Source organism: Myxocyprinus asiaticus, chromosome 34 (assembly GCF_019703515.2).
Source record: "Myxocyprinus asiaticus isolate MX2 ecotype Aquarium Trade chromosome 34, UBuf_Myxa_2, whole genome shotgun sequence".
Lineage (NCBI taxonomy): Eukaryota > Metazoa > Chordata > Actinopteri > Cypriniformes > Catostomidae > Myxocyprinus > Myxocyprinus asiaticus.
The window spans coordinates 18,473,691-18,748,602 of record NC_059377.1 but is presented as its reverse complement, the minus strand read 5'-3'; the positions used below and the strand labels follow the sequence as shown (position 1 = coordinate 18,748,602).

General features: G+C 38.2%; 3 protein-coding genes, 1 non-coding gene and 1 pseudogene across 10 annotated transcripts; 3 read left to right on the top strand and 2 right to left on the bottom strand.

Moving 5' to 3' along the window:
* The first annotated feature begins 35,044 nt into the window (after window positions 1–35,044).
* c34h18orf21 (chromosome 34 C18orf21 homolog) lies at window positions 35,045–59,451 on the top strand. Of its 2 annotated transcripts, none has more exons than XM_051671567.1 (5): window positions 35,045–35,327; window positions 48,804–48,823; window positions 49,180–49,379; window positions 57,984–58,165; window positions 58,284–59,451. In XM_051671567.1, the coding sequence occupies exons 1-5, from the start codon at window positions 35,233–35,235 to the stop codon at window positions 58,429–58,431; spliced, it is 645 nt and encodes a 214-aa protein (XP_051527527.1). In that variant the 5' UTR covers window positions 35,045–35,232; the 3' UTR covers window positions 58,432–59,451. The 2 variants fall into 2 exon arrangements, with proteins under 2 accessions (XP_051527527.1, XP_051527528.1); XM_051671568.1 differs by lacking the exon at window positions 35,045–35,327 and adding an exon at window positions 42,948–46,776.
* Window positions 59,452–62,264: 2,813 nt separating this feature from the next.
* rp9 (RP9 pre-mRNA splicing factor) lies at window positions 62,265–69,787 on the top strand. Of its 2 annotated transcripts, none has more exons than XM_051671565.1 (6): window positions 62,265–62,529; window positions 62,736–62,766; window positions 62,927–63,056; window positions 63,314–63,405; window positions 65,190–65,251; window positions 69,017–69,787. In XM_051671565.1, exons 1-6 carry the CDS (start codon window positions 62,384–62,386, stop codon window positions 69,222–69,224), a joined length of 669 nt encoding a protein of 222 aa, XP_051527525.1. In that variant the 5' UTR covers window positions 62,265–62,383; the 3' UTR covers window positions 69,225–69,787. The 2 variants fall into 2 exon arrangements, with proteins under 2 accessions (XP_051527525.1, XP_051527526.1); XM_051671566.1 differs by lacking the exon at window positions 69,017–69,787 and adding an exon at window positions 65,490–67,896.
* Window positions 69,788–73,117: 3,330 nt separating this feature from the next.
* Window positions 73,118–252,047, top strand: LOC127425490 (engulfment and cell motility protein 1-like). Of its 5 annotated transcripts, XM_051671554.1 has the most exons (23): window positions 137,019–137,237; window positions 149,208–149,339; window positions 150,064–150,104; window positions 150,243–150,315; window positions 150,418–150,468; window positions 152,686–152,855; window positions 163,737–163,772; window positions 166,957–167,056; window positions 170,828–170,979; window positions 171,092–171,170; window positions 173,196–173,246; window positions 178,233–178,355; window positions 178,702–178,830; window positions 191,640–191,744; window positions 193,116–193,224; window positions 213,071–213,207; window positions 230,929–231,092; window positions 234,499–234,611; window positions 242,783–242,890; window positions 247,696–247,778; window positions 248,773–248,850; window positions 249,924–250,033; window positions 250,775–250,937. In XM_051671554.1, exons 2-23 carry the CDS (start codon window positions 149,262–149,264, stop codon window positions 250,797–250,799), a joined length of 2,115 nt encoding a protein of 704 aa, XP_051527514.1. In that variant the 5' UTR covers window positions 137,019–137,237; window positions 149,208–149,261; the 3' UTR covers window positions 250,800–250,937. The 5 variants fall into 5 exon arrangements, with proteins under 5 accessions (XP_051527512.1, XP_051527514.1, XP_051527513.1 ...); XM_051671552.1 differs by lacking the exons at window positions 137,019–137,237; window positions 249,924–250,033 and adding an exon at window positions 73,118–73,253 and having other exon boundaries at window positions 250,775–252,047; XM_051671551.1 differs by lacking the exon at window positions 249,924–250,033 and having other exon boundaries at window positions 137,021–137,237; window positions 250,775–252,047.
* A 1,683-nt stretch (window positions 252,048–253,730) lies between these two features.
* trnai-aau (transfer RNA isoleucine (anticodon AAU)) lies at window positions 253,731–253,804 on the bottom strand. The gene has a single exon. It is a non-coding gene; the product is annotated as a tRNA-Ile (tRNA).
* A 398-nt stretch (window positions 253,805–254,202) lies between these two features.
* Window positions 254,203–271,696, bottom strand: LOC127424963 (peroxisome biogenesis factor 1-like; annotated as a pseudogene).
* Between the last annotated feature and the right edge of the window lie 3,216 nt (window positions 271,697–274,912).

The window sequence follows — 274,912 nt, the reverse complement described above, 5'->3', positions numbered from 1 at the left end:
TAAAGATTACATGATTACATATCGATTACATTACCTATACTACACAATACTACACTATACTGTATAGTAACTACTGTATTTAAAGAAAGGAGCGTAAATTTGTGCACTTAATACACTTAAAATTAGATTTTTATCAAAACATGCAACAAGAAATCCAAAAGTAATCAGATTATATTACCTAAAAAGTGTAATCGAAAATATTACGTTACTAATTACAGTTTTAGTTTTGTAATTTGTAACCAGTACCAGATTACATTCACCAGTACCAGATCACAGAAGTAATGGGTCAGTCTGTTTTAATTGTTTGTTTGTTTTACATGGAGCTGGTCTGCCTTATGGGGTCCACCATGTTGAGATCACATGACCACCTCAAAACTATTAAAAGTTTCGATTTGTGTGGCGCACACATCTACAAGAGTGCTCTCATCATTGGTGATCTCGTTGGCCTTGGACCCTGTTGGCTTACATGGGCATCCGGCGTAGAACCTGTGCCAAGTCAAATATTTGTCGAAACAGTTGCTTGACAGTAGCAGCAAATGACAACTGAGTGGAAACAATGCCCAAACGAAAGTGCAAATTTACAGAAGATTTGCACAAAATATTCCCATGCTTTCGTCCAGGTTGAGATTTGTGGGAAGCAGAATGTATGACATGTAAAGCTGGCACTTATGTGTCAGTTGCTAATAAAGGTGCAAGTGATTTAGAAGCACACATTAGCTCTGCAAAGCATAAAGGGTCAGCAAAAGGTGAAAGCTCATCAGGTAAATTAACGGACTACTTTTTGCGACCAGGTAAAATTGTTATCACATTGCTTCATTTTCCATGGCCATTCAAAATAATAGTAATAGTAAATGAAGGTACACTCATGGCATCAATTATTTTATTTTAGTACATGGACATTCAAAAGAATGACATTTTATATATATATATATATATATATATATATATATTATGCTAATAGAGTGTCTTTTTCACTGTATTAAAGTTTGCATTAATAGTAACACTGTTTTGAACCCTATTAATGTGTCCTCTTTTTGGAAAACCAGAATATGGTCAACCTATAGTTCACAGTGAATACCACATTTCTACAATGCCATCGGTGAATGATGCTGTATCCATGCCACTAGGTGTCAGTATAGATCCAAGACAACTGCCAGTGCGACCTTAACAAAAATTACTGAGTGTGCCAGAACAGCTATTTGCAGAATTTAATTTATGGAAAATTCAGTCGTTGAGAATTTAACACCTCTCTTACAAAAAAGGGTAAAAGCAATATCTAATGCTTCATTAATCATGCCATGGTCCATTCATTCTATGGATCTTCAAAATTATGTAATGTTGGGATCAGGCTTAATGCTACAGTATGTCACTGGGGATATTAAGAAAGCTCTTCCAGCATTCAGAGCCACAGCACCGAGGATACTCTATGGACATGTCATCAGATACGCAGGGAAAATGTAAACACCTTCGGTCCATTGAGAGCGGCAAGCATTTAACTGTGTAATAAATCATAGCCTGAATTCAGAACATCCGCTGCAGCTGATGAGCTTATTCAAGATTTACTCTGTTCATTTGAACTGGCTGTGAAGTAAATCTTTAACATTGTACATCATGGTCTCTTACAGAATTTGGAAATGCAGTTTGGCCCACACCGTTCCCTCTGCTCCAAAGAATAACAATAAGAGTTGTGACCTTGCGGAGCCTGAAATGATTTAGCTAGCCCATTCATGCACTGAAGAAAGTGCTGGCAGCTTGGATCGCTGCAGTTGAAGGACACTATCAGGGTGAACCTCACTAAAATGAATTTCCCAGGGGACCACACATTCACACACTAATTTATTAGTCAGTAATAGCCATTCCCAATGGCATTTGCACATTAATAGTCAATGCTCTCATTGTGCGAAACTGCTTTTTTAAAGAAAAACAGAAAGCTTGGGTCATTCAGGTCATTGTAGCATCCTTATTCTCAAGTAGCTCCAAGGTACAGGCAGTATGCCATGCAGTCATTTTGCAACCAGGATCGCTGTAATATATAACATCTTTTGCGACATAGTGGGCAAGCTTGCTCCAAATAGTGCAGTCTATGGCTACTTGTCCTCCACCGAAAAGTGTATCTCAGGAATAGTCCAGCTCTGGGTAGAAACTTTGTACTTTCAATCAGTGCTCTTTGCCCAAATCCTTACTTTGTCTATGGTAATGAAACCACAGAAGCGGACTTAGTTTGAAACAAACATTGGCTACAAAAGCAGTTTTCACACTGTGTTTGCCTTAACCACTTACCCACTAATTCCCTATTAAATGCCCCAGAAACCTGAACTCTGCATCCTGGCAACTCCAAGAACTTTTTGTTTGTGCTGAATTGTAGACAAAAGGAGAAAATGTAGATGGAATTAAGTATGATGCTTAGAGAAAGTTTATCTAGGTGTCCTCTGTAAATGCAAGCCAATGGAATATTCTCAAACTGTTCTGTACAACTGTCACATTTATTTCCCTTGTCAATTCTTTCAAGATTTTTAAAAAACGTTTGGTTATGGATATTGCAGTTCGCTTTATAATTGAGAAGAAAACATCTGTCAGTTTTTCAGTGTAATAATGAGCATGTTGCCAGAAATAGATTTCAAACTAGCCTTTCATGTGGTAAAGTGCCAGCAACATTAGATAAGCTTGAATAAGTGGCTGATATGAAATTTCAAGCAGTGACAGCAGTATCCTGCAGTGTGACATGCTATATTTAATCTAAAACTATTGTAAAGATATAGTACAATATTTAAACATGCAGTTTTTATGACCGTTAACTTAGAGACTACGTGGAATATTTGTACATTTAAAAAATTTAATTGTCTCACTGCAGGGCTAATTAAAAAAAGAAAAGGTGAAAAAGAAATGGTGGTCAGTCGCATATACATTTTTACATAGAGAAGACTGGGGCTAGATGTCATACTTTTTACTCCAGTGGATATTAATCAGGTTAGGTTTATTTTTTAAACAATTTTGTACAGATATATTTTTGTATAGATACCAACTTTTACTTCTCTTAACTACAGAAAAAGCTACAGAATTGCATATTTCCTCCTCTATTTGACAGGAAAAAGTGTGCCCCATGCACTGTAAATACTAATAGTTATCTTAAATTGTAAAAAAAAAAAATGTTTACTCAACTTAAGCTTAATTTTTTTTTTACTATTCCTACTAATTTTAATTAAATTACCATTTCTCTCTAAACCCTAAAGTTGTCATTAATAAAAACATTTAAGTGGTCCAAGTTGAATAGTACTTGAAATGTCATACATTTTGGAATCATAACTGAAATATATACGTTTTTTAAACTTTTGCTTCGAGTACTACTAACTCAAAATAATCAAGTTCAGAATTGCAGCTGTGTGGAATACAAAGAAGCCCTTGATGTTACTTTAATCTCAGATTAATTAAATTTACTTGTAACTAGTTAATGTTACTTAAAGAAAATAAGTTCAGTTTACTTGGGCCAAATAAGTAACTTAAAAGCATGCAAACCGATTACTTTAAAAAAATCTAAGTAAGGACAAATAATTTGAATTTACAGTGCAATATCAAAGCATGATGTTACACTATATGGGGTCAGCTGTCACATGTTACAATGGAACCTGGGTCAGTCCATCTGAAGTGGCCCAATAGTTGTAAAGTTGGTTGCTTGACCATTTTTATTTTTCCTAATGTTTTTTGAGTGATTACCTCTATGCAGTGGTGGAAATGACCGAGATTGAAGATTACAGTAACAGCATTTATAATGTTACAATTGACTGTTTCTTTTAAAATAAATTATGTATTCTTCAAACTTTCTGTTCATCCAAGAATCCTCTACTTGCAGCAGTGCAAGTGTTCGGCATATACTGTTAATTAAAGCTGCTAGTTTAGGACCTGTGAGGAGTCTGGTTCTCAAATTAAAGACTCTGATGTACTTGTATTCTTGTTGTTGTGCATCTGGGTTGTCCACTTCTCTCTCTGTCCCGGTTAAATCAAGTTTGTTTTATTCTTTCAAAAGAGAAGTGCATTGAATAGCCTTAAACTCTCAAAAGAACAACAGATTGATGCATTTGAGGAGAAGTATGTATCTACTGGGTTATTTTTAAAACTGAAATTTGACTTGCAAGTCTAAAGTAACTTTACTGTAAAGTAACTAAAAAAATGCAATACCTCAGCTGGAAAAAGACACTATATTGCGATTTCCACACTTCATTAAGTAGCACAACCATTTTAACAGTTCTAACAAAAAGAAATGTTAATTTAGTACTAAGTTAAAATATTAAATTATTTCTTGAGGATTATGTGACATATTATTTTTGAAAATGGAGCTTAGCCATCATGGATAAAAATGGAATTTTATTATAAACAAAAAAAACAAAACTTATTTTAGATTATAGAGGTTATATCTCTGTAATATTTAACCACATTACACTTGAGAAATTCTTGGTTGAAACTAAACATTCTAAACAAATGTTTTTCTTTTCTTTTTTTGTTAATAGCCAAATTACTGGATATTTCCCTTCATTTTAATGAATGGGCATTTACAGTCAGCCACACTAAATCATGCCCCCAAGCGAGTGTGTGTGTGTGTGTGTGTGTGTGTGTGTGTGTGTCAAGACTACATAACAGACAGAGTATGAGATTCCACTGGTTACAGAGCTAGGGCTAGTAGAAATCTGGGGAAAAGCCTACTTTATTCATGCATTTTGAGTAATGAACCAGAAGTAATATAAGCATAACAAATAATAAAAATGAACAGTTTTTTACAGTCATTATGTTTATGACTGACATACCACAAATTCAAGCTACATGTCTGATTAGAAGCTGTGAGATTTCCTGGGAGCGTCCGGTGGCAGTAGTCAACTCAGCAGGTGTCAGTTTTCTGAGAACATTGTTCATGGGAATCCATGTTTTGTCCTCAGTAGATATCTTGAATGATGTTCTTGGTCCAGTTTGGTGGAAGAATTTTACAAAAACATCACAGTTTTTCTCGCTGATGTCCTCAACCAAGCCTAACCACCACTGTTCGTCATAGACACAAGTGACACTTTGTAAAATGTAAACAATAAAATAATTATAAAGCAAAACAATTAATAAAACAGAAAAAAGGTAACCCACATAAATAACACACCATTGTTTTGGCCAACAAATATTACTGATCAATTTTAATGAAATGTTCTAAAAGTTTATAATTTATTTGCACCAAACTAATATTTATGAAAACTACTGAATTAATGTATGCAAGGGCAGTTTTATTGTGTTCCCTTTATAGCAAAAATATGATCTTGAATTCTAGTTTGAAAGATAAAATTCACAAATAAATTAGTTAAAATCCAGCAAATGGGCTTATGGGTGAAAATGGGGGAAAAGAGGAAGATGCATAGTGAAATAGTGTCACTTGTCTTAATCAACAACTGAGATGGCAGAATTGGAGCTGCACTGGAGCATCTCCATTCCTCTGTCTGTTGGGTGAGTCACGGCTCCTCGATGTGACTGTGATCTCGTCCCTGCAGATGGGGCCCCCTGACTCTGCCGTTTTGCTCCTGATAACACTGCTGGAATTGTTCCTTGCTTCACTCCTCCTCACATTTATCAAAAGCTAGTACAATGACATCCTTCATTGCTGCTACACGCTGAGATGCTTTCACGGCTGTTGGCCATCAAACGAACATCCCCAGTCCTCTCACAAATATCAATTGGGCAACATTTACAAGTATACATGGAGGCAACAACATTCTGACAGGCAGTCATATATCATAGTTTGTTTCATTAATCAATGGCTACACTTCCTAATACAAATGATAATTTGCACACAATCAACTGATTAATTTCAACATTTAATTAGGTTTAATGTTCTGTCTTATTTAAAGGGATAGTTCACCCAAAAAAAAAAGAAAAAAAGAATCTCTCATCATTTTATCACCCACATGTCATCTCAGATGTGTAGTACTTTCTTTCTTCTGCTGAACATAAAGAAAGATTTTTAGAAGAACATCTCTGATGTGTCCAGAACTTTAAAGCTCCAAAAATCACATTAAGGCAGCATAAAAGTAATCCATAAGACTCCAATGGTTAAATCCTTATCTTCAGAAGTGATATACACGTGGGTGAGAAACAGATCAATATTTGTCTTTTTTTTTTTTACCATAAATTTTCCTCCCTGCCCAGTAGGTGGCGATATGCACAAAGAATGCAGGTCACCAAAAACAAAAGAAGAATGTGAAAGTGAAATTTGAGATTGATAGTAAAAAAGGACTTAAATATTGTGGTTACTAGGGTGTTTTGGGTGGTTTCTTGTGTTGTTCCAAACCTGTATGACTTTCCTTTTTTCAGTGGAACACAAAAGGAGATGTGAGACATAATGTTAGCCTCGGTCACCATTCATTTTCATATGGAAAAAGGATGCAATGAATGTGAATGGTGAGTGAGGCTAACATTCTTCATAGCATCTTTCCTTTTGTGTTCTATAGAGGAAAGAAAGTCATTCAGGTTTGGAACAACGTGAGGGTGAGTAAATGTTGACAACATTTTCATTTTTGGGGTAAACTATTCCTTTAAGCCCTAAGTTTGAGCAAAAGAAATAGTGATGCATGTCTTATCAAGCACAACAAATTAAAACAAGAATTTTTCTTTTCATATTCATGCCTGACGAAATTCTTTAATTTTCCTTAACCTCTGCCACTAGGAGTCGCGTGGCGCCAAGCGAGGGTCAGATGTGTGAACAGCGAGCTCTGCGCACTTTGCTAGTTTAAAAAAATAAATTGTGTCATAAAACAGTGAGATTCGATACACTGTTTCATAACTGTTCTATCAAGACAATATGTCAAAGAATTCAAAATCCTCAGGCTCTGGAGACATTAAAAGACACTTACGTGCTCAAGCTGATACCCCAGACAGGGCCACAGACCAGGGACTCAGTTTGGATGGTGCAGCGGTAGAAATTCAGCATCAACTGTCCAGCATGTCGGTGATGCTGATGAAGGTCATTGCGGACTTGGAGGATCTTGCGGTAATACATCGATTGATTATGGCCATGGAGTCAAAATTCTCTGAGTTGGTTACAAGAATTGGGGACGTCGAGAAATGTATCGATTATCTGGAATCAGCGGAGAGGGAATTAGCTGCTAACCCGCTAGCGAATAAGGCAGACTTGGAATGCATTTTGGAAAAACTGGAAGACCTTGAGAATCGTAGCCGGCGAAACAATGTCCGAATTGTTGGAATTCCTGAGAATGAAGAAGGCCGAGATATGTTGCAATTCCTAGACAAGCTCTTCCCGAGTCTGCTCGACATAACAGGCCATAAGCTGGAAATCGAGCGAGCTCACAGGGTTCTGGCTCGGAGATGCACTGAGGGAGACGGGCCCCGATCATTTCTGGCCAAATTTCTGAGATCATCCGATAAAGATCTCGTGTTACGCAAGGCGAGGAGTAAAGGAAGGCTTTCTTGGAAGAACCACAACATTTTCTTGTTCCCAGACTCTGCGAATTCGACAAGAGAGAAATGTGATCGATTCAAGGAATACAAGAAACTCTTATATCAACGGAAGATCGCTTTTGCACTGATGTTTCTGGCCAAACTGAGAATAGATACTAAGGATGGCCACAAAGTATTTACATTTACACAGCAAGCAATGTTCTTCATAATGTCAATGGAGTGAGTAAGTCATGGTGTGATTCTCACATTGCTTCCAAGTGAGGGTTCCGCCTAGCGGCCGGAGTTTGTTTTGTGGATTAACACACCTTCAAGAAACTTTTGCATTAACGGAGGGTCGCTTTTAAACTGAAGTTCCTGGCCAGATTGAGAATAGATGCTGAGGATGGCCGCAAGGTATTTACTTGTCTCCAAAAAGCATTGCCCATTATAAAGTCAAGGGAATGATTAAGTCATTTTGTGGTGCTCGCTTTGCAGCCAAGTGGACCTGACTCACTGAACATTCACTTAACTGTCCGAGGAAACTGGGCACCTTCTTTGTTTCTTTTTGTGCTGGTTCTGCCTAGCGGCTGGAGTTTGTTTTGTGGAATAACACTCCATCGGGACAGTTGTGGATGAATCTGCTCATTCTTTGTGCTTATGCCTCCTATTGGATGGAGTTTGTTTTGTGGAATATTGTTTTGCAGGACATTGGAAGGATTAGGTCATCTGCTGCACTTATGAAACAGCCGGCTCACTGAACATTCGTTTGACTGCCCGAGGAAACTGAACGTTTTTAATTTTATTTTTAATTATATACACTACCGGTCAAAAGTTTTGAAACACTTACTCATTCTTTATTATATTTTTTTTTTTCACATTTTAGAATAATAGTAAAGTCATTAAAACTATGGAATAACATAAATGGAACTATGGGAATTATGTTGTGACTAAACAAAATCCAAAATAAATCAAAACTGTGTTATATTTTAGCGTCTTCAAAGTAGTCACCCTTTGCCTAGAATTTTCAGAAATGTACTCTTGACATTTTCTCAACCAACTTCTTGAGGTATCACCCTGGGATACTTTTTAAACACTATTGAAGGAGTTCCCATCTATATGCTGGGCACTTATTGGCTGCTTTTTTTATTATTTGGTCCAAGTCATCAATTTCAAAAACTTTTTTTTTTAAATAAAATTTTAGATTTATAATGAAATAAATTAATATGGTGGCACAATTATATTTTTGTCCACAAAACTAATTTCAAACATTTAAGCATACGCCTTCAGATCAAAAGATTTTTAAGATCATGAGAAACATATATATATATATATATTTTATTTTTATTTATTTTTTATTTTATTAACTTTTTTATTTTTGTGTGTGTGTGTGTGTGTTCATTCCGCTAGAGGCTGGAGCTTGTTTTGGGGAGGAACACACCTTCGGGACAGTATGTGGATGAATCTACATGTTCTTTGTGTTTATTCTGCCTATTGGCTGGAGTTTGTTTTATAGATTTTCTTCTGTTATGTAATTTTTTCTCACAAAATTTGTATAGAAGCACCAAACTTGAGCAAGCCGATGGCAAAGTTGTCGTGGGGGCTCTCGTAGGCGTACATGGACGGTTTGAGTTTAGAAGGATGGACGCCAGTTGGCGCTGTCATGCGCAGGGTTAATGCGCACGTTTTTCTTTTTTCTGTTTGTTTGGTTCGGGGGAAAGTTCGGGGTTTGATTGTTACACTAATGGGGAATGTGGTCTTTATAATCTTGTTTTTGACACACAATCTATTTTTTATAATATGTCAAAATGTCAAATGTTACTATGAGTGGATTGTCTCTCTCCACTTGGAATGTGAATGGGTTGGGGCACCCCATATAAAGAAGGAAGGTTATTTCTTTTCTTAAACATAAGATATATGATATTGTGTTTCTTCAAGAAATGCATCTTCCCCCGCAGGAAGATGAAAAATTTGGGAAGATATGGGGTGGACATGTTTTGTTTAGTGCTGGCTCGAGTAAGAGCAGGGGAGTCATTACATTGTTAAGCAAGCATCTACAATTCAAATGTCTCAAACAGATTAAAGATAAATTAGGAAGAGTCATTATTGTTTTAGCAGAAATTCAGGGGCAAAGGTTGATTTTGGCTAATATTTACACACCTAACGTTGATGATCAGGGCTTTTTTATAGATCTTGAAGGGATGTTGCAAGCCGCTGGCACCCCTCATGATATAATATTGGGAGGAGACTTTGATCTTTTGATGGACTCAGTCCTTGATCATAGTGAAGCAAATCTGTGCAAGCCCCCTACTACAGGATGTGTAAAAGCTTGGTTTTACAGATATTTGGAGACTTTTGAACCCATCTGGTAGAGACTATAATTTTTTTTCATCAGTCCATAAGATTTATTCTAGAATAGTTTTATATATATATATATATATATATCTAAGTCCCTCATTTCATCTGTTGTTGACTGCTCAATTGGAAACATCTTAGTCTCAGATCACGCCCTGGTGAGTTTAGAGGTGTTGCCACATACGAAGAAAAATAAATCATATAGTTGGCTCTTTAATGTATCCCTTTTGCAAAATCCTGATTTCCAACAAATGTTAAAGACTGAAATCAGTGTTTATATGGAAACCAACTGGTCCTAAGTATCCTCTGTGGGCGTGGCTTGGGAGGCACTTAAGGTGGTTCTTAGGGGTCAGATCATACAGTATGCCTCATTCATCAAAAAGTCCAAAGCACGAGAACTCGTGGAGTTGTAAGGGAATATTAAAAGTGCAGAGGCAGAGCTGAAGTGCAGAATGTCATCTGATGGCATCAGAGAATTGACACGATTGAAATACAGATATAATACTGTTTTGTCGAGGAAAGTGGAGTTTTGGTTATTCAGGGCAAGACAGTCATATTTTGAGTCAGGGGACAAAGCAGGGAAGCTTTTGGCTAGATATATAAAGCAGAGAGAGTCTTTTTCTACCATTCCCTCAGTGAAATCTGCTGGGGGTGAAATTTTTACCTCGGCCATTGATATTAATAATGCCTTTAAAGAATTCTATCTTGATCTTTATAGTTCCATGTCTTCATCTAATGATGAAGATATTAGAAACTTTGTGGAACCATTAGATCTTCCTAAACTGAAGACTGAGCAAAAAAACACTCTTGATTCTGAGATAACCTTGGAGGAGATTGACGAGGTAATTAAGGCCCTGCCTACTGGCAAGGCTCCAGGGCCAGATGGTTTTGCCGCTGAATTTTTCAGATTTTATGCTACAGAATTGGCTCCACTTTTCTTAGAAGTTTATACAGAATCATTAAAGAATGGAAAGTTTTGCCAACCATGACACAAGCCCGGATCAGTCTGATCCTTAAAAAGGACAAAGATCCAAGTGAGTGTAAAAGTTACTGGGCAATTTCCCTGATCCAGCTAGATTAAAAAATGTTTTCAAAAATTTTGGCTAACCGGCTAAGTAAAGTTATGACATCTCTTATACATATAGATCAGGTGGGGTTTATTCGGGGCCGTAGCTCTTCTGATAACATTAGGCGTTTCGTCAATATCATGTGGTCAGTAGGGAATGATCAGACTCCAGTCGCTGCCATCTCACTTGACGCCAAAAAGGCGATTGATATGGTAGAATGGGATTATGTTTTTAAGATTTTGGAAATTAATGGGTTCGGGAGTACTTTTATTGGATGGATTAAGTTACTTTATAGACACCCTGTAGCAGCGGTACAAACAAATGGATTAATTTCAGATTATTTTACTCTGAATAGGGGCACTCGGCAGGGTTGCCCTCTTTCCTCATTATTGTTCTGTCTTGCCCTGGAACCATTAGCAGCTGCGATAAGAAGGGAAGATGATTTTCCAGGGGTGGTGGCGGGAGGTATGGCGCATAAGCTTTTGCTTTAAGCAGATGATATTTTATTATTCGTTTCCAACCCTACTAGATCTATGCCTTGCCTCCACAGAATTATTAATTCCTTTTCTAAGTTCTCGGGATACAGAGTTAATTGGTCTAAATCTGAAGCTTTGGCTCTGACAGCGTACTGCACGGTAACGGCTTTTCAGCCAGGCATCTTTCAGTGGCCCAAACAGGGCATTAAGTATTTGGTTATTTTATTCCCAGAAAATGTATGTGATTTAGTCAGAGTTCATTTTGACCCTTTAATAAAAAGGTTTTTGAGCAATGTGGACAGGTGGGCTTCACTACATTTATCTATGACTGGAAAGGTTAATGTTATAAAAATGAATTGTATTCCAAAATTCAACTACCTTTTTTCTGGAATGGTAAACGGCCTTGGATGCATTTTAACATGTTACACAGGCCAATTGACAAAGGTGGGTTAGGTCTCCCCAAGATTTTGTTTTACTATTATGCTTTTGGTCTCAGACATTTGGCGCATTGGTCGCTTCCGCCTGAGAGAGCCCCTCCCTGGCTCTTTATTTAACAGGAGGTCCTTGCCCCTATCTTGCCATTACAAAGTCTTTCTACCAAGCTGCCCAGAGAAGTAAAGACACATCCCATTATCTCGCACATGCATTTAGTGTGGACAAACGTTTCCCACATATTCAATTCGGACATTTACCTGAACGTTGCCACAAGTATTTGGTTAAACCCTAAATTGTGCATTAACAAGTCCCCTTTCTGCTGGACAGAATGGATTGAGAAGGGAGTTGCTACACTGGGTGACCTGTATGAAAATGGAGCATTGAGATCTTTTGAAAATATTATACAGCAGTTTGGGATTCCCAGATCTCAATTCTTCAGGTACTTACAGCTGCGCCATCTACTTTGCACCATCTTTGGGTGTAGTACGCAGCCCCCTGAAGCGGCTGACACTCTTGAGATGTTGCTTGCTGCTTTTGGAAAGGGTCACGAGGCTTCAGTGCCCTTTCCTTCATTCCTGGCTAATTCAGAGTTTAGGGGACAGGGTTTTAACATCTCTTAAGAAGTTATGGGAGAGAGACTTGATTTTAGTACTGGAAGATGGAGAATGGGGTAAGATTTTAAAAAATGTCAAGTCTGCAACTAGAGATGCAAAGGTGCGCCTCATTCAATTTAAGATTCTACATCGTTTTTATTGGACTCCCTCCAGATTGTATAGGCTTGGCCTTAAAAACACACCTATATGCTGGCGAAGCCAGTTGGAGGATGGGGACATAGCCCATGTTTTTTGGTGCTGTACTAAGATTCAAGAGTTTTAGTCAAAGGTTCAGAATTTTATTTGTGAGGTCTTGAGCACTCAGATTTTATTTTGCCCCAGACATTGTATTTTGGGTGATGGGGCAGGTATTAATATAATGAATAAAAATATAAAAAACTGGGTCCTTACCAGCGTGATGATCGGCAGGCAGGTAATGCTAAGGGGATGGAAGTCGGCTGATGCGCCCTCATTTCATGAGTGGTGCACCGAGCTGGGCAGAGTGGTGGCGTTTGAAGAGATGTCACATAGACGGCTGGGCAGTTTGGGTGCATATGAGAAGAAGTGCGGCACTTATTTGGCCTTCTTAGAATGTTGCCAGGGAGGAGAAGTGGAGAGGGATGAGTTTAATTAAAATTTTATGTGGAACCCTTTTTCTTTTATGTTGGTTAATTGTATATGTTTTTGTTATGTCATCGAGTATTTTGTTTGGACTGTTTGTTTATATGTGTGTCTGTTTTTATTTAATGTTTGACCACTGGGATGTATGTTGTGTGTGTGTTTGGGGGGGGGGGGGGGGGGCACATAACTGTTAAAAGTTGATTCTGTGTATTCTTGTGTTGTTTGTTTAAATTTATATATGGAATCAATAAAAAAATTGTTAATAAAAAAAAAAACACTAAGCCTGGCTTTTTATTTATTTGCTGGCATGGCTGTTAGCAGTAGTGTTTCCTGCCCTGTGGTGAGGGATGAATAATCAATGATGGAGACGAGAGAGTGAGAGCTTGTCAGCAGTCTGAAAGAAACTGACATAGATAGGGTCACCTTGTCTGGTTTCCCTGTCCTCCATTTCACCTTTCTCTGTTTCCGCCATACCTCACACCTCTCCCCCTATCTCTCCCCCTCAAGTCTGTGTTTGTAATATTTTACGATGACAGCTGGGAGAATCAGGCAATATAAGAACCTCAGCCTGTTACATTGAGGAAAACACATTTAGTCACTTCATAATAACTCACGGACACAACAAGCATTTGTGGGTACATATTATGTTATAAATAGTCTATACTGTCCCTGCAGGTAAACATTTTTATTGCAGTTTTCTTCATATTGCCAGTGACTCACAGATTTTCAGCCCCCATGGTTTTACTGCCTTTTTTATTTTTTGTATTGGTGACCACATTAACGGCCTTGCGGTTATTTGCAACACGGTCCTTGTCTGTGCTTTTATAAACTCACAGCATCTGGCTTTTATTGTGGAATTTGTGTGCCAAAATGATACAGTACAATAGTTGGTTGTTTTGCTAAATCACTTTCTATTATTTCTCCCATCATAGGCATAAGCCTCACTGAGGCGACCGCAGGGCGATGTTTGCATTATCAACGGCAGACTCCAGCACTCTGCTGCAGCATGGAGAGGTAGCAATAAAACTCAGTCTGTGCACTCTGTCACAGCTGAATGCTTTAACAGGGACTCGGTAACCTGCTCACCCACACAATTGAAATGCTCAGCTCTTTGTCAAGGACATCTAGTCATTCAACCCATTTTCTCTAATAGTTTAGTCTTTTTTCTGCACCAGAAGGTCTTACCACTTTGACAATAGACAGCTATCACAGAAACAAGCAAAGCAGAGTTCTGTTTTTAGTGAACCGCATCACTCTCCCACTGTGATTTGAAACTGTTCTTTTTCCAAGTTTCTAAACTTCTAAAAAAGTGGAAATGTGTCCTTGTTACATTAAAGCGTTCATCCAAAAATGAAACTTCTGTTATCATTTACTCACCCTATAAGGCCCACCCAAACATGTATGACTTTCATTTTCCCGTGGAACACAAAGGAGATGTTAGGCAGAATGTTAAGGACTGACAGCCTCAGTCACCACCTTTTGTATGGAAAAAAAGCAACAACATTCTTCAAAGTTTCTCCTTTTGTGTTTCACAGAATAAAGAAAGTTATACAGGTTTGATGACATGATGGTGAGAAAATGATGACAGAATTTTCATTTTTGGGAGAACTATCCCTTTAAGAAGATTTATATCTGGTTTAAAAATTACATTCGCATTCTTGTAACCCAGCACCAAGCACCATAAACACTGATATTCAATATTCAGAATAGTGGTCGATTAATATGGAGTTTTTAAAGACCTATTCTTACATTTTCACATTTGCTCCCTCCAATCTTGTTTATACCCTTGGTGTGACCTGATGTACACTTAAAACATTTTACACTACACTGTGAAAATGTGTGTGTGTGGGTTTTTTTTTCAGGTAACCTAAAAATGATTTTATTCATGTCAAAAATATTATTGAACATCGCTGAATCAACTACAGTACAACTCTGTAGGTCCTCACAATGCAAGTGAATGGTGGCCAGACATTTGAATCTCCAAAAAGCACATAAAGACAGCATAAAAGTAATCAATACGACTCCAATGGTTTAATCCATTTATTCTAAAGTGATATGATTGGTGTGGATGAGAAACAAATCAATATTTACTGTAAATCCTTTTTTTACTCTAAATCTCCACTTTCACTTTCACTTTCAGATGTGAAAGAAAAACTAAACAGGCACCGCATTTGACTTTCAGATGTGAAATTAAAAGTGAAAGTGTAGATTTAGAGAGGAAAAAAAGGACATAAATATTTATCTGTTTCTCACCCATACCTACATCAATTCTAAATATATATATTTAACCACTGGAGTCATTTGGATTACTTTATGTGATTTTTAAAGATTTAAAGTTATTTTCGCCATTCACTTGCATTGTATGGACCTACAGAGCTGAAATATTCTTCTAAAAATCTTTGTTTGTTTTCTGCAGAAGAAAGAAAGTCTGAGATGGCATGAGGGTGTGTACAGTAAATGATGAGAGAATTTTCATTTTAGGGTGAACTATCCCTTTAATGTAACAGTGTAATCAAGCAAATTCATTCATTTTAAATCATAGTTTTTTACTTGATTAAAAGCAGTTAATTTAGATGTCACCACATGAAGTACATTTTTAGGTTACCTGAAAAAAAACAAAACAGAAAAAAAAAACCAACAACAAAAACAGCATTTTAACAGTGTAAAGAAAATATATTGAGAAGCATATTGAATGAGTGCTGTCCTTATGAAGGTCCATGGCTTAACATGCAACATTGACCTTGAATGTGTAAATGAATACAAATGAATATTGCTGATAAAGAGCTTGATTTATAGATCTGCTGAGAGGAGAATGCATTTCTGTATTCACACCAGCACCTGGACACATTTTGACGTAACAGACTCTGGTTAAGCACATATCTAAAGGGTATGGCAGCAAGCCAGCCACCAGACTTTATACCAATGAATGAATTTAGTTCTCTAATCTAGTCCATACTGCAAAGATAAAGGTAATCAAGAGTCTGCAGATAACAAAACAAACTGTAACACTTTACAATAAGGTTCCATTCGTTAACATCAGTTAATGCATTAGGTATTAGGCTTCAAACACTCCACCATCATCCCCGTCACAATGAAACCCAAGATCAAAGGACTTAATGACTACAGACCAGTCGCTCTGACATCTGTGGTCATGAAGTCTTTTAAGAGACTGGTGTTGGCCCACCTGAAGCACATCACTGAACCCTTTCTGGACCCCCTTCAATTTGCTTATCAAGCAAACAGGTCTGTGGATGATGCAGTAAACATGGGATTGCATCATAACCTGCAACTTCTGGACAGACCAGGGACATATGCAAGGATCCTTTTTGTGGTCTTCAGTTCGGCTTTTAACACCATCATCCAAGCTATTCTCTGGACTAAATTAACCCAACTCTCTGTTCCCACCTCTATCTGTCAGTGGATCACCAGCTTTCTGACAGACAGGCAGCAGCTGGTGAGACTGGGGAAATTCACTTCCAGCACTTGTACGATCAGCACTGGTGCCCCCCAAGGATGTGTGCTCTCCCCACTACTCTTCTCCCTCTTCACCAATGACTGCATAACTAAGGACCCCTCTGTCAAGCTCCTGAAGTTTGCAGATGACACTGTCATCGGCCTCATCAGAGATGACGATGAGTCTGCATACAGAAGGGAGTTTGAACAGCTGGCTGTCTGATGCAGCCAAAACAACCTGGAGATGAACAAGCTCAAAACGGTGGAGATCATTGTGGACTTTAGGAGGAACACCCCAACACTGACCCCACCCCCCCTCACCATTCTAAACAGCACTGTGGCAGCAGTGGAGTCATTCAGGTTCCTGGGCACTACCATCTCACAGGATCTGAAGTGGGAGACACACATTAACTCCATTGTGAAAAAGACCCAGCAGAGGTTGTACTTCCTTCGCCAGCTGAGGAAGTTCAACCTGCCACAGGCGCTGCTGATACAGTTTTACTCAGCAGTCATTGAGTCTGTCCTCTGCACTTCAATAACTGTCTGGTTTGGTTCAGCTACCAAATTGGACATCAGAAGACTACAAAGGACAGTTCGGACTGCTGAGAGGATTATTGGTTGCCCCCTGCCCACCCTTCAAGAACTGTACACATCCAGAGTGAGGAAAAATGGCTGGTAAAATCACTTTGGACCCCAATCACCCAGCACACTTCCTTTTTGAACTGTTGCCTTCTGGCCAACATTACAGAGCTCTGAGCACCAGAACCGTCAGGCACAAGAACAGTTTTTTCCTTCAGGCTATCCATCTCATGAACAGTTAAAACTGCCCCAATGAGCAATAATTATGTGCAATAATTAGTCTATTTATATTTATTTAACAATTCCTATCTCTTCTGCCAATACATTCCCTTGCACTATCTGTATATAACAGATTATATTTCTACATACGTATATTTTTTTTGTCCTATTGTGTATTTTTATATATACTTTATATTTCTATTCACTTATTTTTATTTTTATTCTATATTTTTATTATCTCTGTCTTCTTGTTTTAATGTTTGTGCACTGGAAGCTTCTGTCACCAAGACAAATTCCTTGTATGTGTAAGCATACTTGGCAATAAAGATCATTCTGATTCTGATCATGAACTAAAAATGAACCATATATTTTTACAGCATTTATTAATCTTTATCAATGTTAATTAATAAAAATACAGTTATTCATTGTTAGTTTATGATAGTTGATGGTGCATTAACCAATGTTAACATATACCATTTCTGATTTTAAAAATGTATGACCACATGTTGACATTAACATTAAACAAGATTAATAAATGCTGTAAAAGTATTGTTCATTGTTAGTTCATGCTAACAAATGTTGTTAACTAATGTTAACAAATGGAACCTTATATCAATCCCATGTACACTTTACTTACACAGTCTGTCACAATAAAGTACTATTACTCAATGTGCTGTCAACTGCAAGGTGCAGAGAAAACATGTATTGCTCCCACTGAGCAGAAATGCCTTTGATATGCAAATCACTGCTTTTCAGATGTGGCTTTTGTCTCTGCTGTGGCTGATGGCTTGTTTTGTTTTAAATATCTGATGTTTTTTTAGCTTTCTGTCTGATGCATGCAGACAATACTAATGCAGACAAAAATGTGATTCACATTTTTTTTTCAGCTAAGTGGATTTTAAATGTAACTTCCAACATATCTATCTATCTATCTATCTATCTATCTATCTATCCATCCATCCATCCATCCATCCATCCATCCATATATACATATATATATATATATGTGTGTGTGTTTGTGTGTTTTAGTCAACTCTTTTTTTATTATTTGCTCACAAATGGCACTAAGTGAACAAGGACTACTGGTGCCCCATCAAAAATCTCTGCATGATAGCCTCATGCATACTATATGTGTATATGTTGTAAAACTAACATGACAATGCAATTCAAAGATGTCCCATTTAGATAAGAGGTGTTTTTTTCCTCTCTATAAAAAGAGAAACATTTTCATTGTTCGTATATCTCCATTCTACATAAAAGCACAGTCACTCCTGTCATGCTGCATTTCGAATTCAGCCCATCACAATGCTTTTGGCAAACAATTTGTCTCTCCAAGCCGCTTTTGGATTGAAATTCCAATCAAGTGACACCGCTGACAGAGAACTACTTTATTTCAGACATTTAAATCCTGCTCTGCTCGCCTTTCTTCAGCTCAGGAAGGTCTCAGTTGGCAAAGCGGCAACATGAGCCGAATATTTACACCTGATGCCAAATGGCTCATCTGAGTCGGCTCTCTCCTACTTTTTGTGTGTGTGTGTATACTTTATGTGTGTGGAGCAGAGGCAAGCTTGTAATGTAACCTTGATGGAGATAAAGGACCATTAATACACCACCAGACAGGAAGTATGCACATTAAGTTTATTTAAAACTAAACCCGGGATCATCAGTTTTGACTGTTTCACACCGATGCTTTGACAAATAAAGTGCTATTTTGACTTAGTGTATACATTTTTACTATTATTATTGGGTCAATGACATATGAGGTTTCACATTCATGTTGATTTTAATATGGCTTTGAAAATAAAATAAAAAAAACAGATTTTTATACCATTGTGTGATCTAATGACTCTAAAAATGTCAAGTGGTACAACCATCAAGTAGAAATAATACAAAATGTCCATCCAACTTCCGTGATCTGAATCATTATTTTCCAAAGATTTTATTTATTTATTTATGTAAAATATAATATAATATCATGATGTTTTATTGGGGTTTTGCCATTTGACAACCTAAACTGACCTTGCCATGTTATTAAATTGGACCTAGACACATGATGATTTTCAGGAGTCAGCTCAGTGATATTGTTTCCTGTTTTATTGTCAGATGACAAGAGAATGGCTTCCTGCATGTTCATTATACCACCCTGACATTTTTTCAAATATTACTAATATTTTACTATATATATACAAAACTACTATGTATACTTAAGAATTTTAGCCTTAAATGAGACTTTTTTCTTCATTACAATCTCAGGATGGTTATACCACCCTGACATTTTTTTACTATATAACCACAGAAATATCAAAATAAATATTAAAAGAGGTGTACTCTAGTCATTGTTTGTACAAATTGCATTTTTAGTGCTTTCTTGCACTTACCAAATGAATTTTAAAAGCTTTTATTCACAAACTTACACAACATCTGTGTGATTTCCACGAAGCAGAAGAAGAGAAGAGAAACTGTTCCACGGGCATGGACTGATTGTGACTCCTGTCGAAAGTTCTCCGAGCGTGATGGTTCCATCTCTGATGTGGACAGAGCAGCAGTTCCACTGGCTGCAACACAAGACACGAGCGGGAGTGAGAGGCAGCTCCCATGTCCTGTGTTGCAGCCCCTGGCCCAGCCACAGGTCACCTTCATTTCCCCTACTTCTACTGCCTTACTGCCAAAGAGATAAAGAGACAAAGAATGAGTGTAAGGAGGAAAGGAGGAGGAGAGATTTGGAATAGTGTGTGTTATGTTGGTGGAATGGTGAGTAGAGGAAGAGAAAAACAGAGAGAAAGAGGGGGGTATGGTTCTCCATGCCTTGAACACCACATTCATCACAAAAACTGAAAATAGCCTTCCTCATCTTGTATCAGAGCCCTACCCCTCACACATGACCACGCCAGGGGAACGCAGGCACTCTGGCCCAAATTACATAAAGTGAGGTTAATGATATTGTAAGGCACCTTCCAGCAAAGACAGAGAATCTCAAGAGATTTCCTCAGATTTCGAACAAAGCTGGAGAGTAGCATTACCATTTTTATCACCAGTATGCTAATCCCACAGGTAGTAGCAAAAGAGTGGTTATCAAAGTAACACATTGGTAAAACAGAACATTCAGATTATCAAAATGCCTTGAAGTTGAATTAAACGTAATTTCTTTCAGTAGTACGGTTTTGATTGCAGTATAGTGATTGTGTGCCCGAAAAGGTACCACAGTAATATCTTAGTATTCTCTGAGATGTCTTGGAGTACCATGTAAATACCATGGGATATGAATATGGCAGCTCATAAGAAAGAAGATCATAAGTGTGATCTCTTTCATATTTCAATTGTTTGCCCTGATTTAGCCTTATTGTTATCATAGCTTAAAATGTAGTGTTAGAATAACTGTACTGGATTGATCTTGTTGTGATAACTCAATTATCCAAGTTTTTGTTGGCTTAAGTTTTGAAAAGTTTTCAAATGTATAAAAACTATTCAGCTGAATTCAAAAATAGTCGAGAGAACTGTGCACATCATGTTCACATATTCGGAATCCCAGCATGCACCGCAGCATGAATAAATTATGCAAATTGCAGAGTTACCACCTTATTTTTCACTGTTTTAGCGTTTGCTGCTTTTATGCTTTTATTTATGCTCTTGGTTGTTGTGTTTGTTGTTACTTTCAGTTATTTGTCATGTATTTGCTATGTTATCCAATGAAATAAATTAATAATAAAATTAGATGAATTTAAGTGTTCAATTTAAATTTAAATATACAATTAGGATTAAGTTGACTGAACTAATAAAGTCAAGTTTATTTAATAACACATTATGTTCATTTAACAAGTTATATTAATTTTAGGCAGCATGAACACCTACCTTTTTTTTAAGATGAAACAAGTTTTTTTTACAGTGTAGTTGCTGTGACAAGAATATATTGGCTGAAGGAGACATTTAGCGTTTAATGAAGTTGGCTAAAGTACAATGGATAATTACATTTGTTGAGTGAACTCAAAAATCACAATGCATCATGTTGCCTTAAATTTTTTTTACTTTTCTCCTTTTTGCATGATATTTTGAGTTTTCTCAACTTTTTATTTTTACACTGAATTTGATTTAATAAATGTATACTTTTTCTTTGGCCTCCTACTTTTCTGATTTTTTCCTCGTGTAGTCTCCTCAGAAGAGATCTCAACAATGCCACAAACTGTGCTCAGATTGGCCAAGATACCAAAGTCTGCCATCAAACATCAGAGATTTCTATATGAACTCAAATATTTCTCATCAAATTCTCCAAAATCAAATTATCTGAGCTATACTATCCACACTGATTTTATAGCTATATACAGTACTTCTGCTGCTGTCAACAATTATCTCATCATCTTTCTATCTTGGGAAATTTAGTAGAAATATCTGAGACAAAGTTGATGCTTAAATTGAATATAACAGGACTGTAAAAAGTAAAAATGTGAATTACTTTATGAATATTTTCACCCAACCTGACTCTGAAATATTACACTGTAAAAAAATAAGCTTATATCATTATGTTATAACAACATCTTTGATTCCATCCATTTAACTTGTCACAATTTTTTTTTCCAGTTTTCAGAATTTAAACTCCATTTTCTTCAGCGGTAAGTAAAAGAGCAAACTCTGAGTAATACATTTTCCTCTGTGCATTCAATACCATGGTATGTACTGTATCAAAATATCATGGTTTTACTGTCCAATAATATCATGGTACGTGCCAAAGTAATTTTTGTATGGGCAGTCATTTTTACACAAAATATCTAGTCTTTTTCCTTTCTCTTTTTTATATTACATCAACACTTAAGCATTATTTGAACATTAATTTTCCATTCCTTTCCAAGATTTTTGAATTAACCTCTCTTTTTCAATCTACATATTTTCAAGAATTATAAGACACTATATCTTTCTTCCATTATGGTGAAAGACATCAGTCAGTGAAATCTCACAGCTCCCAGTGTGAAAATGGGTCCAACCTACTTCCGAAACTGCGGCACTGCATGACGCTTTAGCAGTCCAAGGACGACCCAACAAGGTGAACTGAAAGAGGAGCTGGCAGGAAAAACTTGCGCTCTGACAAAATGATGAAATTCAGCCTGGACTCAATCAGAGAACAAAACACTAAGAGAGTCCGGATGTGTTATTTGGAACGTGGTCTGACATTGTAGAGGCAAAAGTACAGTGCAGTTTCCTAAAATGAAATGCTAACATCCTTTGTACCACAAATGCTGCTTCAATTGATTTGAACCTTATGGCAGGTACAGACCCTCTTTATTGAAAGGCAAAAACAAATGTCAAAAAGAATGCTTTTGTAACTGTGATCCATAGTAGTGAATTTGAGAGCAAAACAGCAAAAACCCAAGTCTGAGCCTTGGTTAAATAACACCACACAGGCAATAAGACGGGCTTGTCGAAGAGCTGAACGGAAGTGGAAAAAAGACAAATTACATGTGTCTTTTGAAATGTTACGTGACTCATTAGACAGATATCAGAAAGCAGTGAAACCTTTTTTTTCCCAAACGTTTTAGAGAAAGTTGTTCTTTTTCATTTGCAAAGATTTATAGAGATAAACAGTACTTCTGAAACATTCCAGTCTGGGTTTAGGAAACATCACAGTACTGAGTCTGCTCTTTTAAAAGTTTTAAATGATATCCTATTATCTGTTGATTCGGGGGATTCAGTGATAATTCTGCTTTTAGATCTAAGTGCTGCATTTGATACTGTAGACCACAGTATCCTTATTTCTCTCCTTGAACAATGTGTGGGTATCAAAAGTCATGTTCTCAGTTGGTTTAAATCCTATCTGGATGATAAAAAATTTTCAGTTTGTATTGATGGTTTCTCATCGTCTAAATCTACTTTGACCTGTGGGGTCCCTCAAGGCTCCATTCTTGCCCCAATTTTGTTTTAATTATATATGCTTCCTTTGGGATCAATCCTTCACAAACATGGAGTGTCGTTTCATTGTTATGCAGATGACACTTAAATCTATTTGCCCTTGAAGCATAATTACAATAATGGCTTAAAGTCCTTAGCCGCTTGCCTGCCAGATATTAAATCATGTATGTCCTTAAACTTTTTTAATCTAAATTAGGTTATTGTGTTTAGGCCTTCAGGCATTTCAGGCAGCATTAATCTTGACTTTTGCGATTTGGCATCTTATGTTAAACCCTCTGTGAAAAATGTAGGTGTCGTATTTGACTCAGCACTGAAATTTGACAAACAGATTAATGCAGTAGACAAATACAGCTTTTTTTCAATTAAGACTTCCAGCTAAGGTTAAAAGTTTTCTATCATTTATAGAGTTTGAGAGAGTTATACATACTTTTGTTTCATCTTGCAATTCACTTTATATAGGAATAAGCCAATCTTGCATTAATCATTTACAAACAGTCCAAAATGCAGCTGCTAGACTTTTGACTAGTACACGTTATTATGAACAAATTACCCTTGTTTTACACTCTTTGCATTGGTTACAAGTCTGTTATAGAATTTATTTTAAAATTTTACTTTTCGTTTTAAAGGCTTTAAATGGACCTGCACCTCCTTATCTTTCTGACCTTCTGTGTATAAATACACTTGTTAGATGTCTAAGGTCATCTGGCCAGAGACTACTGATGGTACCTAAGTCTAGACTGAAGTCGAGGGGTGACCATGTTTTTACTATAGCTGGCCCAAAACTGTGGAAGAGTTTACCTGTGTCCCTCAGAACAGTTTCGATAGAAGCGATATTTAAATCTAAGCTAAAAACCTACCTTTTTGATCAGGCTTATAATCAATCTTAGAGTCATGGGTGGTGTAAACTTAAACATGTGCTTGTGATGTCCTTTTTTCTTGCATTGTGGTTGTGCAGTATAGTTTTTGAGATGTCTATGATGTATTTTGTGATGTCCTTTCATAGTGGTTGTACAGCACAGTGGTCAGCTATTGTTGTTTTTATTGTATTTTATAAATAAATTGATTAATTGATTGATTGAATTGAAATCATATTTTGTCTCAACAAAGCTGAGTTATTTTAAGAAAAAAGTAGGCCATCTTTTTAAGCATTTATTCCATTGCTTACCTGAATTGCTTTATATCAGTGCAACAATGAAATGGATTTATAAAGAGATTTGCATGCTTTGCTGAAGTAGCTGTGGGCGATTAATGAAAATTGTAATTAAAAAATTGATGAAAGCTAATGAGAACCACTTACACAATGACAGCACAGAATGGAACGTATACGTGTTCAGCCTTGCAAGTGGCTCCTTGGTTGACTTGTTACAACAAGTATAGTTACAATGCTGTACTGTACACACCAAAATAATAGCTGACTTCCACAAAGAAGCGATTAGGACCAATATCAATTAATGACTTTGCATTCTTGCTTAGATAAGAGCTTCTCCTGCATTGTAAAGCCAGCAGCTGTGACCAAGAGTGTGGGCAGTGACCTTGGGGTCAGTGTGAGGGGCCATTGTGCTCAGCTGTCAAAAGGGCCCACAACAAATGGTCCTACAGTTCTTGCTATAAGCAAAACAATGGTTGTCCAGTTTGTAACAAGCCCACTGCAATCCACAGCCCAACAAACATCCTTTTTCTGTACCAGGCTCAGCCATTCTGGAACTGTACCTTAATCAGATCCATGAACAATTGGCCAGGGGAAGTGTATGGGCTGCCTGCTCTTTGTCTGAAAACAAATTCAAAGGGCTTAACTAGCCACATTGGACACATTCTGGTAGATCATGTGATGTTTAATTGTAGAAACCAGCATCTTATTAAAACAGTTTAAAGACAGAAGCTCAATGAAATCCAGTAATGGTTTATCAAAACTTCAATCACACACACAGAACATTAATTTTTTTTTCTCCCCTTTTCTCCCTAATTTGGAATGCCCAATTCCCAATGCGCTCTAAGTCCTCGTGGTGGTGTAGTGACTCGCCTCAATCTGGGTGGCGGAGGATGAATCTCAGTTGCCTCCGCGTCTGAGACCGTCAGTCCGCACAGTCTCATGGTCGCTATAATGTGTGGTTCTCGCTCTCGGTGGGACACGTGGCTTGTTGAGCGTGCTACCGCGGAGATGTAGCCCACGCTATTCTCCACGGCATCCACACACAACTCACCACATGCCCCACCGAGAGCGAGAACCACACATTATAGCGACCATGAGAAGGTTACCCCATGTGACTCTACCCTCTCTAGCAACCGGGCCAATTTGGTTGCTTAGTAGACCTGGCTGGAGTCACTCAGCACACCCAGCATCAGTACTCGCTGAGCTACCCAGGCCCCCCACAGAACATTAATATTAACACTTTATGTTAATGTTCCATTGTTAAGAGTTTATAAAAGATAAACCATTGATACGCAGCTATAACAACAAGCATAAAAAGGTTTACTGCCATGCAATACCTGCCATATGGTGAGCCATTTTACAGCACATGTTATAAGTGCTTAATAACACTTATTCAACATTAGTAATCAATGAAAATGCAACTTAATGTATATTGGACACATACACCGCCTGGCAAAAAAAAAAAAAAAAAAGAAACGTCACTGTTTGCATTTAAATAACCAGATACGTTATCTGCGATAACGATATGTTTCAGCTGGCAACAATTCTTTTAATCCTAACTGATGCAGTGAGTATCTTCTCATTTCTTAAACAACCATGTCGGAATATGTATCCCGTGGTCGTGGAAAAGATGTTACTGTGTTTCAGAAGGGGCAATTATTGGCCTGCATCAAGCAAAGAAAACAAGGAGATTGCTGAAATCACTGGAACTGGGTTAAGAACTGTCCAACGCATTATTAAAACCTGGAAGGATAGTGGTGAACCGTCAGCTTCGAAGAAGAAATGTGGTCGGAAAATAATCTTGAATGATCGTGATCAGAGATCACTAAAACGCTTGGTGAAGTCACATTGTAAGAAATCAACAGCAGAACTCACTGCTATGTTTAATAGTGAAAGTAAGAGCATTTCCACACGCACAATGCGACGAGAACTTACAGGATTGGGACTAAACAGCTGTGTGGCCACAAGAAAGCCACTTGTTAGTGAGTCTAATCGGAAAAAACAACTTCAGTTTGCTAGGGAACATTAAGATTGTACTGTAGAGCAATGGAAAAAGGTCATGTGGTCTGATGAGTCCAGATTTACCCTATACCAAAGAGATGGGTGCGTCAGGGTAGGAAGGGAGGTACATGAAACGATGCACCCATCATGCATAGTGCCCACTGTACATGCCTCTGGAGAAAGCGTTATGATCTGGGGTTGCTTCAGTTGGTCAGGTATAGGCTCAGCAACACTATGCGGCAATAAAATGAAGACAGTTGACTACCTGAATATACTGAATGACCAGGTTATCCCATCAATGGATTTTTTCTTCCCTGACAGCACGGGAATATTCCAGGACGGCAATACCAAGATTCATCGAGTTCAAATTGTGAAAGAGTGGTTCAAGGAGTATGAGGAATCATTTTCACACATTTTCACAGTCTTGACTTTAACCCAATTGAAAGTCTTTGGGATGTGCTAGAGAGGACTTTATGGAGTGGTTCGACACTCCCGTCATCAATACAAGATCTTGGACAAAAATCAATGCAACTCTGGATGGAAATAAATGTTGTAACGTTGCATAAGGTTGTCAAAACAATGCCACGACAAATGCGCGCCGTAATCAAAGCTAAAGGCTGTCCAATGAAATATTAGAGTATGCTACTTTTTTTTTTTTTTTTTTTTGGCCAGGCAGTGTATGAAGAATTTATTAAGGAGTTGCCAACATTACAAACCTATGTACCCATAAGTTCTGTATCATTTACAGTCATCATGATTATAGGCTCTGAATGAGCATGAAGACTTGAAAAGTGTTTTTGCAGAGGACTTTAGGTAACTTGGACTAAGTAAGTGGGGACACCATTTGGAGTAGCACCATAAACATGACAAGGAAAGTGACACCACTAGTGAGTCAAGATATTACAGTAATTAAAATAAACACAAAGCGGTCTGTAGCAAAATGAGATGATGCAATAACAGACTATTTTTGCTGCATTATGACATAAATCATAAATTAGAGCAGTTTATGTTTTTTATTAATATAATTATAAATAAGTGTATTTATTAAGCATTTATAACATGTAAGTTATAACAACATGTAAGCATTTGGCAAGTATTGCATGAAAGTCACCCTTTTTAGTCATCTTGTAATAACTGCATATAAATTATTTATAACACATTTGTAAATGTCTTATTAGACATTAATAAACCCCTTTATAAACTCTTAACAAAGTGAACATTAATGTAGTGTTACCAAATTAACTTAAAGGGAAAAAAATTAATTTTTGGGTAAACTATCCCTTTAAGGATCAGCTTTCCTATGACTGTTGGTATTATGAATTAATACCACACTCCCTTTTCTGACTTATACATCACTATCTACAGAGTGCAGAGCAAAACCAAAACTTCCCTTTGGAAAAAGCCATAAAATTTACCCTCTAAAAGCTGATTATGCAATGCACAAGGAGAGAAACTGCCTGAAACAGGACTTTGATTCAGTTTAATAGGCTTGCTTGCTGCGGCATATACAATTAATGACCTTTCTCAGCAATGTTCCAGTGGTTCTGAAGAGTCTATTTACGTAAGAGGAAAATAACAATATCACAAGTGATGCTTTCCTTTTAAAAACAACATTCCACTGTTGATAAAAGCGAAAGAGCTACTAGGTTTGTGCCCTCCGCAGAGTCTATCATCTGCTCAAGGAAGCACTGATATTTTCCCTTGAGATACACAGTACACAGTCTTAAGAGAAAATGATTTTTCTCTTAACAAACTATTTCATTCATATGTCAAGGTAATATCAGCACTTTGGTGAATAGTTAAGCATGCATATTCGCTTTAAGGCAAAAGCCTCTAGGAATGTTTGATGATGTAAAAATAAAGGATAAATCAACTCATCTGAAATACAAAGTTCTGAAGAGGAGGTATTCCTACTGTAATCTCTTTCTTCAGAAATTAATCTGGGAAGGAAATAGTGCTTTTTGTCAGTGTTTCAAATCTATTCAATCCAAGAAATGTTTCTTCCACTCTTATATGAAAAACACCCTAATGATGAATGCCATTTTTGTCCTGTTGACAGATTGAAGTTTGAATACAGCAAAGAAAGATGTTTTTCATTTGAAAATTGATGAAAGGCCAGAGGTTCAGTGAATTGTTTAAAGGGAAAGTTAACATGAGAATGACAATTCTGTCATTATTTACCCACTCACATGTTGTTCCAAACCTGTATGTTTGACTTTCTTTCTTCCATGGAACACAAAAAGAGATGTAAGGCAGAATGATAGCCTCAGTCACCATTCACTTTCATTGCATGGAATAAAGAGCAGCGTCTGCATTCTTCCAAATTTCTCCTTTTGTGTTTCACGGAAGAGAGAAAGTGCTTAAATAACAACAGAAATGTAATTTTTGGATGAACTACCTGATTAAATGATCTTTTCTTCATTGTCAAAAGTGAATGAGGATGCAATATCAATGTTTAAGAATGTTCAACAATAAAGAGTCTTTTTTTAAATATTTCTGCTTGATACAAGTAAAACATGGGGTCTCTTATGGTATGCCAATTGACTCCCTGCTCTCGTATCCATCTGTCATTTCGCCAGCAAATGCATGTCTGTACTTTACATCTACATTTAGGAGCAATGACAGAACTATAAGAGGACTGCAAGTTTCAACAGAGTGGATCACACGGACCTCTGCACCTCTTGAGCTTTCATTCGCAGGTCTCAGCAGAATCAGAGTTGGTGTTGCATTACATATTCGTTGAGAGACTCACTCAGCTCGCTGTCTCCTACAAGCCGGTTTAGCGTTTCCAGTATGCTGACAGCACACTTCATCCCCCCTCATGATTTTGGACCTTTGAAAGGGGAAAGGCTTAATTCGATACTATTATAAACTTCCTTTATTTAAAAAGGCATGGTTGATTGATCCAGAACAGCATAAAGGGGGAACAAACCCTACTACATCATTTAACTGTGAATTTCACTGGCATGCAAGAAGTTAAGATAAACATACATGACTGTCCACTGCCAAATTTCTGCAGTATACAGTAGGCGAATAAAACATGTTCAGGGACAGCAGGGTAATCAAGATGTGTTCCTTCATAAATAAATAATAATAAATAATAAATCTAATCTCTGTGGTTAATGGATTTCAGATACACTGACATCTGCTGACAATGTTGATTTGGGTTATGCTACAGTCCCAAATGGCTTTAAAATAATGAACTGAGAAAAAAAACTTGTTCTTGGAAAACATGGAAGTGCATGGAAAACATTTCGTTTTTTCTGTATAGCCAAATCTATATTAATGTCAGCGATATCAAAGATATATACAATAAACTGCTGTAAGAAATAATAATGATAATTGGTTAACCGGCTACTAACATAGGAAAAATAATCAATTACAACATACATTTTTGTGCAGTTAAAACATAAAAAATTAAAAGGTATTTAACCGCTGTTAAATGCACCTACCTGCAACTGGAGTTCAGTGACAGCGCGCTCGGTCCACGCGCTCCTCTGAAAGGTGACGCACTGGCTCGAGCTCTAGAGTGAGTGCTCGCGGTCATCCTAGTCAAAGCAGCCCCCGCTGTTTAACGAGTGCTCGATCCGTACCTTGTTCTCTTCCCGGTCACGTTAAGCATTGTACACAACACTATACTCTCAGTCTGTCACAGAACACGTTTGTGAACGTGAACTGTGTTCTCCACTGCCTTTAAATATCATATTTCATAGACGCAGCGCCTCGGGCCATTTGGATCGGCGTGATGATTATTTCCTCTCTGTGATCTATATTAGAAGCAACGACGCAAACGGTCCAGGAGGAGTCCGTTCTAGTGCCGTGTGTCACGGGTTATAAGGATTTAATTGAAATCCCTCAAAGACATTAATTTTGGACAAACCGATTCTCTAACAGCCAGTCTTTGCTCAGTCGGGGCGCTTAAAACGTTTCGCATTATATTATATTATATTATATTATATTATATTATATTATATTATATTATATTATTAGCCTATATCATATTATACTATTTATAATAGAAGTACTAATCTGATAGTAGAATTATTTTGATAATATTATTATTAGTATTATTTTTTTTTTACGGTTTTTAAAAATAAAATTGCATATTGAGAGTAACAGTGTTTGAACAGAAGTGCACGCAAAATTCACCCCAAATAAAAGTACGCATCAAAAATCAAATTTTCCCATTGATTGCCATTTTTTTAGCTGAAATTTACCCAAAATCAAAATATGCTTTAAAATCTATTTTTTTTAAATTATTATTATTGTTTCTTTTTTTTTCTTTCTTTTTTTTTTTAAATGAGTAGCTTCCTTAAAAACACCTTCAAGGTAAAAAAAAAATAAAAGAAAAAAGAAAAAAAGAAAAAGGAAATAGCCTACATTATCAATGTCAAAACGGGTTAAAATTAGGCAATTAGGCTACTTTTTTCACTTGTCCAAACTGTTCAGAGAGAGAGAAAAAAGGTGTTTTCAGGAGAATAAAAAGCCGATCTAACACAAACACGATCACTGAAATGGTAATACTTTGTTTCATGTGCATTCTTTAAAAAAAAAGAAAGAAACTCCAATTCCCATAATTCCTCACTGGATAAAGCAGCCATTTTGAGGAGTGAAAAAGAGTGACCTGCATGCCAATTAGCATATTTTACTGCAACTTTCTAAGGCATTTTATAGTATAAGTAATATGTAATGCTTAGAATAAGTAATGCGGTGACTGTACTGGGCGGGACGAAACACACGAGACACATATAAACCAGCAGACCATTTTGTGGTCTGTCGAGGCTGGTGAGGTACGGAAGAGGGCCATTATTGCAGGAGCTGTAAACAACAAGCTGAAAACAAAACTGAGTGGTGGAAGTGGTTGGGTGAGATTGTGCATCTATCATGGGTGACAGTTCAGATGGATTTGAATGGGAAGATGAAGAGAGAGTAGGCTTTCAAGAAATTAGATATCAAACAAAGCGTAAAGGGTCCAACAGTTTATCACCAAGGATGAACATTAGTTCAATAATAAGACTACAAAAAAAGGCTAGAGGAGAGAGGACTTCTCCAGAACAACGAAATGATAAAATCAAGAATATAAAGTGATACTTACATTTGAGGAAGAATCGGGATGGCATTTACACCCGATAAGTTTATCTAAAGCTATTGAAAAAAGCTTTGGGACTGTTAAACTTGCTAGATGTCTGAGGGGTGGAAGAGTGATAGTGATTGTAAATAACCAAGCACAACAAGACAAATTGTTGAAATGCAAAACACTGAATGGAGGAAAACTAAAGGCAAAAGTCATAGGAGCAAAGGAAGTTAGCAGAGGGGTGATTGCGGGAGTGCCTCTATTGGTATCAGTTGAAGAAATGAAAGCTAATGTAAAAGGAGGAGCAGTACAAGAAGCCAAGCGACTCATATCATGCAGAGATAATAAAAAAACAAGAAAGCCTGTGTGTGTTACTCCAATTTCAAGGTCCCTTACCTGAGTGAGTTTTCATTGGAATGATAAGTTATCCGGTTCGAGAATATATACCGCCACCGTTAAAATGTTTTAAATGTAAAACATGTAGCAGCAATGTGTAGAAGCATGCAAAGATGTGACTGACTACCACCCCTGGAGTCGCGAGTTCGAATCCAGTGTGTGCTGAGTGACTCCAGCCAGGTCTCCTAAAGCAACCAAATTGGCCCGGTTGCTAGGGAGAGTAGAGTCACATGGGGTAACCTCCTCGTGGTCACGATCAGTGGTTCTCACTCTCAGTGGGGCACATGGTAAGTTGTGCATGGATTGCGGAGAGTAGCATGAGCCTCCATGTGCTGGGAGTCTCCGCGGTGTCATGCACAACGAGCCATGTGGTAAGATGTGCGGATTGACGGTCTGAGAAGCGGAGGCAACTGAGACTTGTCCTCCGCCACCCGGATTGAGGTGAGTAACCACGCCACCACGAGGACCTACTAAGTAGTGGGAATTGGGCATTCCAAATTGGGAGAAAAGGGGATAAAAAATAAAATAAAAATAATAATAATAATAAAAAAAAGATATATAAAATGTGGAGGAGAGCACTATTATGAACAATGCAAAGCAACAACAAAACAATGTTGTAACTGTGGAGAAGAACATAGTGCTGCATATGGGGGATGTGAAATACAAAAACAAGCAAAAGAGATTCAAAACTTTAGAATTACTTACAAAACATCATATGCAGATGCAGTTAAAGCTATCAGTGGTATCAGGAAAATGGAAAACAGAAATACAACAGTGGAAGGGTTACCTGGAGGATCATCTACAGCAAAGATGAGCTGCAATCATACCAACGAACCTAGGAAATGTTCACATAGCTGTACAATATCGGAAAATACTCTAGTAGTGGATAAGATGAGGTTTGTGGCATTCATGGTAAAAATTATCAACCTCACAGCTGTACAGAAGAGTAGATCAGACTTAAAACCATTGTAGAAAAAGCAATAGAGTTTCTAAACATAAGCGGAATATCTGAGAAAAAGATACATGAATTATTATCACAGTTGTCTCATGAAGAATCATCACAGTTGTTTAATTAGGGAATAAATGCTTCTAAAAGTGCTATAGTGGAATATCAGAAGTATATTTGCAAATGGACAAGAACTTAAGAAATACATATCTGGTTTAAATAATAAGCCTGGCATCATATACAGGAGACTTGGTTACAGCCACAGTATAACTTCATAATCAATGGATACTGTTATATTAGAAAATATTGGGGTCAGGGAAGAGGTGGAGGAGTAATTACTTCTGTCAATAATGAGTTGCTGTATAGAGAAGTAGATGTGACTATTGAAATGGAATGTGTTGCAGTGGAAGTACTGTATATTTAGATGAAGGAAACATCATCATCTTTAATCACTTTAATCCATGTCTTCCTATAACAGCAACACTATGGAATAAGATTAACAGGGCATGGACTAAAGAAGTTTGATGCAGAGATTTTAATGCACATAACACATTATGGGGTAGCACAAATACTGATTTAAATGGAATTATAGTTGAAAAGTTTATGGAAGAATGAGATCTAGTATATACAGTATAAAGGATGGAACAGGAACCAGACTAAATGTAAATACAAGTAAAGTATCATGTCTAGAAGTGACTGCTATATCTAGTAATAGTTGGGGAGCTGACAATAAATCATTGAAGAATATCTACAAGGGGATGCTGAGACCTATATTAGACTACGGGTGTATTATCTATGGAGCTGCAGCTAAAACTAATCTCCATTGATTGGATAAACTGCAGGCTAGGGCTCTAGGATTATGTTTGGAGTTTACCGTTCCACTCCAGTTAAGCCATTAATAGTGGCAACAGGAGAACTACCATTGAGAAGAAAAAAATTGGCACTGGCATATTGGGGCAGACTAAAGAGCAGTGCTAAAGAACACTTGGCAAGTAATGTGTTAAAGGATTGTTAGGAATATCAGAGCAAACAGGGTAGAGGATTTGGTTGGGGAATTAAGAGTGAGGTAGAAAGATACAATCTGTCACATATTACTTTAGAACCACTGGTAGCCATAGGAGTGGTACCACCATGGGTATTGCCAATGGGTAAGGCTGACTTAAATCTAATTAAAGACAAAGAACTGTATGAGGGTAATTGCAATAATTATGTAGAGAATTATTTAAGAAAGGAATTATTTCCCTTTCATACAGATACTTTATATACAGATGTATCTAAAGCACCAGACACTGCAGTAACTGGAATTGGAATATACATCCCAGAATTTAAAATCCATGTCAACAAAAGATTGTCAAATAATGTATCAGTATATGCAGTTGAATTGGTTGCATTACTTGTAAATCTCCAATGGGTGGAACAGGTTAAACCAGACAGGGTTATCATATGCTCAGTTTCTCTATCAGCTCTCTGTAGTCTTTGCAGTCACCAGTCAGGAAGAGAGGACATATTATTGGATATTTATATGGTATTACAGTCACTAGATAATATGATAATTTATATAAGATTCTGTTGGCTACCAGCACATAATGGAATAGAGAGCAACAAGATTGCAGATATGCTAGCAAAAAAGGCACTGATGAGTAATATAACAGATACAGAGGTGGCATTAGGTAGAGGGGAAATTAAATCAATAATTAGAAATGCAGTATTAAATGAGTGGCAGAGGGATTGGGATGGTGGTAAATTAGGAAGACATTACTATAATATTCAGCCAACAGTACGCAAAAATAAATATAACATAGGATGGAATAGAAGAGAGGAGGTGATATTATCAAGACTAAGATTTACACATACGGGACTTAAGGCATCTATAGCAATAACAGGAAAAAACGATACAGGCAGGTGTGAATGTGGCAAATTAGAAACCGTGGAACATGTCATGTTAAAGTGTGAACAGTATTTGGTAGAAAGGAAAATAATGCGAGAAAGTTTGAAAGGAAAGGAGGGAGACATGGATTCGTTATGGTGGTTGCTGTGAAAAGGACTAGAAGATAGAGGAAACTGTAGGGTAGTTATGGAATTTCTGGAAAAAACTGGACTTGATCATGTGAAATACTAATTAAATAGTGGAGGATACATAATTAATTGCACACACATAGAACCGATAAACACCTTGGATGATGTGGTGAGGGCATGGGAGCTGAACACGCAGCAGCTCAGATCACACATCGCAGGGAAAAGCACACACTACATAACACACAGCATGTGATAGAGCGTCACCATGATGGATGCACATGTACAGTAGGTGGCGGTATGTGCTTATGACACCAACCCGTCATTAAACCCAAAGAAGAAGAATGTCGCTCACATTGTGGTGTATTGTGGGTAGTTTTGGAAGCGTGCAGTGGATACTAAGCGGATAGACAGTCGCACTATATACCTGTAGTCACGTTTTACCGCGAAAACAGATATTCGCATTTTTCTTTTGCATAAGTATAGACTACAATTAGGTGGCATTTGTTTTAGGTCTGGACGCAGAGCTTTGTTCAAGCAGACATGCCTCCGAAGGCAGATGCGATAACCCTTACGTTTTTAGTTAATGCTTCTCTGTTTTACAAAGACGTCTGTCCTGAACAGTCGCGCTTTCTTATGTAAGTACTTTTTTATTTTTCGCCAGTCTCTGTTGATTTTGAACACGCGTTATTGTGGTGCTGCTCTTTCGCCATCATGGTGTCTTTTGTTGTGCCATCAGTCACCAGCAGATGGCGGGATACTTCTGAATAAAATCCTTGAACGCATAGCAAAACTGGAGGGCACAAGGGGAGTGCTGAAGGGTCCGCAGAAAACATAAAATAAAATTTTACATTCACGAATTAGAGCTTATTAGGCTACATTTCATTCTGCTTTCTAAAGACTGTAATTCTTGAGATAAATCATGATTATTTTATTCTATAGAAAGCCATTGCTTTTAATAATAATAAAAAATACACTAATTGAAATGTAATTAAAAAAATTCTTAAGGTATATACATTTAAAAGTACTGTAATAGCGGGTAGTTAAAAATTACACTGTCAACTTAATACAACATATATATATATATATATATATACACAGGTGCATCTCAATAAATTAGAATGTTGTGGAAAAGTTCATTTATTTCAGTAATTCAACTCAAATTATGAAACTTGTGTATTAAATAAATTCAATGCACACAGACTGAAGTAGTTTAAGTCTTTGGTTCTTTTAATTGTGATGATTTTGGCTCACATTTAACAAAAACCCACCAATTCACTATCTCAAAAAATTAGAATATGGTGACATGCCAATCAGCTAATCAACTCAAAACACCTGCAAAGGTTTCCTGAGCCTTCAAAATGGTCTCTCAGTTTGGTTCACTAGGCTACACAATCATGGGGAAGACTGCTGATCTGACTGTTGTCCAGAAGACAATCATTGACACCCTTCACAAGGAGGGTAAGCCACAAACATTCATTGCCAAAGAAGCTGGCTGTTCACAGAGTGCTGTATCCAAGCATGTTAACAGAAAGTTGAGTGGAAGGAAAAAGTGTGGAAGAAAAAGATGCACAACCAACTGAGAGAACCGCAGCCTTATGAGGATTGTCAAGCAAAATCGATTCAAGAATTTGGGTGAACTTCACAAGGAATGGACTGAGGCTGGGGTCAAGGCATCAAGAGCCACCACACACAGACGTGTCAAGGAATTTGGCTACAGTTGTCGTATTCCTCTTGTTAAGCCACTCCTGAACCACAGACAACGTCAGAGGCGTCTTACCTGGGCTAAGAAGAAGAAGAACTGGACTGTTGCCCAGTGGTCCAAAGTCCTCTTTTCAGATGAGAGCAAGTTTTGTATTTCATTTGGAAACCAAGGTCCTAGAGTCTGGAGGAAGGGTGGAGAAGCTCATAGCCCAAGTTGCTTGAAGTCCAGTATTAAGTTTCCACAGTCTGTGATGATTTGGGGTGCAATGTCATCTGCTGGTATTGGTCCATTGTGTTTTTTGAAAACCAAAGTCACTGCACCCGTTTACCAAGAAATTTTGGAGCACTTCATGCTTCCTTCTGCTGACCAGCTTTTTAAAGATGCTGATTTCATTTTCCAGCAGGATTTGGCACCTGCCCACACTGCCAAATGCACCAAAAGTTGGTTAAATGACCATGGTGTTGGTGTGCTTGACTGGCCAGCAAACTCACCAGACCTGAACCCCATAGAGAATCTATGGGGTATTGTCAAGAGGAAAATGAGAAACAAGAGACCAAAAAATGCAGATGAGCTGAAGGCCACTGTCAAAGAAACCTGGGCTTCCATACCACCTCAGCAGTGCCACAAACTGATCACCTCCATGCCACGCCGAATTGAGGCAGTAATTAAAGCAAAAGGAGCCCCTACCAAGTATTGAGTACATATACAGTAAATGAACATACTTTCCAGAAGGCCAACAATTCACTAAAAATGTTTTTTTTATTGGTCTTATGATGTATTCTAATTTTTTGAGAGAGTGAATTGGTGGGTTTTTGTTAAATGTGAGCCAAAATCATCACAATTAAAAGAACCAAAGACTTAAACTACTTCAGTCTGTGTGCATTGAATTTATTTAATACACGAGTTTCACAATTTGAGTTGAATTACTGAAATAAATGAACTTTTCCACGACATTCTAATTTATTGAGATGCACCTGTATATATATTTGGCTTCAGTATAATGACACTATAAAAGCCAATAATTTAATTTGTCAAAATTACATGTTGTCTTAATAATGTCAAGCTTGCTTTATACATAAAAAAAAAAAATACATATCTGCCTGCATATTTAGGAAGGGGGTCCTTGGCATAAAAAAAAAGAAAAAAAAGAAAACCCTGTTCTATATAACTATTTTTTTTGTCAATGAAAATACAGTTTAATGACAATGTAGATGTTTTGTTGTGTAAAGGGTATTAATAAAAATGTATTATTAATATTACAACCTATTTAATAAAGTAAAAGCAAGTAGTTAACATGATAAAAGAAGACATCTTAATGTAGGACTTTCTGGAATGTCAGATGAAAATAACAGTTCATATGAAAAAAAAAACATAAAAACGAAAACAAAATTATATTTACTGCATGTTGCTAACAATCACAAAATGAATTGGTTACCTGGATTATAGTGTAGAAGCAAACAGGATCTATTCTGTACATTATCAGTGACCCACAATGATCTTTCTATGTGATTTCATTGTTCATTTTTTTATACACATTGCTGTTTATATATAGTCTGTTATCTTGGATATTGATAGTGTAATAGTGAAATATACCAGAGCTCAAGGGAACTCATGTGTTCTCATTAGGGATGCACCGATATGAAATTTTTTGGCCGATACCGATTTTAACAAAACCTATAGGCCAGTATTGATACCGATATTTTGCAACTTACCTTATTTTGTCATCAGATCACTGTTACTTAGAAATGCTTGTTTCTGTTGAACATATGACAGGCTAAAATTTTAAAGAGAGCCACAGTGAAAGAGACATACAAGATAAAAAAGATACAAAAAATGACTAAATATTAGGGGTGTAATTGTACATGTATTCGTCCCGAACCGTCACGGTACTGACGTCATGGTTTGGTGCATGCAGTCAGACGAAGGATACATCTGAGTCAGTCACAGGCGATCCAATCTAGAAGGGGGCGCGCGTGGTAATGCGACGCTGTTTGCTAACTGCCACAACTGGAAAAAGAGCAGAAGAAGAAGAGACCATCTATGCACCAACCCAAAACAAGAACGCAAGTTCAGATTTTTATAATGAAGTTACCAGTTGGCAAATACTACCTGGCTGTACCTGGCTTGCTACCTCAGTACCTCCCTACTAGCAAGGGTGGTTTGTTTTTCTGTCTTTTTGGGAGGGTTGGGCTTAAGCTTTGAATGTTTAAATATAGTTTAAGTGGAACAAATTGTAACACTCCTTCTACTAATGCACAAGTTTTATTTTTCATTATTCTATTTATTTTGTACTTTTATAACATGAGATGCTTTACAGTTTTGTAGCTGATTGTAACCAAATACCTTTTGTTTTTTATCAACCCTACAAAAAAATATGGCCTATGCAAGAGTGCATTTTGTTTACTGCTTAGTGCTTAATACACTAAAGGAGGCTGTACTGTACCAACTACCTCAGGGGGTACTAAATGCCGCTAGGTGGAACAAACTAATTTGCACTACTGTCTGTTCAAAATAAATGAAAAGAACCTAGCATTTGGGATTTGATGCTTTTTCCTGTTGTACCAAACTCGTATCGAACCGTGACCCCAAAACCGAGGTACGTACCGAACTGTGACTTCTGTGTACCGTTACACCCCTACTGAATATGATAACATGATGATTGATATGAAAAAAGGTTATTTTGTACTTCTAAAAAAAAATGTCACCTCTGTTTTTGCAGTTTATAATGCAGCCTTTTAAGGTTTAGTAATTGCTCAAAGCCATATTGTAATTTCAGTTGTAATTCAATCAGTCATGCAGCATTAATGGATATCACACTGAAATCTCAGAAATCAAAGTCTGCTGGTTTTAAAGCGTTTTAGATAGTTTCCCTCATCATGTTGCCTATAGGTAATTGCCGCTTTCACAACTGTCACGTCCATTTATGGCATTTTTTCAGCAGTAACGTAAGAACGGGACAGAATAAAAAATAAATATTACATGTTCCTAGGAGTGCCAATCCTTCTACATATTGTGGCTATTATTCTTTCTGGATTGTGCAAAATTCTGTGTTTTTACAAAGTGTGTTACTGATTAATTGTAAACAAACCATCGTTTTTTCATATTGGCGATTTAATGCTTATTACCAATATGCAGATCATTTTAATTTGGTCAATAATTGGCCAATAAATATCTCTAGTCCCCATCCATCCTGCTCTCTGTTTTACTGCCATAGTTTGTGGATCTGCGTCAATATAAAAATAATGCACACTGAAATGTCATCAGTAAAACAGTGTGTTAAACATTTTACAATTGTTGCTTTCATGTTAGGTAAGACTAATCCTATGTATAGCATTTGTGTGGACAGAGAATGTCTGTTGATTCATCTTATTTATCTGTAGAGAGCCACACAGATTTTTCTTCATGTCCAGTAGCCAGACATATATGCAGTTCATTGTAATATCTTTGGCTTTATTTTATATATTGACATATCAGCCAGATCAATTGTTTATCCCATATGTGGTCATTTTTAAAATACTTGCATGGGCCTTAAACAGTGTCCGCTAGTGCTTGTACCAGTGTTTTAGTGTAATAACCAAATCTAACTTTACCTCGAACAGTATTACAATTGTCTTATTTGATGAGTTCATTCAAGTATTACCACAGACCTGTGTTGTACTGAGGCTCTAGTATTAAAAACTTAAGTGTAGTCAGTATTATTGTAGTCAAGTTTGAATCAGTTTATTTAAAAAAGCAGCTAAACCAGCTCAATTTTTTACATTATACACATAAGCCTGGAAAAATTGTGGTGAAAAGTGAAGGAGAATCCCAGATCCAGTGAGTTGGAAACGAGGCCATGAAATTCTTGCTTTTTCTTGACATTTGGACACTTTAGACTCTTGTTCTTAACATGCTATGAGTCACCTGGCTTATTGGAACAAATGACTCAATGTGTTGTTCACAATGCAATGTGAGTGAAGAAGAATGAGACTTGTACTCAGTTGTTTAGCTTTGAATCCTGGCATGTCCCAAGCCCTTCTTCAGGGCTAACGCACTGCATATTTTGAGTGTTAGTACAGGGTACATCTGCACTGACTCACGTTGTAGGCCTAGTACTTCTACGTAAGTTACTGGAATCTGTTGACTGTAAGTATGCATGCAATGAAAACCCGTTTTGATGAGGTGTGCAAAAATCGCATGCTTATTTACAAACCATTTGTTTTAAGCCCTCTTGAAGGCAAGGCCCACTCTCTGCATGCTTCCGATCTTCATCGATAAAGATAATGTATTGTGTCCGCTAGATCAGTAACGGTGAACTGGACATTATTCTCTTTCGTGACTTTATCGCACTGCAAGTGCTTGGAGATCAGCTGTTGTTAATATCATCTTGCTGAGACAGCGCATTGTAAATTAAAGGTTGTTTATCTGTGCTCAGAGAGCTCTTAAAAGGGGGTGAACTCTAAATAGCAAAGTATTTTAATTCAGTTACCACAGTGTAGAGGGCATGCAGTCTTATTACATCCAGTGTTAGGTGTTATGCATTACTAAGTAATTAATTACTGTAATTAAATTACTTTTTCATTGAAAAAAGTTAAGGGATTACTCTTAATTTTTCAGTAATTTAATTAGTTACTTCTGATGTAATTGCATTAAATACTGTATAGACTATAGAACAGTTGTGAATTTAAAATAGAAATTTAATGTCTAATGTTACAATATATGATTTCTAATTTAATGCTGCCCCCTTAAATTCTTTGGCCGGTTCATGAATAATTTATTTGATTTTATATGATTTATTTGAAAAAATAAAAAGAACAGTTTCATGTCTATCCTTGTATTTTTTATCTGGTCGAGGTTAAGGGTTTTAGAAAGTAATTAGTAATAAGTAATGCAATTACTTTTCAGACAGAGTAATTAGTACAGTAATCTAATTACACTGTAGAAGATGTAATAAGTAGTTAGTAACTACTTTTGTTTTAGAGTAACTTACCCAACACTGATTACATCCCCAAAGACTTGCTCAGAGAAGAGGAAAATGACAGTGATTGATGGTTGTTCTTGTCCCTTTACAAATTGTTTTAACTTCAAACATTTCCTTTCAATCTGAAAAGCAAATGAAATAAAAAAAAAAAAAAATGAATGACTGAATGAATTAAAAATAAGTCATGTATCAGTGAATACATAAGTATTAAATAAATAGCCTAAACAAATAAATAAATTAGGGCTGTGAATCGATTAATTAATTAATCACACAGTTGTTTGTATTTAATCATGATTAATCATGGAAAATTGTATCTTAAAGGATTAGTTCACCCAAAAATGAAAATTCAGTCATCGTCTACTCACCCCTCCCTGTGTTTTTATAACCCCATTTGACTTTCTTTCTTTTTCTTAACACAAAGGGAGAAACTGTGAAAAAAAATTCTTAGTGATGTCATACAATGGCAGTTTATGGTGACCACATCTTCAAGGTTCAAAAGGACACAAAAGTATAATTCAGGAGTCTGATAAATTATTCCATGATTGTTATGAAAGCATACGATAAGGTTGGGTGAGAAACAAATTGAAATCTATTTAGTAAAAATGTTCACTGACCGTTGGTCTCCTGTGCATGTTCATGATAGGGCAGGAGAGCTTTAAAGTTCATTGCACGAGAGCAACAGTAGTTACGCAGCACGCGCAAGATGTGGCGTTCAAGTAAAAACTTTTTTCGTTTCGCTTCAGCAGGACGACCAGCGATATTAACAACAGAACACACAACAACTTTTTGAAACCCTGTTCAAGAATTGTTCACCAGCTGCCTATACTCGTACATTATATAATTTTTCTGAGAGCTGATAGAGTCTGGCATCCTATGGAAAGAGGATCTGCCATGTTGAATGTTATGGAGCAATAAAGAGTTTTATTGTCAAGAACCATTGTAGTTATTGAGTTAACAGATGTCTGAGTAGGACAAGGTGTGATTGACTGTAGCTACCTTCAGCCCCATCTCTCTGTTTGATTTAGGACTCTGTTTCAAACAAATCAGGCTGGACATGGAAATGCATCTATTTTTCGACTACAAGCTCTTCATACATGTTTGTAAGTTCTGTTCTCTGGTTTGTGTGCAGCTGTGTTGTGTTTTCTGTTGTTAATATCACATGTGGTCCTGTTGAAGCGAAACAAAACGAGTTGTCACTTCAATGTCCCATCTTGCGCATGCTGCATAAGTACTGTTGCTCTCATGCATTGAGCTCTAAAGCTCATGTGTAGACTCGTGAACGCGCACAGGAGACCAACAGTCAGTGAACATTTTTGTTAAATAATACATTAGAATTTGGTTTGTTTCGTACTAAACCTTATTGTATGCTTTTATAACAATAATGAGTCTCATGAAATAATTTGTTAGACTTCTGAATTATACTTTTGTGTTGAAGCTGGAAGAGGTGGTCACCATAAACTGCCATTGTATGACATCACTGAGAACAAAATTTTTTTCACAATTTCTCCCTTTGTGTTTAAGAAAAAGAAAGAAAGTAATCTGGGGTTTGTAACAGGTCTGGACCATGTAGGACAGAGGAAGCATGGGTCAGGTAACAGGTTTCTTTCTTTTATTAACATATGAAAATTCAAGGTCAGGTTGCTTTTCAGCACACATACTCTTTCACACAAATGCGTCGCTCTGATGGGTATCTCTCTCCCCCTCCTCTGGCGTCAGCTCCTCTTTTATCGCTCTTCCAGGATTACTGCAACAAGAAACTATATTATTAACAAAATTATCACCCAGGGATGAAGCCTTACTGCTTTCCCTCTCCCCAGATGAACACTCAAACACGCCCTCTTCGCCACATACCCCCACCGTCCGACTCGTGCCAGTGAGCCATCCGGCCTGCCTACCACTCCCCCCATTTCTGGAGAGGAAATCTGCGACCCTTCTGCGACCCCGGCCTGTGGACCACCTCAAACTTAAAAGGCTGTAACGCCAGATACCAACGGGTGATCCACGCGTTAGCATCCTTCATGCGGTGGAGACAATGGAGTGGGGCGTGATCCGAACAGAGGGTGAAGGCCCGCCCCAACAGGTAGTATCGGAGAGTGAGGATGGCCCACTTGATGGACAAGCACTCCTTCTCAATAGTGCTGTTTTTAGTCTCTCTCAAGGAGAGCTTCCAACTAATGTACAGCACTGGCCGTTCCTCCCCCTCCACCACCTGCGAGAGCACTGCCCCCAACCCGCTGTCCGATGTGTCTGTCTGTAAAATAATAGGGAGAGAGAAGTCAGGTGCATGTAAAAGTGGTCCACCACAAAGTGCAGCTTTCACCTGCATAAATACCTGTTGGCACTGCTCCGTCCACTGGACCGGATCTGGTGCTGCCTTTTTAGTAAAATCAGTCAGCGAGCTGGTGACTGCCAAATAATTAGGTACAAACCTACGATAGTAGCCAGCCAGCCCCAGGAAAAGTCTCACCTCCTTTTTGGTCTTAGGTCTCGGGCAGGTTGCAATCACTGAGGTTTTATCTATTTGGGGCCGCACCTGTCTGTGACCCAAATGGAAGCCGAGCTACCGTACTCCACCCGCCCAATTGTGCACTTTTTTGGGTTTGCTGTGAGCCCTGCTTGCCTCAACGACCTTAGGACAGTCCTCAGATGCTGCATGAGCCGCTGCCAGTCATTACTGTAAATAATGATATCGTTTAAATAGGCAGCAGTGTGAGCGTGCGGTCTGAGAATTCTGTCCATGAGCTGCTGGAACGTAGCTGGGCCCCCGAACAAACCGAACGGAAGCATCAGGAATTGGTGTAATCCGAACGGTGTGGAGAAGGCTGTTTTTTTCACAGGACATTGGTGTTAAGGGGATCTGCTAATATCCCTTCGTCAAATCCAGTGTTGAATAAAATCGAGCTGTGCCTAACCGATCGAGCAGTTCATCAATACGAGGCACTGGGTATGCATCAAATTTAGACACCGTGTTTACTTTTCGATAATCCACACAGAACCAGACTGACCTGTCGCTCTTAGGGACCAGCCCAACCGGGCTGGACCATTCACTGTGGGATTCCTCTATTACTCCCATCTCGAGCATAGCAGACAATTCTTCCCGTGCCACTTATTTTGTGTTCAGGAAGCCGGTAGGGATGACTATATACTACTACCCCCGGGGTGGTCTCAATGTGGTGCTCTGAGATTCGTACGATCGTGCAGAGGCGAGAATGCGTCAAATTCTTTTTGCAACTTGGCCACCTCCGTGATTTGAGATGGCGAGAGGTGGTCTCCATAAGGGACGACTAGTAGGGTGATTCAGCTAGTGATTTTGGACCTCACCTCTGGCCCAAGATCCTCCCTCTCCGGAACTACCATCGCCAACATCACGGGTACCATCTCCCTCCAGACTTTCAGAAGGTTAAGATGGTATATCTGATGTACATCACCTCTATCCATTCGCTTCACCTCATAATTGAGATCTCCTATTCGACGTGTGACCTCAAAGGGCCCTTGCCACTTGGCGAGTAATTTAAAGTTTGATGTTGGGAGTAATACAAGCACTTTATCTCCCGGTGCAAATTCTCATAGCCAAGTGCCCCTCTTATATATCCGGCTTTGACGTTCTTGAGCCTGGAGCAAATTCCTCTGTGTAAGCTGCCCCAAAGTGTGGAGATTTGCTCTAAGCTCAAGAACGTGCTGAATTTCATTTTTACTCTTCGAATGCCCCTCCCCCAAGCTTTCCGCCGGACGTCAAGCATGCCACGTGGTTGACATACATACAGAAGCTCGAATGGGGAAAACCCTGTTGAGGCTTGCGGAACCTCTTGGACTGCAAATAATAGGGGTTAGAGCCACTTATCCCAATTCTTAGCATCCTCGTGCACAAATTATGAATCATGTTTTTCAGCATTTTATTAAATCGTTCGATCAGCCCATCCGTCTGTGGATGGTAAACGCTGGTGCGGACCAATTTAATCCCCAATAATTTGTATAGTTTGCGTAGTGTGTGTGTGTGACAAAAGTAGTGCCTTGATCAGTGAGGATTTCTTTCGGAATCCCCACTCAGGAGATAATTTTGAAGAGTGCCTCCGCAACACTACGTGCTGAGATGTTGCGCAGAGGCACTGCTTCCGGGTATCGCGTTGCGTAATTCACCAGACCTAACACAAAGCAATGCCCGCGTGCCATCTGTTCTAAAGGCCCGACGAGGTCCCTCAAAGGGGACCTCAATTAACGACAGAGGGCACAATGGTGCTTTTGGGGTGGTGAGTGGATTCACCAGCTGACATTTCATGGAATGACGCACACCACCTGCGGACATCCCCACGAATGCCCGTCCAATAGAAATGGGCTTTTACTATTAGTCAGTTCAGTGTTTTATCCTGCAATCGGATTATGAGCCCCCTGGAATAACATTTCCAGATGGCTCTTTGGTACTAACATCTGGGTTGTAATCGCCTTCGTCTGAGCGTCCTGCATCACTCGATACAACCGATCTTTTATCACTGCAATATACGGGTATGAGAGTGCCATATCTGGCCGGAGTTGCTGGCCATCAATAGTTTTCACTTGTTCAAAGGCGTGCTTAAGGGTTTCGTCTCGTGACTGCTCCAGCAGGAAATCCCTTTCGGGAAATCCTCTAAGGATGGGAGGAGCCAAACCCTCCCTGCCACTTACGATCCTTCGCCAGCAGCCACTTCAGGTTAGCTGTAGGCAGATGTTGGGCCATGAACTGTGCTTCTCCGGACAACAGCTGAAGGAAGCGGGCCGTCCACTGAGACTTTGGCCATTTCCACACCTTCGCCGTCTGCTCAAACAGTACTATGAACACCTCCGGTTCGTTCTGCAGGCCCATTTTCATGACGATGATCGAAGGCATGGAAGTTGCTGGGTCGGGGGTCGCGGCTGGGCCTTCCCCCTGGTGTAGCAAGCTCCGGAGTGCCTGCCGGTCCTCCACTTGAGCTCGGAAAATCGACTGGAAATGCTGATCCTGGTCTCGATGTAACTCGAGCAGGTCCTGGTGTTGAGCCTGATGCATGCTGGCAAGGGATTGGATGACTTCAGCCAATGGTGAAGACTCCATGATGGCATACTGGCTTCCTCAAAGTCCTGAGTTTCGGCACCATTGTAACGGGTCTGGACGGTGTAGGACAGAGGAAACGGGGGTCAGGTAACAGGTTTCTTTCACTCTATTAACACACGAAAACTCAAGGTCAGGTTGCTTTTCAGCACACACACTCTTTTCACACAAACGCTTCGCTCTGCTGGGTATCTCACTCCTCCTCCTCTGGCGTCGGCTCCTCTTTTATTGCTCTTCCAGGATTACTGCAACAAGAAACAGCTGTTAGCCATTATGATCACCCAGGGGTGAACCCTTACTGCTTTCCCTCTCCCCAGATCAACTATGCCTTCGCCGCTACAGCGTTATAACAACACAGGGGTGAGTAAACAGTTACTGAATTTTTATTTTTGGGTGAACTATCCCTTTAAATTATATTTAAAATATAATCATAAATATATTTACGTTATATATTTTCTCAGAGAACTTCATTCATCAGTCATCATTTTAATTATTTAAATATGTACGTTCAAATGTTCAGTTTTTTTGCGGATAGAGTTAGACACATTTCTACAGGTATAAATCTTTGATACAAGTATATGTATACATGCCATAAAATCAATAGACATGCTGTAATTAAAAGTTGGGCAAAATCTTCAGGCGTTTTCCAGTGGACTTAATAATAGGATCAAATAGGCAGATTCAATTTATATTAAGCTTTATTGGCAAGATAAACTAGTGTACACTGGCAATGCATTTTAGACACTGTACATGCAGATATAAAACAAAATGAATAATAAAGGTTAATTTACTGACGTTTAAAGTCTCAAAACTATTATTTTCAGTTTCTGTCGCACACAAGCTGGGTCTCGATTTCGCATTTGACATTGGTTCAGGTGCCAAGACCCATTTGAATTCTCAAAATGTCTGCGTTCAATTTTCCTGCCCTAAAATAAATAAATGTATAATAGTTAAAAAAAATAATAATAATTTTATGACAATAATATGTACATTTTCCCTCAATTCTCATTACAGTAATACATCGTGGCATTTTATTTTTGAGTTAGTTTGCTATTCTTAGTATTCTTAATGATGATTGTCATTAGATTGATTACTGTAATGCAGTCTACTGTAATACAGTAATTCCTATCCTGACACTTTCATTCAAATCAGCATTTATTGACCAGTTAAACAAATACTGTTATTGCAGTGTAAATGTTAATGGCGCTACATTATCTGTCCCTCTTTGTAATATGTTTTTACAACATATATCAGGCTTCGTGGCAGGCAGATAGGAAATATTTCCCTCACACTTCATCACTACCCATTTGACGGCTCTATGTGCTCCCATATGGACCAAAGTGTCTGCCGCAGGCTCTATGTCATTTTGGGAAACATCTGCTGTGGCATTACACACAGCTGCAGATGGGACAGTGGACGATTAGAATTCCCAAATCCTGCACGTGCCTCTGTGTTTTTGACAAACAATAACATCAGGCAGTTTTTAGCAATGTGATCTAATTTTGGAACAGATTATGAGAGCTTAGATGAATAAGGTAGTCAAAACAGCACTGCTTTCTAAAATCGGTTACATACACACAATGTCTCGGTGGGAAGCTGTTTGGGAAGTCATGAGTTCAGGATGCTGGCATGCTGTACATATAGTACATTTCCGACCCCAGTTTTGTTGCCTGCTTTAGTGTGTCATATTGTAATTCTTCCAGAGGTTTAGAAATTACAAGGTTTTCAGTATTTGACAGGTTATTAAGCATGCCAGCCCATAGCGAGAAGATGGAAGAGTATCATTCTTATTTATAGTGTGATGTAGATTTTTCACCCTGGCTGCATACTGTAAAGATCTAAACAAGCTGCAGTGATACTTTATCAGATAGGTGCTAGACCTCTGCCAAGCTTATAAATTATTCAGCTGCAATATCTGAGACTAAATGCTAGCTCCTTCAAAGGTGATGTGTGTGTGTGTGTGTGTGTGTGTGTGTGTAATTTTTTCGGTTTTAAAATACTTTCTTCCATCCAAGATTAATATACTGAATTATACAACAGTTCGTTCTGATCCTCGATCTGAGTCCAACAGCATTTGGAGACTTCAGTGTTTTTGTGGCTTTCCAAATAGTGGTGGGGATTTTGATTTATGGTTCATTTTAATTTCAGTCATTTGATTCATTCTGTGACCATTTCTGGAGATTGCATATTTACTCCAGTAGGAGATGACAAATGAGCATCTTTTATGTTGTGAGTCATTGACTCAAATGATTCGTTAGAATACACCGAGTTATTTACCACGGTAATATTGGAAGTGAGCGAGAATTTGTTCACTTCAAAGATTATTTCAAAAACAGATTTGTTTACAAACGTATGATAACTAACTCTTGTATTACTTTTTATTACAGGCGAAGGCATCAGATGAATGGTAAGTTATGGCTTTCGTTATATTCAACCTGTTTGTCATTGTACAGTCCAGTACAACAGTCCAGTAGTCTATAAAATACATTATGGGCACTAGAACAGAAAGTTGGTTTCAAAAGGAATGGTAACCAAAAGTTAACCCCATTAAGTCCACATGTAAAACTAGAACCCATGGCCTTCACAAAGCTCAAAGACAGTCCGACGGGTCGGATGACCTCATATTGGAAAGTCTGTTTGAGCTTTAGTCCAATACATAAAAGAAATACCAAACCATCCTCAGAATAGAGCATAGCATCACCTGTTTTATTTAAACTAGTTACCATGTCAAAAAACCTTCACTATATTTCTCCCCCATGCTAGCCGCTTCCCTGCCGGAGTCTGTGCTCTGCCCCTTCTGTTTCCAGTGGCGACAACCAGACAATCATCGGGTACGTCTGCGGCCCAAACGGAAGCCCACGGCGAGGATAAGAAGACTTCTGAGGAGGGATGCAGCAGGAAAGAGACTCAACATAGCACAAGCTGAAATCCTTCAGAAGTTTAAACGGGCCACCAATGCTCTGGTGAGGTCAATAGACCGTTCATTTAAATGAATATTTAATTTTCCCAGTTAATTTGCTGGGTTCAGTCAAAATACCTATACCCAGTCCTATCTCTACCCTTTCCTAAGTGCCCCAAGTGCAGATACTTAAGATAAGATAGATGAATATAAATTAGACAGAACAGACCTCATGTTGCCATATATGTACATTATATACAATGAGACACTTAAGCCCAAAGTATACTTCGGGTGTCCACGTTGCTGATCGCTCTGTGCACATTGTGCTTGATGCAAATTTCGTCATCAGTACAGTCTGCACGGACTGTCCGCACGCGGCCAGATTTTTCTCGATATGCGGCAGCCGTTGTCTGCACTTAAAGAGTATCACAAAGCAGTTGTAGTGTGCATGCGTCGAACGTGTTTGTATTCGCTCTCGGTCTATACTTTGCAGAGTACACTTTGAAATGCATCGCGGTCAACTGAGTGCAGTCTGCTCTGGAACGCAGAAAAACAAAATATACAGAGCCTTTTATAAATAGACATTTAAAATATGCAACAATCGTACTGTTTTGAAAGTGTAAACACTTGTTTTAGCATGAAACTGGTGTGATAGAATCATTTACAAACCCCGTCTGGGCAAAGTTATATCCAATCTTACACCTCATGTCATGACCAGCATAAGGTATTTTGCATGGTTTCTGTGCAAAGATACCTGGGTGGGGATGTAACGTAACTATCAATACAACACTCTATAAAAATCTGTAAAGTTTACGTGACTTCCCCTAATGGTATTTAGCTGTAAACACAACTAGAAGTTTTTCCACCTAGAAAAGTAGTCCCACCACAAAATACTATTTTAGTAAAATACTATCCACACTAATCCAGTTTAGATTAAAAACTCATTTTTAGTTTCCTAACATCATTGATTTCCAAAGTATGCAGTAATGTAGAGCATTTTCAAAATGTTCCATTTTATTGGAGGAATATGCCGTTCTTGTGTGGGTGAGAGGCGTAGCAAAATGAATGCGTTTTCGAACTAAAACATTTTAGTGTGGACGTGGCATGTAGCTAGAGCTCTAGTATCAAACTTTTTTTAACTGAAGAATTCAGGTAAATGGTTTGACAAAAAAAAAAAAAAAAAAAAAGCTTTACATTTCTGTTTTTTAAGCCCTTCTGACAATTTGTCTGCGAGGCTTCCATTGTAAGTGTATTTGTGTAAGCAGGTTTTCTGTTTGTTTTTACAGACTGAGGGACTAGTTGAAATTCTGGTTTGTGGTTAACGAAAGCATGCCAGACAGACCACAGATATAATGTTGAAAATATCCTGGTATATGACTTTAAGCATTTTGTCTGCTGCTCTACCTTTAGTAGACAGGGACAGAATCATTAATGTGACCTACAAGCAGTTACCATTGACATTCCACTTAGATTGGTATGCAGGCCATGTAAAGTGCACTTTTACTACTGATGTCCTATAGAAGCGTACAGCCTGTGGAACAGCATGATTTAAACCATTTGGAAGTTAATGCTCCTTTTATAGTGAATTGTTTAGCCTTAAATGACTTTCAACTTGGAGCCAATAAGATGAGCTTAAGATGATTTAGAGCGGAAAAGTTCAATTTTCAGTCCTGGTTTCTGACGCTCCTCGGGAGTGTGACTGGATCTTTGTGATAAGGGGGTGTAAGGGGGTTAGTGAAATGTGTTTATTTGTAGAAGTATTTAACCATCCAAAGCACTGTTACGACGGTCTACACTACCGGTCAAACGTTTAGGGTCACTTATTCTTTATTTATTTTGTATTTATTTTTTTCACATTTTAGAATAATAGTAAAGTCATCACAACTATGGAATAACATAAATGGAACTATGGGAATTATGTTGTGACTAAACAAAATCCAAAATAAATCAAAACTGTGTTATATTTTAGCATCTTCAAAGTACTCACACTTTGCCTAGAATTTGCAGACATGTACTCTTGACATTTTCTCAACCAACTTCTTGAGGTATCACCCTGGGATGCTTTTTAAACAGTATTGAAGGAGTTCCCATCTATGTTGGGCACTTATTGGCTGCTTTTCTATATTATTCGGTCAAAGTCATCCATTTCAAAAAACTTTTTTTTTTAAATACAATTTTAGTTTTGTAATGTAATCAATTAATATGTTGGCACAATTATATTTTTGTCTACAAAACTCATTTGAAACATTTAAGCATACGCCTTCAGATCAAAAGATTTTTAAGATCATGAGAAACATTTCAGTCAAGTGACCCCAAACTTTTGAACAGCAGTGTACGTGCAGTTTTGCACGGATGCATAGCTGTAGTGGTCGACCGATATGGGTTTTTTAATGACCGATGCCGATATCCAGAGAGCAGGGTGGCCGATAGGCCGATACAATAGCTATATATAACACAATTTAATATAGTAAAAAACATAAACATTAAATTGTTAAAAAAAAATTAACTCTTATTTAGCACTATATTTACTCAGTTTCACACAAAACTTTAACTTTGTAAAAAAAAATCTAAAACAATTATCCTGTATTTTAAATGGTAGATAGCTGTTTCTTCTGATTTCTGTTTTGTCATCAAATTTTAGTAATTTATTTGCACATAAAGGAATTGTTAATATATTAGGAAGAAGGAAATAACAGTACACACAGTAGTCCAGCAACCATGGATGACATGTCCACTTTAGCAATCGCATTTTCTCAAAAAATACTGGATCAAACCAATTGTACATACAGTGCATAGTGAATAAGTCATTTTACATGTGAAGCACTTTTAAAGTTGCACCAGAGACTATTTAGCAGAGATGGGCCACTTCTATTAAAATGAATGGGAAAAATTAGAATGCTCAACTGCAGTCAACGAATGTAGATAGGAAGTCCCGTCTTACAGGTAAAAGAGCCAATCACCTTTTAGATACAGACATCACCTGTCAATCAACTCGAATGCGCATGCACATTAGCTATAAAAGCTGGGAAAATTGCTTTTTATTTTTTTTTTTTTAAACATAATCTGTTGTAAAGAAGCACCATTTACAGAAGACCACTATGTATGTGGTGCATTGATTTGGGTAAAGTTCACCAGAGTTCACCTGTGTATTTCAGAGGTTAATTTGTTTAGCATGAGCAATGAGGTGATTCCACTGTTTTAAAGCTGCTGAATATAACCACGGCTCTTTGTTTCCAGAGCATAAAAGACTGTGTAGAGTGGGTTCCAGTGACTTGGTGCCCCCTTGCTACTGTATATAGGCTGTACCCAGCATACACCTAGGCTGGGTCCCAATCGTGTACTTGTACTATGCTCTAGTTTATTTTGCTGGTGATGTCCAGGCCCAGACAGAATCAACTTTATTTAGCATTTTCTGTGCTGGTTTAAGGGGAAATTCTGCTAACTACTAAAATCTGAGTACTACATATTTATGGTTGCCAAAAGTAGGCAAATAAGTCAAAATATTTTTATTTAATAAATGAACATGCTGAGCTTTCTGCAGAATTCTGTGGTTGTAGATTCTGTGTAAGCCTATTGATGGGGAAAGCACATACTTTTAAATATGTAGCAAAACATTATGCCTGTATTGAGAGATACTACCATGTCATAAAATTGCATTTTGATGCCACAGACCCCTATGTCATGTAATGTTTGCATTTGGGTGTATGCGTAGCTTCTCTATAAATTAAGTTCCTGACTACTACTATTTATTACTACTTCACTTTTAGGTTCATACATTTTAAAAACTTTTGTTGCAACTTCGGTTTTGCATTCCTCCCAACTTTTCTTCAACTTAAAAGAAATCGAAAGAGAACAGTCACAAACTCTTTTGCACACTTTTGGTTGTGGGCAATATAAGCCCAAAAAAACATGTATGGATGCATACTTTGGAAACCGTGCATCATCCGAGCATAGTATTGTCAATGTACTATGATTTGGGCCACACTAATTCTAATTTTGCGTACTATTTAGGACAAATAGAATGCAAATTGGATCGCAACTCTGCTGTTGCACAATCTCATTATGTTCCTTTGATGTTATCATCTTGGGGATTGGAAGTTTCCATACTTCTGACACAAAGCTTAACTGTTGTGTGCATCTTTCAGCATTTTGGGAAGCATCTGTGCCAACCAACCTTGGCTTTTTCCAGCCTGCATTTGATGCATGATATGTGTTACATCTAATTTTCCTCCAGGGAATTAATCAGTACAGCTTTTCCATGTTTGGTCAAGAGGGATGGGCATACCAAAAATCGATTGCCCTGGAAATCAGATGGGTCTCCACATATCAATAGTTAAACAAACACATGAATAAATGACTTGGCCAGGCTTGCATGTCAAGGGAAGCTCTAAGCTAGAATCTCAACAGCAAGGACACAGCGGACAGTTTACCCTGGCTTGTGGCTGCTGGGTGAGGTTATTTCAGGATTCTGGCCTATTAATAGAAAACAAAGAGTCAATTTGCTGGATTGATGTGTGTGTGTGAGAGGGAAAGTGTTAGTAAATGTTCAGGAAGTAAGGGATAACTCATTGAAAAGCTCTTTTATACCACCTGTTTCTATGGTGGTTTTCGAAGTTAACATCTAGAAATGCAGAAATGATTTTGAAATGTTTATGAATCTTCCTATATGTAACCAACCAGTTCAAACAATTTATACATTTTAAATCATGAAAGTTGTATACATCAACTATATTTTGATATAGTGCAGGATGAGTTGCTCAAAGTTTAATACTTAGGGTTAGCCAAATATGAGTAATAGTGATGCTTGCTATAGATATATCAACTACAGATACTCTAATTTGTATTGGTGTTTAAATAATCAGAAATCGTTGTGTTTGGAGGGTTAGAGGTTGTAGAAACCTCTTGTAATGCTGTCATTCCAGGCGTGACTCTTCACCCTGCATTGCATTAATCTATATGCAGCCATTCCTGCTCCATTTTGCTTTCTCTATTTGTTTTCTTTTCTCTGCCTCAACAGCTGCTGTTGACTGATTGCATCAGTCTCTCTGGAGCCATAGAGTTTTTGCCAGTATAAAAAAGCTTGTGAATTCTCATAGCCGTATGATAGAACGCTGGTCATGTGCGGTGTTGGATTGCTTTGGACAGACGTCTTGAGATCAGAGTGTCGTCATGTCACTGTTTGATGAATGTGTTATTGATACTCTTATGAGGTGCTGGTATATAGCTGTGTTTATATGGAATTTCTGAAGGAGAGGGGTAATAGGAAGGATCAGCAAAGATTTGTCTCAGTCATCACTGACTGAATGCTGTCCATGTGCCTGAACTACAACCTTACTTGTGCTTCAGCCCATTAAAGAAATGTTCAAGATATAAAGGAAAGGTTAAATACAACTTAAAGGAATACTTTAAAAAGAAAATTCTTAAGTCTTTATTTACTCATTCTCATGTCGTTCATGTCGAACAAGTAAAGGTTTGTTATTGCAGATTGTAATGGACTGACAGTCTCAGTCACTGTCCACATCCCCTTCTGTGTTCCACAGAAGAAGCAAATCATATGGCTTGCTTATAGTTCACTCTGCATATTAAGCTGGGAAAGGAGTATTTTGATTTTGAAAAAATTACACACTGAAAAAACAGGAAAACACAGGTTGTCCGATTTACTAAATCATATTGTTTGTGGTCTACACAACAAAATTGTGTTTCTCTTCTAAACTTGTTTTCTTTGCTTTTAATGTAATTCTCTAAAATGTGTGTTATACTAGATTACATTATGTAGGGTGAATGTGAACCAGTCAAGTCTGTTCAGTGACATTGCCAAGGGGATTTGGGCAGGGGATTTTTAGTTCCTAGCATGCTTTGCATGGGACTTGATGCGGTGAGTAAAAATTTTGAAATTAAGTGTTATTAATTAAAGGAATTATCCAGGTTAAGCTTAATTGACAGCATTTGTGCATTATGTTGATTACCACAAAAAAAAATCAAATCATCCCTCCTTTTCTTAAAAAAAACAAAATGGAGGTTACAGTGAGACACTTAGAATGGAAGTGAATTGGGCCAATTTTTGGAGGGTTTAAAGACTGAAATGTGAAGCTTATAATTTTATAAAAGCACTTACATTAATTCTTCTGTTAAAACGTCTGTATTATTTGAGCTGTAATACATTTTTACAGTCATTTTAGGGTTTGTTGACATTACATCGTCATGGCAATGAAGATATAAAATTGGCTATAACTTTACACAGAAAAGGTTAGTAAGCGATTTTATCACACTAAAATCATGTTAACACACATTTTTTTTTGTCTTGTGGCAATACTCTTGAAACTGAGCATTTTAACGTTTACAGGTTGGCCCCATTCACTTCCATTGTAAGTGTCTCACTGTAACAGATTTTTGCTCTTTTTTAAGGCAGGGCAAATCAAAATGAATTGTTGTGGTAATCAATATTATGCCACAAATGTTGTTGATTGAGCTTAACTTGTACTGAACCTGGAATATTCCTTTAAGTGCCAACATAAATCAGTAATGTGACAAAATTGCTTATGTAAAACTGAATAAATAAATCTTGTTAGGGACACACATACTTAATTGGGTCATTTAAAAACAACTTTATTCCATTATGTTGAAATAACATGAAAGAAATATATTTTCTGATAAAGCATTTTCACTTTCACCTGCACACTTCACCTTTTAAGTCTAAAAGTAAGACAAGGAAAACTGTCAGGAATGACATCTTTCTCATCTCCTTCTCTGTCCTTATCTTTAACAGTGTTTGTTCCAATGATCCCTTACCAGCCAGCTGTGTCTGGCATCTTTGTTTGAATCCTTATGATCCAATTTTATGGGCAGATATTTATCAAGGAGAATAGGCTATTTTACGAGTGAGCTGTGTGATTGAGATTAAAGGATATGGCAGAGACCATTGTCTTTATATGGACAGCCGATTGACTTTAAGCAGTGGTTAACTAGTATGAGGTCTTCCCTTCATCAGCTGTAATGTTGGTATCATGTTCTGCTAAAGCTCTATGGTTAGTTTGGCCAATGTTTTAGTCAAATACTAAAACATTTCCCTTTAGGGACTGATACTGCTATTTTGAGTATTGCTGTGTAAATATTATTATTATTATTATGTATTCATTTAAAACTTGGTTTAAGTTTCTGAGGAAATTTCATAAAGGATTGTTAGGAAATTACATTGAATACCTTCAGTAACCAATGAGAGTTGTGATTGAGTCACTTAGACTCCGCCCCCACTGCAGCTGATTTGCTGTGCTTGTTCTTTATATCTCCAGACATGAAGAGAGCAGTAGTAAAATGCTGCTGTCACTGAATAACTGGATCATCTAAAATAATTCACATTTCAGCTTAACCACCTGTTACCCTCAAAAGCAATGGCTACCTTTGTGTCGGTGAGTTCAATTTCAATTAGAAGAATCTAAATTGAATAGATTTATCATTTGTGCTGGTACTTTTAATTCATTTATTCATTCATATTAGTTACATCAATGCAAATGGGGGGGGGGGCAAATCTAATGATTTATTCATAGTAATTGCAATAATCCAATGGTGTAACCATATATTCAGAATCGGGGGGACCATTTGTAATGATTTATTCATAATAATTGCATTAATACATCAATTTAACCACATATTCAAGATTAGGGGGAACAAATAAGAAATAACCAATTGGTCGAGCACTGATATAAATATTAAGAGGGACGTGCTTGCTTAGTGTCTGTGGTGTTTATGGCCCAGCATTAATGTTTTTTAAGGATACTCTTGTTGTGTATGTCAGTATATTGAATTTTCAAGTGTCAGAGCAAAAATGAAGCCCCAGTGGTTTGTTGGGTTGAATTAGTGCTTGTCTCTGGCAGTTTCTGGCCTCCAGGGCATGTGCACACTTTGTGCCTTTGGCCTGTACCTTGCTGTATTTAGAGCTCACGTTCATATGCAATATGCGAGATACCTGTCAAAGGAGTTGTCTACAACTTCTGGCTGTCATAGCACTTTGTTAGCAGAGATTACGACACGATAAAAAGTATTTGAGAAGCAACAGTTTTGTTTTATTCATTAGCTTTTGTTAACATGTGTTCATGTTAAACCAATGCATTTTTTTGGTATTGTGGTTTGGAATGGGGTTCTTGTTGAGCCAGCATTACAAAGTAAATTAACTATTTTTGTAATCTGATTGACTGCAATATTTTTTGGTGAGACACTTGGTTGTCCGCAGACTCTCTCCACTGATTTCCAGAGGGACTAACAGTCATGCATATCAACATAATTTGTGTTCATAACATAATCTTTAAGATCTGTGAGCAACTCTGATGTCAGATTCTTACAGCTGGCTGTCACAGTTGCTATGGTAGAGGACCGTTTTGAGGAAAAGTAATGACATTCTTTCTTCTCGGATTTGCTTTGATCATTATTGCATGTTTTTTAAAGGTTTCGTCTTCAGTTCTTTTTCATAGAGGATACATTTTCCAAATATATCTATAACCTGAGAACAATTCATACAAATGTTCTATTATGCACAAAATGCTGTAAATCATTTACGTGTTTTCTTGCAAATTCTAATACTGGCAAACAGTCTTATATTCTCATTATAACCTGACAACTTAATCTTGCATCCAACTTTTTGTGTAAACAACAAAACAATGCTCTCTTCTCTTAGATGGTCACGTGTCACACCTGTAGTAAGACGTCCAGAAAACCTGGAATGAACAGGGAATTTTTGACTACTCAGTCAAGGTACTGCAGCACCCCCGGGAGTGTGGGCAAATTCAGGACTCCACAGTCTGCTAACAGGGCCACTCCAAAATCTTCATTGGACAGAACACCAAGTGGGAGGCGAAGGTGAGCTGATCGTACTGAGCAAATCTGTTACAGTGCCCCATCTGATCTTAAAACTTTCACCCAAAAATGAAAATTCTGTCTTCATTAGTTTGTTGTTCCAAACTTTTTCTCTCTGTAGGTCAGTGACCTCAAACACCAACTCGTCGTCTTCAAAGTCAGGTAGTGCAAAGTCATCACCTTTTGCCCGCCTTAAGAAGCTACTTATGCTGGAAGACAAACAGCAGAGCAAGAAAGGTGGTCTGAAGGACTTCCTGTCTTCCCTCTGAACATCTTTGAAGGTCTTAAGGGCAGCTGAATCCTTTGCCGATAAGCTCTGGCCCACTTTGAGTGATGCTACTGAAATTCAGAGTGTCAAGCTTGAAACGGATGGCGATGGTTTCTCCTTGTGTATTACAGGGCCATCTAGTGGAGGACTCTAAAAGGGTGGTTTATAGAGCTTGGGCAGTAACGCCTTCATAGCGGGTTCTGTAGATTAAATGGCATGACTTCCTCTGGATCCTTGTGGACATTATATGTGGTATTTTATAGGACAGTGTCACGTTTAAGGCTGTCACATATGCTACAGAACCATGCTTTTCTTTTTTTGGCATTTATTTTCATTATGTTGCATACTTGCCATTTTCCATAAGAACAAACTGTTTTTTTATCTGTTGTGATATGTTAATTTTGTACACTTAAAATTCACACATTTGTATTTACATCACTGCTTCAATTTTGTAAGGAAGGAGGGATTGTCTTTACTCTGGCTCACACACTGAAAATCGTTTTATATTCCTACAAGAGTTGAGCTGGGTTTTCTGTTTGTTAACATTTTGATGGTTTAATGGCTGTCAAACTATATAGCAAAGACCAAAGCTATATAGTCTTAATTCACAGTAGTGCCATATTTTTAACGGGAATGAAAATGAGGCTGTGAGGGATAAACTTGCTGTCTGTACAACTTGAGTTGGACTGTTGTTTAAAGTGGTGTTAATTGTTCAAATGATGAAACATTGCAAATACACCCTTCCAAAAAAAAATTCAGTAGACATAAAACTGCTGAAAACACAAGTCGGAAAAATTTAGATGTGATCAGTGAGCTTTATACAATTAATGCCGCACAGCCTCGTTTTCATTCTTGTCAAACATAAAATATGGCGCTACTGTGAATAAGGTCTATGGATTACTCTTATGTTATAGAAACTTGCCTCAGCACAGTGCAATTAAAATGGAAGATGCTTTTGTCTTGTATGATGATTCTTCACGTAGTGCGTATTTTGCAATAAAAATAAGTTTTTCCTATTTAAGAGCTGTTCAAATGCACATCTTTATGTTTTCAGAGAAGCTGCGTAAGTATGCAAAATTATATCTTAGCAATGGGTGGCTAAAATACACTGGCGGCCAAAAGTTTGGAATAATATACAGATTTTGTTGTTTCGGAAGGAAATTGGTATTTTAATTCACCAAAGTGGCATTCAACTGATCACAAAGTATAGTCAGGACATTACTGATGTAAAAAACAGCACCATCACTATTTGTAAAAAGTCACTTTTTATCAAATCTAGACAGGCCCCATTTCCAGCAGCCATCACTCCAACACCTTATCCTTGAGTAATCATGCTAAATTGCTAATTTGGTACTAGAAAATCATTTGCCATTACATCAGACACAGTTGAAAGCTGTTTGGTTCGTTAAATGAAGCTTAATATTGTCTTTGTTTTTGAGTTGCCACAGTATGCAATATACTGGCATGTCTTAAGGTCAATATTAGATCAAAAATGGCAAAAAGAAACAGTTTTCTTTAGAAACTCGTCAATCAATCATTGTTTTGAGGAATGAAGGCTATACAATGCTTACAAAGATTTCTTACAAAGGTGTACACTACAGTCTTCAAAGACAAAGGACAACTGGCTCTAACAAGTACAGAAAGAGATGTGGAAGGCCAGATGTACAACTAAACAAGAGGATAAGTTCATCAGAGTCTCTAGTTTGAGAAATAGATGACTCACATGCAGGCCCTGTACTACGGGGGTGCTTGAGTGTGCTAAGCACCTGCAAACGAACCTTAGAGCACCCTCAATTGCAGACCATGGCAAACTACTGCCCATGGGTCGATTTATCATTAACTTTTTTTATTAGATCTTTCATTTATCTGGCTCTTGGACCTATCACTAATCCACAAGCTTTCAATGTGCTCAGGTTTGCCAGATAATATATACAACACCCCAATCAGATATTTATACTTGCACAAATTCGAAATATTTTGCCTTCTGTCATACTTACTGTATGCAATGTGGCAACCATGCATGCGAGTGCGTGATTTCAATCTCCTCTTCAGAAAAAATAAATAAACTTAGCGCTCAATAGTGCAATATTCTGCTCAAAGAAAAGTGATGCAGCCATTCCGTGTCCATTCATTAGGCTGCGTGTGCTGGGGGGGTTAAACCAAGTGAGAGAGGAATATGATTGTTCTTTGTGTTATTTGTAAAATGCTGAAGTTCCTCACACCTGTATGTGAATGTTACTGTGGCAGTAAACTTTTATCAGTGTCATGCAGCCTGTTTTATTCAGTGGTGTGCTGAATGGGGTGCCAAACATTGACAAGACCCACATCATGACCCATGAGCGTGTAAACGAGTTGATAATGTTTTGAGAATAAAACAACTTTATCCACTTTGCAGCAAACATTAAAATAAGCTTTAAGAATCTGTAATTTCCAAATATTTTATTTTACTATTAAACCAAACTGATGTAGAGTATTAATTTGAATACTAAATTACCACTGCATTGAAGTATGGTAAAATAAACAATAATTTTATTCAGCCTTTATTCAGTTTTACTAACACATAAAAGTAGCAGCAAAACTTCAAGCAATCACAGAATGGTCCCATCAGTCTGTATACACTTCAGACAATTGTGCATCATTCATTGAGTGCATGTCTGGGCTTAAAAGATACAACTATGCAGAAATGTTTATCTTCTCTGTTTCATATTCTACTGAACTCACAAAATGCTGCATCACTTTATAAACGTGCATGATTTTGCAAATCAGTATGTCCTAATCTGCAGGAACAGCATTTTACTGTCATTTTCAGTGACAGATCATGTGGAAAAAAATGAAGCAATAAATGTTTTGTACATTAAAAAAAAAAATAATAATAATCATTTCTTTACGTCATTTTAGTGGCATTTATACACGATTTAATCTATTAAAAAACTGTAATTACAAAACATCTCCACTTTATACAGAGCACCCCCACTATTTTCAGCAGCACCCTCAGTGATTTTGATCTGGAACCGGGCCTGCTCACATGTCCTCAGCTGGCAGCTTCGTTGAATTCTACCCGCTCAACACCAGTTTCATGTACAACAGTAAAGAGAAGACTCAGGGGTGCAGGCCTTATGGGAAGAATTGCAAAGAAAAAGCTACTTTTGAAACAGAAAAACAAAAAGAAAAGGTTAGAGTGGGCAAAAAAACACAGACATTGGACAACAGATAATTGGAAAAGAGTGTTATGGATCTTAACCCCATTGAGCTTTTGTGGGATCAGCTAGACTGTAAGGTGCGTGAGAAGTGCCCGACAAGACAGCCACATCTATGGCAAGTGCTACAGGGAGCGTGGGGTGAAATGTCACCTGAGTATCTGGACAAACTGACAGCCAGAATGCCAAGGATCTGCAAAGCTGTCATTGCTACACGTGGAGGATTTTTTGATGAGAACTCTTTGAAGTCGTTTTAGAAGTTCTGAACATGTTTTTTTTTTTTACATTATTACAAACTTTTGGCCGCCAGTGTATATGATAGTTTTGATTTTTTTTAAGCTATTTAAATACATACATTACACACTTACCTAACTGTAATTTGTGTTATTCAATAGTTTTGTTGAATTAATATTTTCCTATATTATTTTCTAAATATTAAATATTATTCTAAAATGTGCAAAATAGTTGTAATATAGAATGAGTAGGTGTTTCCAAAATTTTGATTAGAAGTGCATAATCAAATTATTTTCTGATAATATTTAATAATAGTATATTAGATTATAGTTTGACACAAAACAATTTAGATTCACAGTTTGCTTGGCGACTTTTATTTTGACATCATTCACTTTGATCTTTCACCCGGAAGTGGTTAAACATACGCACTCCTGTGCATTTATTTGCGTTATAAAATCAAACTTTCTTTGGCCGCAAGATGTAATTATATATTTAGAAGTCATTACTCTTAATGTATGCACAATGTCAGATCGCAAACGAAGCCGAGAGCACCATGAAGACAGACATGAACGAAAGAAACACAAGTCAAAACAAGAGGACGACAAATACAAAAACCAAACCAAAAAACTAATTCAGGAGGTGCAGAAAATCAAGCATGTGGAAACATTGTGAGTGTCACGCTATACTTCAGTAACACTTTCAATAACTGGAGAGAGTTTGATGTAAGCTGGACTCTTTGTAATGTTTGGCACTGGCTTTTCTCCTTCAGGAGAGTATGAAACATTTACAGCTTTATACACAACGTTTTGATTATCTGTGTTGTTGTCTTTTACTTTCCATATTTGTAATATTTTTTTTTTTCTTTCATTGTCAGTTATGAAAATCCTCCTCCTGGACTCATAAAGGTTTGCTATAGTTTAAAATATTTTATAAAATCCAGATTCATCGTAGGCCAGTTGTTTTGGATAGTTTTCAATAATTCCTTTCATTAGACTTTAAGTAAAAGGCATAAAAAATAACCTTTGGAGTGAGGATTTTGCAATTCATGCAAGACCACTTTTGCAGGAAGAGGACGACAAGCCAGAGGACTGTATTCCTGATGACCCCGGTAATGAGGATGCCAGGAAGTTCTTGGCACACGCGCCCACCAAAGGACTGTGGATGCCTCTGGGCAAAGAGGTGAAAGTCATGCAGTGTAAGCAAACTTTTCAAATAACTTCACTTCTAAAAATTGAAGAATTGTGAGAAGGTTGGAATTGCAAACGTTCTCCAGATATTGTATGTATAGAGACTTATACTTTCACCTACATTTTAAGCTCCCATAGTCCACAAAGTGAACTGAGGTTCCTCCAATCTCTAACTATAAGTTGTAAGTGGTATTTAAGCATTTCTACTGTGTTAATGAAGGTTGAGAAACAGGATTGCACATTGATTAAAACTGTGTGTATGTAGGTTGGAGATGCAAGAGGTATGGCCACCGAACAGGAGACAAAGAATGCCCTTTTTTCATAAAAGGCAACCAGAAACTGGAGCAGTTCAGAGTGGTGAGTGCAACTTAACTGGCCTACTTTTGCACTGCTGGTCTGTATAAATGATTTATTTAAAGATTAGTTATAACCCAACTTTCTGTAGGCTAAATATTGAATAAAAGGGCAATGGTCATACAGCTTCTCTACAATCTCTACAGTCATGCAACGTATTACCACTACCAGTAAATAACAGAAATGAATACCTTAAAGGGATAGTTCACCCAAAAGTTAAAATTCTCTCATCATTTACTCACCCTCATGCCATCCCAGATGTGTATGTCATTCTTTCTTCTACTGAACACAAAAGAAAAAAAGATTTTTAGAAGCATCATTTAGCTCTGTGGGTCTTCAAAATGACAAAGTGTATGGGTAGCAAAATATTGAAGCTCCAAAAAGCACAAAGGCAGCATAAAAGTAATCCATATGACTCCAGTGGTTAAATCCATATCTTCAGAAGCGATATGATAAGTGTGGGTGAGAAACAGATCAATATTTAAGTCTGTTTTTATTATAAATTCTCCTCCCTGCCCAACTGGTGGTGATATGCACAAAGAATGCAAATCACCAACAACAAATTAAGAACAATGTTAAAGTGAAAGTGGAGATTTGTAGTAGAAAAGGACTTAAATGTTGATCTGTTTCTCACCCACACCTATCATATTGCTTCTGAAGATATCGATTTAACCATTGGAATCATATGGATTACTTTTATGCTGCCTTCATATGCTTTTGCAGCTTCAAAGTTTTGGTCACCATTCACTTACATTGTATGGACCTACAGAGCTTCAAAATATTCTTCTAAAAATCTTTGTTTGTCTTCAGCATAATAAAGTTATACACATCTGGGATGGCATGAGGGTGAGCAAATGAGAGAATTTAATTTTTTAGGTGAACTGTCCCTTTAAATATAGTTTAAAAAAAACCCACTAACAACCTACTAGCCTTGTGTAGCTTGCCTTGCATAGTTTGACTATGGGCACTAAGTCTGGTTCACTTTGCAACTTATTCTTGCCAGGAACTGCCTGCTTAGACAGGAATGGGCCATCTGAACTATGTTTCCTGACAGACGGCTTAAGCTTGTGCACCTCCATCCAATCAGATTGGAACTGGTCATATCATTTTTGTGTGCAATAGACCTTGATCACAGTTATGCCACATTTGAATTCCTACGAGAATGAAAATGAGGCTGTGAAGGATAGACTTATGGTCCCTTCAAAGGCATGCACTTTATAAAGTTTGTATAAAACTCCTAAGTCTAATTTTCTGTAACCTGTGTTTTCTGGAGTATTTTTTTTTTTTGTCTAGGAAATTTGTGAATTGAAGAGACTTAAGTCTATCCCTCACAGCCTAGTTTTAATTCCCGTAAAAAATAAAGATGGTGTTACTACTATACTAGATTCATATGCATCAGGTGTTCAACAGTGAACAGTCCCTGGGTGTCCCGTATGAGGCTGAGACTAAACAATCTACTAACTCAATGTTGTGTAAATTCACAGATACAAGCTAGTGTTGCATTTCTTTTTTTTTTCTTTTTTTGTTTTTTTTTTTAAATATGTTTTTGAATTGTTTCATGCCAGACAATATAAATTACATCAGTCTTTGTTTATCTGAAGTTGTAGTTCTATCCATCCATCTTCTATAGCCGTTTGTCAAGTTGTAGTTCTAAAACATAATTCAGTTTCAAGTCTCGTAATATGCAGCTGCACAATAAACTGTTTTTTTTTTTTAGTTAAATTTGCTTGGGGCTTTGATGTATTGTTAAAATAATATATATATATATATATATTTTTTTTTTACAGGCGCATGAAGATCCAATGTATGATATCATACGAGAAAACAAACGCAACGAAAAAGAGACAAGGTGAATTAAGTGCACCATGGCTGATAAATATGCATCATATCTTTAAATATTATTTGTGTTGGCTAGACAAATGGAATAGTTTTGGCAGTTCATGTTGCATTATAATGTCTTTCGATAAAAGGAAGGGCAGACATTTTTTTGAAAAAGTCAATGTCATGTACTTCCCTGAGATTAAGAGGTTTTAATGTTCAGCCTCAGCAGGAACTGATTATTAATGACATGTTTTGGTGTGTAAAAGTCTCTCAGATGCCAGTGCTGATGAATTGTGTCAGTACAACAAAAGAACAGTAAACAGAAGAACGCTGTTGCAGACGATGATGTAACTCCTCACTCCACTGTGATTATCTACTGCTGTTTGCTGACAACAAGCTCCTGCTACCCAGGAGTAATTAGAAATCGTTACGTGGGCTGTAAAGATGTCGTACATAGTTAAGATGCTTGTTTACGGCAGAGAAACTTACAAAACATCCCCCCAGGGTTTTCATTTTGATTTTCAATATGATGTTGGAAAGCAAGACGTAGCTTGTTTAATAAAAGTTGAAAATCAGAAGTCAGCTGCTTTAAAGTTGAGGCAGTCTTCACAGCATGCTGTAAATCAAAATAAGTCTAAAGTGAGGCTGTGCTGAAGATATGGTGTGCTGTGCGGTTCCCTAGGATACACACCTCTATTAGAGGATGTGAACCCTTAAACAGCTGTGATGTGATGAATTGTTAATAGTTTCAGGTCAGTGTGACACAGGCTGTCGGAACGCGTTTGTGTTTTCTGCTTTCTCTTTATATTGTGTCTCTTAAGTATATTCCCATATCGGTGGCAATTGAATTCAATTAAAGATAGATTTCTTATAATATGGAAATTAGCTTAATAATCCCAATTGCTTTTAAAGTGCACTTTTATTAGGATTTAGTATTTTTTCCCCCTTTATTGAAAAAGTTGTACACAAAGAAATGAATAGTTGTTTTAAAAAAAAATTTAAATCATGTACCCAAACTGATATAGCTATAGTCATATTGCCACGGAGAGCAAGGCAGGACCCAAACGTAGGGTGGCAATGAAAATGGCTTTATTAAATAAACAAACAAAGTGCAAACCAAAAATTTCACAATGGAGAAAATCTGACAGAACTAAAACACTGGCAAATGAAAAAAGACACAGGAACCAATCGACTGGAGAAACACACAATGAAGCACAACAAGAATCACAAACAATTCAACACTGGACTGAATATGAGGGGAGCTTAAGAAAGAAAGGGTTGATAGGAAGTAGGTGCTGCTGTTGATTATTAATTGGAGAACGAGCTGGCGTTCTCCACGTGGCACCTGCAAGACACAAGAGGGAGTGAGAGACAAAGCTAACTCAAGACTAGACAGACAGTCAGGAGAGGCACAGTCAGGCCAGACTGTGACACACATCAGTAGCTTAAAGGGGTCATGACAAGAGGAGTCAAATTTTACTTGGTTTTTTGACATTAAAGAGGTCATTGTACTATAAAAACATACTGTAAGTTTCAGAACTCAAAACTTCCCTCTCTGCAAAAAGTGCATTTGTGTGAAACCATATTGCCAAAACAACTTATCTACTTCCACATTGTGATGTCACGCTGTGGTTGAAATTTGAATCTGACTGCATCCACAACAATACATCAACACCTACTTTACCTTTATTCACTACCATAGCCCCGCCCAGCATTGGTGAGCAGTGAGATGGCAAGTAGAGAGAGCAGGTCAGTCAAGAGCAGAGAGCCATTTAGAGCAGTGTGTGTGTGTACTGTCAAGTCTTATAGGAGAAGCAGCACCAAAACCGAGTGTTTCTGACAGAGGGTAAGAATGAGTGTGGAAAATGATCATGTTTTACAAATATATGACTGTTTTTGTGCAAAAAACTTAACTGATGTTATAAGTGAACCTTACGGAACATTTTAAAATAATAAAAAAAAAAGGCATGTCATGACCCCGTTAATAAAAGATGTTTTATTTTACATGGAGTAGATCGTGGACATCACGTGACCAGTTGAGCGCTATTTTTATTACTGCTTCTAGTCCTGTTCACACCAACCCCGTTTTTTCGGTGCGATTGTTCATTCCGAATGAGCTTTTGAACGGTAACAGTGGATTCCGATGCCGTTATTCACAGCAGGTCCGACAAATCGTCCGCTGTCAATCCGAATGTATTTTTTTTTATGGAGTGTGGTCCGATTTTTGTTTTTTCTTCAGACTTTCAAGTGTCGCTGCAGCTGCTCAATCCAGCGTGTTGATGGCACTAATCAACTAGAAAATACCAGCATTGGACATGCTTCTGATACACACCTGAAAATTATATACTTAAAAATAAATAGTTGCAGTTCATGAACCCTTTGTACTGCAAACATAAACCTGGTCTGTTTTTGAAAGTTTGCTTATGTTTTTTTTTTGTCTTAATAATGTACATTTTTTAATATGTATATCAATGTCCCTGTATATTCTCATGGCATTAAAAATAGCAGTGAGGTTCGGCAATTTGTTTGCACTAAGCTCTTAGTAAAATATCCCATAAAAAGTTGTTACATGCAAAGTTTCAGACAAACAATTTGCAGAACCACACTGCTTTTTTTATTGCAAAGACAATATAACAAAGTGTTGCAATAATTTAAATAAAGAAAAGACTGTGAGCTGTTTTCTTTTATATTATTTTTAAAATATGCTTAATTTTTTTTTATACTAAACTGTTATTCTTAATTTACAATATTCCACATGTATTTATATCACTGTACCTTGTGTTATTTTATCCAAGCATTAATCCAGACATAAAATGAGAAGTTGAGTTTGGGAGCCTGGAACATACACCTACTCGTAGCTAAATTTATGTGCAAATAAGTATGAAACGGCGCTCTTCACTCATCTCACTTGCATAAAAAAACTGATTATATACTCTTCAGAATGCATCAACATCATGGAAAGAACATAATGAAACAGTTATGCCAAATTAGGAAAATAAATGCTTTTAACAGCATTTATTATATTAATCTCTAACAGCTGAGGGTGCGAACAGGAGACTGGTATAACAGCAGCACCGTAACAGTGCTGTCTACTGTACAGGAGTGAAATAGTTTCTAGTTTCATCTTTTTACGGACTCTGTGTATAATAGACCTTCTGTCAGAGGTTTGTCTCGCAAAATCGGCACGGATTTGGTGTGAACAGGCCTTTATCATGGTAATCCCCTGGTAACAGACACTTTCAGTCGTGAAATAATGTAATCATGGCTGAATGTGAATTCTATCGCTTTTTCTACAATGGCATCGGTAACTGCAAACTTTTGCTTGTTGCTGCATACTGACTGCACTAGTTGTCAGAATAAGTCCAAAAATTATTGCAATGTTGTTTAGCGCAGCATAAAAAAAGACTGAGTGCACCTTTTAAAGGGGAAGTGTGTAATTTCTGCGCCACTAGCGTCACCAAACTAAATTTAAAAAAAAAGAATTACTAGCGGTTACCCATAAACAGATAGTCTGCCCCAAACTCACAACATTGTTTGAACCAATGTTGCTGTGTTGGGCTTGTCAGTATGCTCAAATAGAGCAATGTTTTGAATGTGCCACAATGTTACACTTTCTTGGGGTAGTGAGTTAGCAAGTATCGAATGGCCTATTTCTAGTTGTCTCTGCATATTCAGCTGGGGTAGGAGAAAGTCTTTTTAACAAGGGAAAAAAATATCACCTTTAAATGTATCTAGAGTTCATATTGCGCATAGAATGTGAATGCTTTAAAATTGTCTGATCTCCTTGCTGTAGGATCCAACAACTGAAGCAGCTGCTACAAGACACCACCTCGGACTCGGACTCCTCTTCGTCTGCCTCATCCGATCACGCCCGGAAAAAGAAAAAGAAAAAAAAGGAGAAGAGGAAGAAAGAAAAGAAACAAAAGAAGAAAAAGAAGAAGCATAAGGCCAAGGGCAGCGATGACCGGCAATTGAAAATGAATGAGGGAGATCAAAAATAAAAGATAAACTGAGTGTTCAGGAGCATGTTCATGTTCACATATGTGCATGTGTGCTTGCAAAAATAAAGGCCTCGGATGTGCACATACACACACACACATGTTTGAAGTTTAGACACCTCTGTTTAACGTCAGTGCTCATCTAGAAAAGCTTATAAGGCCTTTGGTGAAACTGTTTCAGACCACTGCCCTATCAGAGTGAAAACACAGTAGGCTTCTCTCCAGGGTCAGGCCATCTTCAGAGCTGCTTAATAATGCATGGGAGCATTTAAACTCCTCTGTCACATGGAACGCTTAGGATTTGTGCATTTCTATCATGTTTCCTATAGCTTGTCCTTATCAGACCTTTAGCATGTTTGCTCTTCAGACTTGAGGTCCAGGATTTGAGGATGTCATTGCCTAAAGATGAAATCTGCTTTTTAGAATGTATGTTGATTTACTTTTTTGGGACTGTTTTGTCATGCAAAGCGACTGAGAAGAGCTTGTTGTCTGCTTTAGTTTTTTCAGAATGCTTCAGATGTAATTACTGTACAAATGAACAGTCCATAAATACTTTCAAAAATGAATGAGTTCAAGGTTTCCAGTGTTTACGAATACAAATACTCATTGTATGGTAATCAGAGTGTTCTTTTTTTCTTGTTTTGATTTTCTTCCCTTTTCTCCCCAATTTGGAATGCCCAATTCCCAATGCACTCTTAAGTCCTCGTGGTGGTGCAGTGACTCGCCTCAATCCAGATGGCGGAGGACAAATCTCAGTTGCCTCTGTGTCTGAGACAGTCAATCCGCACATTTTATCATTTGGCTCGAGCGCGTTACCGCAGAGACGCAGCGCGTGTGGAGGCTTCACGCTATTCTCTGCGGCATCCATGCACAACTTGCCACGCACCTCACCAAGAGCGAGAACCACATTATAGCGACCACGAGGAGGTTAACCCAACGTGACCCTAGCAACCGGGCCAATTGGTTGCTTAGGAAGCCTGACTGGAGTCACTCAGCACGCCCTAGATTCGAACTTGCGACTCCAGATGTGGTAGTCGGCGTCTTTACTTGCTGAGCTACCCAGGCCCCCAATCAGAGTGTCCTTAAAGGTATTTGAGCATTTGCATTTTCAAGAAACTTCAAATCAAATTGGTGGGGACTCTGCATCTGGCTATGACTGGATGATGCACATCCAGTTAGCACCTCTTGAATGGGTGACAACGGATTGCACATCTTTCACATCACAAAAGGGATGATTCCTTTGATCTTGTCACTCGTCACTGAGATCTGGACTCCTTTGGCTGTAGTTGGAGTGCATGTGCCACTTTGTACCAAGACAAACAGTGCATCACAACTTCAAAGGAGCTTCTCATAATGCTGCTTCAATTAGAGGCTATTTAAATGTGTGCTATTAAAGGAATATTCCAGGTTCAATACAAGTTAAGCTCAATCGACAACATTTGTGGCATAATGTTGATTACCACAAAGCTTTATTTCAACTCATCCCTCCTTTCAAAAAAGAAGAAGCATTAATCGAGGTTACAGTTAGACACTTACAGTGGAAGTGAATGGGGCCAGTTTTTGGAGGGTTTCAAGGCAGAAATGTGAAGCTAATAATTATATGAAAGCACTTGCATTCTAATGTTAAAATTTGTGTAAATTGTAATTGTTACAGACATTTTAGGGTTTGTTGACATTACATCGTCATGGCAACAAAGTTGTAAAATTGGCTATAACTTTACACAGAAAAGGTTAGTAAGTGATTTTATCACAACACTAAAATTATGTTAACACGCAAATTGTTTATGTCTTGTTGGTGTACTTGTGAAACTGAGTATTTTAATGTTCAAAAATTGGCCCCATTCACTTCCATTGTAAGTGCCTCAATGTAACCCAGATTTTTGCTTTTTTTTTTTTTTTTTAAAGAAAAGGAGCAAGTCACAATTAATTTTTGTGATAATATTATGTCACACATGCTGTCGTTTGAGCTTAACTTGTATTGAACACGGAATATTCCTTTAAGAAAAGAGAAAGAGATCATGAGATCATTGATTGGAAATATTAAACCAAAACGGAGGCTATGACTGGCCCCAAGGACATGCTGTATTTGATTTTTAGATTAATTTGTTAGCTTGCTCTAATCTGCAGTCTCGAGTTAGGTGTGTGTGAGTTTTGTGTGCCTAATATAATAAAGGCAGGATTCTCATGTTTCCTCCTCTGTTCCATTGTAAATTTCTTTGTGCCGATTTTGCCCAGAGCATTTAAGAATGTGTGTGTATGGGGCATGCTCCCCTTTTATCTGACAAGTCCTGATATGTGTTTCAGACACCGATACTCACTGTTCTACTCCCTGCCATACACCTGATGTGGAACCGTTTAAATACATTTGAAATGTTTTGGTGAGCTGAAGTCTAATTATGCATGCCAATAAGTTTGATTTCAAATGTATATGCATAACACTGGTGGAAAATGTCAAATATTTCATCAATAAATGCCATGTAAGAATCACATGACCAGCCGAATACTACTCAGTCTCAGTAACCGTCCTGTTATTTGACTCTTTCACTCATTGATTAAAGTAATCATGGCTGACTGTGAATACTATATTTCTACAATGACATCTGAAACTGAAAACTATTGATTTTAAATGATGCTGCATCCAAACCGCTAGGTGTCAGTGTAAGCCCAAGATGACACAAAGACAAAAGTTACTGAGTGCACCTTTAATATAATTGTAGAAATTCTAAGGGGGCTTTTATAGGGTTGTGTCCATTCTAATAATCCACCTTTTTTTAGTGTTCCACTATTCGACTGTTTTCGATTTCTCCAGTGTTTTTACTCACATCACCATATATTCTTAGCGGGTAATGTAATGTTTAAGGTATACATTTGTAAAAATGATCAAAAACATGCAGGTACTTCACAGAGTCGAGATGACCGTTTTTATCGACAGTGCCACACCTGAGTGTGTAGATGACAGGAAGCGATGGTCTGAGGTGAGATATGTTGATATCATTAATTATTCTGAGTTATGACAGCCAACAACTGCGCAAGTTGAGCCAGAAATTCATTTAACTTAAATGGTTGTTGTTCTCCTCTGGATCGCTCATTTAGGCCGTTTTTACTTGGCATCTGGAGACCAGAAATACAAAACAGAAAATTAGAATCATCATGGCGCCGCCCAGTGGTTGCTCAGGAAAACTGTGGATATAATGGTGTAGGCATATGATGTCAATCTTGGGACAGTTACAGTAATACACATCACATTATCCAGTGGGATAGATCATCTGTGTGGACATTGTGAGCATATTAAGATTTGGTAGACAGATATTGACAAAATGTCAAATATGCCCTGAAGACAAAATAACATGCAATTATTTTTTGTTCTAATCCTTATTACAAGTCTGATTTGTCCTTTCTGTACAGACCAAAAATTGCTGATATTGATTCAAGCTGTTAAAATATTAAAATACTGCAAAACTGGATCTTTGCATATTAAACTTGCTTTTATTTATTTGTGATTTATTTATATGTTAAATTGAAATTGTAATGAGTGTGAGTGTGACTGTGTGTGTGTGTGTGTGTGTGTGTGTGTGTGTGTGTGTGTGCTCATTGTAAACACACCCACCCCACAAAACCAATTAATTATTAAAACCCATTGTTCTCCTAAAATATTATCTAATGGTAATAATATAATTGCAGGAGAAAGCGAAGTGTTATTGTCATCCGCTTTTTTTTAAATATTATAACTTTTTATTCAAGAAACAAAAACCTACACAGTCATCACAATCGAGATGAAAAAAATAAAAAATAATAAATAAATAAATAAAAAAATGAAAAAATCTATTGAATGATCAGGATTTTCTGTGCTGTGATTGGTGGATGTCCAGAACAGAAGAGCCAATCATCGGACGGGAGGAGGAGGAAAGCGGAAGTGAAAACATCATCAGCGCTATCTATCTAGTGCGCTAGAGAAAGGGAGGGAGCGCGCGACTGCCACAAACTCCCAAATAAAAATCCCTGGAAGGAGGAAAAGTCGCCTTGCCGCTTCAGGTCTGTACGTTTTATTCTGGAACTCTAATTCGACTGATGATAGTTTCTCATAGGCGCGCGACATCTGACCGCTCCGGGTTGTTTAATGCTTATTGATTGAAGTTGAAACGCCGTGGTGGGGGGCAGTTGTGAGAGTCAAGAATAGCCCATCTTTTGCACCGCGGACAGACAGACAGTTTGACAGAGACCTCCATGCAAGCAATCACTATCCTAAGGACACTCTGATTGTGAAGTTTTACATATTTGCTCTTAGTGCATAGTATGAATGCAGCATACATATTATAATTTCTTACACTCAGAAGCTTTAACTCTCTGTCAGACTTGCAAGAATACACTGATGTCATAACACGGTGACAACCACGAATAAGTTTCACTTCACAATTGTTACATTTTAGCGGCAACAATGTTACATCGAGAGTGATACATTAAAATTAACTTTATATAGAATACACATTGATTTGAATATTGTTTTAAGACCAAGAGCAATCTCTTTTCTGTAGTTTGGAACTTAATATATGGAATATAAATATTTGATGAACCAATGAAATTCATTGGTTAAATCCTCGTTGACTGTACTTTGAAAGATGGCTTTGTCTCATCACTTTAAGGTCTGTTTTTATCAGGATAATTCTTCATACAAAAGTTGACAATTACAAGGAAAGCATACCAAACAAAAGACTTTGACGACAGAAAAAAAAAGAAAAAAATACTATTAAGTGACGTCGCTGACACGCCCAAATAATCGATGACATTCGTTATTGTTTTTATTGCCGATTTTATCGATTTGTTGCAACCCCAGTTGAGATTTGCATGAACTCTAGATCTTTAACCAGAATTTTTTATACACCAGTGAAGTTTATAGATGGAAGAGTTTTGAAAGTGTGTAATAACCGAGGAATAAATGACATTTGTAAGGGGCCGTTCAGGCCGAAAATATTCTTATGCTAAAAAAAAAACGCAGGTGTCTCGAAACACGTTTTTGTAACTGTTATAAGTTGCCTCTTTTTAACTTGACACGGCGTCTAGAAAACGCTGCGCAACGGTCAAAGACGTCCGTCTGACGCATGTTTACACAGAAAAAACAAAATTGAAAAACAGTGCAGAGTGCAGACGGACGAAAGACGCGTTCAAAAGAAGTCAATCCATCTAGAGAGGGAACAGTTCCTCCCTTTTGATTTTGAAAACCATCACAACTTTTCATCTTTGCATGCTTATATTTGCTTGTCTGTGTTTGTTGCAGTCAGGGCATTTCTGATGCGTGAGATAAGGACTAGTGGATTCCAGATGGGAATGTGTTTTGTTGCAGTGACAGTCTGTTTCTTTTATCCTCATGTATGGCTTGAGGCAAGTGTGAGCTCAGTGTCTTGGCCCCAGTCGGCTGTCTGTGACATCACATGCATGCTCTGTTGGTCTTAAGAGATGTAAGCTTGCCCACCGCATGTATATTTAGTGTTTTCTGGGTCAGATATAATTGAGTCACAACATGACATTAATTCAAATGCATGTGTTTTTTTTTTTTTGTTTGTTTTTTTTTTTAAGAGGCACTCTTGTCAGGTTGCTGACATTGTTAACTTCTCAACCTTCTATATGCGGCCAGTGAATGCTACTTAGTTTTTACACTGCCATTTTATATGTATATATACAGTGGTGGCCAAAAATACTGGCACCCTTGGTAAATAGGAGAAAAAAAGTCTGTGAAAAATATGTCTTTATTGTTTATCATTTTGATCTTTCATTCAAAATATTCACAAAAAATATATCCTCTAATGGATATCAAACAATTGCAAACACAACACAAGTTTGATCAAAAAACAAATATTTTAGTCAAATATATGTGTGGCACAATTATTGGCACCCTTTTAATCAATACTTTGTGCAACCTCCCTTTGCCAAGACAACAGCTCTGAGTCTTCTCTTATAATGCATAATGAGGTTGGAGAACACCTGGCAAGGGATCTGAGACCATTCCTCAATACAGAATCTCTACAGATCCTTCAAATTCAGAGGTCCATGTTGGTGGACTCTCCTCTTCAGTTCACCCCACAAATTTTCTATGGGGTTCAGGTCAGGGGACTGGGATGGCCATTGAAGTACCTTGATTTTGTGGTCAGTGAACCATTTTTGTGTTGATTTTGATGTGTGTTTTGGATCATTGTCCTGCTGGAAGATCCACCCAGGGCCTATTTTAAGCTTTCTGGCTGAGGCAGTCGGGTTTTGATTTTTTTTTTTTTATCTGTTGGTATTTGATAGAGTCCATGATGCCATGTATCCGAACAAGATGTCCAGGACATTTGGCATAAAAACAGCCCCACAACGTTAAAGATTCACCACCATATTTAACGTGGGCATGAGGTATTTTCCATATGGCTACCTCTCTGTGCGCGCCAAACCCATCTCTGGTGTTTGTTGCCAGAAAGCTCTGTTTTTGCTTTATCTGACCATAGAAACTGGTTGCATTTGAAGTACCAGTAGTGTCCGGCAAACTGAAGATGCTTGAGTTTATTGTTTGATGAGAGCAGAGGCTTTTTCTTGAAACCCTCCCAGACAACTTGTGGTGATGTAAGTGACGTCTGATTGTAGTGTTGGAGACTTTCTGACTCCAAGACCCAACTAATTTCTGCAATTCTCCAGCTGTGATCCTTGGAGATTCTTTGGCCACTTGAACCATCCTCCTCGCAGTGCATGGAGACAATATAGATGCACGTTCTCTTCCAGGCCAATTCATAACATCTCCAGTTGATTGGAATTTCTTAATTATTGCCATATGGTGGAAATGGGTATTTTCAATGCTTTGGCTATTTTCTTATAGCCATTTTCCATTTTGTGAAGCTCAAGAACATTTTGCCACACATCATAACTTTATTCTTTGGTCTTACCCAGTGTGATAGATGACTAAGGGAATTTGGCTTGTGTGTTACTTCTTATTTATACACCTGTGAAACAGGAAGTCATGGCTGAACAATTTCATGTCCCTAGTCACCCAGGTGCACTAAAAAATGTCAAATATGAATGGGAATATACTTTAGATATATTTTTCTCATAAGAATTTCTAGGGGTGCCAATAACTGTGCCACACATATTTTTGACAAAAGTATTAGTTTTTATTTATTTATTTTTTTTAAATAAAACTTGTGTTGTGTTTGCAATTGTTTGATATCCATTAGAGAATATATTTTTGTGAATATTCTGAATGAAAGATCAAAAGGATAAACAATAAAGACATATTTCTTCACAGCCTTCTTTGCTCATATTTACCAAGGGTGCCAATATTTTTGGCCACCACTGTATGAGCATGTGCACCATAGGGTCATGGCATGCCTTCTTTAATGATTTAAAATGTTCCTTGAGGTTCACTTTGAATAGTACCAAAGTTTTTTACACCAGCTCACTGCTCACCGCTACTGTGATTAAAGGTAAAGTAGAAGTTGATGTGCTGTTGTGGAGGTGGTCAGATGCAAATGACTACAACAGTCTGACACCACAATGTGAAGGAAGTAGCGAACGAGTCGTTTTGGCAGCTCGGTTTTAACAAATGCTCTTTTTGCAGTGAGGAGGAAGTTTTGGGTTCTGAAACTTACTGTATGTTTTTATAGTACAATGACCTCTTATATGTCAAAATATGAAGGAAAATTTGATACTTCATGTCATGACCCCTTTAAGAGGATGTGCGCTAACCAAAGCAGTTTTGATATACTAGATATCACTTTGCATTAGACTTAATTTGATCTGTTTTAAGGTGAAGTGTGTAATTTCTATACCAATAGTATCACCATACGGAATTGCAAATATAATGACTGTTTTTCAAATCGGTTTCCCAAATATTCCCCTGTATTTCATTTGTCAGACAAACAGATTGTCCTACCCCAAACTCACACCATTAGTTGAGCCAATGTTTCCGAGTTGGGCTGGATGGGATGGTTATGTTGAAACTTTTGGGGGAATCAACCTAACAATGGCTTGCTTGTAGGTCACATGAAAGGTGCAAACTGCAAGTTTTTGTTCATGTTGTCTTTGACTTACACTGACACCTTGCGGCTTGGATGCAGCATCATTTAAAATCAATAGTTTTCAGATTCAGATGTCATTGTAGAAATCCATTCTTTACAGTGAGCTATGATTACTTTAATTCACTAGTGAAAGTGTCAAATAACAGGATGGTTACTGAGATTAAGCGAGTAGTATTCGGCTGGTCATGTGATTCTAACATGGCAGCCCCCATGGCGATTCTCTCTCCATGTAGATTAAAACAGCTTTTATAATGTTGCTGATATGACTAGAGTCATCTCATGTGAGTGTTCATGATTTTATAAATTTTATGTTTCAAAATTACAATACATTTTATTTAGGAGTTAAACTTTTTTTAATGAGTAAAAAATGTCTCAGGGCATCTTTAAATGAAGAATTCGCCCAAAAAATGAAAATGTATTCTGCCATTATTTATTCACACTAATGCCGCTCCAAACCTATATGAATTTCTTTCCTTTTTTTTCAAGGAACACAATAGGAAAATAATAATAAAACAAAAAAATCTTCACTTGTCGTTTCACCATATAATGAAGCGGAGTAGAAATTACGGGCTGTCAAGTTCCTAAAAAAAAAAAAAAAAAAAAGAAAAAGAAAAACAGTACTTGATACAATTACTGCACTATTTTCTGTCCTTTTTAGAGCTTGACAGCCCTGAGTCACTTTATCTTTATTATTTGGTGAAAAATATGTGAAGATATTTTTTTTTTTTTTTTAATAAATTCCTTTTGTGTTCCAGGGACAAAAGGTTGTCATACACATTTGGAGCAACAATGGTCAGTAAATTATGACAGAATTTTCATTTTTTTGGGTGAGCTATTCCTTTAAGCTGGTATAGGAAAAAGTGTTCTATTATTTATATCTTTCAGCTATATGTTGGAGTTTATCGTCAGGTTTATTTTTGTTTCTGTGTGGTGGAGGCTGTTACCGTGATCGGATGAGTTTTCTAAAAGACACACAGAAGTTTGCAGAGCCACACTGAGAGCAACTCCTTGCATGTGCAGCGTGTTACGGTGTATGTATTTATAAATAAGTTAGTTTCTGCAATTCCTCAGTCTCACCTCTGAGTGCAACCTTGCCAATTTATGATGAGTTCTTGACAGCAAGTAATTGCTCTCTCTCTCTTTCATGTTCCCCATCTCCCTCCCTCTCCATCTTTCTCACCACCCAACCCCCTTCTCTCGCATCTAACTCACTCACTCAGGAGGGAGTTGTTGGATTCTTTTTAAAACATTTAAAAAAAAAAATATTATCCTCTTTTTCTCCCCATTTTGGAATGCCCAATTCTCACTACTTAGTAGGTCGTGGTGACGTGGTTGCTCACCTCAATCTGGGTGGCGGAGGACAAGTCTCAGTTGCCTCCGCTTCTGAGATGGTCATTCTGCGCATCTTATCACGTGGCTTGCTGAGCACGACACCGCGGAGACTCACAGCACGTGGAGGCTCATGCTACTCTCCGCAATCCACGCACAACTTACCACACGCCCCACTGAGAGCGAGAACCACTAATGAGGTTACCCCATGTGACTCTACCCTCCCTAGCAACTGGGCCAATTTGGTTGCTTAGGAGTCACTCAGCACACCCTGGATTCGAACTCGCGACTCCAGGGATGGTAGTCATCGTCAATACTCGCTGAGCTACCCAGGCCCCGAGTTGTTGGATTCTAAACTGTTCCTCATATGATGTGTTCTTCCCTGGCTTTTTTTATCTTCCCATTTTGGCGGTGAGCTTCTCTGTCTAACTCTACCTTAAAGAGCTTTATTGGGTTTTAAAGGGATAGTTCACCCAAAAATGTAATTCCGGACCTGTATAGGGCTGGGCGATATAACGATGTAATCAGATATCGATGATATCTGACAAATACCCCGATGTTGATTGTGACGGTCATAGACAGACAATGATCGACAATATCGGTAAATGACAAACCATGGTGCTGGGAAGTTGCCAGATGTATTAAATAGTAGCCCAATAGTTATCATGCACTTATGTTTTTTTGTAGATAATAATCAAAATATTAAAACGTTAAAAGCATTACGGATTAAAGAGGCCGGTTGTGTGTCCATTTTCACTGCCGATGTTGTCTGAATAGCATGAAACATTTTCCGTAGCTGTTATAACCTAGACTCAGACATGAACTGTCACAAATACACTATTGCTAATAACAAATACAGTAAATGAAGACATTAAAATGACATGTCATTAAAGCGAAAATAATGAGAGTGATGGAGCATCTGTCTTTATGAAAACTTTTATTCAAAAGTTATTCAAAACGCATTGCTTAGTGACATCAAAGATGAGAAACAAACAAAGATGAAAGTGATCAAATCATAAAATAATTAAAAAAAAAATGTTCACTTTGAACCTAATATTTAATTCGATTTCATTTTTTTCAGGCATTAGTCTGTTAACTGTAGTAACGACATGCAATACAAACACAAATTCATTTAGAACACAGTGGAAATTATTAGGCAGCTTTAATTGGGGAACTCAAGGGAATTTATTAGACTTACACCTAATAGGAAAACTGGTCTTATCTATTCTTTTAAGCACAAACTAAGTGAAGTAAACAAACTCAAATCAAAAATAGTGTGTTAGATGTGTTGCATCGGTTTTGACATAAATTCCGGTCAGTCATGTCGCATTGACATTGTTGCAGTGCATGTAATTATTGCTTCTGGCATTAGATTAATTACAGATGCAGACAGGTATTAATGAAGGTGTTAAAGTCTCCAAATAAGCTTTGTGTAAAGAAGTGTAAAGAAATTCTTCTTTTGGTTTTTACTGTTCTACTTACTACCATGCTTTGGATGATTAATCTCATCGCAAGACTAAAACCAGGTCATTATATAAAGCTTTGTTTTGACCACATTCTTTAATATTCTGTTAAAATGGGTCTCATCCCATGTGTTTAAACTAAGTATGGCTTTACTTTTGTCTGGACACTCTCTATAACTGGTGCAGTAGATTGGGAGTCGTTTATAGACTCTCACAGGAAAGCAAAATTACAAATGAGATCTCTCTTTAATATTGTTTTCCTAGACAGCAGTAAGTAATCTGTGTTTTCTAAAAACACAGTTATGTGTGTCCTTTAGAGTTTCAGAAGAGATCTCATCTAGGGTTGGGATTGGAGAACCCATTATTCAGAACCGATTGCATTTTTCAAAAAATACCGGAAACAAATGATTTGATGACTTTCGGATCCGTTATCGGTTCTTGAATGTACATTCTTCCACCGATGCGGATGTAAATGTGCTTAACCTCTGAGACCCCTGCGTGACTGCTGTGTGCATTTTTCATTTCACTTTTTGATTTGTAACTAGTAGCATCTAATATACAATACAAAAAAAAATTTCTAGAGCAAATAGTTTTCGTAAAAATTTATGTCCACATATGCGGACATCGAGACTACGTTGTGAAGTTTTATATAACACTAAGCTATAGAAAGTCAGATGTTTTTTCATCAAATAGTTTATTATGTGTCCAGTAGTGTTGGTTATTCATGTTTTTGAGATAATACAGACATTACAGCTGATTTTCTGTCAAGCTGAATAAGTAATTCTTATTCAAAGTAATAACCAGCATCATCCAATCACTGCCAACCATGTTAAAATAAAATGTAGCATTATAAAATTCTGAATCTATGTACTGATTACCGTTGTCCCATGTCTGCCAAACATGTTGAGTGGTCCAAACATCATCTGCAGCCTGAAACGGAACGTTTGGTTGGATTTTAGGATTGAATGCAAGCTGCACAGAAAGCTTTAGGATGCTCCCTTGTTCACCATTTAGTGAATGACTTAACCTCCAATGTGCTGTCTGTCTGCACTGCTCTCAGAACAGTTAAAAATACACCTTATTTTCATCTTAACTCCATATAAAGCCTCTGAAAGCAACATTTTTCAGCTTTTGGATGAACACATTTATTCTCAATGTGAAAATGCACAGTAAATATATAGGAATGCATTTACTAATGTTAATGAATAGAATCTTATTGCACAGAGATAACAAAATTAAACATAACAAAATATATATTAAAATGAAGCGAAATGACCCACAGATGTGTTAGAGTTGAAAGTTATTTTGAATAACTTAAATGTTTTTTCTACATTTTGAGGAAATGCGGTGCCAGTTTCCACATATGTGGACATCATCAGGGTGCTGATATGTGAAAAATGAGCAGATTTCTTAAAGCAGCATATCAAACTAAACTAGACTCTCCTCTTTACAACCAAAGAGATTTCAATTAAAAAATCTAAAGAGATTTCTTACCAGAGTCTTTCTTGTTGGCGCTGTGTCCGTAGGAGTGCTTCAAGGAAATCGACAGCATGTTGTTGTCATGTGACTCAGTGCGGCAGAATTTAACCCTTTAAGTGACACTCGAATCTTGTGAATAGTATTCAGTTTCTATTCATTTAAATTATGCGTTGCATATAGTGTAGCCAAAATACAATGTTCACGCATGTGGACGCACAAAGTTAAATACTCTGACAATGTTTCCTGTGCTACCATTCAGCAGAACTGCAACACCACTATTTAACCAGCAGCAAGAAACACACAGCACACATGACTCTTATGAGCCAGTTCTTTAAAATGTACAGCACGAAACATACAGCACGACTAGCGTAGCCAGATTCCCGAGTTAATGATTCTTATGAGCCGATTCTTTGGAATAAACAACGTGAAGCATACATTGTTTGACCAGTGTAGTTGTATTCCCGTATGAATGACATTTATTACCTTGTTCTTTTGAATGTACAGTGTAAAACATACAGCACGACTAATGTAGTTCTATCATGTATTCTGATTTCCGTACAAATAACTCTTATGAGCCGGTTCTTTCGAATCTAAAGCGCAAAACATACATCGCGACCAGTGTTGTTTGATTCCCATACAAATGACTCTTATGAGCCGGTTCTTTTGAATTTACATCGTGACCAGTGTAGTACGATTTTCGAATGCATTACTTTTATGAGCCGATTCTTCTTTTCAATATACAACGTGAAACATACAGCGTGACCAGGTTTTCCAATTCCAGTACGTCTGACTCTTAAGAGCCATTTGTTTTGAATCTAAAGTGCAAAACGTACAGTTCGACCAGTGTAGCCAGATACTTGAACGAATAACTCTTGAGCAGGTTCTTTTGAATCTATGGTGCAGAACATACTTCATGACCAGTGTAGTCTGATTTTCAAATGAATGACTCTTATTAGCCGGTTCTTTTTTGTGAAAAACGACCAAGAACTGCAAGTCATTAATTTTGTCATGTCTGACTCTAAGGTGGCTTTCACACTGGGCACGTTTGCTGCTGTCCGGTTCTGAGTGCGATTGTTCCCGGTGCCCCCCGCAGCTTTGGTCTGGTTTCACACTCACTTGATTCTATGGAACCCTGGTTCATTAGCATTCATCTTACGTCATCACAAACACGCATGGAGAACACAACGTGACTCATCATACTTTTTGTTTTTTTGTAATTTTGGTGCCCTTATGCACAGCAGAGTGAACGACAGCTGCGTATATGTACGCTTCATGGTGTAAATCATCAGATGTCCAGGGGAAGGCGGCTTGCTGCTGCTCGCAAACGGCGTTTTTTGAGGAGACAGCTGATTGCAAGGAATTAATTTGCATCTTTGTTTACACTGCACGCTTACGCTCGTGTCCAAGGTGAAGTTATCGCCACTGTCATCTATTATACCCTATATTTATAACCTATAATAGTATTTATATGTAGTATTTATAAGGTGTACAGATAGATAGATGTCGCATGCGCAGGTTACTTTACTTCCTGTCCGAGTTGCTTTCACATTCATGCGAATCACGCTACAGTTCCATTGCAACCGAACTCGGACCACCTCCTACAGGTAGTCTCGGGTTCGGTACCGTGGTGCGCTCCCCACTCCACATGACAGCTTTCCCATTACCAATTTTTAATGCGAACCGTGCTCTGTTTCGAAATAAACTGCCAGTGTGAAAGCACCCTTAAATAACCAAAAACTGTTACTGTGTTATGTGTACTTAAGACTTCCTAGACTCGGAATCATTACTGGATGGCTGTTTATATGACAATGTGTAGTTAAAGATACACATTTGGTGTTTGTTGTAATTGGTGCTATTTTATAAACGTTAATGAATTATTATTTATAATAATTAAAAGGTCTGTCTGCATAAACACATATTCTTTTAGAATATGAAATCATCATTTGGGCAGTAAATGAAGACAGTAAATCCTTTTCTTATTTACATTTACATTTAGTCATTTACCAGACGCTTCTATCCAAAGCGACTTACAAATGAGGAACATAACAAGCAATTTGTCATACAAAGTTGAACATCTGCAGTGTTGTACTGCCTAGCTCTCAAGGTGGCTGGAGTAGTATAGGTGCTAGTGCAGAAGAAAGAGACAGAGACGTATATATACACAGTGTGTGTGTGTGTGTGTGTGTGTGTCTGTATATATATATATAATTTGTGTACCGTAAGTGCAAGTTAAGTTCAATAGTAAACGCAATTAGTGTGGATTGGTGAAGTGCTCGCAGAACAGATGTGTTTTCAGCTGGTTCTTGAATGTTGAGATGGTATCAGCAGAATGTGTGAATGTTGGAAGCTCATTTCACCACAGTGGAACAGAGAAAGTGAAATAGACTTTGAGCCCCTTTGTGATGGGACCACCAGGCGTCACTCATTCATAGACCGCAGAGAGCGAGTTGGAGCATAGACCTGGAGAAGTGAATTGAAGTAAGTGGGTGCAGTTTCATTGGCTGACCTGAAGGCCTTGAATTTGATGCGGACAGCTACAGGTAGCCAGTGAAGTGAAATCAAGAGTGGGGTGACATGAGCCCTTTTTGGCTTAATTGAAGACCAGATGCGCTGCTGCATTCTGGACCATCTGCAGTGGCTTAATTGTGTTAGCTGGGAGGCCAGCCAACAAAGCATTACAGTAGTCCAGTCTTGAAATGACCAGAGCTTGGACCAGCTGTGCAGCATATTCAGACAGAAAAAGTCTGATTTTCCTGATGTTGTAGAGCACGAATCTGCAAGACTGGGAGGTTGATGAGATGTGTGCAGTGAAATTAAGCTGGTCATCTACCACCACTCCTAGGTTCCGAGCTGTTCTGGTTGGTGTTAGTGTAGTTGAACCAAGATGAATAGTGAGGATGTGGTCAACAGATGGGTTGGCTGGGATCACGAGGAGTTCTGTCTTGGCAAGGTTGAGCTGAAGGTGGCGTTTCTTCATCCAGGCCGAAATGTCAGAGAGGCAGGCAGAGATACAAGCTGGAACAACAGGTAGAGCTGCGTGTCATCTGCGTAGCAGTGGTTGGAAAAGCCATGTGCCTCAATGATCGGTTCGAATTATGTTGTGTACATTGAGAAGAGGAGGGGTCCAAGCTAGGGCTGGGTGATATGTAAAAAATATTTTAGTGATAATTGCCTTAAAAAAAATATCGCTATATCCGATTACATCTTCAATCTCCCTGCCGAGGGTCGGTAAATTTGATTCATTTATTGAAAGAAGAAAAACATAAACAAAAGACATTTCTAAATTCAAATTGCACTTTAACGAAACGGAAAAAGCAATAAAATAACGAAGTGATCAAAAAATCTTATTTAACCTAACCCCTCCCGAAATCCAAACATTTACCGTCTCCAACGGCTCCATTTGCATTGTGTAGGAATCCGCAATGCATGCCAACTATGAGTAAATAAAGCGCTTTAAACTCACAGCACCTCCCGAGATGATTGGAAATAGTTTGCAGCATTCTCATAGACGACATTATTTAGTATTATATAGTTTTCAGACAAATGAAACAGGAAAAAAAGAGACTCTTTACATGCGCTCACGCCGCACGACAGGCTCGTGCTGCACGCCTCTGAACAAACAGTGAATCAGACACGAGCATTGACGGCTTTTCTGTTGTCTGTTCTTAAAAATATAATGAAGTGTGTTCCTTCAAGCGCATGTCTTTGTGACTAACAGCATTTCTTGTCATGTGTCACTCCGAGACGTCTTACAGGTCGCCCGCCTGTTGCGGGTAGATGAGCAAAATTACCTGCGCATGAAATACATTTGGACGAGGAGCTTGTGACTGGATTCAGCCTTGTTGTATTTTGCGGGTGGCGGGAGCTAGTTTCCAATGGCGTAGATTTGGTTTGAACGTTGAAAGGGACCAAATCTGGGTCCTGCATTATTTATTTATTTATTTATAAAGAAGATAAATAAATAAAGTATATTCAATGTAGGGATGCCGTGGTGTTAGTTTTTGATGGTTAGATTACTGTCTGAGAAAAGAAAAATCGCAGTTAACCGGTTTTACAGTTATTTGCACATTTGCTTATTATGCAACAGCACTGAAGCAAAAAATACATATCATATAACAATTGTCTAAACGTCTAAGTGGACATATTTCTGGGGATATGTGGATGCTAAGGGAAGCCCTGTAATAAGAAAACTGATAAACACAAAAAAAAAATTAAAAATATAAATAAACATAATTAGAGATGCTCCAATCTAGGACACGACACCGCTTATTCGCATCCCGAGCTCCTGTGCTTAAGTGTAACCAGAGTGCTTCAAAAGTGCATAACAGTTAGATTATTGTGGGTGCACAACATGTAGTTTATGGCATTAAACAGTTTTTTTCTTCAGCATCAGTTTATTAAAGCAATCCATTGTCTGTCAGACACCCCAAAAATAAAGTATCAGCAACAGACTCTATAAAAATACTCTGCACAACCTTACAAGTAAACTTTGCACTATGCATAATAACGGGAACATTGCTTATAGCAGGCGATTTAACGTCCGATCATGACTAAAATTGACATTGTTGAATGCGGTGAATTTGTACAGAAGCAATGCTTTAAATATTGAGGACGATTTAAGACGCAACTTTTCAAAATTTACTCGCTGATAGTAACTACACGCACATGCACCACACGCTGTCATCATGTTTAAACATTACAAAAAGTGGCATCTTTAATTCATCACTTTAAAATCACCACAGCTAAAAATATTAAACTTACTAGTATGGTGTTGGATGATTAGTGGAGCATTCTGTCCCATTTGTAGAATGTGTCTTTCTAGGACTTCTGTCTGCATAATTTACAACCGTCGTCTTCAGACGTGAATTGAAAGTTCAGTTCGGGACACCTGGCCACCGTCCGTAACCATAGCAACAGCTGCAGTACACACATATGCAAGAGTTTTCCCATTTAGGATTACAAAATCTTACAAAAAAACTCTTTTATATTATATATTTATACGTTATATCTAATATTTTTGCCACGTGTAAATAAAGCATTTCATGGTTTTTAACCATGGATTCTAAATTCTTACAGTTAATTTAATCGCATCATCCCTAATTCAATGCATACTCTTAAATATTTATGCACTGTATCATATCAGACATTCAGAAAAAGTATTTTAGTATCAAGTAAGTGTTAATGTTTCAGAAAAAAATTTACCCTTTCAGAAAATTACACTTCTTACCTGCTCATCTGAAATGCTTGTCTGCTTTCCTCACCATGAAAAACAACTGATCATTTCTATGGACGCCTTTAACATCTCCACTGACTCCACATATGACTCGTGATGTATTTCATGTTTTCTAAATTCATACAAAAGTTTTGTGTGGGTAACAGACCTACAGAACGAAATTGCACATTGTCAGACCACTGACTGTCTTGTGAGTTTCATTCCTGTAGGGGGCACTTGACGCTTGAAAAACAAATTCTCCATTCATCCGTATTTAAATCTAAGAATGCTTTATATCCATTTAGAGACATTTTACACGGGATAGTTATTTTTTAATAAAAACTGATAATTGCAAGGATTCATACCTGTGATTGAAAATCTGCCTCTGCATTATCTATAAAAGCATTTTTTTAAATTTTCATCCAGTAATAATAAACAACTGTGAGTTCATGCATCCTGGCCAGCGCTGAGAAAAGTACCTACTCTTTCAACGGAGGGGGGGACTTCAGTTTTTCATCAATATGACAGACTCACAGCCATGCAAGTGCAAGGTATAACATACAAAATTATTTTCAGCATTGATAAAAATATATAAACAAGGACAGATGCATGATTGGGGGGGACAAATCACCCCCTTCACAGCATTGGGGGGGTCGTGTGCACCCTGTCTCCCCCAATTCTACGCCAGTGCTAGTTTCACACCCTGGCCACTGTTTAATATATTTGGCGACTTCCCAGATCCATGGTTTTGCCATTTCCCGATATTGTCGATCATCATCTGTTTGCAATCGGCATCGGGCTCATCGGGATGAGGTATGACTCAACCCATCCAAGTGCAGTTCCTGTGATGCCTAGGTCAGAGAGGGTGGGCAGGAGAATCTTCTGGTTCACTGTAGGTCTGCACGATTATAACAAAAATCATAATTGTCTATTATTGCCCTTGATATTGTAATCGCGATTATTAATGTCGATTAAAATATTAAATTACCATGACATCACAAAATAAGCAACCGTGCGGTTCTTCAGAGTAGCAGATTTAAATGGTGGATATGAGCTGCACTCCAGTTTCTTTTAAGCATTAACCAGTTACAATAAGCATATTGTAATAATGGTTGTTAATGTTAGGCCAAATAAAAATTAATTTAAATGGATATCTATGGTATAGAATAAATTAAATTATTGTTAAATTACTTCTTAAATTATTAGTCCACATACAGTAAATAATGACATATTCAGTATTCAAACGTATTAACAGCCGATTTAAATTGACCAAGTTACTTGCTGCATTCAGTAACCCTTTGGAAGCGACAGGGACCATTCATCCCGTTAGATCTTCAATGGTGATCTTATTCATGTAAGATCAGTGTTAGATCATTTTTGGCCTCAGTGGTTGCACTTTGGAAATTAAAAACAGTCATTTGCGATCCGAGTTTGTGTGATTCGTGAAAATGTTAAATCTACTAATACCAGCTTCGTGGCAAATGGGTCTTATTAGAACAGACGGCATAACAATGGTGATTCCTGAAATATGCTATTCATGCCATATTCTTTATGTTGGCTACACCTCCAAAACAAACTTAAAACAGTTAAGCTGAATTACTTTATTACTATTTTGTACAAATCAAATTCACACTGGCCTACTTATTAACATGACAAAACTGTTATTACATTTTTAATAAATTGTGCACAGAAATCGAGCAACGTGACAAACTCTCCCATTACAATGACTGCTGTCACTCACTGCAGTCTTACACTGTTTAAGACCTGCATTTTGAAGCGAGCTCAGTGACGCTCCGCACAATGTTCTGCACTCTCGCAAATGCTCTCATTAAAAACAAAGCTGTCTAATCCGCATAATAAATCAATTATTACACCGCGTCTATGCCTTGATTAGAACGGGAATATTTTAGTTTTGTTGTGTTGCTCATTTGCAGTGTTTTTAACATCTACGTTCAAAGTGAGCGGTGCAATATGCAGTGAATCCAAAATAATTCCAAAGTGCTTTTCACTCTTGTTCTACAGCTTCTTTTCAAGTGTCAGGTGATGTTTCTTCAGTATTAAATTTCGTAATTTTCGCCACCGCGAACAGAGGTGGGACATAAAGCAAGCATATGAGTATTCAGACTGTTTAAAACTTGCGCATTAGGATCAGTTGTCATTACTGACAGGACGGAGGACTAATTTGAGTGGCTCTGATTGGCCATTGCCTTTTCATTGCTCAACAGACATGTTAGTGATTGGTTAGAATACTCAACCACTGAAAAAACACATTGTAAATAGAAACCATTGATGCAGCAAGAGCAGATTTACACTGAATGCTGCAATCGTCAGTTTTCACGATTACATAATCGTAGCAGCCGTAATCGGAATCACGATTAGTTTGGATTAATTGTGCAGCCCTAGTTCACTGTATCGAAAGCAGCAGACAACTCAAGGAGGATGAGGACGGATGATTTGGAGTTAGCTCTTGCCAGTCGCAGGGTTTCAGCTACTGACAAGAGGGCAGTCTCTGAGTTTTCTTTTTTTTTTTTTGAAGCCAGACTGATGTCTGTCGGGCAGGTTGTTCTGTGAGAGAAAAGCAGCCAACTGGTTGAATACGACCCTCTCAATAGTCTTAGACACGGAGGGTAGAAGAGAGACTGGTCTGTAGTTGTCGACTATTGTTGGCTTATTTGTTGTTGTTTTTTTAGCAGTGGGGTTACTCGAGCCTGCTTTAATGTATTGGGAAAGTTTCCAGTTATGAGAGATGCATTGATAATGTGTGTGAGCGCGAGTAAGATCGATGGAGAGGCAGCTTGCATAAGATGTGAGGGGATAGGGTCAAGTGGACAGGTGGTAGGATGGTTAGAAAGAAGCACTTTGGAGACCTCAGTCTCGGAGAGAGGGGAGAAAGAGGAGAACAGATGATGGGACGTTGGAAGAGAGTGACTGTGGGTGTTAGGTGTAGAGAACTGGCTGCTGTTGCTCACTACTTGTCAGTAAAAAATGTGGCGCAGTCATCAGCACAGAGGTAGTAGGATGTGGTGGGGGAGGATAGAGAAGAGATGAGAAAGTTGAAAAAAAGTTTACGTGAATCTTAAGTGTTATTGATGGTGGAAAAAGAGGAGAGAAGTGATACTTGCTCAGGTCAGCAGGGTCTTTTGACTTGCACCACTTTCTCTCCACAGCCCTCAGCTTGGTGCATTGTTCACAAAGTGTCTCTGACAGTCAGGGGCTGGAGGGTGTGGCACATGCTGGCCTGGAGGTAAGAGGGCAGACACTATCAAGACAAGAATTTAATGTTGAGCAAAAAGCATTTGTAGCTTCATTTAAATCAAGTGAAGTTAAATGATTAGTGGAGGGAAGGGATGCAGAAACTATGGAAGAGAAGCAAGTGGATGAGAGAGACCGAAGGTTGTGACGGAAGGAGACCTTAGGTGGAGTGAGTGGTAAAGAAGGAGAGTGAGAGAAAACTGGATGAAGAAATGGTCAGAGATATGTAGAGGAGTAACAAGGGGATTGGTGGTGATACAATTACGTGTAAGGATGAGATCTAGCTGTTTCCCTGCTCTGTGAGTTGCAGGGGTGTCCAATCTTGTAAGGCCAAATGAGGTCAAAAGAGCTAGAAAGTCAGCTGCTTGAGGTTTGTCCAGGTGGATATTAAAGTAACCAAGGACCACCAGCGGAGTGCCATCCTCAGGGAATGAGGACAGCAGTACATTTAGCTCTTCAGTAGAGTTTCCTAGTTTACCTGGGGGATGATAGATGACCAAAAGTGAATTTTCACAGGTTTTTTTAGTGGCAGTAATGGCATGATATTCAAAAGTTGTGTTATTGCAGAGAGATGAGAGCGGAGTGAATTTCCATGAGTTGGAAATGAGCAAACCGTTTCCCCCACCATAGCCAGTTAGATGAGGGGTGTGGGTGAAAGTGAAAGTGAAGTCAGTAGAGAGAGCTGAGGGAGTTGCAGTGTTGTTTGTGCAGATCCATGTTTCCGTCAGAACCAAAACATTACGTTTTGACTGACTTGCAAAAGCCGGAATGAAGTAAGCTTTGACCACTGACTGGCAGTTCCACAGTCCAACAGAGATGGAGAGGGGCTATGGAGAGACAGTGCTAAGTGACCTTAGGTGCTCTGGAGTGTGTAGTCTATAGTGTGTGCATGTAGATTTTCACCTACATGAAACAACGGGAATGAACTGAAAACACATAATATAAGTATAATAAAGAAACAGAAGTACTATGTGGAAAAGGAGAGAAGGGGGAAAAAACTTAGCATAGTGGCTGGCGCCTTGGCAGTGTCCTTGCTCGGTGGACTCACACAGGTAGACTTGCAGCTCTTTACCTAAGGTAGGTCTTCGCACGAGGAGGGCTTCCACTGCCCCTACAATTCTCTCACTACTTAAGTACTAATTGCTAATTGCTGTACAGCTGAGTCCAGCCCACAAATTAGCAACTCATTAGCAACTTGTCAAAAAGTGACAAATGCCTAAAACTTCAGCTGGATTGCCTTAAAATATTCAATAATAGTCAAAGATTTACCGTAATTGTCACTGATGTGCAGTAAAATCTCCTGGCTAAATCAGCTACCAAGTCCAATGTCACAATAAAACTACAGTTGTTGTTTTCCTCTGACATACCAAGTACTTATATTTCAAAATTTTTCTTCCTCATAATTCTAAATGAATTTTTAATGGAACAGTTAAGGAACAAGAATGGTTAAGAGTAGGAATCGGAACCAGAATCATTGAATTCCTTAATATTCCATCCATAATATCAACAATATTACACACTTTGCTCAGATTTGCCAAGATTCTAAAGTCTGCAAATGTCAGAGCAACCTCTGAGAAATAAAATGTTCCACTGTGCTGTGCCAACAACATAGCATGTTTTGAAGCTTGTCCCCACACCTGTGCTCTCAAACCAGTGGTGTTGCTTTTGTGAGGTACTAACATTTGGTTAAATCGGCCCTGCTGGTACTTTTTGGCACAGCCTGTTGTATCTGAGGGGGCACAGATCATCTTTGTGCGGCTTTGTGCCACAAATAAGAGCCTCAGGCCATTGCAGCTGCACGCTTGCGATCAGTCCAACTGTGCTATCCAGCTGTGCCACTTTCCCCCATGGCTTCAGTTAAAACTTTCTCTTTTGGAAAGCTGTCACATGTGGTGGATCTTTCTGCATTCCTCTGGCAAGGAAATCAAGAGGCATCCTGTTGGTATTATCACTCCATCTCTGCACTTAGCCAAGGCTTATCCCATTAAAATAGCAAAGGGACTGGGATGACAATATTAACTGTGTTAGAGTATGTAAGGATCAACACAAATCCAGCTTTGATCCTCTCCACGTGGTTCATGCAGTAATGGCCCACATCTTGATCCACTTTGCCAGGACTTCATATTGGGTTAAGACTCATCTTGTTGGCTTTGGATTTGCTCTGTTTGCCATAGTGGTGATTCACTGGCCCTCTGTAAATGCATAACAGATCTGCATAATCTATATGGGGTTTTGCTTCATGTAAGTACTAATTTACTATTTATTTCCTATACTGCCTACTATTTAACAATATAAACAGTCGGCATTATTCCATTGTTAATGTTTAGAGCAGTAGTATGCTACATTGTTGTTATCATCTTTAAAATAAATATTGTTGTTTTGCATTTTTAAATGCAAACCCTAAAAATGTACACTCTAACGAGTACACTCTTAGAAGAAAAGGTTCCATATAGAACCCTAAAGGGTTCACCCCTTTCCCATGGAAACACTGATCATGCATCCCAGCAGTGCCTGCGAAACATGAGGGAGAGAAAATAACAAAACACACAGAATGAACCGACAAACTCACTGGAGCTGTGACAGTATTAAAGGAGGGGTAACAGCCAGCAATTCTCGGTTACGACTTCATAGTTCTGTTCTGCTGGTGTTAAGCAGTGCAAAAAAAAGCACATGGATGCATCTTTCTGTCCGAGGAAGAGCGCTGCGACAGGACCACTCCGACTCCAACCTCAGATATATCCACCTCCACCACGAACTGACATGCAGGGTCGGGAGTAACAAGGATTGGTGCGGTAGAAAACCGTTCCTTTAATTTAAAGAATGCAGCCTTGGCCTGCAGGGACCAACAAAAGTCATTGCGGGTGGAGGTGAGGACCGTCAGAGGTGCAGCAAATTGACTCTAATTCCAAATAAACCTCCGATAGAAATTAGCGAACCCCAGAAACCTCTGCAAAGGCTTGCGAGTATCTGGGGTCTCCCTTTTGAAAATAAATAATATAAATAGAATAAATAAGAAAGCTAACAGAATTATAATAATAAACCGAATTATAAACATGGTAAAAAAATAGCATGTAACTAATAACATGTTATATAACTAAAGCATGTTAGTTTACATGTTAGCATACCTTGTTAAATTAACTACTAAATGAAAAATAACATCAGCTGTGTGAGCTTTTAAAGTAATGTCCTATGATTATTAACAGTTAACATATACTGTAGGTGTGCGACAGCACAGCCAGACTGTTTCTATCTGTACCTTTAACTCAGTGGTTCTCAGTTTTTGCTTCGGGACCCAGATTTTACATTGGAAATCAAGTGGCGACACACCATAGTAAAAACGTAATCTGTATTTAATGTGTCCTGGGTCGCATTTCCTTTTATGTTGCATAGTTTTGTTCATGGTTTTGAAGTACAAGGACATGCATCAGGTGACATTATTTTTGTTGTTGACGTCAACAACAAAAGCGACAGGAAGTTTTCTCTCCCCCTTTTAAAAACTGAAGAGCATATTTATGTATATGAGCCCATTATTATCCCATTTGTTTCCTAATTTCAAACATAATTCAAACAGAACATACATAGTACACAGAAGGAAAGATTCCTTTTAAATGATAGTATTTATGAAAAAATAAGTACTAGCTGAAACACATCTTGAAACTTTAACTACAACTGCCACTGTTGATATAAAATGAGGTGATTCTACCTTTAGATTATTTCATATAACTATAACATTTTGTCAAAATATAACAGTTACTTTTACTCATTTAAAATCGTGAAAGGTGATTTTGTAAAGGTGATGATGCATAATGAAAAGAAAAATTTGCTAACACAGTGTTGCTGTTTTCCTCAGTGCTGTTTGTCATGTCGGGTCTGCCTACTGTTTGAGAGGTTTGACTTTACTTCCTTCGTAACGCTTTAAACTAGAAAAGTCTCACTAGAAATGAAATCAGTTTTGAGGTCTGCGCTCCACAATATCGAGGGAAGCCCGGTTGTTGCACCCGCGCACCAAAGAGCAGAGCAAATCATGATTGCGAGCTGGTTCCGTTACACTCGTGCGAAAGTGCAGATGAGAAGCCTTTAGCTAATTGCGAGATTATCATTAAATCTGCCTCGGCAGTCCTAAATAGGGTATCATTTGGGCGGCCTCCGAAATATCTTCAATGAGAGAACCATGTCATTGTTCTTTCCCTGCTGTCCGTGACCCAGTCTGAATAGACCTGCAACCCACCAGTTGAGAAACACTGCTTTAACTTACACACACGCACTCACTTATGTCAGACTCGCTTCTCTCTGACATTTTCTCCACTGCGTGTGTGTGTGTGTGTGTGTGTGTGTGTGTGTGTGTGTGGGGCAAGTTGACGAATCTGACAGGCAGTCGAGGAGGAAAGGAGATGCGCAGGTGAGATTCTCCGTCCAGTTTCATTTTTTTTTCTCAATACTGTAGATAAGCAAATGTGCATGGTATGATAACCATCAATTTTCATACCGTGGTATACCGTGAAACCTGCAACCCTAGTCCGTGCGCACTCCCTCGGATGAAAAGATGAACCCCAGGAACGGAACTGACTGTGCAAGAAATGTGCACTTCTCCGCCTTGATGAACAACCGATTCTCTAGCAGTCGCTGAAGCACCTGCCTGACGTGCTGAACATGATCCTGGATATTCTGGGAGAAGATCAGAAAATCATCTAGATAAACAAAAAACGCTCAACCATGTCTCCAAGCACGTCATTTACGAGACCCTGGAAGATGGTGGGGGTGCTGACCAATCCAAAAGGCATGTCCAAATATTCAGAGTGCCCCCTATGGGTGTTAAAAGCCGTCTTCCACTCATCCCACTTCCTAATCCAGACAAGGTGATAAGCATTGCGTAAATCCAACTTTGTAAAGACAGACGCTTCCTGTAAGAGTTCGAAAGCTGAAGACATCAACGGCAAAAGATAACGATTCTTCACTGTGATGTCATTCAGCCCCCAATAATCTATACAGGGTCTAAGCAAGCCATCCTTCTTCTCCACAAAGAAGAACCCCGCCTCTGCCGGTAATGAGGAAGGGCAGATGAGACCGGCTGCCAGAGAATCATTGATATACCTGTTCATGGTCTCCCTCTCGGGAGGCGAGAGCAAACGCAGCCATCCCCAAGAAGGTGAAGTGCCTGGAAGCAATTCAGTCGCACATTGGTGATGAGGAGGAAGGGTCATGGCATGGGACCGGCTGAACACCACCCTCAAGTCATGGTATGTCAACGGTACTCCGGATAAATCTGCCAGTTCATCCTGCAACAAAACACAAGACTGTACAGGGGAGACAGGGAGACAGCAGAGTTAAACCAGTGTGACAAACAGTAAGTACTCCAAGCAAGAACAGTGTTGGTTGACCAGTCTATGTGTGGGTTGTTCATCACCAACCAAGGATGCCCCAACTCTACCGGTGCCGATGGAGATTGGATCAGGTAAAAAGACAACTGCTCCGTATGATTTCTAGACACGAAGGTGACTGGCTTGGTGGACTGTGTGATGACGGACAGGGGCGTGCCACTGAGGGTGTGGGCAGTGATAGGTTCATCCAACTGGACCATTGGAACCCGCCATTCGGAAGCCAAGTCTATGTCCATAAAGTTCCCTTCGGCTCCGGAATCCACCAGGGTTGAGACCGTGTGACTGGTAGATCCATACTGCAGCCGGGCCGGGAGAAGTGTACGTAATCCGGGGGCTTTGTCCAAGGGTATTGCGCTTGCCAGTAACCCACTTCCTACTGACGAGTGGTGTCTTTAACTGGACAGGAAGCAGAGAAATGACCAGACTGGGCACAATGAAAGCATAATCCTTGAACGAGGCGTTGCTGCTGTTCCTTATGCAAAATCCGAGTTCTCCTGACTTGCATGGGCTCTGTGTCGGGCCATGATTGTGGTGACCTGGCCGAAGCAGTGGACTGGGTTTGATGGCCAGCCGCCCGGGTAGGTGGAGAGTGGCGGCGACGTCGTAGGGCCAAACATTAATCTACTCGGATAGCCAGATCCACCAAATCATTGAAGCATGGAGGCAGATCCAAAGGATAGATTTTGTCCTGAATGTTGTCGGAAAGCCCACGAAGAAACCGGTCCCACATGGCGTGATCGTTCCACTCACAAGAAGCAGCCAGAGTGCGAATCTCAATAGCATCAACTGAGACTCGCTGATCTCCTTGAGGCAGTCCGGATAGGACCCTCACTGCCTCCCAACCTTGAGCCGAGCGATCAAACAGAGCTCTGTGGAGAAGCCATGAAAAGAAGTGCAACAGGGATGTCTGTTGTCCAACATGGCAGTCCCCCACTCACCGGCCCTTCCAGTGAGGAGTGTGATCAAACAAGCCACCTTCATTTTCTCTGACGGGAAAGCAGAGGGCTGTAACGTGAAGAACAGGGAACATTGTGAAATGAATGTGCTACAGGATCCCGCCTCACCTGAAAACAGTTTTGAAGGTGGGATACGAGCCTCTTAGTGCCCTGAAATGTGGGGAACTACCGGAACTGGCGAGGGTGCTTCCTGAGTGGGACTAGCATCGGGAGGTTGGAGAAGTTGTTGAACAACAGAGTTGAACTCAACGAGCTGCAACGCCATCATCTCCAGAACTGGTTAGATGCAGAGATTTGATCCTGCTGATGTCCCAGAAAAGCTCCCTGCTGAGAGAGGGCGGAGCGAAGAGTAGACTCCTCCGCTGGGTCCATACTTGTCTAGATTGTTCTGTCAAGACAGTGAGAGTGAGACAAAGAGACCCAAGAGCAGATGAACAGTTCAAAGGATTTATTAACAATGAAAATTCACTTCAACTGTGCTGGCGAAGACTGAGGATTCCGGCAATGGCTGCAGTAGTTTGTGGATGGGCAAATCCATGAATAGTTTGTTTGTAGACGAGTGTGTGCATCGTGGATGTCAGGAGCAGATTCGTAGGAATCCTCTGAAGCGTAGTAAGGTGCAGAGAACAGCGTACAGCAGACTGGAAGGCAGTCACTCTCCTGACATGCGGGCAGAGACTAGGAATCCTCCGTTGAAGATTTGTGAGTGCAGAGAACAAACGTACAGCAAACTGGAAGGCAGCCACACTCCTGACATGTGGGCAGAGACGGGCAACCAAACAGATACACGAGACAGAAACAACTAGGCAGAGAGAGTGAGGTAAGTTACTTCATACCAAACAACAGTCTAGCAAAGATGCTGAGAACATTAAGGAATTAAGTAGGGAGTGAATCAGTGGAGAACCAGATGCTGCTAGCATGCTAATTAGTGGCATGGTCAGCGTTCCCCTGGGAACAATCTATGTTCCCATGGAAACACTGACCATGCATGCCGGTAGCGCCTGCGAAACATGAGGGAGAGAAAATAACAAAACACACAGAACAAACCAACAAACTCACCGGAGCCGTGACATTTTGAGGGTTCTATCAGCCAGGTAGAAATGTTCTTTATCGAACCTTTTAGATGTTCCAAAAATGCAACCGTAACATTTGGTTTTTATTTAGTTTTTACATTTGTTTTGTTTTATTACCAGAAGAACATTTAATGGATGTGCAAATTGAATAGTAATTGAATATACTATTTCAGTAAGAAAGTGAAATAACCATATAAAAGACATTTAAGTATTATTAAGCATTTGTAATAGTTTTATTTACAACAACACTAGCAATAATAAGGACTTCATTCAGGAATTTGCTTATTTTATTTATCTAGCATTGTGCCTACTACAGACGATCTTATCATTCTTGGTGATTTTAACATTCATGTTTGCTGCCCTTCCAAACCTCTGGTTAGGGAGTTTGTTCAGCTTATTGACTCATTTAATCTCACACAGCATGTTACTGGCTCTACACATGATCATGGTCATACTCTTGATCTTGTTTTATCTTTTGGTCTTCCCATCTACAATGTTAAAATTGCTGAGTTTTGCCTGTCTGATCATAATCCTGTTGTTTTTAATGTTGCACTACCATGTCTGACCCCAAAATCACATTTCTCTGGGTCATATTCACGTTCTATAACCTCTTCTACAGCCAGACATTTCTCTGAAGCCTTTTCTGCTTCTCCTGTATTGTGCACTGTGAAGCTACTTCATCCAAGTCTAGGCACAGAGGAGATGGTCACTCTTTTTAACAATACCTGTACTTGCATTTTAGACTCTGTTGCTCCTTTTAAAACTAGAAAACCTAAACTAAGGACCCAGCCTTGGTTAAACAATAACAAATGTTCTCTCAGACAGGAATATAGGAAAGCAGATAGTAAATGGAAAAAGACAGACTGCAAGTGTCTTATGAAATCCTTAAGAATTGTCTATCTGCATACCAGCACTCTGTAAAAGATGCAAAAAACAAATATCTTTCTGATATAATCTCTAAAATTCCTCATAATCCAAAAATTCTGTTTAATATGATAAATACAGTGCTCACTGCCACCTCTTGTCTTGATGCTACACCTGAGACTTGTGTAGCGTTTTTAGATTTCTTTATTGGTAAGGCTGATGCTTTACGATCTTGCGTTACCACTAGTAGTCATGATCCCTCTGAACCAGTCACTTGTTCTGTTTAGTTTGAACGGTTTAAACCTATATCTCTCACTGAGTTGATATAGTCCAACAGATAAAACCTACCACCTCTTCTGTTGATGGTATTCCTGCTCAGCTCCTCAGAGAGGTGCTGGACACTGTTGGTTCTAGTGTGTTGACTATTATGAATAGCTCCTTGTATAATGGCATTGTTCCATCCTGTTTTAAGCAAGCAGTGATCCAGCCACTTCATAAGAAGCCAAGTTTGGATCCTACCAACCTCAGTAATTTCCAGCCCATTTCTAAACTGCCATTTTTATCAAAAATCCTGGAGAAAATAGTTTTCTCAACTCTCTTCATTCCTATCTGAAAACAACATTTTAGATAAATTTCAGTCTGGTTTTAGAGCTTGTCTCTGCACTACTCAAGGTGACGAATGATTTACTGCTCACTTTGGATTCTGGTAGACCTGCAATTTTACTGTTGCTCGATCTTAGTGCTGCTTTTGATACAGTTGATCATACTATCCTCTTAGACCGTCTTAGGTGTGAAGTTGGTATTAAAGGCACAGCCTTAGATTGGTTTACATCTTACCTTTCAGATAGAACTCTGAGTGTTAGGATTGGGAATTGTTCCTCCCCTTTTGCACCTTTCACTTGTGGGGTACCTCAAGGTTCCATTTTAGGCCCGATTTTATTTTCTTTATATATGCTTCCCCTGGGTTAAATTTTTAGGAAATATAACATTTCATATCATTGTTATGCCGATGATACACAGCTGTATGTCCCACTTAGTTCATATTCTGACATTTTTAAATGCTTTGAGGATATTAAATGCTGGACAACAAAAACTTTCTCCAGCTAAATGAGAGCAAGACTGAGGGGCCATTTACACTACAACGTTTTCAACTAAAAACAGAAAACTTTTTATGCGTTTTGGCTGTTCGTTTGCACAACAACGGCGTTTTGGGGCCTGAAAATTAACGGGGATCGTTTTGACAACGTTGTCGTCTGTACGCAAAACTTTTCAAAAACGCAAAGGAAAAACTTTTCAATTTTTAGTACATCGTTGTCGTGTAAACGTACCCTGAAATTGTTGTGTTTGGCCTCCCTAGCGCTGTCTCTGATATCTCTAGCAATCTAACGACCCTGTTATTAAATGTTCACCCCTTTGCTAAAAACTTGGGATTGATCTTTGACATGGCTCTAAATTTTGAAAAACAAATAAGTGCTGTTCCAACTCAGGATTGTTGCTAAATTAAAACCATTGCTCTCATTTAAGGATTTGGAGATAGTTATTCATGCCTTTATCTCATCCAGACTTGACTATTGTAATGCAGTGTACATGGGTCTTAGTCACTGATCTCTGTATTGCTTGCAGTTAGTCCAAAATGCAGCTACTAGGTTGCTGATTGGAACAAGAGGGAAAGTATTTCACCTGTTCTATCATCTCTTCACTGGTTACCAGTCCAACACAGGATTCATTTTAACATTTTGTTATTTGTTTTTAAAGCTATAAATGGTTTAGCGCCATCATAACTCTCTGAACTCCTTAGTCATAAACAGTCCTCCAGGACTATCGGATCCTCTGATAAATTTCTCCTGCATACACCACGCTCACGCTTTAAATTTAAAGGGGATCGTGCCTTCTCCATAGTCAGCCCTAGACTATGGAATAACATACCTCTGGATATAAGATCCGCTCCTACGCTTCACATTTTTAAATCATGTCTGAAGACGTATCTATACTCTTTGGCTTTTGTGTGAATGTATATTGGATTGTTTATTGATTTTAATGTCAATCTTTTTTTTTTTTATTTCCCCTTAATTCATTGTTTTATTTGCCCATGTACAGCACTTTGGTATACACTTGATGTTTTTAAATGTTCTCTATAAATAAATTGACCTTGACCTTGATCAGTTTGACGCTGACTCTCTGCACTCTTTGAGAGGTCTGGACACCATAATAAAGACCAGGTTGAGGATTGATTAATAACACTTAAGGGTTATTTCCTGCAACACCCTTAAGTTTAAAGGAATCATTAGGGTGATCTTAAGGGAAAATTACACTTAAGGTGCTTTATGCTACCGGGCACTGAACTTCAGAAGTGCTCTGAGTTAGGTGAAGGCCTTTGCTAAAACCCATGTTAAATTAATATGGAATCTTCAATAAAAAATACATAATTATCATATTTTTGAACATTACAATAAAACTACAAATAGCAAATACAAGTTGAGAAATGGAAACATTTCCATCAGGACATTTGACATATTCACACTCTTGAATAGAGCTTGATTCATCTCTTTATATCAGTGCAGTTGGCTTAATTCAGTGCTGTGATGTGCTCCTGGAAACTTTTTTGTTTCCCCCATGTTTTCTAGATGCATAGAAAATTAAATTATAACATAACCTGGTATCAGGATTACTAGTCAATCCACAACAGAAATTTTTGTGATTCAAGTTTGAAATTGATAACCTCCTGGCGGAGAATATTGCAGGCCTGAACGAAACGGTTTTGTCTATTTATTCTTTGTGCTTGCTGAAATAAATATGTATGTCATAAATAACAAGGAGTTAGGTCAAAATAACACAAAATTAATCAACAATTTAGTTTATTTCTCTTACTTACCAGGGTAATATCGCCCTCTTAGTCTTTCAGCTCAACCGACTTTCCGTGACCACTAAAATTTGAAATAAGGTGCTCGCGCGTTTTGATCACTCACGTGAGTTGCGCGTCTGTGAGCGCACGGCTTAAATGCGCTTTTGCGCTATGTAAATAGGAGGAGAAAAACAACTTTATACATTTGAATTATGAGTCAAGAATAGACTATACCATAGACTATATTAATACTAAGATAAACATGTCATCTAAAAGAGAAAGGACACTGGATCATTTATCCTTTTCTAATCAAACCCATAGATGTACAAGTACATTTTAAGTTTTATTTTTCTGCAGTATGAAATGCAAATGTAGTATAGTGCTCAAAATTATTTATAAACAAAACTTTTAGTAATGTAATTTATGCATACACATATTAACATTTAAGCAATTGTCAGCCTAATGAACGCTTTTGTGCAAAAAGGGTTCTTTTTTTCTGTACATCTTTGTAAATAGAACCTTTTGGCATAAAAAAAAGCTGATTAAAGAACCCTATGGTTCTATATAGAACCACAAAAATATTTTTTTTCCAAGAGTGTAGTTCACCCAAAAAATTCTGTCATATGCTATATGTCGTCTCCTCTTTGTCCCTTTTTATGTGTAGTGCTTTATCAGGTTTATGGGGTTGTCTGCTGCAATTCCAAGAATGTTTATTTGCATAGAAAACACTGCACTTACATTTTGGCTGTGTTCCTGTTGACGAGTATCGTTACGACTAATTACGTCCAACCCCAATAGAAATGTTTGTGTTGGGTGTGCCAGACATGCGCTATAGGATTCTAGAAGATTGTATATTGCTCCCATACCCTGACTCTCTTGATAAGGTCTCATTTAAAGACGGCTGATTCATCGGTGTTTCACTGGGACACCCTGTGCTTTTGTGACAGCATCTGACTGCATTTGGTTATAATTTGAGAAGGATAGATGCAAACAGTAAGACTGAATGATTTTGTTTGTGAAAATCTGCAACAGTAAACAGAGGCTATCTCAGAGTAAACACATGAAGCTACTCTTCAGAGTACAGTAAGCAAACTTTCATGTAGACAGCAGTGTAAAATAGCAACTTTACAGTGCTGGAGTATTATTAAATATAGAAGTACATTTGTTGGTGCACTTTAGGGATTTTGAATCATTTTGCAGGATTATTATTGTGGGAATATTTCTAATTACTCTCTATACTAGTGTGGCCTGTAAATCTGTAAAATAAAACAATTTAACTAATGGGGTGCTGGTATATACTAATCTAAAATGTCACTTGCACTCTGTGCCTGCTCTTTGCTAGGCTGACTATATGAACATGGTTATTGGATTGACCCAGATTGCCACTCACTGACCCTGAAACAGGATTGGAATCTTAGTTGGTAAGAGCATCAGTGGTCACCCGCTGTCAAGTGCCTTTCAGCATTGTTGACCTATGCACAGCTGGTGTTGTGAAGCCTGGGTCTTTTCACATTGTGAATCTCATAAATGATAAGGACAGTGCAGAAAACTGCTTCCCACTGCTCCCAGAATTCTATGGGTCCAGACCAAGCTCAGTCTGAGTTAAAAGGAATTGTTCACTTAAAAATGAAAAGTCTGTCATTATTTACTCACCCTCATGTCATCCCAAACCCGTATGACTTTCTATCTTCTGCAGAACCAAAAAAGAAATTAGTGAAAGCCCCGCTGACTGAATTCATACAATGGCAGTAGGTAGCAGCCCGCTTTAATGCTAAATAAATCACTCAAATGTGTCATAAAAGCAGTCCATATGACTTGTGTGTCATATTCCAGGTCTTCTGAAGTCATACGATCACTTTGTATGATTAATAGACCAAAATTAAATTGGTTATTCACTCTTAAATCAAATCATCGATCAACTGTTGTAAACAGAGCACAAATCGGATATGGTGACGTCAGTAACATCAAACCTCATTGGTTCTTGTGTGTTTCGGGAATAGAGCTGTCAAAATTAACATGTTAAGGCATGCGATTAATTAAAGTTTAACACGTTCATTTTTCTTAATCGCAATTAACGCATTTACCGTTATTACAGCAGAAACCAGCATAAACACTTGTTAGAAGGTTGCTTCAGTGATTCACTGTCAGTGATAAAGTGATAGGGAAAGGAGCTCTCAATGCTATTTGTTGTACAAAACAAGCCTAGATGGAACTTGTGACCGAAGCCAAGTATTTTTTTCAGCCTATGGAATACTTTGTTTGGAAAATGTTAATAAAGCATTATATTGGTACATGTTGTTTTCTTTTCTAAGATGGAAATAAATGCAGTCAAGGCCTATTCACACCAAGAGCGACGCAACAAAACGTAGACGAAAATATGGTCAAACAAAAACGCAATCAACACAATATAGAAAATATTAGGAATGTCATAAAATATTGATTATTGATCGGCACGTTATTTTATCGATTTATTTTTGAGGCATTGATATATTAAAATTAGCCAACATTTAAATTAGAAGCTCAATTTGCGGGCTTTCTAATTAAATCAATTGGCCAACAGTCTGACTTATTAGCGTTGGGAGACCACAAGAGGGCGATATAACATGTATCTCACACACACACACACACACACACACACACACACACACATACACAGGATGAGCTGAAGCGGGGCTTTCCTACATTTGTAGAAAATAAATAATTGTTTTGAATTTTACAATGCGCCATGTCGTCCGCCAGAAGCGTCTGGTGTGCGGTCCCCTTTAATTAACCCTGCCGCTCACACTTTACCAAAGGTGTGTTGAGAAATATGTCTGAAGAGACAAAGACTATTGTGCAATGAGCAGCCCGATTTATATCTGAAAAAAAATCATGATTTTATATATATTGATAATCATCTGGAAAATCTTCTGATTATCGATGTGTGAAAAAGGCATGGATCCCAAACCTAGAAAACATATTTTCATTTTGTTAGAATTGGCCATGCCAATGCTTGTATGTAGGATTGCAGCGATATGGAAATGTTTGGCTGATACCGATTTTAACAACAACAAAAAAAAAACCTATTGGCCAATACCAATATTTTGACTCTTTATTTTGTCATCAGATCATTGTTTTGCCTAGGAATTAGGCTTTTAAAAATATACAGGAAGCTATAAAAACTATTTTATTGTTTTAACAATGAATGGCCTAATTTCCATTGATCATGGATTAGATCTGTTGAACACATGACATTTTAAACATTTAAAGAGAGCCACAATGAAAGATACACACACACAAGATAAGAAAGATTTTTAAAATAAGATTAAAAAAAAAATTATATATGATTACATGATGATTGATATGGGGACAGAAAAGGTTACTTTGCACATTTAAAACATGTTTGCACTTCTGTTTTCGCCAATCTTTACAATAACTGATTAATAATTGATTAACAATGATTGTTAACCTGTATATATATCTGACAACCTGCTGGTGAGCATCTCTATACCACCCTTATCTGAAAAATAAAAATGCTGGTAGCAGAACTAGACCACTCCCTTTAATTCTCCATAGGATAGTCCCTTATTTGGCTGCTGGAATGTCTAGAGTTTCTGCACATTGATAACATAACTGTTGTCTAAATCTACTAGAGCTTGTGAGGAAGCACAGGGGGTTGTGTCAGAGAACTCTGAATGCTGATTGAAATCTGGGGCCTGAGAAGGCGATATGAACATTTGCTGAAGTTGGCCGTTCATAGGGCCTAAATCTGAAGAGACAAATGGCTGTTCAGAGAAGCAGACTGTGAAGATGGGTTTTCTTTCTTTTTTTTGTGCTGGAATGTCTCCTGAAATCATGCTTGACGTGGGCTACTGGTCTGCTTGGAATGTTCTACAGGTGGTTTTCTTCACTACTGTTCTCTGTTCTGCTCTGTCTATCTGCTCCCTGTTTGTTTCGCTCTCTGTCAGGCTGCTATGATCTTTGGCAGGCGGAGCATCTGTCTGCAGACCACCTGTTGTAGATATTGTCACTGAATCTGACCTCTAACTGGCCTGTTTCTGTTAAGCTAAAGTAGCAGTATGCAACAATGGGCCGACACAGGGCTGCTTAGGTGAAGTCTAGACACAAGCTTTGGCGATGGTAAAGATTATCAATAAATAGCATCTTAAATTATTTAGTTATATAGTGCTTGAGTCAAATGGACTACTTTTATAAGTGTTTTTCTTCTTTTGGAGTTTGACAAACGTGGAAACTATGAACTGTCGTTGTATGCAAGAGCTGCGTAACGATTTTCTAAGAATTAGAAAAATCACTGCATATGTGTTTAGAATGATAGGAGGATAAGTACAAAATTACTGATATTTCATTTTTGGATTAACTATTTCTTTTAAGAGTTGTTTTCCTCCTTTTTATGTTCTGTTGTAAGAAGCAGCCACACTTATTTGAGCTCATTGCCTCAAAATATTGAAGTAAAATCATTAATAAAGAATTATTATTATTTATATATATATATATAATTTTTTTAATTTTTTTTATTGCACATCTGTCCTCAATGGAGAGGAAATATGAGAGAAGAGTGTCAGGTAAGCTGCTTCCTGTGCCGCCTACAGTGCACTCTCGTCTATTTCCTGTGCTAACGGACATGTAGAATGTTTTTCCAGATATGAGTATTATGTTCTTTCCTGTTTGATGTTTGATCGTATCATAATGACATTCAAGAGGGTTGTTACTCTCTCCGTGCCCAGAACAGGACGTAGGCCATGCAGAAAATACTTTTTATCGTTGATGTAATGGATTTAATGTGAACAATTGTGTAATAAGAGAATTGTGAGCCTTTTGAGAATATTTTGCAAGAAGCAGTTAGAGGAAACTCATCTGCTGATGCATATTTGACACGTGCCTGTGTCATTGTTTTCTACAGAATTCTGTTTTTGCAGCAGGGGACAAAATAGACATCAACTAACATCTTAAAAATGCTATTTTGGTAACATTAATGTTTTAAAGATTGAATTGATAGTTCAGTGTTTTAATTAGAGATACACAGAGAATACTCTGTAGTACTCGTATCAGGCCGATACTGGGGGTAAATACTCGTACTATGTATCGGTGTTATCATTTCATATTAACGAGCACATTAACATAATAATGTGGTTGCACACTTTCTCTCCCTTGTGTGTGTGTGAGAGCGAGAGATCTCCAAAAATCATATATTTGTTATTTATAAAGAAGATGCTGGAAAAAGGGGTAGGAGTTAATGTCTATCACTTTTACTTAGCCCAACAACAACACAGCTCTTTCTGTTCACTTTAGACATAAATGACTGTTTACAAATTCCTCACCAAGATGGGTTTTCAAGGATCAAGGATTTTACTTTAAGGTGCGTATACAGTGTGCAGCGAAGCCATTATCTGTGTTTGTATTTGTTCATATGGCAAAATTATCTGAATCTGTCTCTGTATTTGGATAGAACTGGATGTGGGCGGAGCTTAAAGTAAATTTACTTAAAAGTAAATGAAACGCCCATTTTTAAATGTTACTCTTACGTTTATAGTTTCTATTAATAAAATATGCCTTGTGTATGCCTTTTCATAATAATAGTCTATTATTAATTATAATAATAATTATGATGATTATTAGTATTATAATACAATTATTATTTAATTAAATAATAATTTATTTTTATTTTCTTACCAGATGAAGCTGAATTTGTTGGCCGCATTAACTGTGGAATATGTTGTTAACTTTGGTTACTCCTGGTATTTCTGATATTAATATCTGCATGAAACAGAATTTTCATGTATAACAACATTATTCTGGAGGCAGGTGGTGTCAAGCAAAATGTGAAATGTCAAGCACACATTTTGCAGTGAATAATAAATACAAATTCAAGCATTAAAAGAAATATAATAAATCAATATAGCCTACAAACAGGTGAAAGTCCCGTAAGTCTATCAGGAATTTTTACGATAGAACACAATTATTTAGTTAAATAATGTTAACAGTAATGTTAAATTTATACAGCACCTTTTCAGAGCTTAAGAACACAACATTCTCAAATTTTGCACAGTTTATAGAACAAAAAGAAAAAAAGATGGAATGGGTTTCAGTTTCTTTGTTTTACATAAGCAAGAATATTCCGAATAGATGAATACTATATGGAGCATTTTAACTTTTTTCGGAATAAAGTCTTAACCATATAATTAGCGAGCTCCGACGTAAAATCATCACTTAAGGTCAAGAGTTTAACATCGCACTCAGGTTTAGGCTATAAATAAATAAATGGGAATCACGTGTGAATCATGTGATACATTAACATAGACTTTTCAAGAAGTGGAAAGTATATATGATGTCGTATCTTAGTTAATGTTACACTTGATAAGCTCCAGATGCGCACAATTAACAGAGCCATCCGATCTGAAATCACACTGCACGCATTTTCATTCATAAGGTTTACACTTTAGAAATATTGGCTGTAGAGATTCATAAATTCATTGTAATTTAGAATATGTTAATTTTTCAATGTCACTTTATGCTTGTGTTTCTTGAATTATCAGTCAAACAAATATTTTTTATATTATTCAGATTAATCCGTTATTCATTTTGAAGTCATTATTCGTGCCTTTCCGAATAGGGTATTCAGCTTCGGGCACATCCCTAGTATACACATTACCGCACATAAGCCGCTAGAGATGTCATAAACTGTCGATATATCGATTATTGATTGGCACTTTATTTTGTCGGTACATATTTGAGGCATCGATATCAACCTTTTAAATTAGAAGCCTAATTTGTGTGCTTTCAGTTCACTTCTAGTGCATTCCGCTTTGGGAGACCACAAGGTGGTCATTTACTGAAGCCGGTCACGGCATGAACAAACCATGAACAAAGCATCATTACCACATTACCAGCTGATGGCAGTCCAAATTTACAAAGGGTTTTTTACTTCAAGAGTGAACAAAGTGACGTTTATGAGTTTGCAGGTTAGTGAATTAAACTTATGTAATTGTGCAAACTGAACGATTATAAATGGCGACGTTTATTATGCAATATCACTGTGTGTAGCACTGAATAGGTCATAATTTGTGAAGGCTGTATGAAAGATACTTATATACAATATATCATCCAGTAATGACTAGAGTAAATATTCTATGTCCTTTAATAATGATTTGGGTCGAATTTAATGGAAAACAATGCAAAGTGATTTCTGAGGTGCTTTAAAATGGATTTTCTCCCCAGTTTGGAATGCCCAATTCCCAATGCACTCTAGGTCCTCGTGGTGGTGTAGTGACTTGCCTCAATCCGGGTGGCGGAGCACAAATCTCAATTGCCTCCGTGTCTGAGACCATCAATCCATGCATCTTATCACGTAGCTTGTTGAGCGCATTACCGCGGAATCATAGCGCATGTGGAGGCTTCACGCTATTCTCCGTGGCATCCATGCACAACTCACCACGCGCCCCACCGAGAGCGATCCACATTATAGCGACCACGAGGAGGTTACCCCATGTGACTCTACCCTCCCTAGCAGCCGGGCCAATTTGGTTGCTTAGGAGACCTGGCTGGAGTCAATCAGCACGCCCTGGATTCGAACTCGCGACTCGGGTTGGTAGACAGCGTCAGTACTCGCTGAGCTTCCCAGGCCCCCATAAAAAGTGATATTTAAGACTTTTGTCATTTGTGTGTTTCTCTCTTTAATCTCTTTATCTTTTGGCCTTTATCTATTGCAATCAATGTAATGAGCGCTCCTAGCATACAGTAATAGGTTTGATATCTGGATTGTTCAAAGGAAGATCCCTATTAATTGAAAATGCTATTTTTTTTTACCCAGGTAAAATATATTTTCTTTTGCCATGGAACTGTAGATTCAGTGGCAGTGTTAATGGTGGTGCAGGAAGCACTAGTATGCCAAAAAAATGTTTAAACAACAGTTTACCAACTAGGCAAAAACAGACAAAAACGTTGCCATGCACTTGACTGTAATTGATCTACTGTACGTCAGTGGCATCAAAGGACGTCCTTAAATAATGTAAGCCATACTACCATGAAAAATAACAGTCCAAAGCAAACCCCAATGAATGGGTAGAGCTGAGGCAGAAAGATGAAAGCATGTGTGGGCACATACACACATATAATGAAAGCTGGCATTGCAATGGGTGTTCCCAGTCAAGGTGGTTTGACCAAGGAGAAGATCCTGAAAATGCACAGTCGAAAGAACTCATGGTCTCAGATAGAGGTAGACGATATATCGGTTTTACCAATGAATCGGTGCTGATAATTGTTTAACACTATTGGTTATTGGCAAACCGATAATTTACCAATAGTTAATTTGTTTTATTCCTCATTTTTTTATTCCTCAACAATAAACCTCATCTGGTGAAATGTTTTATATATATATATATATATATATATATATATATATATATATATATATATATATATATATATATATATAAAACGCTTCATCTGGTGAATGTATGGATCATTGTAGCGGAGCAAGTCTCTATCATTTTCAAAATAAAACGCCCCAGTGTTTATCAGGCTTGTTTATAGTTAAAAGTCCCACGTTAAGCACCAAATCTTAATTTTTCTTTGGTTTTGAGTTTTGGTTGCACAATAAAATGCTTTTGGGATTTTATTCATTTTGGACTCTTGTAGCCTCAATGTCTGTGCCCATCATAGTATGGAAAGACTGTGAAATCTTTGATCATTCTTTAAATCGATTTAAAAAACTATTGGCAGATTAATTGGTTATCTGCCTTTTCTACCACCTTAGTTATTGTTATTGACAAAATCCACTTTCGGTCGACCTCTAGTCTCAGACCATGATGACGGGGGATGGTTGATGAAAGACCAGATACAGCTGGGGGTTTGGGAGGAGCAAGGGACAGCTGGCTTTGTGTGTATGTGTTAAGCACAGTGTCTCTTTGTTCCCCTCCCCTGTGCCTGGCAGTGACCAGATCATTTAAGACTACTGCCGCTCATTGGCACCTAAGCTTCAGGAACAGCTTGGCGACTCTGCATATTGGCTGCTCACTACAGGGAAGATGCTTTGAAGGTTAGAAGGCCGTAGCAGACAATAATCTATGCCAACACTCACACAGCGTTCAGTATTTCCATAGCATGCTATTATTGCCCAAATTACAGTGCTTGTGATAATTACGGATATATATATTATAATACTTGGTATGGAAGCTTAAACTTTGGTGCCACTGAATAATAGTTCTTCAGGGCTGAGAACTTGTTTCACAGCTTGGTTGAAAATCCAGTCTGGTAGGGTACAGTGCAGGTAAAAGGGATAGTTCACCCACAAATATTTTTATTTTTTTTTTTGTTATGAACCCAAATGTCTTTCTTTCCTTCATGGAACACAAAAGGAGATGTTAGGCAGAATGTTAGCCTCAGTCACCATTCAGTTTCATGAAAAAAAAGATGCAATAAAAGTGAATGATGACTGAGGATAACATTCTGCCTAACATTTCCTTTTGAAAACAGGAAGTCTTACTGGTTTGAAACAACATGAGGGTGAGTAAATGACAGAATAATTTTTTTTTGGGTGAACTATCCCTTTAAGGCATCGCTTTTGACCCTAAAATCCTTTGTTTGTATAGCTTGAAGAGTTTATTTTCATTGCTCTCAAGAATATTTCCTGCTAACGGTGGGATATTGGCAGATCATTTCTGTCAAATTGTCAGCTAAAGTGCACAGTTTTTATCCTCGGGATTACAGAACAGCTCTTGGCTTGAAAAGACTTTTTCTGTACTTAAATGGACCGTGCATTTGAACCAGTTTCTTGATGTGGGCCGCGTAAAAATAGTATAAAATCAATCACAGAATGTTTCAGGCTCTTCAGGTCTCAATTCAGGATAAATTAACCCATCAGGGATTGCGGTGGCATGTTACTCTATATTTAAAGCACTGAAGAACTAAAATTGTTGTCATAAAGGGGTAGAAATGTTACCCCTTACAATGAGTTCACTATATAATCGGTGATTTTAGCTAAGGCAAGGGATTTTGAAAAATCCCTAAGCCTAAGAATAAAACGGCACGTAATTAGTCACTCGTCATTTGTGCAATAAACATAAATGATACTTAAAAACTTCCAGCTTATTGAGGAGGGGTGTACTTTTACTTTTCTAAGCAATTATACTTGCAATTGTTGACTGATTGACGATCAAACAGGCGAAAAAAAACCTTTTAGACTTACATTTGAAGGAGCGAACTGAGCCATATCAAAGGACTGGAATATGACAGAGACCTGGGTCAGTAAGCAATCATCTAAAACACCCTGGCAACCACCCACACCACCTTAGCATTGCAGCAGTGACATTTGCACAGGAAAGCACCACTTGCATGTTTTTTCAGAAAATTTAAAAGTGTAGTGTGGCAGCGGAGGTGTGGTCAAGCGTCCGTCCGGAGAGAGAGAAAGCGGTAAGGGCACTTGCACCTGAGCTAGATTATGTGTAACACCTGTCTCTAATTCCAGTGAGCATGGGGAGAGCGGCATATAAGTAGCCATGCCACCAGCAGATGGGAGAGAGAGTCTGGCACAAGGAAGGCCACGGTGCTCATGAAGCGGTTGCGTTCATTCTGTTGTATTTGTGAAGCTGATGTGTTTAAGTAAATACGTGCCTGTAAAAGCTAATGTGTTTAAGTGACTACGTGCCTGTGAAGCTGATGAGATTGTGAAGTTGTAAAGCACTGAAGTGGCCAATTAAAAGTCTTTCCTGAGCCTGGAAAACCCGCTTCCCTGTGTCCTCCTTCCCTTCTGCTGTGAAGTTTGTCACATGTAGTTTGTTTTGATATTATTTATAATGTCTTACTTGAGTCCATAACTAGAGGAAAATACACTCACTGAGCACTTTATTAGGAACACTATGGTCCTAATAAAGTACCCAACCTGGTCTTCTGCTGTTGTAGCCCATCCGTCTCAAGGTTTGACATGTTGTGCATTCTGAGATAATACTCTGCTCACTACAATTGTACAGAGTGGTTTTCTGAGTTACTGTAGACTTTCTGTCAGCTCTAACTAGTGTGGCCATTCTCCGTTGACCTCTCGAATCAACAAGGCATTTCTGTTCGCAGAACTGCAACTCACTGGATGTTTTTTGTTTTTTGCACCATTCTGAGTATACTCTAGAGACTGCTGTGTGTGCAAATCCCAGGAGATCAACAGTTACAGAAATACTCAAACCAGCCCGTCTAGCACCAACAATCATACCATGGTCGAAATCACTGAGATCACATTTTTTCCCTATTCTGATGGTTGATGTGAACATTAAAGCTAGGGTGTGTAATCTAGAGAGGCTAGCAGTTAGCAAGCTAGCTTTGAAAGCATAGAGCCCGCCCTCGCTTCAGAGGTGTCTCCAAAGCCACGCCTCCTCTATCACACATGAACACACACACACACAGAGTTAATTCTGCTTTTAGCACGCTCTTGATCCAGAAATGTTTTCGTTGTAGGAGTTTCTAACATGGTCTTTCTTTCCTTGTTTCCTTTTACTGGTGGTTCAGGAGGAACATAAGGTAGCTGTTGTTCACCTTCCATTCTCGCGCTTGCTCTGCACAGCGTCAAGGAACCCGCGTTGATGACGTGTGATTGTCTGCGCGAACAAGTTGCGTGGCGGTATGCAAATATAGATTGACAGACAGGAAGGACATCCTATCATTACATTCGGACCGAATGATAGTCAATCATTTTTTAGTCCTGTCCTTTTCACAGAAGATATTTTTATATATATATATAATTTTTTTTTTTTTTTTTTTTTTTTTACATTTAGACAACTTAAATTGTTGATTGCCATCAGGATGTGAAGAGACTTTCAACCAGTATAACAAAAAATGTTTCTGGAAAAGATTGCACACCCTAGCTTTAACTGGAGCTCCTGACCTATCTGCATGATATTATGCATTGCACTGCTGCCAAACGATTGGCTGATTAGATAATCGCATGAATAAGTAGGTGTACAGGTGCTCCTAAAAGTGCCAAGTGAGTGTATTTTCATTGCTCAAGCTGGTAATGACCTGTGTTGAATAACTAAAAAATGAAAAACTCTTAACAGGTTAACTCAATTCAGTCCTTCTCCAAAACAAATTTACTAAGATTTGTAGAAAAACACAGGAGTGAGCTCCCATGGCTCTGCAAAGACCAAAAACGGAAGTTTTTCATTGTCAGTTTACTGAAGAATCATAATTGGAAAAGTAACTTGTAGTTCACAGTCTTCCTATGAATCTGCCTCCAGAGGTCAAGTATGCATACTTACCAGCCCCTCCAGCAGCGAGCCCCTTAAATTATGTGTGTGAAAGTCACCCAGCCTGGGAACCCCCACATCACTATTAGCAACCTGACAGATGGCATTAATCATTACATCGCATGAGTGATTATGTAAATGATGATCCCCTGTTAACTGGAGCTGGTCTGACTGCTGTGTTCATTTTCAATATTGTCTGTGACTCCTGCAGTTCCCTATCGATTCAGTTCACTCGACATTGCCATAAGTACTATGGGAAAAGTGTCCATACACAACACGCTCAGTCACCATTTCTTCAAAATTTTCTTCCTTCAAGACTGCAAACTTCGTCTTTGTCTTGGAACTCTTTCTGCCTCGCCGTCGATATACACTTACAGCGGACAGAACTCCTCAGTGAGACACAGACAGGACAACTCATTGCCTGTGCTCAGCACCTGCACAGAGGCTTTCTGTTCCCCTCTGTGTTCCGGTGAAGAGTTCTCCACATCGCCGTCGAAGACGCTCTCTGTGAACCGGTTCTTCGCTTCTGATGCTCGTCATTTATCAATGTGGTGCTTCAGCGGAGACTTCTACCTGCTTCCCACAGCGCTCCGACTGGAGTTACTGTATGTGTATATATATATATATATTCAATATTGACTAAAAGAGCCGCTTGCGTGATACGCGTTGATCCACAAGTGTTTTACTCTGTGAACGGCACACACAGCATGAGAGCTGTGTTCGCTGTCTGGGCTGCGCCCACGCATGAGCAGCTCTCATGGAGATAGACTGGCCTCAATGCGAGGGCATGAATCTCCAGACGTTGTGCTCTAGGATCGACCTCGCTCTGTGGGAAGGTCCAGATTCTCGTGCCCTCTTCTGTGTTAAGTCAAGAGGGAACGCATGAGGAGGCACAGTGGGGCAGTGAGGTTGAGATCGAAGTCTTAGAGGAGGATGCCGATGCAAGCCCTGCAAGCCTCCCAAACTTCTGATCTAATGTCCTCGCTTGTGAAATATGCGCGTGATGAGCTCCGGCCCTCTATTGGAGTGCACAGCATCATTATGTTTGGTGGCTCTGACAGTGAGGATGATACTGTGTCACTCGTAGCTTCAGGCGAGTGGTTCATGGAGGATGTGGCCACCTCTTTCCCCAGTGAGGGTGAAGAGCATGCACACGCAACAGACAAGGAGCTTCTTCACGTCCTCGCGAGGGCAGTTTAAGAGCTCGGTCTTGAGTGGTCCCCTCCAGAAGAACCAGAAAAGTCTTGCCAGGATGAATGGTTTTTGCAAACCGACTGTCGTCAACAGACTGCAGTCCAGAAGAGCACACCATTCTTCCCTGAGGTACATGCAGACCTGGTGTGCACCTCACTCTTCGAGCATTCAGGTCTGAGGTGCTTCCATCTTCACTAAAGTGTACCATGCCAATATAAAAGGCTATACAAAACTTCCTCCTATTGAACAGACGGTTGCAGCACACCTCTGCCGTAATACTGCCTGGGATGGAAATCCCGCTCCGCCCACTCTTCCAAGCTGTGTCGATTGACGTCCGCACTGGCCGGAAGAGCTTATACAGCAGTGGGCAAAGCTGGTTCAGCACTCCACAACATGTGCTCCAGGTTTTTCAAGCTAAGCTTCTTCAACAAATAAATGAGCAAGGCTCCAATCCAGAGCTGTTCAAAGAGCTCCGCACCGCTACAGATTTAGTGCTGTAAACCACGTAATCTACCACTCAGGCCATTGGCAAAATGATGAGCAACCTGGTGGTTTTGAATGAGTATATTTGGTTAACTCTCACGGAGATGCCTGATGCAGAGAAAGCTTCCCTCCTCGATACCCCGGTATCGCCCGACAGTCAACGCCGTAGAAAGCTTTTCAGAGCACTTCATGCCGCAAAAGCAATCTCAAGCATTAAAAACACGTTTTTCCAAAGAGAATTAGCACTTCCCCTTTCCCGGCACACTTTCAATCTAATTTTGGTCAGCACTCGGCAAAGAATTCATTTCTTGCTGCCCCTGCGTGGAAGTTGACCTATTTGCATCCGTGGAGAACGCCCATTGTCCCCTTCGGTACTGTAACGAGGCTGCCTTAGGCAGGGATCAAACCCGGGTCTGCAGTGCTCAAGTGTATGGTGTTTCCCACTGAGCTAACTCCCCAATAGTTGAACCCAAGAGCGGAAGAGCAATGAACCAGGATCCTTGTGTTTCTTTCCAAAAATATAATCTTTACTTGAGGAAAAGATGCAAAGTACAAATAAACAAGGAAAGCCGAGCTTCCACAAAACAGAGAAACAAAATAGACACAAGGGTCAAAAGGTATAATAAAGAGCAAACTTAACTTGAGAACTGGTCACAGGAGGCACAAAGTACATAGGCTCAAAACTGAACACAAAGGCAGGGAACAAACAGACTTATAAAGGTCTAGACACAGGTGAAGGGAATGAGGGTTAACGAGCAGAGTACTGAACAAGGTTAGGGGCGTTGGCACCATCTGCAGGAGTGGAGAGAACAGGGCTCAGGGTATAAGTGCCATCTGTAGGCCTGGAGGGAGCATGGCATAGAAGGCTCAAGGAAAGCACCCCATGCTGGTCAGGAGGGGAACAACAACCCAAAGATGAGATTTTTACAGGTACTCCATGTCCCAAGCCTCGCTGGGCGTGGACGCGCTGGCTCACAAATAGCCGGTGAAATGCAAGTAAGCATTTCCCCCGTTGCGCCTCCTTTATTCCGTCATCAGCAAAGTCCGAGAGGACATCGAATCAGTTCTGTTAATTGCTCCAATATGGCCTAATCAGTCCTGGTTTCCGAGGTGATAGAAATACTAGACAGCCCTCCATGGGAAATACCGCTGAGGAGAGACCTTCTCTTTAAAGCACAAGGCACAATTTGGCATCCCCAGCCAAAGCTGTGGAACCTATACATGTGGCCTCTGAATGAAGCATGTCGGACAAGCCAGAATTGGCTCAGTCTGTCATTTAAATGATATTAAACCTATAAAAGTCTACGTGCCTAAGGTTTTATCAACGCCCTTCAGGTTCGTTTGCAAGCCTTCTTTTTTCCACCATTTAATTCGGATGAAGAGCAATCTATGCATATGTTATGTCCAGTGAGGGCATTGCATACATGTGTTGAGCGTACCCATCAGCTTAGGCTGTCGGATCAGCTCTTTATTTGTTATGGAAGATGCACAAAAGGAATGTCCATCTCCTAACAAAGGCTCTCTCACTGGATCATTGATGCTATCGGCCCCGCATACGAATCACAGGGCGCGAATTGCCCTATTGGCATCAAAGTGCGTTCAACCAGAGGCATGGCCTCTTCTTGGGCATGCACAAATGGTGTGTCCTTACATATGACATATGATTGGCAGCAGGACGGTCCTCGCAAAACATGTTCGCGAGAGTTTATAACCTGGACGTGGCGTTCATCTCCTCACAAGTCCTCTATGTATAGAGTGCTTCTTACATTCAAGAGGGTGAACCCAAGCCCTTATTATGGGTGGGCTACCGACTATAATCAACACAGACACCTGTTTACATGCTGTTGAACTGCCCGTTGCCCAAACAAACTTGTGCCCTTTTTAATTACGTGCTTCCCCGCCATTTAACACAACCGCCTGCACACAGACAGTTGTACATTTCCCATAAAGTCACAAGTACTTTCATTGTAATAATGTCCTTACCGACTGGGATAGTGAAGGGGTTAATTCATACTATATGACTATATAGTTCATATCTCCATTCTAAGTGCTCCCCTCCTGGCTCACCATGAGGGTTATTCACTTGCGGTATACTCATGTCGGTCACAGTCCCGCAGGACTGCGGCGTGATGCTCCTTCAATAAGTACTCTCATAAGAAATAAACCTACTTTTCCAACTATGTTGTGAGAGGGTTAATAAACCGTACTGTGTATGTCTATATGGTTCATATTAATTCCAACTGGCATCCGCCATGTGGGACTATTCATATACACTTTAATATGACTTACAAGTCATCAGCCTGTGGCCTGTGACTCCTAATATCTCTATTTAGTGTTATAACTCTGGGAGTGTAATGTCACATAGTGCGGTGTGATGGGATTCTGTTCCCCATAGTGCTTACGGCAATGTCAAGTGAACTGAATCGATAGGGAACGTCTCCGGTTACACATGTAACCTCAGTTCCCTCAAATGAAGGGAACGAGACATTGCCAAAGCTGGCCACACTACTACTTCAGAGTTTCATAATCGAGTGACTCACTCTTGTCCCTCACTCAGAAAATTCTGAAGAAATGGTGACTGAGCAATGCTTATATAGGCCTAATGCACGCCTAAAGGGGCGGGGCTCAGACACTATTGCCAATCAGAGAATTGCTGTGATTGTATAAGGGTTTCAACAAGGTCGTGTAAGGACACTTACCCCATAGTGCTTACAGCAATGTCTCAGTTCCCTTCATCTCAGGGAACCAAGGTTACATGTGTAACCGGAGATGTTATCTTTGTCCTGAAATCACCTTTCATCTGCGTCCTTACTGCCTGGATGTACATTACACTGAATGCTCATATCATCCTTTAAAAACAAACGCTTCAGTCTGAGTAGCGCAATCTTGAGTCATTTAGAGCTTCCACACAGGTGCAAATCGCTGCTTCCTTGTATTGATATATCAGTTTGAGCTGAATGAATCCTGTGACTTTAGTGAAAAAGCAGGAGTATTTAAAAAAAAAACCACAAAAAAAACGATAGTTCACCCAAAAATGAAAATTCTGTCATATTTTACTCACCTTTATGCTGTTCAAAATCTGTATGACTCTTTCTTTCATCTTTGACACTAAACACTGTTGGTTCTTGTATATCTTGTAACCAGCTGTGATGTGCCAAGTTTGAATATTCAGAAGCATCAATGAGATTTAAGAGATACGGTGGAGAGAACAATTTTAACTGAATGATGACTTAAATTTCTGTCTATTCCTAACACAAAGAAATCATTTGGCTTCAGATTAATAGAATTGTATTGTACGTCTGTACGAGTCGTATAAGCAAAGTTTACAATGTGCTTTTGTTGCATCTGGGAAAAAATCAGTGTAAATATTTCTACTGAAACCTGTTAAGAAAATTTCCTTGTCCTATTTTACTCCAAAAATCAAAAGAAACAAATAAGAAATAATATTTTGCGTATAGAAAATGAAGCCTATTATGAAGACTTTTTATATTGTGATATTATTTTCATGACAAATCCACACATTTTACAATTCTCATTACCGTAATGTGAAAAAAGATGGTCATTAGAAGTGTTGTCACGATACCAAAATTTCAGTAGTCGGTACCGATACCAGTAAAATTTCACGATTCTCTGTACCAATTTCGATACCACAGAAAAAATGATATCCTATTACACTTTTTTAGCCTATTTAAATGTAAATAATAAATTAAAACAATAGCATGTTTCCTTAGAGTGTTTCTCAATTAAAGAGGCTCTATTCTGCTTTTTGGGATTTTACCTTTCCTTTAGTGTGTAATAAAGCTCTTCGTGCATGTGAAGGTCTGCAAAGTTACAAAGCACAAAGTCCACGCCAAAGGGAGTTACTCTCTCCCACAGAAAACACTGCCCTGCCTGAAACACCTGGTTTGCAGTCCAGCCATTATTTCCTTGTCTGCAGACCTATGTAACACATTTGCATAATGCCCGCCTCAGGAATGCGCTGCTCAGGAAGCCTCGGGAGCTGAAACTCGGATATGGTAAGGGCCGTTACATTTCCGACACACATTCTAAGCGGTTGACCAATCACAACAGACTGGGCCAGCTGACCAATCAGAGCAGACTGGGCTTTTCGGAAAGGGGGGCTTTAAAGAGACAGGAGCAACAACAGAGTATTTCAGACAGAGGGTGAAAAGAGGTGCTGCAGCAATGTACAGTATGAGAAATTTTTTTTTTTTTAACATTAAAGCATGTAAACCTATTCTAGTAGACCCCCAAAATAAAATTATGAACCTGTAAATGAGCATAATATGGACTCTTTAAGTAAACATTGCCTTTTAAGTCAAGTCTTTTAAATAGGACCCTATGAAATTAGTTTTGTTTTTTCTAAATTCTTTTAAATTTTTTCTCCAAATTCCATGTTTTAAAGTTCAACTGAATTTCACCATCAAAATTGTTTCTAATCAAATAAATCAAAAATTTAATCAAAAAATGCATTTCCGGTTCTATTTTTTTGATGGTAGTTTTACACTTCCGGAAAAGATGTTGGTTATATGACCCAGTGTGATGATTGAAGCGCAAAATACTGCGATTTAATTATATAAATATATAGTCTGCTGGTGAATGAGCGCTCTGCCATCTACTACAATAAACACAATGAGCGATGCTCATAAAATGTGGTGTTTGGAGCAAATTTCACATATTCACTTTGCAGTGCATAGTACATGCAGACTGTATATTTATTTAATCAAATCACATCCATTTGCCGTTTAATAATCACACTTCAACATATCACACTTTTTATTTGATTAATTGTCCATTTCGGTATGAAGGAGTATCAGAACACACGCTCAAATGAGTGTGTGAAAATTTGTAAGCAGCCATCTATCAGTCAGACAGTGTGCGGTGACCGAATTGAGTTGGTGCTCGGTAATGCCGGTACCACAGAAACACTGCTATTGTACATATCTTTTATTTTAGTATCAACTTGGTACCGAAGTACCGGTGCTTTTGACATCACTAATCATTATAATATTCTAATTACAGATTAGAATTATAAATAAAATTATATATTATTTACTGCCTTTGGTGCTGCCTTTCATTTTTGTTGACTTAATTTTTTATTGATTTTTAAAATTATTTACTGTGTAGTGGTAATGAGAATTTAGGCTTAACTATTTTATGAATATATATATATATATATAATATTTCTTTTTTTTATTATTTATTTATTTTTATTAATTTGGGGTTAAATATGACCCAAACAATTTCCTGGCAGGTTTCGTGAGAATCACCCTCTATTATCTTGGGAAGATATAATGGTGAGCTAATGATGACAGAATTATAAAATTGTTTTGGGAGAACTAGGCAGTTCCTTTTAAGCTTGTATGTGTAATAGACTACATTAGCTTAATTTAAGGCTGTGCGTTTTTTTTTTTTTTTTTTTTTTTTTTTTGGGGGGGGGGGGGGGGGCAATGATTGAGGCACAGTGTGACTCTAGCATTGTGTTTGCATAAGCCTTTTGATCTACACTGATGTACAATTAGTTGTATAGCTGAGTTCTTCATGTAGCCTGAATGAAGTCCATGTTGAAACCTGTCCTTATATTCATCTTTTCTCCAGACTATGGATTGGGTTTGTCCTCAGCTGTCACTTTCATTGTGCACTTATAAATTCAAGAAGATGAAAGAATCATTTAAAAAAAAAAAAGTTTCATTCATACTGTGAGAGCAGAACGGCTGTGTTTACCTACTGATGGTGTGATGCTTGTATTGCTTTTTCAAGCATGTTTCTGACCTATTTTGTGAATAGGAACAGATGGAAAGAGGAATTTATGACAACAGTCAAGAATAGAGCGCTGTATGTGACCCATCTCGACAGACACGAATAGAGCCATGATGATTGTGGATCTATCCTCGCATTTATTTGTATGCAAGGGGAAATGCATTTTCCCACTTCCCTTTTCTTTTGCAAGTTAATGTAACATCAGTCTGGAAGCAAGTCTGTTGTACTTCCACTATTCTGTGGCGATTAAGCCTTCCTAAGCAACCAATTGGCCCGGTTGCTAGGGTGGGTAGAGTCACGTTGGGTTAACCTCCTCGTGGTCGCTATAATGTGGTTCTTGCTCTCGGTGGGGTGTGTGGTGAGTTCTGCGTGGATGCCGCGGAGAATAGCTTGAGCCTCCACATGCGCTAGGTCTCTGCAGTAATGCGCTCAACAAGCCATGTGATAAGATGCGTGGATTGACGGTCTCAGGCAACTGAGATTCGTCCTCCGCCATCCGGATTGAGGCGAGTCACAGCACCACCATGAGGACCTAGAGCGCATTGGGAATTGGGCATTCCAAATTGGGGAGAAAAGGTGAGAGAGAAAAAAAGGCAAGCTTTAATCTCTGAAATTGTGTTACCTTGGTGCTTGTTGCAAATGCGATGCAGATGTACCGTAAAGAGAGATGCTCTACTTCCACTGTGATTCCTAATTACTGCTAAATCTTATTATTATTACTTTATAAGAGGTGCTTGCTAAGGCATACATCACTATTATTATTGTTCATACCTAGGGTTAGGGATTTGAACAAACCGCTAAGCTGAATATTAAACTGTAAGAGTTCTACTTTAAATGTACTAAACACACTTTGTTGTGAAAAATGAGACACATTTGTTAAGCGAGTCCTCCCTTATTCTGGTTACCTAATGCTCGGTTGTTTTTCAATGAAGAGCATGTTTCATAACCCTCGTATTTGTGTAATTTTGTACTTTTTATAGCGCTCACTATTTCTGAAAGCACAGTTTATGTTTTTTGTCCTGCATAATGCTGCTCACTCTATCCCACTCTGTGGTAAGTGCTCCTGAGGGCAGTGTAGTGCCTGCGTTTAACATTCATAGCCGCTTAACGGTTGTAACAGTCAGAATCTGCTGCTTCTAAATAAAGGTTTTATGTCCATCCCTGGAGAGAGATCCACACCTCTTCCATCTCCTCGGGCTGGGGCCATCTTCATGCGAAAGACTACACAAAGGAAAATGGTTCCCATGGTTTCCCAAACAGGGCCTATCCGTCAGGGCTGGTGTCAAACGGTCTGAGCCTAGCATTGTGTGGTGCCTACGACAGCCAGAGGTCAGTTGCACATTTTCAGCATGGCCTGGCCTATGGGCTCTTCCTCTTTCTAAGAAGAGAACTCATTCTTGAAGCTTACTCATTAATTGTGTTCCATTAGTTCATTCCCATTAAGTTATTAGTGGAAAGTCTGTTTTGTTTTGTTTGCTCTTTGCTTGTGTAAGAGATTTATAAATGGCTTAAAAGATAGCATGGATGGTTGATGTAGCATGATTTTTAAATTAAATTGTTTTTAGATGATTTACTACTTTTTATCTGTCTAAACACTGTCAATATTGTTATTATTATGTTCTAAAAATTATTTCAAAAGAATCTAATTATAGTCTGTTTTCACTACTTAAATGAAGGAGACTGGACATGTGTTGATGTTTTAAAAAATGAATACATGCATAAATTAATATTAGGCTTGGGATCGATATATATATATATATATATATACACACACACACACACATGCACTGGTGGCCAAAAGTTTGGAATAATGTACAGATTTTGCTCTTATGGAAAGAAATTGGTACTTTTATTCACCAAAGTGTATAGTCAGGTCATTAATAACGTGAAAAATTACTATTACAATTAGAAGAAAAAAAGAAAAAAAAATTCAGAACTTGTCAAACTACTTCATCTTCAGACTACTTCTTAAACTGCTCCATGTGTAGCAACGACAGCTTTGCAGATCCTTGGCATTCTAGCTGTCAGTTTGTCCAGATACTCAGGTGACATTTCACCCCACACTTCCTGTAGCACTTGCCATAGATGTGGCTGTCTTGTCGGGCACTTCTTACAATCTAGCTGATCCCACAAAAGCTCAATGGGGTTAAGATCCATAACACTCTTTTTCAATTATCTGTTGTCCAATGTCTGTTTCTTTGCCCACTTTAACCGTTTCTTTTTGTGTTTGTTTCATAAGTGGCTTTTTCTTTGCAATTCTTCCCATAAGGCATGCACCTCTATGAAGGTACGCACACTGCTGCCACTGCTCCGCTTTTGTTGGCGGCGCCCAGCTACTACTCAAAATTCTGCAGCACCATGGAGCGAAATTTGCATTATTTACCATTAAATTCGACTCAAATCATTATCATAGGACAAAGATTATTTACTTGAGCCATCACTGGTTGGTATATTGTGTATATATTTCTTTCATGTAGCCTACACCATGTATTTTCAGTTACAAGTACGTCTTTTTGCGGTTTGACAGCTTGAATGAAACCTATTCAAAACTACATACAGAGAAATTGCATAATAAACGCCACCATTTTGAATCGTTCAATTTGCGCAGTTACACCATTTTCATACACTACCCTGCATACTCGAAAACGTCACTTTTCAAGATGTACAAAAACCTGTATATTGTGTATATTGTGACTAGATCCACAACTTAGATTTGACTGCCACCTGCCGTATCGCTGTGTCCTGTGTGACAGTTTTGTGCCTTGTCCTACCCACGAACTGGCTTCAGTAAATATTATATCACCCCCTTGTGGTCTCTCAATGCTATTATGCCAGACTACTTTAAACAGAAGGCCAACTCACAATGAATTGGAAAGCACAAACATTTATCGTAAAATTTAAATGTTGGCTTATTTAAATGTTCCATATTAGTTTAGAATAATCGTAATGCTTAATTTAAATGTATTGGAAGAATATACATATAATGATAAAAATTATAGTTATAGTTTAAGTGTACCATTTTATTTGTTGTTTCTCTTGACCTGTAATTATCCTTTTAGCAGTTTTATAGAATATATAATCTGTCACGCCATATGTTTTAGATATTAACCTAGAACAATATTTTAAAAAATTAGGCCAAAATACAAAAAAACATATTTATATTATTATTCATATTTAAAAAAATGGCTAACACTTGACAATAAGGTTGTATTTGTTAACATTAGTAAATGCATCAGGTGTCATGATCTAACTATGAACAATACATTTTTACAGCATTTATTAATCTTATAATTTTTTTAATAAAAAAGAAATGTGAATGTTTAGTTTTAGTTCATGTTAGTTCATAAAGCGTTAATGTTAAAATACAGTATACAGTATACTTTTCATTTAAAAAATGTGTAGCGTATACAGTATAACATTAACCAAGCTTAATAAATGCTGTGAAAGGATTGTTGTTCATTGTTCATTGTTACGACATGTAAAGTAATGTAGGTAACTAATGTTAACGAATAAAACCTTAATGTAAAATGTAACCAAAGATTAATAATTTAAAATACTCTGAGTAGCCAAGAGTATTTGCAGTACAGCTACAGGATGGTTAAGATGTCTTTAATAAAAAATGAAACCTCATAGCCTCTGTTAAAGATGATAGTTGAGGAAGCAGTGTTCGTTATCTGTGCAATTTGCATATTGAATTTCACAGCTATTGTTATGTGATCCATATAGTGTTGAAAATAGAATTGGTAGCTAATTTGGAGTTCCTGATACAGAGCTTGTGCTCAGTCATTTCTGACTGCGGGACTCCTGTATAACGTCTCTCAATCTCTCAGCTACAGTTGAAGTCAGAAGTTTACATACACCTTAGCCAAATACATTTAAACTCAGTTTTTCACAATTCCTGACATCTAATCGTAGAAAGCATTTCTCATCTTAGGTCAGTTAGGATCACTACTTTATTTTAAGAATGTGAAATGTCAGAATAATAACAGAGAGAATGATTTATTTCAGCTTTTATTTCTTTCATCACATTCCCAGTGGGTCAGAAGTTTACATATACTTTGTTAGTATTTGGCAACATTACCTTTAAATTGTTTAACTTGGGTCAAATGTTTTGGGTAGCCTTACACAAGCTTCTCACAATAAGTTACCAGAATTCTGGCCCATTCCTCCAGACAGAACTGGTGTAACTGAGTCAGGTTTGTAGGCCTCCTTGCTCGTACATGCTTTTTCAGGTCTGCCTACAAATGTTTTTATCAGATTGATTTCAAGACTTTGTGATGGCCACTCAAATATCTTGACTTTGTTGTTCTTAAGCCATTTTGCCACAACTTTGGAGGTATGCTTGGGGTCATTGTCCATTTGGAAGACCCATTTGCAACCATGCTTTAACTTCCTGGCTGATGTCTTGAGATGTTGCTTCAATATATCCACATAATTTTCCTTCGTCATGATGCCATCTATATTTTGAAGTGAACCAGTCCCTCCTGCAGCAATGCACCCCCACAACATGATGCTGCCACCCCCATGCTTCACGGTTGGGATGGTGTTCTTCGGCTTGCAAACCTCACCCTTTTTCCTCCAAACATACCAATTGTCATTATGGCCAAGCAGTTCAATTTGTGTTTCATCAGACCAGAGGACATTTCTCCAAAAGGTAAGATCTTTGTCCCCAATTGCACTTGCAAACTGTAGTCTGGCTTTTTTTGTGGTGGTTTTGGAGCAGTGGCTTCTTCCTTGCTGAGCAGCCTTTCAGGTTATGTCGATATAGGACTCATTTTACCGTGGATATAGATACTTGTCTACCTGTTTCCTCCAGCATCTTTACAAGGCCCTTTGCTGTTGTTCTGGGATTGATTTGCACTTTTCGTACCAAACTACGTTCATCTCTAGGAGACAGAATGCGTCTCCTTCCTGAGCGGTATGATGGCTGTGTGGTCCCATGGTGTTTATACTTGCTTACTATTATTTGTACAGATGAATGTGGTACCTTCAGGCATTTGGAAATTTTTCCCAAGGATGTACCAGACTTGTGGAGGTCCACAATTCTTTTTTCTGAGGCCTTGGCTGATTTCTTTTGATTTTCCCATGATGTCAAGCAAAGAGGTACTGAGTTTGAAGGTAGGCCTTAAAATACATCCACAGGTACACCTCCAATTGACTCCAATTAGCCTATCAGAAGCTAATTGGCTAATTGCCTAAAGGCTTAACATAATTTTCTGTAATTTTCTAAGCTGCTTAAAGGCACAGTTAACTTAGTGTATGTAAACTTCTGACCCACTAGAATTGTAATATAGTCAATTAAAAGTGAAACAATCTGTCTGTAAACAATTGTTTGAAAAATTACTCGTGTCGTGCACAAAGTATATGTCCTAAACGACTTGACAAAACTATAGTTTGTTAATATTAAATCTGTGTAATGGTTAATTTTATTTAATGACTTAAACCTAAGTGTATGTAAACTTCTGACTTAAACTGTATGTCTGTCACTCATCTCTCAGATCCAAGAGCCACAGGACTCGCCAGGATCTTGTGGGGATGTTTGGGAAATATCTTGAATTTCTCTCATCCCATCTCATCATTATTAATTAGTTTTATTTTCACCAGAGAAACCAGAGAAATGGGGAGAGGGTTGATTTAAGAGCTCTTCAGTGTTCCAGATCAGTCTGTGGGATGTGGTTTAGGGGGGTTGAGGGCTGGTCAACATGCTGATTTTTAGTGTTTGTGTGCATTGGCATGTGTGCACAAAGTGACTTACCAGGAGTGGTTAATGTCATGGCTCAAGGCAAATTTTGGGGAAACCTTATTCCACAAAATTATGTTTTTTCTACTTGCATCCTGTTTTGTGAAATCGCACATAAGCAGACACAAAAAGAGGGTTTGTGGCAATTATATGTATTTTTACAGTGCAGGTGGGTTTGGGAGGAATGTTTCTGCCACTTTCTATGAATAGTGTACACTTTGGTGTCCAGTTCCTTTTTTTAAAAAGCACTAGAGGCATTAGAGTGTTTTATCACGTGTTGGTGTATAGGGCTGGTTGGGCCACTCAAACAAAAAGAATAATGTTTTAATAGCTCCACAGAGCAACTCTGTTTACACTTTTTGGGGAAATCAGCCTACAAATGTCTTGATTGATTGAATTGATTGATTGAAATACTTTATTAATGCCCAAAGTGGAAATTTCTTTGTTATAGTAGCAACACATAAATATAAAATGCAATTGTTAGGTAAAAACAAAAACAGCAAGCAGATCTAGAAAAAATTAAGAGACCACTGCAGGGGCCTGGGTAGCTCAGCGAATATTGACGCTGACTACCACTCCTGGAGTCGTGAGTTCGAATCGTGCTGAGTGACTCCAGCCAGGTCTCCTAAGAAACCAAATTGGCCCGGTTGCTAGGGAGGGTAGAGTCACATGGGGTAACCTCCTCGTGGTCGCGATTAGGGGTTCTCGCTCTCAGTGGGGTGCGTGGTAAGTTGTGCGTGGATCGCGGAGAGTAGCATGAGCCTCCACATGCTGTGAGTCTCCACGGTGTCATGCACAGCAAGCCACGTGATAAGATATGCGGATTGATGGTCTTGGAAGCAGAGGCAACTGAGACTTGTCCTCCACCACCTGGATTGAGGTGATTAATCGTGCCACCACGAGGACCTACTAAGTAGTGGGGGGAAAAAAAAGAGACCAGTGCAAAATGATCAGTTTCTCTGTATTTACTCTTTATAGGTATGTGTTTGAGTAAAATTAACTTTTTTGTTTTATTCTATAAACTACTGACAACATTCCTCCCAAATTCCAAATAAAAATATTGTCATTTAGAGCATTTACTTGCAGTAAATGACAACTGGTCAAAATAACAAAAAAGATGCAGTGATTTCAGACCTTGAATAATGCAAAGAAAACAAGTTCATATAATACTAATACAACACAATACCAATGTTTTAACTTAGGAAGAGTTCTGAAATCAATATTTGTTGGAATAACCCTGATTTCCAATCACAGCTTTCATGCGTCTTGGCATGTTCTCCACCAGTCTTTCACATTGCTGTTGGGTGACTTTATGCCACTCTTGGCGCAAAAATCCAAGCAGCTCGTCTTTGTTTGATGGCTTGTGGCCATCCATCTTCCTCTTGATCACATTCCAGAGGTTTTCAATGGGGTTCAGGTCAGGAGATTGGGCTGGCCATGACAGGGTCTTGATCTGGTGCTCCTCCATCCACACCTTGATTGACCTGGCTGTGTGGCATGGAGCATTGTCCTGTTGGAAAAACCAATCCTCAGAGTTGGGGACCATTGTCAGAGCAGAAGGAAGCAATCTCTTCCAGGATAACCTTTTACGTGGCTTGATTCATGCATCCTTCACAAAGACGAATCTGCCAGATTCCAGCCTTGCTAAAGCACCCCTAGATAATCACTAATACTCCACCAAATTTCACAGTGGGTGCGAGACACTGTGGCTTGTAGGCCTCTCCAGGTCTCTGTCTAACCATTAGAAGACCAGGTGTTGGGCAAAGCTGAAAATTGGATGCATCAGAGAAGATGACCTTACTCCAGTCCTCTACAGTCCAATACTCATGGTCTTTTGCAAACCTCAGCCTGGCTCTTCTTTTTTTGTCATTAATGAAGGGCTTTTTTCTAGCTTTACACAACTTCAGCCCACCCCTAGGAGCCTGTTTCAAACCGTCCTCGCCGTGCACTTCACCCCAGCTACCAGTTGCCATTCTTTTTGTAGGTCACTTGATGTCATCCTATGGTTGTTAAGTGACATTCGAATGAGTTGACGGTCATCCCGGTCAACTGAGAGTCATTTTTGCCCTCTGCCGGTCTGTAGCTTTGTTGTCCCCAATGTGAGAGCTTGACCTTGTTCTTATGAACCGCCGTCTTTGAAATTAAGGATGGAAGCAACCTGATGCTCACTGTATCCCTCTGCCAGTAAAGCCAGAATTGAACCCTTCTATTCCTCACTGAAAACCTTTCTTTTCAACTGTTTTGGCATGGTCAAAAGTTAATTTTTGATTCCAGATACTTTTGAGGTACTACCAGCACTGTTTTTGCCATCCAGCTGGTCCTATTGCAAGAGGATAGTGATGACCACAGCAGTGGTTTTTATACTTTTCCTAGTTAAATAAGATTGGGTTCAGGTGATCACCTAATCAGTAGTTTATAGAATAAAACATAAAATTTACATTTTACTCACACATACCTATAAATAGTAAATCCAGAGACTGATAATTTTGCAGTGGTCTCTTAATTTTTTCCAGAGCTGTACATACACTATACAGTATTTACAGGAGCGAATTAAATAGGCTAATGGCAGTAGGCAGAAAGGATTTTCTATGTCTCTCAGTGGTACACCGGGGCATTCTAACTCTCTTATTGAAGGTGACCTAATAACTCATTATAGTGTCATGTAGACGATGGGCAGAGTTATCCATAATACATACAATTTTGGACAGTAACCTCTTCTTAGTCACAACATTTAGTGGGTCAATACTAGTAACTAAGACAGACCCCGTCTCCCTCAGCAGTATATTTATCCTGGTGGTCGCCGCACTTTTAACGCTGTTTGCCCAGCAAACCACTGCATAAAAGAGGGCACTTGCTACCACAGACTGATAAAATATGCTAATCATGGTTTGACATATATTGAAAAAAATAGAGCCAGCTAAGGTCTTTCATTTATACGTTCTGTGTGTTAATAGTCCAGTCGAGCCTGTTGTCGAAACTCCAAGGTACTTGTGTGACTGTATCATGTCAACCTCCTCTCCCCTGATGGAAACTGGCATGTGATATTCCTTCTTGCTCCTAAACTCTTGCACCATCTACTTCATTCTTTCCACATTTAAACTAAAATGATTCTCCTCACACCAGTCAACAAAATCAGTAATTACTCCTCTATACTCTCCATCCTCACCCCCTTTAACACATCCTACTACCACTGTCATCTGAATATTTCTGTAGATGACATGTTATAGTGTTGTATTTGAAGCTAGTTGTGTAAAGTGTAAATCAGAAGGGAGAGAGGACCGTTCCCTGTGGATCCCCAGCATTACTGACTACCTGATCTTACACAGTCATGTAGCCGAACATACTGTGGTCTGCCAGTGAGATGATCAGTAATCCAGTTTATTAGGAAACAGTCAATCTGCAATGTCTTCAGTTTATTCCCCAGTAACAATGGCTTTATGGTATTAAAAGCACTTGACAAGTCAAAGAAAGTAATCCTCACCAAGTTTCCAGCCTTATCCAAATGAGTATAGACCCGGTGCAATTGATAATGATGGCATCCTCCACACCGATGTTTTATGGTTTGAATATGCATATTAAAGGGTCAGTTCACCCAAAAATGAAAATTCTTTCATCATTTACTCATCATCATGCCATCCCAGATGTAAATCACTGTCTTTCTTCTGAAAAACACAAACAGAGATTTTTAGAAGAATATCTCAGCTCTGTAGGTCCATACAATGGATGTGTTATCAATCTTTAAATCATAATCGTGTCTAGACCGCAATGGCAAGATGTACATTGGAAAAGGGGTTACATTTTGGTCTGTTCTCACCTAAATCTGATTGGATAGCTTCAGAAGATATGGATTCAACCAGTCGTATGGATACTTTTAAGCTGCCTTTACATTATGTACTTTTTGGAGCGTCAAAGTTTTGGTACTCATTCACTTGCTTTGTAAGGACCTACACAGCTGAAATACGCTACTAAAAATCTTAGTTTGTGTTCAGCAAAAGAAAGAAAGTCATACACATCTGGGTTGGCATGAGGGTGGGTACATTTTATTTTTGAGTGAACTATTCCTTTAAGCTGGGATAGGATAAAGTATGTTAACATGATACATGAAATTGCACACTTCAGCTCTAAAGTTAAGAGAGCATTTTGTTCCCTACTATTAAGAGAATAATACCTATTGTACTATTTAATTTCATGTAGTTATTTGAAATGCAAAGACATTTCTTGGAAAGAAAAGCTGCAAATTGTTTTTTCCAGTTTACAAATAGAAAGACAGATCTTATAATCTTGCAGCAGTGTACATCTGGTACTGTCCTCTTTTAAAGGGGTCATGAACTGAGAAATCAAAATTCCCTTTTGACATATAAGAGGTCATTGTACTATAAAAACATCCTGTAAGTTTCAGAACTCAAAACTTTCTCGTTAGTCTAAAAACAGCTTATATTGGAGCCAATCTGCTAAAACGACAGGATGTGGAATGTGCCACCTTATTACGTAATAGTGTGGCTAAACACTGCCTCTGCAGAAGAAGATCAATGCCTGCTTCTACATCACTGCCTGTTTAGCCCCGCCCACCAATTCATGCATGTAGTAGGTAAATAAAGAGAGAGGCAAAAGCAGGTCTACGCAGAAACCAAACGATAAAGATGGCTCCGAAGACAACAAGACACTGTGCATTGCCAAGTTGTGGAAAAAACAATCTTTGCATTGCCTTCCTTCTGATCCCAACATTAGGAAAGAGTGGATGAACTTTATTTTTAATGAAGTTCCAGACCGCATCAGTAAGAACTTGGTCCTTTGTTCACTTAATTTTACCGCGGATTCATTTACAAACAAGGCACAATTCGACGCAGAATTTTCTGAAAGATTAAAACTAAAAGACGATGCTGTGCCGACTATATTGGATCCGACAGTAATGTCGCACCACACAAGTGTGAGTAACTGTTTTTATTACGTGGTCACTATTGCTTTGTCTGTTATTACAGATCGTTTGTTATGTGCTGAGTATTTATGCGTTTTTAACCTAAATCTCAGCAGCGTCCATCTATGAAGGATGTAGGATTTTTAAATATGCAAAACTGTTAGCCAATCATACCAGTGGGCATTTACTTCCGAGTCTACAATCCACCATGCCTATTCAAATGGTGTGTTACGATGAGGGGGGTCAAAACAGGACAGAAAATAGCCTATTACTTCTAAATTATTATATTTTTTTATGTAAAAATCTTGATAACATTATAAGTGGACCTCAGAGAACAATACAAAATTAAAAAAGGCAGTTCATGACCCCTTTAAGAGATCTACTTTTCCATGATATTAAAGATGATTACAATTAGTGCAGCACTGTTTAGATGTACAGTTGAGCTATTTTTCCATCTGTAATGTTGCTTTATAAACATGAATCTGGTGTACTGTGTATTGAAATATCCTTGAGTCATTTGTTCATTTAATTGGAATTGAAAAGAAGATCATTTTGCCATGTTAATACATGCACAACATAGAAAAAGTCTATTTTTTTTTTTCTTCCTTTAGGACTGAATCTAGACCAAGAGTTGCCATGTGATAAGTTTGTGGTTGGCATTGCAGCTTCACCAGCCTGTATCTGCTTCTTTTGGCAAACTAACCCCCAAGGCTGAACTGGGTGGCTTGTCAATAGCATTACAGTGTGTAGGGGGTCTCTTTGCTCCTAGGGAGGGGGTTTAGGTACCACTAGGTAACACTAGAAAGAGCTAATTGGAAGGTCTGGGTAGATTAGATGGTAAGTGAACAATCAGTTCTTGTAGTCAATGTGTTGAATGCAGGAGAAATGGGCAGGAGTAAAGACCTGAGCAAATTTGACAAGGGCCAAATTGTTATGGCCAGATGACTAGGTCAGAGCATCTATGAAATGGCAAGGCTTGTGGGGTGCTCCCAGTCAGCAGTGGTGAGTACCTACCGACAGTGGTCCGAGGAGGGACAAACCACAAACCGGCGACAGGGTGCTGGGCACCCAAGGCTCATTGACGCACAAGGCAACGAAGGATATCCCGTCTGGTCCGAACTGACATAAGGTCTACTGTGGCACAAGTCACAGAACATTTTCATGATGCTATTTCATGATGCTATTTCATGTTGTATCACAACACAGTGCATCGCACCCTGCTGCGTATGGGTCTGTGTAGCTGCAGACCGGGCAGAGTGCCCATGATGACCCCTGTCCACCGTTAAAAGTGCATATGTCTGGAGCAGTGGAAGAAGGTCGCCTGGTCCGATGAGTCCCGTTTTCTTTTACATCACATGGATGGCCATGTACGCTGTTTAACTGGGGAAGTGATGGCACCAGGATGCACTGTGGGAAGATGACAAGCCAGTGGAGAGAGTATGATGCTCTGGGCAATGTTCAGCTGGGAAACCCTGTGTCTGGCCATTCATGTGGGCTTCAATTTGACACGTGCCACCTACCTAAACATCGTTGCAGACCAGGTACACCCCTTCATGGCAATGGCATTCCCTGATGGCAATGGCCTCTTTGAGCAGGATAATGCACCCTGCCACACTGCACACCTTGTTTGGGAATGGTTTGAAAAACATTATGAAGAGTTCAAGGTGTTGCCCTAGCCTTCAAATCCCCTAGATCTAAATCCAATTGAGCATCTGTGGGATGTGCTCAGTGTTTCCCACAGGATTTTGTGAGACTGTGGTAGGTGGACCTCGGACCCTCTAGGGGGGTTGGGGGGCATGCCCCCCCATAAGAAAGTTAAATGCATCAGTCTGATGCACTTTGAGAGCAACATTAAGAGGCAAGATCTTTGGAGAACTTTGTGCTCTTGTAAATAATTTTGTGCTCTAGTAGTAATTTAATCATAAACACATTGGTTGTATAGATATGAATGGTGATGACATGGCAAAAAAGTCACACCCACAAAGCATAAACGAGATGGAGTTTAATGCAGTTCACAAATGGTCAAAACACAAAATTGACTAGAGCATACATTTGAGCCAGGGCTCGACATTAAGCACTGTCATGTGCTTGTCCTCCGGACAAGTAAATTGGTCATTCACTTGTCCGAGTAAAAAAGTTACTTGTCCGGAGAGAAAAAAGGACATTTAAGTTACATGTTCAAGTAACGTGTTAAAAACATGTTGCATGTTTCCTAAAATTACGGCCGATGCCCAACCTAATAGTGTACCTATGCGATCAACTCAATCCTCTGCGACAGAAATGTAAACTGCACTGGGAATGGGAGGAGGCTATTGTCATATGGTAATTATTTTATGTTACGTATGTGTCATTAACAGCAGGGATGCTCATAGTTCTATGGAATGAGATCTACTTTTTCATCATGTTATTGCAGCAAGACCTACCATGTACAATAAAGGCTAAACTTTATCACAATACCAAAATGTCAGTAGTCGGTAGTGAAATTTGACGATTCTCAATACCAGCTTCAAAACTACAACAAATAATAACATTAACTAATATGTTAATTATGGAAGAATGGTTTCAAGTTCTTAATTATTCAAGACTAGTAAACAGTCAGTAATAAAGTAATAAAATAACAATAAAGATTAAAAACAATAGAACTAAAAATACAACTTAAGAAAATTCAGTGCTTTTTTAACAGCTTTAAAAAAAAATTAACCGCAGTATCAAGTATTAAAGTAAACATTCAGAATGAAATGCAACATAAAACTATTACTGGTCTTTACTGTATGATTATAATACATTAATACTTTTTAAAGCTTTTAAAGTTACTCAGTCAAGAGCAGTGAGTGTTTTCTCGTTTCCTTGTTATGGTTGTTGGATTATTATAATGACACACTAGATGGCAGCAGGTCTATTAGCTTACACTCCTTACAAGTCCGAGATTTTAATAAAAATCTGCTTTTTTCTCCGCTGTTTACATTCACTTTAGACATCACTCTCTGTGTTTACATGAATACCTCACCAAGACGGGCATTTTGAAATGTATTTGACCGATCAGGCACGCATTAGCACGGGCATTTTCAGCACACACATATGCCGCCTGTCAATCAAACAGGGCGCAGCTGTTACTAGATCGCTTGCGAATTATAAAATTACGTGCTCTTGATTACTTTCAACAGCAGAATAAGAATATGAACTTGGGCTGGGAGTGAGAGATGCTTTGCCGAAGCAACGGCGCAAAACACAACGTTAGAGATCTTTTATGTTATTATGAGAAGTGTAAAAATATTTTTGGTTCATTATGAAACTGTGGCAGGACAAAGTAATTAGTAATTAGGTAGGTAATTAATAGGAAACACTTGATGTGCTGGACCAACAAGTCCGATGCACGACAGCTCCACCTCACAACTTACAGGACTTAAAGGATCTGCTGCTAATGTCTTGGTGCCAGATACCATTGGACACCTTCAGGGGTCTTGTAGAGTCCATGCCTCGGTGGATCAGCGCTGTTTTGGTGGCACTCAGAGGACCAGCAGCATATTAGGCAGGTGGTCATAATGTTTTGGCTCATCGGTGTATTTTGCGTCCTGAAAGTGATGTGAAAATGCAGTGTATCACTGTATATTTTAGCTGATTGTTCAGGATGTAGAGGCAAAGGTAAATGATGTGAAAATGTTTTTGGATGAACTATTCCTTTAGTACTTAACATGATATATAGCCTATTATGTTTTGTTGAATGTGGAACTGCCATTCATTTATCACAGTATAGGCCTTAAAAGAAGGTCACGGTTTAATTTTAGATGCTCTCATTTTTCTTCTCTCTGTCTCTTACTCTCTTGTCTATTTTTCTAACTTGTCTCTAAGACCTTGACAATTTTTATGGGTCAGTCTGAACAGTGCTGGTTTGATACCCCCAGCCAAGCATGAATCCAGGCCAGACCCAACATTTTTCATTGACCAGCTCTCCACTGATCTCTATTCATAGCTTGAAGAACCCAGAGCCACCTCAACAGCTGTGAGAGCAGGGGCGGCTGGTGTTTAGGAGCCCACAATGGGTGGAACCAACATATGCTCTCTCTCATTCACTGACATTAGTCAATTTACCCATCATCCCCCTAAACCTCTTTTAATGGGCAACAAGATGTTAGAAGCTCTTGAGTTTGCCACCCAATGCTAAAACCCAGCTGCAGAAATTAGGCTACCATGTGTGCTCTTTTTAATGTTTTGAGAGGATAAGAGTGACCAGCTCAATGGTGTAATCTGCCCTTGGGTTGTGACAATTAGCACACATATCATTTTTCCTAGAAAAATCAAAAGTATTATTTTATTGTATATCACACAAAAGTGGATTGTTTTCATGCCATTCATGTTAATGGTACTTTTCCAGATGCAGAAGTGTTCATTAAAAGCCAAGCATGAAATGGACCCCATTAGAATCCTTATGCAGTCTATTAATTAATCTATTTTTCTTGTGTTTTATGCTGATATGAATTGTTAATTTCACTGCAGAGCCCATATTGTAAGTGGTATGCTTGCTTCCTTGACAATAATTTCTACATTTGAATTTGTATTAAAATTACTGTTGAGAGTAAATTCGGAGAATAATTAGGCCTACGTGCTCTTGACACAAAATCTAAATTTTATATATAATATATATCAAATTGTTTTTTTGCATACATTTTTTTTTGTGTCGTGTACCAAGATTTTTGTGTTGTGCTGTTATTTGCATGACAATTAAATATTATATTGCAAAAAAGCATTCTTATTAATGCAATAAAATGAACCTAATTAATATTATTTAATAATTAAGATTATGAAATGTAATCCTATTTTTTTTTTATTATTAAAATTTTATTTAAATTAAGTATTTATAAAGAATGGTAATATTTGCTTTACTGATTTTTAATGATTATTATAATTTAGATAAAAATGTGTGCTGCTTTTAATAATAAATTAAAACATCTTTGTACCCAGAAAAAAATATTATAATTTCTGTATTACAGAAGTTTTTATTTATCTTTTATTTTTTTACATTACAGTAATGAGAATTGGGGTGAAATGGTCCTTGGCTTCATCATCAAAACAGAACACAATATAATTTTAGTTTATTTATTTATTTTGATTTTGGGGTGAAAAATGATCTGGACAACTTCAGGAGATATTATCCTTCTAAGACTAAAACTAAGGCTCAGCACCCACCTGAACAGATTAAATGGAAGTTAGCATGTAGATTACTGCTGTCACACTACCCGTTTTGAAGTTTGTTTTTTGGATAGCAGCTGTTTTCTGTCTGATTTGATTGTGTTGCCTTATATCAAGACAAATATACACATTTTGTGACTTGACAACTACATCATATCAGCTAATCATTTTCAGGTTTTATTTTCTCCAAAATAGACTTAAAAATAAAAACATCATCAAACAGTCACTTCGTATTGAATAATTAGCATGTCTCCATATTTCCTGTTATTGTGTAACACTCCGATATGCTGAGCAAGAAGCCCATGAGCCTGTTTCCTTCCTACATCTTCAGTTGTGTCTTTGAAATTTGCCGCCTTTTCACTTAACTCTGGCTGAGCAGTTTCCTCTTCTCGTGATGAACGCCTACTTCCTCCTTCTCCTTCACCTCTCTTTCTTTATCTTTGTGTCTTTCTCACTGTCCAAGAGCAGGTTCTATGAAGTAGCTTGAGAAATATTGCTTTAGTCTTGATTTTGGAGTCTTTTGTTGATAATGTGTATGTGTGGATAAGCGGCATACTGTACTGCTGAAGAGTAATCGGCTTACAGTGAAGGAGACACAACTTGTTTGACCAGGAGGTTTCCGGGTGAGTTTCTTTATGCTTGTAAATGAGCCCGGGCCTTGAAAGGCTCCAGGGTGTGGCTTTGGGCACTTGAATCACCTATGTTGCCCTTAATATCTTACTACAGGTAAACCTGTGAACCAGGCCGAATTTGGTAGATCTCATTACGTGGTCTATTTGTTTCACTGTGGCGTCTCCAATGAGTTGTCATATTGTCCCATTTTAAGCTTGCATGGATAGAACATAATTAATTTATATTCTCCTAAAACATTTTTAAATGTGCATCTGTTGAGTAACACTATCCATACTGTACTGCTTTGTATATCTATATCTATATCTATACTTCTTTGTACTTGCAGGCATTCATGCATTTGTATGGTTGAATGTTTGTGTGATTGCTGAAAATCTAAACATTTTTATAGTTATGGGGTGTTGTAGGATAATTGTTACTGGGTGGTGAAGTTTGCCTGTATGTGCAGTGTGAATCAAATATGAGGAGCTGGTGATGTGTAAATTGCTGCTTAGCTGTGAGATGTAGAGTCTTTGACAGAGTAATTTGACAGGATATCCTGGTTACTGCATAAGAAAAAGAGGGCTTGTTTTTGAGACAAAGATGCCTGCTGCGGCTCGCACTGATAGAAACGAGAAACTGAATCACTTGATAAACTAAACTGCTCATTATTTTGTGACACAAGGAAACTAAAGACATACTCAAAAGAATTCAAAAATATACATCTCTTTCCATTTCCCTTTTTTTAAATGCATCACTTTTAGTAGTAAGGCCAGGAAATGGGTGGTTCATATCAGTGCATACTGCCAAAAAAATACTTTTGGCTTGATTATCTCTCAGTGTTTGTCAAAAAGAGATTACATTAACAAAAATGCACCAAAAACTATGCTACTTCCATGTTTTTTGGACATGGTACCATGGTAATACCATTTTTTTTGTTTTTTTTTTGGACTTATAACAATATAATACCCTAGTTTTTGGACATGGTACTTTGATGCCATGTTTTTTGACATATGCCATGATAGTACCTTGTTATTCTTTGAAGGACTTTGAGGTACCATGTGTTAAAGGAATATGGTATTCAGTCAGTACGATGGTATGTTTAATAGTATCATGATATAACCAGTCGGAGTCAACAAAGCTTTATCGGCATGATTGCATTTACAGTATTGCCAAAGCATATCCAGTACTTAAAGTATTAAAATAGAGACAATCTATTGTATTGATTGTATCTATATAGACCAGTCCCATTGTTTACAAACATTGCAGCACATGTGTAAAACTGTTATGTTAGATTTGAAAAATTAGACAGCTAGCGCAAGCTAGCTCCATTAAATATCACTAAAAGATAATATAGAATCAAATTAGCCTTCAGGTTCAAAGCTAGCTAGGTTTGGGTACGTTATTGCTAACAAAACAGCTAGTTATAGTAATTAATTAAACAAAAGTATGACACAGAGCCATCATAAATACAGAAATGTGCTTAGCAAAACTATTATAAGGATATGAGTTAGGGTTAACCCTCAGTCTGATAAAAGTAAAAGCCTTGGTTTTTGCTATTGCGATTTTAACAGCCAACAGCACAGCACAACATTTCATGTACCTTAACCAGACAATTTTAAGTAAAAGGTAACTTTTTGAGGACTGTTTGGTCAGCTAACTATACAGTAGGTTTGGTTTACTGTTCACGCTAGTGATTTGCCACCATTTCTGTCTGTGACATAGGCAGTGACCTTGCCAAAGTGTTGGTCTAATGACAATCTATTACCATCATTGTACCATGGCACTGCCACAGTACTTTTTATAAGGGTGGTGGAAAAAAACAAGTGGCCAAAAACACTTACAAAGTCTTTCATTTTACAAATTCCTCTCTAAGGCTCTCTAATAGGTGATCTGTGAATGAATGAAAGAAAAGTCAAAATGAAAAAAATGACTTTTCCTTGTACTACCTCTTTTACTGTACTAGTTTTGACTATGTAAAGTCAATGTAAGGCCAACATAGTCTCAAGAACTGGACTCGTCTTGGACTGGACCCACAGTTCTGACTCTTTAGGTTTGTACTGGTCAGGCCTGCAGGGAAGAAATGGTAACTGTCTTGCATCAGTGTATGTGTGTGTTTGAGAGAGAATGTGAATAGTAACTCAGTAGCTGTCTCTCATCTCTTTGTTTCTCAGCCCAGATAAAGCTCACTGCTCTTTTGTAGGCCCTAACTTTGCAAAGTTTCTAGAGGTGTCAGATGAATCACTGTAGGGCTCTTTTGAAATCTATGCAGGACAAGGCCAAGAGTAATCCCAGCACCATGAGTGAACTGAAACCTTGGAAAGAGTGAGTTTCTGAGTATTTTTTCACTTTCTTTTTTGGGTGATTGTCACGTCTGGTACACTGCAGCTGCTTGGATTAGTGGTGTTGGTTTCTCTGCAAGAGTCAAGTCTTGACAACATTTAAACAACACTGGGGCTATCACTGTTACCATGCTATTACTGTGGTAATACCGTGGTATTTTTATATAAATATGTTGAATGGGCCGCGACTGGCTGAAGAGGGCCGCAAAACGCTGCCTCTATGCCGAAGTGGGCCGCAAACTACTTTTGGGCTGGGTTGTATGTCAAATCCAGGGCCGAAATCTCTTCCCAGTCCACCCCGACTTAAAAATAACCAAAAGAACAATTTTAAACAGTAATGAAAGAATGTATTTTATTTTACTTTTATTTTATTTAAATTAAAATTTTACTTAGCATTTTAAATGGGTTCAAATATAAATTTTTATTTTATTTTATTAAGAGGTACCTAGCAACCGCTCACCTTCTGTCTACTGATGTTGCTCTAACTGTCACATGACAAAAATGGTCAGAGGGGGAATGCGTTCTGGCCTGGGACGCAGAACAGAAAGATAAAGAGAGATTGATAGGCTTAACTTATCGCTTTATTACTGAAAATCTTGAAGAAAGGCTTTAAGGTAACTGACATTTAATGTTGCAGAGAGGTACAGATGGCCGGCTAATATAAATATTAGTTCATTTCCGAGTATATTTTCTGTCACGGTTATGCAAAAAGTTGCCGTATGTTTGGGAATGGGTGTTCAGTTGCTTTACATTTAGAGAGAAAGGCTTGTTAAAAAGTTGTTAACTGACCCTTTGCCATGCCCAGACTATACTTGGGCTTCACTTACTAACTATAATTAATGTTGCTGCGCTTACCTGCCTTTGCCTGTTGTCTTGCTGTCAAACACGATGTGAGAAACCATTGGATGTGGTGTGAGTAAATTACCTCAGGAATTATTAAACAGCACCTGGATCAATTATTGACTAAATTGGGCAAAGCAATGTGTGATGGATAGGCTTCAGAATCAATCATGTTGAACAATTAAGCCTCTTCTTTATTTTCATTTTCTGTTTGGATGGAAAATAATTATTTTGTTATAGTGCGATATGTAAATATCCATGTGCGCAGCGTGGGCTTATCTGTCAGTGGGCAGGGCTTCACGCGAGACTGAGACAATTGAAGAAACATGGACAGGGTTTTTCTGGCATTGAACAATTTTCTGTAGCTGCCCAAGTGAATTGTGACCTTCATCGCATGTTTGGCATTTTAAAAGCGTGAATATTCTTCACATCTGACACGCAAATGTGCACGTGAATCCAGCAGGCTTTCCGATATTTGTGCTCCACAGACAGGAGAGTTAAGATCGGGATCACTCAAGCTGCTCAATCATTTTTGACCCAGGAAAACCCCAAATGGAGAAATAAATCTCAACAGAATGGGACAACTCCCAAACAGGTCAATAAATTGAAGAGGAGCTTGTTATTAAAACAAGTGTGACAGTGTACAGAGCAGAAAAATGTCATCTGCAAACGGTTTTGCACGACGATAATCATTCGTAAAACAAGCAATCTGTTTTACCACCTCAAAATGAAGAAAGCAAAAGAATATTTTGAAAGCCAAAAGATGAACTCTATTTGGTCATTTATTTATTTATTTTTACATATTTATTTTGTTCAAGAAGTTGATTTTTATTTATTTACTTTGACATTGTTTGTCTTGTTCCAAATAAAGAGGAAGCCAATTTTTATTGATTTTTACAGAAAACCTTTACTATGTTGTGATCTATATATTTATCGTGATATAAAATTACTCATACCGTGATATAAGATTTTGGTCATATCGCCCACCCGTTAACTGTTCATATAAAAATTCTAAATTAAATTCTAAATATAAAAGTTTGAATTAAATAATTGGCATCACATTAAGTTTTTGTTGAATTCTTGATTTAAAATTTGCCATTGCCATAGAACGCTTCTTAAAAGCATGGTATTATCATGGTACATGTCCAAAAACATGGTATTACCATAGTGCATGTCTAAAAATCATGGTAAACATGTCAAAAAGCATGGCATTACCATAGTACATGTCTACAAAAACATGGTAATACCATGATAAATGTCCAGAAACACAGCATTACCAGAGTCGCCTTCATGACCAAAAATAAAAATCGTATTACCATGTTACTTGTCCAAAAACATGGCATTACCAAAGTACATATCTTAAAAACATGGTATGCATATCTTAAAGCATGACATTACCATAGTGCTTGTCTAAAAAAACATGGTATCACGGTACATGTTCAAAAACATGGCATTACCAGATTAGCCTACGTGACCAAAAAAATAAATAAAATGGCATTACCATAAAAATGGTATTAATGTAACTTGTCCAAAAACATGGTGTTACCATATTATATGTCTATAAAACATAGTATTGCTATGCTATAATGTAAAGTGTTTCCCAACTTCATGTTTCCTCACGGTTAAGGTTAAATGTTCAGAGGAAGCTGGTGGTGGAGTGAGTGATTAATTCAGCAATTTATGTAGTGCTGGAGGGATTTGAATGGAAGAGCAGGCAATGCCATGTGTCCCTGCTCCCCAACAGAGAGAAGCATCTCTTCCTCTGCCTGTCTGACTGATTAGACTATGAAGCCCCCTGAAGAAATCAAATCCCTTCTGTCTGTCAGTGTGTTATCTTTCTCACTCCCTTTGTACAGAACCTAACATTATTGTAGGCTCAGTTAAAATATCCATGTCAACCAAAATGTTTTTTCCAAGTCAAATCAGGATTGTTTAGTAGATTTTCATGCAACTTGTGATAGATAATGTGTCTGTAAGTACTTTAACCAAAACTACTTTTCACTCTATCTTTAAGAGCCCTGGTTTTTGTGAAGGCACCTTACATAATAGTGTCCTAATGGTTTTGTGGTTATATCCACATATCCAGCATTTTATTTTTCACTGTTTCGTCAACATTCATATGGAATGAAACCACTTATACTTGAATGCTGTAATAGGTTTGTGCCTGTATATATTTGATCCTCTTGTAGTACAGCCAAACCAGTGAGACCAAATAAAAAGAGGTAGAATGCACAAAAATTTAAAAAAGGAAATGGAGAAATAGAAAGACAATCATTCAAGGTCATTACCACATTCAGGGGCGTGAACTTAAAGTAACAGTTTACCCAAAAGTTACAATTCTGTCATTTCGCTCCAAACGCATGACTTTCTTCATTGGATTACAAAAAAGTTATTTAGCAGAATGCCCGTCTCTTTTCCGTACTGTAAAAAACTTCTAGTCTACTCACCCTGTACAGTCCATACATAATATTACAAATGAGTGATAACTAGGTGAACCAGTGCACAATGACAGTTCAGACTCTGATACAGACAGCACACACACCTTTCCCAAGACAGACTCCCGTGGTAGCTTAAGAGCTTTGACTGTCTGCTGTTTAGAATGTACCGTTCCTGCATTTCACTAAGTCTGTTTCTAGGGAAATCAAATCCGTAACCGCAAGATGTGTCTCCTGCAGTTATCAGGAAAGCGGGCCTCAAATCTAACACAACCCGTTGCTTTGAACAGAAAATGGATGTGAATGCTCGACATATTGGTGACAACATTTTCAGGTCTGTTCGACAGCTAAACTCCACATTTCAGTGACAGTGTATATCATTTGTTACCTCTGTGTTGAGTGCTTTCAGTGGTACAAACTGAATCACTTCTCATGGCAGATGATTGCTTTTGCTTACACACACATACACACACACACACACACACACACTAGGGCTGCACGATAATGTTGAAAATGATTATCACAATAATTTTGCTAAAAATTTTAATCATGATTATTCATCATTATTATTATCATTATTTATTATAAGTCAAAGTAATTTGAGATACATTTTTATCACAGGGCTGCACAATTTGGACAAAAAAAATCACTGTTGCTACCGTTATCATCATATCTATTAAGTGATATGTAACTTTTGGCCCTCTAGTGGTTGAAGCATAAAACTGCACAGCCCGATCTCATGTAAATTTGTACATGTTTTACGAATTAGCTATTTCATATGATTTCGTTCAATTTCGTTGGTATGAATTCTTACGATTTCATCACGTGCAAATGCCTGGATGTGTAATGCAGAAGTAAGCGCGAGTTTCGCGTGCAAGGTGTCAAGGACATGCTTATTAATATTATGCCCTTACCCAAACCCCTTATTTAAACCTAACCGATCAGTAGAGTGTGTAAACATGACAGGAAGCTGTTATGTGTGACAGAAGCAAGTAATTGTCATGTATTAGATGAAAACTATGTCCAGCGATGTCCCTTGTACCTACAGTATAGTGACTTTTAGATCTGTTAATGGGCTCTCTGCTTAAAGGATAAAATGGCAAGTGTCCGTACATGGACTTATTGCTCCAAAAATACTTTATTGGCTTGCTTACTTGCTTGCAAAGTTTAGACCATTAGGCCAAAAAAGAAAAAAAAAAGAAGAGAAAAAAATAGCCTGAGAAAACAGCGGCACACACATTTAGAGACACAATTTGTGAAACACGAAACTGCAGCAATGTTATAAAATACTCAGAAGTCATGAATATTAGGAAGTATATAATAGTAACTTCACTGAAAAAAACAAAACATATAAACACATTGCGATCAGTACACATAAGTAATGTTCGATTCATTAAAGCATAGCCAAACAGTAAAAACAAACAGTTAAATCAATTAGGAGAGGGATATTTCTCCGCTGCTGTCCTGACTCCTGAAACCGCGACTGGACTGACTGAACAGCTATCGCTGTCGCACTTGCTTCTCGCTTCTCAACACACAGCCAGACCTTGATTCTCAGCTTACGGACATGACTGCATGGACGAATGACAAAGTAGTGTGCCCCTGAAAATGGGCATGTAAGGGGGGCTCTGTAGCACCCCCATTTTCACCTACCATTACCAAAATTGGTACATACCTGTATATAGTTCTCATAAAGCCAAACAACTTTCATACTCAGTCATTAGCTCTGCCCATCAGGAAGTCGGCCATTTTGAATTTTCTGAAAATAGCAGGTTCTGAACTTTTAAATACTCCTCCTAGGGGATTCATGTGACTGGCACCAAATTTTGTGCAGCATCATGCCAAGACATTTTAGATGCTAAACTGCGAACAGATTTTTGATATTTTGAACGGTGTCGCCATGGCGAACCAATAAATTTATGGCTAAAAATGGAAACAGGAAGTTTCTTACATCTTCTGTGTGCATTGTATGGTTTTGATGAAAATTCAGCTGTATGTTTGGTAATGGGGGCTGATCACATTAATGTGGCTATTATGTGTCATGGTCATAGCACCATCAATTGGCAGCAGGAAGTATGGCATTTTTGACAGATTTGAAAAAGCCTTCTTATGTTTACATGAATTGCTTCAACATTCTTTAGAATAATGTCAAGACACTGCTGATGTAAATTTTTAAAGGGATATTTTGATATCTTAAATACAGTTGCCATGGCAATGCATTAATTGTTATTATTCCTTTCTTCCTGTATTTGGGTGTTTTTTAGGCTCTTGGCATGCTTAAAATGTCATGAAATTTTGCACACACATCAGAGTCATTGCCATTAGGTCAGGGCCAAAGTTTACGCATGTGGGGGGGTGGGTCTCTTTAAAATGTGTGTGTGACGGCCTCTATAGCACCCCCATGTTCACCTACAGCCACCAAAATTGGTATATATATATATATATATATATATATAATTCTCATCAAGCCAGACAACTTTCATAATTATAGTCATTAGGTGATTCATGACATAATTTAGCACTAACCCCTTACCCTACTGCTAAAAGAAAGCTTTTTGCTTTTTTGGGGAAAAAAGTGTACCTTGTGCTCCTGTGGACAAAGGTTGCCTATTTCTGACTCATCACAATTTGTTTATTTTTCTCAGTGTATTTTATAGTTTATATAATCTCATCTCTGATCTCTCTTGATTTTTAAATGTTCTGAAGAAAGTGTAAGGGGAGCTCTTCAGTGAAAAACTCACTGCCACAAAGCTAGGATGTTGTAGGTGGTTGCCAGGGCATTGCAATGTGGTTTCTAAGGTGTTATGAGTGGTTTTTAGCATGTTGTTATGCAATTTGAAAGGTGCTCTGGGTGGTTGATAGGGTGCTTACTGGTCAAAAGAGCCCAGCCCCAAGTCTCTATAAGACTCTGGTGCCTCAGCAGTACCTCTAAAAAATTTGTACAAATATTTTAATAATACAGTAATTAATAAAAAGTTTAAATGTTTGAAAGAGTGAGATATTCTGTCTGTTTGAAGAAAAGCTGTGCGAAATGAATTGACTTTTGTCATACGACATGACATTTTTTTAATATGGAAACTTCCTACAAGTAATGAAACAAACATTTCCAAGACAACCGCCCTGTAAACTTCGAATGGAACAGCTGCCATAGCAACAGAGCCTGGGTAGTGTCTGTGGAGAGTATTATGGGATGAGTCATGGCAGGCGAGTGACATGGCAGCTTGTTTGAATGGCTTGAATGAATGCTTGTTTCACTGGCTGCATGTGTTCTTGTTTTCCCTCCAAGAATCATCCCCATGCATTATGGAACGATGGATTAAAAATGTAACAGGGTTTATCCACAAGGACCAACGATGATCCGCACTATTCTAACTGTCAGATGTACTGAATAATTTATACAGGGCTTTAGTGGATGTCAGTTTCCTTTTTCAGCTAATCTAACCTATTCAAAGAGAGGATTAACTGTTTTATTGTACTTAAATGTAATGGTATTTTAGACAAAGTTATTAATTAAATATTGTGATATTTAATTGAAAAGTTGTTCTGGAATTAACTTCTATTAGTTTGACAACATGCAAATGTGTTAGCCTTATTTGATAATGTGCTTTATCCTCCTGAGACACTAGCGTGACTGCTGTATGCATTTTCCATTTCTTTTTTTTATTATTTGTAAATAGTAGCACTTAATAAACATGCCAAAACTAATTTTAAAGCAATTAGTTATCCTAAAAATGTATGTCCACATATGTGGACAATGGGACTAATTTATGAAATTTTAAATTATACCAAGCTATAGAAAGTCAGTTTATTTTTTAAAAAACTTTTTTTTATCAAATTGTTTATTATGTTTCCCAGGAGTGTTGGTTGTTTAAGTTTTTGAGACATTACAGACATTATAACTGATTTTCTTTAAAGCTGCTTTGGAAAAATGTGTATTGGGAAATGAACAAATAATAAACTATACAAATAAAAATTATTTGACTTGATTTGACTTGTTACAATATTTTTTTTTTTTCTATTTTGGCAACAAAATCTCAGTGTTCTCTCATTGCACTGTCAAACAAGTGATAGCCAGTGCTGAAGCATTTTACCAATCAGAAATTAGCATAATTAATTCTGATACAAATAATGGCCAGCATCGTCCAATCACTGCCAACCATGTTAAAATAAAATTATCTATTATAAATTCTGAATCTAAGTACTGATTACCATTGTCCCATGTCTGCCAATCATGTTGAATGGTTCAAACATCATCTGCAGCCTGAAACTGAACTTTTGATCTGAAGTTTGGATTAAATGCACTTGGCTTCATAGGAAAGCTATAGGATGCTTCCTTGCTCCCTATTAAGTGAATGACTTAACCTCCATTCTGCCTGCACTAGTCTCAGGACAGTTCGAAATACTCCGTATTTTTATCCTAAATCCATATAAAGTCTCCGAAAGCAAATTTTTTTTTTTCTCAATTTGAAAATTCACAGTAAATATTGGATTTCCAATGAAAACCTTATGCTATTGTACACATTTGTGTACATTGTGTTTAGCAGTGTAACGTTTTGCGATTAAATTGTTCAAATAAAAAAAATGGCTTATCAGATTAAACTAGAGACTAATCATTTGACTCAGACAGTTTTAAATGTAAAAACTTAATTAGGTTTCTTACCAGTTGTAGTTTTGTTGGCGTTTCTCCCAAAGACAAACTCTGCTATGATCGGCGCCATGTTGTTTCGTCACATTACTTTGTCCATCGAAAGTTTAACCCTTTACTGACAGCCCAGAGTCTCCTGAACTGAGATCAGATGGTTTAAAGAAATGTAATTATGCGTTACGTATAGTGAAGCCAAAATACAATGTCCACGCATGTGTAAGTGGGATTGCACAAGGAAGTTTGTGTTCCACTTTTTTTTTTTTTTTTTTGTCTCACTGATGCTCTGATGCTTTTTATGTGTAATATAGACTTACTCTTAACTCTTAAGCTGCAAAAACTAATCATTTATCAAAAGTAGTTAAATCACAATGGATAATGATACTGCAACATTGATATATTAACATATGACTGCCTACATTTGCATATATACCACACTTCAGTATAAAGTGACTTGAACTACGCCGGTTCAATCGTCAATAGACAATAGTCATTTAAAAACAAACTACAAATTGTTTTCGTTGCAAGAAACCTGGACTAACATTCAGAAATGGACTTCAGGGAGAAAATCTAATCTAATCTAATATAATATAATATAGTAATATTAGGGCCCCTAAAAATATTCTCCATTAAAATTTTCATACTTGTACTGTAATCACACACATGTAAATCTATTTTAAAGAAGTTATACGATATATTGCAGCAATTAACTTGCCACTAAGATTTGTCATTATGTTTTTTTCTCAGTGTGGAGCTCTCAAAGTGACACTGTTCAAGTCAAAAGCTGTGAATTTCTTTGAGTTCCTCAGTTACAATTTTAAGGCTTATGGTTCTTATCAGCATATTATCTAGTTACAAAAAGAGCTCTCTGTTTTGACCCCAAGGTCAAACATGTTTTCTAACCAAATATTTGGTGTCTTAAGTTGTCGCAGCAAAAATAACAAGCAGGTGGACGGGAAGGAAGAAATGTATAGATCAGTTAGAGAAACGTGGCTAAAGAAAATGAATATAATAGAAAATTAACTATTTACAGAGAACTTGAAGTCATTTATTTCAAATATATTTTATATCACACTTTACTTTGAAATATACAATTTTAAAAATGTATTTCTTTATTTTTTATTTTATGAACTGAGTGTAAGAATACTCGGCTTCATACTACAATACTACAGTAGAATACTCTGCTTCATAAATAATCCTTAGTTGATCTTGAGCGATAAGGCTGAATTTGAATAATATTTAGATAACTAATGTGCATTTACTTTTTTTAAAAAAGTATAGCAAGAACAAATCTAAAACATAATTCCATAATATTATGGGATAGTTTAATATGGCCAGTTCCAGATTTTTTTTTATTTACATCTTATTTTTTACATTTCTGTGCTGATTTTTGGAGAAACTATGAGAAAAGCTGCGGAATATATTTACAAAATGTGTTAAATAAAGCTGAGAGTGCTGTGATCATGTTGGTAACTTAATACATAATCAAATTTTTCAAAATATTTAATAAACAAACACGCAAAGGATTTTATGAATGAAGGGTGTCTCAATAATAATCAAGCATTCAGAATATGAAAGCAATAAGCTTATTTATTTAATGGTCTTTCATCTCTATTTCTCAGTTGAATGCAATCATTTTACTATGTTTAATCGTTTATCTGATAAAGAGAAGATTTTTTGAATAACTGGTATGCATAAAATGACCCTCTCTGTCTCCCTCTATAGGCTTGGATGAGAGCCAGGCAGCAGTGAGAGGCCACACCCTCCGTCAGCGCAGTCATGCCGCCCCCAGCAGACATCCTGAAGGTGGCCATCGAGTGGCCGGGGGCCTTTCCCAAACTCATGGAGATAGACCAGGTTAATGCCAATAGCATAACTTAGAATAGCCTGTCCATATGCCTGTGGCTGTGAACCTGCTGCTAGTGGTCACAGGCCAAGAGATTCACTGCTCTCTAACTGTATTAACTGTCACAATTTCACTCTTTGCATCTCTGTGCCATAGTGTCATTTATGAGGTCTCATCTTTGATACTCCTATTTACACCTGCAAGGTCCAAGTCTATAACTAATGTTTTTGTCATTAGAAAAGTTTGCTTGTTTGCACATATCTGCATCAACTTCACTGGAAATACTGTATACTGTATATTTATGTTTATGAAAAATGGCTCAATGGTGTATGCTTGCTTTAAAGCATTGTTTTGGAGTAAATACAAGTTTAGCTCTGTAGACAGAATCTTTGGCATGTTGTCAATAACCACAGAGAATAATTTTGACTTGTTCAGTTCAAACAAATATTGTGTTTATAGTAATGCTCTTACAGTGGATTTCAATCGGGCAAGTTTACTAGAGGGTTTAAAAGCAAAAATGTGAAATGTATATTTTGTTGAAACATTTATATTAGTTTATTGAATATCCCCTTGACTTTGACATTCGACACAACCAAACGTATGGTCAGTATTTGTAGAAACTGATGTGAATGTGACACTATTGTTGGATATGAAGACCGTGTATTAGCTGTAAGGACATTTGGTAGAATATCAGTTCCTGGTCTGGAAGAATAAGTCAAAAGTTTTGTTTTGCAGAAAAAGCCTCTCTCAGCCATCATTAAAGAAGTCTGTGAGGGGTAAGTAACATGAATTTTACAGACTTTTCTCATTTTCTTCTTTATGCTGGAGTAATTTTTTTTGTTTTTTGTTTTTTGTTACATGGCAACAGACTTCGTCAAATAGCAATCTCTGATGTTTCTCCGAATCCCCTCTAGGTGGAACTTGCCGAACCCTGAAACCTATGCCTTACAGAATGCTGATTCCACCAACTTCTACATCACCGAAAAGGTTTAATACACCACTACATCTCAAAAACACCAAGCATTACTAAGCTAATTTCAAAAGATACCTCATCCCAAACCGTAACAACATATCTTCTTTTTAACCCAGAATCGCAACAACATCAAAAACGGCTCCATCCTGCGGCTTACTACATCTGCTGTGAGTAGCAAATTTGAATTTATTTTTTAACTCAGGTCTCTGAGGGCTTTATCAGTGGGAAGGAACTGCCTTTAACCTCTGAACCCCCTCCCACTCCATCTGACTCCTGTAATCCTTCAAATGCAAGGGGTGAAAGGTTACATTACCAAAGCTTCCTAAAGTGTCAGAAGCTGAGAAACACTCTTGCGTGACCTGTCAAGAAATGAGGTTTCTGTGCAAGTTTTGTGCCACATATTATATTAGAATGGTAATGTCATTCAGAAAGTGGCTTTCAGATGACCCATCTGAATTTGCAGCTTGGGGATGATGATATTTAAAGCTGATGTCTGTGACATTTTAAATGGTCCCCTCTAGCATAATGACAACAATTGCTGTTCCTCCTCCTGTGATATTCTGCACCACACATTCTTGCACTAGCCATGTTTGACAAATGCAAATTCTGTCATCGTTTACTCACCTTCATATAATTCAAAACATGAATGACTTTCTTCCATGGAACACAAAAAGAGAGGTTTAGCAGAATGTTCACGCATTCTTTTTCATACAATGAAAGCATACAGTGAAATTTAAGTTGTTATTCACTGACAATCTTCACCTCCACTGTAGCTCTCAAGTCATTTTCAAACTTTATTCTTCAAGTTATCATGCACCAGGTTTGACATCAGTGACACAGCATTGGTTCTCGTGTCTCAAAACCAAGTTTAAAAAACTGGATGTGAAGATTATCAGTGAATAATGGCTTAATTTTGGACTGTTCCTTATAAAAAACTATCATATGACTTCTGAAGACTTGGAATTTAGCGCATAAGTCATATGGGATATTTTATGACTTTTAGGGTGCTTTTTGTCAATTTATGAGCTTGACAGACCTAGTCTCCATTTAGTTTAATTATGTCATTATATGGAAAATTCAGCCTTAATATTCCACTGATAAAAGACATGCCAGCTTGGAAAAACATGAGGGTCAGTATATGATGACAGAATTTTCATTTTTGGGTTAACTTTTTATAACCAGGCTTACATTGGTGTAATTAAAATATTGGGTTTGGAGAATAAAATTATCCATGCATATACGAAGTTTGTAGTGATGAGAGATCAAAATGGCAATAAAACAGTCCTGAAGGAAAGTAGCTTTCCATTTCTAAGAACTGAATGTACAGAATAATTTATTATTGCTCATTTACACTGAAATTATACATAAAAAAACTGAACAGAAACCAAATGGATCCTAAAGGATAAAAGATGCACTATTAAAAGGATAGTTTACACAAAAATGAAAGTTTTGCGATCATTTACTCACCCTCATTGTTCAAAACCAATATCACTTTCTTCTGAACACAATTTTGAAAAATGTTGACCTTTATTTTTTAATTTTTAACTTTTTTATTTTATTTTTTAATGGAATTGTGTCTGAACATCACCTTTGTGTTCCATAAAAGAAAGTAAATCATACAGGCTTGGAACAACATAAGAGTAAGTTAATGATGATAGAATCTTAATTTTTGGGTGAATTATCCCTTTAAATATTTAAAACTTTTAGGTGATACACTAACAAGCTTAATACTCAGTAATGAGGGTATCATTTGGTATTCAGCAAGCCAGTGATTTTAGGTGCGTCCCAGACTGCACACTTCTGCGCTATTCTACGTCATTTTCTAGTGTAAGTAGTGCGATGTTTGTGTGTTAACACTGAAAATGCAACAAAAAGATGCACCTCTTCAACCGCCAAAACGGAGTGTTACCTGTCAGCGATGCGGATCTGACAAAACAATTGTAAATAATGGATAATCTAGCAACTATACTTCAGTGAAGACAGCACCTTACAAATGTAAGTCGAATGCTTTACCATCACCCCACGCTGTGTGAATATGTGCACTGTTTGAGATTAAAGTGTTAAACTGAGGTGGGCAAATGTGCTAAAGCAGCGGGAACGCATTGCATGCTTTGAAACGTCACTTCCATCAGCTGTTAAACAGTGAATGCGTCTGTTGTAAAAAATTGTTAAGTGTTCCATTTGGAACGATACTACACTTTGAAAATTCATACACTACTTGGCAGAGTGCATATATTGTATATTGTAAGTGGATTGTATAGTGCGTCATTTAGGACACAGCTTTCTCGTCCACTTTCTTGAATCGTGTTACTAAAGGCATGACCTCCTACATGATGATCTGTCACCCGTTCATTAACACGCCTTTTCTGTGGCCATGGTAACAGGCCCAGATGGCCCAGCAGCTGCACGAGCGCATCCAGTCCTCCAGCATGGACATGAAGCTGGACGCTCTGAAGGATCTGGCCAACTCTTCACGAGACATCACCTTCGCTCAGGAGTTCATCAACCTAGACGGCATCTCGCTGCTCACACAGATGGTTGAGAGCGGCACAGAGTAAGTCACTTTTTTCATCTTTTTTTCTGGCTACCTTTCATCCTATAACTGTTTTTCATCAAGATGCTCTTGGTGTTCACTCGTTGGTTTGTCCTGTTAGCAGGGTTAAGACAATAAAAGCCTGAATTTAACAATAAAGAGCCAATGATTTGCACTGTACTCTGTTTGTTTAAACATCTCAATGAGATTTTAGATGTTGTTTTCAAATTCCAAAAAAGTTGTTCAGCGATATTTGGTTATCAAAGAACACCCACAAAACAATGTGCTCTCAGACACAATACGCCAAAACATTTTCCCCCATACACAACACAACACAACACAACAATGTGTCCTCAAACACAACACGACACAACAATTTGCCCTCAGACACAACATAACAAAACAATTTGCCCTCAGACACAACATAACAAAACAATTTGCCCTCAGACACAACATAACACAACAATTTGCCCTCAGACACAGCATAACACACACATTTGCCCTCAAACACAATATAACACAACAATTTGCCCTCAGAAATAACGTAACACAACAATTTGCCCTAAGACACAGCATAACACATACATTTGCCCTCAAACACAATATAACAAAACAATTTGCCTTCAGAAATAACGTAACACAACAATTTGCCCTCAAACACAATATAACTCAACAATTTGCCCTCAAACACAATATAACTCAACAATTTGCCCTCAAACACAATATAACTCAACAATTTGCCCTCAGAAATAACATAACACAACAATTTGCCCTCAGACACAGCATAACACATACATTTGCCCTCAAACACAATATAACACAACAATTTACCCTCAGACACAACATAACACAACAATTTTCCCTCACACACTATATAACACAGCAGTTTATCCTCAGACACAACATAACACAACAATTTACACTCAGACACAACATAACACAACAATTTGCCCTCAGACACAACATAACACAACAATTTACCCTCAGACACAACCTAACACAACAATTTACCCTCACACACTATATAACACAGCAGTTTATCCTCAGACACAACATAACACAACAATTTACCCTCAGACACAACATAACACAACAATTTGCCCTCAAACACAACAGTTTGCCCTCAGACACAACAATTTGCCCTCAGAAACAACATAACACAACAGTTTGCCCTCAGAAACAACATAACACAATAATTTGCCCTCAAACATTACACAACAATTTGCCCTCAGACACAACATTACACAACAGTTTGCCCTCAGACACAACATAACACAACAGTTTGCCCTCAGACACAACATAACACAACAATTTGCCCTCAGACACAACATAATACAACAGTTTGCCCTCAGAAACAACATTACACAACAATTTGCCCTCAGACACAACATAACACCACAATTTCCCCCCAAACACAAGATATGTTAAACAATAATTTGCCCAACAATTTTCCCTAACACTTACAAAAAATTTAATTAGCCGCAAACTTGCAGCAAATTTGCCACTTGTTATTTTCACATGCAAATGAGCTTCACCGCAGATGTTTGACAGAAGTTTGCAGCTCTTCGCTGGTAGTGGTGAACCTTTGACAACAATGGACAATTTGCTGCTCATTTGCATGTGAAAATTATCAGTGGCGAATTTGTGGCAAACTTGCCATGAACTGTCGATTTTCGTAAGGGCAGACACAACACAACACTTTGCCCTCAAACACAATGTAACACATAACGTTTACCCCTCATACACAATATAACACAATTTTCCCTCAGACACAACACAACACAATTTGCCCAACAATTTGCCCTAAAACACAACATATCTCAAAACTTTTATCCCCATACACAATATAACACAATCTGCCCTCAGACACAACATAACACAACAATTTGCCCAACAATTTGCCCTAAAACACAATATAACACAACACTTTGCCCTTAGGAAACATAATACAATAATTTGCCCAACACTTTGCCCTCAGACACAACATAACACAATTTACCCTCAAACATAACAATTTTCCCACAGACACAACATAACACAACACATAACACAACAATTTGCCCTTAAACACATGACAAAACAATTTGTCCTCAAACACAACACACAAAAAAAAACATAGCTTTAAACACAGCACAATGCAACAACACAGCAATGTGCCCTGAAACACAACACAACAATGTGCCTTCATTCAACAGAGATGCACCATCTGAATAAGGTGCAGAGATTGTGTATTGTGTAGACACAGGCATATTAATAATAAATGAAGAGTATACATTTCATTCTCTCCTTCAGTCTCCTCTCTGATATAAAGCAGCCGTGTGGCCTGGCCATGAGGGCCATCTTAGTTGAAGGTTAAAGTGGGGATAGACAATCTGCTGAGCTAGAGCTTTTTCAACTCTTATGCTCCCATGAGGCGGCAGAGCTCTGCCAGCAGACACAAGCTGCCTTCAGGAGAGAGAGAGAGCAATGGAGTACAGAAACATGAAGTTAGAAAAAAGAGAACTTAGAAAGATATTTAGACGCAAAGTCAATGAATAAGAAAGCAATAAAGAATATATATATATTCTATATATTCTCGGGAATATATATATATATATATATATATATATATATATATATATATACAAAGCTGAAATGAGCTAGAGGGAAGAAATTGTTTGAGGAAAGACAAGGTTGTCTAACTTCATGTGGACCTGCTGGTAAAACAAGATAAACTACCACAACTCCACTTCAAATACGGTCCACACAGATGACCGCTTTCATTCCCTAGAAATTAGTCAACATGAAACCAAAATTGGCCCTTTTACTTTCTTAATGGGTAGTTGACTCAAGGGGTGGCTCACACAAATATGTTTTTGCATTGTTCGGGCAGTTTTTCAATTGTAAACATGCGCTAGATGGACGTCTTTAACTGTATAGCGCCATGTCTCACTCACTGCGAATATCCATAATTTTGTACTATACTGTTTACTATACATAGAACAGTATGCCAATGGAGTGGTATGTCCGAATCCACAGTATTCATGAAGCAATAAGTGAGAAATACCCAGATGACCTACTATTTCCGGTGAGATTTTTAACTGCGGATGGACAGGACACTTAACGATCCCATAATCCCTCATTAGCTGATGCAACGTCATGTTCAAAACACTGGATTTAAAGGAATGGTGGTGAATTGCAGGGCGGATGGCTCTTCTTAACTAATTGCTATATATACCAAGATAATTGTTCCTTTGTGCATAAATGGTGCTTGTTTAACAAAACCAAAGCAGATAGTTTTCGCAGTTGTTTTTATTACATCATATATTTGGGTCACAAGATGATGCCCATGTCCACATATGAAGTATGTCCGAAATCTATTAATACTATTTGCATGCATACCTAAAAGAACGTACTGTTTTGCCGGCAGATAAGTGCATCCTTCATCAAATACAGTACATACTGTGTGTCACGGATCCTTCTGACCCACCTACCAATTTCACTCAACCCTCTCACTCTCCTGAGTACTGATCACCCACACCTGCATCCAATCATTGCATCAATCAACCCCTCTATATAAACCTCACTCCCCTTCCATTCTGTGTCTGGTCTCAACTTCGTGTACAGACTCACTTACCTGTATCTCCAGCGTTAAACACCATCACGATTCCTCTCCTCTCCAGCGACTCTTCTACTCCAAACATTTCCTCTCCAGCGACTCCAGTGTCCATCTCCTCAACGCAAGCTTCGTTGTTGCACACCCTCCACCTCAAGGAAAATCACCATCTCTATCAGCATTAGTATTCATCACGTAAACTATCTCCACTGCAACCCAGTACTGTCACGTCATCACTTACGTGCTGTCTTTGTTTGTTTGTCAGTAAATACCTGCTTGGGTTCAAACATCATCCTCGAGTCTGAGTATACACTGTGACAATATGCGGTTTCGGACGCAGCTACTGTTTTTTTTTTTTTTTTGGTTTTTTTAGGGTCTCGTGCAGGAGCACCACATTTTTTAGACGCCGTGTTAAGTTAAATAATCAATTTTAGATTCAACATTTTATTAATGTATAAGGGACAATGTAAATCTTAGATCCCGTAACTGATTACCATTTACATTTTTCACAAATGTTTTCCCTATTATTCGCTTATTTTAAATAGTCTTTCGGTGTGACAGATGTACAAATGTTTTTACTTATACAAATATTTCACATATTCTCTCAGTTATGAGGTCATAAAACCTGCATTCATAGTCATTTTAAAACAATTGTCAAAATATTGTTTAAAAAGATCAATTAGATGAAGTATAAAAGTATTTCATGTCAAGTACCCTAATACACATTCCTGGATTTTATTCAAACAATGGGCTAGTTGCATAGGTTTCATTTCTGGTTTAGCGAGTGTATTCAAATCCACTTCTGGTTTCACCAGGCGCCAGTCATGAGGTGTTTACAGAAAAGGGATTTCGAATGTAGCTTCACAATGAAGACGCATGAGGTCGATCTCATAAACAGTGTTTATTGAAGGCTGTTGTCGGCAACAGCCATGCCGTACACTCTGTAACTGTTTGGAGAACCACACTTGAAACAGCGGTGAACCCCTTCTGCCCACAGTTTAACCCCTTGCACGCCCTGAGCGAGGCATCCCCACACACAAATACATGAAACATTCAGGGACAGCTCTCAATGCCAGACATTACAACCCAGTAAAATGCATAACACAACAAATTTCTCTTAATATCTCTTATCAATATAACAATAAACAACATTTCAACACGTTACAGTATGCAGTAGGAAGAAACTTTAGACCACAGTAATAGTGGTAAAAAACGTTTACCATAGAAATAAACATCAGAAACAACAGTAGCTCATCTAAGTTTCTGTGAACATGAATAAATAATGCTAGGCTTGGATTCAGATTCGGTTAGATATGCAATTTTAAGTTTGATTTGAAACTGCAGGGTGAAAAATGTCATAGAAGTCCTCTGCTGGAAAACAACCAACACATTTTATAAAGTCAGTTTAAACATATGCAACTTTAGTCCCTTTTTGGTAACACTTAACTATATGGTGTAATTCGCAAACATTGGTTAATGCATTTGGTATGATGAGCTAACAATGCAAACATTTTTACAGCATTAATCTAGGTTAATGTTTCATTTAAATATACTATTGTTCATTGCTAACATGCACTTAAGATCTGTGAAGATGATGTGGGACAGGTCTTTCGGAAACAAAAGTCGAGGAAAGCTTCAGGCCCAGATGGCATCTCACCAGCATGTCTTCGATCCTATGCTAACCAGCTGGCCCCCATCTTCACACAGATCTTCAATAGATCACTGGAGCAGTGTGAAGTCCCATGCTGCTTCAAAAGCTCAATCATTATTCCTGTCCCAAAAAAAAAAAAAAAAATCACAGGACTACAGACCCGTCGCCCTGACGTCTGTGGTCATGAAATCATTTGAGAGACTGGTGTTGGCCCACCTGAAGAACATCACTGGACCCTTTCTAGATCCCCTTCAATTTGCTTATCGAGCAAACAGGTCTGTGGATGATGCGGTCAACATGGGCTTGCATCATGTCCTGCAACATCTGGACAGACCAGGGACACATGCAAGGATCCTTGTTGTGGACTTCAATTCGGCTTTCAACACCATCATCCCAGCTATATTCCAGAATAAATTACACCAACTCTCTATTCCCATGTCTATCTGTTAGTGGATTACCAACTTTCTGACAGACAGGCAGCAGCTTGTGAGACAGGGGAAATTCACTTCCAGCACCTGTACAGTCAGTACTGGTGCCCCCCAGGGATGTGTGCTCTCCCCACTACTCTTCTCCCTCTTCACCAATGACTGCATCGCCAAGGACCCCTCTGTCAAGCTCCTGAAGTTTGCAGACGACACTGTCATCGGCCTCATCCGAGATGACGATGAGTCTGCATACAGAAGGGAGGTTGAACAGCTGGCTGTCTGGTGCAGTCAAAACAACCTTGAGCTGAACACGCTCAAAACGGTGGAGATGATTGTGGACTTTAGGAGAAACACCCCAACACTGACCCCCCCCCCTCACCATTTTAAACAGCACTGTGGCAGCAGTGGAGTCATTCAGGTTCCTGGGCACTACCATCTCACAGGACCTGAAGTGGGAGACACACATTGACTAAATTGTGAAAAAGGCCCAGCAGAGTTTGTACTTCCTTCGCCAGCTGAGGAAGTTCAACCTGCCACAGGCGCTGCTGATACAGTTTTACTCAGCAGTCATTGAGTCTGTCCTCTGCACTTCAGTAACTGTCTGGTTTGGTTCAGCTATGAAATCAGACATCAGAAGACTACAAAGGACAGTTCGGACTGCTGAGAGGATTATTGGTTGCCCCCTGCCCCCCTACACTTCCAGAGTGAGGAAAAAGGCTGGAAAAATTACTCTGGACCCCACTCACCCTGCCCATTACCTTTTTGAACTGTTGCCTTCTTGCCGACGCTTCAGAGCTCTGAGCACCAGAACCGTCAGGCACAGGAACAGTTTTTTCCCTCAGGCTATCCATCTCATGAACACTTAAATTGCCCCATTGAGCAATAACTATGTGCAATACACAGTTTAGTCTTTTTTATATTTATCCAACACATCAAACCTCTTCTGCCATTTTCATTCCTTAAAAAAAAAGAAAAAAAAAATTGCGCTGTACATAACAGATAACAGATTTGTATTAGATTTGCACTACGTATGTATATGTGTGTATGTATGTGTGTCTGTGTGTGTACGTATGTGTATAATTATTTGTTATTTTTTATTATTATCTATGTCTTGCTGCTGTTTTTGTATTGTTTTTGTATTGTTTTACACTGGAAACTCCTGTCACCAAGACAAATTCCTTGTATGTGTAAGCATACTTGGCAATAAAGCTGATTCTGATTCTGATTAATTACTGTTCATTCATAATATTTTGCCTAATGTTAATGTATACAACTTGGAATGTTAAAAAATGTATTAGTATACTTAGAAATTAACATTAACCAAGATTAATAAATCCTGTAAAGTATTCTTTGTTGTTATTTTACATTAGTCATTACATTAAAACAATTTTTACATTTTGTGACCGCAAATTTCACATTGTATTCAGTCAGAGAGGATAAAATGTAACTGAATTGCCTAATTCATTAATTTTCTTGTGTGAGCAGCAGTGATTTCCCTCTGGTGCTGTGTTGGCTGGATGGATTTAGGTTGCCGTAGGGATGTTGGTTTTAACTAGCTGAATCAATAGCTGCGTTTTTACTTACTATAACTCTGTGCCATCAACTGAGGTGTTTCTACATCACAGTGCACTGGAGAGTTGACCATGGAAATAATTTCCATGGGTATGTTTTCTATAAAGCAGCTCTGTATCAACAGCTCCTGACCTGAAAGAGCCTATGTGTGGGTTTCTATGAAGTCCTTTCATACCGTTAAGAATCCAAGTGGACACGCACATGTACACAAGCACATACTGTCTTGCATTCTTGCCGTGAATTCCTGTTAGCCACTGACCAGGCGACGATTATTCAGAAGACTTGAGCATGACAGCACTCTTGAGGGTACAGAGCAAGTACTCCAGGCCTGGGCTTGATTACATCATGGGGCATGAATGTGGCTGGTGACAGGATTGAATAACTAGTGGCGTAGCTCCCTCTACTGGTCACGTGCTGCAGTAGCACTTTGTTTGAGGCTGCTGATAAAAGTTAAAAAGAAATTAATGGTACTTTTGGCAGATATGTTTAAAGCAATATACACACTCATATGAGATGAAGGCTCTAGATGTATATCAATATACTGGAATATTTGTGATTTATATGTTGTTTGCAAAACTGTTTATTTTGTCAGAATTGCCCGAAGAATGGTGTAGTTACGGTATCTACCATGATAACCTGCCAACTTTAATCTCTTAGGGGCCACAATGTTGTTCATGTGACTAGCTGAATATTACATACTTTATCCGGTAACTACTATTATTGTTAAATTGCAGAGATAGTTAATAATGGGTGACAAATTCACCTGTGAATATGATATTTCGGTAACAGTTTACTCGTTAACATTATTTATTGCATTTGTTATCATGAACGAACAATGTTTTTTTTCACAGCATTTATTAATTTTGGTTAATGCTCTTTTATCAAAATACTACTGTTCAATGTTAGTTCATTTTAGTTCATATTTCATAAACTAATGTTAATGTAAACAACTTTAAAAGCAAAACATGTACTATTAGTGTATTTTGAAATGAACATTAACTGAGAATAATAAATGCTAAAAAGTATTGTACATTGTTAGTTCATATTAACTATTATATTACTGTTGCCAATGTTGTTGAATTCAACCTTATTGTAAAGTTTTACAGACATTTCTACAATGCCACAGAAAACTTAACATAAACAAAAAGTTACTTGTGGCACCTTCCAAGCTTGCGCTGTTGGCAATCTCAAACTGGGATTTGTCAGACACACAACAATGTAGGCAGCAGGGGTGTAAAAAGTACTCAGAAATTATACTTAAGTGAAAGTATGGATACTGAGTGAAAATTTTACTCAATTAAAAGTCCAAGTATCTAGCCAAAAACATACTTGAGTGAAAGTAAAAAAGTATTCATATTAAATTGTTCTTAATAATTAAAAAAAAAGAAAAAGTAAAAAGTAACTTTTTTCCTAGCCAGAATGAAATCATGAGAGGAGACTGTGTGAGAGAGGATGTTGATGAATTTGATTGGTTTGTTAAGTCACCTTTTTACTGTCTCTGACAAATGTCATATTTCTCCCCCAGTGGCATTTGCAGCCTGGTCAAAGAATCATGTTACAATTACTACATTTTTGCTAAATTATTTTTATGTGGCCTGTTGTACGTAACACAGCAATTTCCTGGTGGAATGAACGAGTAAAATGACATATTATCAGTTCATGAACACTAACTTTTCGCTCTGTTCCTCACACAATGCTATCTTATGACATATAAACACTTTTACTATAGCGCATGACTCATTTTAACGTTTGCATTACATAAACAACTACATTAAAAAGCTTGTTTAAGTGTGATCAAACTGTGCGGTAGCTCAACTGATAGAGAGTTGCATATGCAATAAAAAGGACCGGGGTACGAGTCCTGAAGAGCACACGAGTAGACAAGTCAAAATGACGTGGTTGTTTCAGAAATTTTGTTTTTCATCTCACATTTGCTTTTTATGACACTATCAGTTAGGTTTAGTTTTAAAGGAATGTTCCATGTTCAATACAAGTTGAGCTCAAACTAAAGCATTTGAGGCATAATGTTGATTACCACAAACATTTATTTAGACTAGTTCCTCCTTTTCTTTAAAAAAAAGCAAAAATCGAGGTTCCAGTGAGGCACTTACAACTTTTGCTTTTTTTTAAGATAAGGAGGAACAAGTCGAAATACATTTTTGTGGTAATCAACATTATGCCACAAATGCTTTCGATTGAGCTCAACTTGTATTGAACCCGGAACATTCAAATAAAAATAAGCTTTGTTGTTGGATTTGTGAATTGTTTTCTGAGGTTTGCTACCAAACAAACCTTGCTGTTGAGCAGATGGATGAATTCAATAAAATTCATGATTAATATTTACTCATATTCCATTATTTGTATTATTATTATAATTATCTTTGCTGGTTTTATAGTTATTATAATTAATAGTTGCCTAACAACAACAACAATTCAACAAATAGGGAGTAGAAATTCATAGATATGATTAAAATATGAAGTCAAGTGTAGAAATAATTGACAATACACATTTAATTACAAAAGCCTTTTGTTTTATGTTTATTTGCAACGTGAATGATAATTTTTTACTTCATAACTGATCAATCTGTAGAAGTAGCAGGTGTTTAGAATAAAGTTTAAGACAAAAACCGTCAGTGTTTCTAACTGTGTGCTCATAGTTTTGAATGAATATGCCACATTCAGTCAGGTGGTCACATGTGGTCTAGTCGCGCAAATGTTTTAACATATCCGAAGCGCAAATCAGATAAGAAATTCCGCCTCTTCAGATGGTCGGAACTCTACACAGCTGCCGTGCGACACTCTATTTGGAATGACTGACCTCTGGTCTGTCGTTTATCAGATGCAGTGAAAAGGCGGCTTTAATCCAGTAAAACGAAAGAAAATGATCTACAAAAATTGTAAGTGTACTTTTCAAGTAAAAAAAAAAAAAAACAATTGTAAGCAGTAAAAAGTACTATTTTTTTCTTTGGAAATGTAATTAAGTAAAAGTACAAGTATTCCGTTTAAATTACACTTAAATAAAAATCCCCCAAAAATAATACTTAATTATTTTTACTCAATTACTTTACACCCCTGCCAGGCAGTCATTAAAAGTAGAGTGCAAGTCATTAGGTCAGGCAATGACAAAGCAAACAGGCAATGTGCCTCAGCTTTAGTGGGCATAATGTCTCACACAGTGAGTCATATTATGTTGATCATAGCCCTGCTGACAGGACCATGTGATGAAACAAGATAATTATAAAGAATATTCATTTGTTATGGATACTTTTGGTAATCCTTTACACTTACTCATTGCCTATATTGGGAGTTCTGCACATGTTGTGCATTAAATGTAAGTGTGAAGGCGACATTATGTTCATTTGCAATGTGCTTTTCCTATTTCTATTGTTGTGCTTTGCATGCTTTGTGTCTCTTAGGATTTTTTTTACATTTTGTTTTTTTTTAAGTGTTGTGCTTGAGTGAATTTTTCTTAGCAACTTTTATTCTCTCAGCTCATGCATAACTGGAGGTTTAAGACATATTTTATATTATTTTAAACCTTGTGTAACCTTTCCACAGATTTTCCATAATTTGGTTGTAATTTTCATAATGGAATATTTGGACCCAGGCTGTGTAAGTGTTTCTGTCTCCCTGACGTCAAAGTTTTTAAATCTTTTCAGACGGTATCAGAAACTACAGAAGATAATGAAGCCCTGGTAAGCCCCTCCCCCTGAGCTGGATAACTCCCTGTCTCTTACCCTGTAATCTCCGGGCTGAGTGTCTGCATGATTGGGCTCTGGCCTCAGTGCTCAAAACCAATCAAACCGATGGGAACACTTGGCAACCACTGCACTCACTACCATTTTCTGTTCATTTTCTGGTTTTGTTTTGGATGTTTACTTCCATGTAACCAAATCAGCTTTCATTCTTTCTTTTGCATGTGGTATTGGGCAACTTCTGTGCTTTTGGGGTAGCTTTATACTAACCACACTTGGGAAACTTTGGAGTTTTTTTCTTTTTGTTATTTCTATTCCTACCGATAAGGACATTTTTATTTGATTTTATTAATTTGAGTATATTTGAGGACCTGATCTATGCAGAAATCTAATGTAGTTGGCACATACTTCACAGGACACATACTTTCTTGCAACTACTCCTTAAGGATTAGGTCTTGTTCACAGCCGAGACCACAAATTCATCAAATACTATGTGCCCTATGCTCCTTTAAGAGATAGTTTACCAAAAATTTAAATTCTGTTATTGTTTACTCACCCTCAGGTCTTTCAAAATCTGTATGACACAAAAAGAGATATTTAACAGAATGTTCATGCTGCTTGAACAAAAGTAGGTGGTGACCAATAGATGTCAAGCTCCAAAAGGACAAAAATGCACTACATTATACCATAAAGAGAGTCCATACAAATTGCCTGCTATATTTCAAGTCTTCTAAACCCATGTGATAGATTTGCAAGAGGAATAGACTAAACTTTAAGTCCTTAAAGTGTTTGTTCACCCAAAAATGAAAATCCTCTCATGATTTACTTACCTTTAAGCCATCCCAGATGTGTATGACTTTCCTTCTTCAGCAGAACCGAAGTGAAGATTTTTGTAAGCACATTTCAGCTCTGTTTGTCCATACAATGCAAGTAAATGGGTGCCATTAGACTGCTGGCTGTTTGACAGTCCAAAAGTCATATTTAGGCAGCAGAGAAGTAATCCACAAGACTCCAGTCGATCAATTAATGTCTTCTGAAGCAAATTGATAGGTTAGTGTAAAAAAATAAAATAATTAAAACTTTATTAACTTTAAAAAAATCTCTTCCTGCCAGCAGTTGATGCATCAGTAACGTAAGCGCAATGGCACGTTCACGAGAGAAGTCGAAAGCGCGCTTTGTATACAACAGAGGAACGAACGTCACGGGAGAGTTAGGTCATTTCAAACAGAAATACAGCGCTTGCCGGAAGCAATGATTTAAAGTTAAAAACGTTTTAATCATCGATTTGTTTCTAACACCAACCTATCGGTTTACTTCAGAAGACATTCATTGATCGACTGGAGTCATGTGGATTACTTCTATGCTGCCTAAATATGCCTTTTGAACCATCAAACAGCCAGCAGTCTAATGGCACCCATTCACTTTCATTGTATGGACAAACAGAGCTGAAATCTGCTTATAAAAATCTTCACTTCAGTTCTGCTGAAGAAGGAATGTCATACACATCTGGGATGGATTAAAGGTGAGTCAGTCATGAGAGAATTTTCATTTTTGGGTGACCTATTCCTTTAAAGTCATCGTGCATGAGTTATGGTATTTTATAATACTTTTTTGTCTCTTTTGGAACTTGACAGCCACTGGTCACTGTCTAATTTTGGTGTGTGGATGTTCGTTCTATGGAAGAAGAAAAAAAATCATACTTTTTTAAAGAGCTTCATGAGAGTGACCCAAAAACCTGTAAATGACTTAACTGTTTTGAAGCAGATACAGTGTTTCCAAACCACTAATTGTTGCTTAATATCTTGTTGCTCAGGATCCCTCTAAAATGATTAGTTGTCAACAACCTGTGACCTCAGCTAGGGTCATATTCCTATTGAGATATACCACATCACATTTAAAAACCGTTCTAAATAGCCCTTTGTGTTATTTGGGAGATAAAACCTCTCTTTGTCTCACCGTGGTAATTCTTTATAGAGTTCTGCCCAATTCCAGCTGCAAATGCTTCCTTTCCCCAATGGTACATTTAATAGATTGCTGTTTTCAAACTAATGTCTCTGAGGTCTAACAAATGCTGAATTAACTCCCTGCTGCCCTCAGAAAATTCAACACATCAACAAGCAACTTTTTTAAATCATTTCTTTTTCACATCTCAGATTTTACCTTTTCTGTTCTTTTACGTTAATGTTATTATTTGTCTTTATGTTTTTGTAACTGGCTTTGTAAAGTGCAATTTGTGTTATTTATCACAGCAGTCTTATGGTATCTTATGTTTTAAGTTTTACTTTTTGTTTCAGTTTTTGATAAACTAAGACAAGGCATGTACTGAGTTATTTGTACCAATAGGGGGCAGAATTTTTAGAGAGACTTTGATTTAGAAGAGGTCTGTATTACTTAAAACATTAAAGTAAGACCTTATGACTTGAAGGAATATTCTGGGTTAAATAAAATTTTAGCTCTGTTGACAGCTTCTGTGGCATTGTTGTACATTTCCCCATAGACAGATATTGTAAGTGCACAACAGGTGTACGATTAACAAAAGATAATTTACCGTGTTTCACATAGCTGTCTCTGCAAACGTTTGGCAATCAGGTTTTACTATCACGTAATGTAGGAACTTTGAATCTTTGATGATTTTTATTTGCTTAGAAGTGAATGTTCATCATAAACTTTGGACATCTCCCTGTTTGTGTGATGTTGTGCATCTGCATCTTGGCAAAATCGAAGTTGAGGATTTCCACACCCATTTCCAAGTTGTAATTCTGTCTTCAAATGCCATTCCATGGCACTTTTCCAAGCAGGTAGTTGTGAGTTGAATTGAATGCATCATTAAGTTATATCTAACCTAGAATATTCCTTTAGGACTAGTGTATTCTTTGTGTGGCAAAATCACCATTACCACAATGTCCCAAACAAGCAGCTGCATGAAAGCACTGTACATCTCTGCTAGTGCAATTCCACTACTGCCTCTGCTGCCAAATCTCTGGCATTCACTGCTGTTCTGAAGGAAAGGGACATCAGCTGAGCTGGGCTGCCTCCATGTGCTGTTCTCCAACACTGGCTCACTCTCTGTAGCAGCTATTGACCCCTCGCTCCCTATCGCTGTGTTCGGCTGAAGCTTAGCTGCTCTTTCTGTGCTGTAGAGCAGTAGATACATGGCTAGTGGCTGTTATCTTGTCTTTTATAGCTTTGGTGACCTGCTCTCCTTCACACTGACCGCCTTCGTGGAGCTCATGGATCATGGCATCGTCTCCTGGGACACCTTCTCTGTGGCTTTCATCAAAAAGGTGCGTCCAATGACAGCAATGGGCCTTAGTCAGAGTACACACCATATGTTATTTGACACAAATGAAAACAAGGCTGTGAGGGATGGAAGTACGGTCCCTTCAACGTGTTCAATGGGTTATGCTGCCTTAAAGAAATAGTTCACAGAACAACACAAATTCGATCGTACTATTTACTCATCCTAAATGATTTCCAAACCCATATGACTTTCTTTCTTCTGTGGTACACATAAGCCTGGCACCTCACAATACAATATATATTGCAATACACATGTCACGATTTGATATATTGTGATACATAATTTGATTAGAATATGAATTATTTCTAATTTTAGTTCCAATTCATTTGGGTATATTTCAGTTATATACTGATGTCTGATGAAGAGCATGTAGCTCGAAACATAAAATTTTTGTCTCTTGATGAGCTCATGAAATTGATTTGGAAGTAACAGTGTGCCAAGTGTTTACATGATATGAATTCACAAAAAGTTAAATATAAATATCAATACATGGATCATAAGTATTGATACAATATCATGAGAAAAAGTATTGCGCTATACATATATGTGTGTGTGTGTGTGTGTGTGTGTGTGTGTATGTGTGTGTATATATATATATATATATATATATACAGGTGCATCTCAATAAATTAGAATGTCGTGGAAAAGTTCATTTATTTCAGTAATTCAACTCAAATTGTGAAACTCGTGTATTAAATAAATTCAGTGCACACAGACTGAAGTAGTTTAAGTCTTTGGTTCTTTTAATTGTGATGATTTTGGCTCACATTTAACAAAAACCCACCAATTCACTATCTCAAAAAATTTGAATATGGTGACATGCCAATCAGCTAATCAACTCAAAACACCTGCAAAGGTTTCCTGAGCCTTCAAAATGGTCTCTCAGTTTGGTTCACTAGGCTACACAATCATGGGGAAGACTGCTGATCTGACAGTTGTCCAGAAGACAATCATTGACACCCTTCACAAGGAGGGTAAGCCACAAACATTCATTGCCAAAGAAGCTGGCTGTTCACAGAGTGCTGTATCCAAGCATGTTAACAGAAAGTTGAGTGGAAGGAAAAAGTGTGGAAGAAAAAGATGCACAACCAACCGAGAGAACCGCAGCCTTATGATTGTCAAGCAAAATCGATTCAAGAATTTGGGTGAACTTCACAAGGAATGGACTGAGGCTGGGGTCAAGGCATCAAGAGCCACCACACACAGACGTGTCAAGGAATTTGGCTACAGTTGTCATATTCCTCTTGTTAAGCCACTCCTGAACCACAGACAACGTCAGAGGCGTCTTACCTGGGCTAAGGAGAAGAAGAACTGGACTGTTGCCCAGTGTTCCAAAGTCCTCTTTTCAGATGAGAGCAAGTTTTGTATTTCATTTGGAAACCAAGGTCCTAGAGTCTGGAGGAAGGGTGGAGAAGCTCATAGCCCAAGTTGCTTGAAGTCCAGTGTTAAGTTTCCACAGTCTGTGATGATTTGGGGTGCAATGTCAGCTGCTGGTGTTGGTCCATTGTGTTTTTTGAAAACCAAAGTCACTGCACTGGTTTACCAAGAAATTTTGGAGCACTTCATGCTTCCTTCTGCTGAAAGATGCTGATTTCATTTTCCAGCAGGATTTGGCACCTGCCCACACTGCCAAAAGCACCAAAAGTTGGTTAAATGACCATGGTGTTGGTGTGCTTGACTGGCCAGCAAACTCACCAGACCTGAACCCCATAGAGAATCTATGGGGTATTGTCAAGAGGAAAATGAGAAACAAGAGACCAAAAAATGCAGATGAGCTGAAGGCCACTGTCAAAGAAACCTGGGCTTCCATACCACCTCAGCAGTGCCACAAACTGATCACCTCCATGCCACGCCGAATTGAGGCAGTAATTAAAGCAAAAGGAGCCCCTACCAAGTATTGAATACATATACAGTAAATGAACATACTTTCCAGAAGGCCAACAATTCACTAAAAATGTTTTTTTATTGGTCTTATGATGTATTCTAATTTTTTGAGATAGTGAATTGGTGGGTTTTTGTTAAATGTGAGCCAAAATCATCACAATTAAAAGAACCAAAGACTTAAACTACTTCAGTCTGTGTGCATTGAATTTATTTAATACACGAGTTTCACAATTTGAGTTGAATTACTGAAATAAATGAACTTTTCCACGACATTCTAATTTATTGAGATGCACCTGTATATACACACACACACACACACATGTGTATACACACACAGCACTAAGTCTTAGGGACATAAGATGAACCATCTTAAGATGGTTATTTATTTATAAATTTTTTTGATTTTTTTTTTCCCCCTTTTTCCCCAAATTTGGAATGCCAAATTCCCAGTGCGCTTTTAAGTCCTCGTAGTCATATAGTGATTCGCCTCAATCCGGGTGGCGGAGGATGAATCCCAGTTGCCTCCATGTCTGAGACCATCAACCCGCGCATCTTATCACGTGGCTTGTTGAGCGTGTTGCCACGGAGACATAGCGCGTGTGGAGGCTTCACGCCATCCACAGCAGGATCTGCGCTCAACTCACCACGCGCCCCACCGAGAACGAACCACATTATAGCGACCACGAGGAGGTTACCCCATGTGACTCTACCCTCCCTAGCAACCGGGCCAATTTGGTTGCGTAGCAGACCTGGCTGGAGTCACTCAGCACGCCCTGGGATTCGAACTAGCGAACTCCAGGGGTGGTAGCCAGCGTCTTTTACCACGGAGCTACCCAGGCCCCCTAAGATGGTTATTTATATCTGATACTTTAGTGTGTCAATAGGAAATATACATTTTAGTCTCACAAACATTACTTTTGCAAATAGAAAAGATTAGAATAGAAGAACAGGGAGCCCTGCAACAGATGGCATGACCCTCACAGAGCCCCCCACTGAACACCGGATCAGTCTGGGATTACACAAAGAGACAGCCAAAATAAATAAAAGAAATGTGGTGAATTCTCCAAGAAGCTTGGAACATCCTATCTGCCAACAACCAAGAAAAAATGTGTCCGGGTGTACCTAGGAGAATTGTTGCTGTTTTGAAGGCAAACATGTTCACAACAAATATTGATTTAGCTCTTTTTCTGTTTACTGGACTTTGTATGATGTTAATTGATTAATGAAAACAATTTATGTCATACATTTTTTAAGAAATCCTCACTTTGAAAGTTTTTCACAAGAGCCTAAAACTTTTGCACTGTACTGTATAAAAAAAATATATAAATTTTCTGCTTTTTTTTTTTTTTTGAGAATATCATTATTGGTTTTAAACTTTAAAAAAAAAATACGTGTGTGTGTGTGTGTGTGTATATGTGTATATAAATGTACATGTATTTTTGGAATATATCAAAAATACAATACTGTAAAAATAAAACAATAACTAAATGCAAAAAGAACAGTTTGTCCGTGAAGAATACACTACATTTCTTTCATGAACGTGTCAGCTAGAGCGGATGTCAAGATTTTTAGTAAATAACAGCTTAAATTTTGGTCTTTTATCTCACACAAAGCTTTCATATGGCTTCAGAAGACTGGCAAATTAAAAGAAGGCTGTAGCATAGGACTTAACATTCCTTCACATTAAATATGCTGTCTACCCAGACTAAGGTCCCTGGTTTTCTAAAGTCTTTCTAGAATTTTCTCTATTGTTGTGGCAATCTTTATTTTTGTAGTTTCCAAAGTACAGGTTTATTTACACTCTATATCCTTGAGGCTGGTCTTATGCCAGCTATCCTTAACAATCAAAGACATGTGTCTTCATCTTTAGATTGCCAGTTATGTCTGCAAATCTGCCATGGACACTGCAGTGCTCCAGAGATCTCTGGCCATCCTGGAATCTATGGTGCTCAACAGTCAAGATCTCTACCAGAAGGTGGCTCAAGAAATCACCATTGGCCAGCTCATTCCTCACCTACAAGGGTATGGAGCTATGGCTAGTTCCCTCTCCGTCCATCATGATTTAATGGACTAATAGAGTTGATTTAATTGCTGCTCTCTCTGTTTTATTTTGTTTTAATCTCTCTGGGAACAGGACGGATCAGGACATTCAGACTTACACCATCGCAGTGATTAATGCATTGTTCCTCAAAGCCCCCGAGGAAAAAAGACAGGTACAGCACTCACACACACACACACAAACCCACATTTCCTGTTTTTTTCCATTTGTTTGTTGTTGTCTAAACTAAAGAGTGACACTGTGTCCTAATCAGGCTTGACATGACAAAGTGTCAAGTTATAAATCACATCTTTTGTTCTAACAAGGAATTTCGACAAATGTTCTATTTTCGATGCATCAAGCTGGCTAGCTTCCACTGAAAAATCACTGGTCCAAATTCCTGCTCCCCAAAGCTCTATATATAGTGCAGCAGTCTGGTTATGGAAGTAATAATTCCATTAGTTTTTTTTCTATAGGGAAATTTATTTTTTTAACGGCAACTTATAAACCTTTAAAGACAGACCTACCTAGAGCTCTGAAGTTGTTAAACGATTATACAGTATATGCTTCAACTGAAGCCGTTCGTCCGTTTTATATGAACTTGTATGCTTTGCTTGTATACTTTTAATTTTGTGCATGTCTGAATATTTTGCACTGTACTTTTAAATATATTGTTTCTATACGTTTAATCAACAACTTTAAAAAAATCTATAGTTTCATATTTTGTCATCGTTTTTCATTCAGTTACATCCTTCACAGTGCTCATTAACCCTTTAAGCTCTGAAAGTGTTTTTAAAGATTTCCTGTTTCAGTGGCATGCACAAAATTAAAGGCTTGATACTCGACAATAAAAACAAGGAGGGTCAAGTGTTACTTTTTTTTCTTTTCTGTTATGACATTATATATCTCTGGGTGTAAATAAGGTGGCTCCGAAAAACTGCTATTGTTTTGTCCCCAATCATGTCAACTGTAACTGAGAAAAATGTTGTGCTGATACGACAAAGCAATCAAAAGTTATAGCATTACAAATATAATTGATCCTAGTGTACAAAAATGTCTCCAAGTGTCCAAAAGCCTATCCAAACACATAAAACATAATAATTGCACATAAGAACTAATTACACATGCAAACACAACTATGACTTAAGGTTTGCATAGCACACAGACATGATTTTAGTAATGAGATTTCACAGAATGAGTGCCTTTTGACTCAATGAGTCTGCATCATTGAGTCTGTATTATTTACTTGGCACCATTACGTGGTGGCCATATGTTACATAGTGCTTAGTTTGGATTATCTAATGATCTATGCATCAGAGTACTTGTAGGCTCATTTGAAAGATAATCGCATCCTCTAAATAATGATATGCGATTTATTTTATGTTCTGTTTATTTTTCTTGAAGTTATAAGCTAAAACATGGCATATAAGCAGCATCTGTTCACATGAAAAATGAAAATGCCCGTGAAACATAAAGGTCCACTCTTTTCTCAGCTTTGGGCTCTGCTCATTTTCCTTCATCCTCCACTCATGTCCAAATGTCAATCACATGACAAGCCAATAGGGTGTGGTCACCCATCAGTGACACATTGATCCTTAATGGTCCACTGATTTTAGACATTTCAAAATAAAATGCTGCTGTTTACAGAGCCTAGGTCTGTCACAGAGACAAGTGTGATCTCTCAGGACACCTATTTCAGTGCTATCTGTCAGGTAGAAGGGACACATTATGTGTAGTATTATATATAAAAAAAAAAATGCTTACAGCAGCTAATAGCCTCATATCCTAAATGTCAATGTACAGTTTCTCCAGATCTGTTTTGCTGACTTGCTGACCTCTCATTTCTGTGCTGTTAACAAAAATGCCTTTGCCTTTTCTCTACTCCTCTTGCTCTTTTCTTTCCTCATTCTCTGTTTCTCTCATTATCTCTTGCCCTCGCTGTGCTCATAATGGTAGTTTGATGAGGACAGTATGAACATCCTTGATTGTCCTCTAACAGTAAGTGCTCTCTCGTTGTGCTGAACCCTGTGTAAATGACGAGTGTCATTGAACTCATTCATGACTTTTTATTTATTTATTTATTTATTTTTTTATAAGAGCTTTTTCTTTTATTTTTTTTTGGTAGAGCTACACCTTTTGAAGAGGTTGTTCAAGATGTGTGTGAGAATTAAATGTGAATCTGTGTTTTGTTTGATTGTAGGAGATGGCTCACATTTTAGCACAGAAGCAGCTGCGTTCAATCATCCTCACTGTAAGTACTCAGTATACAGTACATACTGCAAACATTTTATGAGTAGGATGGTAGTATGCCATACTACTATACTACTCTTACTATTTCTTCTGTATACTATTTCTTTCTCCCTCTCTCACTTTCCTCTGTATGATTCTCTCTTCCAGCAATTTATATATTTCCAACTGGATTCATATGGTCATGGAAAAACTATAAATATCATGGAATATATTTGAAACAATTGGAACGATTTTGAACATGGAACAGTTAAATTGTGATTTCCATTCCTGAAAAATAAATATACAGCTCTGGAAAAATTAAGAGACTGTTGCAAAATTATCAGTTTCTCTGGATTTACTATTTATAGGTATGTGTTGAGTAAAATGAACATTTTTGTTTTATTCTATAAACTACTGACAACATTTCTTCCAAATTCCAAATAAAAATATTGTCATTTAGAGCATTTACTTGCAGAAAATGACAACTGCTCAAAATAACAAAAAAGATGCAATGTTTTCAGACCTCGAATAATGCAAAGAAAACAAGTTCATATTCATTTTTAATGAAGAGTTCAGAAATCAATATTTGGTGGAATAACCCTGATTTTCAATCACAGCTTTCATGCATCTTTTCATGCTCTCTATCAGTCTTTCACATTGCTGTTGGGTGACTTTATGCCACTCCAGCTCGGCTTTGTTTGATGGCTTGTGGCCATCCATCTTCCTCTTGATCACATTCCAGAGGTTTTCAATGGGGTTCAGGTCAGGAGATTGGGTTGGCCATGACAGGGTCTTGATCTGGTGCTCCTCCATCCACACCTTGATTGACCTGGCTGTGTGGCATGGAGCATTGTCCTGCTAGAAAAAAAAAAACAATCTTCAGAGTTGGGGAACATTGTCAGAGCAGAAGGAAGCAAGTTTTCTTCCAGGACAACCTTGTACGTGGCTTGATTCATGCGTCCTTCACAAAGACGAATCTGCCAGATTCAAACCTTGCTATAGCACCCCCAGATCATCACCGATCCTCCACCAAATTTTACAGTGGGTGCGAGACACTGTGGCTTGAAGGCCTCTCCAGGTCTCCGTCTAACCATTAGACGACCAGGTGGAGGATCGGTGATGATCTGGGGGTGCTTCCGCAAGGCTGGAATCGGGCAGATTCGTCTTGGTTTTAAATAAGTAAATTAAGTAAGCGTTAAGGTCCATTGTTTTTTGTTTTGTTTTTTTTAAAGAAAATGAAAAGATTTTTTTATGAACTTTTAGATTAATGACTAATGTCTTTGAAGTCCATCCTGGATTAACTGCAGAAGTTCACATAGATGCATTGTCCTTTGTTAGTTGGCTGATGAAGTATTGATGATGTATTCCATTTCAAGAGTGTAGTCCATCAATAGACAAAGTGATGCAGGCAGAGATTAATGAGGTGCATCACAGTTCAACCGGCAGGTCATTTCGGTGAGGTTCGGTGGGGTCCATCCTAAGTCCAAGGTTCAGGCAGTGGCATATGAAGTACCCCATGTCTTTCAGTTGGAGTTGGCATCAGTTCATCCTCTGAAGTCAAAAGACTGAAGTGATGTCTGCCTGGCCCCACCTGTAGTTTGTCGTCATCTTTCAGCGACACGTAGCAGTGGAGTCCGACACCAAGCAGGAACAGAGCTGGATCTGGCAGGCTCTGGTAACCTCGGGATATGAATTATATTAGCGTAGATGCCATTCAATTTTATGCAGAGTTATAGATCATGATGGATGTTTCTGGTTCCGGCAGACCTAACTAAAGCAGCCTAATTATGAGCTGATGGATAAATTAGGTGTATGCCTGGCTAAACAGATGAGTCTTTAGTCTAGACTTAAATTGAGTGAATGTTTCTGAATCTCGAACCGTGTTAGGGAGACTATTCCATAGTTTAGGAGCCAAGTATGAAAAGGAGTTACCTCGTTTTGTGGAATTTTTAAATTTTTTTTATTATATCCCCCTTTTCTCCCAATTTGGAATGCCGAATTCCCACTACTTAGTAGGTCCTCGTGGTGGCGCGGTTACTTACCTCAATCTGGGTGACGGAGGACAAGTCTCAGTTGCTTCCACTTCTAAAACAGTCAATCCGTGCATCTTATCACGTGGCTCGCTGTGCATGACACCGCGGAGACTCACAGCATGTGGAGACTCATGCTACTCTCCGCGATCCATGCAAAACTTACCACGCGCCCCACTGAGAGTACCACTTATCGCGACCACGAGGAGGTTCCCCCATGTGACTCTACCCTCCCTAGCAACCGGGCCAATTTGGTTGCTTAGGAGACCTGGCTGGAGTCACTCAGCACACCCTGGATTCGAACTCGCGACTCCAGGGGTGGTAGTCAGTGTCAGTATTCGCTGAGCTACCCAGGACCCATCTTTTGTGGATTTTGATATTCTTGGAATTATTAACAAGCCCGAATTTTGTAATCGTAATGAACATGATGGAATATAGTGTGTCTGAAGGTCACTTAAGTACTGTGGAGCTAGACCATTCAAAGCTTTGTATGTGGTTAACAGAATTTTAAACTTAACTTGTAGCCAAAGTAACGACAATAGAATAAGGCTAGTATGATCATATTTCTTGGTTCTAGTCAACACTCTGGTAGCTGCATTTTGAACCAATTGAAGTTTATTTATTGATCTTGCTGGACATCCTCCCAGTAATGCATTACAATAATCTAGTCTTGAGGTCATGAACACATGAATTTGTTTTTCGGCTTCGGCAACAGGGAGCATGTGTCGTAATTAAGCAATATTTCTCAGGTGGAAGAATGCTGTTCTACAAACATTGGAAATTTGGTTTTCAAAGGACAGATTGGTATCAAATACAACATCTAAGTTCTTTGCTGTAGAAGATGACGTAACAGTATATCCATCGAGAGTCAAATTATATTTTAGCTGCTTATTTTTAGAGGTTTTTGGTCCAATAATTAGTACCTCTGTTTTGTCGGAATTGAGTAGAAGGAAATTTGATTTCATTGATACACTCTGCTAATTTGGAGAATTGTGAATTTTTGTTGGGTTTAGAAGACATAAAGTTGGGTATCGATGGCATAACAATGGAAACTTATTCCATGATTCCTGATAATATCTCCCAGGGGAAGCATGTATAAGTAGAAAAGAAGAGGTCCTAAAACTGATCTCTGTGGCACTGCATACCTAACTTTTGTTTAATTTTACAATTCCTCGTTTACACATACAAAGTGGTAGCAGTCTGATAAATAGGAACTAAACCATGCTAATGCAAGTCCAGTAATGCCAACATAATTCTCCAGCCTAGTCAAGAGAATGTCGTGATCTATCCTGTCGAAGGCAGCACTAAGATCTAAAAGCACTAGAAGAGAAATGCAGCTGCGATCAGTTGATAAGAGCAAGTCATCTGTTACTCTGATAAGTGCAGTCTCTGTACTGTGATGGGGCCTAAATCCTGAATGAAATTCTTCATATATTCAATTTCTCTGTAGAAATTAACATATTTGGGAGGATACTACGTTTTCTGGTATTTTCAACATAAATTATAGATTTGAAATCAGTCTGTAATTAACCAATTCTGTAGGATCAAGCTGTGGCTTCTTAATAAGTGGTTTGATAACTGCCATTTTAAAGTTTCTTGGGACATGTCCTAAGGATAGTGAGGAGTTAATAATATTAAGAAGACGTTCTGAGATTACTGGGAATACCTCTTTTAAGAGCTTAGTTGGTATTGAACCTAACATATATGTTATGGCTTTTGATTTTTTGACAAGTTTTGTTAGCTCTTCATGAACTTTGACAGTGAAGGATTGAAATTGCTCGTTAGCAAAATTATGAGACACTGTTTTCTGAGGTGCTGTGACAGTTGATTGCATAGTTCCAATTTGATTTCTGATTATTTCAATTTTATCAGTAAAGAAATTCATGAAGTCATTATTATTGTGCTGCGACTGAATATCTGGTTCAGTCGATGCTTTATTCCTAACCAATTTAGCCACAGTACTGAATAAACACCTAGGATTGTTGTGGTTATTGTTTGCTAAAATATGCTGACCTGGCAGCTTTTAGTGCCTGTCTGTAGCTACAGACACTATCCTTCCATGTACTGCGAAATACCTCTAATTTTGTATTCTTCCACTTGCGTTCCATTTTCCGAACTGTTCTCTTGAGAGCATGAATGTGATCATTGTACCACGGTGCGAGGATTTTTTCTTTAATTTTCTTTAACCGAAGGGGTCTGACACTATCAAGAGTGCTATAGAAACTGTATTTATACTTTGTTATTACATCAAGTTTTTCTAGACTTTTTGGCTTACTGAGTATGTGAGACAATTCTGGAAGATTATTAGTGAAGCTATCTTTAGTGGTTGAAAGAATAGTTCTACCTGAATGATAGCGTGGTGTAGATTGAGTGACATTAGCTGATCGCAACAAATAAGAGACGAGGTAATGATCTGAGATGTCATCGCTCTGCTGTAGAATTTCTATAGTATCAACAGCAACTCCACATGACAGAATTCAATCTAGTGTATGATTATGCGATGAGTTGGTCTGGTCACATTTTGTCTGACTCCAAGAGAGTTGAGAATATTGACAAATGCTAATCCCAATGTGTCAAATTCATATTCTGTGTGAATGTTGAAGTCACCAACAATTAAAGCTCTATCTACATTAACTACTAGATCTGATTGAAAATGTGCAAATTCACCAAGGAAACCAGAGTAAGGCTCGGCTGATCTGTATACTGTAGCAAGAGCAAAAGACAACAGAGATTTTTTAATATGACGATGTCATATTAAGCATTATTATTTAAAAAGACTTAAACTTTTGTATCCTGTTCTCTGAGTAACACCAAAAACTTCACTGTAAATAAAAAAAAATAAAAAAATCCTTATTCAGTTATCATGAAAGACTGGAAAAGTCATGAAAATTCATTGGTCAAATGGTGTTACAAATAAAGGAAGGTTTTGAGACAATCTCCATTCTTAATATTGTCCATTGTCTCTCTCTTGTTTCCAGAATGTGATCAGGAGTAACAAACCCATCAATGATGAGATGGCCCACCAGCTTTATGTGCTGCAGGTCTTGACCTTTAACCTCTTGGAGGACCGCATGATGACGAAAATGGACCCGCAAGACCAGGTGTGTCTCTGTTTATAATAACTGTAATAACTATCTGATCTCTCAAATATGCTATACATGGATAATGTAATGTCCTGCTTATTAAAAGGCTACTTGCCAAATAAACGGACATGAAACATAGATAAGTTGAAATAATTTTACTATTTGAGAAGAAAGATCAAATGATACAATATGAAACTAGTAATGCTAATTAGGAAATAGATTGCCTGGTACAGTGATCAATTAGGGCAGTTATACAGCTTAATGATCATTAAACCATTTGACTACAGTATACTCCGATTGACCAATCAGAATCAAGTATTCCAGAAAGCAGTGTAATAATACGTTTTCATTCCTGTTTGTGTAGGCTCAGAGGGATATCATCTTTGAGCTGCGCAGGATCGCTTTCGATGTTGAGTGCGATTCCAACAACAGCGGCAGTATTGAGAAGCGCAAATCCATGTACACCCGAGACTACAAAAAACTGGGCTTCATTGTAAGTTTTCACATATTACACTGTTAGACATCTTGCCAGGGCATGCTGAGTGACTCCAGCCAGGTCTCCTAAGCAACCAAATTGGCCCGGTTGCTAGGGAGGGTAGAGTCACATGGGGGAACCTCCTCGTGGTCGCGATTAAGTGTTTCTCTCTCTCAATGGGGCGCGTGGTAAGTTGTGCGTGGATCGCGGAGAATAGCATGAGCCTCCACATGCTGTGAGTCTCCGCAGTGTCATGCACTGCGAGCCACGTGATAAGATGCGCGGCTTGACTGTCTCAGAAGCGGAGGCAACTGAGACTTGTCCTCCGCCACCCGGATTGAGGTGAGTAACCACGCCACCATGAGGACATAGTAAGTAGTGGGAACAGGGCATTCCAAAAAAAAAACAAAAAAAAGATACACTATTTAAAGGTCACTAATCAAATAAGCAAATTTGTGACTATGTTAAGTTATTTGTATATAAGGTCAGATTTCCTTGCTTCCATTGAAGCACACAAGATGCAACATTCACAAATCATGCTGTAATGATTAATGATTTAATGTAAACATGGATCATCAGGTTTTGCACAAACTTGTGAAGTCCATGTTAGCTCGGGTGCAAACTGTCATTAAAGCAAATAGTGGACATTCCAAATACCAATACATTCTGAAATTCATGTTAATTTTACAATTCAACTTTTGACTCAAATTGTTGTGCTGGTAATATAATTTAAAATGGAAAATTTTGTATTAAAAAATGCAAAATAGGAGCATTTCCTACAAGTGGAAATTTGAATCGAATATTATCAAAATGCTGAAAATATAGATATATACAGTACATAATTTTATACAAAAGTTAGTTCCGGTCTTAGGTTCCTGATTGGACGACAGGTGTTCAAAGAGTGCTGATAAAGGAGTCATAACAGCATTCGGACGTTTTGCTGTTTGTATCACTCTGCTTGTGTTTGTGGCATTCTAAACCAGATTAACAAGATATATTTTGATTCATCCCTGTGAAATTACACATTTACGGCAAGAGATGGCCATCTTTCAAATTACCATGTTTTGTGTTATGAGTGAGTTTCTGGTGAGAGGGAGTATGCTCAGAGTGGATTAGTACCACACTACATTACAGCTGAAGAATAGAGTTAAATTTACAGCTTCAGCATTACTGTTCATCACTGCGACAGACGCAGGTAATCAAACTCTCAGTCACTCTCTTTCACGCTCACTTTGTCTCTCTCTTTCTCACACACACAAACACACACGCCGTTGTTACAAGTTCTCCAGGCCACTTTAGAATTAGTAATGGAAGCTTGGGCAAATCTTTCGAACTATCAACTGCGGGTCCGTGGCATAAGAACGTAGTTCCAAAAACGAGGATTTTTGAGATGTTTCTTAGTTTTTCTTTACTTGTTTAATTGCATGTCCATTGAGCTGTTTTATAAAAGCAATATCACACTTGCAATCGTGCTGTTTGGTACTTATATCAGCACGGCTGTGATTAACTGTGACACTCAGCTGGCCGAATCACAGCCGTGCTGATAAACGGCCATACCAGCACTCTTGCTTGTGTTATTGCTTTAATACATACTTTTTCCAGAGTTTGAGCTTGAGAAAATGAAAGCAGCAGGTAATCGGGAAAAGGAGAGGCTGTAGCAGGTGTGATGGAGAGCAGAGATAGGAGAAGGTCTGTGTGCACGCATATTGCGGTCAGTGGCTTGAAGGGGAGCAAACCTGAAGTTGTTGAGTGCTCCTAAACCCCTCTGAGGTTCTGAGATTCACTAAGACTCCTTTCACAGTGCTGTGTGCTGCCTGAAGATAAGACCTTCCTTGAACTCCTCCAGCGGTGTTAACACCAACTCACATTACACAGACACACACACATTAGTTTCCCCATGCCTCGCATGCAAAACACAGGTTGCTTTGTGGGGACCATACACTGTTGCCACTGTGTTTTGGGAGAAGTGTGGTGTTAGTTTTGCTGTTAGGGAGCTGTACAGAATGCGTTAGGACAGTAGTGTGTGTTAATGAGGGCTGTGTTCCAACTCTCTCAGGGCACTGTCACATTGATGGATGGGAAATTGGTCCCTAGTGCCCATGCCGCACAGACTTGTTTTTAAGTACTGTGTGCTGGCAGTGGACTGTTTCTGGCAATGTTTGGAATGGAATACTAGCACAATGTTTACTATATACTGCTCATTATATACTGCAGGGGTCGGCAACCTTTTTAAAATGAAGTGCCATTTTTTATTTTCCTTATTTATCACTGTGCAGAACATTGGTAACAGTGTTTTCTTATTTACATCATGTGTTGCAAAAAGGAACAAATAAAACAAGATAATATAGGCTATAGTCTTCTGCTCTATGCGACCGACACAAAGAGGACAGGTTTACTTGCATGACTACCCGAAAGTGAATTGCTGCGATATCAGCAGCTCATGATGTGCAAATAGTTTGCACGAATCACACTTTAATAGTGTTTAGGGTACCATTCAGCTCTTAACTTAATAAAAACACTGCGTGATCATGACCAAGGATTACAATAAGGGCTAGACTAACATAAATAAAATAAATACTTCTCTCTCTTACTATTGATCGCGTGTTAGTGATTAGCCCACGTGTCATATGTTGCCGATCCCTGATATACTGTATACTGCATACTATTTTTAGAACTAAATAGTATGTCAAACATTATGCAATACACCGTTCAAAAGTTAGATTCACTATGAAATGTTTATGTTTTTGAAGAAAAAAGGAAATTTTATTCACAGAGGATGCTTTAAATTGATTAAGAATTACAAGAAAGACATTTATAATGTTAAAAATTGCTATTTGTATTTAAATAAATGCTGTATTCTTCAAATTTTCTGTTCATTTAAAAATCCTCCACTTGCAGCAATGAAATCTCAGGCATTCAAGCAGGCTGTTTATTCTACATCTTTAGGTCAAGTTCCATCCCATGCTTTCTGCGGCACTTCCCAAAAATTTTATTCGCTTGTAGGACAATTCTCACAGATTTTCCAACCAAGCTTTTCTAACAACACCTTTAACATCTTAAACTTTGATTCATCCATCCATAATACTCATTTTTAATCCTTTACACTTCAGTCTTTTAAGTTCAGGACCTGTGGGTGGTCTGTTTCTCAAACTAGACACTCTGATTTATTTGCCACCCACTTTCCTCTCTGTCCTGATTGGATCCAGTTTGATTTCTTCTTTCAAGTACATGGAATAGCCTCATCTCAAAATTAAAAAAAAAAAAAAAAAAAAATATATATATACTGATGAGAAATTTGGGTCACACTTTATATTAGGTGGCCTTAACTACTGTGTACTAACATTAAATACATACAAGACTATAAATTTACTGTGTAACTACATGTTGTTCTGCAGAATTCCCACATTTGCTGCTACTGAGGTTGAGGTACAGGTAGGTTTATGAGTAAGGGTAGGGTTAGGGTTAGGATTAGGGGTTAGGGTTAGGTTTTGGGGTCAGGGTTAGGGGTAAAGTTAACAGTGTAACTACAAATGTAATTAAATGCAAGTACTTTAAATGTAATTACAATGCAACAACATGTATGTACATAATAAGTACATTATGGTTAAGTACGTAGTGGTTAAGGCCACCTAATAAAATGTGGGTCCGAGATTTGTTTCTTTTTGGTCATTTTTAAAACCAAAAATATGACTTGCAAGGGTAAATCAATTGTTCAGCAACAGAAAAAAGATAATGTATTGCGATATCAACACTTCATTGAGTAGGACAACCGTTTTCAACTGTTCTTATAAAAAGAAATGTTTCTTAGTCTGAGTTTTAAATTAGTACATTAAAATAATATCTAATAGATAACATAACATATTATGTTCTTAGTAGACTGGAGTAATGACTGCTTAAAATGAGGCTTTGCCATCACAGGTTAAAATTACACTTTAAAATAAATACAATTATAAAAACTGTTATTTCAATCTGTAATAATAATTTGCAACATTACTAATGTTTAAGGTAGTGTTGTTGATCACTTTAATGCATCCGAGGTGAAGAGAAGCATCAATGTGTTTCAAGAACAAAAATGTCTACTGTTTCAAAACTTTTCAAAACTTTTGAATCGAAGTGCAGAAATGATTTGAACATTTCAAACAATAATTGATGCCACTTGTTTTTCTTTTTTTGTGCATTTTGTTTTTATTTAATTTTTTATTTTTTGGGAAAAAATTTCAAATAACATCAAACAATGTTTGGAATATCAGGCTACACTACTATTCTTACAGATGACTTCATGGAATCTGGATCCATCTTAAAGTATACAACTACAGCACACTGTGTAGGATACGGTTTGCCACATATGTATGCACTTGATGTCTTTCAAGGTTTTAAAAATCATTATTTGACTAGACAGTCAAAGCTAAGACATTGTTAAAAATAAATTGATATAAAAATGCAAAACATGTACAGGTGCATCTCAATAAATTAGAATGTTGTGGAAAAGTTCATTTATTTCAGTAATTCAACTCAAATTGTGAAACTCATGTATTAAATAAATTCAATGCACACAGACTGAAGTAGTTTAAGTCTTTGGTTCTTTTAATTGTGATGATTTTGGCTCACATTTAACAAAAACCCACCAATTCACTATCTCAAAAAATTAGAATATGGTGAAATGCCAATCAGTTAATCAACTCAAAACACCTGCAAAGGGTTCCTGAGCCTTCAAAATGGTCTCTCAGTTTGGTTCACTAGGCTACACAATCATGGGGAAGACTGCTGATCTGACAGTTGTCCAGAAGACAATCATTGACACCCTTCACAAGGAGGGTAAGCCACAAACATTCATTGCCAAAGAAGCTGGCTGTTCACAGAGTGCTGTATCCAAGCATGTTAACAGAAAGTTGAGTGGAAGGAAAAGGTGTGGAAGAAAAAGATGCACAACCAACCGAGAGAACCGCAGCCTTATGATTGTCAAGCAAAATCGATTCAAGAATTTGGGTGAACTTCACAAGGAATGGACTGAGGCTGGGGTCAAGGCATCAAGAGCCACCACACACAGACGTGTCAAGGAATTTGGCTACAGTTGTTGTATTCCTCTTGTTAAGCCACTCCTGAACCACAGAAAACGTCAGAGGCGTCTTACTTGGGCTAAGGAGAAGAAGAACTGGACTGTTGCCCAGTGTTCCAAAGTCCTCTTTTCAGATGAGAGCAAGTTTTGTATTTCATTTGGAAACCAAGGTCCTAGAGTCTGGAGGAAGGGTGGAGAAGCTCATAGCCCAAGTTGCTTGAAGTCCAGTGTTAAGTTTCCACAGTCTGTGATGATTTGGGGTGCAATGTCATCTGCTGGTGTTGGTCCATTGTGTTTTTTGAAAACCAAAGTCACTGCACCCGTTTACCAAGAAATTTTGGAGCACTTCATGCTTCCTTCTGCTGACCAGCTTTTTAAATATGCTGATTTCATTTTCCAGCAGGATTTGGCACCTGCCCACACTGCCAAAAGCACCAAAAGTTGGTTAAATGACCATGGTGTTGGTGTGCTTGACTGGCCAGCAAACTCACCAGACCTGAACCCCATAGAGAATCTATGGGGTATTGTCAAGAGGAAAATGAGAAACAAGAGACCAAAAAATGCAGATGAGCTGAAGGCCACTGTCAAAGAAACCTGGGCTTCCATACCACCTCAGCAGTGCCACAAACTGATCACCTCCATGCCACGCTGAATTGAGGCAGTAATTAAAGCAAAAGGAGCCCCTACCAAGTATTGAGTACATATACAGTAAATGAACATACTTTCCAGAAGGCCAACAATTCACTAAAAATGTTTTTTTTATTGGTCTTATGATGTATTCTAATTTTTTGAGATAGTGAATTGGTGGGTTTTTGTTAAATGTGAGCCAAAATCATCACAATTAAAAGAACCAAAGACTTAAACTACTTCAGTCTGTGTGCACTGAATTTATTTAATACACGAGTTTCACAATTTGAGTTGAATTACTGAAATAAATGAACTTTTCCACGACATTCTAATTTATTGAGATGCACCTGTATTTTTATTTATTAGGTGATAACTGAACGCCATCCGCTACATGAAGTATACTGTGCATAGTAGTATAGTATACAACCAAACAGTGCATGCTATTCTATTTAGTAAGGTCAAGTATTCCATGCATGCAAAGTACTGTGCACAGTAATCATACGGTATACTGCAAGTATTGTATGAGTAGTATGGTAGAATGCCATTCTGAACATACCCACTGTCTCTGTCCCTCTTTCTTCTCCCTTTGTTTCTCTCACTCAAAGAAAGGTGTCTACCTAATAAGTTGGTGCAGACAGCGATCTCTCACTTGCCTCTTTATTCTTCTATAATAAGCCATGTGTCTGCTCTGCGGTTCTGCTTTTCAGCACCACAGACTCACCAGGATTCATCAAAAGGCCAGAACTTTCAAAAAACAGCATAATTGACAACACTATATCCAGTCAGACAATGATAGAACCCTCATCCTCAAAGGCAACCATCTCAGATTTTCTGGAGACAGCAGATTAGTTTGAAGTAGACAGGTAAGTAGAGGGAGCAGATATCACCTTCACATTTGCAGAGAGCTTGCTGGGCCTCTGTCATCCACCAGGGATGGACAAGGCTGTTTCTGAATCACGGAGCCTCTAAAGTTAAGTTTGAGCAGTGGAACCAATTTTAGAATTGTCTTATCTCACGCACCTAGTCAAAATGCAATACAAGACTCTCAGCATCATTACAAAACAAGTCATGAAGTCACAGCTTGAGTATGTGTATGGTTTCCACTTGATCATGCACCACTCTTAGGATTGGTGCATATTGTGTGATTTTTGACCACGATATTGCTGTCTGAGACTAATTTCAGGAATCATAAAATATATATTTGTCATAGGGCAAAATGGGCAGTCTTGGATCTGTGTGACATTCTCATCCATGGACGATTATTACCTTTGCAATGAATGTTAGCCTCTGACGAAGTTCTTACAGAGATTTTCTTTCTTTCTTGTTTTGAAAATTTTGGGTTGGAATCCTGCAGTGTGAAGAACCAACAGGAACACAGAGAGACATTCAGTTAAAAGTGTTTATATTAGGTTGTCTGTTTATAGTATACAACATAAACATCTAGTTATATAACGTTACTTTTACGTAATGAATGTACTATCAAAATTATGTCTAGTCCACTCCAGTGTTATTATCATTAATGAAAACAAAAGGAAAACATTCTGTTAACTGAATTTTTTTTTTTTTAAAATTAACATGAATGGAAAAATCTGAATCTAAACTCAAATATATTTCATAACTCAAAAGCCAATTGAAGCAAAATATAAAATATAGCTGCAAGCAGCAATTAACGGGGTTCAAGCATTTAAGTACATATTTAACAGATATTAAATAGTAATTAGACAGTCTGTTAGCACCTAAAACAAAGTGCCTTCATTTTCAGAAACATCAGGTTAGGTAGCACAAGAGATATGGCATTTTTTTTTTAATTCCTAATTGTTATAGCTCCATCAAGAGGCAGAGGTGCACAATTTTTTCATGTGTCCTCAAATTGACCTCCTACACAAGTGTCCAAAATTTGGTGATAATATCTCATTTTGTTCAAGTGTTATAACCATTTAAGTAAAAGTGACCATGCCCACTTCGTACTTGTGGCATACAGTTGCGACGATGAATAAAAAAATTCAAATTTTTTAAAAATAATTATTTATATTGGGACTCCACAAAATCTTTCTGCACAGGTTTTGTTCTGATCGGGCAAACGGCCTAGGACTAGTTTGAAAAAGTAGTTTTTAAAATTAATTTCAAATGTTTAATGAATGATTTGATTCAAACTAATGGTTCTTGAGGCAAAGTTGTTCAGAATGAGAAGATCTATCATATAATATGAATAACGTGTGTCTGTGTGAAACGCCAGGGTATATAGAACAACTTACACGCATGTAAAATGTGATGCCGCCTCCCGTTGGCTAATTGTTTTCAAGTTTTGTACAGACTTCTTGGGCCAAGAGACATATAGGCCTAGCATGTTTCTTTATTATCGGCCTTTTCTAACCCTATCTAATAGCTGCTGAAAGTTGATTGGTCGATGTTTGGGACTCCAGAGAATATTTATCCTCTGGTTTGGTTCCGATAGAGCAAATAGCCTAGGACTAGTTTGAAAAAGTATGTTTTGCAAAAATCCCATATGGCGGAAAATCTAGAAGGCAGAGCTAAAATTTGACAACAAACTTTAAGATTCGCCATGACCCAAAGAATCACAGGATCAAATAATTTTGTTTCTAGGCAATTTTTTTTATCCCCTTTTCTCCCAATTTGGAATGCCCAGTTCCCACTACTTAGTAGGTCCTTGTGGTGGCGCGGTTACTCACCTCAATCCGGGTGGCGGAGAACAAGTCTCAGTTGCCTCCGCTTCTGAGACAGTCAATCTGTGCATCTTATCACGTGGCTCGCTGTGCATAACACCACGGAGACTCAAAGCATGTGGAGGCTCATGTTACTCTCCGTGATCCACGCACAACTTACCACGCGCCCCATTGAGAGTGATAACCCTAATCGTGACCACGAGGAAGTTACCCCATGTGACTCTACCCTCCCTAGCAACCGGGCCAATTTGGTTGCTTAGGAAACCTGGCTGGAGTCACTCAGCACGCCCTGGATTCGAACTTGTGACTCCAGGGGTGGTAGTCAGTGTCAATATTCGCTGAGCTGCCAATTTCTAAGCAATTTAAAAAAACATTTAGTTCACTATAGCGCCCTCCTTTGGCCGATCGGGCCGAGTCCATGCGTAAGGCTAGCCAGCCGGAGTACTACCATTGCCCAAAGTTTCAAGTCTGTAGGCCTTACGGTTTGGTCTGCACGCTCAGTTTTACGGCAGCAAAATAATTATAAAAATCCAAAAAATAGCAATAGGATTTTAGCATTTTGTGCTTGAACCCTTAACTTAAAATTAATATTAGTTTTTGATGCACAGTATACCATAAAATTTGAAACTTTTACAACATGACTTCTGTGGGCATGAAAATGACACCAGTTAGCAGTAACATTAGACTGCTCTGAGAAATTTAACACCGTTAAACATATTTCAATGATATGAGTTAACGCATTAGCTTTGGCTGCCATAAAATGCTAAAACTAAAACAAACTAAACTAAAACTAGAAAACACTGAAAAAAATAAAACTAACAGTCACTGAGTGAAAACTAAATTGGAATGTCACATTGAAAATGTGACACACAGAAATAAAAACTAAATGAAAAATTCAAAACTATAATAACCCTGGTCTGCTCTAAAGAACATTATGTCGCCCCTTTCATCATGATGGTGCCGCAGATGGCTGCCTCGGTGTGGAGCGCTCCTATTGTTTTGTTGTTTTTGTTTGTTTATCCTGTGTTTAGTAATCTTTTTCCAGTCAGTTTTACCAGAGACGAACTGCTGAACATTTGACAGCATATACCAGACAATCTTTTCCCGAATATTCAGACGTTTTACTGGACATTTTAGTTGGAGGCGCAGCTCTGCTGTTCAAGAGACGCAGGCGAGGGAGACAAGCCGGTGCGCTGGTCAAACTCCGTCGGCACAGATTTCGAACAGCGCTGCCGAGTATTCACTTAACAAATCTCCGCTCTCTTCCTAACAAAACGGATGAACTACATCTACTCACCCACACAAACAAGGACTTTTCAACCTCTGCTGCCTTGTGCTTCATCGCATCGCGGAGTTAACGGGGAAAACAAGAGGCGGTGGAACATGCTTTTACATCAATGAAAGTTGGTGTACAGATGTAACAACGTTAAAGAGAATGTGCTGTCCTAATTTGGAAGCGCTCTTTATTAACTGTAAGCCTTTCTACTCGCCGCGGGAGTTTTCCTTATTCTGGTGTGTGTATATCGCGTCAAACGCATATTTGAACACAGCGCTGCAACAGCTGACTGATCAAATCACAGACACAGAACAAAAATACCCGGACTCAGTTATTATTATTCTTGGGGATTTTAACAAAGCAAATCTCACACGTGAACTGCCCAAATACAAACAGCACATTACATGCCCCACCAGAGACAGGAACATACTGGATAATTGTTAATCAACAATAAAGGGTGCATATCGCTCTGTCCCTAGAGCAGCTTTGGGACTCTCTGATCACTGTCTGGTTAATTTTCTTCCAACCTACAGGCAGAAATTAAAATCAACCAAGCCAGTAGTAAGGACTGTAAAGAGATGGACCAACGAAGCAGAGCGGGAACTACAAGCCTGCTTCGATTGCACGGGTTGGAGTGTTTTTGAGGCTGCAGCCACAGACCTGGACGAGCTCACAGATACTGTTACCTCATGTATCAGTTTCTGTGAGGATATGTGCATTCCTACTAGGACTTATTTAAAGTTCAACAATGACAAACCGTGGTTTACAGCAGACCTCAGGCAGCTTCGTCAGGCCAAAGAGGATGCTTACAGGGGTGGGGATAAAGTCTTGTACAATCAGGCCAGGAACACACTGAACAAGGAAATCAGAGTGGCTAAAAGAAGATATTCTGTGAAGCTGAAAAACAAGTTTTCAGCTAACGACCCTGCATCAGTGTGGAGTGGCATGAAACAACTCACAAATTACAGGACTCCAACCCCCAACCCTGTAGGGAACCAACAACTGGCTGACGACCTGAATGTGTTCTACTGCAGATTTGAAAGGCCCAATCTCACACCCCACACCCACTCTGACCTTCACTTCACACAAACACCAACACCTCCTGCAACCCCCCCTCCTGCTACTCAACCTGCACTTAAGATCTGTGAAGATGATGTGAGCCACGTCTTTCGGAAACAAAAGACGAGGAAAGCTTCAGGCCCAGATGGCGTCTCGCCAGCGTGTCTTCGATCCTGTGCTAACCAGCTGGCCCCCATCTTCACACAGATTTTCAATAGATCACTGGAGCAGTGTGAAGTCCCATGCTGCTTCAAACACTCAATCATTATTCCTGTCCCAAAGAAACCAAAAATCACAGGACTTAATGACTACAGTCCTGTCGCCCTGACGTCTGTGGTCATGAAATAATTTGAGAGACTGGTGTTGGCCCACCTGAGGAACATCACTGGACCCTTTCTAGATCCCCTTCAATTTGCTTATCGAGCAAACAGGTCTGTGGATGATGCAGTCAACATTGGATTGCATCATATCCTGCAACATCTGGACAGACTAGGGACATATGCAAGGATCATTTTTGTGGACTTCTGTTCGGCTTTCAACACCATCATCCCAGCTATACTCGAGAATAAATTACACCAACTCTCTGTTCCCATGTCTATCTGTCAGTGGATTACCAGCTTTCTGACGGACAGGCAGCAGCTTGTGAGACAGGGGATACTCACTTCCAGCACCTGTACAATCAGCACAGGTGCCCCCCAGGGATGTGCTCCCCACTACTCTTCTCCCTCTACACCAATGACTGCATCGCCAAGGACCCCTCTGTCAAGCTCCTGAAGTTTGCAGACGACACCACTGTCATCAGCCTCATCCGAGATGACGATGAGTCTGCATACAGAAGGGAGGTTGAACAGCTGGCTGTCTGGTGCAGTCAAAACAACCTTGAGCTGAACATGCTCAAAATGGTGGAGATCATTGTGGACTTTAGGAGGAACACCCCAACACTGACCCCCCTCACCATTTTAAACAGCACTGTGGCAGCAGTGGAGTCATTCAGGTTCCTGGGCACTACCATCTCACAGGACCTGAAGTGGGAGACCCACATTGACTCCATTGTGAAAAAGGCCCAGCAGAGGTTGTACTTCCTTGTATGAGGAAATTCAACCTGCCACAGGTGCTGCTGATACAGTTTTACTCAGCAGTCATTGAGTCTGTCCTCTGCACTTCAATAACTGTCTGGTTTGGTTCAGCTACGAAATCAGACATCAGAAGACTACAAAGGACAGTTCGGACTGCTGAGAGGATTATTGGTTGCCCCTTGCCCACCCTTCAAGAACTGTACACTTCCAGAGTGAGGAAAAAGGCTGGAAAAATCACTGTGGACCCCACTCACCCTGCCCACTACCTTTTTGAACTGTTGCCTTCTGGCTGATGCTTCAGAGCTCTGAGCACCAGAACCGTCAGGCACAGGAACAGTTTTTTTCCCTGAGGCTATCCATCTCGTGAACAGTTAAATTACCCCATTGAGCAATAACTATGAGCAATACACAGTTTAGTCTTTTTTTATGTTTATCCAACACTCTTCTGCCATTTCATTCCTCTGGAAAAAAAAAAATAAAAAAAAAAAATAAATAAAACATTTGCACTGTTCATAACAGATTTGTATTTTGCACTGTACATAACAGATAACAGATTGTATTAGATTTGCACTATCTATGTGTATGTGTGTATGTATGTATGTGTGTGTCTGAACGTATGTGTATAATTATTTTTTATTTTTTATTATTATCTGTGTCTTGCTGCTGTTTTTGTAATGTTTTTGTATTGTTGTACACTGGAAACTCCTGTCACCAAGACAAATGCCTTGTATGTGTAAGCATACTTGGCAATAAGGCTGATTCTGATTCTGATAAGCAGTCCGTGACCTCTTTTGCCCAGCCACAACTGACTCCAGACACTTGTCTGAACTTGTGATTTAAAACGGCAAGTCAGCGCTGCCAATCATGACCAAAATCTCACCTACGATATATATCGTACAGTCTGACATGATCGATGTTGCACAGTCTGCCTTGGCTTTTACGCAAGCTCTTGCTGGGTCATATCACCCAATCTGACAAGCAACAATATTAAAGAAACAAAAATAATTCACAATGTGCACCTCTCTTACTGTGTTCTTGTGTTTGTGTAGAATCACGTGAACCCTGCGGTGGACTTTACTCAGATTCCTCCTGGGATGTTGGCTCTGGATAACATGCTTTACTTTGCCAGGCACCATCAGGACGCCTATATCAGGGTAAGACATGCCCACACACCTACGGAAAGGAACGGAGAAAGCACTCAGTATTTATTTATTATCTAATGAGTGCTCAATTAGCTCTTCTAAAGCCGAGCATTACCTCACCACTGCAGATCTGAGTCATATGTTTACATTAAGATCCATTGACTTGCCACTTTATGAGTCTTAAAGATGAGGATAAATAAATAAATTTTTGCAAGAGTGCTGGAACAGGGTGCTCTCCAAATATTCTTCCAGGTCCCATTTGTGTCTAGTTCCTGAATGTTCCTTTGCCGTTATTGCAAAAAAATAAAAATAAATATCACAGTTCACTGATGGCATTCTTCAAAATGCATCAAGCAGCCCTAGACCTACACACACACACACACACACACACACAGACCCGGTAAGGAAAGTGAAGTAATGTTGAATGAGGACACTCCCTGTCCCCTCACATCACCCATTAACTGTACTATTCCACTCCACTGCATCCACAGCTGCCTGCAGTAATTCTGCAGCTCATTGCTTACTGCCATCACGGTTACACAATATCCCAGTAAACGCTAGGACAGCGCTATCAACACACAGCCTCTTTTTGCGACCCACGTTATGTTGTCATCATAAAAATTTATTTATCCATATAAAATGTGTATGAATTGTGAAGTGTCCATTTTCAAGAGTATTTACAGTTTATTTGTTTTTATCACTGAATTGCATTACAGTTAGAGAGGGAAATAAACTGCAAAAGAGTAAAAAGATGTAATGAATGACATAATGAATATAAATAATATCTGAGCATGGCTGATGTTACACTAGAGCTACGGGCAGTTAGCGTGTGCGTTCACAGTATGTGCACACATGAGCGGCCTGTCACTCAAAAATACACCTTCTCAATCTCACTTGAGAGTCACTCATTATCTGTGTCAAACCTGTTAAAATAGTTCATCAGAGATATTTGCTCGTAACAACAACAGTAATAACAGGAGTAATAGCTTATTTTGCAATAATGGCTTCTTCACCCAAATTCCCATATTTGTCTTTAATCACTGCCGAAAATGGTTTGAGTGATCGGATCACAACACAACTTCAAAGTGCATTTGAACCTGTGTATACCTGCATTGATCGAATCAGATCACCAGAGACAGATGCTAATACCAGGTGTAAATGGGGCCTAGATCACCCTCATAACAATATCATGCAGTACTCCAGGAAACACTACATCTAGTGCTTTCAGCCAACAGTGTCTAGCATTTTTACAGATGTGTTTGTTGCAACTTTGTTAGAAAGAAAGTGTAACATCTCCATTTGTTTCACTCATTTATTTAGGTCAAAGTTAAGAGTTTATTCGAGTTAGGTAAAAGCCTTAACATCTGCCTGTGAATGTTGCAGATTGTTCTGGAGAACAGCAGTCGAGAGGACAAGCATGAGTGTCCATTCGGTCGCAGTAGTATTGAACTGACAAAGATGCTGTGCGAGATTCTCAGAGTTGGAGAACTTCGTAAGTGTGATCCTATTTCTTTCTCTCTTTCTTTCTTTCTTTCACTCTGTTTATCTCTCATATGTGCTGAGAGTGAACAAAGATAAAAGCCAACATTACACTTTATAATTGTTCAGGAGTTCATAAATTAATGAAGTGAAGTGCCTAATGTTTACTGTCTTCCACCTCCGCACTGCCTGGACTTTTATGACTGTTTTTTTTTCCTCAAATTGAGGCTGCAACTATGGGCCATGCCTGACCTGAGCTAATGCATGGTGATTTAGACTATTCTCTGACTCAACCTCTTGGCTGAATGCTTGGTCAGATGTTCTGTTGACTTGCAAGTAAAGCAGAGGTGTAATAGAAAGTGGCAGAGAGAAAGATAATATATGGTGGTGAGCAGGTCAGAGAGGTGTGGGATGGAACTCAATGGGCAGCACCGTGAGGTGTCATATGTGTGACTGAAAAACAATGACTCATTGATGACTCATGTACTTTAAAGGAATATTCCAGGTTCAATACAAGTTAGGCTCAGTCGACAGCATTTGTGGCATAATGTTGATTACCATAAAAAATTATTTGGTCTCGTTTATCCTTTTCTTTAAAATGGAAGTGAATGGGGCCAATTTTTGGAGAGTATAAGGCAGAAATGTGATGCTTATAATTTTATAAAAACACTTACATTAATTCTTCTGTTAAAACTTCTGTATTATTTGAGCTGTGAAGTTCTTTAAATCATTATAACTAGAGTAGAAACAAATGTATTACTAGATCCACATTTTTCTTAAGAAAATGTGAGTGGTGATTGCCTGTACAGGATGAGTTATGTGGTGAAGTTTAATACTTTGGGGTTAGGGGTTTTATCCACTCTCTGGATCCAAGATCAGACCTTTTCATATACTGAAAAACCACCTCCATGACTGCTTCAGCCCTCATCAGAGACAAGTAAATTTGACCTCTGCATGGCTGCTTAAAATGTATTATGTCATTTTAGGCAGGTCTAAGACAAAAAGGCTCCTCTTCATTCTTGTGAGTGCTGAGGTATAAAACAGAACTGTAAATCTGTTGCTTTATTCAGTCGCACATAATCTAATGCAGCACAGTTTGAAAAGAAATCCACAAGTCATTGGTCTTCGGTTGCTTATAATAGTGATTCATCACATTTAATAGCCACAATATTGAGAGAATAATAAGCAGCCAGCAAAGCATTTTATTGTATAAAAACTCAATTTGGTATTCTGATTCAGGTTATCAGAGATGTGTTATTAACACAACTTCACTGACAGCTTTTTGAGTATTATTGAACAGCAAGCAAGTTTTTGGTGAGCATCGCTCCACCACCCTGTCATTGGAAGCTTAATTAAATGAACTTGCTGAGAAAGCTTAATGTAATTCCTCATTTAAAAGTAATGTGTGCCTTTCAAAGCCAGGGCTGAGTGAGGACACTGCTGTTTAACTAGGACTTCTTTTCAAAGAAGAACATGGCTTTCACAGACTCACTTTTGTAAGTAGTCATTTGGCAGACACTTTTATCCAAAGCAATTTATAGTGCACTTATTGACCTTAGTCAGGGTAGATATTTGATATTTGAAGTGAATGAAAATGAGGCTGTGAGGGTTTGACCTACAGCCAGGGTTGTAAAGTAACTGAGTAAAAAGTATCATAAGTATAATACTTATGTATTTTTTGGGGGGGATTTGTACTTTACTCGAGTGTAATTTAAACGGAATACTTGTACTTTTACTTCATTACATTTCCAAAGAAAAATAGTACTTTTTACTCCTTACAATTTTATTCAAACTTGAAAAGTACTCATTACATTTTTGTTGCCTTTTCACTGCATGCAGCAAACGACAGATGATAGACCAGAGGTCAGTCAGTTCAAATAGAGTGTCGCACGGCAGCTGTGTGGAGTTTCGATCTGATTTGAGCTTCAGATACAATGAAATATTTGTGCGACAAGACCGTATGTAACCGCCTGACTGAATGTGATGTATTCATTCAAAACTGTGAGCACGAAGTGAGAAAAACTGATGGTTTTTTGTCCTAAACTTTATTCTAAATGCCTGCTGCTACTACAGATTGATCAGTTATGAAGTCAATGATAATAATGATAATAATAATAAAAATAATGGAATCAGAGTAAATGTTAATTATGAATTTTATGTAATTCATCCATCTGCTCAACAGCAAATGCTTCAATTTAATATTTTTTATCTTTCCCTATGTCTCAAGGGGCTGGGTACTCTGACATCGCAATTCGTGAGTTTCTTCTCCCATGCAACAAACATTGCGTGACTGGCAACATTTTTGCTAAATAGCATTATCTGGTTCATTACACCTCTCGGGGCAGTTCTGAGTGAAATGTCCACTGTGTGCCGCTAAAAAAGAGTGAAATGTTCTCCCGAACAGATGAGGTTTTTAAGGTTAATGTTCTATCAAGATTTAAATCAACAAAACCTACCTCCCTACTCTAAACCTTAAACTTAAACCTAACCGATAGAGTCAGAAAAAGCAAATGTGAGATGAAAAAAAAACATCTGAAGCAACCACATCATTTTGACTTGTACCACGGTCCTTTTTATTGCATATGCAACGCTCTATCGGTTGAGCTACCGCACAGTTTGATCACGCTTAAAGAAGCTTGTTAATGTAGTTGTTTATGTAATGCAAACGTTAAAATGAGTCATGCGCTATAGTAAGTTTTTATATGTCATAAGATAGCATTGTGTGAGGAACGGAGCAAAAAGTTAGTGTTCATGGACTGATAATATGTCGTTTTACTCGTGATTTGAGTGAATGGGAATAAAAGTAATTGTTGTTTTAGCTCCTCTAGTGTTCATTCCACCAGGAAATTGCTGTGTTATGTACAACAGGCCACATAAAATTCATTTAGCAAAAATGTAGTAATTGTAACATGATTCTTTGACCAGGCTGCAAATGCCACAGGTTGAGAAATATGACATTAGTCAGAGACCGTAAAAAGGTGACTTAACAAACCAATCAAATTCATCAACATCCTCTCTCACACAGTCTCCTCTCATGATTTCATTCTGGCTAGGAAAAAAGTTACTTTTTACTTTTTCTTTTTTTTTAATTATTAAGAACAATTTAATATGAATACTTTTTTACTTTCACTCAAGTATGTTTTTGGCTAGATACTTGGACTTTTAATTGAGTAAAATTTTCACTCAGTATCCATACTTTCAATTAAGTATAATTTCTGAGTACTTTTTACACCCCTGCCTACAGCCAGTTTTGTTATGTACCTTAAAAAAATACAGTGGCCCAAAAAAGTATTTGCGAACTTAAGCCACTTTTAAAAATATACTCTCTGAATGTCGATGCATTTTATAGCAAAATGTCGAACCAAGTGGCAATAATTTTAAAGAAATAACGCATGTTATTTTTTATTTATTTATTATTATTTTTTTACGGTTTTAAATTATGAAAAAATTGGATTCATAAAACTGCCTTTTTATGAATCACTTTCAAATCCTCATTCACATTTAAGTAAAGCTGTGGTGGGCCTGGACCTGATGTTTCTCTCAGACTGTGTATTTATGTCAAGATTGTGAGCCCACCAATACAGGAAGAGCTCCAAACCATATCACACCTGTGAATGCCTTGGAGACCACAACGATGGTGCAGATGATTGCTCATTTATGTTAATGAAAGTTTTTTAACACTTGTTTTAGCCTTCCCATAAATTCTGCTGTCACTATACACTGTTGTGGGCATACAATTTCGCTTAAATTATCTCTCAATACCTTTTCAATTGAACTCTACCAGTGCTAAAAAAAATGTATGTAATTTCCCACATCACATTTAAATATGTTTTATGAAGCAGCTGCATGGATTTCTGTTTGACCAGCTATCTTGTCAGCAGTCATGAATTATGTATCAGGAGGCCAGGTGTCCCAATTTCACCTCCTCAGAGAACCAATGAAAGTTTTATAGCCAGCTGTGTTTTCCCAGCAAAAGCTTTAATGGAATCTGTTGTGGTCAGACGCCATGCAATGGCTTCCTATTTCAGCTTTTAAAAAGGTGTATCTAATATTTATGTGGAGAATCAAAATGGCTACGAGCAGAAATGTCCTTGCTTATGGATTTACGGTGTTATTGCACTTTTACAAAAGAAATAGAGTGTGCTTCAGAGCAGTTCCACCTCCAAGACCAAATTCACATATTAATGATGGAGAATATTTATGCCTTGAGCTCCAAACTGTGAATAACCTGGCCTACTACAGAGTTCAAGTTAATGAATAAGAATCCCAGTAAGTAACAGAGATGTCTATGAAAGAGCACATCATCTGGAAAGCACTGTGTTCTATTTTAAACATTGTATTTGTGAACAAACATCTGATAAACATCTTAATGTACATAGATTGGATATACAATCTACAGTAAATCCTAAATGTTGCAAAAACATCAGCTGTTTTTTGTTCTGACATCCAAAAGGGAATGTTTCAGTGACATATTGTAGGTGGTCAAATGGTGTAAATACTTTGGGTGTTACTATGCAGTTGGTAAGATGTTTGAATTGGTTTTAGAGTGTTATATATGTTTGCTAAGGTGGTCTGGATGTATGGTAGGGTGTTACTTACTGGCCCAAGTCAAAAGAGCCCACACCCAAGTATATATGATAATCTGATCACTTAATATTGCTTGTCAATGGAAGCCAATTAGATTTTATATCACGTTATATCATCTGCCAGGCAAAAATCAGCTGCACACCTTTCCTCAAGAAGCCGCATGATTGAAGGCATCATTCATGTTGCAAAAACAGTGCTGAACATTTAATAGTTTAATACTTGGGGTTAAGGATTTTATTAAATCCTGAAGTATGAGCAATAATATTAATAAGTGTTTCCTTCAAATTCCTTCACAATGCTATTAGAATAGACATTTGTATTTATTTATTTATTTATTTTTTGGATTTTCTCCCCAATTTGGCATGCCCAATTACCAATGCACTCTAGGTCCTCGTGGTGGTGTAGTGACTCAATCTGGGTGGCGGAGGACGAATCTCAGTTGCCTCCACGTCTGAGACAGTCAATCCGTGCATCTTATCACATGGGTTGTTAAGTGTGTAACTGCGGAGACAGCGCGTGTGGAGGCTTCACGTATTCTCCACAGAATCCATGCACAACTCACCACGTGCCTCACCGAGAGCGAGAACCACATTATAGCGACCACGAGGTTAACCCAACCTGACTCTACCCACCCTAGCAACTGGAGCCTGACTGGAGTCACTCAGCACGCCCTGGATTCGAACTTGCGACTCCAGGTATGGTAGTCAGCGTCTTTACTTACTGAGCTACTCAGGCCCCTAGAATAGACATCTTGACGGTGCATGCAATCCAGGATGGAAAAATGGAAATTACTTTCTGGTTTGGGCCTGTAACATTGATATCAATCAATCAGTCATGTCTACTTGAGACCCTGGCTTCTGATTCCATTCTCACTGCAGACAGTGTGTGTGTATAGGAATAGGCTTGTCTGCATCCGTCCGCATCATCTCACACCTCTCGGATTCTTGACATCCTTGCTTATAAAGCATCAGCTCCCTACTGAGATATGGCACACTTTTAAGATTAGCACATGGCACCAGGCCTGGACAAGCCTGTGCAGTTCCCCAGGGATCAATGTTGAGTCTGTGGATGAATCCAGAAGAAGTTGTTACCAAGATTATGATAATGGATAATGTGGGTTCTTCAAAAGTGTTCCTTTCTGCATCTTCATGGAACTCCCCCATGTCTTTTAATCCACTGAAGTGCATATTTATAGTGGCTGGATTTTGAACCAGGCCAGTGGGGCCAACTGCAGGGGCCTCGGGCAGCGTGGCCTAAGACTGTCAAAGGAAGCTATACTTTTGAAACATACAGTGCGAGCTGACCACTTGGACCACTAAGGCCTCGGCACATACAGTACAAGCCGATGTCTTCAATTGAACCCTTGGGCTCCTGGCCACATACTATTTGAATGTTCAAAATATTACAGCGAAAACCCATGTTTTTTTTTTTTTTTTTCACCAAATATAAACCCACTAAATGAGTAGACTACTATTTTTAGTCGTCTAATATTGGCCTATTGAAAATATAAAATTTTAGCCAAGTTGCCCTGGTATTTTAATGCAGGGGATGCCAAGTTACATTTCTAACTTTTGTACTCCTCTGTACAGAAGCTAGAAATGGTTATGGAGGTCAGGATTGACAGGTTGCAGTTCCTCCATTTCGCTTTGGCTGTGCTCAGTAATAAAACCCCTCAATGCACAAACGTTGACAAACATACAGACAGAATGGGCAATTACATGGAGAATGATGGATGCTAAAGAGCTAAGTTTACATTGGCTTTGAAGTGATCCCTGCGGCTGAGTCAAATTATAAAGTCCCATTAGCAGCTCAAAGAGGTTCAAAGAACCACTTACATGCTGTATTTTTTTTATTATTTTTTTTTAGCTGAAGTTTTAAAAACTGCAATTAAAAGACAGGTTGGAGGGCATGTTAGCCTGGTGGTATAAAACTTTAGCTCAAAGTTATTCCAACTTGGAGCCAAATGAAGATTATAAGCGGACAGTTCAGACTGCTGCCAGGTCTTTTCAGGATAGGTATTAATTGGGATTGTTAACGATTAATTGATTGTTCATTATTTGCCATTAATAACTTAATGGATTAAGAATTGTAATTAAACAAACAAATACTAATTGGGGAGGAAATTAAGCATCTATGTTGCATCTATGGTGTTTACTGGATCCAAATACCCAGGCGCTCCACTTTGCTGTTGTCCACTACAAAGTAACTTTCTTTACGACTTATTCTCAAAATATTACGACTTTAATCTCATAATGCTGTGACTTTTTTCTCGTAATTTTGACATTACTCTCAAAATATTAGGACTTTATTCTCGAAATTTTAGATTTGTTTTTTAAACGTGGCACTAAACGGCTTCGTACAAAAGCAATGTAATTTATGGATTTAAAAGTATTTATTAAATCAATGTAGCATTCAAATAAGTTCATCAGAGTATGTGAACATTTTAGATTTAGGTACATATTATTTATTATGCATGTTGTCTGCCATGCATAGAGAAAATAAATCGGGCATATACTGTATACTTGCTCTTGAGTTGCTTAAATAATAATAAATACATATTTTGATGTTCTGAAAATGTTTTTATTAATTAACTACTCACTTGACCAACACAAACTAGGTGTCATTTTAAAGCTTAGAAGCTGGACTTTATAATGCATATAGGCACTATAACCAACTTTAACTGCTTTTTAATTTGTTGACAAATTAGAAGTGTTTCCGTTTTCATAACTTATGAAATATGATTATTTACTCTATACTGTCAAACATGCAGTCAAAACATCAAACAGATCGGAAAGTTCTCGAGTAGACTACAACAAATATTGTGTCACTCACATATCAAATATATATCAAGTCAAGTCAAGTCATTTTTATTTGTATAGCGCTTTTCACAATACACATCATTTCAAAGAAGCTTTACAGAAAATCATGCATTAACAAAAAAATGAAACTGTAATATCTATAAAATCTTAGAGGGATCATTGTGTAGTTTGATTAAATATGATTGTAAATTGCGTTTAAAAAAGTAATTAATTAATAATTGTATTTAGAACCCCAGTGAGCAAGCAGAAGGCGATTGTGGCAAGGAACACACAACTCCATAAGATGATGGTTGATGGAGGAAAATAACCTTGGGAGAAACCAGGCTCACTGTGGGGGCCAGTTCCCCTCTGGCTAACCAGCATGAATATAATGTCAATATTAGTTATTTGTGTGCAGTGCAAGTCATGGTTTAAGATTAGTAAACTAAGTAAGTGTTAAGGTCCAGTGTTTAAAAAAAATATTTTTTTATGAACTGTAAGATTAATGACTAATGTAAAGTCCATCCTGGGTTAACTGCAGAAGTTCACATAGATGCATTGTACTTTGTTAGTTGGCTTATGAAGGCTTTTGTTGGCAATTAAATGATGGTCTATGTATTCCATTTCAAGAGTGTAGTCCATCAATAGACATAGGTGATGCAGGCAGAGATCAGTGAGGTGCATCACAGTTCAACCGGCAGGTCATTTCGGTGAGATTTGGTGGGGTCCATCCTAAATCCAGTGTTCAGGCAGTGGCATATGAAGTATCCGATGTCTTACAGTTGGAGTTGGCATCAGTTCATCCTCTGAAGTCCATCGTAAATGACTGAAGTGATGTCTGGCTAGTACCGGCTGCATTTAGTCGTCATCACGCAGAGACACATAGCAGTGGAGTCCGACACCAAGCAGGAACGGAGCTGGATCTGGCCAGCTCTGGTATCCTCAGGATATGAGGTTGAGATTTGAAAACAAATAGAATAATATTAGCGTAGATGTCATTCAGTTTTATGCAGAGTTATAGATCATGATAGATGTGTCTGGTTCTGGCAGACCTAACTAAAGCAGCCTAATTGTGAGTTGATGGATAAATTAGGTGTTAGGGAGACTATTCCATAGTTTAGGAGCCAAACAGGAAAAGGATCTACCTCCTTTTGTGGATTTTGATAGTCTAGGAACTATTAACAAGCTAGAATTTTGTGATCTTGATGAACATGATAGAATATAGCGTGTCAGAAGGTCACTTAAGTACTGTGGAGCTAGACCATTCAAAGATTTGTATGTAGTTAACAGAATTTTAAAATTAATGCAAAATTTTACTTGTAGCCAGTGTAATAATGATAAAATGGGGCTAATATGATCATATTTCTTGGTTCTAGTCATCACTCTGGCAGCTACATTTTGAACCAATTGAAGTTTATTTATTGAATTTGCTGGACATCCTCCCAGTAATGCATTACAATAATCTAGACTTGAGGTCATGAACGCATTAATTAGTTTTTCGGCATCAGCAACAGAGAGCATGTGTCGTAATCTAGCAGTATTTCTGAGGTGGAAGAATGCTGTTCTACAAGCATTGGAAATTAGATTTTCAAAGGACAGATTGGTATCAAATATAACACCCAAGTTCTTCGCTGTAGAAGATGACGTAACTGTACATCCATTAAGAGTCAAATTATATTTTAGCGGCTTTTTTTTTTTTTTTTTTTTTTTTTTTTATATAGAGGTTTTTGGTCCAATAATAAGTACCTCTGTTTTGTCGGAATTTAGTGGAATTTCTGGCCATCCAATCTTTGATTTCATTGATACTCTCTGCTAATTAGGAGAATTGTGAATTTCCGTTGGGTTTAGAAGAAATATAAAGTTGAATATCGTCGGCATAACAGTGGAAACTTATTCCATGATTCCTGATAATATCTCCCAGAGGAAGCATGTATAAGGAGAAATGCAGAGGCCCTAAAACTGATCCTTGTGCCACTCCATACTTTTGTTTGATTTGAAAAGTGGTAGCGGTCTGATAAATAGGACCTAAACCATGCAAATGCAAGTCCACTAATGCCAACATAATTTTCCAGCCTATTCAAGAGAATGTCGTGATCTGTCGCTAAGCACTAAGATCTAAAAGCACTAGAAGAGAAATGCAGCTGCGATCAGTTGATAAGAGCAAGTAATTTGTAACTCTGATAAGTGCAGTCTCTGTACTGTGATGGGGCCTAAATCCTGACTGAAATTGTTCATATATACTGTTTCTCTGTAGAAATGTACATAGTTGGGAGGACATTACATTTTCTAGTATTTTCGACATAAATGGTAGATTTGAAATCGGTCTGTAATTGGCCAATTCTCCAGGATCAAGCTGTCTGATAACTGCAATTTTAAAGTTTCTTGGGACATGAAGAGGTTCTGAGATTACAGGGAATACCTCTTTTAAGAGCTTAGTGGGTATTGGATCTAACATGCATGTTGTGGCTTTTGATTTTTTTTATTAGTTTTGTTTGCGATTCATGACCTATGACAGCGAAGGATTGAAGTTGCTCATGAGGAAAATTATGAGACACCATTTTTTGAGGTGCTGTGACAGTTGATTGTATAGTTCCAATTTGATTTCTGATTATTTCAATTTTATCAGTAAAGAAATTCACGAAGTCATTACTCTTGTGCTGCGATGGAAAATCTGGTTCAGCTGATGCTTTATTCCTAAACAATTTAGCCACAGTACTGAATAAACACCTAGGATTGTTGTGGTAATTTTATATGAGTTTGCTAAAATATGCCGACCTGGCAGCTTTTAGTGCCTGTCTGTAGCTACAGACACTATTATCAAGTAAAAGCCCCTAGAAAAAAGCTTTTTGAGTTTATAAGTTGTAAACAGATTTATCTTTTTGTCGCGTTTTCACTTGTAACTTAATGAAACATAAACAGAATAGTAAAACAGCAGATGTTCCCAATTAAAACAATGCAATATAATGCATAGATCTTAAAATAATCTTGGAGAAAATGTGATGCTACCTCAGATATCTTTTTTGTCATGCTAGGGCACAGTGTCTGGTTACAAACTGGACCAATCACAGCAGGTTTCCATGTCAGGCTACACCGTAGGCTATGCCGTAACTGCTGTAGCTACATGTAACCTACACAAAGGATCGACACAGGAGCATAAATTGGCCATAAGTGATCAAAGACTGACGATTTTGTCCCACGACAAGTGAAATCTTGTCTCAGACAGCAAAATCACAGCCAGAATCGTACAGTGTGAACCCTGTGTTAGTTGCGTCCTTTAGCATGTCAAGTCACCTGTAAAGAGTTTATCTCTCAACAATCTCACCCATTTTCTTAAACACCATTGTGCACATGTACAAATACAGAGGTAGAGCTCCAACAGAACATCTGCTATGCTTATATTACACATTTAGATTCTGTGGTGAAATTGATGTTTATCCAGTCAGATTGTCAGCTGTCTCGGGCCTCATCTGCCATGCATTGGCATGTTTTAATCACATTGGCAAACCTGCCTCGAGTAATAACTCTCCTTATCAGCTTGTCATTTTCACTGTTAGTACTCCTTAACTGTCAATCTTGATGCCTCCTTGTCAAACGTTAGGAACATTTAAAGGTGCACTCAGTAATATTTGAAATATGTCATCTTGTATAGCGGCGTGGATGCAGCATTATTCAAACACAGTAGTTTTCAGTTATCGATTCCATTGTAGAAATCCACTATTCACAGTCAGCCATGATTCATTTGATCCATGAATGAAAGTGTCCAATCACAGGGCAGTTACTGAGATTAAGCAAGAAGTATTCGGCTGGTGATCCTAATATATACAGGTGCATCTCAATAAATTAGAATGTCGTGGAAAAGTTCATTTATTTCAGTAATTCAACTCAAATTGTGAAACTCGTGTATTAAATAAATTCAATGCACACAGACTGAAGTAGTTTAAGTCTTTGGTTCTTTTAATTGTGATGATTTTGGCTCACATTTAACAAAAACCCACCAATTCACTATCTCAAAAAATTAGAATATTTTGACATGCCAATCAGCTAATCAACTCAAAACACCTGCAAAGGTTTCCTGAGCCTTCAAAATGGTCTCTCAGTTTGGTTCACTAGGCTACACAATCATGGGGAAGACTGCTGATCTGACAGTTGTCCAGAAGACAATAATTGACACCCTTCACAAGGAGGGTAAGCCACAAACATTCATTGCCAAAGAAGCTGGCTGTTCACAGAGTGCTGTATCCAAGCATGTTAACGGAAAGTTGAGTGGAAGGCAAAAGTGTGGAAGAAAAAGATGCACAACCAACTGAGAGAACCGCAGCCTTATGATTGTCAAGCAAAATCGATTCAAGAATTTGGGTGAACTTCACAAGGAATGGACTGAGGCTGGGGTCAAGGCATCAAGAGCCACCACACACAGACGTGTCAAGGAATTTGGCTACAGTTGTCGTATTCCTCTTGTTAAGCCACTCCTGAACCACAGACAACGTCAGAGGCATCTTACCTGGGCTAAGGAGAAGAAGAACTGGACTGTTGCCCAGTGGTCCAAAGTCCTCTTTTCAGATGAGAGCAAGTTTTGTATTTCATTTGGAAACCAAGGTCCTAGAGTCTGGAGGAAGGGTGGAGAAGCTCATAGCCCAAGTTGCTTGAAGTCCAGTATTAAGTTTCCACAGTCTGTGATGATTTGGGGTGCAATGTCATCTGCTGGTATTGGTCCATTGTGTTTTTTGAAAACCAAAGTCACTGCACCCGTTTACCAAGAAATTTTGGAGCACTTCATGCTTCCTTCTGCTGACCAGCTTTTTAAAGATGCTGATTTCATTTTCCAGCAGGATTTGGCACCTGCCCACACTGCCAAAAGCACCAAAAGTTGGTTAAATGACCATGGTGTTGGTGTGCTTGACTGGCCAGCAAACTCACCAGACCTGAACCCCATAGAGAATCTATGGGGTATTGTCAAGAGGAAAATGAGAAACAAGAGACCAAAAAATGCAGATGAGCTGAAGGCCACTGTCAAAGAAACCTGGGCTTCCATACCACCTCGGCAGTGCCACAAACTGATCACCTCCATGCCACGCCGAATTGAGGCAGTAATTAAAGCAAAAGGAGCCCCTACCAAGTATTGAGTACATATACAGTAAATGAACATAATTTCCAGAAGGCCAACAATTCACTAAAAATGTTTTTTTATTGGTCTTATGATGTATTCTAATTTTTTGAGATAGTGAATTGGTGGGTTTTTGTTAAATGTGAGCCAAAATCATCACAATTAAAAGAACCAAAGACTTAAACTACTTCAGTCTGTGTGCATTGAATTTATTTAATACACGAGTTTCACAATTTGAGTTGAATTACTGAAATAAATGAACTTTTCCACGACATTCTAATTTATTGAGATGCACCTGTATATATATATATATATATATATATATATATATATATATATATATATATATGAAAATAAAAAATATGTCAAGGCCAGTTGCAGCAGACTTTGAGGAATAGTTCAACCACAAAAAAAAGAAAGAAAATTCTGCCATGAGTAAATGTCAATTTAAGTCATTTTTATTTGTACAGCACTTTTCACAATACATATTGTTTCAAAGCAGCTTCAAAGTAGCAGAAAATCATGCTTTAATTTCTATAATATCTTAAAGTCCTCATTATGCAGTTTCATTTGAAAACGTCATTGAAAATAATGCTTTAAACATTATTTGTATTTAGGCACCCAGTGAGGAAGCCAAAGCTGACTGTGGCAAGGAACCCAAAACTCCATAAGATGTTAGTTAGTGGATATGATGACAAGAGTTTTCATTTTTGGATGAACTATTCCTTTAATTTCCCCTTCTGGCGATATCACAAGCCTTTGCTTTGACTGCTTGCAACAATTGTTTCATTCCTTCTGCCCTGAAGAGACTTTCCTCTGTCTTGAGGAGCCAGGGTGGCATCTATCACTGTATATTCATCAGTTCTTTATAGCCCTCGCCTTGAAGGTGACCTCCCATAGCTGTCATCTTGCCTTGACATCTCTGTGCTCTCTGTGTGACTGCATGTCTTCCTACAGGCATTCAGTCTTGTACTCACTTGTCTCACTTTCTGGTTTGTTTATTTCCTCGTCTATGATGCATCTGTGTGTATTCCTGTTGCCTTCCATAATTAGCAGTGGCAGAACATCAGAAGACATCTGTGGCAGAAGATCTTGTCAGATTTAGAGTGACGCACGTAGAGGCAGGGGTGGCCCATGCATCTGCCATTCCTTGATTCCTCTCACCACAGCTCCTCCTCTCACTCCTCTCAGGCCGACAGCCCGTTACAAGTGACTTTGTATAAACTCTCTAGAAGTAAAATGGAACACGTTGGGCCTTATTTTAAGAGCGCTAAGCGCAGTGCTTTGCCATAAGTCATACATGCAATGTCTTTGGGCATTGCCGGGAAGTTTTGGTATTTTTGAGCAAGCATGTGCTAAGTTTAGGCGCAAGTGGGTTTGGCGAAATTGCGCGCATCACAGTTTAATTTTGAGGTTTTCTCCAGCACCATCTGCACCATCGCACACTCACGAAAATAGACCCCTTCAGCTCTAGTGATACATTTGTATAAATATTATTTAGGCTTTTAGTATTTACATTTTGATGAAGGTTTGATGCAGATGCTGAAGAGATGATGGCACCATGAGTTTTTGTGCTGAATTACACTAGTTATTCTTATACTGTGAGTTTTACTCTATTACCAAAGTAAACATGAAGAGTGTAGTCTTAGGTTTATTGATGACCTACACAATCTTTGTGGACCATTTCATGTTTACAGTTCAACTTAAATGTCAGTGGACTACATTTACATTCGTTAACATTTATTAATTTAGCAGACGATTTTATCCAAAGTGGCATGCAAATGAGGAATACAGCAAAAGCGATTCAAGTGCTGCAATACAAGGTTTCAAATTGCTCAGAGAAGTACAAATACATAGAGGAAGGTGAGAGACAGTGGCGAAAGAATAGATTATTATTATTTTTAAAAGAAGAAGACAGTGCATTAGTAGGACTGGGTCAAGTGCTCACAGATTAGATGCATCTTTAGATGTTTCTTGAAAGTAACTAGAGAATCAGCTGCTCGGGTGGAGTTCGGAAGGTCGCTCCACCAGCAAGGAATGGTGGAAGTGAAAGTCTGGGAAAGTTATTTTGTGTCTCTGTGAGATGGCACCACAAGGTGCCACTAACCCGCTGATTGTAAGCTTCTTGAGGACACATAGAGTTGTGTCTTCTACTAGTGAAAACTAATGTAAAATAATGTGATGACTAGTGTAAACTGGTGTAAACTAATGGATACAACACTACAAATTCCTTGTACGCTGAATAAATCATGTGTCTTCATTAAAGACTAGGGATGGGAATTGCAAGGAATTTAAAGATTCAGTTTCCTTAATGCTCCTAGTAACAATTCCAGATTTTTTTAGTACTTTTGAGGAAGAATTATTTGGAAATAAGAGATGCAGTTCTTATTGCATTTACTATCCACTGCAGTATGTTGCCAGTTGATGAGATCATTTCAAGTTTCTACAGACCAGATCTAACAAATCAGAAATAAATGTAAAAATAACTTTTGTAAAAGGTGTCTGCACACTTTTTAGAGACATAAATGCAATATGATAATTTTAAGTCCTAACTATATTTTAAATAAACAATTCTAAACAAACAAGAACTGTAATAGCATAGTTAATTCATGCATTTTTTTTAAATAAAATTCCATTAATTACATTAAAACTTGTGTATCTTTAACAACACATTGACATATAAACAAGCAGTAACACAGGTCTGAAGTACAACATGACAAAACAGTAACAGTTCCAGAGACAGATTTGTTATGCTGTCTAATGTTGTACTGTTGAAAGTCTTATTTTCAACTCTTAGCTCTTATTTTATTTAGAGTTTGTGCATCAGAACAGTGCATAAGGAGAGGCTTGTTGTTCTTTGAATCCAGCATGCCTGTTTGTATGACAAATTGATTATAATTATTTTATATATTTATTATTAATAATTTATAGATGCTTTTATGAGAATGTACTTAATAATTGTACTTATGTACTTAAAAATAATAATTGATTGTGATTGGTCAATCAGAAAAGTCTAGAAAAGTCTAAAGCAGTCGTTTAATGACATGTTGAATTGTAAGCAGTTAACACTGTGGTTTTGCACTGTGCTGTGGTTGATAGCTGGAGGGCATAAAGTCCATAAAGCCCTCTCCATACACATTGTTTCTGCTTCCTCTGTTTCGTTTCAGTCATGGGAGACTGACTCATGATGTAATGATGTTATATGATATAATCTTTACATTGTTCTGTTCTAAAACCTAGTGAGCTGTCTTCAAGGACAGCAAATTACGGCATCATAGGCTCACTCCACACCCAAAGGCTGTTTAAAAAAAAAAAAATAGGTAACATAGTTATGCTGCCTCTTAATATACCTAATTTTAGCTAAAATCTAAGGATGAAACGCAAGTATCATTCATAGAGAAAAATCAATCCAAATCAAAGATGGTGGAAAAAGCAAGAGAAATGGTGATTATAAATAAACATGTATTTAAATTAATTTTGAAAAGTATTGTTACAAAGTAGCATAGTGGAATTAAAAGATATTTCACCCCAAATTTGTGTGTGCTATGTATTCTTATGCGTATTAGAGCAACATGTCTCTATTGAAATCAGTTGTGAATCTCCCATGCAAAGAGCTTTTTGTGTGGCTGCCTATGTAGAATGTTCCAAATCAGTCACTTATGATGTTGCATTTCTGTAAGGATGCTGTCTTATGAGGTATTTGCCTATGTATGCAGCAGGCAGCGAGGCAGCTCACTAGATTTGAAATGGAGCTGTAGTCAAACAGACAAGCAGGAATGTGTTAATCGCGTGGCAGAGGAAAGGAAAAGAAGAACTTTGCGGATTATTTTGTTTCTTTATGAGAGAATATCCTGGTTTAAGATTCTTGCATTCACTGTGACTTCCACCCAGACAGGTTGCATCAGACTGTTAATACTGTCCAAAACTGTGAGCCCAGGGCTTAGGTGAGAGCCAAAGTGACTCTGACATTTCATTCCTCAGCAGACGGGAGCTGATGGTGTTGGCCTCCCCTTCAGCACACCCTTGAACTCCTTTGACTCCTGGAGGAGAAAGAAACTATTACATTTAATCAGTGGCAGCCATCCCAAAGGACAGAGTCCTGTGGCTTGCGAGGCTTTTGGTTATTGAGTCTCATTCTGGTCAGCAGACGGATGTTACTTGTGCTGGTATTGACCAGACCTGCATCACTCCCAATGAAAGCACCATTACCCCTTCAGGCATCATTCATTATGCGGTGAAGTTTCAATTTCTACCAAGCCAATGCAATTACTGGCCCTCTGCAGAGCCAGAGCCATGCTTCCAATTACACTAAATAAGAACCTCAAACAGTGGCTCTCATTCAAAGCACCATTCCACTCCACCAGTGTTTGTATTGAAGCGGCGTAACTGACACACAGGTGTGTGGCATCACAGGGCCTCAGGGTGAAAGCCTCAGTTTAATTTTCACCTTCACTGCTGCTGTTTATGAACACATTAATGGCACCTTCAGTTTTTATAGCGCTTACCCAGACTTTAATTTCCCACGTAGAGTTTTTTTTTATTTTTATTAAGCACTAATCTCACACTATAGATCATCACTGAACTCTCATTCCATAATCCTGCTTTGGCAATGTCCCGGGGGAACATTTTTGAGATTAATTTATGAAGTGGCGAGATGAAGAACAAGTCTCTTATCCTTCTTATGAAGGTAATCAACTGACATCACTTCCACAGAATTCTGCCACCTATGTGTGGTTTATTATAAAAGTTATATGTAGTAAATTGTTTATAGGCTTAGTGCCAGAGTGGAAGTCAAACCCAGGCCCTCCAAGACCCAGACCAATTCTAGAACCCTAACACCCAGACCAATACAAGACCAAGACCCAGACCCCTAAGATCCCAAAACCAAACCCCTAGGACTCATATGAATACCAGTTCTCCTAAGACCCCAAACCAGACCATTACTAGACCCCCTAAGACACAAACCAAAACCAAACACACTAAGACCCAAAACCAGACCAATACCAGACCTGCTAAAACCCAAAACCAGACTAAGACCCAGACCAATACCAGATCCCTAAGACTCTAAAACCAAACCTCTTAGACCCATATGAATACCACACCACCTAAGACCCAAAACCAGAACAATACTAGACCCCTTAATACCCAACTGTGGCAGACAAGCTTCTTGTTCATTGGGAAAGGAGAAGCAGGAACTGGGCTATCAACCAAAAAGACTTTAATTACAACAAACTCTGACACACACACCACGGCTCCGTGCATCTCTCCCTCTCTCTCGAACTGGCATCCCCGGCTCCTCTTTATCCCTCCCTGCTGATTGGGCTGATTCAGCATCGGGTGTCCATCATTACTGACTGGCCACGCCCTCCTCCACATCACATACCCCAATGGAGGGGAGGTGTGTAGTCCTCCCGCCAGCCAGTCTTCCCCGCCTCCTGGGAATCTGAATAGGATGAGGGGAGCGAAAGAGAGAGTGGGAGAGCCCGAGAGAGAGAGAGCGGGGGAGAGAGAGAGGAAAAAGTAAAAAAAAAAAAAAAAAACTCCGGCTCTGCACTGCCTCCTGGTGGATGGCAGCGGGCTCCTCCACCCCTGGCAGATGGCAGCGGTGAGGATTCCATGACAGCGTGTCTTCCTCCAAACCCGAGTTTCGGCACCAGTGTGGCAGACAAGTCTCTTGTCCATCGGGAAAGGATGAAGTAGGAACCGGGTTATTAACCAAAAAGACTTCAATTACAACTTAAACACAACACAAACACTGACGCACACACAGCGGCTGCGTGCGTCTCTCTCGCTCGAACTGGCGTACCCGGCTCCTCTTTATCCCTCTCCTGGCTGATTGGGCTGATTCAGCCTCGGGCGTCCATCGTTATGGTCAGGCCACGCCCTCCTCCTCGTCACACCAACCCCAGACCAAAAACAGACCCCCTTTGACCCAAAACTAGATGCCCTAAGAACCAAAACCAGACCAATACCACACCCACTAATACCCAAAACCAGAACCCGTAAGACCCAAACAGACCCCCTAAAACCCAAAACCAGACAGACCCAAAACTAGATAAATACAAGACCCCATAAGTCCCAGACCAATACCAGACCCATAAGACCCTAAAACCAAACCCCTAAGACCAATATGAAAACCACACCCCCTAAGACACAAAACCAGATCAATACTAGACTCCCAATACCCAACCCCAGACCAAAAAAAAAAACTTAGACCCAAAACCAGACTAAGACCGCACCCACTAATGCCCAAAACCAGAACCCTTAAGACCCAAACTCAGACCAAAAACAGACAGACACAAAACTAGACCAATGCAAGACCCCATAAGACCCAGACCCCTAAGAGCCAAAACCAGACCAATACCAGATCCTTGTAGTCCAAAAGCCAGAACAATAATCAGACCCCCTAAGACCCTGACCAGTACTAGACTTCCTAAGACCCAGACCAATACAAGACCACCTAAGACCCAAACCCAGACCAATACCAGACCTCTTAAGAGCAGACCAAGACCCACCCTGCCAGTCCAAGAACCATTTTGAATAACTGAAATTGAGAAATATTAAATTTATTACAGCATTCATTTCAAACATTTACCCACTTTGTGCAGTGGCAAAGTAGCCGTTCAAAATCACTGAAATATTGCTTATTATTTGTAATGGTGAAGACACCTTGTTGACCTGTGCTTTAAGCAGTTATCACCTTTAGGACATTGGAAATAGATTGCAGTCTGAGACCATCGCCAAGACCCAGATCTATTTACATATACATTTAATTCTTTACATATAATTTTATCCAAAGAAACTTACAAAAGAGGAGTACTGCAACAAAAGCAATTCTTCCTAAGGGTACACAAAAATGAGAAGTGCTTCAAAAGTTCCAGAATTGCTTAGAAAAGTACAAAGGTAGGTTCTGGTGGGACCTCACAAGGAGTGTTTTTGAATTTCTGAATAAAGAACAGTGGCTGGCTTTTAGGGGGATGCATTGAAATAATATATGGCAATAAAAATGCCATTTTAAACCAACTGCTCACATTCACTTCAGATGTGTAGTTGTCCTCAGAGCCAAGTGCACACTTCTCTGGGTTGAGAATAAACATCTGCTCTGCCAAGAGGTAGAGTTCCTGCATGAGAAGCCCACGTGAGGGCTAAAGATGGCCAACAATGTAGACACGTTCATAATCGAAGCCCCTATTTGAGTTTCAGAAAGTGTCTTGAGGCTTCAGTTCTGAGCAGCATTAATATAGGGTGTAGCTTTTTTATGAGATATGAATACTGCTGATTTACCTGAGAAGTCAACTATCCTCAGGTTGAATAGGATGTAACATTTGAGAGAGTAAACCTTCACCTTGTCGCTTTCTGTCTTTCCACAGCCAGCGAGAACTGCCATGACTTCCACCCCATGTTTTTCACTCACGACCGCTCATTTGAGGAGTTCTTTTGCATCTGTATTCAGTTACTCAACAAAACTTGGAAAGAGATGAGAGCCACTTCTGAGGACTTCAATAAGGTAAGAGCAGCACTTTTGACTCATTGACTGAGACTCTGCAACTGTGTCTTATTCTGCATCACTCTCTCTTCCTAACATTCTTTGCCTCACTTCCTTTCTCTCATCTCTTTGTCCCCTCACACTAGTGGTTTACTAATATGGGTTTTTGAATGGCCGATGCCGATATCTAAAGAGCAGGGTTGCCAGTGGCTGATATGATGCTAAAATGTACTGTACATAATACAAGTTTATGATATTAAATAAGATGTACACAAAATTGCTGAACTTAAAGACTTGTTAACTTATTCATTTTAATTAACACTATTGGTCAAAATGTATGTGAACCCTGAACATACAGTACATTGACAAAATGGCCTGGCCGATTTGACAGTCTATCACAACCTCACACCACTTGGAAATGGCAGACTTGCTGAAGTTTCAGGCATTTGGTACAGGCAAGCTTTTGCCTGGTTATAGAGGCGGATGAGTTTTGCTAGGCTGTTGTTTGTGTAACTATGATAATCACCAAGCAAACTTGTCCCAGAGTTCTAGCACAGGATAAAAGTATCAAAATATTTGAGCGTAATTAAGATTCATGAACATGAAAACTCATTTCTAAAATGTGTCCCTGAAGCATGTCTCTCTAGACACTGTGATTAAATTCATCATGCTTTGTTTTTGTACATGAGCAGCACATCTGAGAAAACCTTGCTTTTGCCCCTCATCTATATTCCTGCTTTATTATAAATAGACTTGCTGAATATAGAGATAAAACTGCAGTTTAATCTGTGATCAGAACTCGACAAAACTGTCTGACAGTTTATCTTGCAGTTAGAAAAGTGCACAACAAACAGTAACTGTCTTAATCTTTACTGGAGGGATGAAAGTTGCAGTCAGTAGATTGATTTGATTCTGGTTTATCTTTTAATGGTAACAAGAAGTTTGAGTTAAGTTGGTGCCATGTTTCATGAACAATTACTCATAAACAAATGTGGGAGTTGTGTGCTCAATCAAAGTCCCTTTCAAGGCAAGTCAGTCCACTCAGCAGCCATCTTTTGGAACGCTCCCGAGTAGCTGTTTTCTATGGATACAAGTGATATGATAGTACAACTCCTATCTACTTGAATAGGGAAAGACCGAAATCACCAAAATAGCTGGTCAAGATTATGATCAAACAACTCATATCAAACCAGCAGTTACATTTGACTACAATGGTATTATAAATTGTGCTAAAAGATCACGCTAAAAAGCACTATTTTTCAGGCATATACGATCTCGGGTTGACTAAAAGGCAATTTCTGATCTAAAAGGCGATTGATACGGTGGCCGTGGAGTGCAAAACAAAACAAGTCTGAAAACACAACGGCAAACCAAAAAAAAAACAAAATAACAATTCTGAAACACAACAGCATAACAGGAAACGTAATGATAAGTCAAAATAGAAAGGGTAGGTATCATAGCTTCTCACCTGATTAGCTGTGTGGATGATACCTAGCCCTTTCTTCATGAATGGTTTACTGATTATTTGAAATCAATGCCAAAAGCTCAAATGTCTGAAAAACTTTTCATTTAGAGTGTTTTCTCACTCAGTAAAACAGTAACGGGACACTTTAGAACAGAAACGCCTTGTTGATGAGAGAGGTCAATGGAGAATGGCCAGACTGGTTCGAGCTGACAGAAAGGCTACGGTAACTCAGATAACCACTCTGTAAAATTATGTAGAGGTGGGTAGAGTAGCCAAAAACTGTACTCAAGTAAAAGTACAATTAATTGAAAAAAATAATTACTCAAGAAGTAAAAGTAGTGATGTTAATAATTACTTGAGTAAGGGTTAAAAAGTATCCGATTAAAGGATACTCAAGTAGCGAGTAACTAGTTACTTTCATATATAACACAATGGACATTTAATCTCCAATATTCCATACATACAATTTGGAATGCCCAATTCCCAATGTGCTTTTTTTAAGTCCTCGTGGTTGCGTAGTGATTCGCATCAGTCTGGGTGGCGGAGGACGAATCACAGCTGCCTCCGTGTCTGAGATCGTCAACCCACACATCTAATCACGTGGCTTGTTGAGTGCATTGCCACGGTGACATAGCGCGTGTGGAGGCTTCACGCCATCCACCGCAGCAACCACACTCAACTCACCACACGCCCCACCGAGAACAAACCACATTATAGTGACCATGAGGATGTTACCCCATGTGACTCTACCCTCCCTAGCAACCGGGCCAATTTGGTTGCTTAGGAGACCTGGCTGGTGCCACTCAGCACACACTGGGATTTGAACTAGCGAACTCCATGGGTGATAGCCAGCGTCTTTACCACTGAGCTACCCAGGCCCCCTCAATATTCCATTATTTAACATGTAGTCCATAATAATAATAATAACAATAATAACAATTTAATTATTATTATTATTATTATTGAAAATTATTTCATCTTTCACCCTCATGTTGTTCCAAACCTTAAGGAGATATCAGACAGAATGTTAGCCTTATAGTCACCATTTACTTTCACTGCATGTTTTTTTTTTTTTTCCCTCCATATTTTAAAAGGGAATGGTGACTAAGACTGTCAGTCTCTAACATTAACAAGTCTTACATCTTTTGGGTTCCACAAAATACAGAAAGTCACACGGGTTTGGAACAACATGAGGGCGGGGAAGAAATGATGACAGAACATTAATTTATGGCTGAACTATCACTTTATGCTTGTCAGATTTAGACGAATCTGTCAATTAGAAGAAAAGTTTGGACACCAGTTTCTAGTAATTATTACGGGGAAAAACGTGAACAATATTCCACAGGCCCTGAATGAATTCTTATTTCAGTTACAATATTTTCAGTGTAGAAAGAATTTAGATCATTAGTTCTGAACAGTAAGGGTAAACTGCAACTTATCTCTGTATTTGGAAGAGTGTTAGGTTTACTTAAGTTCAGAGCTTGTTCTCTGTTGTCCATGCAAGTGACGTTATCACAATCGCCACAACTCACCGCAACAAGTTTTCTTAAGCGGGAGCTGCTTCTAATCTTGAAATATCCACTTGTCTTGGTGTAAAATTAAGGTATTGTGTGACCAAAGTGTATTTTGACCGCATGCTGCTGCTGCTGCCATGATCTCGACTGGAGTGACAGAGCGCAACTGTAAAGTTCCGCTGTCGTAAAAGTCCCATTCAAAAAATCTCTCAATAAATTACACATTTATTAAAACTTATTTAATTAAAAGCAGTAATGTAATGAAAGGAACGTTGCACATTGTAACGTAGTAAAAGTAAAAACGAAAATTTACATGAGTAAGAAGTACCCACTATTAAGCCTACTCTTAAAAGTAAATTTTCTCCAAAAATGTACTCAAGTAAATGTAACAGAGTAAATGTAGCACATTACTACCCACCTCTGCAATTATGCTATGTTTTTCCAGTCTTTAGTCCCTGTTTTGGTGAGCCTGTGCCCACTGTAGCCTCAACGTTCTGTCTTGGTTGACAGAAGTAGAACACGACGTGTTCTTCTTTTGTTGCAGCCCATTCACCTCAAAGTTTGACATGTTGTGCATTCTGAGATGTTATTCTGCTCACTACAATTGGACAGAGTGGTTATCTGAATAACCGTAGCCTTTCTGTCAGCTCGAACCAGTCTGGCCATTCTCCACTGACCTCTCTCATCAACAAGGCATTTCCGTCCACAGAACTGCTGCTCACTGGATGTTTTTTTAAACATTCTGAGTATACTCTAGAGACTGTTGTGTGTGAAAATCCCAGGAGATCAGCAGTTACAGAAATACTCAAACCAGCCCGTCTGGCACCAACAATCATACCATGCTCAAAATCACTGAGATCACATTGTTTCCCCATTCTGATGGTTGTTGTGAACATTAACGGAAGGTCATGACCCGTATCTGCATGATTTTATGCACTGCACTGCTGCCACACAATTGGCTGATTAGATAGTCGCATGAATAAGTAGGTGTACAGGTGTACCTAATAAAGTGGTCGGTGAGTGTATATGTAATATTTCAACTTACATCTGCACAGACAATAAAGCAAATACATAACTTGCATTGTGAATATATTGTTTCCATAAAAATAAAAAAACACTACACGCAATGCAATATCCTAAACTGAATTAAAATGAAAAAATTAATTACAGTCTCTAAAGCATGAAGAATTCAGAATACAGTAGAGTAACTTTTAAAGAGTAGCTAACATTTCAGTATATTCATAATATTCTATTATTTCATGAGCTCAGGTTTTTCACAACAAGGACAGTAAAGTATTTTGTATGTAACCTACCAGTTATATGTTTGATACATGTTTAAATTAAGAAAATGTTTAGAATTTTTTTCTAAATGTTTGAATATTTGATTAAAGTTTGGTCTGTTACAGTTTGACGCACGTTTTTGTCATTTTTCACAATACCATCAACTAAAAGATATTATTTTGGTTGACTAAAATTATATGCCATTTTAGTCTGACTAAAATGAATGAATATGACATGACTAAATATTGACTAATTTTAGAATATATTTTCGTTAAAGACTAAAAAATATGACTAAAACAAAAAACTGTGTAGAAATTTACACTGCTGTCATGACTGTGAGCTTTTGTCTTTTGGCACATCCTCCATTTTGTTGTTTTTTCTTGAAGGGTCCTGTGAGACGTTAAAACGATTATTAGGCCGTACTATCACCATATATTGCACACTGCACATTCATACAGCGTTGATGGATCTCTCCATTCAGAGACTGTCTGTTTACAGATGACTGCATCTCACCACCCCATACCTCTATGCACACACACACACACACACACACACACATATCTAATTTTTATACGCACATTTATACACTGTTTTTCTCATCCTCCACTCTCTTTCTCCATGGTAGGCCTGTCACATCCTGTAAATATAGTGTGTGTGTGTGTGTGTGTGTGTGTGTGTGTGTGTGTGTGTGTGTGTGTGTGTGTGTGTGTGTGTGTGTGTGTGTGTGTGTGTTTGGAGCTGAGGAGAGCCAGGCAGGTTTGCTCTCGTTGGTGCTCTTGGGCCAAAAATTTGATGGGCAATGGTTTGCCTGTTTCCATGGCAACCACATTGTAATTACTCCCACTCCCGTAGATCTGCCATTGTGTGTGTGTGTGCGAGTGTTGTGTGTGTGTTTTGGTTCATAAACAGCTGTCTTATCCTCCCAATCAGCTCTGACGAAGGCAGTTACGACACCTGACCAAAAATGGCCCACTTCAGTGCATCCGAGCGCTGTAGTAGTAATGTAGTGACTCTGTTTAAGCTAGCACACAACACCCCTTCCCCCTCCCAATATCTTTCTCTCCAGACACCCTCCCATGTATTCAAACCATGTGATCACCCTTGCCACAAAGCAATTGGCTTACGCTGTTGTGGCGTCTGCCCAATCAGGATTAAGCGCTGAAATGGACATAAACTGAGCTGCTTGAAGATGCTCTCAGAATTCAGAATGCTGATCCTACGGAGGGGCATGAACAGCCAGACGTACGCTTGCCGTGGCTAAAGCTTGGTCCATTTTCATTAGCACCACACAGAAAACAATATCTGTTGCAACTGTTCATCGTTCTTTCCAGTCAATCTGGTCGTCCCTGAACCTGATCAAGGTTCTTCTCGGCTACACTGGGTTTGACCAGTGTGAAGCTTCGCTCTCAAACATGGAGGTGACAATGGCATGTGAGTACAGCAAAGCCTGGTCCCCACTGGAGAGCTTTCATCGGGTGGATGGAGAGAATAGGGGTGTGGACTGAATGGAAATGATAGAGAGCTGTTGTTTGCAATTGTGCCTGGCTGCAGAGAGCGAGAGCGCACAGATGGGGCAGGCTTTGTGTGAAGCTGCTTGTAGTAATTAGGTTAGAGGCAGATTTCAGCTTGCGATTAAAGAGGCAGCGATCCAGAGCCAAGCGCTCACTTCAACCTGCACTCTTCCATAGCCCAGCCCCTTCTTGGGTACTTATTATGAATGAGCGGTTTACTGTGTATGCCTCTTTAATTTCTTTATCATACTGTTGTATATTGACCTCTAGTTGCTCTACGTACTACAATTTTTTTTTTAAATAGTGCATGCATCCCACACAAAGAGAGACATGGTTTTTATGATAAACACTGTCCGTCCAGCATCTTTTATTGCAGGCTTTTTACAGGAAATATAGTTAATCTCCTTTGTATGTATGGCCATGTCCTTTGTGTATTCTTGTTGATTCAGTGCTCAAAGCATTGACCTTTAGTGGATTATCAAAAAGACAATAAAAATCCCACAGCACGTCAGAACGTCTTAATGTTGATTGATTACGGTAATATCGCAGGCAGCATTTTTTCAGAGCGCAAACCTGCAAGATCTCATAAAGTGAATGATGTCTAATTGTTTGGTTGTGCTCAGCATCCACACCCAAGTCTCCGGACCACAAACATTTCCCTACTCCACTTTACTTCTGTTTACACAGCAAGACTGAGGAGTATTTTATATATATATATATATATATATAATTATTATTTTTTATTTTTTTATTTGTTTCATTCATTTGCTTAATTTGTTCTTTCATTTGTACTTTTTACTTTTGTTCTTTCTTTTCTCTTTGTTTGTTCGCTATTTCATTCGTTCTATTTTCTTTCTCCATTTGTATGTTTAGTTTGTTTCTTTTGTTTGTACTTTTTTCTTTTTATCACTTGTTTGCTTGTTTGCTTGTATTCTGTTATTTTTCTGTTGTTTGTTCACTCTGGTTTGTTCTTTTTTCTTTCAATGGCTTGTTTGTTCGATTTCTTATGTTTTGTTTGTTTGTTTCACTCACTTGTTTCTTTTGTTTCTTTTTTTGTTTGTACTTTTTTGATCACTCGTATATTCGTTCTTTTGTTTGTTTGTTTGTTTGTTTGTTTGTTCTTTTTTCTTTTGATTTGCTTTTTCTTTTACTCAAACCGTGGTCTTACATTCTCAAATGCAACTCAGGGGTAAGGGCTCCTGAGACCTTAAGTGACCTTAATGCGCTGCATGCTTTTAGCATGCTCCACGCTGGCCCTCTGGGGATTTGAAAGAGTTTCTGCATGTTGTCTATATCTGTGTCTGTGTGGTCATCCTCTCTGTTTTAACCATTATTTGAGGCTATACACTTATGATATGATCTCTCTTCCTGGATGTTCCCTGCAGAACATTTGGCTATGTTCAGAAAGGAATACTATCTTACTGCTTACTGAAAAATATCGCCTACTATTGTTTTAATTGTATGTAAAACAGAATGCATTATCCAACAATAAATGTATCTGCATCAATAAATGTATCAGTTATCCAACAATAAATCAGTACACTGCATATTTTGACAAATATGTTTGTTAATCTGGGTATTCCATGCCACAAATAATTTGCATACTATCACAGTATACTGTATACTTCAGAAAAAGTAAGAGTAGTATGGTAGTACGCTATTCTGAACATAGCTCATGTCTTTGCTAAAATGTTAAAATGACACTATTGGAATCACAATTTTAGACAGAGGAAAAGAGAGTAGGAAAGAGATCCTTTAAATAAGCTTGACAGATGCCATCGCTCCATCACCAACTGCAGGTTGTACAGCCAAGCAACGATATCCACAATCCTGTGAAATATGCCAGGCCATGGCTTCCAACACTCAGCAAGCATTTAACAATCTGCTTCAAAACTAACGCTCCAGGTTCTGCTTTGTAACCTTGGCCAGGTCACAGATAAATTGAAGAGAGAATGGAATGGAGAGCCATTGTAGACTGCTGAGCTTTTTTGCCTACTTGCTTTCAGTTCCACATGAGATCAGATCTTCTGTTGGCTTTACCTGTTCCTCTACAGAGTCGATCCATAATGTCCCATCACAAACCTGCAGACCTCTCTTTCAGCATGCATATTCATGCACAGGTGTCTTATCCTTCTATCCAGCTTGTTATTCATAGGCTGAATCCCAACATTTATAACAATATGAAACTGTACTGGCTGCATCTATATCCATCACATGGTTTTGTGGTCAGTTTTCCCAGCAGCAATGTTGTTCAATTTTTCCGGCTAATGAGATCTATTTGTTTTCTTGGAAGTAATGTCTATTTCTTTGATGTGAATCATTATGAACTGTTATAAAGATCATTAAGGGGAGGAACAATACAGTTAGCATGTCGGTTGTGGAATGGATGAATGTCCCTTTTCTTTTTTGTACTTGATTACTCCAATGGTCCATAACAAGCAATATTAATGTGGAGATGGAGAAAAGACATGCTTCTCAGCATGCACTGCAAATTTTTTTCAGTTTCCTTTCATTTGTTTATGGAGAATAAGGTTTATTATCTAAACACTATTTGGATGATTGACAGGTTGTAAATGATCATTATCAGGTGATAGCACAATTGATGCAGTTGTGGCAAAGGCTTGTGTGTTGATGTGGAGGCCACAGATTGCCATAGCTGCTACGATGAATATGCATAATGGATGTTATCGTTTGATAAATGCCCTGCTGAAGAAAAAAAAACAAAAAACACTGGTGAACACTGCTTTTGCTGGTGAACAATACTGATATGCTGATCCACCAGCTAGACCAGCATTAACCAGCATAAACCAACCTAGACCATCATGGAAGTTGCAGGCTGGTTAAGTTGGTCTTTTAAGCATGATAAATAGGCTTGCAACTTGATCATTGATGACTACTGAGGCTAACTAGGCAGTCCTGTCCTTATTTTTAGAGATCTGTAGCAATATTAGCAAAGTTTGGGTTTTGACCCTAAAAACCATGGTTTGATCACCAGATTTGTCAGTTTGCAATCTGTTGACAACATCCAGTGCCTGTTACCAGTATACGTTTGAACAACATATGCAGAATGGTCTGTAAATGGCATATTTATTGAAGGTCCTGTGTCTGATATGTTGGAAAAAATATTATAGATCATGAATAAATATAATCCTATTCTAGTCTTCAACTTTGTTTGCAGCAAAGCCACTCATAAACTCATACAATGTGATTGATGTTCCCGAGAACATAAAAAAATAAGCTCTCCCGGTCTGACTGAGTCACATTCTGTGCATAATTAAAGGTAGGAAATAAATAAGACTATTAATTATGTGCTTACGTTTAAAAAAGAGAGGCACATATGCAAATTTATGATGGATAGTTGTGCGAAGTTGTAATTAAAATCGGACAGGAGCGATACATCTTGCGTGGCCGGATTTAGAGGCATGACAGTGATTTGATTGGCTGTTTGCTGCGTGGAGAGAAAACTGCTGAAGATACAAAAAGATGCCAGAGAACCAACTTGCAGAAACCTGGAGCCATGGCGAGGTCTGGCCACTAACTGCTGGTATCATGAGCTTGACATGGGCTGATGTCATGGGCTTTTCAGGGGTCGTATCTTGAACAGCACTGACCTGTATCATGGGGCTTAGGGGGACATTTTTGCATCCCGTTAGTCTATGTGCACATTCATCAGAAAGAATTCTTTGTTCATTCATGTAGTGTCTCTCTGGATTTTCAGCATCCTGTACCATGAAGGTTAGATTTTTAAGTTGCCATGTCAAATTGAAAATGGTTTTAAAAAAAAACCCTGCATTCTGTTCCATTCCTTTGCACACCTTCATGCTGTTTATGAAGACAAAAACATGCCCTGTATGTACAGTGCACCCCCTTAGACTACGAAACTGTAATATCTACATTATATTCACATAATATATGTCTCTGATTGTTTTATTGTTTTGTTATTGATAGTTTGCTAACTATAAAAATTATGTATTATTGTAGAATGTAATGGTCTAGTTAAATACAATTTAGTCTTGCGTAGCCAGACCTATGAATGCGGCAAAGCTCTGGGCTCTATAGCTGTTTCAATTGGCCAAGAACCGCCCATTTAGACTGGAAAAGCCTTCTAACTGACATGTAAAGCGACCAATCACAGTCAGATTTTTTAATTGCGGGATGTTTAGGGGCGGCATTATCAGAGATGTATCATATCATAATCAAAGAAAAAATTATTTATATAATGGCGCACAAGTCTCCGCGAGTGATTGCACACATAACACATGGGAGAATAGCAGAAAATGTGTAGAGAGTCTAAGTACAGCACAGAAAACCTCATTATAGAGAATTTCACAGACATAACTAAGTAAACAAAGCTGAAGATGCAGTTCTACTCATGGATATCTGATTCACTTTCTGCTAAATTCCTTAAACGAAACTCTGAATATCTTTAAAAGATTTGATGTCACTAACCTGGCAAACTTGGGTAAATTCTGTGATTATTGCATCCTCAAGTGTTCATTCTAGCAATGTGAAACCTTGTGAACACAACTCTGCTTCCAGGCAGACTTATAAAATGTCCTGTGTCTGTCTACTCATGGAAGTTCCATTGAACCAGCCAATCAGATTTGTGCTGACTGATCGAGAAAGCGTTTTCCAGTTTTGTGTACTATAAGCATCAGACGATTAGGGCACAGACTGTGGGCGGTCCGTTTTGGCTTGTGTATTAGAGTCATTAGTTTGGAATTGGTTTGGACCCCAAAGGACAAATTTGTATTAAACCTTAATCAGCCAGAAAATCCATTTGTTATTTGTTTCATCAGTTCTGCAGACAGCTTATCGAATATAAAATAATTAAGGGGTATAAAAATCCTTTAACATTATTTTTCAAGTCCCATGAAATCATGATTTTTTTCTTTGTTGTTTTCTACCTAATACAGATGTTTTGTTGACTATTTTACAGTTCATGTCAGAAGTTTACATACACCTAAGCCAAATACATTTAAACTCAGTTTTTCACAATACCTGTCATTTAATTGTAGAAAACATTCCCTTAAGATCACTACTTTATTTTAAGAATGTGAAATGTCAGAATAATAGTAGAGAGAATGATTTATTTCAGCTTTTATTTCTTTCATCACATACCCAGTGGGTCAGAAGTTCAAATACACTTTGTTAGTATTTGATAGCATTGCCTTTAAATTGTTTAACTTGGATCAAATGTTTTGGGTAGCCTTCCACAAGCTTCTCACAATAAGTTGCTGGAATTTTGGCCCATTCCTCCAGACAGAACTGGTGTAACTGAGTCAGGTTTGTAGGCCTACTTTGCTCGCACACGCTTTTTCAGTTCTGCCCACAGAAGTTCAGTTCTGCCCTCAGATTGAGGTCAGGGCTTTGTAATGGCCACTCCAATACCTTGACTTTGTTGTCCTTAAGCCATATTGCCACAAAATTGGAGGTATGCTTGGGGTCATTGTCCATTTGGGAAAACCCATTTGCGACCGAGCTTTAACTTCCTGGCTGATGTCTTAAGATGTTACTTCAATATATCCACATAATTTTCCTTCCTCATGATGCCATCTATTTTGTGAAGTGCACCGGTCCCTCCTGCAGCAAAGCACCCCCCCCCCCCCCATGCTTCACGGTTGGGATGATGTCCTTTGGCTTGCAAGCCTCACCCATTTTCCTCCAAACGTAACAATGGTCAATATGGCCAAACAGTTCCATTTTTGTTTCATCAGACCAGAGGACATTTCTCCAAAAAGTAAGATCTTTGTCCCCATGTGCACTTGCAAACTGTAGTCTGGCTTTTTTATGGTGGTTTTGGAGCAGTGGCTTCTTCCTTGCTGAGCAGTATCTGTGGATATAGATACTTGTCTACCTGTTTCCTCCAGCATCTTCACAAGGTCCTTTGCTGTTGCTCTGGGATTGATTTGCACTTTTCGCACCAAACTACATTCATCTCTAGGAGACAGAATGCATCTCCTTCCTGAGCGGTATGATGGCTGTGTGGTCCCATGGTGTTTATACTTTCATCCTATTGTTTGTACAGATGAACATTGCTACCTTCAGTCATTTGGAAATTGATCTCAAGGATGAACCAAACTTGTAGATGTTCACACATGTTTTTTTTCTGAGGTCTTGGCTGATTTCTTTTGATTTTCCCATGGTGTCAAGCAAAGAGGCACTGAGTTTAAAGGTAGGCCTTAAAATACATCTACAGGTACACCTCCAGTTGACTCCAATTAGCCTATCAGAAGCTAATTGCCTAAAGACTTGACATAATTTTCTGTACTTTTCCAAGCTGCTTAAAGTTAACAGTGTATGTAAACTTCTGACCCACTGGAATTGTGATATAGTAAATTAAAAGTTAAACAATCTCTCTGTAAACAATTGTTGGAAAAATTACTCATGTCACGCACAAAGTAGATGTCCTAAACGACTTGCCTAAACTATAGTTTGCTAATATTAAATCTGTGGAGTGGTTAAAAAATTTGTTTGAATGACTTCAACCTAAGTGTATGTAATCTTCTGACTTCAACTGTATATACATAAAAATATATAGATCCAACAGAAAATAATTAAAAACAGAAACCCCTCTCCCCAATTGTAAATAAATTAAAGGTACATACATTTTAGCATAAGATTATTAGTTTCACATAGTGAAATGTGACCGAAGTAACTTGACTGAATGAAAATGATCAGTAATAGATTATTAACATGGTTAAGAAATTTAATTTTGGTCATATTAACTGTGTTTCTGTGTTATTTTTTTGTATTTTCTAAGAGATTGCTTTGTGTTGTAACTCTCCTCTCTTCATAGCTTTTAATGGCACAGTTCTGATCCCACAAGCCCACTCATTTTTTTAAGATGCTTCGGAAACACTATAAAATTAAGATTAATCCCCTGTTTTTTGTGCTTGAGGGAAGCAGTATATTTGTTAAATGGTGTTTTGGCTTTGACATTTAGATGCATTATATAGTGCAGGTACCTTTGAGTATATAATAAAAGGTCTGATGTTTCAAAATAAATCAGAATATATGGTCCAATGCATAATAACAGCCATGGTCTTAAGAGCACTCTCAATTTTTGAACTCTCATGCGAACACGCACACATCCTTTCTTCACCACTGTATGTCAGTCTGTATTATCTGAAGGCTGACACACAGTGGGCGAGTGTGCTCTGTGCATTTAGAAGCTCGGGAGAGGAGAGGCGAAGGAAAGACAATAAGGATGGCAGGGTGCTTGAAGCCTCACACACTTCTCAATGAGGCAGTGACACACTTAGTCTAGATGTCCTCTGTTTGTCTAAAGAAAAAAGGCCCTTTTCCGCTTTATTCAAAAATATCACCACCCACTACATCGGCAGCTGAAATTTCACCACTCCCCCATGTCACCTCATCCTCACAAATAAAAGTCTGCCTCTATTTCAGCCATTACAACTTGACTCACAGGGGCTGGTAAAAAGGAAGTGAGAGAGCACCTTGGATAAAATTGATTAATTTTTTAACCGTGAAAAATTTGCGAATGTGCTGAAAAAATTGCTTCCCCTGCCATAAGGGACTATTTCAAGTGGAAACGTTGTCTTCTCCGTCTCCCCACCTGCAGCTGTCGAAAACCATCCCCTTTTGAATGAAGCCGTCTATTTCTACAGCAATCACGCCTCTCATTCGTCAGGCTTGGGCATATCAGCCTGGTGATTTGAGAGGGGGCCCTGACCTTGGCCCAGTCTTATCTCTAATTAAACCCTATCTAATCCTGCTTTGCGCACCAATGGCACCTGCTTACCAGGATACCAAGGAGGGGATGCATGCTTGAATGTCAACTGCATTCAGTTCCAGCTCCACAACTCATCCAGTGTTGCGCCACCAAGCTGTGCATATGATACATACAAGCATATGATCTGTAGCCCGAGGCTGTCTGCGTATGCCAACCCTTGTTTGTGATTTCGAGCTGGGCATTCATCAGGCTCAATGGGGAAGCTGTGGCTCTACAGCAGTCGGGCATTTCTGAAGGTTCTGTATCATATTGATGAAGAAAAGATATCTGCTGAATTGTCATGTCATACCTTTGTGCAAGACACATACCTTTGCTGGCTGTCACTTCCAGACAGAATTTGTTTCAAGACTCTCCTCCTGTCATCCATGTCCTCGCTCCACATTAAATTCAGTTCTTTGTCAAACAGTACTTCTCAACCAGGTTACCATGCCTCTGTTTGGCTAGCCTCCCCCAGGGTTCCAACACATCCTACACATATTCATATAGTTTTGTCACTGCCGGCGACTGCGCATTGTGAAACAAACCAAATGTTGACTGTCATGAAAGAAGCTCTGTCACGTACATTCTCTGCTCATCTGCTGTCATTTCTGCATTTCTCAGATGAAACATAAGTAGCAATAAAGTGCAAAATAATTTTTTTTTTTTTTTTTTTTTTGTTCCAATATTGCTGTAGTGTTAACTACAAAAACATTTGACACAGTGACAATGGTCGGACCGCAGATTTTTTGTTGAGTTGAAAATAGTCTTCAAAAGATATAATAATATCGCAAACGGTTATGCTTAATTAGCTGTGAGAGGCAGAAACCATAACTGCGGTTAAAATATGATTAATTGTGCAGTCCTAATCATGATCATCACAAACGCGCTGTGTATGTGTTTGTGTAGTAGATGACAGAGAGCAGAGCGATCTGAAGCGCATAGCACCTACAGACTGTATATATTTATCTAATTATATCACAGCTTTTTGGAGTTAATAATGACACTTGGCCATGTAATGAATTGTTTATCCGGTAAGAAACAACCATCAAAAACACACATAAACGGCAAAATAAAATCTTGATTTAAATGGACGTGTGAAATGGGGAAAAGAGACATTAGATATTAAAAGATATTACTACTGTTTAGTAATGTAATGTGTACTGTAATTAAATAATACTAGTGTATTAAAAAAATATATCTCACATCTGTGGTGATCTGTTGTGCAGCACTTCATTTGACAAAAATATTGTGTTGCTACAGTGTTGTTTCCGAATGTGAGAGTGTAAGAATTTTGAATAAAAGCACTTCATTTGGTGAAAATAATGCAGTTTTGTTGAAAAATTTAATTAATTAAAAAATATATATTTTCATATGATTAAAATTGTAATTCATTTGATTAAACGCCATTTTGATAATAAAGGCAGTGGGGCAGTGGTAGCTCAGCAGTTAAGGCTCTGGGTTACTGATCAGAAGGTCAGGGGTTCAAGCCCCAGCACCGCCAAGATGCCACTGTTGGGCCCTTGAGCAAGGCCCTTGACCCTATCTGCTCCAGGGGTGCTGTATCATGGCTGACCCTGCACTCTGACCCCAGCCTAGCTGGGATATGTGAAAAAGAAGAATTTCACTGTATATGTGCAAATGTATAATGTGTGATAAATAAAGAAAATTATTATTAATTATTATAATTAAAATGTAATTAAATTGACGAATATGTTATTCAGAAAAAAATAACCACCTAATAACCACAATATACATCATGACATCTTGTTTTTGCCTGACTATTACACCCTTTGGGCAATATAAAATGTCTAGGAAAACTGTGCCTTGAAAAGAGTGGAAACAATACTCCCCTCCTCAACACATGAAGGGTTTCCGCTTGTCCAGAGTAACTTCTCAATCCTTGCTCCTCAGGGGTGGAACCAACTTTCAACACCTGTGAGAACAGCTAACACCCAAATCACTTGCAGACAAAAGGCGATTTTCCACCATCGGGCCAAAAGATTACTTTTGCTGAATCATGCTGTTCTCTATTAATCCAGGCTCGTTTGCACAGTTACGGTGTCGTTTTCCATTGTGCTGCTGCGGAATCAGGATTAGAATGCACTGACTGAGCAAGTGACCAATCGTGAGTCGCCACATCACTGCAGTCGTTCCACCAAAATGGTTCTCTGTCCCGAGTATGGCTGGCTAATCATGCTGAGAAATCTTGGTTGGGAACAGCTTGTAATCAGACCGTACCAAACCGTGCTCAGAACCATTCGGTTAGATTTCCTGAAGTTGGGGCTATAGTCTCAAGACTTATCTACTTTAGATATCATACTTTCTTTACACAAAAACACAATAACCGCTAAATAAATGCACTACTAATATCCTTTAGTCATTGGCCCTGTCCCAAATAGCACATTTGATGTGGACTTGTGGTCCCGAGGGTGTCCCATTTTTTTTTACATTTATCATTCAGAAGGGTCCTCACAAATCTAACAAAAAATTGTAGTCCGATGATGAACTGACAGATTGCATCCCCATTGTCACCTGCACATTTGATCCTCACTTCAAACATCTTTAGTTCATCCCTGAGGCCATGAGAGGGGTCAACCGTAACCATCCGAGCAAGCTGCAAGAGGAGGCGGAACCGCTTGCAGCTACAGGTAGTCAAGACTAAGATTAATAATGTTCTGACACTTATGTTAACTTTTATCTACATTACAGCTCAGTGTATGCCTACCTGTTGTTGCACACTTGTCATAAAAAGGTGCTTACGAGGACATAACTTAATGGTTGATGTTTATTCCATCTGATCAGTTTACATACAAAACAACGCTCTGACCGTCAGTTATAATTTCCCCCTCATGTGTGAAAGCACTATGTGTACTTCCATGGCAACCTATAGAACCCCAGGCACTGTTAGCTGGCTACTTTATTTAATGCCTAATGGCATCTAGCTACTTTGATTTTAAGTTATAAATAACTACCTAAAACCCGTTAAATTGTGTAAAATATAGATCTGTCTATCGTGTACTGCATGATTGTACAGGTAGGGGAGTGGGATTTCTGTTGGGGGTGTGGGGTGGAATATTGTCACAAATAGTTTAATTCGACTCGAATGGCCTTGACAAGTCGACTAATAAAAATCTGTAGTATCGGACTATTCACAACAGTCCACACAACATTGCATCACCAAAGTGTGGGCTTTTAGGAGGATTACTAAGGCTTAGGGTGACATTTGGGACAGGGCCTATGAAGTGTTTAGGGAGTCATTGAATCTAGGTGTGTGGGAAGTAGTGTTTTGGCTAGTGTTTCGGCATTAACTTGCCATTTAAATTTTTTACGAGGTTGTATTTTATCTACTGTACATGTTTTTGGAGCTTCCTCAAATGTGATTTGTGCATTGTTTTGTAAGTCGCTTAGGTAAGAAGGTGTTTTCTAACAAAATAAATGTAATGAATTTCTCTCGCCTTGTGTGCAAGATTCTTGGGTTTATATTCTGCACCCAAGACTCTTGATTATAGATTGCGACTTTTTGGCTTTTTAATTATAAAGGCAGTTGATATCATCAGATTTCTTGAGGTGTTTGTGCAATCTATGTGAAGAAGGAATAGAAAATAATTGTTTGTTTGTTCACTTTTCTTTATTTTTTCAGCAACTTTTTTGTCTTTGAATGCAAATCCTCAGCCTTCATTTAAAGGCAATATGTGTCATTTTGTGTAAATTATAGTGACCTTGTGCTGTCATAAGTATGACAGTCTGGTTCTACATCCTGTTTGAACAGTCAGCAGGCTGATGTTTTGTCCTTTTATGATTCAAAATCTGTACCAAAATAAAGAAAAGATTGAGTCACATGGGGTAAACTCCTTGTGTTTGCGATTAGGGGTTCTCACTCTCAATGGGGCACATGGTAAATTGTGCATGGATCGCGGAGGGTAGCATGAGCCTCCACATGTGTGAGTCTCTGTGGTGTCATGCACAGTGAGCCATGTGATAAGATGCGCGGATTGGTGGTCTCAGAAGCGGAGGCAACTGAGACTTGTCCTCCACCACCCAGATTGAGATGAGTAACCGTGCCACCACGAGGACCTACTAAGTAGTGGGAATTGGGCATTCCAGATTGGGAGAAAAGGGGATAAAATAAGAAAAGAAAAAAAAGAAAAAAAGAAAAGATTGAGTCATATTGATAAGAATAAGTGTTTTGTTTACCTGAATGATAAATAACTATCAGTGTTTGTTTTTGTGTTATAGGTGATGCAGGTGGTGAAGGAACAGATCACTCGTGCTCTCACCATCAAGCCTAACTCTCTGGATCAGTTTAAGGGTCGTCTTCAAAATCTGAGCTACACTGAAATCCTCAAATTGCGCCAGTCCGAGAGGATGAACCAGGAGGACTTTCAATCGCGGCCAATCCTGTGAGTCTGATGCACACTAGATGCTGTTTAGTTATCTGACACACCCAATTTCCACATAAGTCTCACCCAGTTTTGGACCATGCCTGCACCTGTGTCTTACTTATGATTGAAAAGAAGCATAACTCATGGATATTCAGAAGAGTCTCCATTAAATAAATTGCCAGCTGCATTACAGTAGTATCATTCAGCTGGAGTGAGAATATTCCGGAATATTAACATGTAACAATATTAACATTAGTAACATAGAGTTATTTGGTAATGTTCATGTTGACCTTTCATAGCTTATCAAACAATGACATTTGAACTCAGGATGTAATAATATCACTCACAATTTCATGTTCTTTCAAGAAACATGTCTTGGTCTTATTTTACTCCAAAAAATAAAACAAACAAATTTGAAATTATATTTTGCATATAGAAAATTAAGCCTATATTTTAAGGCAATTAAGATTTTTCACATTTTGCAATTCTTTTCAGTTATTTACAGTTTCAGCTAAGCACATTTTACCCATCAATTCTCATTACCACAATCCAAGATGGTCATTGTGATATTATCATTACCGCAATGTGAAAAAATGATATATTATTTAAATTGTAGAGTATTTATTTATCATAGTAGTACTAGCCTGGTACTGCTTTTCATTTTCGCAGATTTTAACTTTTAAAAAATCATCCTACAACAGCATATTTAAAAAAAAATAATACAGCAAAAAAAATCAAATTAAAAAAATTAAAAATAAATACTGTTACGGTAATGAGAATCATTATTGAAAACAATGGGAATAGTAAAAGTAAAATGTCTCGGCGTGTTACAGTAATGAGAACTTGTGGGTAAAATGTGCTTAAGTGTTCTGAAAATAATGTCACAATGCAAAAAATCTGAATGGTCCTAAATGTAGGCATAATTTGTATTTATTCAAAATATAGCCTATTGTTTCCCTTCTGTATTGATTTGGGGTTTAATATGACCAGGACATTTTCTTGACAGGTTTGTGAAATATGTAACATGGTTCCATCTAGTCGCTATAACAGGAATATCAAATGTCCAGCTCTGTTTTTAATAGTATATACAGTTGTGCTCAAATGTTTGCATACCCTGGCAGAAACTGTGAAATTTTGGCATTGATTTTGAAAATATGACTGATCATGCAAAAAAACTGTCTTTTATTTAAGGATAGTGATCATATGAAGCCATTTATTATCACATAGTTGTTTGGCTCCTTTTTAAATTGTAATGATAACAGAAATCACCCAAATGGCCCTGATCAAAAGTTTACATACCCTTGAATGTTTGGCCTTGTTACAGACACACAATGTGACACACACAGGTTTAAATGGCAATTAAAGGTTCATTTCCTACACCTGTGGCTTTTTAAATTGCAATTAGTGTCTGTGTATAAATAGTCAACGAGTTTGTTAGCTCTCACGTGGATGCACTGAGCAGGTTAGATACTGAGCCATGGGGAGCAGAAAAGAACTGTCAAAAGACCTGCGTAATAAGGTAGTGGAACTTTATAAAGATGAAAAAGGATATAAAAAGATATCCAAAGCCTTGAAAATGCCAGTACTGTTCAATCACTTATTAAGAAATGGAAAATTCGGGGATCTCTTGATACCAAGCCAAGGTCAGGTAGACCAAGAAAGATTTCAGTCACAACTGCCAGAAGAATTGTTCAGGATACAAAGAAAAACCCACAGGTAACCTCAGGAGAAATACAGGCTGCTCTGGAAAAAGATGGTGTGGTTGTTTCAAGGAGCACAATACGACGACACTTGAACAAAAATTAGCTGCATGGTCGAGTTGCCAGAAAGAAGCCTTTACTGTGCCAATGCCACAAAAAGTCCTGGTTACAATATGCCCGACAACACCTTGACACGCCTCACAGCTTCTGGCACACTGTAATTTGGAGTGACGAGACCAAAATAGAGCTTTATGGTCACAACCATAAGCGCTATGTTTGGAGAGGGGTCAACGAGGCCTATAGTGAAAAGAATACCATCCCCACTGTGAAGCATGGTGGTGGCTCACTGATGTTTTGGGGGTGTGTGAGCTCTAAAGGCACGGGGAATCTTGTGAAAATTGATGGCAAGATGAATGCAGAATGTTATCAGAAAATACTGGCAGACAATTTGCATTCTTCTGCATGAAAGCTGCGCATGGGACGCTCTTGGACTTTCCAGCACGACAATGACCCTTAGCACAAGGCCAAGTTGAACCTCCAGTAGTTACAGCAGAAAAAGGTGAAGGTTCTGGAGTGGCCATCACAGTCTCCTGACCTTAATATCATCGAGCCACTCTGGGGAGATCTCAAACGTGCGGTTCATGCAAGACAACCAAAGACTTTGCATGACCTGGAGGCATTTTTCCAAGACGAATGGGCAGCTATACCACCTGCAAGAATTTGGGGCCTCATAGACAACTATTACAAAAGACTGCACGCTGTCGTTGATGCTAAAGGGGGCAATACACAGTATTAAGAACTAAGGGTATGCAGACTTTTGAACAGGGGTCATTTCATTTTTTTTTCTTTGTTGCCATGTTTTGTTTTATGATTGTGCCATTCTGTTATAACCTACAGTTGAATATGAATCCCATAAAAGAAATGTGTTTTGCCTGCTCGCTCATGTTTTCTTTAAAAATTATTACCAATTCTCCAAGGGTATGCAAACTTTTGAGCACAACTGTAGATAGTAGCTAAGGTCTAACTTATTAGCAAGATTCTAGTGTCCTAGCTTGCTAAAATCATTGATCTATTAGTCATTATTTAAAAAAATAGTTCACCTGCATGACGGGGGTTGTTTTGTTCTTTGGTTCCATAAAATATGGAACATAATTCCTGACAAAAATAAAAAAAATTAAATAAAATGATACAAAAACAAAAATCGAAACCCACTTAGCCATTTACTAGGTGCGCATAGTATGTGTCAAAATTTAAATGACTTAAAATCTGTTATAAATTATTTGGATGTTGGAGAGGCCTTTGAACACCTGAACAAAACTCTCTTCTTCAAATCTTTAAATCTCTACACTTTAATTTAAAATGATCAAAGCCACAAAGATAAAGGGTATAATGCCAGTACAGAAATGACCTCATTCCATAATGCTGTTATATAACTGCATGCTTCACATGTCCTGTGTGCCTCAGAGTCATGAATAATTCACTTTAATTAGTATTTAATGATTACAGTACGCATTCATTTGTAGAGGATATACATGGTAGAGCGTACAGCAAAATAAATGATCTTTAGATTTGAGGCCCTGTTTGCCTAATGATCAATTGTGTTTTTAATGCTCTGCACATGATGAATATTTCTTTGTGTGAACTGCTATTAAAGTGCATATAGGTGGATCAGTCCTTTAATCTGTTCGTCATAATGTTTCATGTGTGATTCAATGTTTCTTCAGGGAGCTTAGGGAGAAAATCCAGCCAGAGATCATGGAGCTGATCAAACAGCAGCGCCTCAATCGCCTGTGTGAGGGCACCTGCTTCCGGAAGATAAGCAGCCGAAGGAGACAGGGTACGAAACACACAAACTTGATCAGGCAAAAACTTGATTAAAACATGATAAGGGTGGGGTTTTCCTTTTTGCCCTGTTGCATGAAATATTTTACATTTTTAAAGATTCCTTCAGAGAGTTTGTAGAATACTAATGCTTTTCCTTCTTTAAAGAGGCACACTTGCTGCTGAATTTTCTCAGGTACTATGTATTTCTCTGGGAGTGTACATGAAACAATTCTGGGTCTGGAGTTTTGATGTCAGTATTCTGTTCACTGAAACCTAGCGTAGCTGCCTATCTGCTTAAAGAATTAGTTCACCCAAAAATGACAATTCTCTCATGATTTACTCACCTTTAAGCCATCATAGATGATGACATTCCTTCTTCAGCAGAACTGAAGTGAAGATTTTTTTAAGCAGATTTCAGCTCTGTTTGTCCATACAATGAAAGTGAATGGGTGCCGTGAGGCTGCTGGCTATTTGACGGTCCAAAAGACATACCTATCCACATGATTCCAGTCGATCAATGAATGTCTTCTGAAGCAAATTGATAGGTTTATGTAAGAAACAAATCGACAATTAAAATGTTTTTAACTTTAACTCGTTGCTTCCGCCCACTGCTGTATTTCTGTTTGAAATGAACTAACTTTCACATGACATTTGTTCCTCTGTTGTATACAAAACGCGCTTTCGACTTCTCGCGTGAACACGCCATTGCACTTAAGTCACGCAACAGCTCCGTGATGGGTCTACTGGTAGCAGAAAGCATTTTTTAAAAGTTAATTACGTTTAAATTGTCTATATATTTTTTTACACAAACCTAGCGATTTGCTTCAGAAGACATTCATTGATGGACTGGAGTTGTGTAGATTACTTTTATGCTGCCTAAATATGCCTTTTGGACCGTCAAACAGCCAGCAGCATCATGGCACATTTGCTTTCATTATATGGACATACAGAGCTGAAATCTGCTTATAAAAATCTTACTTTCAGTTCTGCTGAAGAAGGAAAGACATACACATCTGGGATGGTTTAAAGATAAGTAAATCATGAGAGAATTATAATTTTTGGGTGAACCAGTCCCTTAACACATAATGAATTCAATTTTCCCGCTTTTGTTGGTGATCTCTATTAAGGTCATTCTCATTCTCGAATAGAACATCAGAATTACAGGAATTTTTAGAGATCTTCATGGGACAAAAATTAGGGGTTTTCAATCCTGTCACAAACAAAAGATATCTACATATTCAAAACGTTGTCTTAAGAGGCAGCTTTTATTCAACTATCTTACTTAAACTCTGAAATAGATCCTTTCTCTGAATATTTTTATGACTGCTATTATTAAACCGACAGAATGATTAAGCACGTGTGAAAAATAGCCTTGTCCGTTGCTGAGAGAGCAAAAGAATGGGGCCAATTTCAAACAAGCGCTGAGTGGTGGGAGTGATAAAGCTTACAGCGCAGATTGGAGAGTTGAAGGATCATTGAATGTAATATCGCCTTCTACGGCAACTGGCTGAAGAGGAAGGTTGTCTGTTGAGCTCAGAAGGAGGCCTTATCAGTTAGCCGAATAATTTAATGCTCTTCACACTTCTACAGGATTAGATCCTTCGGAGACTAGACACCTTGTCTGTCTCTTGCTATGCATCCGTCTGCCTGTCTCTCTCTTTCAGGGTCCCCACCCTCCTTCATCTCTCATTCTTGCTCTTCCTCTCACTCTTTTCTTCTATCTGGCTGACAATTTTCACACTGTGTTTCATTGCCATCACTGCCTATTTTCTGTTTCGAGTTTCATTTGTTTGAATGGAAAATGTTCTCAGGTTTTTTGCTCACAATCAACAACTTTAATTATCTGAGAATACCTGTTTGCAATTAAAATAACTAATATGACACTCTCTCATAATCTGAATGATGTAACAAATGTGCAGTCAAACTGCATTGACAGCAATTTGAGTGACAAAGCGACCAGCAGTCCTTCATTTTTAATGAGAGTTGCCGATTCAAGGCGACATGAGCAGTGGAGACTGTTGGAGATCTGACAAAGTTATATTGTATGCAAATGCAAAGTGACGCAATTCTTCTTCTACTAATGGTAATGCGGTGGATCTGCTGCCAGATACGGTTGGATACAGCAGTTGAGTAGGAACACCTACTAGCAACCAACAGTACAGCAACTTCAGCAATTTAATCGCTGCGAGTTTGTGTGCACCCTTCAGGTTGCTAACTGCTAAGAATAAAAAATAACTTTTAACCTTTACCCTTGCCCATTTCCACATATTATACTGTATATCAGGTTCTTCTTCTTAAGCAGAAATATAGATCTCTCACTTACATTCCGTATATTAATGTTATAGTAACCTTCGTGATATTATCATTTATTTCTATTCATGTTCAGTCATCAAAACTGAATCGCATTGAATGTATTTCCAATTTCAATGGCTTGCAACAGGACATTCATAAACTGTATGTTATACTCTCTAATACCATCTTTAGAATGAGTTTCCCATCAGAAGGCACCATACACATGAAGCCACCTCAATTCAGATATCTTTCATCTCAAGATAACCCAATTTTAGACAATTCCTTTTGTCCGTGCGCAACTAACCTTTTCAGCAAGCTTTCATGGACTGTTCTTAGATGGTAGACTGAAACACAGCTCACTGCATGAAAAGAGCTGTATCCGGCCCAGTAGACTCCAGTATAAACCGCTGAAATTCAGACGTTTTCAGAAATCTACTGGCCCAGAGTCTCAAATTCCACAGGCCCGTATACATCCGATTATATACCATTTAGGATGTATAGTGACTGACGATTCCTTCCGTGTTATGGTCATTTTTTGCCATGGTAAGTAATCCCCTTAAGTTGTCTGTCAGGAGACTTTTTCACACCTGAGTAACATTTGCATTTCTCACCTTTTGGATAAAATGGTCACCCCATTGGTCATTTATCTCAAACTGGATTGGCTGCCCTTAAACTTAATCTTGACAACCATTGTGTCACTGCTTACACTGATTTTCATTTTATTGGTTACAATTTATTTAGCACATCCCTACATCTTGACGGCTATTGGCCACTGCAAACTCCTTACCTCCACAGGGCTCCCAAAAAATGTCTGTCTGGGTGAGGGTGCAACCATGTTACCTTTGCAACAACATGCTGTTAGGTCAATGTGTGCTGAACATGTATCTTTTTCCTGGTCAATAACGTGGAGTTTTTTTGCAGCCAAGGCTTTAAGGTGTGTGTCTCTATACAGAAAAGGCTTCAAAAAATAAACCTACTCCGAGAAATATTTATTGAAGTAAAAAGTGTAAAAACTAGCCTCGGACTCCATCTCCAACACCATCTTCATCTTCATCATCAGACATCATACCCACGAAATACACAATACTCCTGTGTCTGTCTCTGTTGACCTGGTCTCCAGCACTTGCAAAACACAACAGTCATTTAACCACTGAAAACACCCACTTGAAGGACTCCTAACAACATATGCATGAAAACAGATACATCAACTGTATAATACATTTTAAATGTACTCTTCTTTCTGTTTGCCACAATCTTGATTGAGTCTCTCAGCTCTGCCTTTTCCAGGATAAAAGTAGGAATGCTTCTTCCTTATAGGCTCATTATAAGTCTTGCAGGACACTTGAAAGACATACAATATTGTTAGTAACAGAAGACTGGATGGGTAAACCAACATAAAAATGGATATTAAAAGAGTTTGAATGTTAGCTTAGATAATCTGTGAAGATTAGTTGAGTCTGTTCGTGTGGAGAAAATTATTCTGTGGAAAAGAGGAATCATTATGTGAGAGATTATAATGCAGTTCAAATCAGATGAAGTTAAATACAGTATTGGTATTTAATAACCTATAAATCATCTGTTTTACCTGGTTAGTGGATTATTTTAATGAAGATTCTTCTTTGAATGTTGCAGTCTGACAGTCTGTCTGTGGCATCTGTAGGTGTGTTTGAAATGACTCAAGTCTGATCAGATATCAGAACAACAAAAGTCTGTGCAGGGTGGGGTGTGAGGTGTGTGTGTGTGTGGGGATGGGATGGTGGGGTCAGTCATGAATAGTCAACTATGAAGGAGACTGGGGCTAGTTGTTACTTTTTACTTCAATAAATATTTCTCAGAGTAGGTGTATTTTTTCAAGTTTTTTTCTGTGTAGACACACATTAAAGCCATTAAACTCCATGTTATTGCCCAGGAAAAAGATACAAGTTGCAGCACACATTGACCTAACAGCATGTTGTTGCAAAGGTAACATGGCTGCACTCTCACCCAGACAGACATTTTTTGGAGCCCTGTTGAGGTATGGAGTTTACAGGGCACACAGACTGACTCTGCAGCAATGTTTCTACTGTGAAACATATTGCAGGCAGATGTGTACTTAGTACTTTCTCTGTGCAGTTAAGCCAGACAAAAGAGTAGTAATACCACTGTACACAATGGTTGAGATTTAGGCCAATATGATTCCTAAAGTTTTCATATTTTTTTTTTTTTTATGCGCACATCAAATTTTATCATTTTGGATTTGTTTTTTAGATTAACTTAAATTTTCTGCTTTTATTATTTACATTTTTGTTTTGTTTTTATTATTTTATTAACTTCTTAATTTTAGTTTACTACTGTATTGTACAATAATTTTTAATTGGACAGATGTACATAAAAAAAAAAAAAAATACAGATAAATCTCTGCATTTTAAAATTGTTTTTTTTTTTCTGTAATATCGGTCAAAACTATCAGTTAAAATCAAATGTAGTTATTATTGAGTTAAATATCACCACTCTTTGGTTAACTATTTTTACATTCATGGTGTTTATTTTAACATGTTTGTCTGTACAGTAATGTAGTTTGCTGTAGCCGACAATAAGCCAAACTTTCCATTATTTGTCTTCCCCTGTACTCTGAAATACAGCAATCACCTAACACTTTTCACCCACAATTGCCAAAAGGCCCTGACAGCAGGACTGCCATCAGTCGTCATAACCAGCTGAATTTCAACCGTGAATTTCCGTCAAACTTCACGATTCCCTTTACATGTCCGCTGAACTGAGGTATATGGCTTTTTGTGGACGTTAATGGTTTTATGATGCTTGGGTCTGTTTTTTCCCTAATACAACTGACAAACTTGAAGTTAAGTGGGAGTTTACTATTCCCACTTTTTCCCAGATTTGACTCTTTTCATGCAGTGCCTGTGGCTTTCCACTGTGACAGGTGCTACATCCAGAACTGCTTTGACATTTGTATTTTCTATTGTTCCCCCATAACAGAACAGACTTACAATGTGAGCAGTCCAGTTCCAACCCTGAATCTTAACCACAAGTACTGCAGAGGTTGCCTGAGGATTCAGAATAATGTTAAAATAAAAATTAAAAAAATGAATACAAAATAAATTGCCCTTAATTCTCAAAAAATGTGTTGGTTTGTTTTAGTTCTCTTTTTAGAGATTTAACTGTATGAGTGTGTCTAGTCTGAGACACGGATCGCTCACAGTCCATTCACTGCCCATCGAATGCATATGGCACTCATATGCTGGCAGAAAATGCTAGACAATCTAGCATTATCTTACAATCTGACAGGCTGGCTGCTACACAATTTTCAGGAGTCAGTTTGCTCAATTTTGTACTAGTCCACCTGACAACAAATTTCTCTTTACAAGGTTGTCTGTCATTAATTTCAGATTTATATGCCCCTAAATGGTATATATCAACAACACATTATTGGTAACTTTACTTATAGGTCAGACAGTCTTTATGTCTAAGTGGACAGTTTTTGGACAGAATAACATGCAAAACGCACAAGACTTTACCGCAATAGTAAAGGGTCAAGATAGTCAATGGGATAGTCAAGGGTCAAGATAGTCCTTGCGATTAATCAAGGGCCAACATAATCATCACGATAGTCAAGGGTAAAGAAAGTCAATGGGATAGTCAAGGGTCAAGATAGTCATTGCAATTAATCAAGGGCCATCATAGTCATTGCGATTAATCAGGGTCCAGCATAGTCATTGTGATAGTCAAGGGTCAAACAAAATAATTTCTGATAGTCAAGGGCCAAAGATAGTCATTGCGATAGTCAAAGGCCAAAGATAGTCATTGCGATTAGTCAAGGGCCAAAGATAGTCATTGCGATTAGTCAAGGGCCAAAGATAGTCATTGCGATAGTCAAGCGCCAACATAGTCACTGCGATTAATCAAGGCCCAAGATAGTCATTGTGATTTAGTCAAGGGCCAAGATAGTCATTGCGATTAATCAAGGGCCAACATAATCATCACGATAGTCAAGGGTAAAGAAAGTCAATGGGATAGTCAAGGGTCAAGATAGTCATTGCAATTAATCAAGGGCCATCATAGTCATTGCGATTAATCAGGGTCCAGCATAGTCATTGTGATAGTCAAGGGTCAAACAAAATAATTTCTGATAGTCAAGGGCCAAAGATAGTCATTGCGATTAGTCAAGGGCCAAAGATAGTCATTGCGATTAGTCAAGGGCCAAAGATAGTCATTGCGATAGTCAAGCGCCAACATAGTCACTGCGATTAATCAAGGCCCAAGATAGTCATTGTGATTTAGTCAAGGGCCAAGATAGTCATTGCGATTAATCAAGGGCCAACATAATCATCACGATAGTCAAGGGTAAAGAAAGTCAATGGGATAGTCAAGGGTCAAGATAGTCATTGCAATTAATCAAGGGCCATCATAGTCATTGCGATTAATCAGGGTCCAGCATAGTCATTGTGATAGTCAAGGGTCAAACAAAATAATTTCTGATAGTCAAGGGCCAAAGATAGTCATTGCGATAGTCAAAGGCCAAAGATAGTCATTGCGATTAGTCAAGGGCCAAAGATAGTCATTGCGATTAGTCAAGGGCCAAAGATAGTCATTGCGATTAGTCAAGGGCCAAAGATAGTCATTGCGATTTAGTCAAGGGCCAAGATAGTCATTGCGATTAGTCAAGGGCCAAAGATAGTCATTGTGATTAATTAAGGGCTAAAATACTCATTGCAAGAGTCGAGGGCCAGGATAGTCATTGCGATAGTCAAGGCTCAAGATGGTCATTGTGATAGTTAAGATGAAAAGGTGCCGGAACACAACTCCACCCTAATGTCTGTCATCTATTAGCATAGAGACTCAATAAAGGCAGCTAAAAAGGAAGCCCCCTTTCAAAAACCCATTTCCATCATGCACGTGGCACAGTATGCATATTAAACCATTCTGCACATATCTGGTTTGACATCTCAGAATAAGCTCACAGATGGCTGTTGGCTGCAATATCCGCTAGTTGTTCATCGCACATTCATAGTGGTGGATAAACACCCTATTGAGCTGGATTGTTGGTAAGCTGATGGTATGGAAAGTGAGCAATGATCGAGCTGTTTGCAGTGCCCTCCTTGTCCCCTTTAGGGTGAATGTATAAGCAGCTGTGAAGTGCCACTCTGCAGGATGCACTTCCATCACACAATGCTTTTATTCTGCCAAACTACTATTCCCATCAATTAGGATTTGGATTCTGACACTAGGGTCGAGTGCCAGCCATGGCTATTCTTGGCTATAAGCGAGCAGTCCTGGAAGTGATAGCTTGTGCTAGCTTTTCTGCATGGCACAGGAAGTTTGGGGAAGGGGTTGGGGAGACAACTTGTCAATCACTTTACCAAATTATCAAGCTAAAGCCAACAGGGAATTTTAAAATCATGCTCCTGCATAAACAAAACAAAACTTATGGACCATTCACAGCGATATTGATTAAATTGCTGGAGGTCGCTGAGTGTCTGTTTTTTATGGCTAGTAGGCATTCCAAAATGAATGCTGTATCCAATTGGTCAGCATATGATCACTGTCTGCACTGCTATTGGTAGTTGCTGCATCACTTTGCTCATTTGTATAAAGTTGTGCTCTTATAAACTTTGTTGCATCATACAATCATCACTCATGTTGTAGGAAATCGACAACGCTCATTAAAAATGAATGACTTCAGCTCGTTTTGTTTCTGTAAATTGCTGTCAGTGTGAAAGCTTACACCAAAAGTAGTGTTTCCATGGTCTCAGAATGTATTAAAATAATGGTGGACCTTGACCATTGGGTCTTATGAGATACAGTGCTACTTTTTTATCAGATATGGTTGTATTTAGTCAAATTAATTTGTATGGATAACAGTGCAGAAGACTGACCCACTGTTCTACTCAACAGATAAGTTCTGGTACTGTCGATTGTCACCTAATCATAAAGTCCTGCACTATGGGGACCTGGAGGAGAGCCCTCAGGGAGAAGTACCCCATGATTCCCTACAGGACAAACGTGAGTACAGCCTACATTTTGACTATGATTTGGTGGCTTTATAAAGATGAGTTTAAGATGGCCATACCCAGTCTTATTGTCCATGTACATATTCTGTGTGTACAGAATACAGGACAGCAATAACCATAAAGTTGCTGCTGTAAACAAGAAACATGGATCCCAACAGTTCAACCAATTTGGTGTTTTATATATATATATATATATATATATATATATATATATATATATATATATATATATATATATATAAACTCAGCAAAAAAAGAAACGTCCTCTCACATTCAACTGCTTTTCATTTCAGCAAATTTAACATGTTTAAATATTTGTATGAACATAAAAGGATCCAACAACTAAGACATAAACTTTCACAGACTTGTGACTAACAGAAATGGAATAATGTGTCCCTGAACAAAGGTAGGGGGTGTCAAAATTCAAAGTAATAGTCAGGATCTGGTGTTTCATTTTACCTGAATGTAAAAATCTGCATTAAGTACTGCAGTGCATCTCCTCATGGACTGCACCAGATTTGCCAGTTCTTGCTGTGAGATGTTACCCCACTCTTCCACCAAGGCACTTGCAAGTTCCTGGACATTTCTGGGGGGAATGGCCCTAGCCCTCACCCTCCAATCTAACAGGTCCCAGATGTGCTCAATGGGATTGAGATCCGGGCTCTTCGCTGGCCATGGCAGAAAACTGATATTCCTGTCTTGCAGGAAATCATATACAGAACGAGCAGTATGGCTGGTGGCATTGTCATGCTGGAGGGTCCTGTCAAAATGAGCTTGCAGGAAGGGTACCACATGAGGGAGGAGGATGTCTTCCCTGTAACACACAGCATTGAGATTGCCTGCAATGTCAACAAGCTCAGTCCAATGATGCTGTGACAGTTATTTGGATTTTTACAAAATTATCTTTAAAATACAGTGTTCTGAAAAAGGGACATTTCTTTTTTTGCTGAGTTTGTATATATATATTTTGTAAGAGTTTCCTTTAGACCACAGAGATGATGAGAGCAACTACTTGTTCAATGAACAAGTAAATAAAAATAAAAAAAATAGGAAAAACTGTGTACAGTCACAAAAAACGGATTTGTGCATGGAACTACTTTCTTATGCGACGGATCAGCATCTGCCGTTGCTGGTTCAAACCAAATGATGCGTCCAAGCCTCTCAAAATCATCACTTCAGAACTACTAGTAACACAGCTTGGGCTGTGTCTAACATGTTATTGGAGAAACAAGGATGGGTGTGTGTAAGAGAGAGAGCAGTTGCTATTAATGCCATCACCAGAGTCGTTATGCTGTGCTCATGCTCTTTAAGATTTTACTTTTAAACAGTGTGCACTTTCTACTCAACTTTGATGTAAGAGTTTCCTTTAGACGACAGAGATGATGAGAGCAACTACAGGGCAGAGAGACAGACTAGTGTCATAATTTGCAAAAGAGTAAAGACACATACCTCTGTTTCAATTCATTTGGTTCTGGAATGTGGTTGTCACTACTGTAAATGACAGAGTTCTGTGTGTACAGAATGGAATTAAAGGGATAGTTCACCCAAAATTAAAATTATGCCATTATTTACTTTACACAAAGCTATAGGATGGCTTCAGAAGGATTGTTATATAGTGCTTTAGTTGTATTGAGTACTTTTATAGTGGTTTTATGTTTTTTTTCCTTTGCTTGAGTCACCTTTCACTTTCTTTTTATGACAAAAGCCATATAATTTCGTATGGGTCTGGAGTGACATTAGGGTGAGTAAAGAATTGTCATTTTTGGGTGAACTATTCCATTAAATATGGAAGCCGCGGAGTGCCGATTAAAAAAGAATGAAGAAATAAATGATCAGTCTATTAATTTGAAAATAAAAATGTGGATAAATAAATAGACACATTTAAATGTGTTTAATGAATTCCCGTTTAAAAATTTAATTATATTTAACAATAAAATTTTGCATTAATAAATCATGTATTTAATTAATGTTTAAAATGCATTAAATGTAACAATAAAATAGCACATTAATAAGTCATTTTTAAATGCACCTTTTAAATTGCGTTTTAAAAAAGCATTTGACAATTGCTTTTTTCATTCGTTTGCCAGTTGCTTTTCTTCATCTATTTGCCAATGGCTTTTCTTTTTCGTTTTACTGTGGCTTTTCTTTTTCCATTTGCTAAATGCTTTTCTTTATCCGTTCGACAATCGAGTTTAAAAATGCCATTGGACAGTTGACCTATGGGAGCAACCAATGAACTTTCAAATCAGTTTTAAGACACACACCCTCTCAAACGTCCCACTGGATCATTGGATGGTTATTTATAGAGGTTTCGAGCAGATGCGAATGCGAAGCATTTCAGAACGCTGATCCGCTGCTGTTAAATGCTGAGCGCAGCCCTCCTCGAGTGTGCACAATGGAAGGGAGCCGTTAAGGTACCGAGCTGCTGGAGAAAGCCACCGGAACCTCTGGGCTGCAGCGGCCCCCTGAAGCTACCTGAATCTACCTCCTGTGATCTATCTCCTGTGCCTAATCTTCCTTCAGCCGCTCCTGTGAAGCGGTGACACCATGTCCTCTGTCAGTTATATCACATTCCTTTTAAGACACTTTATGTCCACCTTTTAAATATGTTAAGGTCCTTTTTATTAAAATAATTGCATGGGTATGATCAGGAAAAGGCGGACCAGCGGAGGATACACAGAAGGTAAGTGAGCACACTTGTGAGAAATGTATAGCTTAAACTACTGTTGTGTTTTTCTTGTTGTCAAGCATTTAAAAATTGACTCTTTGGAATGATAATTAAAAAATAATCTCTTTTTTACATCAACCTGCTTTGTACATGAATGTTTAATGTCGCAAATAAAGTCTGCTTCTCAATCTGGTGTTGTGCACATCTTCATAAAGATATTTATTGTCTAACAGAAGCTTTACACACATTAAATACACACTGTACATTGGTATTGAAGTGCTTTATAAATTATTGCTACTTTGATCTCATACCTCTTACAATCATAGTCTTGGTGTTATGGTTTAAACTCTTTAATGAATTTAGTTTAATTGCATCATTCTCGATTGTTTTTTACATTTAATTGACAAAGGTAATGTCAGCTAATATGTCATAGATGTTTGAGGTAAAATGACAAAGCTTTAAGCTAAACCTTTTCCGAAAATAAAATAGCAAAAATCGACATGTTTTACCGTTGCTCGTTTACAGCTTGAAATGTGTAAAATAAAGCCATGTCACTTAAAATAGATAACTTTTATTAAAAGAAAAAAAAATGTTGTTTGTCAAAGCGAAAAGCAGTATCATTTTAAGCTATATAAACCGAAACAGTTTTGCAAAGTTTTATAAATTTGAATCCCAGTGGTTGTGGGTGATTCAGCGCAGCATACTGAAGGAACAGTATATGGGGTTTGTTCAGAAATAGCAATAGCAATCATATAGTTAAGTCATATGAAACAGATGAATAACTGGAAGATTAGGCAGCACACAGAGAAGCGTTTGTTTCAGGTAAGTTCAAGATTCGGCGGCCGCTGCAGCCCGGAGATGTAGCAACTTTCTCCCGTGGCTCAGTACCTCGGTACCTTACATGCTTGGCATTTAACAGCAGCGGTGACAAGACCATTAACTTCTGATATGCTTCGTGCGCTTATTTTGTGTGGGTTTCATAGAGCACAAACTGCTCAAAACCACTATAAATAACCATCCAATGACAGGCCGTCTTACATCTCCATCGAGTGGGATGTGTAAGAGGGGGTGTGTCTTAAAACTGAGTCGAAATTTCATTGGTTGCTCCCATGTGCCAACTGTCCAATGGCATTTTTTAACTCAATTGTCAAATGGACAAAATTTGACTCATTAAAATGACTTATTAATGTGCTATTTTATTGATACATTTAATTGCATTTTAAACATGAATTAAATACATGATTTATTCATGAAAAATTGTATTGTTAAATACAATTACATTTTTAAATGTGAATTAAATAAACACATTTAAATGTGTCTGTTTATTTGTCCATTTATAAATTGGTTTATTTATCCACGTTTTTATTTTGAGATTAATAGATTGATTATTTATTTCTTCATTCTTTTTTAATTGGCACTCCGTGGCTTCCATAATTAAAGGGGTCATGACATACTCTTCTTTTTTCTTCCCTGAGGTCCACTGAGAATTATTTTTATTTTTGTGGTGGGGGTTTGCACCAAACCAGTTATAATTTAGAAATATAATTTTTCACCCTGTCTCTAGCCCTCTGTCTGAAACACACTGTTTTGGCCTCAGCTTCCCCTTTAAACTTCATTGTTAATGGCCACTGTTATGATTGGCTAACATCGTGCAGCCCCTCGAATACAGACATATTTGACACTCAGTGGAAGAGAATGAACAAGCTCCACAACATTATAAAACTACATTTCAGGGTATACATATAGCCCACATCCAACAGAATGCATCTGCATATATTAAACTGTTCACTCAAGCACAGCAGCACCATAAACTATCAAACAGTCATGACATTTGAAATATTCATAAATAAAACCGTTTACTCACTGTTTTGCGATCGGGTACAGTTGTGTTTTTTATCTACCCCATCCTTTAATAACAGTTCCTTAGCAAAGCTTGAATCATATTATGACTAGTTCACAAGCAATCTGCACTGAAATGAGCTGAAAAAATCTACAATCCACGCAGAAATATACTGAAGACACATCAACATGATGTACACATATAGAGTATCATCCTTCACTAATGCACACATCTGTATTTAGCTGCAGTATGCACTTGGCCATTAATTATTCTCTGTTCCCTGTGGCAGTTCCTGTGGCTGATATCAAAGCTGTTGTCACTGGTAAAGACTGTCCACACATGAAGGAAAAGGGAGCTCTGAAGCAGAATAAGGTGAGTCCTTTTGTGTGTCCTCAGTGAAGGAGAGCAAAAATGCACTTGAATATCAAAAGATCAAATTTTCCTTTGATGCGTTGGTATGTGGCTTGGTGACAAAGGATGCATTAGTTATGCCTTGTAGCTTTGTGACTAATGATACATCAGCTCACTTCAGTTTCAAAGTCACCCTTTCTTATTCCCACCAAACAAAGCAGGGAATGTCAAATTTATGCGACAAGTGTAAAAAATTGATGCAATTGATTAAAATTGACGATGGTACATCAAGTAATCAAGTAACAGTCTCTGGAACTTTCTGACAAGCCATAAGGTTGTCGGATCCACATAGTCCTGATGTTGAGATGACACTCCAAAAATAGTCTTTGGAAAAATGAGATGAAGAGTATCCTAGTTAAAGATTATTTATTTTTCACAGAGCAGAATGCCTCATGGCAGCTGACATGTTGAGATCAAATGACCAGCCAAACACTTCTTACTTTATCTTGGTAATCCACCTGTTGCTGTACAATTTTAGTCATAGGGGTGTGAGGACATTTTTGAGGCCTAGGTCTAGACTAATCAAATATGCCATAGAAAGGTTGTAGATCAATTTGGAGCTGGTATCTTATGTGCATTTCCACAATTTATAGAAGTATTTGTCAGAATTGTAGCTAGACACATTTGCTGGATGCACTGGACACCTCTTCTAAATTCTACCCCAAAAACATCTCCATGTTTTTTCTGTTTGGAGTTGAGTTGGTGAGAATGAAACATCTTGTTACAGTAAAGCATTGATGCACATCTTGTGTTGATCATCTTACTGCTGTCTTTTGGTGCCCAGCAGGAGAGGCACATATACATACATATACATGCACACACACTCACCAGATTGGACCATCTGCTGTTGTAATATGTCTCGGAGAAGACCTTCAAAAGTCACGCAGTATGAGGCAAACAAACAGCAGCCATATTAGCATTTGACAGACGGTGTCAATTCTCTCTCCTTCTTTAGGAGGTGTTGGAGCTGGCTTTCTCTGTCCTCTACGAGTCTGACGAGTATCTAAACTTCATTGCCCCTGACAAGCATGAGGTGAGTAACAGCCAACAACAAGCCAAAAATAGTAACTGTTTTATCTCAGTAAAAGTGCAACAGTTGTTCCAGAAGTGAAAATCCCATTCTTTTTTCATAACTGATTTTTGATTTAAACTTGGAAACCTTTAAAGACTTACTGTGAGTTGCTAATCGATGGTATGAAGCCATCAGTCCACATTATTTCTAGCTCTGCGGGGACCGCCCACTTCTATGACGCAGTGAATGACTTAAGCCAGTCGGTCTACCAGCACTTTCAATATACACCGAGCCAAAACATTATGACCTAATATGCTTTTGGTCCTCTGCGTGCCGTCAAAACAGTTCTGACCTGCCGAGGCATGGACTCTACAAGACCCCTGAAGATGTCCTGTGGTTTCTGGCACCAAGACATTAGCAGCAGATCCTTCAAGTCCTGTAAATTGCGAGGTGGAGCCACTGTGGATCGGACTTATTGGTCCAGCACATCCCACAGATGCTCAATCGGATTGAGATCTGGGGAATTTGGAAGCCAGGGCAACACCTTGAACTCTTCATGTTCCTCAAACCATTCCCAAACAATGTGTGCAGTGTGGCAGGGTGCATTATCCTGCTGAAAGAGGCCACTGCCATCAGGGAATACCATTGCCATGAAGGGGTGTACCTAGTCTGCAACCATGTTTAGGTAGGTGGCACGTGTCAAACTGACGTCTACATGAATGCCCGGACACAGGTTTTCCCAGCAGAACATTGCCCAGAGCATCACATTCCCTCCAACGTTTTGTCGTCTTCCCACAGTGCATCCTGGTGCTATTACTTTCCCAGGAAAACGGTGCACACGTACACAGCCATCCACGTGATGCAAAAGAAAATGGGACTCATTGGACCAGGCAACCTTCTTCCACTGCTCCAAGGTCCAGTTCCGACGCTCGCATGTCCATTTTAGGCGCATTCAACGGTGGACAGGGGTCATTTTGGGCACTCTAACTGGTCTGCGGCTACGCAGCCCCATATGCAGCAGGGTGCGATGCACTGTGTATTGTGAAACATTCCGTAACCATCATGAAAATTTTCTGTGACTTGTGCCACAGTAGACCTTCTGTCAGTTTGGACCAGACGGGATAGCCTTCATTGCCCTCGTGCATCTTGGGCGCCCAACACCATGTCGCCGGTTTGTGGTTTGTCCCTCCTCGGACCACTGTTGGTAGGTACTCACCACTGCTGTCCAGGAGCACCACACAAGCCTTGCCGTTTCAGAGATGCTGTGACCTAGTCATCTGGCCATAACAATTTGGCCCTTGTTAAAGTCACTCAGGTCTTTACTCCTGCCCATTTCTCCTGCATTCAACACATTGACTATAAGAACTGATTGTTCGCTTACCATCTAATCTACCCAGACCTTGACATGTGGCCTTGTTAGGAGAGGATCAACATTATTCACTTCACCTGTGAGTGGTCATAATGTTTTGGCTCATCAGTGTATATTTGTAAATATCTAAACATTGAAATACATGTAAATTATATAGTGTCTATACTTATAATCAACAACTTTAAATAAGTAGTTTTATATTTTTTCCAGCGTTTTTAATTAGACTTTTTCATTCATAATGCTTCACAATATAGTTCATTCCCTCATGAAAGAAGTTAAGTACGCAGTGTTGTACCTTTACCTTTTTTTCTGATTTTCAAAAAAAAAAATTTGTTTCAAATCAAAGATTGTAATATTGTGATTCTCCACGGTTTGTTTGGTTCATGGCTTAGAACTCTTTTATGAAGTACTTATATGTAACCCCTATGGAAAAAAAAAAAACGAATGAGAAAAAAAACGTATGGAACCAAGATGGCTGAAAAAGTTGCCGGGCATTGTTGCTCCATATAGTGTTTTTTTTTTCTCCAGACTTAGTGCATGCTCTGGTTTAATGATGTTTTGGCTGGCTTTTTTCAGTACTGTGTGTGGACAGATGGGCTGAATGCACTGCTGGGGAAGGAGATGACCAGTGAGTTCACTCGCTCAGACATGGACACTCTCCTCAACATGGAGATGAAGCTCCGTCTCCTCGACCTGGAGAACATCCAGATTCCTGAAGTTCCACCCCCCATCCCCAAAGAGCCAAGCAATTATGACTTTGTTTATGACTGCAACTAATCTCCTTTCACTGGACTGACTGATTTTCCTTAAATACATACTGGAAGAAAGACTTTAAAAAAAGGACAACTTCTTTCCTACTAAAAGTAGGCTCTTTTGTGCACCTAATCACAATGGATTTGCTGAACTTAATGGACTTGGCTTCAAGGCCTACGAAAAATCTGGTCTGTTTAAAGAACCTCGACACAAACTGGTCCTCAGGTCCTAAATCACTCTAGTTTTGTCACAGTCAACTCCAAACATCTCTTCAAATGGTTACATTCCTCAAACAGACCACCTGCTCCAGCTTAAAAATTGCTTTGTCAAAAATCTGTCACATCGTATAATTTAAGGCTGTTCGGAGCGGGATGCTCCTTGTTGAGTGTGCGGAAGGTCCAACCCTGCTCCTGGTGATCTATCTTCTGAGTTTAGATTCAATTTAGATTCATTTCAAGTGAACTCCAAGACCTTAATTGGCTGGTTCAGGTTTGATTAGAGATGGATCTAAGCTCTTCAGGAAAGTAGATATTCAGGAGCAGGCTTGTAGCGCTCACTATAAAATGTTTCTCACTCCAACAAGCGGCAGCTAACATCAAAGCTGAGAAGGCAGTGCTAGCTAAGTCAAAGTTAGTTCCAAGTATTTCATTCCTGCCTCATATACTGTAGACTGTTAAACAGGTAGCTTCGTGCAAGAGGTTGCCTCTTTTGTCTTAAACCATACCTGCTTTGTGCATCCATTGTTATCATTGTCTGACTATAATGCAGGCGTGTAGATAAAGCTCTTTCCTTCACTCAATATCAACAGACTCATGGCAGACTGCTGTAACATTCCAAAGCAATATTGAGCTTCTGTTTTTGTAAGCTGGTATAAACTTTTGTGATATTCGTGATTGCTGCCAAGTAGTCAGTATTATACATTTTTGTGTGTTAAGGAAGTTTTATTTTTTCGGGCCGTCAAATTAATTTTAACATGTTTAATTTAATTTAAGATTGTGGGTATTATAATTGGTATGATTTATTTTTCTCCCCTCAGTTGTTATAGGTTTAAGAACATGACATCCTGCTGTTTACATTAAAGATTGATTCCAATTCAGTTTTTGGTTATTTTTAACATTTCAATATGTTGGTGTCATATAGATACTTGTGAATATTCTTCAAAAGCTTCTGGTGTGAAATGCCAGTATATCCTAGTGGTAATTGGGAAATAACATAATCCACTAACTTTTTTCTTCTTCTTCTATTTAACATCATGATTTTGTTTTATTTATTTATTTTTGTGTGTGGGTGTTTTTTTTTAATTTATTTTATTTTATCAACAGTTTTTTTTTTGGCAGTCACTTATTTATATTAGTCCTGCAGTGACAAATTAATTAAAAAAAATACTATGTAGTCTCTAATCTGATGTCATAAAAATGGCACAATATGATACATTACTTAAAAAATATATTTAAAATAGCTTTAGATGAAGTACTACTATATCAGTATATAAAACAAATATTCAGTATGAATTTGTGGGTGCCACCTCCGATAAGCAAAGATATACAGAAGTGTTTATTCAGGGCTTTCACTGTTGTCTCATAATACACACCAAAGCATTTAAAAGGATAGTTCACCCAAAAATGAAAATTCTCATCATTTACTCACCCTCATGCCATCCCAGATGTGTATGACTTTCTATCTTCTGCAAAACACACACACATACAAAAGAACACAAACAAATATTTTAGAAGAATATTTCCACTCTGTAGGTTCTTACAATGCAAGTGAATGGTGGCCAGAACTTTGAAGGTTCAAAAACACATAAAGGCAGCATAAAAGTAATCCAAAAGACTCCAGTGGTTAAATCCATAACTTCAGATGTGATATGATAGGTGTGGGTGAGAAACAGATCAATATTAAAGTCCTTTTGTACTATATTTCTACTGAGATGGGGCATCTATGCATTCTCTTCACACCTCTGTATGGTAATAACAGGCCCAGGTGGCAGTTAGGTTGTTTTTTGAAGAAAATCCACATCTGACACTGACAAAGGGGCAAAAAAAATATATACAAATTGGAAAGTAAACATGTAGAAAAGTGTTATGGATAGATATATCTAAGTTTGAGGTGTTGAACTGTTTTGAGAACATCTTAATTGAGAGGTTCATGTGAAGTGCCCTACTAGAAAATCAATCTACTAGCCATACATACTAAAGATGTGCCTCAGAAAGCATATGCTGAAACTTCGCCTGATCACCTTCTGGAATGACAGTTAGAATGCTGTTGTGACTGAAACAGGTGGAGTTTATTTGAAACTAAAATGGTCATTTTTAACATTACATGTCTTACAGTAATTTTTGATCAATTTGATGTCATTTTGGTCAATAAAAGTATCAATTTCTTTAAAAAATAAATAAAATGAATAATAAATAAAATGAATAGTGATACCAGTCTTTAGAATGATCTTTGGAAGTTTCCAGTGTTGCAAAAGTAAAAATGAAACATTGCAAATGTGTTTGCTGGGAATGGGTTGTGAATAAGCAGTGAACATGTCAGCAGATTTTATTTGTATTTTATTTATTTATTTCACAAATATGCATTGTTCACGGAGAATATATTAAATTTTTGACACTACTTCCAAAATTTATTTTAAATGGCTATGTTTATATATAAGGCCAGACCAAACAGCTACTTGGCATCACTTACATTTATGATTTGAACATTAGTCCGGAAGGTGATGATAATCGTCTCCTCACTAACAATATACAGATATAAGTATATTAAGAAAAAACTTCTGTGGCCAGTACGGGGATCGAACCCGCGACCTTGGCGTTATTAGCACCACGCTCTAACCAACTGAGCTAACCGGCCTGCTATGTGATAATGTTTAACTTAATCATTAGACTATCTATCTTTCCCTTGTCTTCAGGTTAGCGGCGCTCCAGCCGCTTCGTGCGCTTAAAGAGGATCTCGGTACACTTTTTAAAATACAAATACAAATCCACAATTCAAAGAAAAGTGCTACAGTAGCGCCTCAGTAGTTAAAAAAGTTATGGGTCAAAGGCCAGCTTGTTGTTCTTTGTCACACATCATTACTCATTTTATTTGAGAATCGCCAGCTGAGGAAGTTCAACCTGCCACAGGAGCCGCTGACACGGTTCTACTCAGCCTTCATTTGAGTCAGTCCTGTGTACAACTGTCTGGTTTTGGTTCAGCCACTAAATCAGACAGAAGGAAACTACAATTGACAGTCAGGCCTGCTTAGAGGATTATTGGTACCCACCCTCCAAGAGCTGCACGTCTCCAGAGTGAGGAAACGTGCAGGTAGACCCACTCTGGACTGCACACACCATCAGGCACAAGAACAGTTTTTACCCTGAGGCCATTTTCCACAAGAACAATTAAACTGCCTCAGGACTCCCATAGTGCAATAATGTATAAATATGTCAAGTACTGTACATATGTAAATTCACTCATATTTAATTTAATAACTGTACATATCCCTACCTTGCACATATATTACCACTTGCACCATTCTATGTCCTATTTATTTATTTGTAAGTCTTTTTATGCTCTTATCTTGTTTTATATTCTGTCTCACTGTAATATTCTGTGTGCACTTGCTTGTTTCTCCAAAAAAAAAAAATCCCTTGTGTACCTGAGCATACTTGGCAATAAAGCTCATTCTGATTCTGAATATGCAAAATCCTTAGAAAAAAAAATAGGTGGGCATATGGCGTATGCGCTAGACCAGTGGTTTTCAAACCCCCAAATATATGACAATCACCTTGCAGGGACCCTGTCCTCAAACATACAAAGGCCTTATATATATTTGAGCATAAAAATATAAAATAAAAATTTACAAAAATGTTAAGTGTGGTATAACATTAAATAATTAGCTTTTATATTGTTACTGTACCAAATCTAAAAGATGATTGCCCCATTATTTTCAAAGACATTATTAGTAGTGTTACAAACATACTAAATTTTTGCTTAGGGCCCCCAAAAGGCTAGGACTGGCACTGTGTAGAAATGCACCGACGTATCGGCCAATTATTGACCAAATTAAAACCATCAACTATAACCATTGATATAAACCCCCAATATCCACCACTGGTTTTTCATATCGGCAAATTCATGCATATCATTGCATAAGCAAGAAAACACAGATATAAAAAGTTGATGGTTTATTTATAATTAATTATGTAAATGTATTGCGTTGTACTACGTTTATAATAATTTTTGCGTGTAATATAAAAAAATACCAACCAAAATAAATGAAATCCGAAAAAGCATGTTGAATATAATAATTCCGAATATAAATTTGTAATGATCTATCATAATATGAAAAATGTGAGTTCTATTTAAAACTGCAACGTACGTGTGTGTGTGTGTGTATATATATATATATATATATATCTTGTATTTATCTTTCATTGTGGCTCTCTTAAAATTTTTGCCTGTCATGTTATCAACAGATCCATGTTTAATGGAAATTATTTATTTTTAAAACAATTTAATAGCTTTTGTACCTCTTTGTTAATTTGCAATGCATTATTCATAAACAAAACAGTAATCTGATGACAAAATAAAGTGTCAAAATATAGGTATGAGCCTAAATCAAAGGTTACTACCCTTAAAAGATTGCTTTTAAACCTATTTCTGAAGAGAAATTAACAACTTAATGGTTGTCTAATTAGGTGTTTTAAAAACCACCATAAACATTTAATGAAGTCAAAGTCCTCAGTGACAGGAAGACATACATTTGCTGAAATAAGAGACAAGAGAGTTTGTTTGTTAGAATATTTTATAGGACGTTTTAGTGCAAGAGGGCTCGGGATAAATAAACTCTTTAAACTCTTATGGGTCCATCTCCTCCGTGTGAATTACCACCTAGTACATACACAGCCTCCTTCATATTTTGCATTGCCTCTACAGAATAGCCTCAGTTTTTCTTTCAACTAGTTCTGTAGATGAGCATATCATTATTAATGATGCAAAGCAGAATTTATTAATTTGCAAAATTTGTCTCCAGGTCTGATTAAGATTATTAATAGCATGAAAACAAGCTGCAACAGGGCCTTAGTTTACAAACCATAAAAACATGTTCCATTGAGAGAATCTTTTCAGTAACAATGTTGTCAACAGTATTCTTTAGTCTGTATGTTGGGTTTTTGTTTCAAAGTCAGTTTGTGTCTTTTTACAATTTAAACCAGAGATCAGTTAATCTGCTGAGATTAGAGAAATAAAACCACAATAATCCTCCTCACACCAAAGGTGGATCAAGTATTATCTGTGTTAAAAAACAAAAATTCTAGCCACGGGACTAATGCTGAGGAGAACATACACTGATCAGACACAACATTAAAACCACTAACAGGTGAAGTGAATAACATTGATTATATCATTACAATGGCACCTGTCAAATTAGTTTCTTGAATTTCATGTGTTGGAAGCAGGAAAAATGGCCAATCTTAAGGATCTGAGCTTTGACAAGGGCCAAATTTTGATGGCTAGATGACTGGATCAGAGCATTTCCAAAATGGCAGGTCTTGTTTGGTGTTTCCGGTATGCGGTGGTTAGTACCTACCAAAAGTGGTCCAAGGAAGGACAACGGGTGAACCGACGACAGGGTCATGGGTGCCCAAGGCTCACTGATGCGCGTGGGGAGCGAAGGCTAGCCCGTCTGGTCCGATCCCACAGAAGAGCTACTGTAGCACAAATTGCTGAAAAACTTAATGCTGGCCATGATAGAAAGGTGTCAGAACACACAGTGCATTGCAGCGTAGCCGCAGACCAGTCAAGAGTGACCATGCTGACCCCTGTCCACCGCCAAAAGCACCTACAATGGGCACGTGAGCGAGAGAACTGGACCATGGAGCAATGGAAGAAGGTGGCCTGGTCTGATGAATCAGGTTTTCTTTTAGATCATGTGGACTGCCGGGTGCGTGTGCGTCGGTTACCTTGGGAAGAGATGGAAGCAGGATGCACTATGGGAAGAAGGCAGGCCGGCGGAGGCAGTGTGATGCTCTGGGCAATGTTCTGCTGGGAAACCTTGAGTCATGGCATTCATGTGGATGTTACTTTGACATGTACTACCTACCTAAAGATTGTTGCAGACCACATACACCCCTTCATGGCAACAGTATTCCCTGATGGCAGTGGCCTCTTTCAGCAGGATCATTTGCCCTGCCTCACTTCAAAAATTGTTCAGGAATGGTTTGAGGAACATGACAAAGAGTTTAATGTTTTGACTTGGCCTCCAAATTCCCCAAATCTCAATCCGATTGATCATCTATGGGATGTGCTGGACCAACAAGTCCGATCCATGGAAGCCCTACCTCGCAACTTACAGGACTTGTAGGATATGCTGCTAACGGCTTAGTGCCATATACCACAGGACACCTTCAGAGGTCTTGTGGAGTCCATGCCTCGACGGGTCAGAGCTGTTTTGACGGCACGAGGGGGACCTACACAATATTAGGCAGGTGGTTTTAATGTTGTGGCTGATCGGTGTAGTTTACTTCCCAAGTTTGAAGGGAAAGTTCACCCAAAAATGAAAATTCTCATCCTAATCCTTTTGCCATCCCAGATGTGAATGATTTTCTTTGTTCTGCAGAACACAAAGATTTTTAGAAGAATATTTCAGCTCTGTAGTTCCTTACAATGCAAGAGAATGGTGATCAGACCTTAGAAGCTCCAAAAAGCACAAAAAGGCAGCATAAAAGTAATCCATATGGCTCCAGTGGTTTAATCCATCTCTTCAGAAGACATATGATAGGTGTGGGTGAGAAACAGATCAATATTTAAGTTCTTTTTTTTTCTTTCTAAATCTCTACTTTCACTTTCAAAATGTGAAAGTGAAGATATATAGTAACAACTGCTGTGTTAAAATATTTGACACATAGCACATTTCAATGAAGCAGTGCTCTGAGACCTTGCTTCCCTTGAGGCGCTGAAAGTGGTGGTGGGCAAAAGCACATAACTGGTAATCAGAAGGTTGCTGGTTCAATCCCCACAACCACCACCATTGTGTCCTTGGGCAAGGCACTTAACTCCAGGTTGCTCCGGGGATACTGTCCCTGTAATAAGTACACTGTAATTCGCTTTGGATAAAAGCGTCTGCCAAATGTGTAAATGTAAAATAAGGACTTATTTATGAGTACAGACTTGTGTATAAACAGATGCTGGTTCTACACAGACTGGACAAATGTGTCCTGCAGAATGCAATTATGCTTCTCTCACAGTCTAAGGACGGGAGCACTCTCACAGTGCTGGTCTATTCTAGTCGCATGTCACTTGGCTTGAGATACAGTCAAATGGGCTTCCAGCTCTTCTGTGGTCCTCAGCGCAAGCCCATACAATACTACCAGCAGGGGCCAGAACAAAGGCTCACTATATTTAACTCAGCAAAAATTGCTGCATAAGGCTGAATATATGTAGGCTGTAGTACGTCTTGCAGTAACTCTGAATTCAGCACAAAGATATGTGAGGGGGAAATCCAGCTCACAAGAGGGCAGAACTGTGAATGTGCTTTGAAAGTTAATGATAATCAAAGTTGCAGAGACAGCTTTAGCTTCAGGGCATGTCCAAAGACTATGAAGAAGGTGTGGTTTGAAAAATCAATTTAAGAGATACTCAGATCTTGGGGGTTTGCAGATCAGCTACCCACAGAATAAATCAGAGGCCTTCAAGGTTGATAAAAAAGAGGATTCTTCCAAAGGGAAGGACAAGTATCTCTTTGAATACAGATTCAGCAGCATCCACGATTGGAATATATTGCCACCTTCTGGTAAGTATCACTTGATGGTAGAATTGAAGAAACTGATTTTAAAAACACCAACTACACAGTACATTTATTATGTACTCTTTGATGGCAATTTCTTTGAACATATATGATGAACTCATAGACCAATTAACAGAAGTGTTGCCTCCCAGTTGTGTCCAAAGTCAATCGACATCCTTGACAATGGACAGGGCCTAATAAATTTATTTTTTATTTGTGTTAAATTTGAGTAAATAGTGTTTATTTCATTTCAGATATTTTGTACACATCTCTTTTGCTGTCATTAAATTGTATATTGGCATTATATCAGCCATGAGCCACCCTGCACATTCCTAGATATTGGTCTCTAGATATCTGCCTCAGACAAAACCATATATGAAATCTGTCTGTGATGTAAAAATTTAACATGAACATCAGAATTCCTAGAATGGTCATTTATTAAAAACTTAATTAATTACATATTTCCCACATATACATTTGTTCTTTCAAACATTTCCTATAGCAGCTTAACAAATAAAAATAATTTAAAAAACATCACTAAGAAAATTAATGATATCTAAATGATTTAAATTTACTTCTTCAGTGCTACCGAACTGAAGTTCTTGACACATCCCCCGGCTTACATTATTAAAATTGAAATATTTCATAACGCTTAATGCACAATCAGTTAATCATAAGTCTGCATTCACACTTAAGGAAAAACGAAAGTGACGTGTGATACAAACATATTTTTTTTTTTTTACACCAATCACACATGAACAGACTATCCCCTAGCCACAAAAATTCACTGTCTAAAAATGCCCTGAGCTGTATAAATGTAGGCAAGGCTCTCAGTTCAGTGTATCTCCTCCAGTCTTCTCTGCTGACAGATGCTCTAGTGTTAGCCAGAGCTGAGGTCAGGTGAGCTTGACATATGAGAGAACCAGGCTTACTGGGACCTCTCTTTACCAGAGAAGAGTCATCCTACAAACACAGGAGACCAGTGAATCTGACCCAACAGTACCAACAGTGACTACTGACTGATACATACTCCAACAAATTCCTCAGAATCAAGACAGAAAGATAGAGAGATAGAATGAATAATAGATGGACAGAATGATAGAACGATCAATAGATAAAATGGAAACACTTTACAATAAGGTTGCATTTGTTAACATTAGTTAATGCCTCAGTTAACATTAGTTAATGCATTAGTTAACATGAACTAACTATGAACAACGCTTATTTACATAATTTGTTATACTAACACATTTCTTAACATTAAAAATATGTATAAGTTAACGTTACTTAATGCGTTAGCTAACGTTAACTAACAATGAACAGCACCCTTTTACAGTAAACTTTTTTTTTTAAGAAAACGTGAGCGGAGTTCTCTCATGCAAAACTTATTTGACAGTTTTCACATTATTGTGTATGTTGCTAAAGATTTTTATTTTTTAACTGATTTTCTTCTGCAGTGTTCTCAGAACTATGTGATATTGATTGTTGATTTGATAGTGATTAGATATTTTAAAGAATGTGTTACCTTTGCTTTGTAATGCTAATACACGTCCTGCAAATGTTTGTAACGTGTGAATTGCTTTACAATAAGGTCTGTCAATACCTAAAAGTAATGCTTTTTTATTGTTAAATAATGTTAGTAAAGAGCCTACATTAGTAACACATTAGGTAATGTTGAAATATGTTACACTTTACAATAATGTTCACAAATATGCACAGTAAATACTTAATTATCTTTATTTATCATTAATTAAAAGTCAACAAACATTATAAACACATTAATTATCAGAATCAGAATGAGCTTTATTGCCCAAGTATGCTTATACATACAAGGAATTTGACTTGGTGACAGGAGCTTCCAGTGTACAACAATACAAAAACAGCAACAAGACTTTAAAAAAAAAATTACAATTGAATAAAAAAAAATAGATAAATATTGAAAAAAGTATATATAGAATACACAATAAACAATATAAATAAATTATATATATATATATATATATATATATATACACACGTAGTGCAAATCTAAATATATCTAATAATCGGTTATGTGCAGTGCAAGGGAATATAATGGCAGAAGAGGTAGGATGTGTTGGATAATATAAAAAGACTAAGCTGTGTATTGCACATTAATTATAGCTCAATGGGGCAGTTTTAACAGTTCATGAGATGGATAGCCTGGGGGAAAAAACTATTCCTGTGCCTGACGGTTCTGGTGCTCAGAGCTCTGAAGTGTTGGCCACAAAGCAACAGTTCAAAAATGTAGTGGGCAGGGTGAGTGGGGTCCAGAGTGATTTTTCCAGCCTTTTCCTCAATCTGGAAGTGTATAGTTCTTGAAGGGAGGGCAGGGGACAACCATTAATCCTCTCAGCAGTCCGGACTGTCCTTTGTAGTCTTCTGATATCCGATTTCATAGCTGAACCAAACCAGACAGTTACAGAAGTGCAGAGGACAGACTCAATGACTGCTGAGTAGAACTGTAATGTATGTTAGTATATGTATAAATTAACATTAACCAAGATTAATAAATGCAGTAAATAAGTGTTGTTCATTGTTAGTTCATGCTAAATAATGCATTAACTAATGTTAACTAAGGCATTTATTAATGTTAACTAATGCAACCTTATTGTAAAGTGTTACCGATAAAACGAGACAAAAAGACAGAGAGACAGATAGAATGATAAATAGACAGACAGATACTGTAGACAGATAGATAGATAGATAGATAGATAGACAGACAGACACTGTAGATAGATAGATAGATAGATAGATAGATAACAGACAGACAAATAGATAGAATGAACAACAGACAGACAGACAGAAAGGCAGGCAGGCAGACAGACAGACAGAATGATAGACAGACAGACAGATAGAACGCCAGACAAGACAGACAGACAGATAAACAGACAGACAGATAGAATTCCAGACAGATATATAGATAGAACAATAAACAGACAGACAGACAGAAAGAATGAATGATAGACAGGCAGACAGAATGACAGACCGACAGATAGACTTAGACAGAATGTCTATCTGTCGATCAGTCTATCAGATAGACAGACAGACAGACATGGACAGAATGATAGAAAGAATGACAGATAGAATGACAGACAGAAAGATAGATAGATAGACAGATACAGTAGATAGATGGACATAAAAAAAAGACAGACAGACGTATAGATGGATGGAAAGAACATGATTTGATAGATCATGAATGTAACTGACCATGTTTCTGTGGTAACTATTCTTTACAGTACTGACCACTGCTCGGAGCCGTTCTGCTCATGGGTCAGTTCCTGAAAGCCTTCCTGCAGACAGGACATGAGGACTGGGGCATAACAAGAGCTTGAGTCCCTCACTGATGCCCCAGTCAGATCAGGAGCAGTAGAGTTGGGGCCAGACAGGCACTGAGAATTCTGAGAGCAGAGCAAATGGAACACAAACTCATTAGCAAATCAGTGTTAAAATAAATTATACTGAAATGACATTTGTATCAATACAACATTGATTTGTACATAATTATTCTTAACCCATCATATCTCCATTTGTACACTTAGACTCCAGTTCAGATAGTGAATGGTTATCCAGTTCAGTCTCAAAGGAGCTCCCAAATAAAGGCGCCAGATGTTGTGATGTGGGTCCTCAGGTGGGAACTCACTGGAGTCCAGCAGAACCATAGAGCTCTCCAGTCCTGCATCCCCTTCCCCAGCAGAGTCATCTGACCCGCTGCTGTGGTTCAGGAAGATCAGGGAGGAGAGGCTGACAACACTGTCAGACTCTGAGCCCAGAACCTATTAAACAACAGAGTCAGCTTCAGACACAAGCCTGTACATTCTGAGTTGTTACAGCAATTCTGCATGCTCACATCATTGTACTGATATAGTGACGTACATTATTTTTATATATGGGGTAATGATAGATCGATGTATTGACCAGGCCGATTATTCTGAAAATATCTGGCCCTTTTACAGATTATTAGTGTTACCCACTTGGCCAGTTAACAGAAGCTCTTCTTTGCGTCATTTCCAATATCTACTGTGATGGATGTATGTATGTTTGTTTGAGTTTGTTTGTAACCTACATGCAGAAGGTTGGGCCCCAAGGTGCTGAGTATTGCCTCGAGCTGGGCATTATAGAGAAGGGCCTTCAGGTCAGCTCCAGTGAACAGCTCTGTTGCCACAGCAACCTGCTCCAAGTCCACATATGCAGCCAGTGGCACAGAGCGAGTCAGAGCCCTCAGGATCTCCAGGCGTGCCTCCTGAATGACAGCAAGAATCAGTTAATTGAAAAGGCAGTTTATTTTGGTGTAGAGATGATAAACTGATGTGTGCCAGACAGCAAGCTGACCCGATCTGGAGGAGGGCAGTAGAGAGACTTGTCAGTCGCCCGGGCCTCAGAAGAGCAGGGTCTATTAGGTCGGGATGACTGGTGGCAGCCAAAACATACACCCCTAGAAATAAGAAAGAGTCACTGCACTCACTTAACAGACAATTGCCATTTTTCTACAGTGGCATGCCCATAACTGCATACACAATACTGCAATCTTTCAAATGTAAAATATACACTAAATATTTCTCATACAATAATTCAGAAGTCTGACAAGTCAACATTTGTCTTTGTTCTACATGACATAATTCAGTGAAGATTCATACACTAGATGGCCGAGTGCAAAGACTATAGTGCATCATTTGAGACACAGCTTATATTTGTTCTATGACCCAGGCAAACGCATTTGATCTTTTACCCTGCTACCTGTCAGTCCCTCCACTCCATCCAGCTGTGTGAGCTGACCTCTCCGAGGCGCCAGAGAGTCAAACTCATCAAAGAACAGAATGCAAGGCTTAGCTGCTTGAGCCCTGCTGCAACACAAAGAAAAATCTGCTGGAGACTCTAGTAAACTGGTGGTAATATGCAGTATTTCATACTGAAAAGGGCAATTTGTATTGAGACAGACCTCTGAAACACATCTCTAACTGCCTGCTCACTTGCACCAATATACTTGCTGAGGAGCTCAGGACCCTGGAGAAACAGACAGATTTTACAATCATTGAGGAACGTTGCTTGACTAAGATGGAATATTCCGGGTTCAATACAAGTTTAGGTCTATCGACAGCATTTGTGGCATAATGTTAATTACCAAAAACAATAATAATTCGACTTTACTTAAAAAAAAAAAAAAAAAGGGGGGATGAGCTAACATTATTTTTTGTGGTAATCTACATTATGCCACAAATGCTGTCGATTGAGCTTAACTTGTATTGAACCCGGAATATTCCTTTCAATCTATCTATCAATCTGTCTGTCTATCTATATACATATTAGATATTTTGATTATATATTCACACTGTGTTATACCTTGATGCTAATAAAGTTCGTGCCGCTCTCCTTGGCGACAGCTCCAGCTAGCAGAGGTTTTCCTGTACCGGGAGCTCCATAGAGCATCACACCAGAGCACTGACACATGGGCAGACTTGAGAAAAGCAGGGGGTACTGGAACACATGAGACAACAGACCTTTTAACAGAGATTTGTAACCAGTTTTCCAACTCTTCTTGGATAGGTCCTGGATATATTTTTGTACCTTAGCTGGCAGCAGTATAATGTCCATCAGGAGCTGACGTGCCTGGTGAAGCCCCCCGATTCTCTCCATGCCCGCCCCGCTAGGCGCCTGCAACTGAGCCCCCCATAGTGAAGGTGGGGCGAAGCCCTGAAGAGCCTGTTTGAAGTCCTTATAGCTCAAATCTGTGGAATAAGAAATCTTAACTACAACAGATTTCAGATGGACTGTTGAATCTTTGAAAGGTATGACTTAATTCAGTGGTTCTCAACCTTTTTGACTCCAAGGCAATATTTGAAGGCCCCCTCGCCCGAAACTAGACGTGTCTGATTAAAATAATTAATCATGGGTAATTTTTGATTCTAGAAGTTTCAGAAAGAGTCTGTTTATAATTTGTAGGCATACATCTTAAAGTATTTTTTAGCATTTTAATTAAGTAGGATTATTTTATTTATTTTAATATTTCTTATTTTAAATTAATTTCAAGTCATCTTGAGGACCCCTTGGAAGTGTGTTGCGGAACCTTGTGGGTCCCGGACCTCTGGTTGAGAACCACTGACTTAATTCGAGCTTGCCTTCAGAGCTGCCATTGCTTCTGCTGTGTACAGTGTTGGCATGGATGGCTCTCTTAAGCAGCAGATTCAAGTCTTGTGGCATGTACCCTTCTGTTTCCTTGGCAACACTGTCCAGATCAAGAGTAGTCTGACAGTCCATAAGATTCTTTTTGTGTATCAGTGACCTCAGAATCTCATCCCTTTGAGTCTTCAAAGAGAAACCATACAATTGATATATCCATAGCAACTTTTTATAAAACACTATGTACAAACATTTTAGATTATATAGAAACAATACAAACAGCAAGGAAGTTATAGAGAAAGAAAAGACACATGGGAACCACATTGTCCTGACCTAACCTGATCCGGTGTTTGGATCTTGCTGAAGCTTTGGAAGAAGTGTGAGTCCTGCACCTCAGTCAAGGTCCAATGAAGGGAATGTTCACTCTGTGCCGTGACAACCAGAGCAACGAGACTGGAACATACCACCATCTCATCCACCGAATTCCTCAGACCTGAACAAAACACGTAGTGAAGATGTCCATCAGACTTCAAGGATCCTCAGGCAGATGTGTGAGGGGCCAGATGTGTCTGTTGCGACGTATTACTCTGTGCGATGTGCTGTCGCAATATGGCCACCGGTCCGTGCTCATGTCCGTGCACCTGTCACGTGATCCAGGTCATCCAGCAGGACCACTGAGGGTGTCTCCAAGCCGCCTGCTCAAAAACCTCCTCCAGCTTTTGTCTGATTGTGTCTGCTCTCTTGCCTAAGAAATTAATTCATAATATTAATATTTATGAATGACAAGAGACACAATAAATAAAATCTGCCACAAAATCTTTTTAGAATCATGCATTAAAGCTGAAGTATTACATTTCTGCACCATTAGTCCCATAAAAACAGTGACTGAAATGGTTAAATGAAGTTGGTATTGAGAATCGACAAATTGCACTGCTAACAATCTTACAAACATTGCCGGATGGAATACAGAGCAAGCATGTATGTTTTTTTTGTGCCCACCTTTCAGTGTCTTACAGTCTACCACTTGCACATGGGCATCCAACTCTTCATTGGCCTTTCGACACAGTGCTCTGGAGAGAGACGTCTTCTCACTGCCCTGTAGAGATCAGCAGAAGATTTAGCACACACTCCAGCACACTCTATACCTCATGTGATTTGCTGGTCTTAGCAACTCAGGCTGGTTTACACTGTATTTCAATAAGGTTGCATTATTGTTTCTTTATACTTATTGCATAAGCAGAAAGATTAACATTCGACTTGGAGGAACCTGAAGATTACTTTGTGTCCTGTGATGAGCAGAGCTCCACCGATGAGTCCACATCCTGTAGAGACCAGGTCAAGGGAGAGAGGACCTCCCATTAGAGCATGACAGATGTGTTCAAAAGCAGGCCTGCTGATGTCCTCTACCCCACTGAGAAAACAGTCAGGACCCAGACAAATCTGAACAGGCACAATCACTAGTAACATAAAACAGCTCCAGTTGAAGTCAGAAGTTTAAATACACTTAGGTTGAAGTCATTAAAGCAAATTTTTTAACCACTCCACGGATTTCATATTAGCAAACTATAAGTCGTTTAGGACTTTGTGCATAACACGAGTCATTTTTCCAACAACTGTTTACAGACAGGTTGTTTCACTTTTAATTGACTATATCACAATTCAAGTGGGTCAGAAGTTTACATACACTAAGTTAACTGCCTTTAAGCAGCTTTGAAAATTACAGAAAATAATGTCAAGCTTTTAGACAATTCTTCTGATAGGTGGTGTACTGAACTGGAGGTGTACCTGTGGATGTATTTTAAGGCCTACCTTCAAACTCAGTGCCTCTTTGTTTGACATCATGGGAAAATCAAAAGAAATCAGCCAAGACCTCAGAAATAATTGTGGACCTCCACAAGTCTGGTTCATCCTCGGGAGCAATTTCCAAATGCCTGAAGGTACCACGTTCATCTGTACAAACAATATTACTCAAGTATAAACACCATGGGACCACGCAGCCATCATACCACTCAGGAAGGAGACACATTCTGTCTCCAATAGATGAAAGTAGTTTGGTGCGAAAAGTGCAAATCAATCCTAGAACAACAGCAAAGTACCTTATGAAGATACTGGTGTGAAACTGGTAGACAAGTATCTATATCCACAGTAAAACGAGCCCTATATCAACATAACCTGAAAGGTCGCTCAGCAAGGAAGAAGCCACTGCTCCAAAACCACCATAAAAAAGCCAGACTACAGTTTGCAAGTGCACATGGGGACAAAGATCTTACTTTTTGGAGAAATGTCCTCCGGTCTGATGAAACAAAATAATAACTATTGTTATATTTGGAGAAAAATGGTGCAAAAATGGTGTTCTTTCAAGCCGAAGAGCACCATCCCAACTGTGAAGCATGGATGTGGCAGCATCATGTTGTGGGGGTACTTTGCTGCAGGAGGGACTGGTGCACTTCACAAAATAGATGGCATCATGAGGAAGGAAAATTATGTGGATATATTGAAGCAACATCTCAAGACATCAGCCAGGAAGTTAAAGCTTGGTCACAAATGGGTCTTCCAAATGGACAATGACCCCAAGCATACCTCCAAAGTTGTGGCAAAATGGCTTAAGGACAACAAAGTCAAGGTATTGAAGTGGCCATCACAAAACCCTGACCTCAATCAGATAGAAAATTTGTGGGCAGAACTGAAAAAGCATGTGCAAGCAAGGAGGCCTACAAATCTGACTCAGTTACACCAGTTTTGACTGGAGGAATGGGAAATAATTCCAGAAAATTATTGTGAGAAGCTTGTGGAAGGCTACCCAAAACATTTGAACCCAAGTACAAACAATTTAAAGGCAATGCTATCAAATCCTAACAGAGTGTACGTAAACTTCTGACCAACTGGGAATGTGATTGAAGAAATAAAAGTTGAAATAAATAATTCTCTCTAAAATTATTCTGACATTTCACATTCTTAAAATAAAGTAGTGATCCTAACTGACCTAAGACAGGGAATGTTTTCTATGATTAAATGTCAGGAATTATGAAAAACTGAGTTTAAATGTATTTGGCTAAGGTGTATGTAAGCTTCAACTGTACATATAGTGTACTAAAAAATTCTGTCATCATTTATTCACCCTCATGTTGTGACAAACCTGTATGACTTTTTTCTTCTGTGAATACAGAAAGAGATGTTAAAGGTGTTGTGAGCGAAATTAGCTTTATTGAGACCGACACAAGCAAAAAAGTTGTCAAAAACAACAGCAACAAAATAGCACCATCAACTGACAACTGTTATGCGCAACATGGCATAAAAATGGCATTATGCCTCAATAATTTGTTGCAACTACAATACTATGAGAACATATGAAATGATTGACAGGCAGAAAGCGTCATTGTCTACGGACACACACTGTATTTTTTTGTGCTGTTTTCAGAGTCTAGAGCTGTCACAGAGACCAGTGAGATATCTCACAACACTTATTTCATTATTATCTTTCAGGGATTAGGAAAACATTTTGTATACCTTTCCATGAAGAAAAAAAAAAAAATCACTAAAAGCACCTTCACGGCAAAATTCCACAGGGGAAGAAGGCACTGGCAGACATTGAGCATGTCTAAAACAAGCAAAAAACGAATTGCCAAGCAGTCTTTTAATAATTCTACACTATACTATGGGAGAGTGATGTTAAAAAGAAAATTCCCATTGATATGACTGAATTTCACCTGCAGAATTTCCCTGTGTGAAGGTTACTGTGGCTGCGCCTTTAGGCAGAATGACAGCCTCAGTCATCACTTACTTTCATTGCATGCAAAAAGATGCAATAAAAGTAAATAGGAACTGAGGCTAAAATTGTGCCATGTCCTTTTGTGTTACACAGAAGAAAAAGTAATTTTATATATATATATATATATATATATATATATATATATATATATATATATATATATATATATATATATATATATATATATATATATATATATATATATATATATATAGTTATTTCTAGCATACCCAAGAGAGCTGAGGAAGGGAAAGCCAAGACAGGTATCTCCATCAGTGTTTGCAGAGCCCCTGCGGTCCAGATTGTGTAGTTCCCTGAGCACCTGAACAAAACCATAAAAGCATTGAGCTAGTATTTTTCAGACTGGAGAGTGACAATCAATTTAAAGGGATAGTTCACCCAAAAATGAAAATTCTCTCATTTACTCACCCTCATGTCATCCCAGATGTGTATGACTTTCTGTCTTCTGCTGAACACAAACAAAGATTTTTAGATGAATATTTCAGCTCTGTAGTTCCTTTCAATGCAAGTGAATGGTGGCCAGACCTTTGAAGCTTCATAAATCACATAAAGGCAGCATAAAAGTAATCCATACGACTCCAGTGGTTTAATCTGTCTTCTGAAGCGATGCAGTCACTTTGGGTAAGAAACAGATCAATATTTCAATCCTTATTTACTATAAATCTCCACTTTCACATTCTTTCACATGCTGAAAGTGGAGATTTATAGCAAAAAAAGACTTAAATATTGATTTGTTTCTCACACACACCTATTATATTGCTTCTGAAGTTATGGTTTTAACCACTGGAGTCATACGAATTACTTTTATTCTGCCTGTGTTATTTGTGGAGCTTGAAATGTCTGGTCACCATTCACTTGCATAAAATGGACCTACAGAGCTGAGATATTCTTCCAAAAATTTTACATACACATCTGGGATGGCATGAGGGTGAGCAAATGATGAGAGAATTTTCATTTTTGGGTGAACTATCCATTTAAAAAAAAAAAAAGTATGTGAACTGATACCTGCACATCTGTTTTCTTTAGTTAACTGGCTGACAGAAAGAACATCTCATCTTCTTGCTCTTGCTCTGGTTTAAACACATTCAATGCAAACTCTGACTTTGCTGAGAAGAGACAAACACAGGTTAGCAGTCCATAACAACCACAAAATAAATGCTATATTCTATTGGATCAATGAGAGCTTTTACCACATCTTCAGCACAGGGTAAGAGAATGACGTTAGAGCGTGCTGTCAGACAGGTTAACGGCTGATGGCTCTGAGCATGAAGCCAATCTAGAAACGCAGCTTGAATCTCATCCTCTCTCTCACTCTCTGCCTGCACACAGAAAGAATAACAACCTTACAATACAATATTTTCAATACCTGGCTAACAACATAAAGCATTAGTCTGAAAAAACTACTTACCAGTGGTTGTAACGGTTGAAGCATGACTGCTTCTGCTACCCTGGGTGTTGATTTCAAAGGCTGAATTCTCACAGCAGAATGAAGGTCTATCCTCATTCGCTTTTGCAACACTACTGGGATCTGATAAATGTAACAAACATTAAAGTATATTTTAAAGTTATATATGCACATGCAAACCTCACTGCCACAATGCTAGAATGTTAAAGGCAGTTGCCAGGGCATTGCTATGCAGTTGCTAAGGTGGTTAATTACTGACCCAAGTCAAAAGAGCCCACCTCCAAGGCCCTATGATATTCTGGTCCCTAGTTTTGGCTTGGGTCCATCCTTCAATACAAGTCTATGGGATTTTTTTTAACTTGCCGAGTAAAAATCTTAAGATAGCTTAGAAAAGTAATAGCCTACCTCACGATTTGAGGTATCATTTATGTCTGTAGCACAAATAGTGTGGGATGGGATTAATTACAAGCCTAAGTGTATTACTTACTGAATGGTTAGGGTTTTCTTAAAATTCCTAACACTAACTCTGAGCAACAGTAATAATGAATCTTGCTAATAATTATGAATGATTTCAATGAAAAAACAAAAATATAGAATATTTCTATAAATAAATAAATAAATAAATAAAAAAAATAAAATAAAACTGTACTTACCCAAATCTTCCCAGAGTAAATGTCTTCACTTCTTTTGAATCTTTGATCTTCCTGCAGCTTCTCTATATTATGACAAAGCATCCTAACCACAACAGCATTTCTCTTTGTGAGGTCCATCTCTTACTTTCTATTTCTCCATGGCCTGCTTGACTCTCTCTCTGACTTCTATAGGAGAAAGAACCTTTGAAAGTCTCCCATATGTTAGGGCTGAATGCCCTGGACTCTGATTGTCATGTTGTTGTGGGTTCTATGGCAGTATATATACATCTCCATGGCATGATCCAAGATGGCTGACAGACCCAGGAGGGCCTCCACATGTTCAGAGGATACAGTCTTTCAGGATGATGGGAATGGTAGGAACTGTAATATTCTCTTTTGCAGGCTCAGATTTACTTGTAAACAGGTATGTAAGCATGCTTTTCAGATCAGCTCCCCATTGGCCTTTATTCTGCATCTGGTTAAAATCCTGATTATTACTGAGGTTTTCAAGATGGACGTTTGAGGCTACAGAGGATGAGGTGGAAGAAGGCGTGGAATCAACATTTTGTTGTTTTTGTAAACGCTGGCTTGGCTCTACCGGGGGAGTTTGGAGAAGTTGTTCACCTCCAGCATGTAGTTTTGGGGAGACAACAAGCACTGTGAACTGCTCCAGTTGACCATATGAGATAGATGGAGAGAGGGATGCTAAAGAACAAAGGATCATTAATGTAAATGGTTTGATTTATACCTGCAATAACTCCCATATGACTGACCTTTAAATTAGGGCTAACTGACCTATCCTGATATAGATTACAGTATGTTGGTCCACCCACACAGGAAACACACCCCCAATAAAAACGACTCGGATTTGGTCCAGGAGTTGCTGTTCCAGAGCCATGCTGTGAAACTCCTGGAAAGAAGCTCTTAGGTTTTAGACTTTAAAACTACTCTAAGGCTAGCCTAAGACAAGCCACATCTGTAGTTCATCAAATTATGTCACAGGTATGACAACCATAAAGTGTACAAATACTTTTTGTCCTAATTGTGAACATTATATTTATTATTTTATCGTTTAAAACCTATCAAACTTTTTGTGTTATTTTTCTTTAACCTTGTGCGACCCCGCTTACACATGCATGGACATTGTATTTTGGCTTTGCGATTCGCAATGCATAATTTAAATTAATTTAAACTGACTGATCTCAGTTAAGAAGACTCTGGGCTGTCAGTAAAGGGTTAAACTTTCGCCGTACAGAGTTATGTGACAAAACAACATGGCGTGGATCAGAGCGGAGTTTGTCTTTGGGAAAAACGCCAACAAATCTACATCTGGTAAAAAACCTAATTAAGTTTTTACATTGACACCTGTTTGAGTCAAAAGATTAGAGTCTCTAGGTTCATAAAATTTAAACGATGTATTGCGAAATGCCACACTGCCAAACACAATGTACACTAATGTGTACTTTAGCACATTTTTTCCTTCGAAATGCTATATTTACTGTGCATTATCACATTGAGAATCAATGGGTTTATCCAAAAGCTGAAAAGTTTTGCTTTCAGAGGCTTTATATGGAGTTAGGATGAAAAAAAGGTGCATTTCAAACTTTTCTGAGACCAGTGCAGACACACAGCACACTGGAGGTTAAGTCATTCACTAAATAAGGAGCATCCTATAGCTTTCCTATGCAGCTAAGTTCATTCAATCCTAAAATCCAACCAAAAGTTCAGTTTCAGGCTGCAGATGATGTTAGGACAACTCAACATGTTTGGCAGACATGGGACAATGGTAATCAGTATATAGATTCAGAATTTATAATGTATAATTTTATTTTAACATGGTTGGAAGTGATTGTAAGATGCTGGCCATTACTAATCAGAATTATTTATGGTAATTTCTGATGTAATGTCTGTAACGTCTCAAAAAAATGAATAACCAACACTCCTGGAAACATAATAAACAGTTTGATAAAAAAAAAAAATAAAAAAAATACTTTCTATAGCTTGGTATTATATAAAATTTCTCAACTAAGTCCCGCTGTCCACATATGTTGCCATCAATTTTTAGTAAAACTATTTGCTCTAGAATGTTTTATTTTATTTTATTTTTTTTGCATGTTTCTTAGGTGCTACTAGTTACAAATCAAAAAGGGAAATGGAAAGTGCACACCGCAGTCACGCTCGGATCTTGGGAGGTTAAAATAAATGCCACTTTTGACTAAAGCTTTGCTATGGACAGGAATACAGTTGAAATCAGAAGTTTACATACACCTTAGCCAAATACATTTATACTCAGTTTTTCACAATTCATCGTAGAAAACATTCCCTGTCTTAGGTCAGTTAGGATCACTACTTTATTTTAAGAATGTGAAATGTCAGAATAATAGTAGAGAGAATTATTTATTTCAGCTTTTATTTCTTTCATCACATTCCCATTGGGTCAGAAGTTTACATACACTTTTTTAGTATTTGATAGCATTGCCTTTAAATTGTTTGTACTTGGGTTAAAACATTTTGGGTAGCCTTCCACAAGCTTCTCACAATAAGTTGCTGGAATTTTGGCCCATTCCTCCAGACAGAACTGGTGTAACTGAGTCAGGTTTGTAGGACTCCTTGCTCGCACACGCTTTTTCAGTTCTGCACACGCTTTTTCAGTTCTGCCTTCAGATTGAGGTCAGGGCTTTGTGATGGCCACTCCAATACCTTGACTTTGTTGTCCTTAACCCTCTGGGGTCTGAAGGTGTTTTGGGCCCTGGAGAAGTTTTGACATGCCTTGACATTTGTGCTTTTTTCAGTTGCTTAAAAACATATAAATGGCTAAAGTCTGATAACACTGTATTCAGCACAAACTGGGCTACAATAATATGTGAACAACATGTATGTACATGTTTTTATTTTTGAGAAAATAATGTTTATGTGTGGTTTTTGAAAAAACAAAAATAATAAGTCACTGAAATAAGGCCATATAACACATACTAAACATTTGTTCACAAGACTTTTGAGAACTGGATCTTGTAGCCTAGAGTTTTTGCTACAAAATGATGTGAAAACCATCCTGATCACTCATTCATACAAAACAATATAGTCATTTAACTTTTGTAAGACACTTTTAGTGTTAGAAAGGCCATATTTGAGGAGGCGTGGATGATCATGAATATTGATGTGATTCACACCTGAGGAGACAAAGACCCCTCCCCTGGGCCTATCAGTGAGGAATGTGACTGAGAGAGAATGAATTTGAGGAGACTTAATGATTGAATGTATTGTTTGTAGCTTATTCACAAAATCAAGTTTAAGTTAAAAGAAGTAATCTGACTATACATTTTCTTTACATAAAGACTTAAAAACTTTAGAACTACACTACCATTTAAAAGGTTTTAGATCTGTAAGATTTTAATGTTTTTAAAAGAAGTCTCTTCTGCTCACCAAGACTGCATTTATTTGATCCAAAATACAGCAAAAACAGTGATATTGTGAAATATTTGTACAATTTAAAATAACTTTTCTATTTGAATATATTGTCAAATGCAATTTATTCCTGTGATCAAAGCTGAATTTTCAGCATCATTACTGCAGTCTTCAGTGTCACATGATCCTTCAGAAATCATTCTAATATGCTGATTTTCTAATATGGGCATATTTACAGCACATTTTACACATTTACACCCAAACAGATATTTGCAAGCACAAGCTACGTTGATGATAATGAGGCAGCATAAACACTAGTTAAAATCTAATCTAAATATTCATATTACTTTTATATCATATTACATATCATATTTATATCATACAGCATACAATTTAAATACCTGCTTTAGCCGAAACAACATTTAAATGTAACTAAAACTTGCCTATTAGGACATATTTCAAATTTCAATATTTTGAATACTGGCTGGCAAGTCTGGAAATAGTCCAACTAGTAAAATATGTACATGTTTATATAAAACAGCATGTCAACTAATATATGTAAAACTAAATGACTTACTCATCCGGAATTGTATCCTCGGCTGGATCAAGTTGCTCTTCAAAATGCAAACGTTCCTCGTTGGATTCCCACTCTTCTTCTGAGGAAAACATGAACTCTTCGTCACTATCCAGGAGCTTCCTCACCTTTGTAGCGTGCCATCTTCCAAACATGCAGTTAAGTAAATTAACTTGATGTTATTTAAGGCACTGTTAGGGGCGTTTACCATTTGCAACGATCGCCTCAGCACATTACCATATGAATAGTACC

What these genes read in the sequence shown, in the direction of transcription:
- LOC127425490 (XM_051671552.1), top strand. Translation starts at nt 149,262, where the DNA reads ATGCCGCCCCCAGCAGACATCCTGAAGGTGGCCATCGAGTGGCCGGGG. An exon ending in TCTCAGAGTTGGAGAACTTC is followed by an intron (nt 193,225 to 213,070) that starts GTAAGTGTGATC and finishes GTCTTTCCACAG; the next exon opens with CCAGCGAGAACTGCCATGAC. An exon ending in GAGCTCTGAAGCAGAATAAG is followed by an intron (nt 247,779 to 248,772) that starts GTGAGTCCTTTT and finishes CTCCTTCTTTAG; the next exon opens with GAGGTGTTGGAGCTGGCTTT.
- c34h18orf21 (XM_051671567.1), top strand. Translation starts at nt 35,233, where the DNA reads ATGCCTCCGAAGGCAGATGCGATAACCCTTACGTTTTTAGTTAATGCT. An exon ending in GCGAAGGCATCAGATGAATG is followed by an intron (nt 48,824 to 49,179) that starts GTAAGTTATGGC and finishes CCCCCATGCTAG; the next exon opens with CCGCTTCCCTGCCGGAGTCT. An exon ending in ACACCAAGTGGGAGGCGAAG is followed by an intron (nt 58,166 to 58,283) that starts GTGAGCTGATCG and finishes TTCTCTCTGTAG; the next exon opens with GTCAGTGACCTCAAACACCA.
- rp9 (XM_051671565.1), top strand. Translation starts at nt 62,384, where the DNA reads ATGTCAGATCGCAAACGAAGCCGAGAGCACCATGAAGACAGACATGAA. An exon ending in CTCCTCCTGGACTCATAAAG is followed by an intron (nt 62,767 to 62,926) that starts GTTTGCTATAGT and finishes CCACTTTTGCAG; the next exon opens with GAAGAGGACGACAAGCCAGA. An exon ending in CGCAACGAAAAAGAGACAAG is followed by an intron (nt 65,252 to 69,016) that starts GTGAATTAAGTG and finishes TCCTTGCTGTAG; the next exon opens with GATCCAACAACTGAAGCAGC.